Source organism: Drosophila suzukii, chromosome 2R (genome assembly GCF_043229965.1).
Source record: "Drosophila suzukii chromosome 2R, CBGP_Dsuzu_IsoJpt1.0, whole genome shotgun sequence".
Lineage (NCBI taxonomy): Eukaryota > Metazoa > Arthropoda > Insecta > Diptera > Drosophilidae > Drosophila > Drosophila suzukii.
Genome location: NC_092081.1, coordinates 2,743,258 through 3,017,481, shown reverse-complemented (window position 1 = coordinate 3,017,481; position 274,224 = coordinate 2,743,258). Strand labels below are relative to the sequence as shown.

General features: G+C 43.4%; 37 protein-coding genes, 4 long non-coding RNA genes and 6 other non-coding genes across 81 annotated transcripts; 23 read left to right on the top strand and 24 right to left on the bottom strand.

Moving 5' to 3' along the window:
* Positions 1–20,905: 20,905 nt before the first annotated feature.
* Positions 20,906–23,094, bottom strand: LOC108019646 (gamma-butyrobetaine dioxygenase). The gene is made up of 2 exons (XM_017087530.4): positions 22,151–23,094; positions 20,906–21,433 (listed from the first exon to the last, which is right to left on the bottom strand). Exons 1-2 carry the CDS (start codon positions 23,041–23,043, stop codon positions 21,109–21,111), a joined length of 1,218 nt encoding a protein of 405 aa, XP_016943019.3. The 5' UTR covers positions 23,044–23,094; the 3' UTR covers positions 20,906–21,108.
* Positions 23,095–37,044: 13,950 nt separating this feature from the next.
* LOC108019933 (uncharacterized) lies at positions 37,045–41,927 on the bottom strand. The gene is made up of 2 exons (XM_017088045.4): positions 38,759–41,927; positions 37,045–37,911 (listed from the first exon to the last, which is right to left on the bottom strand). The coding sequence occupies exons 1-2, from the start codon at positions 41,783–41,785 to the stop codon at positions 37,327–37,329; spliced, it is 3,612 nt and encodes a 1,203-aa protein (XP_016943534.3). The 5' UTR covers positions 41,786–41,927; the 3' UTR covers positions 37,045–37,326.
* A 333-nt stretch (positions 41,928–42,260) lies between these two features.
* Positions 42,261–43,210, top strand: AttC (Attacin-C). Its single transcript, XM_017087554.4, has 2 exons — positions 42,261–42,652; positions 42,715–43,210. Exons 1-2 carry the CDS (start codon positions 42,327–42,329, stop codon positions 43,112–43,114), a joined length of 726 nt encoding a protein of 241 aa, XP_016943043.3. The 5' UTR covers positions 42,261–42,326; the 3' UTR covers positions 43,115–43,210.
* Positions 42,714–48,009, bottom strand: LOC108019930 (interaptin). Its single transcript, XM_017088039.4, has 2 exons — positions 44,295–48,009; positions 42,714–44,225 (listed from the first exon to the last, which is right to left on the bottom strand). Exons 1-2 carry the CDS (start codon positions 47,948–47,950, stop codon positions 43,448–43,450), a joined length of 4,434 nt encoding a protein of 1,477 aa, XP_016943528.3. The 5' UTR covers positions 47,951–48,009; the 3' UTR covers positions 42,714–43,447.
* A 9,622-nt stretch (positions 48,010–57,631) lies between these two features.
* BaraA2 (Baramicin A2) lies at positions 57,632–58,813 on the top strand. Its single transcript, XM_017088027.4, has 4 exons — positions 57,632–57,790; positions 57,853–58,065; positions 58,132–58,640; positions 58,696–58,813. Exons 1-4 carry the CDS (start codon positions 57,739–57,741, stop codon positions 58,702–58,704), a joined length of 783 nt encoding a protein of 260 aa, XP_016943516.3. The 5' UTR covers positions 57,632–57,738; the 3' UTR covers positions 58,705–58,813.
* LOC108019919 (N-acetylglucosamine-6-sulfatase) lies at positions 58,734–60,715 on the bottom strand. The gene is made up of 4 exons (XM_017088026.4): positions 60,563–60,715; positions 59,806–60,508; positions 59,113–59,750; positions 58,734–59,055 (listed from the first exon to the last, which is right to left on the bottom strand). Exons 1-4 carry the CDS (start codon positions 60,563–60,565, stop codon positions 58,912–58,914), a joined length of 1,488 nt encoding a protein of 495 aa, XP_016943515.2. The 5' UTR covers positions 60,566–60,715; the 3' UTR covers positions 58,734–58,911.
* Positions 60,716–61,162: 447 nt separating this feature from the next.
* Positions 61,163–85,838, bottom strand: ATP8A (ATPase phospholipid transporting 8A1). 12 transcript variants are annotated; one of them, XM_070994917.1, is made up of 12 exons: positions 76,550–76,789; positions 72,483–73,025; positions 68,943–69,066; positions 68,662–68,845; positions 68,439–68,599; positions 68,187–68,384; positions 66,349–67,720; positions 65,432–66,238; positions 65,114–65,367; positions 64,958–65,056; positions 61,991–62,073; positions 61,163–61,778 (listed from the first exon to the last, which is right to left on the bottom strand). In XM_070994917.1, the coding sequence occupies exons 2-12, from the start codon at positions 72,949–72,951 to the stop codon at positions 61,681–61,683; spliced, it is 3,849 nt and encodes a 1,282-aa protein (XP_070851018.1). In that variant the 5' UTR covers positions 72,952–73,025; positions 76,550–76,789; the 3' UTR covers positions 61,163–61,680. The 12 variants fall into 12 exon arrangements, with proteins under 12 accessions (XP_070851018.1, XP_016943197.3, XP_016943196.3 ...); XM_017087708.4 differs by lacking the exons at positions 61,991–62,073; positions 72,483–73,025; positions 76,550–76,789 and adding exons at positions 62,625–62,656; positions 82,974–84,242; XM_017087707.3 differs by lacking the exons at positions 72,483–73,025; positions 76,550–76,789 and adding an exon at positions 82,974–84,240.
* LOC108019757 (putative odorant-binding protein A5) lies at positions 69,507–70,260 on the bottom strand. Its single transcript, XM_017087719.4, has one exon. The coding sequence runs from the start codon at positions 70,103–70,105 to the stop codon at positions 69,524–69,526; it is 582 nt and encodes a 193-aa protein (XP_016943208.1). The 5' UTR covers positions 70,106–70,260; the 3' UTR covers positions 69,507–69,523.
* On the bottom strand, positions 77,185–77,258 carry TRNAI-AAU (transfer RNA isoleucine (anticodon AAU)). The gene has a single exon. It is a non-coding gene; the product is annotated as a tRNA-Ile (tRNA).
* Positions 77,922–78,042, bottom strand: TRNAL-CAA (transfer RNA leucine (anticodon CAA)). The gene is made up of 2 exons: positions 78,005–78,042; positions 77,922–77,966 (listed from the first exon to the last, which is right to left on the bottom strand). It is a non-coding gene; the product is annotated as a tRNA-Leu (tRNA).
* On the top strand, positions 78,227–78,300 carry TRNAI-AAU (transfer RNA isoleucine (anticodon AAU)). The gene has a single exon. It is a non-coding gene; the product is annotated as a tRNA-Ile (tRNA).
* Positions 78,790–78,910, top strand: TRNAL-CAA (transfer RNA leucine (anticodon CAA)). The gene is made up of 2 exons: positions 78,790–78,827; positions 78,866–78,910. It is a non-coding gene; the product is annotated as a tRNA-Leu (tRNA).
* On the top strand, positions 79,440–80,163 carry LOC108019758 (uncharacterized). Of its 2 annotated transcripts, none has more exons than XM_065863642.2 (2): positions 79,440–79,752; positions 79,882–80,163. In XM_065863642.2, exons 1-2 carry the CDS (start codon positions 79,546–79,548, stop codon positions 79,981–79,983), a joined length of 309 nt encoding a protein of 102 aa, XP_065719714.2. In that variant the 5' UTR covers positions 79,440–79,545; the 3' UTR covers positions 79,984–80,163. The 2 variants fall into 2 exon arrangements, with proteins under 2 accessions (XP_065719714.2, XP_016943209.3); XM_017087720.4 differs by having other exon boundaries at positions 79,452–79,752; positions 79,815–80,161.
* Positions 80,598–81,457, top strand: Ser8. Its single transcript, XM_017087718.4, has one exon. The coding sequence runs from the start codon at positions 80,636–80,638 to the stop codon at positions 81,416–81,418; it is 783 nt and encodes a 260-aa protein (XP_016943207.3). The 5' UTR covers positions 80,598–80,635; the 3' UTR covers positions 81,419–81,457.
* TRNAI-AAU (transfer RNA isoleucine (anticodon AAU)) lies at positions 84,624–84,697 on the top strand. Its single transcript has one exon. It is a non-coding gene; the product is annotated as a tRNA-Ile (tRNA).
* A 1,067-nt stretch (positions 85,839–86,905) lies between the features above and the next one.
* cnn (phosphodiesterase 4D interacting protein centrosomin) lies at positions 86,906–99,002 on the bottom strand. Of its 6 annotated transcripts, none has more exons than XM_017087651.4 (8): positions 98,686–98,986; positions 93,474–93,517; positions 92,454–92,827; positions 92,088–92,357; positions 90,554–90,748; positions 87,950–90,080; positions 87,817–87,884; positions 86,906–87,110 (listed from the first exon to the last, which is right to left on the bottom strand). In XM_017087651.4, the coding sequence occupies exons 1-8, from the start codon at positions 98,868–98,870 to the stop codon at positions 87,075–87,077; spliced, it is 3,303 nt and encodes a 1,100-aa protein (XP_016943140.3). In that variant the 5' UTR covers positions 98,871–98,986; the 3' UTR covers positions 86,906–87,074. The 6 variants fall into 6 exon arrangements, with proteins under 6 accessions (XP_016943140.3, XP_016943139.3, XP_016943138.3 ...); XM_017087650.4 differs by lacking the exon at positions 98,686–98,986 and adding exons at positions 95,068–95,250; positions 97,146–97,460 and having other exon boundaries at positions 86,906–87,884; XM_017087655.4 differs by lacking the exons at positions 86,906–87,110; positions 87,817–87,884; positions 87,950–90,080; positions 90,554–90,748 and adding exons at positions 90,809–91,374; positions 91,432–91,495; positions 91,567–91,785; positions 91,845–92,012 and having other exon boundaries at positions 98,686–99,002.
* LOC108019733 (lysozyme 1) lies at positions 93,684–94,433 on the bottom strand. The gene has a single exon (XM_017087663.4). It carries the CDS (start codon positions 94,233–94,235, stop codon positions 93,684–93,686), a length of 552 nt encoding a protein of 183 aa, XP_016943152.3. The 5' UTR covers positions 94,236–94,433.
* LOC139352526 (uncharacterized) lies at positions 95,249–97,241 on the top strand. The gene is made up of 2 exons (XR_011603746.1): positions 95,249–95,791; positions 95,865–97,241. It is a non-coding gene; the product is annotated as an uncharacterized lncRNA (long non-coding RNA).
* Positions 99,003–99,097: 95 nt separating the features above from the next.
* Positions 99,098–101,899, top strand: Golgin97 (Golgin 97). 2 transcript variants are annotated; one of them, XM_017087657.4, is made up of 6 exons: positions 99,099–99,504; positions 99,570–100,355; positions 100,410–100,508; positions 100,822–101,235; positions 101,296–101,535; positions 101,593–101,899. In XM_017087657.4, exons 1-6 carry the CDS (start codon positions 99,331–99,333, stop codon positions 101,713–101,715), a joined length of 1,836 nt encoding a protein of 611 aa, XP_016943146.2. In that variant the 5' UTR covers positions 99,099–99,330; the 3' UTR covers positions 101,716–101,899. The 2 variants fall into 2 exon arrangements, with proteins under 2 accessions (XP_036669954.1, XP_016943146.2); XM_036814059.3 differs by lacking the exons at positions 100,822–101,235; positions 101,296–101,535; positions 101,593–101,899 and adding an exon at positions 100,790–100,813 and having other exon boundaries at positions 99,098–99,504.
* A 203-nt stretch (positions 101,900–102,102) lies between these two features.
* Positions 102,103–133,248, bottom strand: arr (low-density lipoprotein receptor-related protein 6). The gene is made up of 7 exons (XM_017087648.4): positions 133,150–133,248; positions 131,559–131,866; positions 105,005–107,994; positions 104,786–104,943; positions 104,458–104,727; positions 103,761–104,385; positions 102,103–103,702 (listed from the first exon to the last, which is right to left on the bottom strand). Exons 2-7 carry the CDS (start codon positions 131,749–131,751, stop codon positions 102,902–102,904), a joined length of 5,037 nt encoding a protein of 1,678 aa, XP_016943137.3. The 5' UTR covers positions 131,752–131,866; positions 133,150–133,248; the 3' UTR covers positions 102,103–102,901.
* Positions 127,051–128,471, top strand: LOC108019732 (uncharacterized). Of its 2 annotated transcripts, none has more exons than XM_070994852.1 (4): positions 127,051–127,341; positions 127,395–127,540; positions 127,587–127,719; positions 127,777–128,471. In XM_070994852.1, the coding sequence occupies exons 1-4, from the start codon at positions 127,206–127,208 to the stop codon at positions 127,869–127,871; spliced, it is 510 nt and encodes a 169-aa protein (XP_070850953.1). In that variant the 5' UTR covers positions 127,051–127,205; the 3' UTR covers positions 127,872–128,471. The 2 variants fall into 2 exon arrangements, with proteins under 2 accessions (XP_070850953.1, XP_016943149.2); XM_017087660.4 differs by having other exon boundaries at positions 127,055–127,341; positions 127,771–128,470.
* Positions 133,249–133,806: 558 nt separating the features above from the next.
* On the bottom strand, positions 133,807–135,728 carry cbc (crowded by cid). Its single transcript, XM_017087518.4, has 4 exons — positions 135,511–135,728; positions 134,896–135,448; positions 134,169–134,676; positions 133,807–134,105 (listed from the first exon to the last, which is right to left on the bottom strand). Exons 1-4 carry the CDS (start codon positions 135,601–135,603, stop codon positions 133,988–133,990), a joined length of 1,272 nt encoding a protein of 423 aa, XP_016943007.1. The 5' UTR covers positions 135,604–135,728; the 3' UTR covers positions 133,807–133,987.
* A 546-nt stretch (positions 135,729–136,274) lies between these two features.
* On the top strand, positions 136,275–137,195 carry cid (centromere identifier). The gene has a single exon (XM_017087883.4). The coding sequence runs from the start codon at positions 136,376–136,378 to the stop codon at positions 137,084–137,086; it is 711 nt and encodes a 236-aa protein (XP_016943372.3). The 5' UTR covers positions 136,275–136,375; the 3' UTR covers positions 137,087–137,195.
* A 471-nt stretch (positions 137,196–137,666) lies between these two features.
* On the bottom strand, positions 137,667–146,167 carry bbc (choline/ethanolaminephosphotransferase 1 bbc). 3 transcript variants are annotated; one of them, XM_017087881.4, is made up of 6 exons: positions 145,586–146,167; positions 142,692–142,932; positions 142,475–142,633; positions 140,886–141,017; positions 139,195–139,353; positions 137,667–138,428 (listed from the first exon to the last, which is right to left on the bottom strand). In XM_017087881.4, exons 1-6 carry the CDS (start codon positions 145,810–145,812, stop codon positions 138,087–138,089), a joined length of 1,260 nt encoding a protein of 419 aa, XP_016943370.1. In that variant the 5' UTR covers positions 145,813–146,167; the 3' UTR covers positions 137,667–138,086. The 3 variants fall into 3 exon arrangements, with proteins under 3 accessions (XP_016943370.1, XP_016943371.1, XP_016943369.1); XM_017087882.4 differs by lacking the exon at positions 140,886–141,017 and adding an exon at positions 140,069–140,200; XM_017087880.4 differs by lacking the exon at positions 140,886–141,017 and adding an exon at positions 141,806–141,937 and having other exon boundaries at positions 145,586–146,166.
* Positions 146,168–148,105: 1,938 nt separating this feature from the next.
* On the bottom strand, positions 148,106–154,713 carry drk (growth factor receptor-bound protein 2 drk). Of its 2 annotated transcripts, XM_017087845.4 has the most exons (6): positions 154,564–154,713; positions 153,688–153,978; positions 149,520–149,617; positions 149,342–149,461; positions 149,115–149,280; positions 148,106–148,921 (listed from the first exon to the last, which is right to left on the bottom strand). In XM_017087845.4, the coding sequence occupies exons 2-6, from the start codon at positions 153,763–153,765 to the stop codon at positions 148,748–148,750; spliced, it is 636 nt and encodes a 211-aa protein (XP_016943334.1). In that variant the 5' UTR covers positions 153,766–153,978; positions 154,564–154,713; the 3' UTR covers positions 148,106–148,747. The 2 variants fall into 2 exon arrangements, with proteins under 2 accessions (XP_016943334.1, XP_065719374.1); XM_065863302.2 differs by lacking the exons at positions 153,688–153,978; positions 154,564–154,713 and adding an exon at positions 153,476–153,625.
* Positions 154,714–154,922: 209 nt separating this feature from the next.
* On the top strand, positions 154,923–158,177 carry mars (guanylate kinase-associated family member mars). Its single transcript, XM_017087844.4, has 2 exons — positions 154,923–156,647; positions 156,699–158,177. Exons 1-2 carry the CDS (start codon positions 155,066–155,068, stop codon positions 157,949–157,951), a joined length of 2,835 nt encoding a protein of 944 aa, XP_016943333.3. The 5' UTR covers positions 154,923–155,065; the 3' UTR covers positions 157,952–158,177.
* A 76-nt stretch (positions 158,178–158,253) lies between these two features.
* LOC136116568 (uncharacterized) lies at positions 158,254–159,363 on the bottom strand. Its single transcript, XR_010653536.2, has 2 exons — positions 158,938–159,363; positions 158,254–158,881 (listed from the first exon to the last, which is right to left on the bottom strand). It is a non-coding gene; the product is annotated as an uncharacterized lncRNA (long non-coding RNA).
* mip120 (Myb-interacting protein 120) lies at positions 158,504–165,387 on the top strand. 2 transcript variants are annotated; one of them, XM_017087672.3, is made up of 5 exons: positions 158,504–158,874; positions 161,996–163,449; positions 163,511–164,430; positions 164,552–164,691; positions 164,754–165,387. In XM_017087672.3, the coding sequence occupies exons 1-5, from the start codon at positions 158,850–158,852 to the stop codon at positions 165,077–165,079; spliced, it is 2,865 nt and encodes a 954-aa protein (XP_016943161.3). In that variant the 5' UTR covers positions 158,504–158,849; the 3' UTR covers positions 165,080–165,387. The 2 variants fall into 2 exon arrangements, with proteins under 2 accessions (XP_016943161.3, XP_016943160.3); XM_017087671.4 differs by lacking the exon at positions 158,504–158,874 and adding an exon at positions 161,797–161,934.
* On the top strand, positions 159,594–161,418 carry mEFTu1 (mitochondrial translation elongation factor Tu 1). The gene is made up of 2 exons (XM_017087673.4): positions 159,594–159,741; positions 159,798–161,418. The coding sequence occupies exon 2, from the start codon at positions 159,825–159,827 to the stop codon at positions 161,292–161,294; it is 1,470 nt and encodes a 489-aa protein (XP_016943162.1). The 5' UTR covers positions 159,594–159,741; positions 159,798–159,824; the 3' UTR covers positions 161,295–161,418.
* Positions 165,388–165,396: 9 nt separating the features above from the next.
* On the bottom strand, positions 165,397–187,075 carry Vmat (Vesicular monoamine transporter). 3 transcript variants are annotated; one of them, XM_036814080.3, is made up of 8 exons: positions 183,538–183,896; positions 181,934–182,423; positions 172,887–173,057; positions 172,688–172,823; positions 171,997–172,055; positions 171,342–171,937; positions 170,817–171,134; positions 165,397–170,416 (listed from the first exon to the last, which is right to left on the bottom strand). In XM_036814080.3, the coding sequence occupies exons 2-8, from the start codon at positions 182,400–182,402 to the stop codon at positions 170,345–170,347; spliced, it is 1,821 nt and encodes a 606-aa protein (XP_036669975.2). In that variant the 5' UTR covers positions 182,403–182,423; positions 183,538–183,896; the 3' UTR covers positions 165,397–170,344. The 3 variants fall into 3 exon arrangements, with proteins under 3 accessions (XP_036669975.2, XP_016943153.3, XP_016943154.3); XM_017087664.4 differs by lacking the exons at positions 165,397–170,416; positions 183,538–183,896 and adding exons at positions 185,731–185,922; positions 186,818–187,075 and having other exon boundaries at positions 170,504–171,134; XM_017087665.4 differs by lacking the exon at positions 165,397–170,416 and having other exon boundaries at positions 170,504–171,134; positions 183,538–183,895.
* LOC108019736 (putative uncharacterized protein DDB_G0271982) lies at positions 167,439–169,472 on the top strand. Its single transcript, XM_036813959.3, has 2 exons — positions 167,439–167,577; positions 167,641–169,472. Exons 1-2 carry the CDS (start codon positions 167,562–167,564, stop codon positions 169,470–169,472), a joined length of 1,848 nt encoding a protein of 615 aa, XP_036669854.3. The 5' UTR covers positions 167,439–167,561.
* Positions 175,091–177,058, top strand: LOC108019738 (uncharacterized). The gene is made up of 2 exons (XM_036814081.3): positions 175,091–175,396; positions 175,909–177,058. Exons 1-2 carry the CDS (start codon positions 175,255–175,257, stop codon positions 176,889–176,891), a joined length of 1,125 nt encoding a protein of 374 aa, XP_036669976.3. The 5' UTR covers positions 175,091–175,254; the 3' UTR covers positions 176,892–177,058.
* LOC108019737 (uncharacterized) lies at positions 179,347–180,496 on the top strand. The gene has a single exon (XM_017087669.4). It carries the CDS (start codon positions 179,465–179,467, stop codon positions 179,879–179,881), a length of 417 nt encoding a protein of 138 aa, XP_016943158.3. The 5' UTR covers positions 179,347–179,464; the 3' UTR covers positions 179,882–180,496.
* A 3,621-nt stretch (positions 187,076–190,696) lies between the features above and the next one.
* On the bottom strand, positions 190,697–190,769 carry TRNAK-CUU (transfer RNA lysine (anticodon CUU)). Its single transcript has one exon. It is a non-coding gene; the product is annotated as a tRNA-Lys (tRNA).
* Positions 190,770–191,888: 1,119 nt separating this feature from the next.
* Nadk1a (NAD kinase 1a) lies at positions 191,889–204,141 on the bottom strand. Of its 6 annotated transcripts, XM_017087763.4 has the most exons (5): positions 199,938–200,123; positions 196,929–197,323; positions 193,696–194,073; positions 192,707–193,364; positions 191,889–192,563 (listed from the first exon to the last, which is right to left on the bottom strand). In XM_017087763.4, exons 2-5 carry the CDS (start codon positions 197,249–197,251, stop codon positions 192,276–192,278), a joined length of 1,647 nt encoding a protein of 548 aa, XP_016943252.3. In that variant the 5' UTR covers positions 197,252–197,323; positions 199,938–200,123; the 3' UTR covers positions 191,889–192,275. The 6 variants fall into 6 exon arrangements, with proteins under 6 accessions (XP_016943252.3, XP_065720023.1, XP_016943253.3 ...); XM_065863951.2 differs by lacking the exons at positions 196,929–197,323; positions 199,938–200,123 and adding an exon at positions 203,999–204,141; XM_017087764.4 differs by lacking the exons at positions 196,929–197,323; positions 199,938–200,123 and adding an exon at positions 203,063–203,530.
* LOC139352523 (uncharacterized) lies at positions 201,538–202,028 on the bottom strand. Its single transcript, XR_011603743.1, has 3 exons — positions 201,910–202,028; positions 201,764–201,843; positions 201,538–201,709 (listed from the first exon to the last, which is right to left on the bottom strand). It is a non-coding gene; the product is annotated as an uncharacterized lncRNA (long non-coding RNA).
* Positions 204,142–204,860: 719 nt separating the features above from the next.
* On the bottom strand, positions 204,861–210,354 carry Nadk1b (NAD kinase 1b). 4 transcript variants are annotated; one of them, XM_017087772.4, is made up of 4 exons: positions 210,176–210,354; positions 206,148–206,465; positions 205,508–206,090; positions 204,861–205,448 (listed from the first exon to the last, which is right to left on the bottom strand). In XM_017087772.4, exons 1-4 carry the CDS (start codon positions 210,337–210,339, stop codon positions 205,161–205,163), a joined length of 1,353 nt encoding a protein of 450 aa, XP_016943261.1. In that variant the 5' UTR covers positions 210,340–210,354; the 3' UTR covers positions 204,861–205,160. The 4 variants fall into 4 exon arrangements, with proteins under 4 accessions (XP_016943261.1, XP_016943260.1, XP_016943258.3 ...); XM_017087771.4 differs by lacking the exon at positions 210,176–210,354 and adding an exon at positions 209,278–209,591; XM_017087769.4 differs by lacking the exon at positions 210,176–210,354 and adding an exon at positions 207,857–208,576.
* Positions 208,493–208,909, top strand: LOC139352524 (uncharacterized). The gene is made up of 2 exons (XR_011603744.1): positions 208,493–208,626; positions 208,686–208,909. It is a non-coding gene; the product is annotated as an uncharacterized lncRNA (long non-coding RNA).
* A 1,250-nt stretch (positions 210,355–211,604) lies between the features above and the next one.
* On the top strand, positions 211,605–213,297 carry Roe1 (grpE protein homolog, mitochondrial Roe1). The gene is made up of 3 exons (XM_017087508.4): positions 211,605–211,777; positions 211,874–212,195; positions 212,721–213,297. The coding sequence occupies exons 1-3, from the start codon at positions 211,692–211,694 to the stop codon at positions 212,979–212,981; spliced, it is 669 nt and encodes a 222-aa protein (XP_016942997.3). The 5' UTR covers positions 211,605–211,691; the 3' UTR covers positions 212,982–213,297.
* Positions 213,298–213,443: 146 nt separating this feature from the next.
* Positions 213,444–214,857, top strand: link. The gene has a single exon (XM_017087396.4). It carries the CDS (start codon positions 213,662–213,664, stop codon positions 214,793–214,795), a length of 1,134 nt encoding a protein of 377 aa, XP_016942885.3. The 5' UTR covers positions 213,444–213,661; the 3' UTR covers positions 214,796–214,857.
* Positions 214,858–221,376: 6,519 nt separating this feature from the next.
* LOC108019558 (Odorant receptor 67a) lies at positions 221,377–228,110 on the bottom strand. Its single transcript, XM_070994598.1, is given in 7 exon segments — positions 221,377–221,430; positions 221,488–221,643; positions 221,698–221,899; positions 221,972–222,096; positions 222,098–222,567; positions 222,570–222,665; positions 228,035–228,110. Coding segments are annotated over 7 exon segments (1,179 nt in total).
* Positions 228,111–228,557: 447 nt separating this feature from the next.
* Positions 228,558–230,022, top strand: LOC108019670 (L-lactate dehydrogenase B chain). The gene has a single exon (XM_017087560.4). It carries the CDS (start codon positions 228,644–228,646, stop codon positions 229,724–229,726), a length of 1,083 nt encoding a protein of 360 aa, XP_016943049.3. The 5' UTR covers positions 228,558–228,643; the 3' UTR covers positions 229,727–230,022.
* Positions 230,023–245,653: 15,631 nt separating this feature from the next.
* Positions 245,654–246,929, bottom strand: LOC108019618 (uncharacterized). Its single transcript, XM_017087499.4, has 2 exons — positions 246,411–246,929; positions 245,654–246,348 (listed from the first exon to the last, which is right to left on the bottom strand). Exons 1-2 carry the CDS (start codon positions 246,909–246,911, stop codon positions 246,001–246,003), a joined length of 849 nt encoding a protein of 282 aa, XP_016942988.3. The 5' UTR covers positions 246,912–246,929; the 3' UTR covers positions 245,654–246,000.
* A 702-nt stretch (positions 246,930–247,631) lies between these two features.
* LOC108019619 (uncharacterized) lies at positions 247,632–248,205 on the bottom strand. Its single transcript, XM_017087500.4, has one exon. It carries the CDS (start codon positions 248,191–248,193, stop codon positions 247,786–247,788), a length of 408 nt encoding a protein of 135 aa, XP_016942989.3. The 5' UTR covers positions 248,194–248,205; the 3' UTR covers positions 247,632–247,785.
* Positions 248,206–254,499: 6,294 nt separating this feature from the next.
* LOC108019868 (CDK5 and ABL1 enzyme substrate 1) lies at positions 254,500–268,126 on the bottom strand. Of its 2 annotated transcripts, XM_017087924.4 has the most exons (9): positions 267,691–268,126; positions 265,297–266,519; positions 257,143–257,526; positions 256,878–257,004; positions 256,663–256,811; positions 256,015–256,047; positions 255,623–255,740; positions 255,367–255,560; positions 254,500–255,195 (listed from the first exon to the last, which is right to left on the bottom strand). In XM_017087924.4, the coding sequence occupies exons 2-9, from the start codon at positions 266,121–266,123 to the stop codon at positions 254,850–254,852; spliced, it is 2,178 nt and encodes a 725-aa protein (XP_016943413.2). In that variant the 5' UTR covers positions 266,124–266,519; positions 267,691–268,126; the 3' UTR covers positions 254,500–254,849. The 2 variants fall into 2 exon arrangements, with proteins under 2 accessions (XP_016943413.2, XP_016943414.2); XM_017087925.4 differs by lacking the exon at positions 256,015–256,047.
* Positions 268,127–268,514: 388 nt separating this feature from the next.
* fand (Pre-mRNA-splicing factor SYF1 fand) lies at positions 268,515–271,550 on the top strand. The gene is made up of 3 exons (XM_017087441.4): positions 268,515–268,673; positions 268,732–270,762; positions 270,820–271,550. The coding sequence occupies exons 1-3, from the start codon at positions 268,629–268,631 to the stop codon at positions 271,384–271,386; spliced, it is 2,643 nt and encodes an 880-aa protein (XP_016942930.3). The 5' UTR covers positions 268,515–268,628; the 3' UTR covers positions 271,387–271,550.
* Positions 271,551–271,576: 26 nt separating this feature from the next.
* Positions 271,577–273,620, top strand: S-Lap5 (Sperm-Leucylaminopeptidase 5). The gene has a single exon (XM_017087533.4). The coding sequence runs from the start codon at positions 271,729–271,731 to the stop codon at positions 273,385–273,387; it is 1,659 nt and encodes a 552-aa protein (XP_016943022.3). The 5' UTR covers positions 271,577–271,728; the 3' UTR covers positions 273,388–273,620.
* Positions 273,621–274,224: the final 604 nt, after the last annotated feature.

Below are 274,224 nucleotides of genomic sequence, written 5' to 3'. Positions count from 1 at the left end.
CAGTCGGTCGGAAAAGCCGGGAAAGACGCCCAAAGACAAACGGCATCAATCTGGAAAAGTTGGCGATGGGCGGCTCTGAACTTTATCTTTGGATTCGTTTTGTTATTATTTGCCCAAAGAATTAAAAGGAAATCAAGGAAAATTTCGATGGAAGGAATGTAAAAGATTTCAAAGAAGAAAACTTTAAAATAAATACTGCATGAGGAATGCCTGGAAAACAGTCTACTACTTTGTCATCCCATGAACGCAAGTTTCGCTCGATACTAAGGACTTAACGAATAAATGTATCTTCGTTTTGTAAGATGCAAACAATTCTGTTAAGATATATGGAAATAATATATATTTTTAAGCAAATGTATCTCTTGTAACACAAATGGCAGTCTAACTATTTGAATAAATTTAGAATTTGCATTCAACTTAATGGAAGTAAATAACCCTAAATAACACAAAAAAATAGGAAAATACTTAAATGTATCTAAAAAGTAGTAATGAAATAAAATCATAAATAAGCGCTTACAGTTCCAACAGTCATTGCCTTAAATCGCCAAGTTAATTAGTGCTCCAAGGAAATCTCGCCAGTCTCCGGACTGATTTAATATTTGCAAAACTGTTCGCTCTACCTCCTGTTTTTGGGTAGTTCCTCGGGGAGAAGTGCCCCAGGGCATCCGCTGGATGACGATGACGATGCATTCGCTGTTAGCTGCCTCTGCTACTTTCGCTAATGAGCTTTGTTACCGGACGCGGCGACAACAAAACACAGCAGAGCAGCGCTCATTTATGCTAAGCTTTTTGTGCATTTAGACCGCAAAACAAGGACACCAGCGGCGAACAACTGTATCTGTGGCGCGGTCTTAATGGGTTAACGTGACACCGAATGAATCATGGAGTCGAGCTGGGACCCCGGCATTAGTGGGTTAATATTTCAGCACCGGAAACGGATGTTGCCTGCCCAGATTTCCGCCTCGAGGCGATTTCCCTGGCAATATTCTCTAATTTAATGAGGCCCTGCTTATTTTGCAATTAGCCGAAGTTGTGCGCAGCACTCTACCTGCTTTCCCTCGCCTTGCCAGAAACAGAAATGTAGCTGCGACTAATTAGCAGAAAAGTCTGCTAAATTGGAGTGAATTATGAAAATTGCATTTGCAGGTGTTGCGAATGGAACGGCGTCTCAGGCCGACGGAGATGGAGATGGAGCTGGAGATCTTACGCTGGCATTGAGTGGCCTTATTTTGGCATATAATGGCTGCCGAGCAGCAGCAGCAGAGGCCTCAGACAATGGGCACAAAAGGCCATTTACTCGCCTTTGGGCGTGTACCGAGGCCTTCACCCACTTCACATAATACCATGCGCCACCATGCACCACCGTGCCCCACCCTCGCCCCACCCTTGCCCCACCCTTAACCCATTGCAGCTCACTTCACCCGGCCACCGCACATGCAGGTGAATGCAGTGCATCCGCCCACCTTTTGCCCACTTGTCTTTTTGTGCGCCCCTCAAGAAAGAGCCGTAATTCAGCTAAAATGCACTCAGCCAGGCTTTGTTAACCCGGCTCACAGTTGCTGTTGTTGCGGCCGGGAAGGTCCTTGGTCCGTGCTTCTGGGCTGGGAGCTGCAGCAGGATAATTGGAAAGTAGGTTGCACATTTAGTTGCATTGTCTGAGCCCCACATGCCCATACCTGGTCCCATACCCCAGCCCAAGCCGATGGAAGGCGACCCAGTTACCATAAATCAACTGGCCAATGGCGAGCAATTTGTCGGTCGATTTGCAACATTAACAGCCCAGGCCGTCTCATAAATTAAGTTAATATTTTTGCATCTCGGCCGAAGAGAGGGTAGCCAAGTGGAAAGCCTGTGATATCAACGAGTCGTTCGACAATTCAATTGAAAAACTGGCAAATACATTGCCGATGGCCCAAACTAAAAGATTGTTGACAGCTCGTTACAGCAACTACAACAACAGGCGCAGAAGGGCAGAGGAGGACTTTTGGGCAATGAAAACTATGCAAATGACATGCAATGGCTGGGAAAACTTTGAAAAGCCAGCACAGGCCGGGGAAAGTGGGGGGTTCGGGGGAAAGGCCTTAGGATAACAGAAGACAGAGAGCTGAATTTATATATATATGTTTATCTAGTTTTTGGGCGAATTGCATTATGCAAAGTTGAGCGATTTGGGATTGCTTTAATAGATAAGCAATATGCCGGGCTGGATGGCTTGTTTTTAGTGAGCATATAAATTGGGATTTATGTGTATCCATATACATATATTCGAGCGATAAACGGCACAAATTAGAGTGCCGGAGGGACAAACGGAGACGGCGAATCATCGGTGGCAGTGTGCTCTGAAGAAACCCGGAAAATTGCCTAAAACGGCTTCAAGAAAAACATAGAATGTGAAACTTAATAAAGGATATTCTTAAGTGCTAAATCTTGTGTGTGAAATCTAAAATCTCAAGCGAAATAAAATGGGGGAAGTAACTAAAACTAGATGGAGAAATGAAGCTTAATAGATGAATAATTTGGAGACGCGAAAATTCACAGGCAAGACACGATTTCGTAAAAATTCATCTCGTTCTTTATATTATTCATATTTAAGGTCTTCTGCCGTCCTTTTGATGGCCCTCCCACGCCCACTACAAACTTTAATCATAAAACAAGAAGAAACCACGAAACAGTTCCCAACACTTTCAGCAACTTGAGGACGGGGACAGGACTCTCTGGACATTCCCTGCGATCTCGGGCTCCTCCGCCACTACCACTCGACTGTGCATTAATTCCTACCTTTTATAATGCAAAAATGAAAGAAATAAGGTGCACTTACACCGCCCAAAAACCCAGCCCCTTCCTTGAAAAGCCGGGGAAGGAAGCATAAAGCAAAGCAAATTCCAAGCATGCCATGGAGATGGCGACTACGTCGAGGACTTGCACTCAACAAGGACGACCATGACGACGACGACGAGGACGTCAAGAGCAGTCCAAAATATTAAACAAAAAGGACCCCACACTGCTGAATTTTTTGTTGTGAAAATTCTTCTTAGCCAGCGTTTTTTGTTGGCAAAAACAAAGGCCCATCGCCGGTCTGGGCTAGTTGAAAATCCGTTGTTTAAAGTTGCTTTCCCTAATTGTGAAAATGAGCGAGCGTGGATTACTCTACTTCGCCCACAGTTGCTTACGAAATTGAGTGCCTGGCTGCGTACTTATCCCGCCAGTGTATACGCTCCCAGTAAAACCAACAACTAACAACAATTGCCATTGCACTTGAGCACCGAGCACTAAGTTCACTTTATTATTGCAAGCTCGGCAGAGTCACTTCCCTTGGCTTTTTCACTTTGCCGCACATTTTTATTTTCAGTTTCATTTCTTTCCTGCTGCCCCAGCACTTTTCCCACTTCTCCCACTTTTCCCAGGCACTGCTAAACAAATTTTTCGAGGGCGATAGCGCAGGTGTGGTAAATGGAAAATGGCTTAAGACGCATACCAAATTATCTGCTAATGAGATCGGAATTCAGCTCTCTGAATGCCAAAGCCATTTTCTGCATAAATACGGCACTCGGCAAGCTTCTAAGCTGGAGTACTTGGCCAAGGATAAGACGAGATGCTGTCAAAAATTCAATACGTCTGTCGAGTATGTTTGCAATCATAACATACGCAGTCGAGAAATGCAATTTCCCCAGGACCCTCGAAGCCAAAGGACCTGCATGCACACACACGCTGCGAAAATTAGTTCAATCTCAAGTGAAGAGATTGATATTTATGCCTTTACACAGAGATACCATTATGCTTTTCCTTGGGAGAACTGGAGATGTATGTGGCCCAGAAGAAGCAGGGATACACACCAATTTGGGAAATAAATACTGTGTTGGTTGTGATAGTCATGCCCATCCTTAGGTATGTCAATTGCCCGAGGCTTTTAATTGGGGAAATTAGAGTCGGTCCTATTAGAATCATTGACATTTAAGAGATAAATAGTGCAACACATTGCCAATATTGGTTGAATCCCAAGTGAATAGTTTCTGTTTCCAGAGACCACAAAGACATTCGATTAGAATACCCAGGGACTCCAGACTAATTAGGATAAAATCTTATAGAAAGCTTCCAAATTTAATGGGAGAAATAAATTGCTGCATCAGCTGCAGCAACTATGGAATCTTGTTTGCTGCGAAAGCGTGAGGCCACCTTGCATGCGCACATTACGTATACGCCAGCGCGGCCACAGGAGCTCCCGCTGTGTGTGCGGTTTTGTTTGACTGCCGCCAGGTGGCGCCGGCCACCCTTTTTCCCCGCCCTGCTCAGTTAATATTTTCTGCACTTGGCTGCATAATTCTCGGCAGCCGTGTGTAATTGCTGGCCAGGAGTGCGTGCTCCGGACTCCTCGTGGAGGCCACACATGAGTGCCCACCCTTGGAAATCCCGCAAATCCTCTGCAAATATCCCCCGTTTACCTTGGTCAGCAAGTGTCGCTGGCGTTAACATATGCGAGTCCTGGCCAAATAGAACAAAACGAGGTGGCAAGTGTACATTGCGTCTAATTACAGAAGACGCCCGATTTTTTATCATTAAAAGCGGGGGGAAACGGGACACAGAATAGAAAAAAGTGGCGTGGAGACCTAGCTGAAATTGTGGCAATTACGTGGGGAAAGCAAAAAGTTTTCCCCACTGCGCGCTGGAAAAACATTTGAAAGCAGAGGGCGAAGCGCACGAACGAACGAATAATTAACAAAATTTGCACTTTATCGCAGGATGCAGGACGCAGGGCGCAAACTTTAACGAGCAAACGCGAGGGTCCTTGGTCCTTGGTCCTGCCGCCACCGCCACCGCCGCCACTGACGGTAGTGTAGTATTTTTTCCATGCCTTTTCTTCTGGCTTTTCTCTCGCCGCCCCGCCCCCTGACTCCGTGTGTTTATTTTCCCCGCTTGGCATATGACGGAAGCTGATTTGAGGCAAACACAGTAACACATTTAGCTGGCAAACATGTTGGTAGCCGGCACTGCGACGGAAGCCGGGCTGGGAAATCGGAAAATAACTGAAAATGTGAAAATGTCAACGGAGTCGGAATGGGAAATGCTGAGGCGCAAAATCAACAGTGCGCGTTCGGGCTTGTGCTGCCATAAGTGTGCGGGTGTGTGGGTGTAGGGTGTGCGGGTGTAGGGTGTGCGGGTGTGTGCTTAAGTGTGTGGAAGTTGTTGCTGTTGCCGTTGTTGTGGGGGCGTTGCAGCAGAAGCGGCAGCAGCGGCAGCTCGGCAACTAAAATGCAATTAAGCCAAGCTGAAACAAGGCTTTTTGCTGCCTTAAACCTCAGGCTTAGCCGCCTTCCCCATCCCTATCCTTATCCTCATCCGTATCCTCATCCCGCTTTCCCCGCCCAATTTTCCACCACCCCGCCCAGGCACACACACATGCACCGCATTACTAAGCACTTTTTGCAATTATTCACATTTTCCTTTTAATTGGAATTTAAAGTGCAGACTTTTTCCCCGGAACTAAAAGTCTGGATTTGCCAAAGTCTTGTGCTGATACTAATGGACAGATACTTAAAGTGAAAATCTCTTTTAAGATTTTCCCATTGAAAAAACCCAGTTTTATTTATCACCTTGCGCTGACAAAATAAAAACACAGCTATAAATAATTCACACGTTTCAGCAAACAAAGTTAATTTAAATTGCATGCTCATTTGATTAACTTTTTATTTGCACTTACTGCTCCGTAATTGCGCATTATTTTGTTGGTATTTCATAAAATTACATTGCAATTATTTATCGACAAGCTCCAATGGGCATTTAATTGATTGTGACCGTTGCAGTTAATGCAAAATATTTCCGCTCGCGAAGGGATTAAAGGAATGAAGTTAGCTTCAAACATCTGTCAGATGTATCAATTGTAAATTCATTTACAGTCTTCTCTCGATAGGATGCCTTTTTTTGGTGGCTGATTAATTATTTTTCAAAGTGATTTTTACGAATTATAATTTATTTATTTTACCACAAACTTAAATGAGGAAATTCATATTAATATATTTAAAATAAGCTATAACTGTCACTAGTTTCCTCATTTATAAAATGGTGATTGGTTGTTATTAAAATAGGAGATTTTTAATGTTTTCAAAGAAAACGGAAAGTTAAAATTCGAAAATAAATATAACATATTAGCCATACTACTATTCCTACCATACATTTTGTCTCTCTTATTATATAGTCGGTTTTAAATCTCTGCCGGCGAGGTAACTTTGTATTTTTATTGAATAGAAGCCGAGCTTTAATAAAAAGTGAACAGAAGCATTTAAAATAAATTGATTCCAGGGAAAAAAAACAATTTGCTGGCCATTTCGCTGGAAGCAGGTGGCAGGTTTTAATAATGTAAAGTGTTGGCTGTGCATATAAATATTTGCACAAAACTACACTTTTTCTGGCTGGCCTAAAAGTAATAAAAGCCGCTGAAAGTAATCAATGCAACAAAAGTATATAAATTACGCAGGCCGTTGTAGGCAGGTTTTAACGGATGAGCTGCCTGCATTTTAATTAATGCGCCAGTTAGGCGTTGTAATTTCGCCATTAAAATGCTCAATTAATGCCATACAGGCCGAGTCGGAGGCATTAATGAATTTAAACACAAATTTATGTACTTACCGCGAGTGGGAGGCGTGGGCGTGGGCGTCAGCAGGAATTTGCATTTAATGATTGAATGGTTTTCAATTGAATTCATTGTGTTTTGGCTCGGGTGTTAGGGCATTTTCTATGCCTTTTGTAATTAACCAAGCCTGTTCGACGGCAGTCAAATGTCACTTTAATTATTTCAGCAGTGCATTTGCTAATGTTTGTGCTGGCGCTTGTAACATAATATAATATGCCACTGTATCCATGTCCTTGTTCGTTAATTGCGTGCGGTCCAGCAAGGTCAGTCGGCGTTCGTATTTTTTCGTAATTGCCAGTGTAATTGCTTGTGTTGAAGGTGTCGAGCGGACGGTCGAATAAATAATGCATTAAACAATCGCAGGGACAAAGGCAAATGCGGGAAAACCAGAAAAACCCGTCGACACGGTCCACAAATTATGCAAATTACTTTGACAGAGCAACTCATTAAACAGCGGCCAGGACAGCGAAAATAATAACTGCTGAACTTTGAGCAAAACTATGGAACTTAGTTGCGGCCAGCGGTCGCCAGGTGGCGCTGGCGATAGTGTCGCTGGGGAGGTTTTTCAGTGCTCAGTGCACTAACACAGTCACGTCTTCTCTCGCATTTCGCATGAGTTTTCACACTTTTCTGGCACTTTGTTTACGGAAAATCCTCGCTGGCTGACTTTTCCTGCTGAAGCCGCTCTTGCTGCTGCTGGTTGAATCCTTTGGCGATTTTTCATCCAGCCGCCACTGCAACGGACTGCTGGTGCCGCTGGAAAACAGGACAGGACACACACAGGACGCAACGAATTCAACTTGTGAGCAACGAAATGCGTTGCGGGCGTTTTTATACCGCCAGGCGGCCCGATGAATTTTCCGGGTGGGGATATGCAAAAAAAAAGGAGCGCAAGACGCACGGCCGAAGGACGAAAGACGAAGGCGCCGAGAGGCAGCGCTGCCCCCATCCCGCTCGCACTCGGGCGCAGCATCCGCGGTCGGCGTCGCCGCCTGCGCACGCACTGCCCGAGAGGTCCTGTCCCAAAAAGCTCGGCCAAAGCTCTCCGGCGCACTCGTTTCGCGCTCGTGCGGCGCCTCGTGTCCGCCGCAGCCTTCGTGTGCCGCGCTCGGCTCGGCCGAGGTCCTTGGGGCCTTCGGGTGGTGTTCATTTTCCGGACCACTTGGCGTTCATTTCCAGCACTTCCCCTGCGAGTTTTTTGCCTCTCGGTTCAGCCCGTTTTCGCTGCTTTGGTGCAGTTATTATTATGCGCTGGCTTTGTCTCCTGGCTCTAATTTACAGTTTCATTTAGTCGGGGTCAGACTATAAATAGTCGCGCTCATTTGCCGCCAGACATGGGCTGCCGTTGCGGGGCTTTCCATTTCGCAGACACGCAGGGCGCCCACTCCATCGCACTCCGCCCATCGAACTCCAAGCCAAACGCCATCAAATCAAACACGAAAATCAAATTTGTAAACAGCGCTCAAGTGGCACAGAACATACGAGCGGAAATGGGTGGGAAAACACTTCCCCACCTGGCATAAATTTTTGCCCCGCTGCCGCCATTAAAATATACCGCTAAACGGGCAATATTTCGGCACGCTCCGGGCCAAGTCAAGTGCTCCCGGCTCCTTTGCATATGAAAGCCCGAAAGGGAACCGCTGAGGAATCACTTTTCGGGGGTGGGGCGGCTTTTCCGACTTTTCCGCCTTCCCAGCAGCCACTCGATAAGCGATAAGCGACCGGAAACGGCTGTTTGCTGGCAAATTGGTTGCACGGCTGGCTCGCAACAAAGCGCGATACAATTTTTGCACTTAGCCGCATTTCGTGTTTTGTTAACTTGCCACATTCAATTAGCCGCAAGTGCACAGCCCGCTGCCGCAGCAGCCACGAGCAGCTATAAAGCGGCGATTTCTAATTTCGATCTGTCAAACGCAAAGACCCAAGATCGATGGCAGCCGATAAAAAAGTATTTCCCCCCGTTACGCTCGCTGGCAAGCCGGAAAATCTCGACTGTCGGTTGTGTGCGAGAGTGGTCGAAATCGAAATCGAAAATCATTTCCAATTCATGTGGAAAATGTTCGTCTAGTGCATTGTGCAGCAATTTATGCTTAAATAAAGGGGCAGACAGGCCTGAACAGTTACGGCGATTCCAGAGGCAGAACTTAATTCGCCGGTTGTACTAACTTGCATTACGTGCAGATCTGAAAGAAAGCGTGGTGGCAGCCCAGGTGGCAAGGTTTCCTGGCCTTCATTCTGCCGATGATGAGTTGGAAAATTCCAGCCAATGAGCCGAGTACCCTGTGTCGTGGAGTCCACACACATGGCGAAGTCAGGGGCAAATTGGAGCCACATCGCTCTGACCATTAGACTTAAGCTGCCATAACCATCTCACGAGATGGAGGCCAGGCCAACGGAATGGCTAACAAAGCAAGCGGGTCGGGAGGGCCAGCAGCCAGATAATAATAACTGGCGTGGCGAGTAAGATATAGAAGACGATGGTTATTATGTCCACACCATCAAGATCCCCAGAAGGGGTTGACGATGATACGATGGAAAAGAGTATATGTGAAACAGAACGCGAAACATGGTATGAAAATGCTAGCAATCCATCCATTTTATATCAAAATTGTATCTTCAAAATGAATTATAAGCAAAAATATATCAACAAGAATTATTTGTTCGTAACTATTGGTAGTCCTACTAATAAAACCAACGCTCTGATGTAAAAATGTATTGTTATTAGGCCACCTATTCAGTAACAGATCTTTAAAGTATCTTAACGTACATATTTACTATACTCAAATATACTTATCTTCTTATGAATTTGACAATCAGATGCCTAAGTCATTGCACTAATTATTCGTCCCCTCGTACTTCACTGGGTTAAGCCCTTGGGCTATCGTTCGGATTCATCATAAAATCGCAAATTCAATTTGTTTGACACAATCTAAACCAATATTTTAGGAGAGCCGCGAGCTGCGAGCTCGGTGCCCCCACGGAATGGCCATGGTTGCGGAGGAATGCAGGGAACGGTGCCGGCATCGGCAAATTATGACCACGAAAATAAACGAGTTACGCGAAAAGGCAGAAACCGTGCGCAGTTTGCAGTGTGCAATGTGCACTGTGGGATGCTGGAGTTTCGAGTTTGGAGTTTGGATGTTGGATGCTGGATGTTGGCCATTGCAGATGCCCATGGAGCTATGCCATTCCCTGACAGCAGAAAACCAAAAATTTTGATTTATGGCCAGGGCATAAACTGCATTTGACGCGTCTGTCTCTCTCTCTCTCGCTCTGTCTATCTCTCTCGCTCTGTCTATCTAAAAGGAGGGGCGGTGCATGATATGGCTACACATATAATCAAATAGTAGCAACAAATGCGAGGATACTCCCGGATCGTCCAGCCATATGAACGGTGACATGGCAGGCACGAAATTGCAGTGAGAATGCCATTTTTCCTATGGATTTTCATAGTCCCTGTAAGTGCTTGAGTGTGTGTGTGTGTGTACCGGAAGTGCGAACGCAATATCGTGAATCTGTTACACTCACACACTCTCCCAGTCGCCCTGTCTCGCTCACATATGGAGTGTTCCCGTCGTAATGATGATTAAGCATTGTAATGAAATTGCAAATTGGCTCCACGAAAGCATCAAGTCAGGGGAGGAGAAAGGGGGTACGTGTATCTACCTCAGAACTATGTAAATTCCTAAGGCTGTACTGGAAAAACAAACAAAATAAATAAACTAAAACTTCTCTCTAAAAAAAGGTCGCTATAGAGCGAATCCTTAAACTTTAAATTTTGATAGTGTCCTATTACAAACCATTATTCTAAATCCACTTATATTTGTTGAAATATATAAACATACAGACTGCAATAATATGTCAAAGTTAACTCAACTTTAAATTCGGCATATGTAACATTATATAGTCAATGTATTTAATTTCCCCTTGAAATAACATCCTGACTACGGTCCTGCCGACGCTGGTATCATCAAAGGGAAAACGGGACGGCAAGGGGCGTTGATTTCAACGATTTCATTGCCGAAAGGCGGTGGTAATTGTATTGGAGTTGAGTGCCGAGAGCCAAATAAAACCACTAATAAGCCAAATGACGTGCATTTGTCAAGAAGTCCGCCCAGATCTTGGCTCACTCTTTCTGCAAAGTCACTATTTGAGTGCGGTCGTGGCTAAAGTTAATCAGAAATTAATAAACCGAATTCCTTAAGTCCCTTCTCTAAGCCTAACTTAACATTAACTGATTTAAGGACTATAAACGGTGTTACTTTTGACTTATTTATTGAAATTATAATATCGTTAGCATTTGCACTAACTATTTATTTCTTTATTTATGCGAAATATTAACTTACATAAAACTTCCCGAATTAAAAACATATATTCCTAAGTTACTCACAAAATGAGATATAGCAACATTTTAAAGACCCCAACAGTTTCTACTGGTCAAACGGAACAGAAAGACATTTGAAAATGAATTCTATGCTAACAATGAAGTTCACTTAATTTGCCGAGGAATATTACAGGCAACATTAGTGCGTTTGGTTGACATTCCCCATTTAATATTTTAGAAATTTTCAAAAAATAATGCCAGGAAAAGAGACCGGCACAATGGCAGACCCCCGGCAGCATAATAATAATTCGGTGTGGCTGCGGAGAGGGAAAAAAGTCGGGTCAGGCAGAGGATGTGCAAACAAAACTGTCAAAAAAGACAGCAGCAATTTTACATAATCAAAATAATGACTCTGATGCCTGATGAAGGTGGGATGGCCGGGGTCTACGAATGGATTCCGCCTCTGAGCCAAGAAATAGACGAGGGCAACAACAACAGAAATAAATAAAAGCAATGACAAAAGTAAATTTCGAAATGCAAACAAAGGTAACACGAGGTGGTCGGAGGGTTTCGGGCTAATCTCTCAAGTGGCAAATGCATTCAAATGAATGTCAGGGATATTGGGGGGCGCTCTGGGGGCGTACGGCGGCGGAAGGAAGGTCCTGCGGGCAGGACGAAGTGCTGATGCAGCAAGGACAGGGTTCCAATGGCAACGCGGCCTCTGCGAGGAGCTTAACACATGCACTTGAAATTTAATATCACTGCCGGCGTCCCATCGACTTAGCTGCATTTTATTATAGCATACTTTCCAGCTGCCCCGCCCCGACTCCTGGCGACTCCTCATCTCCGGCAGCCGGCACAATAATCCCTCATATTTATTTTTGCAAAATTATTTGCTTTGTCTGATTGCGGATTTGCAGCTGCAGCGTTTGCACAGTTACTTTGCAGCAGCAGCAGCAGCAGAATCGGAATCAGAATCAGAATGAGCAGCAGAGGCATCCTCCATAGGGGCTCCGCAGTTGCCAGATTCGGTTCCGGGCAATGAATGAAAGTTCTTTATGGGCATTCGGGCCCGGGCCGGGCACTCATTTAATATGAAAGCAAATTGCATAAAATCACACCTGCAAGCCAACTTAGCACCCGTCCTGCCGCGGCCCTCGGGTTACCTGGCAGCCAATCCCTGGCGCTTAGCGAAAGGGACGAAGGTCCAGGACCAGGATTTGGCTCCTAGCAGAGTTGCCGGCAGCAGCAGAGGAAGACACTACACGGGAAAGAAAACTGGGACTTTCAATTTAAGCTACTTCATTTGTTGACAATATTAATTGATGTCATGGTATTCCAGGCTAAAATACTAAAGTACACTTCTTCACAACTAATTATACACATGCGATAACTAAGATTTAAATCTAATAAATATTATTCATACCTTGTTGAACATGATATCTTGAATAATATACAAATTTAGGCATACCGGGACTAGAGCACTTATCTTATTCAAGGATCCTTTAAGAAATCACGAGAAAATGTCAAATACAAATAGATATTGGAATAAAACAGGAATATGTTCAGTTCTGGTCTAAAAAAATCTTGAAAATCCAGTAGGAGCTACAAAAACAAAAAGTTATTTCAGGTCGTTTAGGAATACAAGCCTTAACAATTTTATTACAAGACAGTTTTGCAACACCCATATTAAAATTAGGAGTTATCCTCATTGCTATTGGTTTTTACAGATAGGATTGTATAAAGGGTACAATTGATATATATTTTCTCCGTGCACGACAGCCGTAACCGTGCAAATATCGACTGCAAGGCCCGGGCGCAAACAACATGCTGCCCATCCAGCGAAGTGATGTCCTTGTCCCTGTCCCTGTCCACCCCCTCATTCCCACCCTGATCCCCCTGATCCTGCGCCGCCTCCTTCGGCAGTTGTAAAAACACGTTTATGGCCTCTCCCTTTTCAGAGTGTCTCTGTCTGTGTCCACATCCCACATCTTGACTGCATGCCAAAAATACTGCCACCGGAACGGAACTGAACTCAACTCAACCGAACTGAACCGAAGTGCACTGCACTTCACTGTCACCTAGCGATTACACGGCAAGGATAAAGGATGCGGGGCTGGGCGGATGGGCGGATAGGCGGCTCAAGGGCGAGTGGGTGGCAGGAGCAACTTTACGATGTCTTGCCACGGGGGGAGAGGGGCAGCCCACACAAATAAAGTCGCGTAATGGGCCTGTTACTAATTTTGTGGACATGTAAAAGTTGCAGTCGTCCCAAGCAAATGCAGTAAAATGCCCGACCAGCTCAAATTGGAATACACAAAATGCCGGAATGTGTTTGTTAATAGAAAACTCCGTTGTTAAGGGCCATCATGAGAACAGCGGTATTAAAAGATACATGAGTTCTAAAAGAAACAATTCCCTATTTCGGCTGACGTTCCGGAGAAGGCCTAGGAAAACATTCTAAAAATTGTGTTTAAGTTTAGGTTCTTCCATCCTCTGCGGCAATTAAACTTCCTAATTTTATAATTATTACATAAAAATAAACCCTTGAAGATTTTACGATTTATAATATGACTAAGTGTAAATACAAATATAAGACCCATCTTGTTATTAAAAATGGGCGTTGTTCCTCCGTTCAAGGGGCCCGAAGCTTTAATCTCAAGTGGTTTAGTGCTGACTGACCATTAAAAACTGGGTGCTCCATCTCTGTCCCTCCGTTATCCCCCTCTCCCTCTGTGCGACCACCCGTCTCTTTCACGAGTGAAATTGCATACGTTTAGGCGTTGGCTTTTTGGTAGCCCTGTGTTTATGTAGCTGTCACGGCCACGCCTTGTCGCAGTTGGCACTTTGCAAAACGCCCACGTTGCAGTTGCAGTCGCAGGGGCCGTTGTTGTTGTCAACGCTTCGATTTTGCAGCTGTGGACAATAAATTTGTGCCCGCTCATTGTCAACTAAAATCAAAAACATAATTCAGAGCTGCCAGCACACGAGCGCCAGAGGCCGCAATGTTATGCAATAAGTGTCTGTGTGCGAGTGCTGGGCATGAAATTAACACAAATGCCAAAACAGCAGCAGCAAGTGGGCGTGGCCCGGGGCTAAGGACTCCGGAGTTCGGAGCTCGGAGCTCGGAGCTCGGACTGCAGAGACCTCGGACATTGGACGCCGGGCCGGACTTTGGAGCCATTTAATGCATTCGCAGCTGCAGGAGCAGCCACAGCAGCCGAGGACCGCAAATCGGCAAATCCATCTCAGCAGGCGGACACATTTTGCCACAAACGCACACCTGCACTGAGAGAAAATTTTGAGATTAAATTATAATCATTGGGAAGGCAATATGATACTTGAAGCACTAACCAAACGGTGTAATTTCATGTATGCTTCTTTTAATCCGATGTGACACGAGATACAGTTTATAAAATAAGTTTAAGCTGTATTTGCTTGGTGAAATTTCTAGTAATGCAGATTCTTGAGGTTATTGCGCAACGCAAGTTTATTTCAGCAAAACGACACGCCCACTATAACGCCCACAAAAGCTCATAACGCTATAACCTGTCTAGTGCCCACATTCTTAAAGATTTTGTTAAAGTAGGTGGGATTTTCTTTTGTTTGGCAATATCCACCGTCATGCCAATATTTTTTCAAATCGGGCCATCCATTAAAAAGTTATAAGGAAAAAGGAATAGACGATAGGTGGCGCTTTGGGGTGTTTTGCAATATCGAGAACAATCGCGTTATTGCTTGCATATCTTCATCTCTCTCGCACTCCCCTTAGCTGAGTAACGGGTATAGTATAGTCGATACACTCAATAGCTTTCTTTCCCGTTTTTCTATTAGTTCGTAAAAAACGTGTTATTTCAAAAATTTTGTTACCCTCAGAATTATTTGCATATTATGCATATCGCAAAATGTGGGCTTAAGACAGAAGATTAACCCTTACGCAGGATTATTTATGATAACTCACTTATGAATATCTTTAAGGCCAAAGAAACTAATATGGTTTAGTTTTCTTCTCTGTGGACAAACAATACCGGGCTCATGCGAGTGACTTCCGGTAGTCGTCAGTGTTGTTTGTTTAAAGCAAATAGCCAATGCCGATCGTGGAGCAGCCTTCAAATATTCAGGCCTCCCACTTCCCGCATTATAAGCCGCCCACCACCCACCACCCAGCACACTAACGACCCACATGACAACCACTAATCTGCACTTGTAGTGACATTATATGGACATTTGTAATTTCCGGTCGATGCCATTTTTATAACCCCGTTTAGAACGCATAAAAGAAAATTTGCAACAATGGGACTTACAACAATAAGCTGCTGACCAAAAAAGGAAGGCGAAGAAACTGGGTCTCGGGTTGGAGAAGGGTTGGGTTTTCGGGTGGGTTTTCGGGTGCCAAGTTTTGGGTCACAAAAGGCGACAACTTCAGCTCGTTTACTATTAAAAAAGGCACCCACACACCGGGCTGGGAATTCGATTCTGTTTACGAGCCCTCATAAAAACTTGAATTTTATTTCAAGCGGCCAGGAGTCAATGGCAGGCGTCTAATGAGGCTAACCTGCCATGGAAAAAGGGGTGGATAAACACACACTCGCAAGTCCTAACCAAATATGCTGCAAAATGGAAGCATGCCACATTTGCTTAGCCTGTGAAAACGTTGGCTTATTGCCTTATTAAGTTCATAAAACTTTCGAGTATTTAAAGGCAACTGCAAGTGCTTATGAAATTATTGCCAGTACACAGATTCTCACAGGATATGGCACACCTGTGCTAGGCCGTAAAGCAATTAGCCAAATAGCAGCTCGAATTGCAGCTAGCCCCCTTCCCTCTTTTCCGCCCAAGGCATTTTCCATGGCAATCTGCTGGATTTCCATTAAAAAGGAAATTGAAGTTTACAAGTTTCGCACAGGCAAAACAATGAAGTTTCCTTTAAAGTTATCCCCTGAAGGATAAGCATAGGTGGATGAACCTGTTAAGGAAAATTAAGAAATGCTTAAACTTAAACGTGAATTTTAAGAACGAGAAAAATGTATCCAAACATTATCAGATATGTCTTGATAAACAAGATAACATCAGGCTATAAATAATTTTAAAACCCCCTTAATAAAAGGTTTGGATACAAATTAGTTTTACATACGTTTTCCATGTTAACTGCACTAAAATTGCATTTTGCATGGCCGAAAATCAAAACAAAAATCAATTTGTTATGGAAAACAACATTTGATGGGCACACAACCCGTATGCCAGAGTTCAGCCGGAGGACAAAGGATTTTTTCGGAGCTGCCCGGAGGTCGAAGGTGTGACGGCAAATAGGGTTTAAACGCTTGCTTCATTTGGCCCAGGTGGAAAAGTCAATATTGCGGCTTTAGTTGGGAAATATTAACTGTCTCCGGTTGCAAGCTCCTTGCCTGCCGGGAGCTTCGTCCTGCGTCCTGTATCCTGCGTCCTGTGTGCTGTGTGCTGGGCTAAAGGTAAACCTCAACTATTTGCATACAATTTGTAGAAAATAGAAAATAATCAAAGCAATGTGCAGCTAGCCGTGAAGGGGCGGCCAAGGGGGAAATGGGAAGTGGGAAAGTGTGGGCAACGGGGCGGGAGCTACTTAGCAAACATCAACACCTGTTAAGGGTTACACTCGAGAACAAAGCTGCAAATTGGCTGGTGGTAAGTGCAGCCATGGCTAGGGGCAACACAACCCACAACCCACACCCCGAAATCCGAACCACCCACGGCCCACCAGCAACAACATCTAATCAATTTAACACAGAGCGGGAGAGAGACGGGTATAGGCAGGGCGAAAGGGACGGGGCGAAGGAAATTCTGCTGACCGCAGGCAATGGAAATGTTCCGGGTCCTGGCGATGCCATAGAAATGGCCGTGGCCAGGACGAAAGCATGGCCCTTAACTTCATTATGAGATTTGTGTAATTGTTAACCAATTTACCGTTACGTTTTGCATGCCACAAGCCACAAGCAAAATCGCCCAATCGGCACTGCCGCCCTCTACCGGGCATCTCGATAGCACCCGTGATATATTGTCCAAATTATAATGCCGGAAATGTTATTAATTCAAAGCGTAGCTCAATTCCTGGCACTAATTACGATGTTGTTGCGCTGATGATAATGACGATGCCTGCAGCCATCGGCATTTACAGATTTCAAACTGCTCAACCAGCTAAGCTGTTTCTGCTGATATACTTGTACCTATTTATAAATGAGGGTGCTTATATATATGGTATTTACATGTTTTTGCCATTTTCCATTTGGCCTGTCAGCGGCTGCAATTGTGCCAATTGCTCATGCAACCGGAGAAAGCGAGCCGCTGCACACCTAATGTTCGACATTTAAACAGAACAATCCGAGAATGTGGTGAGTACTCTATCTGTTGTTGATACCCCTCAAAGGTATTTGCTTTCACACAAGCCACTCATTTGTATTTTTCGAAACCAATCGTAATGCAATTTTTTAGCCCAGTGGTAATAGGTACTCATGGATGGCAGTGGAGGGATATAAATCCCCAACCGATGGCCATAAATGTTCACCACTCCATTAATGGCAGTTTTATTGTCTGCTGCCCCACCATCGTGTAACAGAACCGGTGTTAGCCTAATTAAAAAGGCCAAATGATGTTGCAGCAGTCGCTGGCTGAACGCAAATTATTTGTGTGGCACGGCTGGCGATGACAGCCAGCAAATGTTGCAGTGTTGCACGGGTTTGGCCCAGTTTGGATTACCAAATGCCCCGACATTTTTTCCGGCCGGGTTGACCTTTAATTGTTTGATGGCACACACACGTACTGGGGCGGCTCAAAAACCACTTTCGCTTATTGGAAAGGACGCAGGGAGCTGGTTTATTGATCGGCAGAATGCTTTTAAGACGCGCGCATAAAAATAATAATGATGCCGCGGCGTGGTGTCAAAGGGGCAGGCGGCGGCACATAGAGATAAATATTTATATGGACGGCATCTATAAATTGAATGGCGAAAGGGTTGCCCTGCCGCCACCCCGCGAAACTCAGGTGAGACAGGCGGGACTTATGGGCTTTGGCCGGGCCACACTCGCACTCACCCACCCACACAGCAGCAGCATTTGGACCTGGACATTTTTACGATGTGATTTCACATAACCACAACAGACGTGCAGACAAACAGGAGCAAGGGCAGGGGCAGGACGGAGGGGCCAGGACGAGGGAGCGGAAAAGGACGACATAAGTTGCAGACGCGCGCTGGTGATAAACTTTGAAATTGCCAGGACGAGGGGGCGCCCGGGAATTTATTACCCTCCAGCGGCATCAAGGAGCTTACATCCAGGCACAAACATCCACCGAGGAGCACAAGCGGATTCTAATAAGCAAAATGCGCTGTCCTGCAGCGGAATCGGAATTATGGGGCATTACCCAAGGAGCCCTAACCCCTGGTTACCCCTTCCCGCCGTCTGACAACCACTCGTTGTAACCCATAGTTGTGGCTTGATTTCGATGCCACGCCAGGCATAACCGAGGCATTAATTTTCGAGAATCACAGGCTAGAAAATACAGATGTCCTTCGCTGATTTTGCAAGTGTCAGCGCGAAGAGGGGCTCCCACTCGAGTTGATTTAATTCAATTCATGGGCAGACAATGATTGCGTCAATTGCCGCATGTTTATCATTGTGACAGCCAAACTTGGCATTGTCCCGGCCAAAATCTTGGCACACAAACCGACCGCAATCCCAATTGGAAGGAGAAGGCCAAGAAGCAAAGCCGCAGCCACAGCGGAAATGGCGGAAATTGTATGTAAGCGTATTAGTTGCCAATTGTACGAGTGCCACGCAAGAAACCCTTTCTCTGGCTTTGGGAAATCTGGAATATAGCTGCTTTTGCCGAAAAAATAAATATAAGGGTTATTATAATCATTTCGATTGACATATTCTAGGTTTCATTCACGACAGTGCCGGAGCAAAAAAACAAGAGGGGGTAAGGGATGACACGATAAACTTCCTAAGTATAAATATAAATATAACAATATGTATGTATTATGATTCTAAATTTTTCGGCTATATAAATGTGGGAATAGGTCTGGCATCCTTGTCAACCGAACCCACCACAGATGAACAGCACTACTAATATTTGGCGTGGTGAAAAAGGAAGTCTTGTACAACGACTTAGAACGAGAGAGACGAAGACGAAAGACGTGAAATCTAGACGAAGCAAAAGAACGACGCGAGTAACAATCCTAAAACGCTGTTAAAATCCCTATTAATTGCCAAAAACTATAATCAGAATTACTTATCACTATTCCTTTAAATAAAACTATAAACCTATTATAATAAAACTACAATTAGTGGGACTTTTCATTTAAACCAGAAAAACCAATCCCACATAAATACGATCGTTAAAAAACCCAAAGTAGGAAAAAGTTACCGATCCCCATCAACTTAAGTTTGATTCTGAACAATTTCTAATACTGGATGACACAATTTACCGGACTTACAATATAAGCCAATCCTTTCTTATTTTGGGTTTTACCAACTTTTTTTATTTTTTCTTACGAAGATCTTTAATAATTTGGAAAGTTCTAGACAAGTAATGGTTTTTGCAGTAGAAAATACAATATTCATTTCATCTTTTGAAAGCACTTGCTCATATTATAGTTCCTCGGCTACATAATAGCAATACTCCCGGGTCTGTCGCACACTTTAAGACTTGGTGACCGTGTTGCCAATTAGGGGTTTTCTTTCTGTCGGTAAGGGCCATATAGAACCTCACCCAGGGGTACGATTCAGGACAGGTTTTCAATTACACATTATGACTGCGCCACGGTCTGCCCGAAACTGCAGTAAAATTTCACCTACCCCCAAGCTCACACACATTCCGAAGAAATTGGATTTGCGACTGGTGGCTTTAGCCAGCCTTTTCTTTTTGGCCATTTTCCGTTTGCATTTGGCTCGCTTTTTATGAGCCCCGCCCCGCGCAGTCGAACGTCCCGGCCCGTTGACTTTTATGAACTTATAAACAAGAGCCGGGGCAACCCTTTCGGCCTGTTGCTGCCACAGCTACTTCCAGTGCTTATTATGTGGATTATTAGAGGGATTTACTCGCTGCCATGTACAAATTCATGTGCTTGTGCTCCAGCTCGGATTCCGGCTGCTGGCTGTCGGATGCTGGCTGCTTCTCTGCTCTCACTTGGTCCTGGTGGCATCAATGACATAAATAAAAAGATTTCCAAAGGATTTGCCTGCGGGACACCGCACCCAAACACCCGAAAAAACACCCTGGCAGCCAAGCCAAGACAAACCGAAACTTTCTTCCTGTCCCGTAAAAATCCGGGGGCTTGCCACCGGAGGTGTGTGGGTGTGATTTACTCGCATGCCAAGAGCTAAGAGCTCTGCCAAGTCGCCGTTGATCTCGGCATCGCCATAAATTGATAACCGAAATACATATTTACACGTACAGACGACACTGTTGACTCAACTGGCCACTGATAAGCCACTTTGCTGCCCGGCGTAAACAATGACGTGTGCTGGACTTTCACTTCCAGTGGCCTGTTGGCTGGCGATTGGGTATTGAAGCATGGGTCAGTTTGTATACCCTGCCATTGGACGCATTTAAAACATCAATAATTATATCTTAGTCTCAATATTTAACTTGGATTTAGGTTTATTTTGAAGTATCTCTATATTTCAGTTTTGTAAATCATCCACAGTATCTTAGTACTATCCATCTATTTTATTGATTCACCTAAAGGGTTGAAAATATATTTATATAAATAATGATTTAATATATCTACCTAACATAAACAAACACCTGTGTGTATGAGAAAGCAGACTAACATTCCTATCAAATCTGAAACAGGTCATCGAATCTAATTGAATAACTAATCAGCCAGATGTTCTCGTTTGGCAGATAAGCCCAATCGACTTTCTCTGCCTTGAGAGGCCTGCAAACACGTGTATAACCCAATTAAATAACGTCAATTAGCATGAAGTGTGTCAAAGGCGTAAAACCATTAAAATAGTATTTATTCAAAATGTCAATAAAAGGATAAATTCCAATTAGGAATAAAATGCGACAGAGTAGGTTAATAATTCGAATAGCTCCACGGCTACTTTGCGGTGTCAATCAAAGTGTCTGGCATTGATAGATGGCTAATTAACGTGGCCATGGAAGCACATGTGGCTGCAGTCTAAGGGGCATCCGGTGAGGAGGCTCTCCGCAGGACACGCAGCAGCGAGTACACGATGTCCCAGTCGACGAAGGCGCCCAGGATGTGGCGCACATTGCGGTCCGTGTCGTCGTACCCGGTTCGTCCGTGGACCAGGCGCAGGTTGTCGAACGTGAGCACGTCGCCGGGCGTGGTCTTGAATCCGCTCGAGTGCTCGTGGGCCAGGCCCACGAAGGTCGCCATCGCCTCGTACCACGGACGCACCTGCTCTAGGGGCACGCTGAAGTGGCTGTCGCGCTGCGGAATGCTGTGGTTGATGCGCACACACCGTCCCTCGGCGTCCAAGCTGCCACGGATTGAACGGGAACAAAATGTGGTTAGCCAGCAACTATGTCTCTTTTAGAAAAATATTTTCTCGGCACATAGGAAATATTCAACAGATTTAGCAAAACAATCCGAACATATATGTTTATTAGGGCGGGTCGATTTGGAAGCCTTAAAATCGTATGGCGAGAACGCTATCTTCAAAGGATTGTAAGGATTGTAATATTATATCATATCATTCATATTACAGTTGTTTGGGGGGCTCAAACACCATTTTAGGACATAAGTTTGTTCGGTATCATTGCTTAAAATCCTCAAAAAATAACGTCCCCCAAAAGATTTTAGGCTTCCAAGCCGACCCGCCCTAATATATGTATATAGTGTTGGGAAAATTAAAGAAAATCTTAGACGGAAAAAACTCTTTACAAAAATTAAAGGAGTTAATCTATAGATTGGATATATCCAATAATAAAGTTATTTAAGTGTTTTATAAACTAAGTCCATTGCTTAGGACGAGTTTTAAAAAATGTTAGGACTTGAAAAATAAGCTAACTTGAAAGAAAACTTTGAAAGATAATGATTAAACAATAAAAGGTGCGCTTTTTGTGATATAGTTATGCTTTAATATTTCCCTCAAAAATTAGCAAAATGTTGATTGTAATTTAAATTTAAAATGAAACCGACAACCAATGACAATCGTTTCGCGAGTAGGTTATCACTTACTAGCGAAATTACTCACTTGATCACAGGTGCCCTCCAGATATTGTGGAACTGCAGATCGCCCTCGCTTCCGATGTCCGCCCAATCCACAGGAGTCTGGCAGAGGACCCGGAACTGCTCCGGATATCGCTCCCGCATCACCTCCGCCACGTAGAAGGCATCGGTCAGGAGATTGACCCCGCCCGGAGAGGCCGACTGTTCCAAGGTGTGCAGCATGGTCACTCCGGGCAGGTACTCGAAGTAGGGCATGTCTGTGTGGAGGGGAAGAGGGGCTGCCAGATAGGCGTAGTTGCTGGCTCCAGGCTGAGCCCGCACGCTGAACTCCTCCCCGTAGGTGGTGCGCCTCATGAAGCCCACTCGGTTGGATAGCCTCCGCAGGACGTCCATTTCCAGGGGGGCGTTCTTCACCAGTGCCACTCCGAAGGTCGCCAAGTGGAGAAGCCATTGCTGCAGCGCCGAGTCACAGCTGATCAGCTCTTGGTAGCAGAAAACTTTACGGATTTCCTCAAAGTCCCGACCACTCCACAACTTTTGCTCCGGGCGGTAAAACTCCCTCAGGTAACGCCGGCGATTTGCAGATGAGAAGTCCCGCTCCCTCAGCCAACTGAACGGATACTGTGAGGCATGCCCATCGGACCACTCTATGTACAGGATCTCCTGCGCAGCATCCACACTCTGGCGGTGGACCCGCACACTGGTGTCCAGGCTGTTCCACAACTGGGGCAACCTACTCAGAGTCTGGGGCAAAAAGCACTCCTTGCAGCGACAATTGTCACGCAGCCAGATGTCCGGGAACTGCATGTCCTGGCGATCAGGATCCTGAACCCAGACCAGGCGGGGCTGATCCTGCTCCTGCAAAAGAGCCGACTCAAGTGGCAGGCTGACCAAATCTCGGCGATCCGCTTGTGTCATCTTGTGCAAACCAACGACTTGGTCTTCCGATTGCGGAATGATTTGCGAATTGGGAAGCGAGCGAACAGCCCACCCTCAGGGGTACGTGTCCAAAAAGATAGAACCGATTGCCGATCGCGTGAGCTACACTTTAAAACTCGTATAGGCCTTAGTTGCATTAGCTTTAGAGGGAACAAGTTAGGTCGTAGCGCTTTACTCACATTACTAAAAGAATAATAACAAGAATAGAAGGAATTGGGCTCGGAATATATATTATATTATTAAGAATTGAAGCTTTTGATTGTTGTAAAATGCCTATATAATTTAGCCCGGTAACAATTAAATTACATAAAAAACACTTTTTATTAATAAATGTTAATGTTACTTATTAAAGCTACTTTTTTATTTTAAAGGCCACTATTAAAAATCATCTGAATTAAAATTGGTATTGCAATGTTTAAAAAAATATGAATTTGTAAACAAGGCTAGAATATATTTTTTAATGTTGTTCGCTAAATAAAACCTTTAAATTTCTTAGCATGATAAAGTGTTAATAAAATAAGGCACACACATCTGAACTAACTTTTTTTAAGTGTATGACCATCTAAGTCTAGCCCTTATCAATCCTTTGTGAGCAGTGCAGATTGCTGTCGCAGCGTTTCGCGCCATGCGATGGATTCTCCCCTCGCTTTAAGCCCCCGCCTCAGGCGGTGTAAAATTAAAAATGCAAAATTAATTTCTGCATAAAACTGCAAACGCCAGCGATTTTGCATAATTGTTTGTCAGCGGCAGCCGTGCGGGGGAGCTCCATCTTCGACAGCCTTTTCATGCCCCCACTCCACGACGCCCCTGGAAGTGCCGTCAATCATTGTTAGGCGCATTGATCACTTCATTCGCGTCCCCACGGCACTCCGCCCACTTTCCCCAGACCAGTGCTGATTGCAACGCGAATATCCTGCTCGGCACCGGCTGAAAATCATAAACAATAACCATTTCAGGCCGGGAAGAACAGTATCTGGTAACCAGTATATATGGCGCGATTTTTAATTATCACTTTCGCATTCGCATTTTGTGTACGAGTATTGTCTGCCGCGAAAGCGACTCGTATCTATCCATCTACGGCGGCTCTATCACCGCCGTTTCCATTTTCATTTCCATGGGAGGCCTTTTACGCCTCGAACAAAGAAAGCGAACCGAACAATCCATCGAATGCTCAGCTTTTAGCTCAGCGCGGGATTCTTCTCAGTGGGTTAGAGTATTTTGTGGGGTATCTGGAATACTTATATTCCTCCGGCTATTCTTCTGTTCGAACTAGTTTAAACAATTAGAGGGTATAAATAAAAAAAACTGAATAATAATAATGAATAATGAATAAGTATGTTATAAAATAATATCTTTTACCGCCAACCCCCGATGGGAATTCAAACGATTAAAAGGGCGTCACAAGTTCGTATTAAAGCTCGAGAGCCACATTTAATGCATTGTTTGGGAGGAGTCCCAGTTCCCCCAGCAGAACTTTATTGTTTTCAATTAAAAACACTCACAGCCCATTCAGCTAACGAATCCATTCGCTCGGCAGTTTTCTGGCCCGGCATTCATAGGCTCGAAGGCAGCGAAAGCCGGCGACGTGACACAATTGCAGATGCAAGTGAAATGTAATGAGGTGTAATGAAAATGCATTCAAGTGACAGTTTCTCCACTCTCGGAGCTCCGTGTGCCAACCCACCTGCACTTAACAATAATCGAGGACAACAATAGTGACAAATATCGATGAGCAGAGCGACGGGGCTGAGTAATGAATTCCCGGGAACAGGAGTTTGTCAAAGCACTTATTCCAAATGCCAGCTCATAAACAATCACTGGGCGAGTCTTTTAATTTCGCTTAAATCATTTCAAAACAAACATATCCGTGTTATCGGTCTTTTTTCGGTGCCGATCAAAACAGACCGCAAATTATGCAAAAACATCGAGTTCAACACTTACGAAAATTAAACGAAACCCGCAGGAACCACAACATATCCAGCGAAACAATGGCCAAACCGAAATTGGTTTATTTATTTCGCCGGCCATCAAATGGCAAATAAATCAGTTCCAAGTTACGGCTTACAGCAGCCGTTTTAAATGCCTGAAATATTCATAAAGCCGAAAAGCGGAAGCGAGCAGGTGAGTGAACCCGGCATGAGAGGCGGCAACAATGCCCGTCTAACGGTGGCACAATGGCCAACGCTTTGGGCCTAATTAGACCTTGGATTCCTGGATTTTCGGCTATCCATGACAATGCCTGAACGCATAATTAGGCAGAAAGTCCGACTCTCGAGAACGGGCCCAAATTGGTCTTGGGCGTATTGTATTTCCGTCCGGCCAGAAATCCTCCAGCTCAAGCCGCTAAATGGCTAAAAAAAATCACCATCACAATACTGGAGGCAAAGTGCAGTAAGTAGCTGCGGCCACTGTGGGACACATAAATAAATGTGCCCACGAAATCCGTAAATATGATTAAGTGCCAAATTTATTTACAGCTCCCTGGTTGCCTTTAAAAAAGGCAAGCGAAAAAAGCGCGCAGCCCCGTGGGTTGGCAGAAGGTACACGGGGCCGTAAGCCGGAGTCACCACCTTCCACCGGAAGTGGGAGGTGGAAGTGGGCGGGGATGGCCGGTGGCGGCTCCAGGTGACTCCTGGCCAACTCGATTACAATTACGTGCGCTAATTGCACTTTAAACGCGTCCGAGCTTGCCAAGCCGGCGTTTCAGCCATCCATCCGTCCGTCGGTTTGCCGCTGCCCGCACAATTGTGTTTCCCATTTTTATGGCATTTCCTTTGGCACAACTTACAACTACATAAATTTGCAAACATGATGTCCTTGCCAGGACTCTGGTGGCCTTCCCGAGCTCCCAGCCCGCGACTATTCCGGCTCTCGCATTGTAATAGCCCGGCTGCCAAGGCTACCAAGTCATCGTCACCGCTGCTGCCGTAACTCAAAGTGACGCTAAATTTAGTTTAATACACACACAGCACAGTGGGTTGGAAGCGGGCTCTTGCAATCCATTTTCACTTTTCAATCAAGGTTTCCAAATGTTCCACCTTAAAACTAATGGTCACTAATGAAAGAGAATTGGCATGCAATCATAAATTTGAATCATCACTGAGTCTTCATGAAGAATTCGAGAATTCTCTATTTAGCCTAAAAAACTAATTTTGATGTTTATTCCTTAATTAATTAATCTAAAATTCACTGTTTCAAGAAATTATTTTTAAAATTTTATTTAAACCAATGAAAACCCCTCACGACTATGTAAAAAAGGTGCGCTTCAAGATACAAAAGTTTTAATATCAGTTCTTGTGACGAAAAATGATTAAAAATTCGACTTCTAAGTACACCTTTTCAAACTGTCTCGTTCTCAAGACGCAGTACTTGTAGGCCGAATGCTAAAAAAATGGAAGATCCTTGCTAAAGCCTGCATCTTGCAGCGGGCCGAATTATCACTCGTTAAGATCGGAGTATCACAGCAGATTTTCAACCCTGCGGCGTTATTTATAATTATTTATAAACAACATTTTATAATTATACCCCGTGTTCGTAGGAGAGGTATATTGTGTTCAGGAAAGAGTTTGTAACACGTAGAAGGAAGCTTTTCCGACCCTATAAGTATATATATTTTGTTCAGCATCACTAGTCGACATTTGTCTGACATTTTGTGCGCTGTGATCTGATATCGAGATTTCATATTTAGATTACTTTGCTTTTTTGGCGCCCACAGTTTTGATGCTAGAGAAAAATTTGAACTGTAAGTTATTGGTCGGTCTTCAAAGCATTTAAATTCTAGAGGTTCTTGCGCAGCGCAAGTTTGGTTCAGCAAAATGCAACGCCCCAATCTAGAATAAATGTTTGAACTGCAATGTATTGGTTACCTACCGATTGACCTGAAATAAAGTTTGCCACGTCCAATTTAACGCCCACAAACCGCCCTAACTGTGACGCCCAGAGTTTTGATGCTAGAATAAAAATTTTAACTGAAATGTATTGGTTTCGTCAATACCAAAAAGTTTGCCACACCCACTAAAACGCCCAGAAAGCACTGAATGTATGTATATCTCCGTCTCCCTCGTTCTCCCTTTAGTTGAGAAACTGGAATCTGATAATCGAGATATTGGACTGGGTTCTCCCTTGTTTATAAATTGTATTATAATCTAAAGAGAACAATTTATTTTATTAACGTATTTAAAATTATTATTTCTCAATTATATTATGTAAATCAAATAAAAACACCTCTTAGCGATGTAATGGGTTCTGATATCAAATTTTGTGAAGAAAAATAAGTACTTTTTAAAATGTTTTCATTCTGCCCGCTTTACAAATATTTTAAAGCTTTTAAGAATACAACGGCATATTATATTGTGGCGTGCCCAATAGGAAAATTTTAGAAAGTGTATTTATTTAGTCGAAAACAAAAACCAAAAATGGACTCGTACAAACTTACAAACAAAGGGAAAAACATCTTTCTTTTGAAAAATCTCCCAAAATCTTGTTTTTGGAAAACCTTTTGAACGGAGCATTTAAACAAATGAGGTGTCATTTGACGCGTATTTTCAGTAAGAACAAAACTTGGCTAATAAACTGGGGCATTTAACCCCACCGGCTCCAAAAGCTCCAGTTTTCTAAAATTTCACTTTTACATTTTCACCCAAAACTGTGGCACAACCCAAATGAAATTTTTAAAGTCCTGGTATGCAATCCTTTTAGTTGTGGCGATACCTTTCGATTGGTGTATCACTTTGTTATCACTGCATATTTTTTTTTATATGTATAGTAGCACACTCTCCTGGTGCGCGTTCGTTACTACGTGGACTGCTGTCCACAGTGATTTAATTGATCTCCAGCTTACTAGAAAATATTTTAAAAATTAATTTAAAAAATAATGTTAATACATTACTTTGATATCAATAAAAAAAACAAAATTTTAGTTGTACCGACTTAATTACTAAATAAACATTTAACTCCCTTACTATAGATTTCAATTAGTATCTGCAACCACAACCACTGTGCCGTAGAAATAAATACAAAGCTGTCTTCTTAGTCGGCAGCAAGTGGCCCTTATAATGGGCCAAGGCGTAAGTCCATGTCTGGCTGGCTGCTCACCTGGCTGACTTTCAGCCCACATCCTCGTCCACATCCACACTCCTCCGCCCACTTCCTCACCTGCTGCATGGCAGTTGGTTCTTTTGCTCATTTACACCTTTTATTACGTATGCGTGCGTCGGTGCAAAAGCAAAGTTTGCAGTTTAGTTTGCCATTAACGTGGCCATAAGCGCTGGCCACCCCGATATGTTTGCCATTCCACCTGCTTGCTATTCATATGCAAATAGCGCCAGCGAGGTGTGCTCCCAGAGTTCTAACCAGACGGAGTGTCCTGCGACTACGAAGTCCTCTTTCCATCCTGGCTAAATCAAAGTCTCTAGCACGCTCATGCCTCAATGCATTGTAATTGTTAGGTAGTGTGTGGGAGTGTGTTGTCAAAACTGAAGTTCAGAACGTCGGCATTTCTTGAGAGCATACATTTATACACTGGGAAAAATATATTTCCTTTTATTTGTTTACAATAGCGGTAGAAGAACTCATTCATTATCAGTCCAAATGGAAATGGTGAGCTATAAATAGCTTCTTATATGATTTGAAAGAATTATGTCGATATATAAGAGTAAAAGATGTTTAAACTCATGAGAACTGGGATATTTTCTTTTATACTTTTAAATATAAATATGAAAAGGTGCCCCAATTTTTCTCGGTGCTTCTACAAAGTATGGCATGTGAGCGCGTGGGCTGGCTTGCGGGCAAAAGTTTTTAATGTGAAAAGTGCAAAGGAGAGTGCAACCCTCATGCGAGAGGCATGTCATCCCCAGCCGCCCCCTCGGCCCCCGCCCCTGAACCCCCTTTTTGGGCCATGGCCCGCCACTGTCACTGCATTTTAATTTACTGCATACCTTGAGGCGCCATTCGCCTGCGCTCGCATGCCAAGTGGCAAAGTCCAATGTACGCTCCGCCAGAAGAAGCTGACTTGTTGCCTTCCTTGGCACACACACACAGATACACAGCCGCACACCCTCGCACAGATACTCCCCTCCCACAGATACACACCATGCCCTCGCAGATGTTCAACCCCCTCGTGACAAAGTGGCGCTGCGTTTTGCATTTTACTGCAAATTAAAGGATTTCTTTTGCCTCTCGAGTTGACAACTTAAGATACTTAGGCATAAAAAGCCTGTCATACATGTCTGCCCTCATGCGAGTGTGTGTGCCGTGTGTGTGTGTGCGTAAAGAGAATTAAGTGCACTGCGCTTTGTTGAGAATCACTCGAAACAAAGCCACAGGATGCTGCGGGCCCCTCCCCTTCCAACCCCACTTTGCTGACATGCGGGGTCGTCCTGTCAATCCTCCAGCCCATTTTCCGATTTCCTGCACCTTTCTCGCCTGCGTCCATTTTATTATTTTGCCTTGATTATTATTTTCCATTTGCGCAAAATTAAAATACCCCAACAACAATGACAACACAATTTTTTGGGTGAAAAAATAAGAGGAGATAGAAAAAATTGCAGGCTCCATTCAACCGCAAAAAAGAGAAAAGCGGGGGTGGCTGCATGAATAATGTGAAACTGAAAACTTTTCATCAAAAATCAGCCAAGGGCTAAAACTGGACGTGAAACAGGCACAACAGAGCCCCCAGATTCCCAGCGATGGGGACTATCTTCCCTCCCCCTCGCTCTCCCCCTCTGTCTCTGTCTCCCTCCCCCCTCCTTAGAGTGTCCTGGCAGATGGGGAAAAAGAACTCTGACAGGACGCCATGAAAAGCTCGCTTTGGTGTGACAAATCAAAGACTAACACTGAGCGCTTTGGTTAGAGCACAAAACGCACGCTCGGATGACTGGCAGCAGGGCAGGGGGATGGAGAGGGAGGGGGCGAGACGGCCAGAAAGAGAGGGCAGATCGGACGGGACTGGGCGGTCACATCTGAAAGCCGCTGACAGCTGCAGTTGGTTAATGGCGAGCTGGGCCAGATGGTAGCTGAGCAGAAAAGTTCAAGTTAAAGGAGCCAGATCATGTAAACATAGATAATGCAATATGGGTCTCTTTTAACAGGCAGTTAAGTTAGAAGTGAGAAGAAGATACATTAACTGAGATCGATGAAGTCCTAGAATTTGTATAGACTTCAACAACTTGTTGTTTGTTAGCTTTATTAGTTAAGAAAGCAATCAATCGTTAAAATTTTAATAAAAAGTAATACTATAAAATAAACTTTTCATATTTGAAACCGATTCCGCATTTATATACCCGTTACTCGTATAGTAAAAGGGTATATTAGATTCGTCTGAATGTATGTAACAGGTAAAAGAAAACGTTCCGGATTCCATAAAGTATATATATTCTTGAGCCGGATCACTAGCTAAGTCGATCCAGCCATGTCCGTTGAACGCTGAGATCTCGGAAACTAACTAAAAGCTAAAAAGTTGGGACTATGCAAGCGGATTCTAGAGATTCTTGCGCAGCACAAGTTTATTTAAGTCGGACCATTCATTAAAAGGTTATACGTAAATCAAGGAATCCACTCTAGGTGAATTTTGACAATCTTAAGATCAGTCGCTTTGCTGCATGCATATCTTCATCTCCCTCGCACTTCTCTTGGCTGAGTAACGGGTATCTGATAGTCGAGGCCATCGACTATAGCGTTCTCACTAATTTATTTTGCAGACTATTTACCAGAACTCGTATTTCATGTTTTTTTCCAAATTTAAATTCACTCTTCTTAAACGAGTATAATCGACTCCATCCGCTGCTTCATTCTTGTTTTAATTGATTGATTCTCGCACATCTGCACCTCTGCAGATACTATTTCGTTTGGCAAATAAAAGCCCCACTCGATGGGTCGATTTACCCCCACCACCACCACCAACTGAACCGAAAGAGTTATTTCAATTTGCAGTGTTTAAAGATACTCGCTTCTTTTGATACCGCATTTGCGAATAGAATACAACAAAACATGGGGAACTGCAGCACGCCGCCTGTTATTTTTTGGTCTCTAATCAGAGCGCGCGCCTGCAAACAATGGCCGGAGTATCTGCATCCTCGCACTCACCACTCCACTCCATTCCAGCCCAGCTCTGCCCAACCAGAAACCGAACCCATTCGCATCCCGGCATCCCGGCAGCCCGGCATCCTGGTAACGCGGTGGTATCCCGGTGCCAGGACTGTTGTAATGAAAAAGGGGCAGCAGCTCGCTGTTGCTTTTGGCATTGTTCCTGCTCCGGCATGGCTTTACTTTTATGCACATGCAATTCTTTATATTTTTGCCATATATTTTGCCGAGCACAAATTTATTTGCGGCTGCAATTCCAATTCCCCGCTGCCAGGACGCAGGACGATGGTACTCCGGTTATTGTTGCGGCTGCAACTTTGGTTAATGCTCCGGTTACGGTGGGAGGTGGGAGGTGGGGTGGGGCGGCTTAAAGTGAAATACAGGATTTCAATTTGTCATTCGGCTTAAAGAGCCTGACAGGAAGCAAAAGCCTCTTAGCCAGAGATGGTGGCTTCGGATGGCGGCAACGGACTCCCCCGGCCCACAGTTGACTGTGTTAATTGTTTCTGTAAAGTTTTTAATAACTCCGGGCAGCAGGCAGCAGGCAGCGGCTTCCATCAGTCTCATTATTTATTTGTAATTTAATAAACAACAAGTTGATGGCTGAACCCCACTCCACCCACTCCCCCACTCACTTTACTCCTCAGCACTTAACCCCTTGGCACCATACCCCCTATCAATTGCCGTGGGCCAAAATGGCAGGCAGCCATCGTCATCGACGTTAACGGGTTTCCTGACTATTATTTGGCAGCAATTTATTTTATGTGAAAACTTTGTCAAGCTGCCTCCGAAGATTTTTATGGAGTCCCGAGATCGCAGATCGCTTCCACTCTGCCCGCGGCGTCAGCTTGAATTTTATTGCCACCTCGCATATTTTAATGAGGCATTAAAGCCTCGATTCACCCCGTCCCCGCCCCTGCAACACACACTCGTAATTTATGAGCAACTAAATATTTACAGGGTGTGGGTGGCTGGCTGTGTTTGACTTTGCCGGCCCAATGTTTGGCTGCGTTTGCCGTTTTTAACACTCGATTACTTTAAATGCCATCGCCCCCCTCGCCGCCCCTGCATTTGACTTTGCCTGTCAATATTTGCTTTTGGCTTAACTAGCACATACATACGCTCTGCACCCCAAAGAACTCCCCACATCAGCATATTCCTGCGGAGCTTTCAGCCCTGTGTTTGCCCAGCTCCTTCTTCCTGCTGCCCAACTTATGTAATGAGTATTTGGTTACACAAATCTTTGAGCTGACCCTTCCTCGATTTTCGCCAGTCCGCTCTTATTGAATGAACGCTTAAATTACTAAGCAAATGACTCATTTATCAACTGCAGCGAACGTACTCGGGATTAGCAGGACCTGTCAGCAGTCCTCCGAGGCAGATTTCATTAAAAATGATTTAAAGGACGAGCTGGACGTCCACTGGGAAACGCATAAATTAAAACGCTCGGCATCCGGCAATGATTGCCGACGTGATGCACTGCAGCCAAATGGACATGGACTGACATTTGAATGGCGGGGCGGGCAATTTCACACATTCCGTTCGATTAACTCATCGACAATCGGGTAATTTTGTTAAAATGGTCAATGTCGCTGTCGAGGACGAAGTCTGAACCATAGAACAGATGAAGTTGAGAAGTCCTTTTTGATATTTTTTAAATATTTCGAGGGGTATGAACAAACTTCAAGGATGCACTGGCTTAAAAGTAAACATAATGTTCCACAGGTACCTTAGAGTCCTGTACAGTCGTTCCTGAATAAGTAAACATCTTGCAAACAATCAAATCAGAGAAGCATAGATATAAGGCCTTAGTTATTATGCCATCGCGACACCGATGCTGTCTTGCATTTTGTACCCCAAGACGCAGCTGAAAGTCAAACAAATATATTTTATGTTCAGCGCTTTTAATAACTTTTAAGGTGTTCCAGATTAACTATAATAGATGTGGCACTAGCCCAAAACAAATGAAGTGGATCCAGCGCGACTGGATTCCAGTGAAATTTATGATTGTTTGCATTACGCGCTTAATGTGCCTTGATTTACATTAGTTTGTGCAGCGGAAAAAATGAATTTGCAGCGATTTTCCTGAAAATTACGCAAAATAGGGAAGAAAAAACCGAAAACGTGCCCAAGGAGCAGACGCAATATGCAAATAGTCTGCAAATTTATAGGCCTTCCGTGGACTCCTTGTGCTGGATACAGCTGCGACCCGGCATTAAGGTCCTGAGTGGCATGCGGATAAGCCAGGTTATTATCTTTTATGAACTGAACTTCCGTTTGATCGGCGTAATGCCGTGCGGGGGCGGAATGATTGATGCATGTGCAGAGATGTCACAGCGAACAGCCCGAAAACTTGACATTCCTGGCACAGGGAAGGCAAAAAATGTTTACAAAATCAAAGAGAAGGGAAATCCAACTCCGCCGGGGAAGGTTTGCATGCATGTTCCTTGGGAAAATCCATTAAAACACTTGAGCCTGGCAGACGCGACGCAATGCTCTCCAAACAAGGAAAACCAGAATGCATTTCCGTTAATAGTGAGGGCGGCTTTGAAGGCTGGCAGCCACACTTAGACGCAGCACTTGGTGTTACCCTTAAACCTCCAGGACTCCCAGCCGCGCCCGGCCCCTCGAAGGACATAAAATGTTATTGATATTGCAATTTTTAGCATTTTGTAATTGAGGCAAAGTTGGTGCCTATCGCAGGCACATCAATTGTCTGCCAGATAGCAGCCCGAGCGGATAACTGTCTAAATGCCACTTGAGCATGTGTTTAAACATGCCAAGCACTTGGCTCACTCAAACTATGCAACAAGCAGCAGCAGCAGCAGCAGCAGCCACAGTAGCAGCAACACAAGGAGCCCCGCAGCAACACCAGCAGCACAGCAGCAACATCTCCACCGCACGGGTTGACACTCGCCGGCATCAAAGTTCATGGGTGTCCTGGCGGCAGGGGCGTCCTCCTGTCGATGCGCTGATAAGTCCTTGTCCCCCAGTCCCCCAGTCCCGAATCCCTCCCCCGTGCGGCACCCGATCCCTAGAACGCATCTTGTCTCGTCTCGAGAACGAAGGCGAGTGCCAATGTTGCCAATGTTGTTGGGTAAACTCATAATTGGAATTAATTATGCATTCGCACTTTGCGGCCAACTTTTCAAGTGGCTGGAGTGGTTAGCTGGAGTCAGTTAGCTGGGCTCTGGGTGAGTGTGTGGGCTGCTCCTTTAATTGTCCAAGTGAACGAGCCGGGTGAAGTCACCGAATCGGGGCAGGGCCAGATCCGAGGAACTTGCGGCTGACGGCAAGGGTTAAGTGCAAATTGCAGTTATCGTAAGTATTGCTCATACATAGTTCAGACCTAGCATTGTCCTTGGGTGGGTGGATGTTCCAAGTTGCAAATTTGTGATAAGAGTTGTATTTGAAGGGTAAGAACTACATTTAAATATTATATACTCAACATAATAACTTATCACTTTCCGACTAGAGCCATTACCCATAATTTGTTGATCATAGTTATTTTTGTCCTTAAATAATAATGATATCTACGAATCTTTTTTAATAAGAGCACTATATTATATCTTTATATTTTTATGCAGCTTGCTTGCCTTTTTTACTCTCCGCCTAAGCCCACTTACCCGTTCATCCCATAATATATGCTCCAAATTAAGTTCGCAATGACACTCCAACAATAGAGCTCACCTGGACCTGGTTTGCATTTGAAAGGCAGGCGACTCGAGGAACATCCCCATTTAGCAATTCTCGGCTGGCAGCCATTCTAATTTAAGTTAGCCCATTTATCTTATGGCTTTCCTCTTTGTGCGCACTTTTTCTGTTTGCCACCCCAGCCCACCATTGGAATCGCCCGCCTTAAGCAGTCCAATTTGTTGCTCCTTTATGGCTACTTATATTCCATGTCCTGCCCACACCTGAGTCCAATAATTACTGTGTGCCCACTTTGGCATTGTCCCGGCGTTTGCAGTGCGGATTTGGTCCTTCCTTGCGCCCATTTGTGGCGAAATGAATGCATAAAGGCACGGCCAAGATGTTGCGAATTAATTAAAATTTGACAGCTAATAAAACGCAATCACAGCCATGAGGGAGCGATTCCACAATGGCCATTTAAGTTGCGAATTGCGGACAATTGCACGCTTCATTTCGCCTGTTCGCCTGTTTTGACAAGCCATCGGAATCGAGTCACAAAAGACAGCCAGAGACCCGCAGAAAAATGACAAAAGCTGTCGCAAATCGCAAGTCCTGCATCGTAAGTCGCGGAGAGTTGCACTTCAAAAAATCGGAACGTCTTTCATTATTAGGAAAATATTCATTTAGTAGTGTACTTACAGAACGATGCTTTAGTGGGAAAAATAAAAAAAATTTAAGGGGAGGTCGAGTTTGAAAAAGGTGGAATACTCAAAAAACTATAATTTTTGTGTTCATTTGAGAGGTTTTAAAAATAAGTCGATTTTAAACGGAAATTTTACAAGTTGTGTGCCCTTTAAAAGTTTTTTTATGGAACATTGGTTTTCAATTTCTAATTATTAAATGCGAAAAGGTTTTCTTCGAGTGCCCGAAGTTGAACAATGGCGGGCAGCAAACGGCCGGAAACGTTCCGACATGAAGGGACTTTGTGGGCCTGGTCGCGTGTCATGAGCAAACAAGATAATGTTACAGCAGTCATCGCAAATCGGGCGCGGAAAGAGGTCCAGAAGGGCCATGAGCACTGTGCGGACACTCGGATGGAATTCGGTTTTGGCAGTTTGTTTTTGCCCCAACCCCCCGGCGATTTGTACGAAAAATGCAAATGAAAACGTCTCAGCTTACGTTAAGTCCCTGTTCCAGCAATCTGTGGATGAGGATGTGGACTGGAATCCGAAACTGAGACGGAGACGGAGGGCAGGAGATGGAGATGGGATGGAGCTTAATGAAAATGCTGCCACGGGCCACAGGCTGCCAAGTGGCTGGTGTCCTGGGCTGGTCTCCGTAGGCTGGGAAATGATTGATCGCCGGGCATCAATTTCCCAGAAATGTTATTGCCAGGCATTCGACAGTTGGTCGATTGCTGGTCAGCAAGTGCTTTAATTATGCCTTAAAGTTATGCCTGCTTATGTTATTATACATAGGGAATCGAACTAGGCACAAGAAAAACTATATTTTATCTAAATAATTAGGTTAGTTTTAGATAGATCTAATTACTGTGTTTGGAAAGAAGGGAAAGTATAGAACGCAAACAAATATAATAACAGAATTACTGAGTTTTCTTTTATAAAATATTTTCTGGTAATGCCAAAGAGTTCTTACAACATTCAATACTAATTAATCAGTTGTGCTTGTCACCGAGGACAAAAAGGTTTTTAAGGTCTTACTATTAACCAATATATTAAAGTAATCTCAAATACATTCAGAATTCTTCACTAATGGAGTCACATTTTTACCTATTGCGAAATTTTTATCACATCTTTTAATCAAAATGTAAGACTACGTTTCTAAACTGTTCTTCCTTTTTCGTAATTTTGAACAGAACTTGTTAAATGGTATTTTGATTTAGGTCCAACTTCCAAAAATCAAAAATATATTCTTCTTTTAATTTTTGGTAGTGTTTTTAAAACTACAGATTATCATGGCAATAAAAAGAGTTCCTATTCTAATTATATACTGGAAGCGTAGCTGATCTTCGGCCAATCGGCGTTCGGCAGCTTTAGCGTTTTCATTTATGAAAATGTCTGAAACATGTTTCGCTTGCGCAAACAGAATGCGAGTGCGAGTATGCAATAAAATTCCATTACAGCAATGGCTCGACTTAAAAACTTGGCCGAAAAAGAAGGCGAGATGAAATTTCGTTGCATACGCCAGGAGCAGTGGGGCAGGACCAAAAACAGGAGCAGGGGCACCCAGCAAGTGTATTAAAAGCCCGCAGACATTCTCCCTTTACGTGAGTGCATCGCATAAGCTTGGCCGTGTTTGGGGGTGTGTGTGTGCAAAAGTCCTTGCATATTTTATGAAACTTGGCAAAGCATTTAACAACACAGACACACCCACAGACAGAGGCAAACTCATTACTGGAATTTATTTAGCACTTAAACCAAATGTTTCATTCGCCTCAGCCGGCTGATTTGGTGCTCATATCCGTGCATTTCCGGAGTTTGGTTGCCACTTGATGGCTGCAACAGCTTCTTGTGTTCCGTCCAAGGATCAACTTCTCGGTTTCTTGAGGATCCCGCGGGGTGAGCAGAAGGCCGGACACTCCGGGTCAGTTCGTATGGTATCCTTAATCCTCTTTAGTAGTTTGCTTTTCCGCGTGTTAAAGGGTAACTGGGAGCAAGGATGCCCCTTCTCATGGACATAGCCACAGCGTGAGCAAAGATCTGCAAGGCTGTTGATTAGCAGCTCGTTTTTGGCACAGGCCTCTATTGATCCGCTGGACAAGATCTCGCTGCTGGATGAGGAAGGCTGGGGAAAAGAAGGAATGGGTGCCGGAACAGGCACTCTGACTCCACATCTGGGACACTTCTCAAGGACCATCTCATCCCCGATTCCGCTCTCCCGGGACTCGCATCCCAAACACTCCGATGAATCAGAGATCTTCTGCAGGCGACAAGTCTTCCGGGGTGAGTAGTAAAGCTGCTCGATGGGCCTGAGGTTTCGACGCCTCTTGTGCGTCGCAGAAGCCTCTTTACTCGTAGGTCTCCTGAATTGCGCGGAAGAAAGCATTTTCCCAAGTTTCCCCTCCATCTCCTTGTGGACAACCTTTGCCGTCGCTCTTTTACGTTCCATAGCCTGAAAACAAGATCAATATCGAAATATTTAATAATCTACAAATTTGTATTTGTATAAATGTGTATACCCTTGCAGAGGGTATAATGATTATAGTCAGAACTGTGAAGGAGACGTTTCCGACCCCATAAAGTATATATATTCTTGATAAGCATATATTTGCCCGTCTATCCATTTCTAGATAACTGGTCTCTCAGTATTAAAGCTATCGGAATGAAACCTTCCCAAAAGTCTTATTTCTATTGCAGGAACTTGACTGGAAAACTATATCTTATAGTTACCATAATTACCATTGAAAAAAATTCGGTGTTTCTCGATATTTCAGAATTTCAAAATTAAATTTTAAAAAATCAGAGTACTATATCATATATCAAATTAATGTCAAAAATACAAAAATAGTTTTATTTCGTTTTGGGCAAGTCGTATACGCTAGTAAATTGAAATGTAACATTATCTTGATATTTCTGTACTTATCTTTAATTTTCGAGAAGTTGAAAAGCTATGTATTTACATTGCTCCCAAGGGAACGACCTGCCAGGGTATATAAACTTCGGCTTGCATATTAAATTAAAAAAATCGGACGTTTGCCATAGGTACGATCGGAAAATTATAGGAAAATAATTATAGCTTCGTTATGTCTGATCATATTCGGAATGTAAAAGGAAACGGTGTGACTATCATTGCCTATTCCTTATAACTGAAAGGGTATATTAACTTCGGCTTGCCGAAAATAACTTTCTTTCTTGTTCTTTTAGAGCTCTGGTAATATGAAATATTTTTTAAGGTCCCTGTAAATCAATATTTTATGAAATTTCAATAAACAAATAAATAATGAATGATTTTTACCCACCTTGAACATCTGATTGTGGTCGTCCACAATGCTGTTAATGTTGACTAAGGAGTACCGCATCTCGATATCGCGCACTTCCTGCTCCTCGTTGGGCGCCAGTTCCAAGCTGGTGTTAATGCTCATGGACGATCCGTAGGACCCGTAGGTTAGCCGCTTGCGCTCCTCCCGTTCCAGTCTCTCCGCATTCATCTCCTGCTCGATGAGTTTTCTGTACAGGACGCTGTTCATCCTGGCATCCTGCGACTGGCGCCGGCTGTGGGGCGTAGCGCTTCTGTTCCCTGGAAGTCCTCGCATCCCGAAAGGAATGAGTCGTGTGCTGAGCCGCTGCCTGTTCCACAGGTTCCTCTCCAACAACCTGTCCACCTGGCTAACCTGCTTAGACTTGGCAGGATCGCTTTCTACAACATTGAGCATTGAATCTCGTGGAGGCTGTATCCGAGCAAAGTGCATATCGCTCACGATGCCCTTGAGAAACTCCAAATACTTCGTGGTAAGCATTTGCTTAACCTCATCTAGACTGACGCCCGATTCCATGAATTCACTGTGAAGGTTTTGGAGGTTGGCCCACATCGGGTGGCGCCCCACTGTCTCCATAAGTCCCTTGACATCCGCCACAAACTCTATAATATGGTTATTTTCTATGACGTCCTTGAGTAACCTCTGCAAGGGCTTGTATTTATTGTCTGATATCAGGTCTTTCATAGCGAACCTTCCGTGGCTGGGGTTAAGAAGGTCCGCCAGGTAATTCTCGTCCGGGGTCTTATCGTGTCGGTCATAGCCATATGTATGGTCTCGTAAAGGATCAAAGAACTTCTCAAGATCATCTGGCAGAGCCTCGTAGTTGAATTCGTAGGGCTGGCGCATTTTATCCTTGGAGGGGGATCTGGTGTTTCGGGGATCGCCACTTGGGATTACAGTTTCCCGAGTTTCCCCAATTTGAATATGGGGCTGATCGCCATCGGTGGTTGGAGTCTTCTTTTGCTTGGTATCGGTATCGGAAATGCTCCTTGGAAGGAACCTCTTCGATTGCCTTCGACTGTTCACTACTGGATCGCTGACTGACCAACGATTTTGGATTTTGGATTTTCTCTGTTGCTCTGTTTCCTGATCACTAGTTCTGATGTACATAATGTCCTTCTTGAGAGACTGATAGTGGCTCTCGTCCTGTCCCCTTGGAGGAGCAACACGCAGCTTTTTGGGTAGCATTAGTGGTGTGCGGATAGACCTACGGACACTCTTCCGTGGTCGGTTGGACGCTAAAATTTTGTTCAGCGAATCGCTCAGAGATACAACACTATCGCTGGCGAATTCTTTTTGGGAACCGCTTTTTTCGGCTCGTCGATGTTTAAGCTTACCCAACAGATATCCATCCTCTGAAAAACGAGAGGCTGGATCCATTACGTTCCGGTGTTTTGAATGATTTTTTTCTTCACTTGCTTGGTCGAACGTTAGATCAACTATAACATCTATTTGGGAAGCGCTGCTATCGGCACGTATCTTATGTCCCTTCCTGTGTTTACCCACCATGGCGCCTTTTCCGGAATCAGAGCTAAGATCAACCTCTCTGGAGTAGGTTGAGCTACTCGAACTGCTGTAGTAGCCTTTGGGATGGTGCCCCAATTTCTTTTTTCTTACTTGGTGCCTCATAAAGAGGGGAAGGTCGCCGAACAATCTAGAGACTACATTTTTTGGTTTCATAAAGGGGGCCTTTTTGTGTTGTAATGCTCCTGAGACAGCTGCGTTCTGTCTGCCACGATGGGAAATCGTTTTCTTTTTCTTTTCTTGTAAAAGTGCTTTTAGCTCATCTCTTATAACAATATCCACAAACTTTGTTTTATGTTTCTTCAACTTTTTTTTATACTTTCGAGATTTTTTCGACCCTAATACCTCAGATTTTAGGATTTTCGGTTCTGGTACAGTGACCCCATCCAGCAACTTCTTCACATTTAACTGAGCTACTTTTCTGGGCTTTTGTCGAATGGTTTTTTTGGGCAACTGTGGTTCGGAAAGTATTGATATATCTGATAAACCCAGTTTTTCCCTCATACTTATATGGCGTTCTTTTCTGATGGCAATCCTAGTGATTTTCGGCTTCCTAGAAACACGTTTTTTGTCTTTCCTTTTCCTATCGAATCTTATAAGTTCTCTTACCAATATCTTAAGTTCATCGAGAGATGGTTTCGTCGGATCCGGTTCTCTTCGCTTCCGGACAGCTTTCTTCTTTTTCCTCAGTTTTTTAACTTTTTTTGGAACAACGAGTTCATCTATACTGAGATAAATGGCATTGGACTTGGATTTCTTCTTCTTCCTAAGGGGCTTTATGGTTTTTCCGGGCGCGGCCTCTTCCAACTCCAAGTCACGTTTTGGTTCCTTGGTGACTAAATGATTCTTGATCTTTGCTCTTTTTCGTTGTACTTCAGTAATCCAAAAATGTGCAAAGTCTTCCATGTCGTCATCCTGGTTAGCCCTAACCCTACGTATCTTTCGGGGCCGCCTGCCCCGGATATCTGATAAGTACTTTCGAACCTCCTTGGCCTCTGCGTCCCAGATATCATCTTGACCCTCAATGAACTTGTGGTACTGCGAACTGTTTTGCCACTTTTTTACCGCTTTTTCCAGTTTATTGAAGCACTTGTCCACCACTTGTTGTGGATGACGGCGCTTCTTCAGCTGCTTCCTCAATTGATGAAGCTTGCGATGCAGTCTTTTTTTCAGCTGCTCCTGGTGCCGAATTAAGCGACCCTGAAGCCGCAAAGCTCTTGACCAGTTGCGCAACCAGCTTTTATACATGGCCAGCATCCCGCCCACCGCCCTTCGCGCCTGTTCCCTCCTCTCCAGCTCCGCATCCCGTTGCCGCACATCTATCAAGTTCCGCATCCTGTGGAGCAGGTGGTCCCGGATCCGGTGCATCACCTCCAGGCGTCGACGAGCCCTACGCCTGCGCAGCCGCAGCTCCTTCGCCTTCCGCCGAATCTGCTTCTTCAGCAACACCATCTGGGTATTTCGGTGCAGCAGAGGCACTTGCATTTTGTACTGATTGATTTTTTACTCCACTTAATGATATTTATCCACTACCGGGATATTTCTGATTTGTGTAAAAAATAGTTTTCCAGTGACTGGGTTGGGACATCTAAAACTGTCATCAATGTATAAAAAGCTAACAGACTACTACATACTTTCTAGTAAGCTGGTGGCAACAGAAAATACGTTTTTGCAGTGAGCTCAACCATTACCGATAAAGGTAATCAAAGTATGTATATTTTCATAATGCGGATACATTTATTTTAAGTATTATAGAAATCACCGGTGAGTAAATGATAGGGGATCTTTTACCACCTCTTATCGGACAATGTAAGTCCCCTGGTCGCTAGGGGAATCCGGAGCGAAGCGTCGCTCTGCCTACTGATAAGGAAATCACAAAGCATCCGAGGTGGTTCACAGGCGGTTTCAGTGGGAAGCACCCGGTCAAAAATGATTGCTATATAAAGAACGGTGATCTGATCTCAGCATCGACAGTCATCAGTCAGCAGCTAAATCATTACGATCAGCAGCAGATCAATAAAGCAAGATGAGCAAAATTGTTTCTTTGATCGTGGTAGCCATTTGCGTGCTTGGAGCTTTCGCGGCGGCAATGCCTCAGCGTCCTTTGACCCAACCGCTGATCTACTATCCGCCACCACCAACTCCACCAAGGATCTACAGAGCACGGCGCCAGGTTTTGGGTGGTTCTCTAGCCTCCAATCCGAATGGCGGAGCTGATGCCCGGTTGGATCTGACCAAGGCCGTGGGAACTCCTGAGCACCATGTGGTTGGACAGGTGTTCGCAGCGGGCAACACCCAAAGCAAACCGGTAGCCACTCCCGTAACCAGCGGCGCCACCCTGGCCTACAACAAGTAAGTCTCTATAAGATTACATATATATCCCAGCGCCAACTAATAATCCTTTTCTTGACCAGTCACGGCCACGGCATCGATCTGACCAAAACTCATACGCCCGGAGTGCGGGACAGCTTCCAGCAGACGGCCACCGCCAACTTGTTCAACGATGGAGTCCACAATCTGGATGCCAAGGCCTTTGCCTCGCAGAACCAACTGGCCAATGGCTTCAAGTTCGATAGGAATGGGGCTGCCCTGGACTACTCCCACATCAATGGCCATGGAGCCACCTTGACGCACGCCAACATTCCCGGGTTCGGTAAGCAGTTGGAACTGGCAGGGCGAGCCAATCTCTGGCAGTCGCAGGATCGCAATACGAGGATCGATCTTGGCAGCACGGCCTCCAAGTGGATAAGTGGACCGTTGAGTGGACAGAGGGATCTGGGCGCCAACCTAGGAATCTCCCACTACTTTGGTTAAGAGAGGTCTACCATAAATTATTCTACACAATTCTTATTTAAAATGTTTCTTAATTTTTAATAATTATTCAAATAAAATGTTTCTTCTTAAATCATATATTTATTTTTAATACATATCGAAAACACATCAAACATTAAAAAAGGAATGTTCTATGCATATGTCGGAAAATATTGGGATAAACTTCTGGAAGGCACTTCAATTTTTAAAATACGAATTTTTAAAAGCACGAATTATATGAGTTAAATTTAACAAATTAAATTTTTGAAATTAACATAACTACAGAAATAAAAAAAAAACAGCAATCAAAATAAACGCCGGGTAAGAATTGGTAACTTAAAGACCCACAAATGCCCTGGCCTGCTGTTCACCTGCCTCCTTGAAAAGCTCCGCTGTCTTCAGAAGTTTTATGAAGCGCGGCGAGTACTCGGAGGACATTCGCTTCTCCAGGACCTCGTCCAAACTCGTCTGCTTGAGGACCTCCTGCAGACGGGCATTCCGCTGATGACGCTCCGCCGAATCGGCCATCTTCCTCAGGTAAACGAGGTCCAGGAGCAGTTCGTCGCGCACTCCAACTGCCGCCTGCTGGTCCTCCATCGGCAGATCCTCGTACTGGCGCAGAAGCTTCTTGACGATCCGTGACTTTTGGTTGATTTTACTCGGGTCGAGCAGGCGCACATCCTGGCTAAAGTCCTCGGCCAGGACTCGCAGGGAGCTCTGTCTCTTCTCGCGACACTTCTGCTCCTCGTTCGATGTCTTCAGGATCAGGTCATAGAACTCCTGGAGATCTGGACGTAGGGGAATGCAGGCCCGTCTGCGCACCTGCTGATCGATGATATTGCTAATGGCCTCCATAGTTTCGCGCACCATGCTCTCCGTCTGATGAAGATAATTCTCTGTCTTGTCGTTACGGATCTGGTAGAAGTTCTTGGGCTGCTTCTGGGCACACTTGCGATTCCTCTCCAGAACTGCCAGTAGGCGATCCATGCCCGGATCATTCCCAACCGCCTCGAAGACGGCAGACACAATGTCCTCGGACATCTTGCCCGTAATCAGCTTGTCGTAACTATCCGATCGAGACTCAGGAGTATCTATATGCGGTCTGTGGCCAGGGCTGCGAAGAATATCGTTATTCACCAGATCAATGAAGCAGAAAAACATTTAAATAGTTCAAAAAACGTACCATTTGGCTGCTGTTTTGTGTTCCTCGTCTGACGCTCCCTTTGGTACTTCTTTGGACGCTACATTGGAAGTTACTTTGGGCTTCACTTTTGGAGCTTGTTGAGAAGTCTCCTTCTTTTTGCTCCACTTAATGCTAGGCCTTTTTATATGACCCTCCTGCTTCCTTGGCTTCTCCTCGTTTTTGGGCTTAGCCTCATCGTCCCGATTGTTTTTGGATTCGTCTCCGGCTTCGCGAATACGCCTTTCGTCCCGTACCTTAAGATCATCTAGATTATGCTCCACTTGAGCAGCATTTCCTTGAAGGTGGACATCCTGATCGGAATTCGATGCTGGGCGCAACCTATTGTAAGCGGGCAGCAGACTAATAGATCCATTGCCGTAAAACTGTTTAGTCTTCGGGTCTCCGCACACATTGGCGTTGATGGAAACGTTGAGTTTCATGGCATCCGGGGCATTGCAAACGTTCTCCGTGTGACTTGGGGCTGCTGGGGATGGCGTGGTTGTACCAGGATTAGAGGAACTCGATGGAGTCGTGCAGTTCGCAGGCAAAGTCGCCCCCGTAGTTGCATTCAGAGCTGGGGGAGGACTGACACTCGGAGTAATGGACACACATCTGGGATCAATGGTGGTCGAGGTCCCCAGCGCCGCCAAGTAAGGATCGTTTTTCAGTTGCTTGTTGAAGAAGGGTCCAAAGTATCGATGGACTCCAAAGGACTTTATCGGTGGTGACACTGGCTTGATAGGCAATTGCTGGTTATTTCGTTGCATGGGCAGTTGCTGCTGAGGCAGTAGCAATGGTTGATGTTGCGGCACATATTGCTGGTGTACCGGCAATGATTCTTGCTGTTGCAGTTGCTGCTGCGGTGTCTTTATATTCTGCAGCTTTTGCAACTCATTAAAAAAGTGAGTTAAATTAAAACTGGCCTGGAAATTGGAAGATTGGTGACGCTGGCGGTTTAGGTCTTGTTGCTGTTGATTTTGCTCTTGTTGTTGCGGGTTCTGTTGCAACGGTTGCTGCTGTTGTTGTTGCAACGGTTGCTGCTGTTGCTGTTGCACCGGTTGCTGTTGCTGCTGTGGAAATTGAAATGGCTGCTGCTGCGCCTGAAAAGGTACATTGGGTCGCTGATTCATCATGGGCACCACATTCTTGGTGGGATCGTAGATATTTGCAAGGGAATCGCGGTCCTGAGTCGCTTCCAGATCCTCATAGTGCGCCAGTGTTTCATGACCCGGATACGATTTGCCTCCCGAATCATCGGCATCCGGTGTGAGCATGCCGTTGCCCAAGGTCCCGAAAGCCACACGATTGCCATTGTGGTCTTCAAAGTCGTCTAGCAGATGAACCAATCGTTTGGCCACTGAATGTGGCCCACCCTGTGACTGGTGATCTTCTTGCTGCTGCTGCACATCCTGTTCACTGTCCTCCACCGATCTTTTGGATCTGCGGTTCTGCCTGCGGAACCTGCGTGGCCTTGTTTGCCGCTTGCCGCGATCCTTCTCCAGGGACAGCTCGTTGGCCAGCAGCTTGACCACCGCATCGGGATTCACTTTTGGGACCGATGCCGCCGCCTCCTTGGGCTCCAGTTTATCGGTGTCCTCGCATTCCGATTTTTCCTCTGCCGGCTCCTGGAGCTTCAGCTTGATGTTCACTTTGACAATGCCGTCATCTTTTTCGGCATCCGCTTCCGCCTTTTCCACCTCCTCCGATTTGCACTCCGTATCGCAATCGGGATTACTGTCATGTTTGTCGGGGCTATCGGGTGTTTCCGGACACTCACGTTTCTCTAAGGTATCTTGCCTTTCGGAATTTGGAGCCAATACAGCGTCCAGTTTTGAATGCAGTTCACTGCTGGCGTCCAAGTTAAGTGACACTTCCCTTTTTGAAGGCAACTCCGCTTTTGATCTAACCTCCGTAGCAGATTGAGAGTCATCGTTGAGTGTGGCTCCTATCAACTTTTCCTTATTCTTGGTTTCACGCTTTACTGGCCCTAAAACCTTAGTCTCCACTTCGACCTCTGACTTATCCTCCAACTTTCCTTCGATGGAGCATACCTCAGCATCGAGTTTACTTTCTGACTTACTCAAGGCATCCTCATCTAGTTTGACCTCGTCGTGTAAGTCCTCCAACTTTACCTCTTCATCAGAAGCCTTCTCCCCAGATTCCTGCTCCTTAACTGAATGTATGGCTTTGCCTTCCTTTATGTCCAATATCCCAAGTTTTATAGCCATCTCATGGTCAGAAACGTTCTGATCCTCAGCTTTAAGAGGTAACTCCTGCTCATCTAGGGACAACGTTTCCAAAACCGAGTCATCCTGCGGTTCCCTCTTAAATCTATCCAAGTCCAGGGGCATGCGATTACTCCTCTCGTAATCCCGCACATTGGTCATTTGACGCTGGCTCAGAGGGTGAAAGCGATCGTACTGGGGCACCCGATAGTCGTAGCTCTGGGGCAGTTCCATCATTGGACTCGCCTCCATGACGGGGTTGATGGGCTGGAGGTAATCCAAGTTCTCGTTCTGCGTCATTATGCCATTTATTCCCATCGGCTGGTCCTCTTCATCGCTATTCTGGCTGGCCTCGAACTTCTGCTGCTGTTCCTCCTCCAGCTCCCTCCTCCGCAGCATGCTGTCCACCATTTGGTTGCGATGGATGTCCATCAGGGCGTTACTAGGCAGCGAGGGTCCCAGACCCTTGAGCATCAACCTACTGCTGGTCTTGAGCTTGATCTCATTCATGGGATTGAAGCCACTGCACGAGCTGCGTTTGAGCTGCTTGAGAGGAGCTTCACTGATGCTGCCGGGCTTGGAGTACTTGGTGGCCTTCTCGGAAGCCTCCTGCTCGATCTTGGAGAGCTTGTAGTTGGCCTCGTGGGCCAGCTTGTTGGCCGTGGCGTGGGGGAAGGCCAGGCGGTTGAGGGTGCTCTCGTAGATCCCATCTGGAATGGGGTTGTCACCGAACTCTGGCAACTTGTCCACCCATCCGGATTCCTCCACCTTCTTCCGCACATCCTTCGACTTCTCCCGCTTCTTGGCCTCCAGGCTCTCATGATCGCTAAGCATCTGCTGGACCTGCTTCAGCTTTATGTCCAGGTGGGTGAGCCCGGGTTCCTGCGGAGGCGTGGGAGCTTTAGTCACCTGGTACTTGCGAACAATGGTGTCGTCGGGCATCTCCTTGTACTTGAGCTTTACCTTGCCCATCTCGGTGCGCTCCATGGCCTTGGTGTGCTGGTCGATGACATTCTTGCCCACGGATCGCTCCTGCTTGCTCCCGGAACGCTTCTGGTTGGCACTGCCCTTGGACATGCTTGCCTGGATGTCGCGGAACCAAGCATCCGCCGCCTCCTGCAGCACACGCTCCTCATCCGCAGAGGCCGACTTGGATTCGCCGACTGGGACCTGGGCAAAACTGGCCAGCATGTCGTCGATGGAGTTCCGCCGATCCCGCGACTGCTGCCTCTGGTTATCCTGTTCCTGCAGACCGCCATAGGAAGCCTTGAGCTCCTGCAATTCGGGACGCGCCTGCTCCACCGCCCGGCTGAAGCTGAGCAACTTGTCACTGCCCTCAACTGGGTGCTTTTCATCCGTGGTCGAGATTTCCTGGGAGGACCCAGAGCCACTGAACACCATCAGCGCCCACCAGAGTTGTAAGAAAATCATCCTGTACGCAGCACAAATTTTTACAAAGTATAAATGAAATGGAGAGCACACTTCAAAAAACAAATACTTCGGTCTGATATGAATGACAAAATCTTTCATTAGGCTGCTGAGAGTAAAACTAATCGTCGAGTTAAATTTTGTAATATTAGTTGTTGGAAAGTAATAAGTACACGGAAGCGTTTTCGAGGCACTATGAAATAAAGCCCTAATGAAATAGGCCCGGATTTGTACTGTATGTTCTATCTTATATTGAAAATAAATCCCTTTTTCGGTTTTTTATGTAATCGCCTCCGTTGCTTAGCATGAAGCAAATACTAAAATTTATAAGAATTTAATTTTTTTTTTTAGTTATTTTATTAATGAATCCAAAAAAACAAGGAAGAACGCTATAGTGGAGTACCTTGACTATCAGATACCCGTTACTCATCTAAAGGGACATAAGGGAAATGGAGATATGCAAGCAGCAAAGCGAGACTGAAATGCGCCACCTATCCCTAATCTCAATATATGGTTATGTGAGCGGTAGACAGATTTAAGCGTTATGGGCGTTAGAGTGGGCTTGGCAAACTTTTTTTTGGGTCAATCGATAAGTATTGACGAGACTAATACTTTTCAGTTCAAATTTTTTTATAGCATGAAAATTGTGGGCGTCACATGTTTTTTGCGCTTTGTGGGCGTTAGAGTGGGCGTGGCACTCTGCTGCAACAAACTAGCGCTGCGTAAGAAGCTCAGGAATCTGCATGCCAAATCTCAATAGCATAGCCCCTATAGTTTCCCAGATCTCAGCGTTCATCCGGACGGGCGGACAGACGGACAGACGGACATGGCTAGATCGACTCGGCTAGTGATCCTGATCAAGAATATATATACTTTATGGGGTCGGAAACGCTTCCTTCTGCCTGTTACATACTTTCCGACGAATCTAGTATACCCTTTTACTCTACGAGTAACGGGTATAAAAAGAAATTGCTATTAAGAACTGTTTCAATATATTAACGAAAATGTATTCGATATGGATTCTTCAATAATAGTGACTGATTATAAGGAGGCATGGTACGTAAAGTCTTTATTTAAGTAAAATAAAAAAGAAACCAGATTTTGTGTTTGAATTTATTTTTAAAATTGGGAACTAATGTTAATATGAAATTTTGGGTATTAGGAAGTCATCAATGAATTAGCACCCCAAAAGGTAAAGTGGAACGAAACAAGTTTAGTACTTGTCATTTTAATATACAGCCTAAATCATTTTAAAAATATCAATTTTTTGTAAGCCTAGTGTAAGTTCACCCAAGTTGTAATAAGTTTTATTTTGACTTGCTTTATACAATAGTATTTATTCCAAATCATGTGTGTCAAAGGTTCGACACTATCTCATTTGCGGTTCCGGGCAGTGGAATTTAGAAATTAAATGCAATCACTTGATGGATATGCAATAGAAAAGTACGAAGCAATATTTAACTATTTCTTTTGTGTTCGTGTACAAAACGTTTAAAGTTTGCCTGTTGACTCTGCGCTTTATTAGGCAAAACTCAGTTTATTATTTTAATTTATTGTTGAATGTTTTGGGCCAATGGCTGAAGGCAGAAGTTTACATTTCTCACCACAACCGTCTCGATCTCAACTGGTTTTCAGGACCGGGAGTCGGATCCTCCGCGCGGTGGCTGGCAACAGGTGTCTGCCGTGCAACTTTGACAACGTGGCGCGATAAGAGTCGCAATGTCACCAGTCCGCCCAGCCTCCCCCCCCTTGCAACACGCCCCTTCCGCCCGGAGGGAACTGCTGCATTGTGTCAAGTTTTTGCACACGTACGACGACTGCGCCGGCGGCTTCCGACAGCTGTTCAACATGAGATGTCCTTTGTTGCCCACCCACACACGGGTAAATGATTCTACACCCGACTCCCATCGGGAGTATTGTTTCCTCGCCATGTAAATCAGATTTTTGTTTTATACCAAAACTTTTGCCCGTGGAAGGGGAAATGGAAATGGAATGGGATGCGCAGCGACAATAACATTTCCTATTTCCTTCTGTCGCTGCGAGTGTGTGTGGTATCCTGCACGTTGTCAATGCCAAAGTTGGCACAATGCGCCGCTCGAAATAATTGAAAATAATCAAACACTCAGTGGGAGCAACTGCAGCACCCAGACTATACCATCCAGAGCATCCATAGCATCCATGGCACCCAGGAGCAGGCAGAACTAATGTAATTAGCGGGCACAGAGCGCAGTCGCTTTTGATTAAAAGTTTTTCCATCCACCACTTGATAATCCTCCGAACAATGCATTGAAGCAGGCAGTTTGAATAAACGCATTGTGTGTTGCTTAGTTTGTAAAATTAATGTACGGGGAAATGGGCGGAGTGTATTCTCTTTTCTTTTGATCCAAAGATGCTGAAAACAGACTAAACCGCGTTTTTTGATTGCGTTATATGGGGAGTTATAGTTTCGCTTTTGACTGACAGAGTTTGTTGTTAGGACAATGCTCTACTAAGTTCATTTACATTTGAGTTTAGGGGATAAGATCGAAGTTAATTAGTTTCCATGATGTCCAAATTAAAATTGAATTTTTGTATTATTTAATCTACAACTTGCCATGTGAGCAAAATGAAATTCTTCCAATTTTCGCTACATTATGCATGCAAACGACCCCTCAAAACCTCAATACTAATATTACTCATGCCCCCTCTGACAGCAACTGCAAACAAGTGAAATAACAGGCCTCCAAAATGCTCAATATTGACAAATTGCGGCAAATTCCCTCTGCAGATTAGCCGATAGTTCACCGCCAAAGAATGTCGGATTAATCTCACGCAAAATGCGTCAAGCGCCGCTGGCCAATAAACAATATAGCGATAATTTTGCGGCATGTAATTAAATTACTTAGCCAGTTGCAGTGACAGGACGCGGGATGGAGGACGCAGGACGCAGGATGCAGGACGCAGTGGCGCGATATGCACCGGACAAATCCTTTCAACGGGCCGCGAAGTACCGATGTGGCTGAGCCCGGGGACATATTTCCATAAAGCCACCGCAGCCACCGCTGTCAATATGCGGATTAACGCATCAATTACACGGACAAGGACGAAGGACGAAGGACGAGCGATACGTATTCCGGGGAGTATGCCCGCGGGGGAGGCTAGCTGTTGCTCGCAGCGACAAAAATTTCATTTCGCCGGGTAATTTAATTAATTGCAGAATTTCACAATTTCGCAATCATGCCGGCCCGCCTGGTAAAAACAATTTGAATTCCGCCCCGGCTCTCCGGCCGTAATCGTCATAATCCCCGATTCTAGTCGTTGCCGTTCGCAGTTATGATGTGCATGAAGTGCGAATTCGACCATTGCCCGTTTCCCGGACACTGGGCAACTAAATTAATTCGATAATTGACTTCCATTGCCTCGCCCGGAACCATTGTCATCCCTTCCGGACCCCCATCTCCAGCTCCATCTCCATCTCCGTCTCCAGCTCCGGGGACCGTGACCATGAACTGCCGCTGCTCGTTCACTTTTTATGGGCGGCGCACACAGAAAACATAAAAACGTCTGTTGCGTGTTGCATATGGAAAACTGCCAAAAGTCGGACCGAAAAAAGCGGCGAGCCCAAGGAAAGAAGTCGCCGAACGAAAGGAAATGTTGCCAAGCAGTAAAGGCCAGGCTAATGGCACTGGCATGACAGCCGGAAGAGACGGACAAGAAAACATGTTCGGGCGGGCAGGCCGGCATCAAGGAGCAAGGAGTCCGGACAGGAAGTTTTTATAGTTGTGCAAGTGCATGTGATTGCTTTATGAGCTCCAGATGAAGTTGCCGGCACGTCCGCGGCCCGGCTGTCATTTAGTTAATTATAAGCAATTAGCAGCGGATGCTGCCAACGGGAATTAAATATTAAGCGCCTAATGCACCTATTGCATATTATCGGTCACGAGCGGAACATTCTCCAAACGGCTCACCAGCTGCCTTTGAAAAGTTTTCTATAGCGGTCTTAGGCAGGATTTCCAGACAAAAATGTAGGAGTAAATCAATGGAGAAACGTGAATTAAATTATTTACAAACAATTGTATTCCGACTGTCATTAGTAAGATCTACAACTTACAGCTGTGTAAAACTACTATGGGTTTATCCTGAATAAATGGCTTCCTTAACAGAAATGTTTAACAAATCATAGTATTTTTATAAACATTAGTTATGTGGCATAACTATACCATTCCTGTAGGTTTTATTATATCTTTTTTTTTTTTCGAAATAGTACTGAAAACCGTTAGTTAGAAAATAAATCACACACAAGATAGAATTTCTAAAATGCTATACAAAAATCATTTAACTTTACTCCTGAGTTTATATGAACTTGACTTATATCATGGCTATCTGAACCAGTAATTAAAGACCAACAACCTGCGAATTGCGTAAAGTTAAAGTAAGGAAAACAATCTCTCAGACGGCTGATCTTTGGCAGAGGCGGCTCCTGGTAATAAAATAAAGCATTTTACTATTGTTGACTCATTTGAGAATTGTCTGTCTGCCTGCGTATGGGAATCGGGCGGAGGAGTGCAACCTGCAAAGGTAAACCAGAGGAACGGACAGACGTTCTGCTGGGAAGAAAGCAAGAGTCAGTGTCGGTGGCATTAATTTGTGCTATTTCCTAGAGCGAACGGATGGTTTTCGGTGGTCCTCGGGGCAACGCGTAAGCAGATGAAGACGGTGTTGATGATGATGCCAGGATGCTCCGGCAACCAGAAACCCACCATCCAGCTACCAGGAGCAGCAGCATTTGTGGCCGTGATAAAAGTTGCATGAGCTTGCACTGGGTATTTTATGCTCCTTTCCAACGCCTGTTGCCTTTCTGCTTTTACAGACAAAAAAAATATGTAAAATATACGAAGTAATTGTTAAAAATGCACCGGCCTATCAAATATACCACGATAATCGTAATGAAAAATCAATAGACTTGAAATAAACCTCCAACAAATGGAACCAAAAAAAAAGCAGGTCTCGAACTCATTCCAGAAAGTATGGGGCAGAAACAGTTTTATTACAATTTTAGTTGTGATGACATTAAAAAAAGGAAAATACTATAATATAGAATATACTATTCGTCGAAAAGTTTCCTACCCTATAAAGTATGTATATTCTTGATCAGGATCACTAGCCGAGACGAACAAGCCATGTCCGTCAGTCCGTCTGTATAAACTATAAAAGCTATCGAGTACAGAAATTTACTGATCATTTTATTTTAACCATTTTTAATATGAAATTATACAAGAGTTGTTGTAAATTATTAAACCGAATACGTCGCGATACTGTTTTGCTGTCTGTACGGATTTTTCGAAGGAGGAAAAAGGTGGAAAAGCTCCGGTCTTCGGCCAGTCAGACGCGTTCCCAAGTTGCAGTCAAATTTTCATTTTTCCACTCACGTATTTCGATTAAATTCTCATTTTGGTCATAATTTTCCAGTTTTTACGTTGGCCTCGGCATTAAATTGCAGCTCGGCTCCCTGGGACGGATGTGCGCCCCCATTTCTCCGTCCTGGAGCCCCATCTCAGCTCTACGCCAGTTGGTTTGCTTCTTTATGTGCGTTGCGTATCGAAGGCATCAAGTTCTCTGTCGGCGAATACATTTAGAAAATTAAAAGTTTTCCCGGCCCTAGCAGCTACAAAAGTATCTGCAATTGTTTGTGCGCTCTCCCCTCCATAAATCAATTTGCAGCGCACAAGTTTTATTATGGCTGCATAAATCCGTTAACAAAGCCCCGGCCACCTGATGCCAGATTTCTGTATGTGCTCGGCTAATTTTGCGGCACGCACACTTGGCTTATTCCCAATGAGCATTGAACGGTGTCGGATAGAAACAACAGCACCGATATATGCAGCGACAGTTGGCTTAGTCGGACAAAAACTTTTTGCACGTAATAAATTGATAAATAGTCCAACGCATACATGTGTCCCCAAAGGGGTGTGGTTTGCAGGGGGAAGTGCATCTCTGTGCAGCTGCCAAGTGTGCAACAGTTTTCGATTGCCCCTCGCTGGCGAGCTGGCTGAAAAATGGTGCATACTTCTGGGCGGGGGAAGTTGAAATATGGATGTATTCGGATTATAATCGATGTATTGTATCTTTGGTGCTTCAAGGAATCTAAATATCTTCAAGATTGTACAAGCTATTTTTGAATCGTATTTGGCATTGATTCGAGTTATAATCGATTTCATTGTTCGTTTGCTGCTTCAAGAAAGATTCCTTGACATAAATATCTATAAGATCGTACAAACTCTTTAGATTCGTATTTTCTGTGGCGGGGAAGTTAAAATATTGCTTTGGATTCGGATTATATTCGATTATAATAATTGTATCTTTGCTGCTTCAAGGAATCTAAATATTTTCAAGACCGTATTTTGTGTAACGGGAAGTTCAAATATGGCTTTGGATTCGAGTTATAATCGATTTAATTGTAAGATTGCTGCTTCAAGGACTTTAAGTATCTACAAGATCGCACAAACAATTTTTGAATCGTATTTGAAAGGTAGTGCGTGTCTTATCCGGACCTAAACCAAATCCGTTAAATTTAAAATATATTTATTTAGGTTCCCTAACGTATAAACTTATATCTTGAAGCCTGATCTGCATTTTATGGATTAGGTCATGTTGGCTACTTTTAAGATACTTGTGCCCTATAGTGAATGTTATCTTAGCAATATCATTGGGAGGCATCTAACATATGTATTTGTAAAAATCTTTTTTCTCAAGCAAGAAAAGCTGGCCCCCAAGCATTGTCCACACCGATGCACTGCCGAACCTATGTCCCCCGTAATGGATCTTTGTAATCCCAGCCAAAGACGACTCCATCAAACAGCGCAGTCAATCAAAAGTAAACATTTCAAGCCCAACTTCTGGAGGACTCCACCATTTCAGCATAATTCACGCGAATTCATCCGTCTGTTGTCTTTCGATTATGTCGCATTGTCTTGGCTTAAAGTTTTTCGGGCCCAACGGCCACCGGCAGGACAGCAGCCAGCAAACCGAACCGAGATGGCCGGCAACTCGGATGTTGCCTGGAAATATTACAGCGATTCCTACTTATGCCTCAATTCGTTTGCCTTGTCACGGCGAGTGCACAAAGAGGAGTTGAGTTCGAGGATGGTTGGCTGGGTGGCTGGATGGCTGGGAGGACCACCCGGGCGACATGACAAAGGGGCGCAAAAGGACACCCGGCGCATCCTCGGACCCGTGCATCACAAAACATGACATGGCACGAGCCATTCCGTTTGTTTTTTCTATTCCCATTTTACAGCTGTCCATCCGTCCGTTGGCCAAACAAATTTTTCTCTGTTTTTCGCTGCGATCCCTGAGTAAAATATTATGTTACCCAGCGACAAAGAAGGCGGAAACTTTGCTCTCGGCTAAAACGAAATGAAAGGGCGGCTAAAAACGTATTTAAGTGCAATTTCCATAAGCAAATTTCCCGGTTATGCATATGCAACAAGCCGCACACAACACAAGCAATTCATTAAGCGCACGCGGCGGTGGCAAATAGAAAATTACTGACAAAACACTGGCCGACAGTTTACGAGCCGCAGACACTGAACGTCGAATGGCAGGAGCATATTTACAACTTTCAAATGCTTCATTTTATTGGTCTCGAAATGAACAAATGGCGCACGGGACGGACGCTGCTGCTCCGGTGGCTGGGAAAAAATTTTGCATAATTTATGTGGGTGCCGCGCACACGAAGGACCCGAAGGATTCTAAGGATCCGAAAGAAAAACAACGCACGAGCACACGGCCAACTGATTTAAATGCAATTGCACTGAAGTATGTTGTCGGAGGCGGAGGCGATCCGGGGACTATAGAGACATCTGCACGTGCAACCGGAACATCCGGAGACCAGGCCTTCGCCGGGCAATTTCTTTTCATTTGCCAAGGTGCTGAGTTGCACCGACACCAGCGTGGCCAGAAGCCAGCAGAAGCTAACCCCGCCTTGCGGCAATGGCTCGGTCACAAGTGTCGTCTATTTGTCGCCGGGCGGGGACTCCTGCTCCTGCCTTCCTGGCCATCCTGCGCGTCCTGGCGACCTGGGCGTCCTCGGCTGGCCAAGACAAACAACCAACGAATTTAGTGTATTTTGTGCATTTTAAAATTGTCCAAATTTATGTGACACGCTGCGCCAATTGATCAGATTAAATAAACATGAGGGCAAACGAATCGAATTTGACTGTGGCCGAAGACAATGCATGTGGCAGTCTGTATTTAAATGGGTGCACGAGGAAATGGGTGGTACAGTGGCGCTTGACTAAGGCAGACAGCAGGGGAAGTCGGTGATGCATATCGGTATATATGTTTATAAATTTACAAATTCATATCTGAATATAATCTTAAATAATTTCTTATGAAGAGAGTTTATAAATACCTTTAGATTTCAGGCATAAAAGCTCAAAACTTTTAAGCATTTCATAAATTAACTATGATTATAAAAGTACACTTAGAAAAAAAAACCACTGATATCCTTAAACCAGCATTCATAATTTAAGAAAAATGTTGGGCGAAATTAAGTATGAAATGTTCTTGAACTGATTTTATCATGCTAAAATTAAGCCATTTTTATTCTTACGAAACATTTTTGTGACCTCTTCTTGGATTCGATCCCGCGACATCACAACACTACAGGCGGATGTCCTACAGACGTATTTTCAATTTCATAATTAGTTTAGGTACAAAAAGTACTTGTCTTGAGAATTTAATTCTTAATAGTTAATAGTTATAAATTCGTTGTGATATTAACTATCTGTTTATTATTCTTTACTCTAGAATGTTTGTGAACGAAATGGAAATATATTTTTAGATTTTTGTTTACTTAAGTTAAGTGCAATTTCTTCTACTAATAAGATTAATTTATTCCTTATTAATTTATATAAAAACCCGTTTTTTCTGAAATTAAATACTTTCAGTAATTAATTTAAGAATGTTTGTGCATACAAAGAAAAACCTTTTTTCTGAATATATTATACATGGGTATAAGACAAATCGTACTAGTTTTGTACTGTTTTTGAATATTGCTGTTGATAGTTTGGGTTTTAGGAATAATTTATTCTTGATTTAAGAACCCGCAGCATGTTCATTTTTAAAATATTTAAATTTAGAATGCGATATATATATGATCTAAAAAGTGCGAAAATTACCGCAATTTTATTCGCTACAGCGGCAACGTTAGGCTTATCTCTATGTTAACCATATTCTTTGCCAGAAAGACTTTAAATTTCATGGTTGCAAAATCTACATGTGAGTTTCACTTATTCAATATATACTGCATTTGAAAGCCACACAAATAGTAACACGAGACTGCCAAAAATAGGATGTACTTAAGGTGCATCTACTTTGTCGCTAAGGAAGTTCGACAGTTTCAACTTGATGAAACTAAACACATGTGGAAGAACACATACAGTTGTTATTCTTGTCATATTCTAGTGCCCATTTCACATATAATAACAGCAATGCATAGTACACGAGAGTTAAACGAGTTATTAAAGCTCTTCCAAATAAACGATCATATATTCCATGGGAAAGGTAGATTGACAGATTATGTAGATGCTTAATGGACGCCTATTGCTGTGGGTCAGTGCAACAACTGATTCAGAAATTCCCGATCGCACTCCCATGGCAGGTCGGATTGTGACGTTTGGGAAATTCTGTGCGATCGCTGTAAACAAGCTCACCCAGATGCTAATTTGATAGCTGTGTACTTGCTAGCTATAAATACTGCCATCTGCTGGACTGCAGTCAGTTGAAGCTGCGCTTTGGAACTGGTCAAAATGAATTCGTTCGGATTAATTGCACTTGCTGTTTGTGGAGTGGTCTGCGTTGGTGAGACACTTGAAATATAACATTTTAAATAAAAGTAACACGAAACAATATAATGCTTTCAGCTGCGGAACCGCAACAAACCTATGACGGTCGCGACGGTCCCCATGTCTTTGGCACCCCGGGTAATCAGGTCTATATAAGGGGTCAAAACGAAGGCACCTACAGCGTGCCTGGAGTGGGAGGCCAGTTTGAAAACGCTCCCCGACGGGGCGAGCATGTGTACACCGATGAGCTGGGGAACACATTCGTAAACCGCAAGAACGCTGGTGGTCCAGGTATAGTCCAGAACTTATACAGGTTCCCAAGGCTAATTCTAATAACTGAAAAATGTACAATCTTAGCTTCCCACACAGTCAGTGGTCCTAGTTTCTCAGCCCAGAACTTGGGTCCCGCCAGTCAAAATGGACTCAACGGTGCAGTCCCACCACGTCCTCGTCGCAGTCCTCAGTTTCATGTAGAGCGCCCAGATCGCACTGTTGACTTTGGAGACGGAGGTTTCAGCATTCAGCGCAGCCGCCGTAGTCCCCAGCTTCACGTGGCGCGACCAGATCGCACCGTAACTGTTGGTAACGGTGGAGTCTACATTCAACGCGGCCGCCGCAGCCCGCAGTTCCACGTAGAACGCCCGGATCGCACTGTAGATTTCGGCAATGGCGGCTTCTCCGTTCAACGCTTTCGCCGTGGAATCAACGATGCCCGCGTCCAGGGTGAAAACTTTGTGGCCCGTGATAACCAGGCTGGTATCTGGGACAACAATGTCTCCGTTTGGAAGCGACCCGACGGTCGCACAGTTACAGTCGATAGGAACGGAAACGCCATTGTGTCCGGACGGGGACGTCCTGCCCAGCGTGTAAGTAATCTTGATTACCAAGCCGTGATCTCAACTAACGTATTAATTTTTGCAGTACTCCTAAAATGGTTCCAAGTAAGCAACACTTTAGACTATATGATATAAATATTCTGAGACTATGTAAATAGGTACTTAAATCACATGATATGAATACAAAAACTATCCAAAAACTATATCGCTATGCGAACACGAATTTGGTTTGGGTTGCACTTGTGACTGCAAGTTTGGTTAAAAAGGAGTAGCATTCACACAGAGTGAACATAATGAATATCTAAAGAAAACACGAGTGTCCGGAGCACTGGGTGAGATTCCTTAGTCGCAACGAATACAAAGCTCGTTCTATGGGCAGCAGATCATAGGCTATGTTCGTCATTTGAAAAGGATCCAATTGCAGGTCATAAGCCTCCAAATAGTTCTAAAATGTAGCATAAGATTTATAAATTGCAAGTGGTTTAATAAACTGCCACTTTACCTCATTATCCCGGAACTCGCAATAAATGCGATCCTCCCGGTGACGAATATTTCTCAGGCAAGCGTAGGTGTTGTTCCACGAGTCCTGGCAATGGCAATCCGCCACTGGCGTGCACTGCGCCAATCGATCTTGCTCCGACCAAGGGCATTCGGGATTGTAGGTGGCAACAGTTCCCTCGCCCCAGTATTCGACTAGCAGGGAGCGTTCAAAAAATGGGATTTTCCGCTCTTTGTTAATCAGAATCTCGTGGAACGATTGCCCGTCCATGTAGGCAGGTGTGTTGACGTTGGCCCAGGCCAATATCGTAGGCGCCAGGTCCACCAAGCTGACGGCCGTGTCAATATGGCTCTCAGGTGCGATTCCCGGTCCCCGGATTAGAAGCGGTATGCCAATATCCGTTTCGTAGGGCTGTCGCTTGTCGAAGGGCTGTGCGAACTGTCCCACATGGTAGCCATTGTCCGACGTGTAAATGATGTAGGTGTTGTCTAGGGATTGCGTCTCGTTTAGCACGCCCACCAAGGTGGCCACTAGCTCGTCCACAGCCAGCAGCGACTCCCAGCGCTTCTGAAAGTACTTGTCAATGGTGTCGATCGTTTCGTTGGGCAGGCTTCGCGATGCTCTAACCAACCAGTGCTTATCTGCAAGGGTTCTTGGTTTATTTCTATAAAGTTTTGGTACTGACAGGGAACTTACCTGTCTTAACTTGGTTAAAACTGGGTGTGCGCAAGGCTTTTACATGGGAGAACACGCCCTCGTGTCGCGGGGCTGGAGTAAAGGGCTCGTGGGCTGCCGGTGGAGCCACCATGGCGAAGAAGGGTTGTACATTTCCAGTAGGTATGGTGGCGTTTCTCAGGAAATCAGCAGCACGATCTCTTAGCAGATCGGTCAGGTAGGAGGACTCGTAGTGCACGTTCCCGGAATTCTCACGCAGCGTGTAATTGTAGTACCGGGAGTTTCCGTGAAGGCCATAGAAGTGGTTCCATCCATCCGGTACATCGCCGGCGCCCCAGTACTGATTCAGGTACTTTCCTCCGAAGAAGGTGTTGTAGCCGTGCTGCTGCAGGATGTGCGGCAGAGCTCGAGGCTCCAGGACCCTCCGCCAGTGCGGACCGTAGCAGCCACCACTCACGGAATTGTTGCGGGTGCCGTGATTGTGCGCATACATTCCAGTGAGCAGACTCGTCCGCGCAGGGCAGCAAATGGGCGTGGGCGTGAAGGCGTTGTGGGACAGGGCACCCCCGAAGCCCAGCAGCTGGATCGTCTGCTCCATGGGAAACATCCCGCGTAGCTCCACATCCTGATCGTCGGACAGGATCAACAGGATGTTGGGTAACTTCTCGGCGGCGACATTTCCCAGGCACGCGAGGATTAGAGCGAACAGGGGGGTTAGGCCGATCTGTAAGGACCGGCGACTTAGAAGCTTGTTTGGATATATCTTATCGTTACTCACCATGGAGCAGATCCCAGTTTCTTTTGTTTACATAAAATGTATGCGATAACAATCAAGCCCGGCTCTAGGTTTTAGGGCTGCAAAAAACACTGGTGATCTTCTAGTGTTGCAAAATGTGTGGTGGTTTCAAAAAGGAGGCCACTACGCACGTCTGAATAAAATAACACATTTTGGGTAATCTCAAACTGTTAAATTTAATCACTAAAGGGAGCTTTGATTAATTGGTTTGATTTTTATTCTATTTTTCCTTGCTACCTCTAGTTTTGAGAAAAGTAAGCTGTGCAAGTACGGAAGCACATTCAAAATCATAATCATGTTAATTAGCTTCGAAATGAACGCCTACTTATTTAAAAAGCGAGAAAATGTTTGGTGCTGCCACAAGTTTCAAATTATTTTGCGTCCCGTGCTGCCATATGTCTGAAACTATTTTGCTGCCAAGTTGCCAGACCACCCAAAAACAGTTAAATGGCACACCCAAACTTTAGTGTGTACACACAGTAACAGTCGACAAATTTCAGTTGGCGCCAAGTATAAATATTCAAAAACCGTCAGTTAGTTTTCACAGCAACATTTTATTCCCAGCCGTATTAAAAGCCAAGATTCACGTACGAGAAATATGATTTATTTCCTTTTAATATCAGCGGTTTAGTGACCGAAAAATACAGAATCTTTGCCGACATCAATATGTTTTTGAAATTCACAATAATGTAATGCATATTGTAGGTACAAATGTTTACAGTTTACTTAGAGATAGACTTTTAAAAAAGAATGCAAGTCTGTATCCGTATCACAAAGCAGCGCCAAGGACAAGGACAGATACGAAAGACCGAACTTTAGCCTCTTAAATATGTTTTCGCGATCTTACAAAATAAATAACAGCAAAGACAGATAACTTATATGCGCAATAATCAATGTTGTGTGGCTACTACGAAATGTTTTCCGGTTACTGCAAGTGTAAGACACATAGAGAATAAATGTGACGAGTGTTTTTGGCCTACCAGAAGAGTGCTCTGATCTGATAAATGTAGATACCAGGTGAAATCTAAGTGTTGACGTTGCTCCTTTCGGATTCCTATATACATGTGCACCGTGAGATCCGTAGTCCCAGCATTTCCGGTTTAGTTTCCCTCGGGCTTTGGCAGATTCGTATCATAAGCACGTATAATGATAGACTGCGGCACAGCTCCGCCCTCCTCCTGGGAAAATGCATAGCCATCTGGGAAGGAAGACACAGTCAGTACAATCTCATAGACTCGTTATCACAATGTTATGTGTGGTATCTGTAATGTGTGATTGTGGACCCAGTGTCTCAAAGTTCTCCCGCTAAAAGAGCCCCTAGGAGGGGATACACCCGATCCCCGGAGGCGAACCTACTGCTCTAGGAGTCTGCCTCTAATGGCTTGGTTCCTGGAACTGAGTGGTACTCACGCGATAGCTCGAGATCCGTTTCGACTCTCGTGTTGGCACGACGGGTAAAGACATTACGTAGCAGCCGGGCCGTTTCCGTGAATCTGTTGGGTTAATTTTTGAGCGGGTCGGTTATAGTTTAGTAAGGGTTTCAATTTCGTGGGGCGCTTATTAAGTTAACGGGTGGGTTTCCATTTTGAATTGTTAGCACTTTACGCAGTTCTTGCAGTTACAAGGTCGATCCGAATTCTACGGAATGGAGACTTTCTGGGGCTTGGGCAGAGGAGCATACATATGTATAATCAAATCAGGATGAGAAACGAGGTGTGTACAGGTGTGTACCAAGTTGAAGGGGCATGCAGAATACGTAATAAATGGGGTAGGCCTACATACTTTAAATATGGCAAATAAAAGGAATACGATGCGGTTCTGGAGATAAATTACAACGAATCTTTGACGCTACAGAAATCATAAGTTCGTACCATAAAGTGTTAAAGGTATACAAGTTTGAGGTCCTATTTGCCCCTACATCTCCGTCCTGCGAGGGAGAACACATTATAAACAAACCCTGTGACTGGGTGATGTGACATAGTGGGTGTGTGGATGTATCGTGTTGTGTAGTTATGAATTTTCAGCTTTTCTACGATTTACTTACACCGAATTATCGATCCCAAGGCATACATGGTACTGCGCACACAGACATTTACGCAGAAAACGTTCAGAGAAATTTCAAATAAACATTTTTCAGAATTTTGCTGTTGACTCTTTGACTTTTATTAAATTATATATTGATTAGTTATTGTTGGGTGTGTTTGGGTTCTGCGAGTAGGTGTTGGGTGTGATTGGTTAAGTCGCTTTGTTGGGTGTCGAGTAATACAAAATAAAACAGGTACATTCAACATAAGTGCAGGGCGTATCGGATCGGATCGTATTCAGATCGGATTAAAACAATCAGCAGCCATAGAGTTAGTATATATCATTGGCCGAATTAAGTTGCATGCGAGCTGGGTGGACGGTGCGGGATACATATATTCAAAACTGATACATACATATCATCTGGGTACCATCACATTCCAATAACGTTGGGATGATTATGTATATCGGTTGGTTATAGATTGTTAAGTAGGATCGAACGGGGCATTCGTGACTGGGTTCGTTAACGAATTTACAACCTGACAAGTCTCTTAAAGTAAAAGTTACACATCCAGCTAATACATAAATAGGAGTATAAGTACGTAAAGTAACTCAGGAATGATGATAACAGGGCTCACAAAAACATTTCCTGATTATTGGCCTATCCTACGTGCCTAACCACCTGGCTACTCCTTAGACACTATCACAGTTGGCAATAGTTTGTTAGCACATACAGTATGCGATGTAAAAGGATGCGCTCACAAGGCCTAGCATATACACATGGAAATACGATATGAGTTCGACAGTTCTTAGGAGGTACTCGATGCGAAAGTGGGAAATAGTCCCCTTCGGAATGCATTTTACAATACTATACAATGCACACTTATCAGATACGTATTAACACTAGTAAAATAACTCGATTTGCTTTGCCTTCAACGCGGGTTGGGTCCCTCACATGTGCAGGGTGGCCGTGGTGGGTGAAGTGGCGCTGGTCCTGGCACTCCGAGTGGCAGCGAAGGTCATCTGGCCTCCCCGCCACTTCTGCCGCTGCCGGCTGCGCTGCTGCTGCTCCGTGTCCACCTCCAGCTCCAGGTTCTCCACCCGCAGGTTCGACTCCACACTGGACCTCGACTCCAGGTTGGTGCGATGGTCATGAGAGATTAGCGCGTGGCTGGATCGTATCAGCTTGCCGAGGGCGTATCCGAAACCGGAGTCACTAATGCGTCGCATGGGTGCAGGGATTTGAATGGGGTATGGATCGATTGAATGCATGGATTGGGATTGAAGGGGATACCATCGCCGTCGGGGGTTGATGGAGGATAGAGGAAGACAGAGAGATTACATTTTAGGGGTTTCAATTCATTAGATATGTACTTGCTCATGGTGATGCAGTCGAACACTGAGAAAGTCTGATTTGGTTTGATGCTGGCTGTTTTGTCTTAGCTCAATTAAATTGTGTTTGTTTCACAAGAGGCGCCGATTTTATTCAATGACAAAGCTAGGTGAGATAGCCTCAACACAGCCGATTGTAAGTTCAGTTTAAATTTTAGTTGCATTCAAAATTGCTACAAAATGCGTATCAAACTAGGGTAAATACATAACATTTAGATCTAAGGTTCAGTTTTAACTCGTATTTAACAGTATCTAGTTGTGCGATGTTCATGATAGGCATTTAAGAGGTTACATATGAATTTACACTGAGTGGATAACACATGACGAGAAGAGAAAGTGTTTAACAACTTAACTTACTCTAGTCTCTAATACTATTTACACATTTATCCGCTAATACTATGTAAGTTTTCCTTGTCTGAGTTATATTTCCTTATCGATACGGATCCTGGTAGGGAACACTTGGGGTTCCTTCTAGTTTTTCTTTGTGCGTTCACTTTTAGGTATATTTGGAGCAATTTTCGGTGGCCAATATTCAAGAAGTACTTTGGTTCTACGTAATAAGCACTAACATACATCGTAAGTTCAACAAACACAATTCGAGGAGGTGGTAGTGCGATAACGGAATGATTGGATTAAGTAAATGGAGTATGACCCAAACAAACGCTAAATAACAACTAAGATAGGTTTCGATATTGGTGCAACGACTACAAGAAGCGGGATACTGAGTGCAGGCACATATGTTCAATCAGCCTTGTTTCTGGTTGGAAGGATGGGGTTGTAGAAATATCAACGTCTTAGGGGTCTAGTTAATATTCAGCAAATGCGCAACAATTCAAATTGAAAGTATAGTTTGGATTTGTTTTGGACAAACAAAACTAAATACATATGAAGGTATGTAGGGACCCTCCGGCCCGGAGGAAAAGCGTACTACGGGGTCTGGGAGGCGATTGCTTCGATACTTACGAAGATCGCGGCTCGTTCATCACTTCGGAGATGTCGCTGCGTCGGATCTCCGTCTCGCGAACAGCCTCTGTGAGTGTCTTGAACACGGTGTTGTGCACCCTGGAATAGAACCGCAGGAATAAGTGGTGTGCAGTGGTGGAAGCCTCCTTCACTCACAGTTTGCATATTACGTCGATCAGCAGCGTGGTTATGGGCACCAGCATTAGGCAGAAGTAGAAAACTGGCGTCGAGAGCAACTGGATGTCCATGCCGCGGAAGTTGCTGGCAAACTTGAACGTCGGCCACACGTGGCTGTAGATCAGCAGGAAACTGAACCACAGGACTATTGAGCCCCAGATGGCCAGGTGGGTCAGCCAGGTCCACGAGTTCGTTATGAGTCCGGCCTTCAGACAAACTGTGACAATCACGTACTGAAAAAGCAGGAAGTAAGCTTTACTGAGATCCAAAGCGAGTAAGCACATGCAAATGACTCACCGTGTAGACTAGGTTGCCCATCATCAGGTAATCACTGGTCTTGCCATCGCCCCAGATGGCCTCCCCCGTGTAGGCCGCCAACGGCAGCCAGAAGAGGAACACCGAGTGGAGCAGGGCATTGAATATCCATATCCAGAAGACCTTCACATTGAAGAGCTTCGCGTTCTGCGATGTTTTGTAGAGCATCGGGTACCGGAGCATCGTCTCCGCCGTGCAGAACTTCTCGAATAGTCCCATCGCAAACGGCGGCATGGCCGTGAAAACCACGTTGTAGAGGCCTATGGTCCAGCGCTCGAACAGGATCTGACCCGACCAGCCGGAGTAGAGAGCGAACCACAACTCGATCACGTACAGACACACGTTCTTGTAGAAGCTGTACAGGATCAGCTTGGAAATCCTAGCGTAGTTCCAAGCCCCATGGACCAGCAGCAGGCGCTGCAGATACCGAAACTGGGCGATCGAGTAGTCCGAGGCGCAGGCCGCCTGTAGACCTTCCACTCCTGATATACCGATGCCCACGTTCGCCTTCTGGATCATGGCCACGTCGTTGGCTCCATCGCCAATGGCCAGGGTCACTGCGTTCGTACTCTGGGTGACCATCTCGACTACCTCCGCCTTCTGAATCGGTGAAACCCTACAGCAGATGACTACGCGGCACAGGAGGCACAGATCTTGGAAATCGTTGCGCAGGTCGCAGCTAAGGGCGTACTTCAGAGTGGTGCCATCGATGACCAGTGCAACGTTCGCGTCCTTCGCCGAAGAACTCTTGAACTCTCCATAATGCCGATGGATGACATCGCGGGTGGCCTGAAAAAAGGTAAATATTTAAATGTGTTTCGAAAGAGTGGGATTGGAGAGCAACGAAAATCCCCTGAAGATCAATCGTAGACCAACAAAATAAAGATTAACCCACTCACATCGAGGCTCTCCTCGTTGAGGATAATGATGTCCATGGAGTGGCTGATCAGGCGGCAGGAGTAGCCGATGTTGATGGCCGTCTCCTGCTTGTCGCCGGTGAGCACCCAAATGTAGATGCCTGCGTCCAGGAGAGCAGCAATGGTTTCGGGCACACCATCCTGCAGACGATCCTCAATCGCCGTGGCGCCCAGCAGGCGCAGATTGTTCTCAATCAGGTTAGCCGCATCCTCCAGCTTGCTCTCTCGGTTCTGCAGAGCCACCGAGGCCTTGTCGAAGGTCTGGCTCCACTCTTGGTACACATCCGGCCGGATGTCGGCCACCGCCAGGCAGAGGGTCCTCAAACCATCCGAGGCGAACTCCTCCAGATGACGCAGCGTCTCTTCCCGGAAGGCCTGCCCCTGCGGAGCCAACCGCTCGTAGATCACTGAGTCCGCTCCCTTGCAGAAGAGCTTGATCTTGTTGTCCGGTGTGCGGACAATCAACGACATGCGCTTGCGCGTCGAGGTGAACTCCAGGACATTCAGCACCTCGTACCGCTTCCGCACGCCCAGCGCATTTATCTCCACGTACTTCGGGGTGCGCGTGTCGAAGATGTAGCCAAATCTCTGGGCCCCCTCCACCAGAGCCCGCTCATCCGGACTGGCGGCGTGGTAGATCATGGTGCCGTCCTCCTTGCGCTCGGGGATCACCGTATGGCACACGGACAGCAGCACCAGGAACTCCTCGATCACGGCGGCCGTCTGGTGGCGACTGAGGATGTTCTGCACCAGCTGGGACTCCTCCGCCGTGCGCTCGGGGGTGTAGACGTACCCGGCGATGGAGCACTTCTTGAACTCCATCACGTTCTGCGTGAGGGTGCCCGTCTTGTCCGAGAAAATGTACTTGACCATGCCCAGCTCCTCGTTCAGGTTCGAGGTGCGGGCCATGGCCGGCGTGTTGGATTGCTCATGGTACATCTCGATGTCATAGTTGATGAAGATGGCCTGCAGGAAGCGCACCAGCTCAAGGGTCACCTGCAGCGAGATGGGGATCAGGTTGTTGTACAGGATGAAGAAGGTCAGTAGGTTGTAGCCGAGGCTCCGGGTCTTGAAGTCGGTGAGCCCCAGGTACCAGTCGGTCTCCGAGTGCTCCCGCGTCCAGAAGAGGTTGCACAGGCCGCTGATGATGCACAGGGAGATGAGGATCATGAACAGCATCAGGATCTGGGTGTTGGTCAGCTTGTCTACGGTGGAGCGTTTCAGTGGCGCCGAGGTGGAGTTCTTCATCAGCTTCGTCTCCTGGCCGGAGTACACCACGATCCCGAACACCCACGCCGTGTTCCGCAGAATGGCCCCGCGCTGCAGCACCTGATCATTGCCCAAAGCAGCGGGTCTAAAACAGGAGGGAAAGCATTAATAGTTTTACAATGACATAACTTTTAAAAGTAACAATTTTATAACTAACCAATTATATTCATACTGATAAGGTAAACATTACGTTGGAACCGTCTGTATGATTTATTTTTAAGTTAGATGATTAAACTTTCACGTTTAGTTTTATAAGCGAGTGCAGGGTAATTTTGTTTAAATCGAAACGAATTCTGTTTGCACTTAAATTCACAAAAAATTACATTAGTTTCCTAAAAAGTCTGCAAGATCAAATTTATTTTTGAACGATATTGAAAAATATTCGGGGCCTTTTGTCATACCATAAAGATTGAATCTTGAATGGTGTGTCGTTCCGAAAATAAGTCCCGAAATTAGTGCCCTATAATGTTTACTCTTCGTATAGATTGTTTGTTTATTTTTGTGTTTATATAACTATTTCATTACCCGCTATTTATACACTAATTACTCACTGCTTGCCGGTCTCCTTGAGCACCCCGTTGAACTCGTACAAATGCCGGTTGGGCAGCTCGCACTCGATCCTGCCCTCGAGTCGCTGCAGATCCTTGGTCTCCAGCAGCTCAGCGGTGGCCGGCAGTGCCTGCCGGATCTTCAGGTTCGTCTCGCCGTCCAGGTTGGCCGTCTCTATGAAGCACATGGCCTGCGGCTCACTGTGGGCGATTCACGGTCAACGTGTGCTAATTGGGGTTAACTTGGGGACGCACCTGGACGAGAGCAGAATCAGATCGGCGGGGAAGAAGGTGTTGATCCCCACTTTTATGATGTCGCCCACCGTCAGCTCCGACCAACGGACTGTGTGCCAGGAGCCACTGTCCAGGCGTTCGATCAATCGGTGATTGATCTCATTGTCAGCCCGATGTCGTTTCTGGAAACCGGGATTACGACTGTATTTATCTGGTGGGAGCTAGCTGAACTCATAACACTTACGATATCCTCGATTATCTCCTTGATGGCGCTCACCGAGAGGATGAACATCAGTGGCACTAGCGTGGTGTACCGCCCCGTGGGCGACACATCCGGGATTTGTTGCAGTATGGCAATCAGCAGGAAAAAGCAGTTGGAGTACCGCCGAAACTGCTCGAACAGGAACGCGGGCAAAAAGCTGATGAAACTGCATGCAAACCAGATAAATGGTCGGTTAGTCGGGTGTAAGCCTCCAATATGGGTCATGATAATTGATAGTTGATAAATGGCGGACGCCCACTCACCTATACTTTGCCGTCGTTATGCGATTATTACAGTACTTAGAGGGCTGTGGCCCATTTAGGTTTATGACACGCCTCTCCCCATCATCTGCATCGTACCCAGCGGATGAGGTGAAGTCCTCATCATCTGAAAGTATCCATTAAAAGGGTGGTTAATAGGTGATATCAAGGGAACAATCGAAAAACTACATGGCATTTAATGCTGGGACCACGGTGTTTCTATTAACAGCATATTATTCTGATTACTTATCGCTTTTTAGCTGACGTATATTGACGAAAGTGAAATATATATCAGTTCTAGCGAAATAGCAATAAAATGATTTCCTGGAATTGAATATCTTTATTCTTTTCAATAACTGAGTTTTAGGCGTAACGATAATATTTTGTTAATCATCCATTGCCATCATTCCAGCCAGTAAGCGTTATAAATATGAAAACCCTTTTTTTCATGCATTTTCTAGGCTTAAGTCCTACTTTTAACTTTTTTTTTTTAACATTTGGATAAGAAAACAATTCTTAATTTTATAAAAAATAAAAAAATACAAAACAGTATGATACAATTGCCAGTTAGCCATGTCTCCACTTTATTCTATTTCCAAACTCAGAAACGTCGGTGTCCATCGAAAAACCCATTCCACAAGATAGAAGTTGGCAGCGATGGGGTTGCCAAGGGCGTACTTTCGTGCGAACTTGTGGCAACTGAAGTTGGAGCGACGACCATCCTCGTCCACGCGAATAAGGACCTCGTCGAAGTCCAGCTCCAGGTACTGCTGGAAGGCCAGGAAGACGATTCGATGGACGTTTTCGCCCTCCAAGGCCCGCCGGTTGTCGTAAACGGCAATCGTCTGACCCAGGGCCACGTCGCACCCCGGAATGTTGCCCACCATCCAGATGAGCCACTCCGAGTAATTGTCCGGCGGCACATCCAGGTCGACCATCATCAGCGTGTAGAACTTTTCCGGGTCGGCCTTGTACCGGATGATCGGCCGGTGGAGAACCTCGTTGATCACTATCGTAACGCCCGGCTTGATGTCGATGTCGCAGGGATAGAGCACGGTGATCACTTCCGTGGGCTTGCAGGCCAGCAGTCGCGGGATAACGTGGTGCTTCTTGAGCTCCGTGACCAGTCTCTTCACTGGACTGATCTTCTGGCAACTCACCAGCATGGTGACGGAATTTCAAAATTTTGATGAGAAAAGAGGAGAAGTTTTGAGCTAGCCTGCTATACTGTATTGGACTTAGCACGTCGTTCTATTAGAAGGGTATGATGGATTGTGATGGTTGATAATGTCGTTTTCAATTGCTTAAATATAGATAAATTGGAAGTGTCATTGATCACCGTTCACAGTTCTGCAGAAGTCACAAAGCTTACTGCCGTACCTTTCATTTTACACTTTAAGTTCTAACTGAATTTCTTGTATGTTACACTTCTAAAGTTTTTCCATTTTCATTCAAAATCGTATCTTTTTGTTGTGTACTATAACTCCTAGAAGTTTCAAACAGATTTTTGTACAGTATTTGGAAATAATAGTGGTAATAGTAATCAAAGTTTTAAGACAGCTTGGGATACCTATAGAGACCACGACACTTACGACTCCAACGGATGCGCAGCGCCTTGTAGACATTGCGAAAGTCCATTTTGAGCCGGCGAAAAAGCGCGGCACAGCGGAAGCGTCCTGCTCGGCCTCCAGATGGCGTCGCTACCACCGACTCCACCGCCTCCTCCTCCGCTTCCTCTTCCTCGGGCCCGGGTAGCTCGTCGGATCCAGAGTCGCAGTCGCCCACGGGCACGAAGGCAATGCTCTCGCCGGCGGTCTCCTCCTGATTCCGCTTGGGAAACCCCAGGATGGAGGGCAGGTGGTCACTGGTCACTGGCGCAGCAAGGATGGCAAGCCACAAGTGGGCGTGACGGTCGCGAGCGGTATAAGAGTAGCTCTGCGGGTTGGCGCCTGCGCTCCCTTTTTTCAATCACTGCGTATAAGAAAACACATTTTCCATCCCGTACGGGGGATTCTGTGGCCTGCATTTGCATATACACACACCCAGGAAAGGTATTTCGATGGAACCCTGTTTGACCATCTAATCGGAGTGGTTTCCTAGCTTTTCCTGGCCAGCATCTTGGGCGTATAACTTTTTCACATCCATCACCTGGCAACGTGCCTGCACTAATCTTTCCGTTCAGCTATCGATTTGTCGCAATTAAGTTGACTGCGTCGAGCACGTGATTTAGCACCTAAATAGTTTGGATGAATTCGGTTCGAAAACACTGAGTTCCTTGCTAATTGCTTAGTAGACACTGATTGACAAACGATTATTCACAGTTACTTCAAGGTAGATAATATTATACACATGCCCTAAGAAGCACCCTTCTACGCGAACCTTTTACTACGTGCGCTCTCCTGAGCTCCGATACTACGACTGAAATAAAATTCCAACGTGCTCGAAGGACCCAGAACGGACTTTAGGGATGGGTTTCGGGGGAGGTAACCCGTTTCGCGCTCTGGTGGGGAACCCCTTGAGTTCAGCCTTCCAATCCCCAAAGCTGCGTAGTGCATTCTAAAAGGAGCTTATAAAGCTTGCGATTATCGTAAACCCAAAACATTGCGTACCACTCGGGGAGATAGTGAACGGGGGTTCGAAAGTGCAAGAGCGAAATCGAAAGCGAAAGGTGTTAGCACAACAAAAGGTGAGAAACCACGGAGAGAAGAACCAGAAAAGGGAATACGAAGAGAGCGCGCCTGCGCCTTGAAATAAATGCTCATAAACATCTAGAAAGGAGTCGACTAAAAAACTACTCTAGTGCGATATTCAAATGTAATGTCAGTTTAATTATGTGTAAACAAACTTGCCAAATTTTTTTTTTGTTTATGCTTAAGGTGAAGGTAAAATATATTATGAGGGCAAACAAATAAAGAAAAACAAACATTGATAAAATACTCATAAATATATCTGACAAGCTATGGCATTTCCTGCCAAAAACTTTTTATTGTTCTTCGTTTGTTTCCGTTTCTGTTTAATGTTACGATAACAACATGTATAATTCCTTGAATTCAGGAAAGTTATAAAAAAAGATTGTATGACACAATTCCGAAAAATTGCCAAGGATTGTCAAAGTTAATATTAAGCATATGGACCTGACGTATGTATGTTTCATGCCGCTTATCATTTCCTATTCCGAATTTAAAACTTGTCAGAATTATCGGCCAGACTTGACCTTAAGTATTGACATAAAGCAGGCTGATTTTACATTTTTTTGTTGTAATATTTTGTTCTAAACGTTAATCAACCAACTCAATGGTTACAAAACGAATAGGTATAATAAAGACACAGTTTTAAGTAGGTACATACATTTGTATGCATAAATAATGTAAGTATTAGCAAAACCTTCTAGTTACCCGAAATAATTCAATTCAACTAAACAAAAGCTACTTATCGAGATGTAAATTTAAACAACGCTGTTCGAATTTCAGTCATAGCAAGTTAGAAAATCGAATCACTTTCCTTAAATATAAAGTATTATTGTGGTATAGAAAATGTAAGCACCTTTTCGTTTTTTCCTTCCAAGACCGGTTTTTTTTAGAAAATTTTTCAGGGATTGCTTACTGCCCCCGGTCGATGGAGCATTCAGCCTTCGATGGGGATTACTGCCGTCAGTCTCGGTGATCCCAGCTCCGCTCCTGGACGGCGCAGCGGGATCGATGTTTTCCGGCCGAGAGCCAGATGGAGGTGCGCCGTCTCCGCCGGACGGAGCCACCTCTGGACCGGTGGTGGCTGTCCGCCGGAGCACCTGACTCCTCATCCGCCGGACGCCGCTGCCGAGCCAGGACTGTATGCTCGGCCACAAGCTCCTGGCGTCGAAGGTGGCTTGGCTGGCGGTGGGCGGGTCCTGCGACTGCTGCTGCTGCTGCTGCTGTCGTCCTTGGCCGTGTCCGTTGCGCCCATTTTGGGCGTGGCTGCGGTCGCTGCCCGCTCCGTTGTGTGCGTCCCTCTCGTTTTTGCCGGGGTCCGCCATTCTAACATGGCTCTGCGACTGGCATGGGTCGCACTGCAATTAGTTCCACACTCCACTCACTTTCCGGATCTTATCTGTTGCGACACGACACGATTCAATTAGTGGGTTTACTCGAAGGACCGCCGAGACTTTTCGCAATCGCGAATTCTATTGCACTTTGGATTTTGCGTTTAACTGTCATTTTAGTTCAACGTTGCCGGTTTTTGTCATCATTGCTTGATTTTCAAAAGCTTGCTGAGGTACTGCACACGGGAACAACTTGGGAACTTAAGCATTTTATAATTCGCTGTTTTATTAATTTATTTTAACTTGCACGCACATGTTTATGGCTATGTCATTTTAATGAGGCGCAACCAAATTCACAAAAGCATTAAATCATCGAATAAGCTCAATCTTTTGTAATAAAACAGATGCAAAATTAACAAAGAACAATAAAAAAATGTACAGTGTGGATTTGTGTGAACCTAAATTCTTTTTAGGCCGGCTGATATTGTTTTCCTTATTAACACAATATAAGTATTAGCACAGCTTTCAACAGAAAATCAACACAATACAAAAAATAATAGTCCGCCAATAATATATGTATATGAATCAAAAAACACTATATAAATAAAACAAGTGTATAATCTCAAGCCTTCTTATTTCAGAAATATTTTGTATACATACATATGTACTTGTTGAGTGACAAGAAGAACGAGATTGAAGCGGGTTGTAACTCGTATATTTAAAATACAAATTCCAGATAAACCATAAGGGTTTTTAATCCATTAGTTCTGGCCCGCATTTAGGTGCTACTTTTTACTTCAAGCTCTGCGTTGGCAAAAACGTCAAAAAGCTCAGTTTTTCTGCAATTGTTTTTTCCAATGACCTGGTATTGATTAACTGCCCACTTGAGGAGGTAATTTGGCTGTCATTAGGTGAAGAAGGGAGCCAACCAGCCAATCAACAACGAAGTGAATTCAGAATACGGCATTGGGATACAAGGTATCCTTTGAATCTGTTTATATAGCCGCTTTGATTCAGGGTCTGTGCAATTTACTTTGGATTAACTAACCCCAACAAGCGGCCAGTTCCCCCAGGAGGCCCATCTCGTGCCGTCAGGTAAACACGACAGGTGGACAGGTAAAGAAATTAAAACACGTATGTTTAGGGGAGTGGGAGTGGGCGTGAATGGGTAGGAACTCCCGCGAGCATCGACCTCGCAAGCCGGAAGCTAACGAAGCGCCTTTTGTCTGCGCTGACCAAGTGATGAACAAAGTTTTCTATTTGCGTGCCATGTACGTGCTTTCAGGCCATAACTATATGGTCACCCGGAGCAACAACAACACAGCGAATTATGGCACCCGCAGAGCCATTAAAACGCCCATCAGGGGTTCGATTGTCAAAGGATTTTCCGGTGGCGGTGCACGTGTGGGGATTTGGAAATTGGATTCCTGAAAGGCGACTGCAGCCAAGGGTCGTTGGGGTTTATCGATTGATCCAGTTTCTTGGGAAATGCCTTGCATTCTGCGAGCCATGTAAGTACCTGTAATCAACTCCCGACGGCCTTGATGCAAACAACAAACAAACGCAATTACACCTGCCCTGGAAAATCGACAAATGATATACTCAATTGGACTTGGAGGGAAATTAGTCTTTAATATTTATAGGCAAAGGTCCCCGCCATGAGGTGCAGTTGGATCTAGGGAAAACGAAGGCAAGCTGGTGCTAATTTCGATTTTTCTCTTATGGAGTCTGACGTAAATCGTTTCAAGTAGATCTATCTCGAAAACATATGTGGCTACAAATATACACATATCTGCGACGCTATTAAAATTTATTCTGCCAGCCGCGACGGCGTCTAAAAATACCACCATAGACATAGGAATAAGTAGGTATTTTGGATTCATTCCAAGCGAATTTACTTATTTGTGGATTTCATATTAATCCGACCGCAGGAATGCCAGAAGGGAGTGCATACTGTAAGAGGACAATCTCTACTGGGCCCAAACAGAACTAATTATACAGCTGTCGAAATCCGCACCGGCCTGGGATCCTAAATTAAACATTTGGGCTGCACTTGAACGGTTCAGTACTGCCAACGAGTTGGGGAATAATTTCCCTAAAGAGAGGTGATAATTATGACCGAGCAGGCCCGCGTTTCAGGCACCGAGCGATACAGTGAAGAGTGTCTGTACTTATCTGCTTATCTGTGAAAAGTAAACAGATACAAAACACACAGAGCACACTCCATGGTGTCACCTCATTTCTGAGGGCTGGACTGGGATCCTCTTGACGACAAAAGTGTCCAAAGGCAATCAATACAGAATAATTGGCAGTCGACCAATATTACTGTGTCATCGTTTGTTTAGTTGGCCCCCAGAAATCGCCCGCATTTCTTGGAACACCTCCACCCTTGACTTCAGGGAATAGTAATGCTAGGCTACATTACCATAGTATATAATTATATAAAAGCGGGGTGACTCAAAACAGAGGTGCATTCCCCCCCAATTTCCCAGCTGCATGGAAAGTTCAGGGCAGCGTGACGAAACTGTCAAGTCACTTATTTTAATTTTCGTGTATTTTTAGCACAACATGTTTTGTTTTCCCTTCGCCGATCGTCTAATTAATTTGAGTTTGGCAAATGAAAGCAAAAGTGACGAAAATTAATAAGAGAAAGACTTTCTACACAGCGCGAATTGGCAAACGACGGGCACTGATCAGCTGGGCATTAACTATACTACACACAGTGTGTCACAACGGTGACGACTGACTCACTAGTGTTTACCTTCGAGTCTGTGGATCTGCTGGCTCCCAGCGCACCAATATAGTAGTGACATATCGCCCGACACTAAACGGATGTGACCAACCGATCGCATCTGCAAACCCCGTCGATTTCCGCGGGACTAATGCAATTTACCAGTAAATTGGTTCGCACATGCAACTGCAAATGCGGCTAATGCCCGATAAAAGGGAAAAGAGCCGCGAAAGAGAGCGTATAACCGATGACGCCAACAAATGGCAAAGAAAACTGGTCTGAACAGCATTTACAATTAACAATTGCAATTGCAAAACAAAAGAAAGAGCGGTACTTAACATAGAGAGGATCGGGAGAAAACGGAGAGTACCAGAGAGGAGCGGTACGAAAGCGAGTCGTCTTTCCGTGGCATTGCCAATGAGTGGATGATAATAAAACACGCTTTCAAATTGTGTTTTCCATGCTGTGTTTGCCATTACATGGAGAGAAAAACCTCCCAAGGAGGGTGGTTACTCTGTGCTGGTAACAACTGATATGGTTATTTTAAACCAACTTTGGAATTTTTAGTTTAAGTATTTAATTGGTTGAAATATATTGTTCCGAACTATACATTTTTATATATCGTTTTACGATAGAAAAATATCAATCTTTTCTCCCGAGATATTTTTTTCACTGTTCTTAAACATTCTGTAGATTTGATTGTACAGCTGCTACTCTTCATTGGTCGTAGCATAGCATAGCATATGAAAATCAAACGATGAATTGGCGCGGTAGCCCGTATTTTCGTGCATACGAAACAAGCTATACGGAGGTGGTTGTTGTCCATGCAACAAATGTCCCACCTAGCACCCCAATAATTACATTTGACCTTTCGCGGCGCGGGTCTTTTGGGTTTATTTAAATGCCGTCACTAGTATCCGAAAGCGATTTGTGTTTCGGATGACTGTGCATCACTGAGATCACCGTAAGAGTGTGTCGCACATTGTGACTAAGTATCCGATATCCAGTATTTACTTTTGTCAGTAACAATTCGCGTAGGTTCAACACGTCGACCTCGTTAACCGGTCCAAAAGCGCCTGTCCGCTGGCACGACTTTTTGCTCGGCGGTTCGAAAAGCGACTGAAATGCTGAAAAGCTGAAAAAGTGAGCAGAGAGCCGAGTGGCGAAGCAACAGAGCAACCAACATCAAGTGTTTGCCTTGGTGGGGTGGGGCGTGTTTTGATTTGTGTACTAGCGGGCGGCTGTGGGTTGCCAGACCGCGGGAAGTAACCGCTCAAGAAATCAATTTCGGCCGGCGGTGGCCCTTTGTAACTCCCCTTTGACGGGTTATCAAGATTTACACACACGCAGCGCGGTATGTAATTAGTTATCACCCATCTGGACGTCAAAACTGGAAGGCCAAGTGTCAGGCTGACAAATGATATGAAAGGTCTAAGGACCAAGCCTAAAGATAATCAGCCTTTGCCGTTAGAAAACGCTAAAAAAAAAAGTCATACTGGCCCATGAGGGGATCGAACCCGCGACCTTCGCGTTATTAGCACGACGCTCTAACCAGCTGAGCTAATGGGCCATGCGTGCTATCTTGGCAAAAAGCGTATATGAGGAAAGTGCTTAATCAAAAGACTTGAAAAGTGCAAAATCAAAAACAAATCTCAACTAGAAAAGCTTTTTATTCGAAAAATGTAATAATAAATAGTGGTTCTATTTTGCAATAAGTAACCATAACCTCCTAAAATAGAACATGAAAACATAAATTAAGTAAACTTATAAGTTTCTGTAGTTAAAAATTAAATTAAACAATTAATGTATAAACGTTGACATTTGTTGTATGCATTGCACTAACAAAGAGGATTGCTGATTTAATTAAAAGCAATGCAATCCTCTCATCGGGTTACTCATAACTGTCTCAAAAACAGTTTTTTCCAATTTGGAGTCAGACTTGACTTGACTGGACATTGTGATTAATAATTCATAATTTATGCAAAAAACATTACCGAAAATTAACAACATAGAAAGTTTAGAAAAAAGAAATCCTGTTGGCAAAAAAAATCGTCCTTGTGGTACTTCGGCTCTGAAGTAAATGAGTTTGGCCAACAATAAAAAATATAATTCGTTTTTATGGAAACCATGTTAATTTGGGAGGGGAATTAATAAAAGCAGTGAGCAAAACAAAAATGTCAACTTAATTTCACACTTTCAAAAAAACAAAAACTCTAAAGAAACAAAAAAAATTTGTCAGAAGTGGGATTCGAACCCACGCCCTCAGAGAGGACCAGAACGCTCACACACTTTCGTTCAGAAAGCAAGATTTCATATCTTGAGTCTGGCGCCTTAGACCGCTCGGCCATCCTGACATATGACAATTGTTCGTCCGAATCGCTAGTTGTGCCCGTACATACAGAGAGTATAACAGTGAGAGAACGATTCTGCTTGTGGTATGACAGTTGCTCACAACAGAACTGACAATGTTAAATACCGTAACAGTTCTGTTATGTCAGTTCTTTACTGAAATTCGACATTTGACAGCAAACTTCGCATGGCCCATTAGCTCAGCTGGTTAGAGCGTCGTGCTAATAACGCGAAGGTCGCGGGTTCGATCCCCTCATGGGCCAAAGATTACTTTTTTAATATTTTTTAATTCACTTTGAAAATTAAAAGTAGACGATGAAAATGTATCCCGCAAGCTTTTCGTACAAAACCCAGATAAGCTTGCCCTATTATGGACGGCTTCTAGCTTTATCTCATGCCGTGCACGTTAGGGCACAAAGTATCCTGCGGTGATGTCACATAAAGCCGACAAGGATGATCTAACGTGGTCTATTTCTTGCAGGACAGCTAAGTGAAATGTCAATTCAATTTGCCATCAAGGATGATTGAATTACCCGCCCCTTCAGCTGCCAAACTGCTGCGCGTGTAGGGTATCTTAATTTGCTTTGGCAATCAAGCTAAACGGTTTATTGAGCGATCTTATCTCAGCAACGAGTTGAAAATGCTTTTAGAAAATAAAACGGTAAACAGAGAAAATCCTAATTTATTGCTCCCCATCACCACTTACCATTGGGTAACTTAAGACAAGAAATTGGGCGGCGCCTAAATCAAGTGTCAGGATGGCCGAGCGGTCTAAGGCGCCAGACTCAAGGTTTCGAATCTTGCTTTCTGAACGAAAGTGTATGAGCGTTCTGGTCCTCTCTGAGGGCGTGGGTTCGAATCCCACTTCTGACAAATATTTTTCTTTTTTCCAGTTACTGAAAACAATTATTATTAGCAAATTTTGATAAGTGATTTTGATATACAAAAAACATTTTTAAAAAGTTTCCGACTTGTGATATTAAAAAATGTGAAAACGCTATAGTCGACTATTAGATACCCGTTACTCCACTAAAGGGAGTCCGAGAGGGATGGACATATTCTTGCAGCAAATCTGTTTTGTTTACTAGCTATGGGCTAGCTGTGTCAATATTGTTATATTCCTCAATTCAATGAACAATGGGCATGGAGATATGCTTGCAGAAAATTTGTTTTTTTTACTAACATAAATGTTGGCCCCTAGCTAGGCGTGTCATGTTCCTTAATTCAAGGAATAATGGGCAAAACATTGCCTTAACGACCTCAACCCGGATTAGTAAAATTTGTTTTGTGGCAGGCCATCTATCAAAAAATTACCGAATATGGATTACAGCTTTTCAGTGTGTGTTTAAAGACTCTTTACTAATTCAATTCCGAAAAATTTAGGTTTAAAATCCTCATTTAGTAGGCTTTGTTTTTATTGACACAACAATTTAACCTGTTCTCACTAATCATACGGATTAAAAACAAATATACATCAGAATTTGCATATTTGTCCACCAATTTCAACCATGTCAGGGGAACAGCCGGCGAACTCGATGCTCAAGTCCATCTTAATTTTAAAAGACGAGGAATTAGATGGGGCCGGGGGTGACGGTGTCGGAGAGGAAGGGTCGAGGCCCAAGAAGAACGTGACCTTCAACAGGGTGGTGGAGCACTTCTGCTACTCGGATAACTTGACCAGCTGGAAGAGACACCTGATGTCCGACAACGATTTGGTAAGTATGGCGATGGCGATGGCGGCGCCCATTCCATATTGATTTGTATGTGGTTTTTCCAGCGCCGAAGCATGCCGCCAGAGTCGAAAACTTACTTCGCAAAGCACTAAGTCCAGTTTATGACTCCAGCCCACCATGACGACCATATTGCAAAAGGAACAGCGAGCAAACACAAGCTACAAGCGGAAGTTGTTAACTGAACGTGACACTTTTAACCTAATTGCGGAATAAATGGCTGCCCATGTCCTGCCGGGCAGAGGGATGTGGACCTGTCAGTTGTTTTTAATGCATTTCCCGTGTCCTCCGGCTGGCTAGGAAGCGGACCAAATGGCCAATGAGTTATTCATGATTTGTACTTATTTATATTTTGTGTGTTCGCATTAAAAGCATCAGCCACTCGGCAGTTGGCTACGACTGTTTTGGCCTTCGATTCCATTCAAAGCACGTAAGAGGGCATGCAATTTACAACGTTTTCTTTGTGCTAGGCGGAAGGAGTAATCTGCATTTGAAATATTTACAATTGGTAAGGCCCAGCCAGTCGCAGGAGAGAGCAGAGGACGGATTATGGCCCCGTTGAGACGTCAAAGGAAGCATTCTAACGATAAGTTAAAGCTCTGCCACTGACCTATCTCACCGCGTCGGTTAACAAATCGATAGCCACACGGCAGGCAATTTAGAGCACCTGTAATCCTGCCAGCACTCAAAGACAATTGCAGAAAGATGGTCCCGCGCAATCAGCCTTTGATATGGATGATATATGGCCGTGTCATTTGACTCCCTTATCCACACGGGCAATGCCCAATGGTAATCGCCATTCGTGGCTATAAAAGGCCCTAGAGGGCAGCTAGTTAGCCAGCCTAAGTCGAAGAGCGCTACCACAAACATGTTCCTGCAGATTGTCACTTTGCTAGCCCTGTTGGCCATCACGAATGGCGCAGTCATCCCCCTGGGTCTGGAACCCCAATCTCCGCAGGATGGCAGGATTGTAGGCGGCACAGCCACTTCGATTGAGGATCATCCCTGGCAGGTTTCCCTTCAGCGTTCCGGAGCGCATTTCTGCGGAGGTTCAATCATCAGCAGCAACATCATTGTGACCGCCGCCCACTGCCTGGACTCTCCAACCACGCTGTCCAATCTCCGGGTCAGAGCGGGATCCAACAAGCGAACCTACGGAGGCGTTCTCCTCCAGGTCGCTGCCATGAAGGCACACGAGGGATACAACTACCAGACCAAGGTCAACGATATCGGTGTGCTGCGCCTGCAGTCGTCGCTGACCTTTGGCTCCACCATCAAGGCCATTGCGATGGCTTCTGCGACGCCTGCCCACGGATCAGCGGCCAGCATCTCGGGCTGGGGCAAGACCTCCTACTCCGGCGGCTCCTCCTCGGCGACGCTGCTCTATGCGAACACCAAAATAGTGGGGCGTTCGCAGTGCGCCAGCTCCACGTACGGATACGGTTCCTCCGTCATGGCGACCATGATCTGTGCAGCGGCGGCGAACAAGGATGCGTGCCAGGGCGACTCTGGCGGGCCTCTGGTATCCGGAGGTCAACTGGTGGGCGTCATCTCCTGGGGACAGGAGTGCGCCCTCGCCAATTATCCCGGCGTGTTCGCCAACGTGGCCGAACTGCGGGATTGGGTCCTCCAGGCCCAGAAGACTGTCTAGCTTAAGTTAAGAGCAATAAAAACCAACTCATAGATGTAACTGCAGCCGGCAAGGCTTCGTTTCTACTGCTGCTTCCGCTCATTTGAGTGCTCGACAGCAGTGACTTGTGAATCCAGTCCCCTCCGTCCAATGCCACACATGCGGCAGCAGGACGTGCCCTTCCTGTGGGCCACGCCGCCCGAACATGCAATCTGGGTCAGTCCGCAGGGGTTGGCTGCCGGGTGGGGCCTTAAGTTCGGCCGGGGAGCAGGGCGGCACAGTGGCAAGCCAGTTACGGCGTTTGCATACTCAACGCCCAGTACAATCGGGTGACGTATCTGTGACATGGCTGGGAATGACATATAAAATCCCTGTCTGTTTCATTTGCACATTTTTGGATTACTCCTTGCAACTGAATTTAAGTGAGCGTAATTTTGGAAGTACCAAACGAGGGTTTCTGGCTGTAAATTTATTATTGCAACCTCTTCAAGTCATCGTTTTCCAAGCTCTCCTTTTAAATTAATTTCACAGAGCTTCATTTGCTTAAAAATATTTGAGTAATATGTGTTTGAGTTTTCTGAAACATTTTCTAAGTTATCAATCAAAATATTCATTCAAGAACAATGACAAACAAAAATCTTAGACTGTATGTGCACTTAAGTTTTGTTATCTCTCTGTTTTCGGGCTGTAAATTTAAACTGCCTTTTTTTCTCACTTCAAACATTTTACAGCCGTCAATAAAGAATACGTTTTGAATTCCTAATCAAGAATGCCTGGCAGTGACATGCAAGCCCTCTAGTTTAAAGAGTATATTTATAATTACTCTTTTGAATTTAATTGTATCCCAACGGAAAGTAAGTTAGCAAATATGTACTATCTATTCTTTACAAATCCCGCTGTAAATTGTTTATTACGTTTGTTTAGGGAAACGAATCTATTATATTTTATAACGTTGCAAAGTTTTCCCTTAGCAACTTGATAAAGTCAATATAAACACCCAACTATTAAAAAGAAGAAAATTTAAAAGCAAATGCCATATTTAAAATTGAAATTTGAAAACCTAAAAAATAGGAGAAATAACATAAACGGTTTACTGATACTTTTTAGTCAAAATTTATTATCAGTCGCATTAAAAAAAACCATAACAACAATAAAATATCACAAATATATAAAAAGAATCCAACAAAGCTGCATTTATTTTCCCCTTTTCATTGTGGAAGGCATAATTCTCATATCTGGCCTAATCCGCAAACTCTCGCAAATTTCGTAAACCAATACGATTTATACAAAACCAATATTTGTTTATATTGAGTCGGCCAATTGAAAAGTATGGTCTCTAAACAAATAAAAAAGTTGGCAAACAAATCTCCGGGAGGCATTGGCAGTGAAAAACCGCACCCTCGCTCCACCGAGCTCCAGACTACGGGGCGCCAAGGGTATTGATCCAAGCGAGGAAAGGGAGGCAACAAAGTGAGGAAATGCCAGCAGAACCCATGCCCCGACCCACGAGCAGCATCTACAGATGGTGACTAGCCTATGGAATGCCAGGCATTCTTGGGAATCCAACCGCACTCACCTTCGTACTCCGTTCGCTTCCTTCGCAGAAATGAGGCGGTCATTCGGAGGCCCCGTTGTGCCAGGACGGAGACCCGGCTCCTGCCGCTCTGGCGTGATAAAATGGAGCCCTTGGAATCCTTGCGGTTGGACGACCGTCGACGGGAGGACAGGGTCCCAGCCACGGAGGTGGAAACCGAGGCAGGAGGCTGCAGACCAGAGACCGGGGTCACGGGTGTGTTGGGCGTGTCCGAGTCGATGAAGCCGAGGTTGCTATTGGCACTGTTCAGGTGGATGCTGGAGTGATCCGTGGGTCCGCACAGCGTAACGCTGCCGCCGCTGTGGACACTATGCGACACGGAGGCGGCCAGCTGCTCATCCAGGCCATCCGACGGCCGCGGGGTCAGGTGCTCCAGGGACTCGAAGTCCCGGTTAATGGCCGGTGGCATCGAGTGCCGGAACCACGAGTCCTGCCTCTGCTGGGCCACGCGTTGCTGCCGCCGTCGCTGGCTGGCCGAGGACCCCGAAAGGTTCCGCAGACGCCCATCGGGATCGTCCACGGATCCGTGGTCTGGACTCCGGAGCTCCAGGCTCTGGCGCTGATAGTTGCCCGACATTTGACGGCTTCTCTAATCGGGACTGGCTCCCAAGGCACTTCTTGGTCAGGATTCAAGGTCTGCAGGCACTCTCAAGGCACTTGTGGCTACTAAATCGTTCCCAATCTCGTTATGTAAGGCGCTCAACCTCTAATTTGGTGGGTGGTTCCATGGCCGTCTCCAAACCGACTTCCTTTACCCAATTCCCGTGCCCAATTCGAGGGCCTTGACTCTGACAGGTGTTGAGAACCGGAACAACTGGCGAAGGAGACGCTGCCATTAGTCGAGCGACTTTAAAGGCCTGGATTCGGGCTAGTACATCAGAAATTCATTGCAGTTCTGACATTTAAGGGTAATGGTGTTTTGTTGTCACGCATATCAGAACGGGGCACGCTTTCGCTGGCGGAGATTCGAGTATCTACATTCCTTCAAGTGCCTTCATTGCCAGGAATCTATCTCCCCCGCTTAAATCTGTGGCAGTCTAAATAATTAAAACGTCGCTCACGGCGGAAACCTTCAGATTATCGAGCTGCACTCGCGACTTCAGGTGCCTCGACTGCAGTGCTAAATTGAGTGTTTACACCTCTCGAATTACGCTACGCCGTAATTGCAAACAGGACGAAAAGGAGCGGGATTGCGGGATGGCGGGCCGCCTTCAACGATTTCCCACGGCAATGTCAAAACAACTGCTGCTGGCGGAAGCGCCGCAGCCAAAAAAGCACGTCCAAACCGAACCGAAGTCAAAAGCCAACTGCGGATCCTCCACGGGAACAAGGAGAACGGAAAAGGGACATCGACGACTACGACGGCCCACAGCCGCCTTCGGTCCACGAATGCCCGAGCCCTTCAGCCGAAGAGCCGATGTGTGTGAAAAGTTTTCAAAAATATATGTGTCGCTCAGGAATACCCGCTCGAATGTGGGCCAGGCCGGGCACTAAATAAACTACGAGATAAATTGGGCAACTATGAAAATGCGACTGTTTATACTTTACATTTTCCATACGAAACTATTTCTGGCATACGCGTGGTTTTCCTTTTTGCAGCCCAAGTTTCTTTTGGCCGCAGCGAGTCACCGCGGCCCATTAGCTCAGCTGGTTAGAGCGTCGTGCTAATAACGCGAAGGTCGCGGGTTCGATCCCCTCATGGGCCAACTCTATTTTTTTATTTTTTTGTTTGTTATTTGTAAAATTGGTGAGGTAGACTTGGTATCCAGGTGCAGTTACAGTAATCTTATCGTTTTAGTGTGAGCAACCGAGACTCACAAGGCGTTCTATTAATATTTGCTGGTTAATTATATTTTTGGGGGGCGTTTTTCAGAGTAGTTTTGGAAAGTACAGACTTACTTTGCTATAATGAATTTTACTTTGTATGTTTCTCGGAAGGATTTAATACTAATAGTGTAAGTCCAAGTCTTACTGTTTATCGCAGTTTGCGTAAACAGGCAATCATTCATCGTAGAAGTACACAGAATACAATCATATTATTTTTGAGGGCGTATCTTTAATAAAGCCCCTTGAACATACATAAGTTCAGTGACTCAATATACTTTTCTTAGAATAACTCGATAATAGTTGCATTAATTGTAATGTGTTTCTATCAGAACTTATTGACTTATTGAAAAAGTATTGGTTAGTTTAACTACAATTAAAGAGCAAAAAATAAATATTTTAAATAAATATGCATAGCTCAGATTACTACTTCTCAGAAAGCCACACAGATTGACTGGGACCCACGGCTTATAGACTACAGTAGTTCGAACTTGCACGGCTTGAGGTGTGGAATTACTCACAGGTATTTAGGAGGCCGGGTTCGGGGGTTTCGCTGCGGCGATACGACCGCCGAAGACGTGAAATGGAGGGCATTCCTTGAGAGCAACTGGTGACCGAGCATAAACATCCGAGACAATCGCAGAAGGAAAACCAAGAAAAGCGCGGCCCTTGTTTGGCTTCCGTTTGTTTTTGCACACAATCCGTTCAGTTCAATTCCTCGAAGAAGGGAAAATTATTTATGCGACAAACATAAAGGCACTACACTACACCCGCACTAATATTTACGCACTGATGGATTGGGCGGAATTCTATTTAAGCGCAGGAAATAAGTAAATACATATGTACATTGTACATATATGTTTTGATAAGGCGGTAAACAAAGCCGCAACTGAACCGATAAGGTGCTTTTACACCGGTGTACCCTTTTTCCTCTATCTGGACTTGGAACTCGATTGGTCTTAACGCTTTACGGCCCTGTAATTATTGTAAACACGTCGCGACACTTGTTTTTCCTTTTTATCATTTTGCGCTTTTTATTAGCAGCTGGCACGGTTGCATTCGCTTTTCAGCAGATCTGGCATCGCTGTTTCAAACACCTGTTTGCTGTTTATCGAATATCGTTAGCGGACAGTTCAAAAAGTTCGTTAGACAATTTTAAAATGTAACAAGGAAGAACGCTATAGTCGAGTACCTCGACTATCAGATACCCGTTACTCAGCTAAATAGAGATATGCAAGTAGCAAAGCGAGATTAAAATGCGCCACCTACCGGCGGTAGACAGATTTAAGCTTTATGGGGGTTAAAGTAGGCGTGGCAAATTATTTTTTGGATCAATTTTTTATCTAACATGAAAATTGTGGGCGTCACAGGTTTTCGCGGTTTGTGGGCGTTAAAGTGGGCGTGTCAAACTTTTTTTTGAGTCAATCGATAGGTATTGATGAGAACAATACATTTCAGTTAAAATTTTTATTCTAGCATCAAAACTGTAGGAGCCACAATTTTGGGCGGTTTGTGGGCGTTAGAGTGGGCGCGGCACTCTACTGAAACAAACTTGCGGTGCGCAGGAATCTCAGGAATCTACGTGGCTAATCCCAGTATTGTAACTCTCATAGTTTCCGAGATCTCAGCGTTCATACGGACAGACGGACATGGCTAGATCGACTCGGCTAGTGATCCTGATCAAGAATATATATACTTTATGGGGTCGGAAACGCTTCCTTCTGCCTGTTACATACTTTCCGACGAATCTAGTATACCCTTTTACTGTACGAGTAACGGGTATAAATATCTTAGTAAAAGCACAAACTTTTTGTGACTAGCTTCTTACGTTATTTAACATAAATTCCGCCCCGAGTTCAATGCTAAGCGATTTATGAGTGATTTTTGTAATATTCAGTGCCCAAAATAATAGAGATTCCATAGTAGACAACAAAAAATTATATTCTTTGTGGTGGCTTCAAACATATTTTCTCAGTTCTTTTAAATCAAAGTACTAGTACAATTTTTAAATACTCCAATACATTTATATCCCTTTTTGTTCAATTTATTTTTATGTCACATCCACGACCAAATAAAGCACAAGGAACAAATGTAATTCTAACGCATTGGTTTATTTCATAAAAGGACAGGGTACAAATCACTTAAATACTAGGTCTTGTTCTCCAGGACACCGCCCCTACTTTTTACACATTGTACAAAGGGATGCTTCGAAACAGAGTTATTGGATGGCAACGTGGTTAAACCGTTTTGGCGTATAACTCAAACAATTATTTCAATATCCGTTTCGATGATTAACTGAAATCAGGGATTAAGAGCAGTTATGCAGTAGGAGATACATTAATAAAGCAGTAACTACACGCAAGTGAAAAAAAGTGGGGTTATTCTACACAAGAATCAAGAGGATTACACTAGAGAATATTCGTAAATGTTTAGGTACTAGGAGGATATTTACATTCTAATATACATGAGTCATTCAATATGAATGAGTGCGCCGGGTTAGATACATTTTATCAGCACTTCGATTTTCTGTTAACTTTGTGTTGTGCTAAAAACAGGTGTGTGATATTTCATTCAATGGGTTCGATTCCCTCAACAGTCTTTAGAAAATGCATGGGTATTTCGTATTAATAACTTCGATGTTTTTGTTCTCTTTAAACATAAGAATAATAAATAAATCAAGATCAAGTTAGCAACAAGACAACAAAATACAATGCAGACACAAATTAAAATGGCAAGATTTGAAAATGGCAAATGAACGTTGGGTATATGGCCTCTCGGGTTAATGCTGATACTCTGGACGTCGGCGCGATCGTTATAACTCATTTTCCATGTTTGAGCGAACGTTTCGCAGAACGTTGTGCGTTTTTAGTATTTGATTTTTGATGTCTTTCTCGACTTGTGCTTTTGCTTTGTTAGCCATACGCAACTTTTCATAGGTGTCTTCGAATGCGCGCTTGGTGCGAATTAGTTTGCGCCGTAATTCGGCGTTTTCAAGATCTACCTTGGCACAGTCGTGAACTGTCGCTGCAGCAGTGGCCATGTTGGTTTTGCTGTCGGGTGATGTGGTTCCTATGGAAGAAAAAACAAAAGACTTAGTTATGTGATCTCTTGGTTGCAAAATTCTCCAAACTCACCCTCTGACTTTGTCGTTTGGATGGTGGCACCCTCGTGTTTCATCTCTACAGTCTTAAGCATAGCTCGTTGGGCATTGGATAGCTCCACGCTGGAAATCGTTCCGGCATCGCTTTCTATACCCAAATCGGGGGACGAAGTGTTGACCCTCTGGGCCACCACTGCAGCAGCAGCCAGTTTGGAAGATGTAGCCTGACCCGTGGGTGGCCCCATGGGCACTGCCACCTCCTCGGAAGTGTAACCGGACTGAGAGACATCGCTGCTGTTGGAGCGCTTCTGGAGCAGCTTCTTCTGCTCTTCCTTGAGTGCCTCCAATTGCAGCTTTAGTTCCTCGGAGCGCTTCTCCAGTTGCAACTTGTCGTTGTACGCCTTTGTGCGCTCCATCACAGCCTTTGAGGCCTGCAAGGTGCTCTCGTCCAGTTGCTTCTTCAATGCCCGTGTGGCCAGCTCGTTCTCGACCAGAGTCTGCTTCAGCTCCTTCTCGTTATCCTGGTGATAGTCCAAGGATCGCTGGAGCTCCAACAGCTGTTGAGCCTGCTCCTGGTAAGTCGTTAGTGGCACCCAATCGCGCTCGAGAGCCTCCTCGTGCAGACGCTCAAGCTCTTTCAACTGCTGCATGGCCTCCAGTTTGTGTTGATCCAATTGGGATTGCAGGTTGCTTACTGAATCGGCATGTTGCTGCTCCATTTCCTGCATCTGCTGCTGCAAAGCCTGCAACTCCATCTCGGTGATCTGGGAATCCGCAGTCAAAGTGCTCTGGGCCAGCTTTAGTTGATCAATCTGCTGGGTTTTGAGCTCCAGCTGGCGTTGTAGCTCCACCAATCGCTGATCCTCGTGTGAGCCTATAGCCTGCAGGTCTGCAGTCAGAGCCTCGTTGATGACTCGCAGCTGCTCCAGTTGTTGGCTGATATCCAGACAGCGCAGTTGCTCCTGCTTGTATCTGTTGTCCAGCTCCACCAACTGGCACTGCACGTTTAGGACACGTTCGTCCTTCTGGGCAATCTGCTCCTCCAGCTGGGCGATACGATCGCTGTTGCGATTGCGATCCTGACGTGTGGCGCAGGCTCTTCCCTCGCTCTCCGACTCGCTGACCGGCTGCTCCGGAGCCGCCAAACTGTTGGATGTTTCATCGAGACCAATGCGTGCCAGGGAAACCTTGCGGTCTGGCTCTGACCAGGCCTCCGATTCGCTTTGGTTATCCAACTGCTGGGAGGGTAATGGCAGGGAGCGACGCTCCTTTCTCTGTTGCTGTCCTTCAGAGCTGCGTCGCTTCTCCAACTCCCGTTTAAGAGCCTTGTTTTCCGCCTTCAAGTTCTCTACCGAGGGTGTCATAGAACTGGCGGCGTGGATCTCCTCGTGGGAATTGAAAGTCTTGTGGCTAACATCGCCTTCTGTGTACAAGATCTCGGAGAGATTGCACAGCTGCGCGAGGCTCTGGTCGGCCAAGGATGCACCAGTTATGTTCAGAGTCATGTTGAGACTCTTGGAGAGATCCAAGCTACGATCCACAGCCTTTCGCATGGCATGTCGTCGATCGGCAGCCAACACGCCAAGAACATCCTTGTGCTTCAGCAGAGAGTTCAGGAAACCGGCCAACTCCTCCAATCGATTGGTCAGTACACTGCAAACGTCGACGCACTCCTGGCGCCACTTGTCTGATGTCTCCACTTCCGTGCGAGCTTGCTGAAGTTCCAAACGGAGCTGCCCAATCACAGCAGAATTTTGCTGATCATCTGCAAGGCGCTGGAAGAGCACGTCCACCTTTCGCTGCAGCAGCTTATTCCGCTCCAGTGCCCTTATGTACTCAGCCTCCGTGAAGGATTGCTGAAGATCTGCTTCGCCGGCGGACTCCTCGCCAATTTGCGGCAGCGTCTTCGGTTGATTTGCCACCAGCTTGGTGAGGCGCTCCACCTCCCTATTCTTCTCCCACAGCTCCTTGTTCACCAGGTTCTGCAGATTGGCCGTCTTCTTCTTGACTTCCACCTGCAGCTGCTTGATCTTCTCCTCCTGTTCGGTGATCTTAAGTTCGTAACGCACCCTGAGATTGGTGGACATTTCCATAGAGCTGGCCTCGTTGTCACTCATCGAGCGGCCCGTGGAGGATGGCGAAATAGTCGCCTTGACGCTGTCGTTCTAAAAGGAATGTACATTTTGATTATTAGGTGTTATTAAGCAACCACTTGCAGATTCTCTAACGAAACTCTCACTATTTAACAGTGGCTTGTAAAAAAATTCCATAAAAGTTGTGATTACTTTTGCTATTTTCTATTTTGGACCAATTTACCAAAAATTTGGGTGGAGGTTTTTCATTTTAGTTTTTAATCTCTTAACGAAACTTTTCTGTGTCATGAATATTTAGCTGTTTGTTGCGCGACATATGTGTGTCACACATTTGTACCCAGAATAAAAGCGAAACATCTTTACGTATTTTTAAAATTTTAGCGACCCAATTGGCACTCTGAGCAGCGCCCTCGAGTAATCATTTCTCTACTACGAAATGTTATTGTATTCAGTCTCTCAGTTTATCTTTGCGAACTGTATTAGTCTTAGATAACATAATTAACTAAGATGTAGAAATTAAATAATACTAGTCTTTTAGTCCTCACCTCCTTGTTGACTGACTGCTCCTTCTCCTGATTCAGCCTCTTAATTTCCTTCTCCTGGCTGCTCAGCTTCTGCATCAGCTTCTGGATGGTGCGACAGGCTTGTTCGTGGATCCGCTCGCGTTCCTTGAGCTTTTCTTGGGCGTCCTGCAGCTCACACATCTTGTCCGCCAGTTGGGCACCCAGTTCTCGCTTGGTCTGCAAGAGATTAGAGGAAACCGGAAAAGGCTACAGCTTTGGAAGTAATCAACACAGATCTTCGCTTAGGATAAGCTTGTACATTTAATTGAGATCAGTAACATACATTCAATTGGGTCGGGACATACAATGGAATCAAATTTAATACACTTTAACGAATAATTTGTCGACGTCTTTGAGATGCGACATCGTTCATATTGAATATGGGCAACTTCGGAATCGATTCGATGTTTAGCAACGATCAACAAAACCGGAACGAATAAGAGGAGGCGATAGTCAAAAGCAGAAAGTGAATGCGTCCAAGTTACACGAGCGGCAAATCCGGTTGAAAAGATACGGCAGCAAGGACTGCAAAATTCCACCGATGAAATCGTGTCCCCCACAGGACCCTAGGAGCGGCATCCGGTTACTGCGCAGGCAGGTGTGCAGCCGCACTACCAGGAGGATGACGCTGAGAGCTACGTGCCAAAGCGCCAAAGGAGCTGCCGGAATCCAGTAAAGCTCGGCAGCGAATAGTTGTAGAAAGCCGTACTTGGCGCCGACACGGCCAGCAAAGTGGCATGCCCGCTGTGATGATGACCTCGCTGGTGGAGATACTGTGGATGCGCATATGGTTGATGCTGCTGCTGTGGACGACGTTTTAGGAACTGAGCACACTGGTCGCTGGATGGGAAGGGTTTCACCTGACCGGCTTTCCAATGGCAAAGGCTCTGGTGCGAAGAAGTCCCCCGACTGCCATACAAAACACTGATCGATGAGAAGTTGGAGTGCAATGAGGAAGTGCTGCCGCTACGTTCAAGAGAAGATGTGTTACCAACCCCGGCATTCTTCGCCGTGAGTATCGGCTGCACGACGGCCACGCCGCGATCCAGTTGCCGGAGCTCCTTCTGCTGCAGGTTCTCAGAGAGGTCGCGGAAGTAAACATTCTGTTGCCGCATGATTTCCAGCTCGGCGTTCTGCTTCGCTATCAATGCCTCATACTCCAACAGGCTGTTCAGTATACTTCCGTACGACTTCTCCTTACGCTTGATGGTGCCCTTGAGGAGGGGGCAAGTTAGGGAGAGGATGGCTGGGGGAGTGGGAATTGGGAACTCACTTCCAAGAGGAGGATGGACTGTCGCTGCACGTCCATCGTGTTGGCAGCCTCCTTCATCGAACTTGCTTGGCGCCCCAGTTCGAGTTCCACGGCACTAATGGAGGTTACCAGATTCTGGTTCTCCTCCCGACAGTGCCCGATCTCGACCTTTAGACCCTCTATGATCTTCTAAACAGGGAGGTTCTCTTTAACCGATCCCCTATCTAGTCTACAGGAGAGTTTCTATTGAATGGCTTTACTTACGTTTGACGTCTCAGCGGATTCGGTGTCCTTTTCAAGGCGCTCCACCAGCTCGGCATTCTTAATGGCCAGTTCTTGAATCTTGGCCTCACAGGCCGTTATCGTCTCCAGACGCTCGGCCAACGCGAATTCCAGCTCGTTCTTGGCCGCCGTGTTGCGCACGTCGACCTCCTGGAGCTCGTGCTCCAATTTTTGTACCTCCGACTCCAGGCGCTGTAGCTTATTGGAGTCAAATACTGCCGTGTTTGCGCCAGGTTGGCCAGACTCCGCCATCTAAGAGAAGAAATAATACATTAACACTTCTGTAAAATTGCATGCTTTCAGAGGGAAATCGCAGCTTTTAATGTTATAAAGAAACCTTTAACTGACCTGGTACGCGCGAATCTGATCCTGCAACTCATCGATTATGGTCTGGCTGTCAAAGTCCGCTTTGCGCTGCATATCCTCGTGGTGAGAGATGGCTCTGGCAGCATCCTTTAGCAGCTCCATCTTCTCATCGACGGTTTTCCTCAGCATCTCGATTTCGATCTTCGCATCGATGAGCTGTTTGCTTAAAGAGTCAGGGGAATTATTTGCACGCGCCCCCGGCTGACCCTCCTCCATGAAGTAGATTCGGAGTTTCAGATTGAAGTTCTCCTTACGCAGCGTGGACATCTGCTCCTCCAGCTCGCGCACAGAGCGCCCTTGCATCACCATGGGCGAGTGGTTGCCGCCCTGCGGTCGCGCCGCATCGAAACTGGCATCTGCAAAATGAAAAGGATTGATTTAGAGCACCTTAGATAGTAAAATTCTTTACTGAAATTAGCTCTTCTCGGGTTATGTGGGGACGAGTGGCGATTTCTGTTCATGACTTGGTACTTTGAGCCTGGCGGTTAAGGGCAACCACATAGAAAATATATAAAGGCAAACTGTGGCCGAATTAATGTACGACTGCTCGTGTGTGATGCCAAAACGGAATCCTAATATTCAATGAATTTCATGATTTATAATAAAAGCATTACGTTTAGTTTCACAGCCAACTTTGATTTCCTGGAGAGGATTGGCGCATTAAAGATATTTCTTGAGGCTTTTGACCTGTTCTACTATTTAAGGCGTTTAACTTTATACAAATAAAAATTCGTAAGGCTACAGCCATATAAGAAATTGTAAAGGGTTCTTTGTTTATTTCATGAATATTGCCATTTTAAAACAATAAAAAAAACATTTTTGGTTGATACCTACATTATCTTTTTTTTATAAAATTGCTAGTTTATATTCCAATTTAAATAGGAATTTAAATCGTAATAAAATACATTCTCGCATTTAAATTTAAATTACAAACTTTGGTAATTATCGTTAAGTGCCTGGTGCGATGGTAGCACGTAAGTCAACCATAAATTTCAAACTTACACGAGTTCTCCATGGTGACATCTTGCAGAGCTCCCGGACTTGTGCTGTAAAGAAAGAGGAAATCTGTTAATTGAGCACAATAAAGTTAGCTCGCCGCGACCTCGCAGAAAATTCAATAAAACAAGTCGAGTATAAACGGTAATTAAGCTTTTAATTTTGCATACACAAATTCACATATTTCGGCAGTGATGACATAATGGCAGACTATCTCTAACAATCTTTGACCTCTTCGCTGGTCAAGCAATCTGTGGCGTTGCTCGGCTGGAAACACTCGTCGATGGCTTCCAAAGTCCCATTGCAGAACTCCGGGTAGACGGACCAGGCCGTCCAACCCTGTTGTTTCTGGATGAGCCGGGCGCACTGAACGGCCATGGTAATATCGTCGCTCAGCAAGCGAGTGCAGTTCACATTGCAATCGTTGAATGCGTAGTATTCCGTTCGGTTCGGAGGTGCACACCAGTACCGATCGCTGATCTGGTAGAGTCCATAATCCCTTGAGCCATCCGTGTTGGCCTGACCCACGACGTGCGTGTTGAATCGACTCTCAAACTCCGCGATGCAGAGCCACAGGGGCAGCTCCGATTTCGGGACATCTAATATGTACAGCTGGCCGGCCAGTTCGCAGGGCTTCAGGCGAATGGCTAGCAGGGGAATCCCCTGGAGCAGGAACCACAGTACCGGGAGTACTCTCACTTTCGACCAACTTGATCGGACCATTCCAAGCGAGCTCCGGTCACGAAGTGGCTCTCCAACTCCGGCCATCAAGGTATCTACTAGTATCAAGCGATCTTGACTAGCGCGCTTAATCCGATTCTGAAACCGGTTTACATTATTTGGCCTGGGTTTATGACTTAAATTGGCAATAAATACTGGAAAATCGACGGACAATGCAACAAGGTTTGATGCTTGCGTTGCACTTTGTTCTGACTACTAAATATCTACTATTAATTAATGACATTTCTCCCTTGTACGAAATAGTAAACTGGAATTGATCTGAATTTCTATTTTGAGCATTCTGTATGCTCGTTAAGAAACTAATTAGCTTTTCCTAAGTTATTTGCTGGGGCGTGAAATTTATAGATTTGCTTTGATCCAAATGAACACTCACAGTGCGGAACTACATATACATGGTCGGAACCATTTCGTCTGGTTTCCTTTTCAAAAGTTTCAATATATAAAGGATACCACATTAGTAGTATGATATTACAAGAAAATTAAATTTTATTATCTCATCATCTATAGAAAATATTAGAATTCGTTTTAAAATGAACCCAGTCAGACAATATCACGGAATTTCCCATGAAAAGCTTCTTGAATTTACGATCCGCACTGTACATTTGCTCAATCAATTACAGACACACCCATTTGCCCAAATCGGCAATCAACCTCTTTTTGTTTTTGGCCAATTGCTCTGTGAACTGAATTTCAGATAGAGTCACACTTGAATGATCGCACTTCCAAAAACCGCAAGTCAAATGGGATGAGATTACACTTCCGCGCCTTAAATCCGCCGTGAAACAGGGAAGAGGGAAGTGCTATTCACACAGTATAGATTACGTACACTAGGCCCAACAAGTAGAGACCCAGAACTTACCAGAATGCTGAGTTGCTGGAACTCAGAGGATATCTCTTGAACGGAGAGCCAGGTACATCGGTCGAGTGGTTCAGTGAGGTAGATCGAAAGATACCCGCCATGTTCTAAGTTTCATTTAGCATTTGCGCTCTTACTCGGGTTTATTTTCTTCAGTTTCTATATATTTAGATATTCGCAGCGACTCTAAATTTGAGATTTAATTAGTTGTTTTTACACAGGGTGGACACGTCACCCCTAGTTGTTGTTGTTGTGCTTGGCTTTATTCCCTAAATACTTTTGCGGCGCACGCCAGACTTCGTTACGTATCCGCCATGTCGTCTTCCAAGGGGCAGGCTGCCATGAGTCATGGGCTGGTGGCCGACGTGCGCAGCAATCAGGAGCATTCAGCCGTAGAGCGGAAGAAGCTTCAAAGAGTCTGGCGCTCCCACGGATGGGCTGCATCCCAGCGATGGGGATGGACGACGGCACATGTGGGCCACCACATCTTTCAAGATTCTGCCAGACACACCGCACACACCTCTGGTCGTGATTTATTTTGGGAATTGAGCAAATTGCAAAAGGCGACCGCAATAGAGACTGCAAAACGTGCACCGGACGGGAAAACTCTGCCAAACATTTCCACTCAATGTTTTGTTTTGGCTTTCGGCTATCGGTTACTATGGTGGTAATGAAAATCAATGGTTTAAGTTAAGGGACCTCAGCTGGATGGACTGGTAAACAACAGGTGGGCATTGGCAACGTGGTAGAACATGTGTCTCCTTGGTTAACACCTGTACTTTATCTGGGATGCGTTTTAGGGCCATCACATCGGCAGGTAAACTGCACTTAACACCCCATTCTCACCTCACCTGAACCTGTGCTCGTTTACCTGACTGCCTGGCGCGTCTCGAGTGGGTGTCAAACTATGGCCAATGACACACAAAGGCGCCTGCATTATTCAACAAAGAAGTACAATAACAATAAACAGAAGTGGACTGAGCATATATTGAGTGATATGTGAAGGAAGTATCTCAGATGATAACCATATGGTTGAGAACGTACCGTGTCTCTGATACTTTTGGACAGGTAATGCAAGCAGCAATGTAACTACCTGAAACTATTTTCGGAATGACAAGTAGATGTTCCAGTTTTAAATTATAAAGAAATAACAAACAATCCATGTGAAAATGTTAGTTATTATAGATTTCGTTAGGAAACATTGTACAAATTTTTCTTAAAAAATTATAATAGCTACAAAAAAGTTGTAAATAAGGATAATTGAATTAACATTGACAAATAATGTGGGAGCAAAGATCATAGGCTGAATAAAAAGCCAAAATGGTTATTACCAATTCGAAGTATAGTTTTCTGGGATATCATTCATACTCTTGCTGAAAGTATATTCATAATTCTATCTAAATGAAGTGCCTAAAATCGGGAATATAGCGGTTCATATGACCAGTTTCTGTGAGCACCAATAAATTGAAGTTTTGATAATAAGTGCGTCTCTTCTGCGATGAATATTTTTCTCTATAGTCATGTTAATATGAAAACCCACAACATGATGACCAATTTGAGTGATAAACACTTTTTCTTTGTGGATTTTAACAATCTCTAAATGAGCCCTCAAATGATATATAAGCATCCGATACTGTACTTTACAGGGCAGGATGTTTTCGGGGTAGGGAACCACATTGCAGTTTTAAAGGGCAACAAAAGAAGTGCTCTGTTCCGTTTTTACCCCATAGGGGTTAGTTCCCGGAGTCCATGACCCCTAATAAATGCACGTGAGTGTTCGCATGTAGGTATGTATTAAGCCACACACAGAGAACTTACATGAGCATATGTATGAAACTCCAGACTGATAAGGAGGCCTATGAGGAAATTAAGAATTCCAGGAATTGCTAAACTACACCTAATGATATGATACATCTGTCGATTCAAGTGTGGAATGCTATATTCCACAGACAAATTAATTTCAATACTTTTGTTCCCGACTAAAATTAGCCGCAGCATCGCGGCGACAAACCAAACGAACAACAACAACAACGGGGGGCACACCACCACAGACATCTTTAGTATTTCTAAGTATGTATTACATTGAACAATCGAGCACACTCTGTACTATATACGTATTTCGATTTGTTTTTCACTCGAGAACCACCAGCATCCTCTGAAGCGCTTATCCACAGTGATGTATGCAATAAATACAAATCAATCTTTCACTTTTGTATCTCTTAGTGCAGTATAAACAAATATATGTACAATCAAACACTTATACACCCGCACAACGCTTGACCCGCTGATTGTTCCTATTTACATATATATATATGAGTAGTGTGTATATATGGCACGATTGATAGCCGAGAGGCAAGCAAAATAAACCGAAAAATGCTCTTGATACGTCCAAATAAACCGAAAGCTAGAACATAACTGACTGAAAGTGCGATGCGACTGATTAAGAGAGGCCGCGATTTTCGGAGAGAGCGAACGGGAGGAAAACTCGGTCTCATCTGCGAGGAAAGGAAAATGCGCTCAGCAGATGTTACGCATTTCCCACTGCGGAATAGCCGTAGCCGTACACCGAGAGAACAGTTTTTCAAATTGAGCTCATTAGGTTCCATTACTTATTTTTTGTGATGCGGAATTATTTTGTCGAACTCGTATTCCTGCAAAACGCCAGGGCAAATATTTAAACAGTTTAACCCAAAAGTGAATCTACATCACAGTAGGTTCTGTCCCTAATCGTTTCTATTAATTTGTGGCCTACTTTAGGGATCGGCGTTGAATATATTTTTTTTCATTCATTGATAAAAATTCTAAGCTGTCCTTTTTTTATAATTAGAAGTTGTAATAAAAAACAACAGGCTAAAAAGTTTTTGTTTGTTTGTTGTACTTATTATTAACCAGTTCACAAGAATCCCTGATAAATTTAATTTAATTTTCTCTTTTTCCGGATTATGAAACCACATCTGAGAATCGGATAAAAAAAAATTGGTAACGAAACTATCTAAAATTCTTGTGACTTTTTAAAAATCGAATATACAATTTTTCTGAAATAATAAATCTTTATGGCTTGATATTAACTATTTAATACAATAATCATCTTGCTTGTAATCAAATTTTATTTATTCCCACCGAATCTCAAATAAAAATAATTATATCTTTCCCTAAACATATAAAAATTTAATAAGCTTGTAAGCTTGAAGATTTGTTATATAGCTTTTAAGCTTAAGGCCCCATAGCTGTAGCTAAGTTTAAGATTGCCTGTAAATTTTACAATATAGCCAAACATTTTATAGTAATAATAATATAATACAAATTAAAATATTTTTTAAAAATGATCGCCAGTCATTTCTTTTCAGTGTGGCTGTGTTATTGTTGCTCTCTTCCAATTTTCGGGGTGGGTATACACCCACGGTATCGATGTGTTTCTGAGTGCACCACCCCCTATGGGGCCGAGCGTTCGGATCTGGGAGAGCTCCAGCTGAGAGCGTTAGCTCCCGATCACAGTGGGCACGATCGCAATGTCACATGGCGTTCATCTGCTGCGCACTCGCAGTAAACAAGGCATATGATCGGTGTGGCATCAACTCTTGTTGGTAATATATGGTGTTTACACTGCCATTCTTAACTTACTCGTCTATACTTTTGGACAGGGCCTCCGCCAGTTTGCGCAGCACCCTTCTGTCAATTTCCGAGGCGCCATTCTCCTCCAGAAAACTGGTCACCGTTTCAATCAAGGAGATCTCCCTCAAGGACGAGGCGCAGGTGCCATTGCCATCGCCGCAATAGTCCCGCAAAACCTGCTTAGACTGGTCCATTGGAAGTCCTCTAGAGTTTCAGTTTCAGTATAGTATTTGTAACACTTAACAATTTCACAAAGGACGCTAACAATAAGGTTTTTTTCAGTTGTTTGGAAAATGGAGCGCGCTGAAACAGCTGTTTTTGGCGTCAGTTATCGGAATGCAACCGAGCGTCGGTTTGTCCTTGCCACATGAAAGGAAAAAGGTGCCGTTGCGGGGTGGCAACGCCTTGTGTCGATTTCCATTTCTGGAAAGTCGATTCTTATCGATGGTAAACAACATCGACGGTTTACGAAAATTAGCATTTGCCTGATAAGCAACTAGAACACGGCGGCCACAGATATAACGCCATGCTATAAACGCTCCGCGGGCACGTTTTCGTCAGCCCCAACCAAAACCAGGCCAACTTCAGTCGGGGGCAACACACAGCGAGTTAAAACAATAGTCAACGAAAAGCTCCCCCTCGAAAACAGCAAAAATGTTTGCCACTCTGAAAAACAAAATCAAAGAGGAAACTGGCGAGGATGTGGTCCACCCGGCCAACCAGCGCTATCCCAGCAACAACAACAACAACTACCGGCTACGTAGTCGCCGCGTTAGCATTAATTCCAACTCGGCTGATGATGTGGGCGGTGGCGGATTCTACAATGAGGTAAAGAAAAAACAGTCTATTTGTGTATACACAGGTAAACGGATAAACACCTGTACTCTTTGCAGTCGGAGCAACTGTGCCAGCTGCGGAGCCAGTGCAACGAGCTCACCACGAAGCTGTCCGCCGTCACGCAGGGATTGCAGCAGCTGCAGGAGGAGAAGACCCGCGTGGACAAGACCAACGAGATCCTGCTGGAGAGCGTGCGAGTGGCCCAGACGCAGAAGGACATCTACTGCGAGGAGCAGGAGAAGATCCAGAATTTGCAGCAGATCGAGATTGACAAGCTGAAGAATCTGCTCAGCTTTCGGGAGCAGGAGTCGGTGGATCGGATGGGCCACATGCGGCAGCAGAGCCAGCAAATCGAGTCGCTAAGCGAGGAGCTGGAACGTCTGCGTCCCATGGAATCGGTGGCCGAGGATCTACGTGACGAGCTGGAGCAGCTGCGGCATTCCTCACAGCAGGAGAAAAACCTTCTGACCACCACACTGGCTGCGGTGCAGGAAGAGAATCGACACCTGAAAAAGCGCATGAAAATCGTGGAGGAGTCGCGACTGGAATCGCTTGGCAAGCTGAATTCCGAGCAGCAGGTGCAGGCTCTCATCCGGGAACATAAGCTGTTGGAGCAGCACCTGGAAGAGGCTCATCTGCAGCTGTCGGACATCAAAGGGTCCTGGAGTGGCCAGAATCTGGCGCTGGAAACCCAAGTCAGTCGTTTATCAAAGCAAGTGGCTGAAGAAACTACAGAAAAGCGAAAGGCCCTCAAATCCCGCGATGATGCAATCGAAAGCCGCAAGCAGGTTTCATTCGAGCTAGAAAAGGCCAAAGATGAAGTCAAGCAGCGGGACGCAAAGGTAAGGGTTAGCCAATGACGTACTAATAATTTCATTAATCCTCTTGAATACCAGGTCAAGCTGCTGGAGGAGGAAATCGATGAGCTGAGTGTGGCACTAAAAGAGTGCCGAGAGGAGAACGAGCAGCAAATCCTCTTTGAGCGCAACAAATCTGTGAGTATGCCACCCGGTGCTGACGATTTCCATTGGGACTTGTAACACTAACAAACCCTACAACGCAGTACTAACTTTAACCTTTAAGTTCCTCTGTTACTTAACACCACTTTTTGGGGATTGGAATTTCCCACCACACCTATTATGTAGTTTTCGATTGTAAATGTTTTCCTTTCTGTATTAAACTGATTTTTAAACGTTGGCAACTGATTGGTAAACTTTTTCCTTGAATCATGCACGTATAAATGTTTACCTTCAATGTCCTATTTCGCATGATGGAGATTTTATAAACCAATAAACTGAATGTTCTCAGCAAAATCTGGAAACAGAAGTAAAAGATCTCAAGACTCGTCTCACGGCGGCGGATGACAGGTTCACCGAGTACGCCTCGAATGCCGAGCAGGTGGCCCAAAAGCTACGGACCCAAGCGACTGAAAAGCAGGAGCAGCTGGACGAAACTATAATGCAGCTGGAAATCGAACGAGAGGAGAAAATGACTGCAATTCTTCGCAATGCGGAAATCGCCCAGAGCGAAGACATTTTACGGCAGCAGTTGCGCTTGGAGCGTAGCGAAGCCACCGATCTCCAGGATAGGAATAACCAACTGGAGAGAGATATATGTGAAGTCCGTCAAACTCTGCAACAGGTTAGCAGCACAGCCCAGGATAATGCTCAAAAGTTGACAGAATTCGAGGGCGTTCAGCTGGAAATAATCGAGAAAAATAAGGTAAGTTTGAAAGCTAACATACTGTTAGTGCTAACTATAATGAACCTCTTTTTGGTCTAGACAATAAAAACATTAAATCAGCGATTGGTCGACCTCAAGAAAACCGTGCAAAAGGATTTTCGCAGTGCGCAAATTTCTATGGATACCGAATCTCATCCGACAACGATCCCTGGCCACAGGATCTCTAGCTCATCACTTGAGGCATTTTCATCGGGCGAGAAAGGCAATTGCGTCATAATGGACGAAGTTAATTTTCAATATTTGAAACATGTTATTGTGAAGTTCTTGACCAGCCGAGAGGTTTGTTCTTTACCCATTTTCCGCTCAATTATCCACAATTCATGCGAACTCTCCTAGGTGGAAGCAAGACATCTTGTCCGAGCCGTATCAACTTTACTTCAACTGACATCCGAGGAGGAAAAGCTGCTGCATGACACTTTGAATTGGAAAATGAGTTGGTTCGGCATGAAACCAACTTAAGTACCCAGTGCAATAAATCATATTTGTATTCTAGTCTGTAGTCAATTCATAACGTTCGTGTACATGTACATACCAATTACATACGCAGCACTGTGTTATTTTGTTTACCAGCAACATTCCATTTTGTTGAATAGTATTTATTTCTACCGTTGTGATTTTTATAATAAACTACCATTTATGTAAATGAGTTTCTTTTAATTTAGCAGAAAGGTTTTGTAGTTAACCCGAATTAAACTAATACGTAGATACTTCCTATAACGTTGAATATTGCCTGTATAATACATGTAATTTACTTTACCTAAAATAATCTTCCCATCTACATACCATTTCTGTGGCGCCATCTAGGAATGTCAGCTGGAATAAGAGCTTCAAAAATAAAAGTCGATATTTAATTTTGTTAAAAATACTGCATTTTACATTTAAAAATATTGTTTGTTACATATTAAGTTTTCTAAAATTAACTATAAATATGAATTTACTTCAATTGTTTATTGCAAAAACCTACTTTGTATGAATAACTAACTATTCATTTGTATTATCTATAAATAAAAATAAATGATATAGGAGAATTTAAGATTAAACAAAAAACACACGTATTACTGAGGCACTTTTTGGTGTTTATAACAATTAAGAAGACAGTTGAATTAGTCGCACATTCGTCAATATTGCTTTCATAATAGAATTATCTATTTACACTTTAGAACTAAATATTAAACTAAGTCTAGGTGTTAAATGCATTTAAATCAAAATTGCGTAGCTAGGTGTAAATCAATTGTGAATTTTCTGTCAGGTTTCGGAAAATTTGGCACACGGAATTTCAAAAGACTCACTTATTCAATATTACATCATTTAGAGCTAAGGTAATTGCTATTAATTGCATTTCGCTTACAAAAATTTGCAGTCTATTGTGGCGCATGGTTGCAATGCATTGTACTGCAATATATTTCGGGCTATCTGGCAAAATGAAACTTAACGAGATCGAATAAGTCCTCCAGGCATGGACGCTCTCTCTAAGCTATGATTAAAATTAGTTAAAGCCTTAAATGACCAATTAAACACATACATATTTACAAATCAGTGGAAGAATTTAGAACTGTGAAAATAATAAAGGTGATAAAACGAAAAGCTCTGCACAGAAGTGATATGTTGCTCTCCCTCTCTCGCTTTACATGAAAATCTCAAAATGTTACGTAAAACCCCGACTGGGTGACTGTACTGGTGATGGCGGGGGCGGGAGCGGCGAAAAGTACGTGGAGCTCCTTGATGACGGCGATGGCGGGCAGGAGGACTCCGGCACAATGCGCACATCGCTGTGGTAATGCGAGCGCGGTGTTGGCGGCGGCGGATACGGCTCACTGTCGTACCCGTATTGTAGGCAAGCGGCCGCGGAACTGGAAGAATGCTTCGTGGCCCCTCCGTTACTGTTATTGCTGTTCGATTTGCTAGTATAATTTGAGTCGGACTCGTCACAAATGTCTGTGGAGCAGGGCGTGGGCGGCGGTGGCTGGTTGATGATCTTGTAGTGCCTGTATGGGCGTCGTGACCTGGTCGCCGGCGAGGGTGGAGGATTTATGGGATACGCCACCATACTACTTCCATTCGTCGTTGAACTCGAGGCACCAGTGATGTGATTGCGGTCGTAGGAGTTCATGCTGTTGCGCGAGTTAAGCGTAGACATCCGAACGGCATCCGCGACGGAGGCGATCTTAGACACCCTTTGAGATTTACTTAGCGTCGAGGGTGACAATGGATCCGTGGCCTGATCGTCCTTTGGCTCCGTTCGACTCTTGCCAATCCGCGTGCGGCAGAACTGCAGCAAGTAGACAATTGAGAAGATGGTGATCATGGTGGCTCCTATTAGAATCATAAAGGCACGTTTGTCAGTAGCGGGCGCCATGCGACGCTGCAGGCAAATGTCTGAAGACTCATCGGCTCCGTCGGCGCAATTCTCCCAGCCATCGCAGAGCAGGGCGGCCGATATGCAGAGCTAGAATAATTATTACAGAGTTATACAAGTTCGCCCCTTTGTGATTAAGCTAACTCACCTTATTGATGGGACACTGAAACTCCCCTGGTCGCTTACAACAATCCGCTTCGTCATGACCATTAGCGCAGTTGGTAGTGCCATCGCACACCAGCGACTTGTCGATGCACTCGCCCGACTGACAGCTAAACTGATCCGCACGGCATGTGGGACAACCCACCTCGTCCGACTTGTCCGGACAGTCCTTCTGGCCGTCACAACGCCAGGAGGCGGGTATGCAGTCCTTGTTCACGTCACTAATTCCCGATACGGGAGCCGCGCACGTGAAATGATCTGGGCCACAGGCGGGAAAGGCGCCGCAGTTCTCCTTGTCCTCCAGCAGCATTAGATGCTTGGGGCAGGAGCAGACGTCGCGGGTTCGAGCCATTCCCTCGCCGCTGGCGATGCAGATGTGGGAGCACTTGGTGCGACTGTGCAGGCAGGTGTGGTTGCGCAGCACCTTCGGATCAGGTGTCCAAACGGCACGGATGTCGGTGATCTGCGGCAAGCGCTGCAGTTCAGCAGATCGTCTCTCGCCAGTGACAGTTATGCGCTCCACTCCAGTTTTGTCATCCAACCAGTAGACAAATCCACCCAAGGCGGCGATATTGATCACTTGCGAGATGTGCATAGAAACCAGGGTTTTTCTGGAGTAAAATAGAATTAGATAACCGATATAAGTTAAGGACGAAAAAGAAGCAATGGTCCTCCAAACTCACTTGTTCTTTCCATTGATATCGATGGCATCAATCCGCTTGCCGTGAGCATAGTAAATCATATCGGACTGCTGATCCAAGGCCAAGGCAGTGACTCCCTCCAGTTTGTAGGCCAGCTCCACGCGTTCATTGCCGTCGACTCGAGCACGTATGATGGCCTGATGACTGCCCACATCTGTCCAGAAGAGTAGACGCTTCATGGCATGCACGGCAATATTCCGGGGTTTTTCCGAATCCCCGGTATCGATGACGCCGACTGATTCACCGAGGAAGCTGAAGAATGAAAACATTAGGGAAAATGAATTTAAAAGAAATTTAGTCATATATTTACCTTGTGACATTAATACTGTTGGATTGGGAGCACGTCCAGAAGAGCAGACGTCCAATGATATCGATCGCCAGGTCAAAAGGTTGTCCGGAATTGGCCAGCAAACTAACCTTCGTTCCGTTTGCCAGAGATCGCTTAATGCTGTGACTTCTGCCCTCAATCTGAAATTTTGTAAAGGAATAGTAAATGTTCCATCTGCCTCAAAGTTACCTTTAAGCTTACCCAATAAATATGATGAGTGATGGGATCATAGTCCACAGCGCGAATATTCTTGCCAGACACGGGCAGCGGAATATTCGGGCAATCTGTGGTGTTCGGCAGCAACCTTCCAAAGCTGTTCCTCTGGCTGAAGATAATGTAGTTCTTGGGTGGAATACAGGAGACGGCGTCCTTGGCCAACTGGTAGTGGGTGGGGCAGGCACAGGTCATTCCCCGTCTTCCCGGTTGGGCCAAACAGAGATGTGAACAACCTCCATTGTTCACCTTGCAGGGATTAACACCGGTCTGTCGCTTGTCGTTGAACACCAGTAGTGAGGTGATGTACGTCATGCCCGAGTGCACCAGACTGCGATTCTGACCCGTTGTCTTGTGCACTCGCTCAATGTCGCCGGTGTTCCAGTCGCTCCAGTACACGTAATCCTGGTACAGGGACACCGCATATGGCTCATCCATGTCGCTACCAACCAGAATCTGACGTTTCTTGCCATCCCAGTCGGCGCTTTCGATTTTAGCTGGTCGTGATTGGGTGGCCCAGTACAGACGCCTCGTCTCCTGATCAAAGGTTAGTCCAGCGGCATGATTCGCGCCTGCTACGATTGTCTGCAAGTCGGATCCATCCATTGCCGCTCGTCGGATCGAGTCCGTCGGCGATTCCGTCCAGTACATGTAACCTCGTCTTGGCTCAAGCACCAGCGATCGTGGCTCCTCCACTCCCTTCCAGAGGAGCACCCTCCGGCTGCTGCCATCCAAGCGAGCCACCTCGATGCGACGCGCCTCGGCATCCGACCAGTAGATGTTATTGGCTAACCAATCGACGGCAATGCCATCGGGTCCTATTAGACCAGAGTCCACAATGCGCTGCACATACGAGCCATTCAAAAACGCCCGAAAGATGCACTTGCTCTTCTGATCCGTCCAGTAGATCCTCCGCTCGGCAACAGAAACGTCCAGGGCATGGGCATCCCGCACATCCTTGAAGGGTATTCTCTCGTCGTTGTGGTTACCCTCGTTGTACTCGATGGAAATCCGGCCAATGTGCTCTTGGCGGGAAAACAGAAGAAAAGCAGCTGGCACAACGCAGGTGCGTTTATCATTGGCCAACTCGTAGTCGATGGCACATCGACAGACATAATCCCTGGGACGATTCAGGCAGAGATGCGAGCAGCCTCCGTTCCGCACCGCACAAGCGTTCTGTCCCCTCACCTCCCTCAAACGAGTGACCTTAAGACCCATTAGGTCCGGGTACTGATCGACCACCACTATCCGATTGTTGCCCGTGATCTTGTGGGCCCGGTCAATCGAGCGGCGCTGCCAGTCTGTCCAATACAAGTAGTCGTCCAGGATGCTCAGGCCAAACAGATGCTTCAGATTATCACTGATGACCACTCGGCGGCCAGAGCCATCCATGTTGGCCACCTCGATTTTGTCCGTCTTGCCATCGCACCAGTAGATCGCCTTGGCCTCGATGTCCAAAGCAATGCCGTTGGGCCAGCCCAGATTCTCAGAGACCAGGACCACACGCTCGGATCCATCCAGAGATGCCCGCTCCACCTTGGGCTTGCGCTCGTTCCAGTCGCTCCAGAACATCCAGCCCAGCGAGGGGGCCACTGCAATGGCTCGCGGCTCCTCCAGATGCTCATAGATCAGCACTTTCCTTGCCGTGCCATCCAGACGACAGACCTCAATCCGATCTGTGACCGTGTCCGTCCAATACAGGTTGCGGGCCAGCCAATCGAGCGCCAAGCCGTCGGGATGACGCACTTCGGAGGTCACAAAGTCGGTGACCCCAGTGCCATCGGCATGAGCTCTTTTGATCGTATACGTCTCCACGTCGGACCAATAGATGTGCTCCTCCACCGGGTCGTAATCTATGGCTATTGCGTATTTCACCTTCCCCAAAGGCAGCGGGAATATGGTGTAGTCCGGCGAGTCGAGGGATATCTTACTAATCTGCGTTCTCTGCACAATGAACATCATTTCCTGAGATCCATTGGCACAGGTATTTGGTGATATCAATTTCACCCCAGTGGGACAGGCGCAACTGTAACCCTGTGAGTTTGTAGCCAGCAGGCAAAGATGTGAGCAGTTCCCATTGCTGTGAGCACAAGGGTTGTCCTCATATGGCTGCAGGGAGGGGTCCCATGCTCTTACTGAGTTCGGTGCCTTGGGCGTGTCAATCAGCTCCTTCAGCTCACGGGTTTGCAGGTCAAGGGCATTCAGCGATCCCCTCTGCCAGTCCGTCCAGTACAAACGATCGTCGTAGAAGGTCAAACTAAAGGGGTACTTCAGGTTGTTAACTATCGTCCGCCGACTGCTCCCGTCCAATCTCATCACATCGATGAAATGGTGCTTGCCATCCGTCCAGTAGATGAGCTCGTTCTTCAAGTCTACGGCCAGTCCGTTGGGCCAGAACACATGCTCCTTGACCAATGTCATGCGAGACAGTGGGTCGCCATCCATGCTGGCGCGCTCGATCTTGGGATACTCTCCCCAATCCGTCCAGATGAGCAGTTTGCGTGCGGGAACCACGGCCACCGCTCGCGGCTGGTCCAGATCCGTCCAGAAGAGCACCTTCTGGTAGCGACCATCCAGCGTGGCCACCTCGATCCGGTTCTTCTCGCCGTCCGTCCAGTAGATCTTGTCCGTGTACCAGTCGATGGCCAGACCCTCGGGCTTGTCCAGTCCCGTGGATATCACAGTTTGCTTCGGCGCCCGCAAGAGCGGCTGCAGTGCGGAGGAGTTGGTGTGGGCGCACTCGATAATCTCCCGGCCGGAATCCGTCCAGCAGACCAGTTTCTTCGCGTAGTAGAAGTCAATGGCCATCGCCTCGGCCAGATCCCTCACGATCACATCGATCTGAGGTCCGCCCGTGGGCCTCGTGATGTTCGCCACCTGGATGTCGTGGCGGGTGGTGAAGAGCAGGGTGGCCGGCGTGTTGACAAACGCACTGGCGGGCGGGCTGGCTATCAGAGATGAGGAGCTGGGCATGTGAACTGCAAGTAAATGGAATTTAAAAGGGATTAGTCAGGGAATCTTACGTATGTGTATCTAAATCAATAAATTTGTAGCTTAAAGTAGTGCTATGGGAACAAGTAAGAGGGGTGGGCCACTTCTAATTAACAAATGCAATATTCGAAAAGCCGCTGGGTGCAGAAGCCATCAAGTATTAAATAAGCAACAGGGTTCGCCGGCTCGAGTGGTTAACAATATGGCAGAGCCGGAATTGTTGCCGTGGAAAATGGTAAATGCAATCGCAACTACGCCCAGGCAGGTCTTTGTTTACCATTTATATATGTGCATGCCTGGGCATGGGCACATATGTGGGTGGGTGGTTGGCCCCCGAGTTGGGGCTGCTCTACTCCAAGCTGCGAGCTCCAAGCTGCGAGCTCCAAGCTGCAAGCTGCTGTTCGCTGCTGCGCTGATCTAATTGCGTATGAATAAGCGCATGGAGGCGCACCAGGTGGAACAAATTTCAGCTGGTTGTCTACTGCACAGCCACTGAAAATACCCTGAAAGCTATAATAACTGCTAAGAGGCTGCAGAACTCGATCAAACATATTCATTTTAATTCGATAAATGGACCTGGGTGCGCTAAACAAGTATTTAAAACCCTTTCACAGCATTTTGTAACTAATTTCTTTAAAATAAGGGAACGAAACTTAATAAAATTTCTTAACAAATCCCTTTTACATGTTATCCATGACTTACCTAGAAGCTGCTGACAACTTAAGGTCACTTTTTCAAGTTCCCAGTTAAATTACAAATTAGTCCACCTAAAACAGCTACATTTTCAAACTTGCGTAAGCAATTTGTAAGCATATTTGCTGAAATATACCCTGCTCCGTCTTTTATTATTTACGGAATTCAAGCATTTCTACTAGACTATTTTGAAGAGAGATCCACTTTCAGTTGCAAAATGTTGACCCACAAGGCAACAGGAGCTGCGCGGGCTGCAATCCTCATCCCCCGGTCCCCCAGCCACCGAATCCCCATCACCCGACTTGTCAGCGCGTCAGGCATTTGCAATATTTATGCAACCAGGCGGAGGAGCAGCAGGCTCTCGAGTAATCCATCAAGCACCGTGGGCTTTCGGGGGAAACGGGGACCCAAAACAAAAATGGTGACATTTTGCAAAGTGGGTTGGTTGCTTGCTTGGTTGCCTGCTCATACGCCATCAAGCGTGCACACGCCCACTTTTCCGCATCCCGCCCCTTTTTTACTTTTTTGTACAGCCCCATCACTTGGTAGTTGGCCCCAGGTGCAGCAACAGGATTTATGTGCCAAGTGTGCAAATTCAACAATATTTTCATACATGGGGATGGGAGTAGGGACCCCTCTATAAGCATATGCGCGCGGGCAAATGTTTGCCTAGCTGTTCTGGATCGTTCGATAATAGTGCTAATGCTGGAATCCTATATCACATTATGTTCGGAAGTATTGTGCACCGTAATCTCTGGATGCTGACAATGGGAATACGGCTAGATGACGTTGCTGTTTGGGGGACCAGCACTTAACTGCAAATCCTTGTATATTATTCACATTTTTTATGCTCCTCCGCAGACGGCAGTGAAGCGTTAAGAAATCAACATCATTACCAACAAAAACAAAAACATCATCAGCAGCAACAAAAACAACATCAGCAGACATGCTCATCAAGTCGAGTACCGGAGCCACGAGGAGCAGTCCCCCAAACAACCATCTCGTTTTCCTCTACACCAAAAGAAATATAAAAAATCAAACTGGAAAAAGGTTTCCCACAGGAAATAGTCCTAATCCTGGTTTTGTAATCTTTCCTTAAGATTCCTATGCGAGCAAGAAAGCTTCCTTAAGCTTATCTTTTTATCAGGAAATTCCACAATCTGCAGAGCTTTGGGGATGATTGTGCAGACATTTTCTCAGATTCCTATGGATTTATTTCTGTGATGCCACTTCGATTCCTGGTTCAAATTCGAAAGAACTTTTTCGCCCCGTGCAGTCACACACACTCGACCGAAATTGAAATGCAGACGAAGCCAGAGATGGAACCGTGGCGTAACCCGTTGATTCCTCCTGCCTGCACTTCATTCAAACTTGGGAAAATATTTTAATTATTAATGTATACAACTGGGGTCGGGTCGGGACAAGAGGCTCCAGTGGGAGCAGGAGTGGCAGACGGAGACGGAAAGCCAGGAGCAGCTGCTGAGGGTATAGAAATGGGCAACGGATGCGCATGTGAATGATGCGGCTTCAAGATTGGCACTGGGTTGGTTGGGTGGCCAGCTGGTTCTGGTTGTGGTTGTGGTTCGTGGCCTGTGGCAAAATGGCATAATTCGGATGACCGAGTAGACGATTTGAACGCCACGGCACATGAAGACCCCGTGGTCCAGGTGAGGGCGCTCCACCACCGGGAGCAGGAGTAGGCAGAAGGCAGCAACAACTGCACTTAAATGCTAAATGAGTGCAAGTGCTGTTATTGTTAGCCAACTGGAGCGGGCGGGATCTCGGGGAACTCCACGGATCCGGTGGATAGTGGGCAGTTTCAAGGGGGCGGTGCAGCAAACTTTAAGTGAGCACTGGCAGGGGCAGGAGCACGGGCCGGAGCAGGATGCTGCCACTCCATCCGCATCCCGGCACTGGCAACACTCGAGTCCTGCCGCAGAACGGGGTGGCAACTGATGACTCGCCCCTCGACGCACTAGTTGCAACGGAAGTTGCAGCTATTTAAATGTGTTGAAGAGCCTGGCCCGGCTAAATAGGCGTCCTGCAGAATAGCAGAACAGTTCACCAGTTGGCTGCCAGGAAGGCAGGCTGGAATCTAGTCAACCATCCGTACGATATGCTGCTCACACCACCGCTCCATCGTTGTAGTTTTTGCTGCTCGCATTTTGCATGGGCTCGTTGTTGTACTTGTTGGTTAGGGACAGAGTGCACCGAGAACCGTGAGGATACACTGGGGGAATTACTAATGATTTGCCTATAGCATTTCTTCCCAACAACTCTGTACTTTTCAACGAAAGATTTAAGGATCTCAGTACTACGTGGAGATCCTTTTTTCAGTTCTCTTTCATACTTAACATTAAAATCGTTGTAGCATCTACAAGTGACGGTTCCTAACTTCTACAGAGATAGAAAGTAGCTTCTAATATACTGTTAATATACCAAAAAAGTTTTTATAAAGCGATATAAAATCAAGACACACAACTGTCTTTAAAACTGTACATTGAATACTATGGGTCTGTTTTTGAAGTTTATGACAGGACTAAGTAAAACCCATCAATTTTCTTACGCACGTAGCATCCCCAATTTCTTGCACTGCGCTGTAGGGTCTCACTGCCACGCTCCATAATTAATTTCGCTCATGAATAATTTTTAATTAAATGTGCAAAAGCAGAAGGCAGAAAAAACTGCACTAAAATAGCATTGAAAGGAGCAATGTGCCCTGCTTTTGTCATGACCCCTTTTATCCCCAGCCCGACTGGGAAATTCAGAACTCCTGCATGGCATTCATAATCAAATTGAACATAAATAAATAAATAAGTATACCACGGAGTTGGGGGATACAGCTCCCGAGATGAGCTGCCTCCGTTGAAGAAACCACAAGTGCAGTGGCATCGTCAGCATCCGGAATCCGGGCTCCTGAAGAGCAGCTACTTGAGGTAGCGAAGCCAGAGTTTCAAGAGCCCCAGATGAGGAACTGTACGTGCATAAACGAGGCTGTTATCAACTGTCGTCCATTAGGCGTCCGCCACATCTCAACATGCATCATGCTGGAGTGCCGGCTGAATGCTCAATAAATTATATATGTAACATGCTTTTTATCAATTACTCGCACCTTCAAGCCGCAGACGACAGACGACAAGCTGCAGCGATGTCCATGGCAAATTGCGGGACAAAACGTAAAGTCGGAGAGGAGACGAGGGCAAAGAGTTGAGGCCGGGCCAAGAAGACCAGGCGAGAGCAGACCGGACCAGACCAGACGACCATGCCAACGAGCTGGGACTTCGAAACTTCGTTGGCAGCAAATGCAATTCCAGCCAGTAAATGGAGACGGCAGCTATCCGAGTCCAAAGGCGTTAACAAGTGTGGCAGCGAAAAGGGAGCTGGGCCGGCTCTGGGCTCCTGAAACTTTTCCATTAGGTTCGCCCTGCCTCTGTTTTGAGACCACAGTCAAGCCTCTATAGGTGGAATCTTTTCTTGCAGAGTATGCTAAATGTAACTTTAGGTTAGGATGATACATTACTTTTAAGAAAAGTAAGCAATTGATTGGTCGAGGTCACGTTTGGTTGATTTTAGCATTTTAACACACATCACTCAATGTAGGTGGTATAAAGAACATGGTATCTGAATAAAGGACATGGCATCAAAAATCAATATGGTAAATATATTATACGATGCCACATTATTTATGTTTACTTTTTGTTTTATAATATAGTATCCATTATAAATTGTAAGAATTATTGATTTCAAAAGTTTATATGCTAAGAAATTTCTTGTTTTAAAAAGTCCCGCGATTTTAGATTTTTTCAATCTGTTCCTGGGAAGTTGGCCTTTATTTCAGTTTATAATTACAAGGCTCTAGCCCATCATTTGCATCACAGTCTGCTGGCTTTTTCCACATCCTCAATCTCAGAGCCAGCTGCATAATATTCACAACTTATTCATTGTTTCGTCAATCAGGCGTTGACATGCCAGTTCCGCCCTAATGGCCAACAAACTGAGCAACAGGAGGAACTCGAATGGGAAAAGAAAAGGAGGAGGAGGAGGAGGAGCACCTGCCACGAAAGCCAGCCAAAGTTATTCAAGCAAAACTCCTCGAACACACAAAAAAGCCAACCAAAACCGAACAAAGCCAACGAAAGAAAGCAATTTTGTGAAAATTTAAGATGTGTTGCGGGCAAACTTTGGCCTCCTTCTCCTTCGCCTCCTCGAACTTCTGCTCCGCCGTGTTCTGTGCATTTTACATACAACACGAAGGAAACATGGGAACAACAAGCACACGAAAAAGGTAGAGATAAAAATGCGCAGATACCGGAGGAGACCGGGTCCCAGCTGAACGTCGGGATCCAGATCCAAGCCAGCCAGCAGGCCAGCCAGCAAGACCCAGGAGTTCACTCATTTAAATTATCAACACGAAGAGGGAAGCGAATGGATGCAAGATGTTCTAGAGGAGCGGAGAATCCTCCAGCGAATCCACTTAACTTCAAGTTAACACATATGCTTGGTTGCCTGCGTACGATAATAATAACCATGGTCCCGATGATCACCTTGATGATGAAGCTCCCTGTGCAGACGATGATGAAGTTCTGGTTCTTCCTCCATTCATTCTCCTTTTTGTTCTCCAGTTATCCAGTTTGCCAAATTGTTAATGGTTATCAAGGACGAGGAGGGACTCCTCTTCAATTTCTGCAACCTGAGACCTTGTCCGAAATTGCTCTACCTTTTTGGGCTGCTGCTGGTTTTCAATCGGGTTTTTACTTTCCTGCTTGGACACAACATGCAGATGGAACTGATTTTACTTTAAGTTTATGTGGGGCTACATAAATTTAAGCCCGAACGAAAATAGGAGCAATCTTAGTTCACAGAGCCCTTTATAAATGCAGAGACCTAAGGGATTAATATTAAATTTAGTTCTTACTGCTCTAGTAGCCTCTGAGTATTATATTTATTCGCGACATTTCTTATTTTGATTTCGTTTTCAATTAAAAGGGCTTTTTGGAATAGCCCTGGGCACAACCACAATAGATTTCCCTGACAACTCTGAATAAAACTATCATGAGCCCTCCGAAAAGTGGTTAAAAGGTTGTCTAAAAAGCGTGCAACTCTGGTTAATCTTGTTCCAGCATCCCTGACAGCTTTAAATTAAAACCAAAAGCACTGACACGAAAATGTTCACACACCTACTTAAAATGTAATCGCCGCGTGCTGCGGAAAAAGGGGGAGGGCGATTCGGACTCTGAGAAGGGGTCTGAGGTCTGGGGAGGATGATGAGGTTGAGGGATGAGGTATGAGGTATGAGGATGAGGCATGGGGCATGGGACCGCGTGGTGCCCGTCCGCTCACCCGATATGACAACTGGCCATTAACCTTAAAATAAATACGCTGTGATGGCCCGGCAACGCCAATTGCCAACTAAAAGACTGGAACTTGGACGATGGCAGCGCGACCGTAATGATTATGTTGCCGAACGAGGGGAAGTTGGGTGGAAAGCGATGGAGCGTTGAATGAGAAAAATCAACAAACCACAAATCGTATGAGCCGGCGACGGATGCGGGAAAAATGCTAAATAATCTGTGGTGGCGCAAAAAACACACCAAAATGGAAATCAGCTTGTCCTGGCCCGATAATGTGCATGGAAAATTGTGAGTAGCCAGCAGCATGGCGAATTTTGATGGCAAGTCCACTGAAGCGAACCGGACAGCTGGACAACTGGACGACCCAACCGGCGGCATCAACTTAAAATGCATTGAAACTCGGCTCGCAGCATTAACATTTAAAAAGTTAAACATAAACATGACTGGCTGCATCCGGATCCACATCCTCATCAGAGTTCGTCGAGGCAGTTAACAAGCTGCCAGCCACCACTTGGTCAAAACATCTTTAAAGCGACGGAAATCTGGGAATAAGAAGCTTTATCTCAAGAACTTTGAGCCTCATTTTTATGTTGTCATGTAGTTGTAAAGTGAGTTTTGCACATTGCTCTCAATATATCTAAAATTCTTGAAGTAAATATATAAATAAGAAGTAAATTAAACCTGGAGAAGAATTTTAAGGTCTCTTCAAATTTAATAAAACGTATTTTAAACCTTTTCTAAAATAATGTAAGCTTTAATTTAAAACATTTGCTTGCATAAAGTGATTTACATATTGCTAAGTCAATTTAAATTTCTGAATTTTTAACCATTTGCTTTACTTTTATCTTCATTTTATTTAAATAAATGACTTTTTAAGCAAATTAACTAATGCAGTAGAATTATCAAATTTGTGTGCTCTATAACATTGTACTTTAGTTCCTTATAATTCTGAATCAAACTGCTGTTTATTCCGAATCATGGATAAACCCTTTTTTAACCCAGCAGGATAGAAACCCAGAATTTTCCAGATATGTTATAATGGTCGAGGGGCCCTAAACTTTAGCTTTTCTCGTGCTTTCCTACCCCGAAACAATGCCAAAAATTACATGAAATCATAAGAGTGTTGTAAAATTATAAACGAACCCAGCGGCCTAAGTTTGGCCCGCCTGCCTGCCAGCCTCATGATTGCATTAAAATTTATGCCGAAAACAAAATCCGCAGACCCGGAAAGACAGCCCATCATAAGCACAGGCCGAAGGATGAATCTGCGGCTCAGATCATCGGCCCATCCCAGCTCGTTGAAAATTGCCCACAGCGCGATGCTCCTCCAGTCCTGGGCCCACTTATCGGGCAAACATCATCAACTCCACTCGACGAGGCCAAAACAAAACGCAGTGTATAGTAGAACACTCCGCGGATGCAGCTGTGGACCGGAGTTATATAGCCATAGCTTCAGCAACTGCTGTGGCCACAGCCGCCAGTCGAAGCCAAAAGTGGAAATTGCAATTGTGCCCAAAAAGGGGCCGAGAGCATTTCGCTCGGCCATTGTTTTGCCGCTGCTGCCAGGCCTCATGTTTTATTTAAAATCCTCAACATTATATTACAATGGGGCGGTGGACGGATGCGACGATCTTTCCATTTGCTTGATGGAAGATGGAATGGAGCATTTAAATATTATGCAGATGGATATGGCTGTTCAACCCCAAGCCCGATTTTCTTCTGCGGGACGAGTGAGTGTGTGTGCGATGCTAACCATCACGAACGGAGCCCAAAGACGTGCCCGTCCAAATAAAATACTGAGCAAAAAATGAAGTCATGAACTTTATTTTCTCTCAACTCGTTAGCATCAACACCCATTTCCCCGCCCCCAACCAAATCCCCTGCGAAACGCCATTAACTCGCACAGCATGCAATTTGCACGTTCGGAGGGAAAGACTTGCCAAAACTCAACTCGTTCGCGCTTCGGGGGAGCAGCCAAAAGAAGAAGCTGGTCAGGCAGAGCTACACGGCGAATAAACTGGTATTTTTACGAGATAAGGCTATAAAAAAACTTCCTCTAATCGTACATTCATCTGAAAATGGTGCAAAACAATTGATCAATAGATTTTGGTAATATGATATTAAATTGACACAGTTTTAGAGATCTCATGTACCACCGATTACAAATACTACCTAATACCATTTTAAAAATATTGAAATCAGCTACCAAACGTATAGGGATTTAAAACCAAGCTATTATACCTTTTTATTTCCAGTTCAATAGTCCTATTAGTTATATTTATAAACATGTTAAGGCTGGTTTTAGGTTTTAAAATCAACATTTCCTTACAATGTCTAGGTTAAAAACGTTTTTATATTATTATGCAAACTCTAAAAGCCCTTAAAACAAATAGTTATCATTATAACAGCCCGATTCTCTCTGTGTACAGCTACAGAGCTACAGCAACAAAAAGCATTCCTCAAATTGGTGCCATGCTGAAAGAGATAGCTAGCTGACAAAGGAAAGAGAGGCGAGGCAAAGCAGAAGCGTTGTGGTAGGAATCGTGCCAAAACTGTTGAAAATGTTGCACAAACGATTGGGTTTGTTATCTTTTCCAAACGGAAAACGTGCTGTGCCCCCAACAGAAAACGGAGAACGGAAAAAACACACCAGCAGAAGACGACACAACATGGAAAAGGCGCAGACATGCAGCAAACCCTGGGCCACAGAGATGCTGGGATGCAGTTGCAGGGGGTCCGAGGAGTGGGAGTGGGAGTCAGAACAAGGTACATCTATCAGCCAAATCGGAGGCGGAGGAGTCTTTGCTTTTTTTAAGGAATATTTCCTCAGCTCATTGGTTAGTCGCCCGAGGGCAAAGGGGCCAAAGACTCGAGAGGGCCAAGAGCTCTTTGAGGAGATTCGGTTCTGGAAATGACAGTGGCCCAAAAGCAAATCGTCGTCGTTAACTTCGGTCTGGGGCTGCAGTTTATTTGAGGTGTGGAGAGGTCAGTTGCTGCTGCCTTGCGCTGGGTTCCTAACCACCCGTCAGCCTTTGGGCCATTCAAATTTGCATCAATTTCAAGTCAAGGAAGACAAACTTCAATTTCGACAAGGGGCACTGAGTGCTTCTTGGCATATCTAAGAATTGTTATGGCTTGTTAGGGCTGGGGATCGATCAACTGCGCCAATTACCTTTCGTGAGTTGGATAAAAATATCTTCTAAAAATATGGGAAACCATTTAGCCAATGTTAACTAGTACTTGCAACTGCTTTAACAAAATACATTAAAGTTTGCACAGTATTACGAATTCTGAAAATATTTTATATAACTAAAACATTAGCTTGACCTTATTTAAACATAAAGTTTTTCCCACACGAAAGGAGTTTTAAATTAAATTTATTGGCCAACAAGCTTTCATAAAAGTCTGGTCAAAAGTTTTAAGTATCTCATCATTTCCCAGAACGGCTTGCCTCTGCACAGTTTAATTAAAACTTTCAGATTTTCCCCAGCCTGCACTCTTTCCCTCTAATATTCGTGTACCAATTTATATTTTTTACGGATTTAAACGTTGAAAAAATCATTGTACGAGTGCTTACTTAAAGCGCTTACTCGTAAGCACTTCCTAATTAAATACTTGTGCCAAATACGTGACAACGATGGCTAGGCGAAATGCAGCGCAGCTCCTGCATTCGGAGGATACAAGCCTAGTCAGCGAATAAAGTGCTGCATCATTATCAGCAATGGCAGGATGTACAGGGTTGCTGGTTGGTTGGCTGGTTGGCTGCCTGCCGGGGGTTGGGCCGTCGAGGAAACACTGTACCCACATGCCAGCGGGCGGAAAGCTGGAGGGGAATGGGCCTGACAAGCACATGACCATGCTCAATGTTTCTGTTCTGTTCGGTTCGGTTCTGTTCTCATGGCTGGCGCACTCACTCATAATCAAGCCGAGGTGGAAGGTAGAAAATGGAGGCGGCCCGCCCCCTCCGCCTCGCCCTCCCCCCCAGCTCAGCGCCCCTGCCCCTGCCCCGCCCACACGGCCAGCGATGGCACGACCGGGGCCACCACCATTCATATTATGATAACGATGTGGGTTGGTCAGAGGAACAGCAGCAGCAGCGGCAGCAAAATCAGCAGAAGCACCAGCCCCAACAGCAGCATCAGCACACTGACAAAAATTAGTGTGTGACCCACTTTGGGCCGCAACTCTAATTAAGGCTTTAATCTGAGGCTGAGAAGGGTTACTCCTTATGTGTCTAGATACGAAATGGGACACCTAACATTACTAACATCGCAATATAAGGATAATGGACGTTCCGATCTACTTCAACCACATAATTAAGGCTTCATGCTTATGTTAAATAAAGACTGCATTTTCAAGAATTCAGTATACTAAGAGCGCTTAGTTATTTTCTAAACGTGTTCCATTCTTTGATATTAAAGACGTTTAAAGTTCCATATCCAATCTGTTCCGTTACAATATGGGAACAAGTTTGATTAAACTTATCTGCTGACAGTAAGACCATATAAAAACACAACAAATCAATTGGTAAAATTGACCAATTTAATAGTAAAACGGTCCCCAACCATCGAATTGTCAATTTTACCCAACAAATAGTTATGTAAGCGTAAGGGATACTAAAAAAAATAGTTGTGTAACTATAATGACGGAATGGATTCAATCCATGGGTTGAAGCTAAGTAACTATTTTTATAGTTATTCATCCCATAAATAAAAGTAGCTGCGTTTTTTTATAGTATATATATACATATATATTTGATAAATTCATAAATACTTGAATGTATCATGGTAATTCATAAGCAAAATGAAAAATGTATTTTCAAATTGCACTTTTAAGAAGAGACTTTCAGCTAGTGAGGAAGTATGTTGAAGACTTTAGAGAATATATGTTTTATGTACAGTCTTAACTTTTCAGAGTTTGGGTTGGGAGTCTAGGTGTACGAGACGCTAAGCCCATTGGGAATTATTAACAACACATTGGAGAATATTTGTAAAGTTATTGTTTCATACTTCTGTGTGGAAGATTGTAAGTTAGTATAACTATATTGTGATGTTTAATCAACTATTTACTATTGTAATAACAACATAAACACATTTCGTGATCGTAAATATTTTAATAGTAAATAGTAATAGTAATAGTAAATAGTAAACAGTAAGCAAACTTCTAAGTTAAAATATATTGAAAAAAAAACAAAAAGAAAAGCAATTTTTGTAAAATTTAGAAGTTAACTTGGAGTGGTGATCTTTTTTATCAGTGCATCAGCAGCCTCCAACGCTGGAAAATATCGTGTTAATATTTTCTGCAGCTCGGCTGCCCCTCAACCCTGCCCCGCCCCGGCCCCTGGACCACTGCCTCATCCACCCAGCATCCGTTAATTTTATGGCAATATGCCTCGTTCGTCCGCCGTACACGAGCATAGTTGTGTAGTAGTTGTAGTTGCTGCACTCAAGTGTTGCCCATCAAGATTGCGGGGCTGTGTGCCTCGCTGGCTATGAATTGCACTGCCGGCGAACCGGGGTTGGGCCCCCGTGGGGGGAACAGGGGCGGGGTTCGGGCAGGGGTAGGTGGTCCATGTACTCGCAGAGCAGGGAAAAATAAAAAACTTGTAAATTTAATATTCTTGCGCACCGGCTTGATGATTTAAATTAATTTGCAGCCAGCTGAGCGCGGCTCATTATATTCATTATGCCACGGCATAAGTATAGGCAAAAGGACCATCGATAACGCTAACAAGCCAGCACAACGCTATCAGACCACTCAATTACTGGATTCTAGTTTAACACAATCATATATCATATAAACCCAGTAGTTTATCTATTAAATATCTAATAATTAAAACATTAAAAGAGAGTCAAGATCTATACTTATATAGTAATATATAAAGAGCGAGTTCCATGTATTTGAAGAGTTTTAATAAACCCCCCTCCACAAAACCGATATCAATCACAATCTTTGCATATAATTTTTAAAACCTTGTCTATATTTTTAAGTGTGTTTGTAAAAAACAAATGTACATAGCGGTCTTTTTGATTGTCTTATCTACACAATGATCCAATGAAATCTAAAACAAATCTAAAGGGGAATTCCCTTGGGTAATCGAATTCCCGCTGAATTAAACTGGTAACATTTTCATGGTTTTTTGCACGGCCAAATTAATTTCCATGTTATAGATTGTCACCCCCGTTTTCAACAACAAATTAATCCCAACTGCCCCGCCCAGTCGTGCTCTATTTTAATTAAATTCTTAATTCCGCCGCAGGGTCTAGAACAGACACAGATAGCAGGCACATGGCACACGGACAAAGACAATCCAGCCGGCTGCCCAAATATTTGCCTATTTAAAAAGCCAGCGGGTGGGGCAAGTTGGCCACCGCGATAAGTAAGTTGGGCAAATACACGAGGGAAATATATGTCCGCAGCGGCTGCACGGCCTATAATGCAAGTTCAATATTGGGCTTGCAAGAGGCAATATGTTAATGCAGATGAAGTCTCGAGCGGACCGTCGCCGACTGACAGGCATGCGAAATGAGTGGCATCCAGTTGCGAGTTGGGAGCGAGGCAACAAACAAATTGACATTCAATTAGTTGCCAGCAAGTCGGGCGTCCTCGAGAACACACTTCCAGAGTCTCCACTTCCCGCCCCGCGAAAGCTGTCAGAAGCAAACATTTGTGCAAAATAAAAATTTGTACACATGTACAAATAAAGCAACTACAAGTTCGAGAGCCCTGGGATTGGAAAATAAAATAAATAAATGGAAATACGAAATAAAGGAGAAATACCTACGGCAGCGAGACTGCCAATTGAGACGACTGCGATGCGACTACTCCACTTGTGGCCATTAGCACCGCTCGGCAGACGGAATTGGTCTATATTGAATTATCGAACTGCCTGCCGCGGCCCGAGTATTTGCACACTGATTGAAGTGAATTGGAATTGAAATTTCTACGGCGCGGCTGACATCGAGATTTACTTTTGGTTAATTGCCACATGCGGTCCAAAGTCTGGCCCGTGTATGGAAATGGCTGGTCTCCGGAGCTGGCTGTAAACTGCAGCATAAATTATCCCGCCCCGGTCCTGGGTGTTGTAAAAGTAAATTGCCAGGCAGGAGCAGCGCAGCCAGCTCGCTGCAAACAAATCACCTCTGCAATTGCCTCGCCTTGGCCTCAGCGTCTGCATCTCCATCTCCATCTGCATCTGCATCTGCATCTCTTGGCCAAAAGGAGCGGCGTTCTGCCTCCGACCGATGGCCAAGTTTGCAAATTGATATTTTATTGCCATTTACTTTTTGCCCGGTCCGGTGTTGTGGCTGCTGCGATTGCCGGACGGCAATTTATAAATCAATTTTAGATTTATGTCGGCCCAAGGAAAGTGCTGGCTAACTAATTGCCCTGTCGCCGACGAAGGCAAGTATTAAACATGTCCAACATTACGTATTTATTAGCTAATTCCAAAGTCATCTTTCAAACTCGGGGGAAACTTCAACTACTATGAGACAAATTGTAACAGGTCAATGGCTCTACCTTATAATGTATGAATACCCATTAATCTGAAAATAAGTTCAAGAAGATCTTCTATAACGTATGTTGTCACTTTAATGGGTGTGACTTCATATCGACTATCTTAATAGGCGTTATATGGCACTTCGAAAAGCCATATTGCCAGCCACTTTGGGTGAAATTTATGATTGCCACATTTAGCATAACAAAAGTTTGACAATCCTGAGGGCAGGTTCAAGTATCCAAACTAGTTGCTTTGCATTTTATTCATACGCTTTGGCTCCTTTGTAGGCGAGATTAGCTTTTCACATGCAAATAAATCGGCAACAATGTTCGCATTCAGTTGACAAATTTAGCATTTTTAATGGAGTTCGGGTGTTTCTTGGGGGCTCCCCATCCTCTTCAGAGCTTATTTCGCTGCCCGTCTGATTCCATTTTAATTATTATACTCGCTTGTTACCCCCTACACGCTTTTATTTATACAAATTCTCTATGCTCGCCGTTGTCTTGTTTGGGTTTTTGTTTAGGGACAAAGCCAGATACACAAACGAGCTTTGGCTTTGGATTTGGCCGTAAAACAGCTTGTTGTGTGGCGAGTGCGACTGCCTCGAGGCGTTTTGTGGGCACAGCCCAGAAAAACCCGAGAGCCGAAAACCCAAACACAAGCCCCAGCCCAAACCGAAGATTTTGTTGGGAAGGGAGATACAACCTCAGTAGCGTAGTCCAAGTTCGTGAACAGCTGGGGAACTCAGGTAGCGCAGGTAACTCTGGAAAACGGAGAGAGCAAACAAGCCGAGTCCCAAAACAAGCTAACCCAACCGATGGCATAAAGAAGAGATATCCCTACAGATAGCAAAATTACTAATATGTATAATCAATTATATAACAAAATGTTCCTTCTTTAAATATTTTGTTAAACCAGCAGTAAGTTAACCTATAATGTTAAATAGTTTTAGAATTGCTAAAAAAAAATAACATTCTTTAATGAAAAATTTCAAACATTATCGGTAGTATTACCTAAAAAATCCCAACCAATTCTGATTATTTTTTCCCGGTGCATGCCATGAAGGCATCTTTTGGGCTCGTTAAGCACCGGAGTCTGTGGCTCTCGATAAATTTGGCCGTAATCTCGATAATGATTATGTTTGCATTGTTGTTCGTTCCCTCTTGTTCCCCTTTTGTTTTAAAAGATTTTGTTTTTGGGCTCTCTGGCACGCATGTAATCGGAGCTTATGCGATAATGAAGTTGTTGTCTACTGGTGTAAAATTACTCTGGCGATATCCCGAAGTTCTGCTTTTGGGCCCGAATTTTGCTTTATGCTCCCTGCCACAGCTCGTATATCAGCATAATGAAGTTCGACGTTAATGGCGCAAACGCAACAGGTTATTTACTGTTAGCTGATTTGTTTAAGCGTCGAATCTGCTCTTTTGTATTTAAATGCGCGTCTTGGCAAAACGTGTTTTGTGGAGTTGAGTTGACTCGACTTGACACCTTCCTATGCATATTTACCGCCTGTCCGTTGTCAAGAGAGGTGTCATAAGCGAAATTTATAACGCTCCCATTTTGGGGGGTATACCTATGGGTGAAGTCGTGATGTGTTCACAATTTATCTTGCCTAATCTATATCCTCCTTTGAAAATGAGCCAAGGAGGCAAATAGCCGCCTGTCAACAGCCAATCGAATGGCCAAGTGGAAGCGGAAACTTGTGGGAGCAGCCACACATCAACGCACCCGGCTAAACAGGCTGTTTGCACCCAGTGCAGGCATGAATGCAAAATTAGTCAAGCGCGCCAACTGCATTTACCGTGAAGGTGAGCGAGTGAGTGATACATGCAAACGAAACACCAGCGCAAAAACGCAGATCCGTAGCTGCAGCTATGGCCCGGCAATTCAATTTCAATATGTGGCAAATTATAACAATTGCCGAGATCCAGCCGAGGAACTCACTCACACGCACCTCGGCAGCTGCGGCTGATTGCTGGACTGAATCGGAGGAGGTGTCCAGGTTGCGGAGCCCAGATACACTGGCCAACAAGATGGGGTTTCGGATAGTGTGCCAGCTTCATAGTTACATAAAGGGATTTATAAATTGGTTTAAGCCCAAGAAATATATTATTATAAAGGGTGTTTTCAAGTTCAATCGTTAAATGCAAAAGATATTCTATTGGTGGTGGTTTTGTAATCCTTTTAGGGGCTTATCATTTTTTTACATCTTAAGTTTTTAAGTTCCTTACCCAAAACCTTTTCAACCAGTGTAATTCGTGTGCAGCACCAAAGTTATTACGCATACTTCTTGCCTTCGTTGCCGTTGCTGCACACAAATGGCAGCAAATTGTTGAAAATTGCCCAGACTCGGTCGGAAGATGAGGACAAACCGCAATCCGGTGGGCCATAATATATATTCATATGCCTGGGTCCAGGTATTCCGCAGTGACATGCCGAGATGAGATGGATCGCTCAGTTATGGTTATGTGCCGCCTGTTGCATGTGGCCGGGGCAATTTAGTATCTTAACACGTTACAAATAAATGTCATTATTAAGATGGCATGGCATACCACAGCTCCGACTCTTGAAGGCAGACATCGAGTGCGAATGACTGTGCGACGGAGAAAGAGGCAGCTTTGACTATATGTATCTATGTATCTATGTATCTATGCTGTGGAGCTGCAGAGGAAGTCGAGAAAGAGAAAGGAGCGGATGCTGCTGGTATCTCCCTCGTTTGCTGTTAATTAGCATGCTTGGGCCATAAGGGAGAAATTAAACACAAACGGCGAACAATTTGTGTATCAACACATTAGAGAATGATTTGTTGCTGCCATTCCCATTCCGAATCCGAGGGATATGCCATTGGCCCCAGCCGGAGTCGGCTGCCCATTGTAACAATTACAAATGTGCCTATTGATGGATTTAAACGCACGCACTCGCAGTGGCTGCCACGATTTGTTTGTGCTGCTCCCAGAAACTCTTTTTCCAACAAACGACACACACAAATGAGTTCGAGTACACGGCAAATAGAAAATGTTGCAAATGTTGTTTCGAATAATAGTAATAATGAATAATTATTGAAAATAAAAAGTATATAAATGTGGATTGTGCAAGTTTATTAACGATTTTCTCAAGTGCCCGTATTTAACAAGAATAGGTAAAATAAAGGCATATCTAACAAAAAGCTCAATTGAAATTTAAGGTGAAATCCACTTGACTCAAAATGAAATTCTTCGTTTCTCCAGGGTTTTCATCCGAGTGTCTGTTTACAAAGCGTTTTGTGTTTACTTAAACTGCCTGCTCATTTGCGTTGCGTTGGCGTGCAGTTTAATTTCGCATTGCAGTTTTATATGAATTTATGGCAACGGCTTGATAAACAATTCACATTGCTTTATTTCCTTTGTCTCAACCAAGTCTCGTTCGAATTTTCCCCACCAAAAACGTGGAATTCAATTCTTTCGCCAGTCGTATTGGTCGTGTTTTGGTTTGCGTTATCGAACTCTTCCCTTTTGTCCATCAAAAACCATTAAAACAAAGCAAGAACCATCTGTGTGATAAATTAGTTTTTGTGGTTTTCTGGTTTCAGTCGGGTTTTCGACCTATAACTAATGATGTTGATGAATCTCGGGGATTGCTGGAATTCGGTATCGCGGTTTAATTTATGCGTTAGCCAGAGAACTTTTGGCCTGCCAGTCTGCCACGTTTTGATTGGCAACGTTAAAGGATCTTATAAAAAAGCAGACCAGACAATAAATATTTAAACAGCCCTAATTTATGGTTCGACAAAAGTTAATTAAAAAATCAGCCGAGGCGTTTTCGCTCTGGCCACAAATCATCCAAAGTGTCACTTAAGTTATGGGGAAGAGACGCTCTCCAGGGACAGTAAGACGGAAAATCAAATACCAAAAAAGCCAGCTCCTGACAAATTAGTATGCACAACAGGTTAAAAATTGACAAACGCCAGTCGAAGGCAGCTGCAAAGAGCAGAAAAAAGCAACAGGAAAAATGCCAAATATAGAGGGTATAAAATAATAAAAGCCATAAATAAACTTTAAATTGGTTTTTTCTAGATAGGAAGCGAGGTACGAGGCACAAGAGCGAAATAAATTAGCAGTCCGTCGAGCGGAGACTGTTGGACTATGAAAAGAAGGATCTGCCAACGAGCCGCGAATTAATGCTTCCTCCCAGCAATATTAGATAACGAAACCCGAGACTCGAGATTCGAACATATGGAGGGGCGATCTTTCGCCCGAAAAAAGAAACTCGGGAGCCAATGAGACGTAAACAAGAACGGCAGTCAGAACAATTACACGAAAACAAAGAGCAGTCAAAAGGCCAAAACAAGCCAAAAAAGAACAAGAAAATAAAAAGAGGGAAAACATTTCTGGCCAGGTTTGTTGATTGTACGGATATGTGGTGGAAGGCATGCTGGGCCTGGCCTCTAAATGACCGGCTTGGAAACGAGTCACAAGTGGCGACGGGGCAGGGGAGCGGGCCCCAAAAGGGTCTGGGCCATGATTTGGGCCTGGGTCTGAGCCCGGTCTCGTCTCTTAACGATGTGCATGTTTATGCGCTGCTCTGCTGCGTTGCAGGCAACGCACGAACGCCCAGACATTTAAAGCAGTCGAGGCAACAACACGGCCGGCAGACCGAGCCACCAACAACTCCGGCAGGAAGGCAGACGACGGCAGCGGGAGCGGGAGCGGACGAAGGGCCGGTTAGGAGCTTGTTAGCAGGGGAGACACGGCCAAGATGCTGCCTGGCGATGGGCAACTTCAGCGAGTCGCAAACTATCGATTATCAAGAAGTTTTCCAAAACTATTAGATATTTAATCTGCCTAAGAAGTTCTGAAAACTTGTAATATTTCTCCAAGACAAATTTGTGTTCAATTTTAGAAGACTGAGAAAATATTTGTGGTGTTTTGAGGGTTTACAATAGAATAGTTAAATTTAAGAAGAAAATTAAAATCAATATTTTTTACAATTCTTCCAAAATGTATAATTGTAAGGTGTAAATAAATGAATATGATAATATTTAATTTTGCAGTTTTTCTTAGTTTAGGACCATCTGAAACTTAGGATAGTACTTTTTCTCTGAAACTTTGTTTTTAAAAACAAATTTTAAATAAATATCTCTATAAATCTTTCAATCGACAAACCCTTATGCTTCAGGAAATGACTGCGATAACATGGAATGGCTTTTAGAACAAGTGATTTATCAGTTTAAACACATTCTATGACTAACCAAGATAATTTTTTTGGAATCTGTGACTTCAGTTGTGACTGGGATCTTAAAGATTCACATGTCGCCCATCTCTAAATGTTCCCGGAGTCGAGTCCCCCTGTTTTTATTTCGGTCTCTCGTTCAGTTCGTTAGTTGGCCAAAGCCAACGGCTATGTTAAGTGGCCCATACACACAGATACACACGTACACAGGCGCGCAGGAAAACAGGGTTGCCTGCGCGCCTGTAGATATGCAAATTGGTATAGAAATTTAATTACTTGCTGACATGTTTTGGGCCTTTAAATTGGCAACTTGTTGGGTAAATTATAGTCGTATAATTTTATCAGCACTTACTGCGCAAGCAGCTGTTGAGAAGCTTGGTTTTTCTAAATGGCTTTTCTAAAACTGACACTCTAGAAAAATAACAAGTCAGTAAATGTTTCTATCATGGCTTTAATAAACAAATTCTTTTGTCGTTTCTCAATTACCACCGGAGTACTTGTGATAGGAACTTCCTACGTTATAATTGATTTTCTTCGCCTAATTTATCACCTGATAATCTTCTTTATTCCAGGACCGCTCTGTAATAGCGCAACATTATTATCTAGTAATATATTTTGAAAATGTTCCCCTCAGTTATGCATTGGTATTACGCTGATTCCCAAAGTGGGGACGCTATTCACGAGTTAATCACCGATACCATGATGAAAAATCGTGTTCAGGCGACGTTGATTCTCGTAGTAGACCTTTTGACAGACATAGCACTGCTTTTGAGTGTAAAGGTGAGTAGGTGAAGAAACGGAATGATATTCTAATCCTAAATTGCAGTCCGGCCTAATTACAGTAGCGATGTGGTTGGGCAAGTCGATTTTTATGGCGATTGTTTACTTGATCGTTATCCTGGCCCTAATCTTTGCCTATGACCACACGGTTTTGTCGTTGATTTTCATGCCGATATTAGGTACAAAACTAGACATGAGCTGTTGGATTCCAAATAATATTTTTTCCCAAGCAATAGAAGTCTATTTCCTACTGATTGTGGCCATGCATTTCGTGCAACTCCGTCGATCCAGCGACTTAAATGATGAAAACCCTAATGAATCGGCCGTCTAAATTCTAGATAGTTTTATGAGCTATTAAAGAATCTCTCAAAAATAAACACTCGTAAAATTAATGATTTGCCATGTGAACAACTCGTTTAAACTTTCAACCAGAAGAGCAGGGAATCCAGATGGAGAACCAGCTGGGAATGCCCTTAGCCTATCGATGTTTCCCTTTCGCAATTAACATTTGTGGAACACACGTAATTACAAGATTACGATAAGTGATAAGCGGGCCGGCCGAACCGAAGGATGAAGAAGATGGCCAAAAGCAGTTGGACAGGTCGCGTTGCCCTTGTTGTTGCTTTTGCGGCAGTTGCATATTTGCATATGCAGAGCGCGCTGGATATGGCAGCCAATTTGCTGGTAATGCCAAAACCGATTACGCATTTGCACAGAGAGCGAAATGTTATATGAAACGGCCAGTTTTTGTAGGGAAATATCCCTTTGATTTATTTTATAAAAATCGATTATAGATTGGTGATTTTCTCTTTTTTAAGTAACCATTTTGATGAATATACCATTTTCAAACGGTCAACACAAGTTAAATTTTAAGGCAACCTATGATATCATCAGTGTCCAATTTGAGACCTATTAATGATCTTTTCCTAATGTTTTTCCCAGTGCAAACACACAATCAAGGCGCATACATTTCCACCCATCACAGAGGTCAGTGCCAGGCCAAACCGCCCACACAAATCTGCGGCCAGAGGAGGACGGCGCGTTGATGAGGATGATGGGATGATGATGATAATGATGTTGATGCCGCTGCTGCTGCCGCACTGCAAGTTGCAACCAATCTGCCGGCCAACACAGATACGTTACACAAACGCACACACTCACTCCGGACAGACCACACCACAACATTATTGTTTAAATTGCAAAGTGATACATTTGTGCCGGCGGACCGAGAGTTTGCCTTTGGTTTTAGCAGTTTGCATACGGAATGCAGATGGGTCCCAGGATGATTGGGTTAGTTAAAGCCCAATTGTGTTTGCCATGCGTTCGGGCGTTTTATGGTTCTGGGTTCTGGTTTCCAGCAGCAGCCCAAATTTAAAATGGTTTTGGTCGCCATTTATACTTTATATAGGTACTTTGTATAATGTTGGTATGAACCTACAGTAATTGGGATAAGGTATAGTTCCACCGGCTTAGGAATGTATAATTTAAGATGATTCGGTAATAATTCCCAGTGGTAATAAAGACATGCGAATCTTACATTTAAGAACGCCATTCCTAACAAATACTAACAGGGCGTAATTCTGACATGTATTTTCATAGACAGTCAACGGATTTCAAATTTAAGATTTACCTTTTAAATAATTTAATCAATAGTTGAAGTAATTTATACCCAACTGACAGACAGTTTCAAGGCTCTTCAATTACTTTTGCTAGCTGACAACTGACATACATATGTATTTTATGCATTTTTAATTGGATAATTTGCAAATAGTAGCGGGTAATAGTCCCTGGACAAATCCCGAGAAGAAAGACAAAGTGTCGCGAGTGCTGACAGGCGTTCTAAGCCAATGTCAGTGCTGGTGGAAAGTGGAAAGTGGGACTGGTGCACACATAAATGAAATCAAAATCAATGTCAACAACAGTGAAATGTCGAGTGTCCCGCGGGGACGCAAAAGCTGCCAGGATGGCAGGCTGGCAGGCTGGCAGGATGTCGTCAGTGGGCGGTGGATGTGGCGTCAAAGGCGCCGTCGCCTTTGAAGTACTCCCATTACTACTAAACTGGCGTACTACGGCGTAGTAAATAGAAGCTAAAGCAAATAGCGTCGAGCTCTGACGCAAAAGGACGAAAAAGGGGATCCCCCACACGGAGTGACAGCGGCAAAAACGTCAGTAGCTGCAAAAAAGAACAAGGTTTAAAGAAGTGGGTGGGCGGGTGTTATGGCAGTGGGGGCTTTTCCAGGAGACGGGGAAAGCGGAGCAAATCAACGCAGGCAAAAAACACTTTGTGCGCGCGTCAAAGTGTTAAAGAAAGTAAGCGCCCATCCAACCACCGAACCACCCACACAACCCACACACAGCGAAAGAGAGGAAGAGTCAGGAAAGATGGAGATGGTTTTTCCCGGAGCTTTGTGTACATATTTGATGCGCTTTTTTTCCACCCGGCTCGACAAATTTAAGTTTCGGGCTTCCTTTTCGGGGCGGCGCCACTTGCTTTGTGGGCGCCCCAATGCATGCTGGAGTACTCGCAGTTCCGGTCTCCGAAACTCCGGATTGCAACTGAAGAAGAGGGCCAAAGAGCGGGGGCTTATCTTTCAGCCAAACACTCGACCGTCCACTTTTTGGGGCTTAACGATGTTTGGACGGCCTTTGTCCATTTGCTATTTCCATATTGACTTGACCCGCAGGGGTCCCCCATCCGTTCCCGCCCTTTGTGCCTTATTATAAGCCACACTGGAGAAAAACGTAAAGCTTAGAAATGGCTTTTTATAAAACAATAATTGGATTATAACATTGACTCGACCATTTAAAAAGATCGTTGCAGAGACCATTTCCCACGAGCCACAGCTACCTCCCAACAGCTTCTTTGCTAAAAAGGAAAATTATTGTATGAAAACCTCTGGTTGTAAAGTTGTATATCTCAACAAATTCAATCATTTATCAAGTTAGAAAAATTAATGGGTACCTTTACAACGCTTTATGGCTTATATTTATGCTTACACGTTTCCGTTTAGACCCACTGATTTTTCTGAGTGCATGATTTTTTGTCCCAGGTCAATGCTTTGTGCATTTGAAATATGCCGGCAATTACCGGGCAACTTTGCCATATTACAACTGCTGAATTATTAGTGAGCTGCTTTTTTCAGCTCATTAGCGTCGCATCTAGTCGGAAAAGTGTTTGGAGGAGCCGCAGAAAGGAAGGGGTACTAAATTATGCGCAGTGCAATCAAGTTGAGTGCGTACTACAGTCTAAATAAGTAGTAGTTGTTTATTCATAAAAGCATTGCGCCGAGAAATTGTCAGCCTTTGGGCTTTGACAACACGAAAAAGAGCTTAAAGGAAAACGCAAAGCGGTAAAAGAAGGGCTCAAAAGCGGAGCGGGGGAGGGGAGGGAAGCTCAAAAGTGCAGTTGAAACCACATAAACAAACGAACACAGTGGACACTCGAAAGGGTTGACTCCCAGTTAAATGCACTTATGAACTTGTTGCCGAACTGAACAGCTGTTTCTTAAATACGTGGATCATACATTTTGCCACACTTGAGTTGGTAAAGTTGTTTTTATCAACACCATTGCATGATTAAAATAAATGGACCAAGACAAAGTGTGTCCCAAGCTACATATATTAATTTTATGATCTATCTCCGATTCTTTCTTGAAGTCTTTTTCACTTTTTGTCGAAATGGAACACATAAAGGATCTGTTCATTTACTGAAAACCTCTTGTAAGTTAGTAAAGATTTAAAAAGAACTATCTTTTTCATTCACCCGCTTTAAAGAAAAAAATGTTTGATTTCATTGGTTGACCGTATCGAGCGATTTCTGTAAAACGAAAGGCTTTGAGCGGAATAAAGGAGAAAGACATCGCAGCCCTATTCCTTTTACAAACTCTCTATCCCTGTGGTTTAAACTCAAACCCCAACCCCTCGGAACTCGTCGAATTAATCGAGCTGCCATCAAATGCTCGTCAATTCCTTTAGCAAAAGCGACGCCTTTTGTTCGAAATGAAAGTACAGAACTTACCATTTTTGTACTGCCAACTGTTTGAGATGCCAAAGCAAATCAGTAGAAAGCCGATCAGCAGATGTCGCCATCCCACTCCCCTGCTAAATGTCGCGCACTTCGTCGCTTTCGTTGTCACATCTTCATTATTTGCTATAACTTGGCACAATTGAGGTTCGATTTCAGCAGACTTTATGTATGGCTCGAGGGCCATCTTATTTTGGAAGCACAATCTCCGGAATTTTAAGACATTTGGCGCAAACAATAACAGATGACGCGACCCGATCGTTTGTCTTTTCTTAGGCGCACATAATAATCACACGGAAAAACTGCAAGTGGAAAAGAGGGGCAAGTTTGAAAGCAGGTCGTTAGAAAATCATTCGTTTGTTTGGGTATTAGAGGCTCGGTTATTGGAGGGCTTTCAAAATTACATTTTCAACTTCTCTCTTCTGTTAATGTTTTTGTTACATATTGTAACATATTACAAAAAAAATAATTTTAGTTTTGTTTTAGTTTTGATGATTATAAACCCTTTTAAAATGATACTTTTCTTCAAAGGAAATTTGATTCTTTTGTATAGTTTGTGTAAATATATTATTTAATTTATTTTGTATTTCTATATACATAAGTTACATAAATTGGAGTGCAAGAGTATTTTAATAATTTTTGTAAACAAGTGAGTTATTGTTTTTAGGTCTCGAATTTCCTTTTTATTGAGCCATATTTTCACTTTTCCGTTCCGATTTTTGGCTTTAATCTCAAATGTTTTTAGTTTTTGCAAGCACTTTTTTAAGGGGAACGAATTTAACGAATTTACAAGTTTACTAGAAGTCATCATTTGAATTTTTTAACATTTTTAGTGCGTTTTTTGATTTGTTGCGCAGTGTTGGCTTTGTGTTGTTGCTCTCCTATTTTAATTTAATTTCCCGTTTCTTTTGTTGATCAGTGTGATCGCCCTGTTTGCGTGTGTGCTGCCTGTGTGCGTGCTACAAATTGTTGTTGTCGCTAAGTAGCGAGTGATAAGCAATTGTGCAACTGTGTGGGGGTGACCCCGACCGCGGCCCCCTCCCCGCCCACCTGGTTGCTAAATGGAAGTAGTGTAAGTGATAAGGCGACTCGGTAATTAGGGGGGACCTTTTGTCGCTTCCACGGCGCAACAAGCCGGCGATTGACGGTGTGTGTGCAACCCCCAAAAGGCGCTGCTGCACTTTCCAGTGGAAAATTTCACGACGACAACCAAAACAAACGCCGTTTGCCGCTGGAAAATGCAGCAACAAGGCAACAGAGTGAGGGAGACGAAAACACACGCACACACACACGCGGAGAAAACAGAACGTCTTTCAAGCAAGCCGTAAATTTAGATGCCCGAAAACTCTTGTTTTGTTTTTAGAACCATTTGATACACATTTACACAACAACAACAACAGCAGCAGCAGCTCGCACGCTGCACAACAAACCCGAAAAACACGCCAAATTCCGAAGTATTAGAGCTTAGAGCCCGCCAAAAGTGTGTTAACCAAGTCCATTTGGCCACTATTTGTTGTTTAGCTCACGCATTTCGACCGAGCGTAGCCATTTTGTGGTTACTTTGTTTTGTAAATATTTGATTTACTTTTCACTGGGTTTTCCGCTCGCCGTGTTGCCGTGTTTTTCGTCTCGCTCTTCCGAACAGTGTGACCGCACTGGGCCGACGCACTTTAGCCAAGGTGTGGCTGCCACAAATGTACTAAATCAAACCCTAGGTAGTGTTCCAAATATACCAAAAATATACTCATCGAAAAGTAATACTGCCGGTTGGGAACCTTGCTGAACACTTAAATTTGAATTTACTATTACTGCTGTTACTTCCCGAACAACCCCAGTAGCTTTAGGCAGCACTAAAACTGCATACCAACAAAAAACCACTTGGTTGTTTCAATATAAGACACAGGTACACATCCTACTATTAAAGAATAGTCGTGACATAACCCTTCTTTTTGGAGCGGGAAAAGAAGTAAAAAATCTTGGTCTTCAATCCTTACATTAAAAGTTATTTATTCATGTTATTTCTTTCTCTCTAATAAAATATGGAATGCAAGAAGTTGTATTTACTTTAATTCAAAATCTGTGTTTATAATATTTCTATATTTGACTTGAAAATCTGTTTTGTTTTGATATTTAAAATTTCAGAAACGCAACTTGAACATTTAAATGCTAATGCAATTAATCTTAAATTCTAGACTTTGTATTTCAAAAGTTTATATATGAGCAAGTGTTTACAAAATAGTGATTTAGCGTCAGTATGAATAATTTTTTTATTGCCCATTTTTTACAAGTGAAATTTAAAAGTTGAAGCTATAGACATGCAAAAGGTATAAATGTTGTATATATCTAAAACAGTATATTTGAATAAAGACCAATAATAATTTTATAATTCCTAAAGTACATCTAGACGAGAGCATTTATAAATGCTAGGTGTGATTGTCCATGAATTGAAGCTCCGACCACAGCAGCAGGGCATTTGGTGGCAGAGGTCTGGGCTGCGGGGAAAGCAACATCACGGCCTGCCTCTCCATATCCACTTCAGTGCTGGAGATAAGAACACCAATTAATATTAGTCTAACCAATCAGTTTTGAGAAACCAGCACTTACACGCAGCAGAAGCCGGCGACGTTGGTGCCAATCACATCATCCTCCACGGACTCGGCGAAGCTGAGTGCCAGCACGTGATGGATGAGCGCGGGTGTGGGAGTAACGGCCACCACCTTGGTCTTGTTGTCCTCCGCCTTCATTCCTATTGGCATGCAGGAGTCTGGCAGCGGCGGAGCGCCGATCTTGTACAGGCGCAGATCCTGGAACTTCACCTCGAAGCTGAACGGGTAGAAGGGGGCCCTTGAGTTTCCGTAAAAGTACTCTTTGATGCGTTGATCCCTCGCCTCGTGCCGCAACTCTTTGCTGCGCTCCACGACACCGCCGCTCTTGGGCAGCAGCACCACATTGACACCCTTGGGCACATCGCGCAGTAGCTCGTTGTACAAACGCTCCTGGTCCAAGACAAAGATGGCACACGCCCCATACGCCTGGGCAGCGTGCAACAGATGCGCATAACCGGAGCCCTTGACCCAGCCACAGGTGTTTACTATGATGCCGGAGCTTTTTGCTGGAAAGGATAGGTAATGTTGATTTTCAGATGGAACTAGCTTATCTTATAGGCGAACACACAGGATGTTGAATACAATTAGAAAAAGATAGAGGCGGTAAACAAGTAAAAGATCATTAAGAACAAGCGGATTTTCTAGGCAGGTTATCCTTCACCCCGACTTTAAATAACACCGAACAACTATGGCTTTAACAGAACTTATGTATATGAGCCACTCACTCCGCTTGTTGCTGCTCAGGGACTGCAGCGAGACCTCGGCCATCTTGGAGACGACGGCATTGTACAGGACACTGTTTCCGCTGGGCGACTTGTGGCCGAAGTGGTAGACCAGCGGCGCCGTCTTGGCAAACCCCTCCTCGACGCTCGCCGGCCGCTCGATTAGGATGGTGGCCACGCTGCCGGAAATGGCAATGGAGCCCTGGCCGACGTCCAAGTCGGCGTACAGGGGCCGTCGACCCACGCGCACCGCGTAGTTAAGCAGGATGCGGCAGAGCGTGCTCTTGCCCACGTCCATGGGACCGACGACCATGGCCACGGGACCCCGACGGTCCTTCTCCTCGGCCTCCGTGCGGAATTGCTCAAGGGCCGCATGGCAGTTGACGTACTGCACCATCGGCGTCTCCTTGGAGATGTAGCACACGTCCATTTTGCCGGAGACGTGCAGCACACAGCCCTGGTATGTGAAAATGGCCACCTTGGCGCCCATGCCGAACTCGTACTGCTTTTTCTTGACCAGCTCTGTGCCGAACATCTCCGCGAAGCCATTGACCAGCTGGGATGGAAGATTAAAGGAATAAGTAACTTATTAAAGGCCGCAGTGGTGGATCAACTTACAGACACCAGGACTTTGGCGTCCTTCTGCTCGATTTCGAAGCGCAGCTCGGAGTCGCCTTCCAGGGTGTAGTCCTTCCCGTGATCCTCCGACATGGCAGTGACCTTCGACCTCTGAGATTTCTTTACAATGGCCAAATTAGGCAAATATCCTAAGTGGTAAATGGTAAACAACACAATTTCGGATCAGCTGGGTAGAGATTAGAGGTGGGTGCTTATCGATACCAAATGGTAAATCGATTTCAATGGAATTTTCAAAATCTGTTTACAAACATTTCTAAAAATTATGGTATCCCTAATCTGTTGACTTGCTGATTTGTTGAATTTTGGCCACACAAACTAAACTTTAAGAAATTCCAGAGATTCAACAACCTCGAGGCTGTTGAACTGCTGAAAACCAGAGCTGTCAATATAGTATCATCAGTAACCATTTTTACTTTGAAATCAATTTAGAATCCTATTTCAATAAAAAGCAATGGCAACTCAGTAACATTATAGTAAAAGTAGAAAGTGGTAGTAGAAAGAAAGTATATTCTCAGTCCTTCTTAATAATTTTAGGCATTCATTTGTGATAAAAAAAAATACAGGGTTGTACTTCCGAAAAAGTTGGTCACAGCTATTTGAAAATTCAACAGGAACCATTTAGATTCGTTTCCTCAATTGCTGAAATTTTCTGTTGAATTTTTATCGATTTAACAGTTAAGAATATATTCGATATAATTCGGAAATTATAAATTCAATATATCAACTCCAGCTCTTTTACTTGGTATTTTCGGCATTGTGTAATACGGCCACACTGTAAGAAAGAAGCGGGATCGCGCTTTAAAATTTACGAATTGCTGTGTTTTCAAATTGGTGGGTCCGAATCATGCCCAGAAAAAAAGGAGCGGGAAGACCCAAGGCGCAAGTGTCCAAGCCAACGCTGGGCGACACGAACGCAGGAAGCGACGACGACACGGCTTTCCGATCGCCTGAGCCGGAAGATGGCACCGACTACGGCTTGGAGTTCACCACAAGCCGGCTCACCCTGAATTCCAATCGCCAATGCTCGACGCTGCGCAAGGAGACTGCAGGCGGCCAGAGGTCGCGAGCAGCGGACAGAACCTCCAGCGATGAGGAGGATCAGGAGAATCACCCTCCAGCAGCCAGATCGGCGCAGACGAGCCGGGCGACCGCTCAGCAGGAGAGGCGTCAGGCCCCCAGCCAGCCGGCCAGGACGCAAGCACCATCCACCGGATCGGCCGGTGCCCAAAATCAGACCAGGCGACGCAAGATGGCCAACCCCTTGAGCCGAGCCAGGAGGATGGATCGCGAGATCCGGCATCTGCAGAACCATCCCGGCATTCTGCTACCCAAGCTGCCCTTCTCGCGTCTGGTGCGCGAATTCATAGTGAAGTACAGCGACGGAGCACCGATGAGGATCACCGAAGGCGCCCTGAACGCCCTGCAGGTGTCCTCCGAGTTGTTCGTGACCCATCGTCTGGCCGACTCCTACATGCTCACCAAGCACCGCAATCGCGTCACTCTGGAGGTGCGCGACATGGCATTGATGGGCTTCATCATCGACCGGGCCCACTAATAGTCCATATCATCTTAAAATGTTAACTTAACTTTAAGTATTTTTCCAGCAATTTCTTTTAAGTTTGAGTATAAACACCACCAAATGAATACATGTTTTTTTAGTTTTAGCAATTCGTTTTATTTCTAGTTCTTGCTGTTTCTTTTGTCTCCATTTTCTTGTACAACATAAAACATAATCCATAATAGTTTAACTATAAAGTTGCCGGCCAGCGCCGTGCGAGCTACAAATAATATGGGGTTTAGCTAGGATTAGGATGCATAAGATGTAGTCACGCGAAACGCACTAAAATTATGGGCCTAGTCAGGATAGGTAGTGCGCTTTTTGAAATGAGTCACCATTTAGAATGTCGCGGCCCTTCGAACGACCCCGATGAGTAGAAAACTAAGCACTAAAACGAGTAACATGAATAGATATACTGGCCTCAACTGAAAATCGCAACTGCGCTCGCACCTAATTTGTTGTCTTTTGTGGGATGGATAGATCGCCAATGGGTGGTCACAAGACTTAAACGTAAATTGAGCTTTCATCGAGCTATTTTTAGGCTTATTCTGCTTTCTTTTTGGCATTTGCACAAGTATGATTTAGCACAGTAAAAATACTGCAATCTAGATTTATTACAACTTACACAATCATACAAAATATATTTATGTTTATATATTTAGCCATATAATTGATATCGAAAACTGCAACAGTTCTTTCTCCCAGCAGCCCTAGCCACCTCGCCTTCTCGGCTACAACACGTGTTGTAAACTATTTCCTAAAATGTAGGAGCAACGTTTTGCTTCGCCCTTTTGCTAACGTTTCTATCTGTTTTGTTTTGTTTCGTTTCGTTTGGTTGTGTTTCTCCTGGTCTAGCTTAAACATTGACGGTGAATTTTGTTGGGTTGTGTTTACGGGTTTGTATTACTTGCGCTCCGCCTGCTCCTACGAGTATCCCTCGGCTCTAACGACGTAAATTTGTAAAAGAAAACTAATTAATGTAGCGCGAAGCCGAAACCTAGTGCGGTTTGCTCTTCGACTTCCGATGCGCAGTGCCGCCGTTCTTGTCCGCACTGCTGCCAATGTTGCTCTGACTGCTCACCGAGGCGGTGGCCGGATGCGGGGTTAGGCCCTTGGGCGCGTACGGTATCCGGAAGAGATCGATGCGCAGGTGCTGGCAGATCTCCAGGCACACCTGGGAGCAGTACCGCAGCAGATCCTGGGTGCCCCATATGAGCGTGAACCACAGCAGCCAGATCTCGGGCACGATGCAGTTGAAGTACTGGTTCAGGAACAGCAGCGAGGGACCGAGCAGCGACCAGTCCAGGTACTCCATCTCCGACTTGGTCATGTGGGCAATCTGTGGGCAAACAATACGATCAATTGAGTTTAGACTTTATAATATTATCTTTACGATTAGTTTGTAGGGAATTGCAAAACTGATTGATAATTTGATCAACTTGGATCACCTTTTACACTCTTCCTAAAATTAGTTCGGGAAAAGAATGTAATGTATTCCAATTTCAGTTCATGTCTGCTTCCTTGACAAATATTATATTTTACTTTAAAATAAATTCTTCTTCTTTACCAAGTCAATATATCTGAAGATATCCTTAACATTTCAAATCTAAAATAATTAACCGAGTTGATTTGATTTGATCTTTGATTTGTATGATACGTTAATCATTGCGGTCATGGTGTAAGAAAAGCATTAGATTTGTTTAGGAATCCTTTAATGGTGGATGATATGAACTATATTGCAAAATTAAATCGCACCGCAAGAATATTATTCAAATGGGTGGCAGTCACGTAGTACCGAAGAGCACCACAAAAGTGTGCAAAGTCGCTTACGAATGAGAATGTATCATTATTTTTCTTCAGAAAGGTTGGTCGCCACGAGATAATATAACGTTAATATGTTTTTTTGTTTGATTAAGTCACACTTGACATAAATTGATTTTAGAAAGAATTTTTTTAAATTATAAAATGTACGAATAACCATCAAAACAACGCTGGACTTGAGCTGACGCATTCAGCATCAATCATTCGTATTATTATCATTTACGGAACACCAGTGGCATGGTGACCCAAACCAACTGGACCAAGGGGAATCTTCCCGGACTTACCACCAACTTGTTGGTGACCTTGGCGGCCACCATGCCGAAGGCCAGGATGTACACCGAGGCGTGCTCGGTGAAGATGTTCTGGGGCGACTTCTGGGCAATCATCAGGGCGGGCAGCACCACCAGCGTGAGCGGGATGCTGGGCGACAGGACACTGGTGCCCTGCGGGAGTACGGAGAAGACTACGTTAGAGGGATTACTTGAGGTTTGCTGCACGCTTGCAAAGTGTCACCGTGGGCGGCGTTGTGCTGATTGGACTTTAAACGATTTGTTAGTCAATTGTGAATTACGGCACATTTTGCAAGGTCGCAACAATTCGAGAGTGCACAAACAAAAGTGAACAAAAAGTCTTTTGGCTTTTGGTGTTTGGGGTTCAGCAATTTCCCCCCCAGAAATTTAAAGAGAACACTGGAGGGGGAATTGCGCTTACAGATTTGTTTATTACATGTATTATTTACATGGTCTAGCGCTATTGGGCGGGTGTGTGGGTGGTGGATTGGTTGGTTTTTGTGGGTTTTAAAATGCACATATGTCAGTATACGAAGCCAATTTATCAAACGAAAGCACAATGCCAAACGAAAACAAACTACAAACTACATGCCATGCCAAACTGTCACCAAAACAAGAACTACGAGCTAAACAAATAAATATACTAGAAGTCAACGAACATTAGACGTGCACTGGGATCGATAAAGATAGCATTACTCAAAAGAAGGTAACCGAAGCCGATTTACAGTGCGTTTAAACCACATAAGACACGGGATACCGGATACCACATGGGCTATGTATGTTTTGGCAAACGCACTGCACACCAGGACAAGGACGAGACTATCTCGCTGGGAGTTCTTCGAGATCAACTTAAGGGAAAAGTTCTTACAGCAACCGACGATCCGTTCTTGCCGCAGCCTTCGGTCAAAATGCACTTCGAGTAGCGGAGTGCTAGAATCAAATCTACGCCGCAGGCCACATAAATTGGCAGAAATCGGGTTTCGCAGTTGAAGTACGGTAGCTGCCAATTTCAAGGTTTATGGGGAATGGGTTTCGGGTTCGTTTTGGTTTTGTCAAACGATATTGATCGATTGGTTGATTGTTTGATTGCGTGCGGGAGAAAAGAACGACGCGCATTAAAATTTCATGTGTAATTACGGAACAGTTGTGGTTTTTCCAGAAGTCTTTCGTTAACAGAAGTGAGGCTTAAAAACTTAAAGGTTAATACGTTACAAGCTCCAAACTCACCAAGGTCAAGATAATATTTATGTTGATTAAATTTACACTTAAGCTAAAAATTAAAATAACAAATACCAATTTCACTCGATTACTAAATCAATATACAGTAATACCGCTTAGGAAACTAGTAAAACCCAAGCAGCAGCATGCTAAGTATGGAAATCAGTGATATGTCGTATTAGTCGGTATGGGGATTAGGAAATTATCGAGTGCTAGAGCCCAAACCAAATTCCTGAGCCCTCCACCGAACGAGCCGAAACTGCAAGCCATTTCCAAATCCAAGTCAACGGAAAATGCAAAACGGATATTAGTAGAGAACCCAAAAGCAGAACCAAGGATTAGATAAAAATGTTATGGCTGGGGCTGCGGATTAGTTGATGACCCGCGTTCAAGTTAGTCTGTTATGTTTCACTGGTTTTATAATAGTTTTTCGCCTCGTTATTGCGAGAGGAGGGTGCAATGCTTACAGCAACTGAGGAGCCGTTTTTGCCACTGCCGCCTTCAGTAAACATTTTTAGGAAATTGATTATATTCAAGGTATAACCGAATGTGATAAATATTAATATTGTATAATTCCATGAAAGGCCCACGATTGGTATCTAGTAAAGATGAAAGATTGCAAGAAAACATAAAATTTAGAATCTTCGACTACATTCAGAGGGTGGGAAAATTTGTTGGTATAATGTTTGGATTGGTTAAAGAGGTCGTGGGGTGCTAACAGTGGCTTACAAGCTGTGAGCACCCCACAGCCCTCGCTTACAATCTAAACTTAAAGGGAATACGTAAGAAATAGCGAATACTTTAATGTTACTTTTTGGTTAAATAGGTAAATCCAAAACCGGAAGACATTGAAGACATAAAGAGTAAATAGAAATACCAAAAATGTCAAATGGACAATTGGACAGGGCAATACATAGATTATTTTAGGGGTAACTAAGAATTAACTTAAAGTTTGCATTCAGCAGCCTCAAATAGTTATTGTGTATGTTTGTTTATTTTAGGCATGCTCTCGAATTGCTTCCAATTATGTCATGATTGAGTGGTTTCAATAGCAACAAAGCAGATTATTATTTTGCAGCAGCTGCGCCGTTAAAACCAAAGACACTGAACAAGAATCAACAACGGCACAGGTTAAATAGGCAAGCAATTGGGGTTAGAGAGTGGGATAGAGGGGTTAAGGGGTTATCCTCACGCCACGCACCTTCCTCGAAACTCAGCTGAGCTAGTCAGCAAATAGAAAGCTAGGTGGAAACTGAAAACTCTTTTAATTCAGATCAATCTCTTTTGAGGAGCCAAAATATTTTTTGTTTTGTGTGTGTTTGTTGTAGTGGTTTTAGTGTTTCGTGTTCGTGTTCGTGTGTGTGTTCTGTGTGTGTTAAGGACTTACAGCAACTGTGGAGCCATTCTTGCCAACACCACCGGCTTTAATGACGGAAAATACATAAGTTAGGGAAAGCAGACCGCACACAATGGTCGTCAATGCCGGCCCATACCAAAGCTCTATACTGCCGATGCCGATCTGGGTGTTATATGTGGGTGTGGTGTTGGTGTGTTAAGTGTTTTATCGCGATAGGCATTGGATTTCGGCAGGTTTGATTAGGGAGCACACGCAGTACGCATTAGGTACATAGAAGTAGAAGGTTTAATACATTACAAATACTCGTCGTGTTTAAATGTTAACTGGAAACTATACGAGACCTATACATAAGTATATCAGAGAGTTCTGTCCTGGCTTCAAAACCCTAACTGCTTTCGTGGTTTTTCATTCATGTTGACAAAAGGGAATTTAATGGTGGGGAGTTGAACTCAAAACTAAACTAGCACGCTAAATCAAACTGAACGGAACTTAAGGCATCCTAGCCGAGCTTAATTCGAAGCAGCCTATATGAAACTCGAACGCTAAATTCTAGGTAAACGTAACGAAATAAAACTCTTAGAAGTACGCTAAGATATATAAATAAAAAATAAAAAGGAATGCAAAGAACTTCCGGAAATAAGGCTTTAAACAAAAGGTTACTCGAGGGTCCTCGCTGGGTGCCTTCAGAACCTCTCCTACCTTGCTCAGCCAGATCTCAGGGCCCAGCACAGCCGACACCAGGTGAATGGCTATGATTGAAAACTGCGCCTCCGTCACATCAATTCGTCCGAAGCGCATCGTTCCGGACACATAGGTCTGCCAGTGGGCGCAGTAAAAGAGAGCTATAGCACAGAAGCACTGAAAGAGAAGTTCAGAATTCATCTCGCTCTGAATAAGCTGTGCGTAATCCACTCACCTGGAAGAACAGCCAGTTGGGGTAGTGTCCCAGTTGGCAGGAAATGCACGCCGACAGGGCCACGAACACCGTGGATATGGAGTCACAGCCATGGTCGAAGAGCTCGCCCAGCGGCGAGGAGGTGTTCGTGCGTCGCGCCTGCTTCCCGTCGATGGAGTCCAGACTTTGGTAGATGAAGAGGCCCAGGGCGCAGAGCACACAGGTCCAACGTGGCGGAGCCTCAACGCCATTTGGGCTATAACTGAATGTGGATATGGGAAATCAGTGAGTTAATAGCTTGCCAGTCACAACAGACGTTTTACATGAAGAGGGGTAACTGCTTGGTTAAAAGGAATTTTCGCATTTGAGACCTTATTAGCTGGTTTTTCTTTAATAACGTTCAAATTTTGTAATATTGTTATGAACTTGCTTTGAATTTGATACAATTTGATAACTCGAGAAGGCGACCCTGAATTTATTGATTATAAGTTGAGTAAGCTTATTCATTGCAGTACTTGACCTATCATTCAAGGAAAATCTTAATAAAACAAAACTAGAAATTAAAGCAGTTGACAAAAATAAATATCGTAGGTATAACAATCCGCCGATTACAATTAAAACCCAACGATACCATCTTATTATAATTTCCCTTAAATTGTATAAACGCTTGTAAGTGAAAAATAAAATGAATTAAGGCTGTACTAGAATGCCAAGTGTATAATTTCAAACCGTTTCGTGCGTTTCCAGGTCAATTAGCCGAACCATTCCCCTTCGCAATGAAAACAGACTGACGTCAGTGAGCATAAGATCGCCTGATGAGCAAAGTTCCCAAGCTGGGTTTCTTAATTAGCACTCAGGTTAAGAATAAAATCACTATTTTGCTACTGCCACTTGAAAATGTCTGATAAGCGGACTGCTATCTCCTCCGCCATGTCGCCAAATCAGCTGACTGTGCGGTTCCGGCTCGCAATTTCGGCACACTACAACCAGCGGAAAGAATAGAACACCTGATTCCAGCTGAATCATCATGCAAAGATTGACACTACTTTATCGAGTTCCACTGACCTAGACAAGTTCAGCAAAATCCACAAGCGGACTGGCAACAGTTCGTTTTTTAGCAAAACAAGAATTATTAAACAAATACAAAAGTGCAAACAAAAGTAGAATAATAATGGATACAGTGCAAATAAAACCGGTCCGGTCTTTTGGCTAGGTTTGTGAATGAATATATAGATCCTATAGCATGTATTTTGCGCTAAAAATAACAGAAACCGACACGTGAGCAGCATTGAAGGTGATTCATCTGGGGGACAGAAGTAAATGTCTTTTCAGCCACTTTGGTTGACATGCCAGCCCTCTGAAGCAATCAGCCATAATTGAGAAAAAGTAGTCAGACTAAATGCTTTCTATATAAATATTTTATTTCCAAAAAAAGTCATGCATAGCTATACTTTTAATAATTCATTTCACATGACTTTTGCCCCTCTTACTAGACTTTACCTCGGAAATAGGTGTTAAAAACAGCAGCCTTTCAGTGTTTTACTATTTTTCACCTCTTTATCGCCTACATACTCAGTGAAATATACCAAGAAACACAGAAATACGCTGGTTTCTGGGCCATATCTCTTGAATTCAAGGTTTTTTCCACAGCCAGGGAGAAAGTCAGTCTCTCTAAAAATAGTTCTTGTAATTGCTACAACTTTTTTGTTTGTTAAGAGTAGCGGAACATGTTTAAATGCCGGACTTTGGTGGGAAGACCCATAAAAATCAATTAGAAATGCAAATTGTCATTCTAATTCAATCAAAGGTATCCCAATTGAAAGGCAAACAATTGGAAAATGCAAAATGTGCCCCCTGGGTTAACTCATGTGAACTTTGCTTTGGCAAGCTGCGGCTTCTTGAAAAGTTCTTAAACGCCAGGCTTCTGGTACCTGTTGGATTTCGAAGCAGTGTTTCATCAGGCTTTACATGCAGCCACGATTAGCCCGCCTTTGTTTATTTACTTATCGTTTGAAATTGCCATTTTTTGCAACGCCCTCAGGCTAAAGAAACGCGTCACAAACCGACGACAAACGACGATGATTGCGATTACTTATATTTCGCGCAGTTCGCATGTAATGGGTAAAGTGGCGAGACGCCCTCGCTATCTTATCGCTGGCATAGTTTGTGTCCAAGTACTGGAGAGGGGGTCCGCGTATCCACCAGTTCCACGCCTCTCCGCCATCTGGCTTAGTTAGCTTAGTTATGGAATGATACGCTATCGCTACGCATTATGAAACGAAAACGGCAGGTCGCCTGATTTTCCTGTGTCTTGCAGAACTACTTAAATACAAAGTTACTATTAACAATGGTGCGTTTACAAACAAATGATAGTATTTTGTTTTCCTAAGAAGACAAGATATTTATTAATAAAACCAGCACTGGAACCATTTAACAAGCTAACTGACCAACTAATTTGTTCTAAACTAAATATTATAAATAATAACAACTGAAAAGTCTTTAAAATTCCCTATTTTTTATATTTTATTTTATGTCCGCTTAAATAATAAATAATCTGAAAATGTATCTGGAATTTCCTGGTACACACCCAGAATCTCTACGAATCTGTGACAAAATTACATAAAGTGCTGGCAAAATAAATCAAGCAATCAAATATGTTAATCTCGGGATAGTAGATTCTACGAACCCAATGTTTCTAAATTTTCTTTAAAAAGCTGACAAACCCAAGCAAACAAATCCGGCAAACTGAAAGTGACAAGTGACAGTTGAAAGAGCGAAGCAAACAGCTGATGCAGATTCCTAATCCCCGCCAATTGATGTGATTTGTTTCTCGCCAGGCAGCATTTAAAGGCTGGGAATGCGATTTTGCGGGGGTCAAGGGGTCACCGGAAAATTTTCCAAGGCGACGGGCTTACCAGATTAGTATCAGCGTGGTGACCACATTGAGGATCAACCCCACGATGGTGATGAGGTTGGGGGCCAGCCACAGGGGCGTCTGGGCCACCAGCCAGTTCCACCACGGCTGCAGCAGCGGATCGAGGAGGCTGGCGCTGAAGCAGGAGTACTTGTGCTCGCTCAGCTTCCTCAGCTGCTGGGCACTCAGGATGTGCTTCTCGCGGTAGGCGAGCAGCGGCAGCGCCATTTTCCCTCGAGTTACGTCGTGCGAATTCCGATTGCGAATCCCTGACGCGCTTTTCGCTTTTCACTTTTCACTTTCCTCTGACCTAGCGCTTTTCCCTCGCGCGCATTTGTGTACGTGTTCCTCGCAGCGCGCCTATGTGTGTGCGCTCGCTTTTCCTGGCTGTTTCCACACGTGGACCGCAGTGGTGGCGAAACTACGGATCGCGCTTTGTCCAGCGGTTGAGAACTGTGGCGAGGGCGGCTGAACGGTTACGTGGGTGCGCGCGGCGACTCCGCACTTGTATGTTTACTTAACAAATTTAACTTAATTGGACGACCGAGCCGTGCAGTTTTTTTTTTATTTCTATATGAGCAGTGTGACCGTGGCAGGGAGTTAAAAATAATCCATTAGGGATTTCCAATGAAATACCATATTTATACCGCAAAGCAAACGGCCCTGTGGGTGGAGAACTTCGACATTTCTGGCCCAGACTTAACATTAGCCGCGTTCAGCGGAACAACATGATACCTGATTGAGGTGCAGAAACATCGATTTTTTCCGTGTGACATCGATAATTGCCTCTTAAAACATCGGAAAAGCGATGTTTTCTGCACCTTTAATACTTGATCACTGATGGAATTCTTACGAAAGTTCTGTTGCAAAAAGTTACTGATCATAAGTAAAAAAATTTAAAAATAGTACGGTACATTTTCGTAATACATGATATCATGAAATATCGATTTAACATAATTATTATTAAAAACCCATGAAGTAAGTTAAATTCTTTACAACTTTTAGGCCTTTTTGATTTTTACGTTTCCACGATTTCTGTGCGCAATGCTACAGTTGCGGTGGCAACCGAATTCGCAACTTTTATTAAAAAACATTTGTTTATAAAAGGATTGTCAAGGCCGTAAGGCTTTGCATTGTATAACGGAGTTTTTCAGGTAAAACGTTTTACGTTTTTAACGTCGTTGTGTATCTTGAGCGTTCAGCAAAACAAACTTGATCACTGATTACTGATCTATCAACGTTAAACCTTTGTAAGACTTTGTTAGACTTTTAGTTAAGACTAAAACCCGAGGCTTCGTTAGTTTAACAGCGACGTTTCGTTCAATAACAGTTTTCTGTTAAAATTATCGTAAAAAACTATCGATAGCAACAGTCTTTAAAAACCCCCTCCAACCGAAACCAAATTCAAATTTATATATCATAGTTTATTAGATAAATCAGTTTGTTGCTTATACTACGTCCTCAACTTAACATACCGTATGCAATGTTTCATTTGTGTATTTGCTTGTTAGTTATTATCTAAACCTTGTCATTTGCCTGCTTTATTGTTACGATTAGAATTTAAGTTTAAATATGCGGCTACTACTGGTTCTGGGCCGAGAAATGTTCGCCAACGCCTGCAAATATGCTCAAAAAGTACAAAACTGTCGTGCGTCCAGCTGCTGGCCAATATAAATTGCGGCTTATGTAAACTATGGCCTATCAAAAGTTATTTTTGATGTGTTGTTTCCATGAGGCATCGTCGTCGTGATTCTTAGTTTGGTGGATATTAGGAAAATGTATAAATGTATTTGCTTCGATATATATATATATATAGAGATAAAAAAATAGGCTTAAAATGTTTCGTTTTAGCGTTTTGTTGTTGTTTAAATTACTTTATATTGGCAACTCTCATTACATTTGTTTATGCATATAGTTATGTAGTTGAAAACGATGGAACGTGCAACTATTTCGCCTTGCTGATGACAAAAAAGGTTTTACACAGCACACTCAACCAATTATAAATAGTAGTAGAAATAATTTATAGCACAATATGATATAGCAGCAGTTTGAAACTTTTTACACATGTCACAAATGTTTCCATCCGTTTTTATGATTTCTTTTTCGCCTATAATCGAGTTGGTGGTCAGAAGACGGTATGCAAACAATAAAAAAAAAACAGACAGCTACATACATAGCTAAATTATTGACAGTTTCAAATTTTAAAGTGGGGGACAAAATTTCATCTTACTAAATTGCAGTCGCCGCAAAAAGTGCATGTGCAGCCGAGGCCTAATATCGTTAGTTTTGCGTTATGGAGATACATATTTAATTATAGATGCGTGCATGTATGCATATAGTAACCAGCGATGCAAAATTAATTTAATTTACGTGGTAGGCATTTACGATAATATAATATAATTTTGTTTTAATTGTCTTCTGCTTTGAGACATTTAGGCAAATGTTTTGTTTTCATAGTGAATTGGTTTTGTTTTCTATAAAACGTGTTAAGCATTAGGTTGGTTGGTAATTCGTTATCATATAATCATAATAATAAGTGTTTATTCGCTTTTAAACGCACTCCGTCAAACATCAAATAAACTAAAGAGCACATTTAGGGCAATTCTCACACTCGTTTCGGAGCACAGTACAAATATTTTCTTTATCGAACTTAAATTATATATTTATATCAAAATCCGCTCGTTTACAATAATAATAATAGTGCCATCTGGTATGTAGACGTACTTGCATACCTATAGTTGCGGTCAAAGTGCTAGCTGTGAGTTTTGCTTTCTGTGTAGCAAGATGCCAAAGAAAAGGTCGGATCAAGTGCTTTTATTCGGCCGCAGCTATAAATACACAAATAAATGTACATATCTAGTTTAAAGTGTCACTCAGTTGCTATGAAACGATTTCGTAATGGTATCGTAATGTATTGTTTTATCAAAAAACGTCAAAACGTAAAAATGCATTCGGCTTATAGGCTTAAACTTGTTTTGTATACGTTGTCTACAGAATTTATGTCCTCGCTTCTTGTATATAAATATTTAAAATTTGTGTTTAGTTCCTTCTTGCTGTTATTTGCAATTGCTGATGATGCTGCCCAATTGTTGAGGGGTGTGTTGTGTTTTCTGCGGTGAAGGGAAAGGGGTGTGTGTGGCGTCGCTCCTTAGAAGTTATCTTATTATGAATGATATGGCGTCACATAAGTTGCTGGGAAGATTCCTTTCCTATTGCCGATCTCGCCGTTCCACCAGTTCTCATCGGAGCGGTCTGTGACGGTGATGACATCGCCGCGTCTGAAGTCCAATTCCCCGGATTCCTGTGGCACAAAATCGTACAGCGCCTGCACGAGCATCTGCAATAAGAAATCGGTGGGAGATCATGAGTCGAATCTAATATTCTTGGCATCGCTGTTTGTTTATAGTTCAAATGGGTGGGCGGCGACGTGCAAAAGCATGACCTCAATGTGTTACGCAAAACTTGTATTTTTAAAACGAGTCCGTATGTCTGTTCGGCAGAACCGTCAGCGAAATGGACGGCACACCCACCTCTTCAGGTATCATATCACGCAATTTGACATCCTGCGACCGGGACACACTCGCTGTCCGATGATATTCGACCAGTTCGTTGAGGGAGTTGAACTTGACCACCCAGAGGAAGAATTTGCTTTGGGCATCGCGCAGAACCTTGAAATGCTGAACACCATCGGGGCACCTGTGCGGCAAAAACGTTATTAATTTCAGTTCTGTGGAAGGCATCTCGTGAAGAATCTTACTTGACTGATAAGGAGAAATCGCCGGGACTGGATTCGCTGATGCGTATCAAAAAGGCGCCTTCGTGCTTATTTGAAAGTAACTTCTCGGCATCAGCGCGTGTGATACGCCCGTAATACCAACTACAAAGTAAATTATGATCAATTGAGTTTTGATTTAGGAGTTTCGGCTTGAACTTACTCGTGATTCTTCATTTCTATGTAATTACTGGGTATGAGGCCTTCCTTTCCATCCAGCTCGGCGCGATACCAATTTGAATCATCTTCCATATTTAATATCTGTAAAATAGGGTTTTATACATATTCGTCAATAAATAAACTAATTTAACGTCGCACTTTTTCAATGATACTGGTTTTAATGAAAATTGGAAGTATAAAAAAAGTTAAGTCTTATTATCTTTTTCAAGTAAAGGAGTCATTGAAACACACATATTTTAATTGGTTTCTAAAATTAATATTGCTTTTTTATAGTTGACAATGGGACAAAAAGTAACTGAACGTCATTCAGACTCTAAAATTCCATTATGGACTTTCCTTACTTAATCCTTAAAAACCACGAATCTTAAAATTCTTGTTCTTCGCTTTCTTTTCCAACATCGTTTCAAAATACAAGAATTTGACTTTATTTGGGTAAATTTAAAATTACTTTTGGTAAGTGTTAATAAATTTATTAAAACCGCCCTTTAAAGTCTGATTTAATTGCCTGCGTCTGTCAGTTACACACCAAATACAAAATGAGAAACGCGACCCCCAAAAGGCTTACAAAGAACCTGCTTCTGATGCTTCCATTTTAAAGGCCACACCCCTTTAATCGCCCCAGACAATGGGGATCAATCGAAGCATTCTTCCGCTTTGTTTATTGGAGACTGGCCCGATTCCCCAGAGATTTCGATAAACAATTTTCAATTGTTTGTTGATTGGACTCCCAAAACTGTGTCAGGGCGCAATCAACAGCAGGCAATGAAGAGAGGCTTACGCCTTGGGAAACATGTCTACTATCTCCCCTATTCTCATATCTGTTTCTTGCGAACCACTAAAAATAAACAAGCATTATGGCTGACATGTGATAAGAATGTTAAGTGAAACGGGGCTCGTCGAGTGGGCGAATTTCACTTTTGGGTGTCTAATGGACTTTTTCCTAGCTGCTCTTTTGTCTGCCGCCCATTTCGCATGCCAATGACACAACAGTAGTCCACGTAATCGCAGTCTTTTATGATTTCTTTCAATTGACAGACAAAATCGAAGTTTGCTATCTGCAAAGGTCTCGTAGTTTGCTTAGCCACTGGGAATTCCCATATTTGAGAGTGCTGAATGAGGGTGTTGACATCGACCTCCACGCACCTGTGTTGAAATCCGCCAGCCAGCAGCCTTCGCCGTATTTGATTTTGGTTTAGGGAACTGTCCCCAAAAAGACGTAGTAAAGGTATTTATTGCGCAAAGGTCAGGATTCCGGACCAGCAACACCTTATAAGCCTTAAGTAAATGCGGTGCTATCTCTATGTATTTCTTTTATTTTTCGCCAACGGATTTTTCCTTGAGTAGTTGAGTTATTTGGCAGGTTTGTTGTTGTTTCCCAATAACGTTCGTTCGTCAAGTTGGAATAAATGAATGACACTCAAATGAGTCACTAAGCCCCTGTTGATACTGTGTAGTTCAGGGGTTGTTGGGTTCCCGAAGTTGCAAGAAGTTCTGCGTCACCGGTAATTTCCCTATTAATTCTTCATCGACTTAGTCATAAGTAAAGCTGGGTGGGAAATTCAAGGGGTTGTTTGCTATATCATAGTCTATGAATTCTTTCGATTGATAGACCAAATTGAAGTTTGCTTATCTGCAAAGGTTTCGCTGTTTGATTGAAGGTGTGCTAATAATGAAAACCGCCCTATTAGCATATTAAATAAAAAACAGCATTTGGTTTTAGACCGATCGTTTAGTTTTAAACAGTATCTAAATACTAATATATGTAATGAGCAGTTAATATTATTTGAAAGTTCCCAGGTAAAAGATACTACAAAGTCGAGTCAATCTTGTGCTTTTTGGTTGAATTTTCGCACGTCGGATTGTGAGAGGGATTCGGGTGGTGTGGGGTGTCAAAGTCGATTCCAGCTTATGTAAAACTCAATTATTGTTTTCACTGTTGGCAGTGGGATTTGCCCGCTCAGCTGGATCGGTCCCGACTAATTGGCATAGCTCCATAGTTGTAACCACCCCCATAGCCGATCCCACCCGCATCTGTCACCCAGACATTGTTCATCGTATATTTATTTATTTTTAGCCTGTTTCATTCATTGAAAACAGTCTGCCGAGAAAATTTCCACGGATTCCTCGTCTATTACAGAAAGTTTTCTCGCGGCCCTACACGCAGAGAAATAGAAGGGGTGATCTGTGAGCTCATGATGATTTTTGGTAATGCATGCGGAAGAGAAAAAGGCACTAAGATATTTCGTTTTTAAGGCCGTGTTATTGTGACAAGTAGTAGCAGTACTAGTACTACCCCTTGTTAAAACTTTTTCAGGGGTAACTATTAGTTTTCAGTGCAGGGAATGTGCCTGGCTGTTGGATAATGCATAAATATTTTGCGGCGCTCTCGGAAAGCTGGCACGTAGTGGCCATGACTGTTATTATCAATTGTTTATTCTCGTATGTTTATGTAATTACTAGAGAAAAATTCTATTGTAGGTTCAGATTCGGGTTCTACGCTGAAAAGTGTCAAAGCGGCACGAACACTCACTTTTCGTTGTTTTTGCGACCAGCGAAAGTTGAACTTGGAATCCCATTTCGGGTATTCGTTATGATAAAACTGGGATTATATTGGTGTCAGACAAAGCCGTTAGAATTCGAGGTATAGTTCCCAGAAAATTGAAATCCAAATATCCAAGAAATATGCTGCTCTGAAAACCAGTTTCTGGAGAGAAGCCGAGTGAATTGTTTGATGATTCACGAGTTGGGTCTCCATGGCTGTGTCTGTGCGATCGGTGGATCGGGAATCTTTTCAGATAAGGCCATCGAGAGTGACTAAGCAAAGGCAAACAAATGCGTTCGAAGTTCGAACTGGTGCCCATATCTCCGATGCGATTATCTTATAGCTCTGGGTGCCTCAATCCCGGGCCGGTAATAGCCGGCAAGACAGTTGGGTCAAACGAACGGCCCCTATCAGTGGGGATTGTTTACCGAGTGATAAGCCGGACTAGGGAGGAAGTTCCCCGACAGCTCCCCGTAGTCGTAGGCCCTCTAATGGGCGAGAGCAACGCACACACTTGACCTTCGGGGAGCGATAAAGAAGCTTCTTCGGCGAGTCATTGACACCATCAATCAGCCGCAGCGGCAAGAGCAGCAGCACAGCATATGGAAAAATGCAAAAAGGGAAAAAACCTGCCGCAGCCTGGGTTCCTGCTGTGACTAACCTACGACAAGGTAGACACACAGCAACGAAAATCAGCTTACAGCGCGCCCTGGCAACAGAAACCGGAAAATTCGCCAGCCAAAACAAAGGGTTTGGCCTAGGACAGCCAGCACAAACACCTGGAAGGAAGGCAACTGCGAAAAGATCGAATCGCAGCCTGGCAGCAGCCTTTTCGTTTGCCAGAAAAGAAAACCAACCGAGCTCAGATCGGATGTGCTCACAAAAGCTAAGTTGGCCCTCACTTGAAGATAAAACAAAATATTTTAAAGATGTCATTTGATTTTATACAGAAATACGTTGTTTAACAACCGAGTGGAATGAAATAATTTTGAAGGAGAAATAAATATATTAATATTATGAAAATTGGATTGATCTAATTTTTGAGAATCTGCGTACTTCTGTTGATCGGATACCTTGATATTTTTTACATATGATAACCAGAATGGAAGTTATCATCGGCAATGTAAAGTTCATATGCCCTCCCAGTTGCATCGAAAACTGATTAGTAAATGTAGAACATAAAGCCGAACCATCTACGTTATCACAACTTGACCTACAATCCCATATTCTTTACATTTTTTGTTTTTGGGGTCGGAAATTCGTCTTATCTGCACTGTTTTTAAACAGACATCAGAAGAAAACCGAACTTCTCATAAGGTTTTCTGGGTTCTGTGAGAGTATTTGAGCTACGGTGAGTCATTAGCGCAATCCTTTCGTGTTGTCTTTTGCGAATGCACCTTTTGAACCGCTTTTGCCAGCTTTACGAGTATGTGCCTCCACTCCTGTTTGTCGGGATTTATGTGGTAACAAAATCCGTCTGGGCCCGGGATGTGGGTTAAGCCAACGACCTGGAGCAACTGCATCGCGGCGGATTATGCATGCAGGTCCTGCCCCGCCCCCAGGAAGTCTATGAATAAATCCAGATACCATGACTGGGGGGACTACTCACCTTTAGGATCTGAGTTTTGCGAAAACTCAGCTCGTCGTCGGCCGTCGCGGAGAAATCGTGTTTGGCAATCGCTTCCATTTTGTGTTGATTATAGCTGCTGCTGTTTTGTGCGTAATACAGAACGCTTTTGGAGTTGCTTTAAATTTAGTTGTTATAGTTTCGGATTTAGTTTTATCAGCCTTGATGCACCACACACACGGACACACAGACACAGGCACTCGCAGTGCACAGCATACACGGGCAGGTTGGAATTCTCTCCTTGCTCTCCGCGCTCTCTCTCACTCACTAATGCTGTGGAAATGGAAACGAAACGAATCCGTGATTAGTTGGCGCACATATATAAACAATAAATCATGGATATTCGGCAGCGCGCTGTTCTGGTTAATAATATATTTCTCGGCCGGAGGCGAGTGAGGAAAAGCGATTAAAAATACACCGACGACTGCGACATTCCCAGGCGGAGCAGCAACAGAGAATGAGCCGCTCTCTCGCTCGCTCTCGCCTCGCTGTGCGGGTGTGCGTGCGTGTGCGAGCGTGGCAGCGTTGCCAGCAGCTTGCAATTTTTAAATTCGGGGAAAAGCAGGTACCGCAAAAGCAATTAAACGATGGCTAGCGATAGCCTGTTGTTTCACGGTCTTCTATTTTTCAAATGATCTTCAATGCCCGCCCTAGGCCATACGTTTAATTCGACAATCTAGGGCGTGGGTGCTTGCTGTTGGCAATGCCGTCGCGGTGACGTTGTTGTTTGTTTTATTTTTTGTAACCCCAATAAACACACACACTCGCACACGCGGCGCTTGTATTCATATACATATGTACAAGTTTCGGCGAATTATTTGGGGCTTTTTGCGTTCGCAAACAGGCCGCTGGGCTCACTATTTTAAGGACTGGGGGCGCTGTAAGCTTAAGCGACACTAATTAGGCGCGGGAGCGGGCGGTTTAACATATTACTACTGCTAAATTTGTAATTCACTTTTATTTTCATAGCAGCGTGGCCGTGGTTGGGTCGCTTAAATAAACCGTGGAAATACTGCTCCTAATACCAGAACAAAAAAATACCGTTCAAGGCCGCATGGTGTTTGCCGAATACTCTCGCCTGGTCACACAGGCGGTCGATTCGCTGTTTTTTTAACACTGCTTTTTGCCGTTATATTTGTTATGGTCGATAGTTATTTTCTCTTCCTCTTCGATTCAGGAGTAGCAAGCCAACATCAATGTTACCGATGTTTTGGAAACATCGATGACGATTTTAACATCGATGTTTCTCGACCACTACATCGCCATTTTTAAATACAAAATAGGACGCTTCACCGGAAAACTCAGCACTACGATTTGATTCCAACAGGACACCTCACTTCGCCTCGCCATAATCGTCGCAATGCAGCGCCACAAGGAACTGTACAAGGAGCAATCGCTGGTGCTGAGCCCGCGTAACCACTGCCAGGAGAACCGGGATCGGCTTCAAGCGGCGCGCGCCAAAAAGCGGGAGGACTGCTTTTACCAGAACCGCATCATCAGTGTGAGTCCCACCCCCGTCAAAGCGAAGCCATCTGTGGCGGCGCAAGGGGCTCTGCCCCAGGAGAATGTGGTCCCTAACCTGCAGGGTCAGCAGCAGCCGGAGCTGGAAAAGAAGGAGCCCTTGGAGCAGCCACCGCAACCCACCGCAAAACCCACCCGCCAGTCAGTATTCCTTAAGCGCTACACGGAATGGAAGAACGCCAGGAACAAGGAGCACAAACACCGGGATCAGACGCGTCGTGGGGCAGCTATTAAAGCGCCGCCTGTCAATCAACTAAAGACGTTTCCCAAGTCTGAAACATTTCGGGTTCCCGAGAACCTGGCTACTACCAAGCAGAAGGAGGCAGTGTCTGTGCTCCAGCCGACCAAGCGTTGTTCGCTCTACGTTATTGCCAATCCCATTAGCAAAATCAAAGGTAAGGCATCCGAAGCCACCAATCCATCAAAGGCGGCTTCTTCGGTAATCAAGCCAACGCCTGCAGCTCTTCTTGATGCCAAGACAGCGCCTGCTGCACCCCCTTTAAAGAAACCAGCTGCGCCATCATCCAAACATGAGACTGCTGCTCCTGCAATAAAACCAGTGACTGTCGCTTTGGCGAGGCAAAAAGCAGCTTCCGCTACAAAACCAACCCGTCAGACCACCAATCCGGTGGCTTTGGCCAGGCAGAAAGCAGCTGCGCGACCCGCTCCCACTGCCACTAGCAATACCAGAGAAAGGATTCCAGCCACTGAAGGCAAAAAGGTTTCTGCCATGCCCATATCCTCGGCCGTAACACTCAACAAAGGGAAAACGGACACCGTGCGGCAACAACCGTCAGGAATTAGCTTGAAACCAAGAGTGCCTGCGTCTACGGTGCCAAGAGTAGCTAGACTGGCAAATGTGATGTCTCAGCCGTTCGAGAAACCTTCGGGAGGCAAAGCCCCAGTTAAAGGACGGGCGAACGTGGTGAAGCCGCAATCCATTCGTGGCGGAGGTGGGGCCGTTGGAAAATTTAAGGACTCAGCTGGAGTTACCAGCAAAACTGTTGGTAATTCCATGCGAATGAAGCCCACCAAACAAAAGAACCAATACACGAAGCTGCAGGACAACGTGAGAAAGCTTCCTCAGCTCAAGGCCGAGTTGCTGCAGGCAGCCTTACTAGACATACCGCCTCTCACGCCGCTGGAGGAGATCCCCTTCCTCGACCAGGCCACATCCACGCAGTGTAGGTCCAACAAAAGCAGCGGCAGTCTTCTCGAGGCTTTTGGCGACAACATCTTGCTAAGCCCAGTGGCACCGGCCAAGAGTGAGGAGGATAGTACAGTCAAAAGGCAATTGCTGGCGGCGGATAAGGCAGAGCTGCCAGTTCCGGTGGCAAAGAAAAAATTCGACTTTTCGCGTTACTCTGTGGCTAACTCGCCGGCGGAGGACTCTCTGATCTTGGATCCACAGCAGTCGACCCGTGAGTACATATGCATTCCTTCGCCAAACGAAGTCTAACATTTTCTTCCAGTTAAAGAAGCTGGTGGAAACTCTACTTTGGTTCCTGAAGTGGAAAAGACACCGCCACGCCGTGAGTCCAACGGAATGCCAAACTATCTTAGCCCGTTTGTGAGCGTCTCCCGCGGGAAGGTGAACTCGCGCTGCGAAAAGGAGAAGCGGAACAGTTTCTACCTGCCCGACGAGGAGTCGCCGTTGGAAGTTCGCCGTGCCATCGAGTCCGTTCTGTACTTTAGGCTACAGCTGGAGAATGAGATCGCGCGGCTCCAAGCCCTTTGCGAGGAATGGGATGCGTACAGTAAGGAGAACGAGGCACGCTTGCAGGAAACGGGCGGCATTGACATGATCAACGTGACCATTGGCCAGACGCGCCTGTTGACCACCAAAAAGATGATGCAGTTTAGCGGCCTGATTGATCGCTGCGAGGCCGGCGCCACGGGCAAGAACCGCCAGCCAACCGATGGTAGCGAGGACACAAAGCCGGTGCAGGCGGAGGATCTGGAGGGCTGGTGGGACATGTTGCGCCTGCAGAGCGAGAACGTGGACAAGCGTTTTGAGAACCTGAAGCGATGGAAAGCCAACGACTGGCTGGATCCGGATGCAGTGGCTGAGGAACCCATCCAGCCAAAGCCGAAGCCCAAGATTAATCGCAACATGAAGGTCAAGACAAAGGCCAAGCCCTCTAGCAATCTGAAACAGTTTCTACGCAAAGCCCATGCCAACTTGAAGAAGACAAAGGTGGAGGAGCCGCCGATGGAAGATGGTGCTCCCTCGACGTCCTCGCGGGTCAGCTCGCCACGGGTAATTGTGGTTCGTAATCGCAGGTCCTTTTCGCCTGCTCGCACTGTTCTCCGTATGTCCAGTGGTGATGGACGTCAATCCATCGCGCCCAATGCGCTTCTGAAATCAGCGATTCTTGCGGCCGCCGAGCAGAATGCTACCAAGACACCGCCACCGAAACCGCGAACGTCCATTCTCAAAACGCCGGGCACCATCAAACGCCAGAGCCGAGCCGTACTCTTCAGCGCCAAGAAGAGCGTACGTCGTTTCCAGTTCACCTACGAGGAGGGCAACCTCAGCAACGACGAGACGGTGGGAGCCGACAAGCTGGAAGACTGCGAGGAGGATATGTCGCTGGAGGCGTCCTCGGAGCGTCGATCCATGGAGCAGGATCCAGGAGCTGATCAAGCCAATGGGCAAACCCCTCGGACTTATACTCTGCGCAACCGGCGAGTGAATCTGCGTCCTTCGTCGGAGTTCATGTAATGATTGGTTTATGTATAGAATTGTTTATAGTTGTATTCCTTAGTTTAATGTTATTACGGAGAGCCATTAAGTGTTAATTGTTTAAGATGTTAAAATGTATCTTTGGCATTTTGAATATTCGATGTTTATGTTTTGTGAAAATTGAATTATCTCAGTTCTGAAAAATTATCTAAAATATCTTGATATATGTAGTTTACACAATAAAAAGAATAAATAACGAAACAAATATTTTTGTTTTAGAGAACACCAATCTGATTTACCAACTGAAGATTATTTTTATAAATAAAAATTAGGCAAGGGTGTTGTTTTTGAAAATCGCTGAATTTGTATTCATTACATTTCTGAGAGAAGGAATTCTGTTTGGAAGTAATTGTTCAAAAATTTCTCAAATTCCTTTTTCACATATTTTAAAAACTCAAGAAATGGCGGGTCAAGTCCTTACTTAAGCGTTATTTAAGTCATTCACCATAAGAGTATGTAGTATTTTTAAGGTATTTTTCAGTATTAATTTAAAGTATCTTGGTATATTTGTGCCTGTACCGCGGTATACTTTAACGGTTACGCTACGGTCCCACCCTGATTCATAAATGTAAAGGAAGTAAACTCGACGGCAATTTAAATTTAATTTTGAATTTGACGTCGCGATTTGATTGTAAATACGCAGATAAGGCCGCCCAATGAAAGTGCAAATAGCAGTGGTATCGCGACGTCCATCGCAGTGACTATTATCTCGACCGTTTCGTTCGCCCGCGACGCCCTTTGAGTTCAACGCATTCATATTTCCAAGTGCAGATTTTCTTTTTGTTTTGCCCGCAGTGACCGCGCGCTGCAATCAAAGCAGGGGCAAGTATACATATCCCGATCCGCTCCACCACAGGATACGGAACAAGGACCAGATATGGACACCAGTGGCGGCAATTTAGGTAAGACCTGGACAATTCGTATTTCAAATTGAATTTTCAACCTCTGGTACAGCGTGTACTTGCCATGGCAGTTGGCCGTTCGCTGGCGCGCAAATGGTTTCCGCTCGTTTGTGGTTGCCTTATGCTTATTTACCTGTCTGCCCAGCAACCGTCAAGCGGATTTACGTATTCTTGTTGCCTTTCTATTTGCGTATCTTTGAAAATCGCCCGGAATGTTGACTTTTTGTAAGTTGTTTGCACTCTGCTGACGAAACGAAAAGTGCTTTTAACGATCTGGGAACATCCCATTGAGCAGCGTTGCCAGATGGTTTGTTACACATATAGACATGTGCTTGGTTGTGTTGGTGTTTTTGTGGGGTACAGTCTTGGGGGGCAATTGTTGTTTGGCAATGAAATGTGCAAAAAATACAATTGAAGCATTGTCAGCCCCCTAACTTAGTCAGGGAGTTGTAAACATATCTTTTGAAGATTATTAACTTTGGTGGACTGGTGAGGTGGGTGTTAATTGGGTGGCAGAAAACGCGCACAAAATAATAACGTCAACGCGGGCTGCCACCCCTTTCAAAGTGCTTATGCAAAATGGGCTGACTACAAAAATTAGATATTATTTTTCAATAACTAATAAGAATGGTTCGCTAGATGTTTTTAAAGCAGTTTAAGGAAATATTTAAATGTAAAAAATACTTTTGGTTCAAAATAAGATAATTGTTATCGATATCGATGTGCTGCCCATCGAAAAACTACCACGAAGTGGCAGCTCTGCCGTACAGCACATTTCAGGGTTTACGCAATTTCTCGAGCCCCAAGATTTTCCTCGACCTCTGAAAAGGCCTTTTACCCCCTGCCAGGACAGCAAAATCTACACCTGTAAGTGCCCCTGGGCTTAGATTTACTATAGAGTCCATCCTAACCCAAGTCTCCAGTTAAAAGCAAAGAGGAAGCCCAGAATCATGTCACACGCATTTGCCGCCGTCGTCTGCCGGTCCACCGCATCCATGTCTTTGGCCCTGCGCTGCAGTCGGCGAGCCATGAGCTCCACGAGAATGCTGCGCCTGGCGGGTGCCACTGCCTCCTCCACTGCCTGCAAGGATTGGCAGCGAAACGGACTACTATCTGCCGCCAGGACCGGCAACGTGCAGCAGTACCTCCGCCAGTATGCCAACGAGAAGAAGGTTTTCGAGCGAACCAAGCCCCACTGCAATGTGGGCACCATCGGCCATGTGGATCACGGCAAGACCACACTGACGGCGGCCATCACTAAGGTGCTGGCCGACAAGCAGCTGGCCGAGAGCAAGAAGTACAACGAGATCGACAATGCTCCCGAGGAGAAGGCTCGCGGCATCACCATCAATGTGGCCCACGTGGAGTACCAGACGGAGACCCGGCACTACGGCCACACGGATTGTCCCGGACACGCGGATTACATCAAAAACATGATCACCGGCACCGCCCAGATGGATGGCGCCATTCTCGTGGTGGCCGCCACCGACGGCGCCATGCCCCAGACTCGCGAGCACATGCTGCTTGCTAAGCAGATCGGCATCGATCACATTGTGGTGTTTATCAACAAGGTGGACGCCGCTGATCAAGAGATGGTCGATCTGGTGGAGATGGAGATCCGGGAGCTGCTCACCGAGATGGGCTACGATGGCGACAAGATTCCCGTGGTGAAGGGCTCGGCGCTGTGCGCTTTGGAGGACAAGAGCCCCGAGATTGGCAAGGAGGCGATCCTCAAGCTGCTGCAGGAGGTGGATAGCTTTATCCCCACGCCAGTGCGTGAGCTGGACAAACCGTTCCTGCTGCCCGTGGAGAATGTTTATTCAATTCCCGGACGCGGCACCGTCGTCACTGGGCGCCTGGAGCGTGGAGTGGTTAAGAAGGGCATGGAGTGCGAGTTCGTGGGCTACAACAAGGTGCTCAAGTCGACGGTGACGGGCGTTGAGATGTTCCACCAGATTCTGGAGGAGGCCCAGGCCGGCGATCAGCTGGGAGCGCTTGTACGAGGCGTTAAGCGGGATGACATTAAGCGTGGCATGGTCATGTGCAAGCCAGGCAGTGTGAAGGCTCTCGACCAGCTGGAAGCCCAGGTGTACATCTTGTCCAAGGAAGAGGGCGGCCGGACTAAGCCTTTTATGTCCTTCATCCAACTGCAGATGTTCTCGCGCACCTGGGATTGCGCCGTCCAGGTGCAGATCCCTGACAAGGAGATGGTCATGCCCGGCGAGGACACCAAGCTTATCCTGCGCCTCATCCGCCCCATGGTCCTGGAGCAGGGACAGCGCTTTACGTTGCGCGACGGAAATTTGACGCTGGGCACCGGCGTCGTCACCAACACCATGCCCGCTTTGACTGAATCGCAGCGAAACGAGCTGACGGAGGGCAAGAAGGCGCGCGAGAAGAAGGTGGCGGCCAAGAAGTAGAGCTCCGGAACGCCGTCAGTCATTAACTAAAATCATATTCTTAAGCGATTTTTATGCATATTGTATAAGTTGTTGGCGCTCCAATCAGAATCGAGTAAAATAAAAACAAACCCTTAAAATGAGATTGTAATCAAGATTATCAGGGAGAATCCTTTTAGATTTTGTAGGATTTAGTCTTGGGCCAAGAAAAGTCAGGTTTTTTTTTAAGTTTTAACAATTTATTTTTCTAAAATTTTTTGTGAATCATAGTTACTAATATATTATTTATTTTACTAAAATTTTGTTTAGAGAAAAATTCAATGGATTTTTAAATACTCCTTAGACATATTCCATTATTGTTAAAATCCCTTTCAATTGAAAAGTTTGATCAGAGGTATTAGGTAAGCATTTAAAAACTCATCTGCATTTTAAATTCAGGCGCCCGACTTCAATGGTATCGGTAAAAGAAATCTATGACATCGAAATATATACTGTTCCGAAAGACCGATAGATAGCCGATAAACCAAAACCGATTAAAGACGACCAAGTCATTATACAACACTGCTGCAACCGCCTTGAGCGCAGCTGATGATAAAGAACATTTTGAAATTGAATTGAAAATTGACAAAAATGAACACTTACCGCGTAGACTACTTGTCGGGTATATTTAAGCACCACGAACTCTAAATCGCAATGTGAATAATACTAGTTTCTGTCCGCAGACTCCCTGGACGACACGGAACCGTTGCCGGAGCTGAGTTTTGAAGACTTTTTGGAGCCAACGTCGGACAAGAGCTCCCAACACATGGAAATCGATGCCCTGGACACGGATGACGACGACGTCGACGCTGATGAGTTGGCCGATCCTGCCAACGATTCCCTGAACACGCCACAGTTCAAGAGGAACGTGGTGCACATAGTGGAGGACAAACGGTTGCCCCCGGCCGGAGTAACCGTCTTGAAGTCGCACGCCATCAAAGTGGTGACTGCCGGAGGCCCCTCGCCGGTCAAGTCGCAAATCCCGGACGTCAAAATCTTAAACAAACTAAAACCGATACCCAGCAATACCGTTAAGATCGGCAGCACCACCATCGCCACTACGTCCACGCCACGCACCATCACCAAGACCCTGAGCAATATGACCCAGATCAAGACGAAAGATGGTCAGGTAATCTTCGTCCAGAAGTCTGTACCTGGAACACAAAGCAGTGTCACGGTGGCCGGGTCACCGAGCGGTGGAATACGACGCGTCGTTGCGCCGTCCAGTATCCAAAAGGCGGTCCTCTCCAAGGGAGTGACCTTGGCAAGCACGGGTCTGGTCAAGGCGGCTGTGCCGGGAAAAGCAGGCCCCTCCACAACAGCCATCACCATAAAAGGCATTACACCGCTGGCCGGAGGCAGTGCCAAGGTAGGGTCTTCCGGCACCTCTTCCAACACATCTACGCCCTTAGCACAGCCCACCAAAATCCATGTGATGCGCACTACCGACGGCAAGATCATTAAGATTAATCAGACTGGTTCCTCGTTGCTGCTGAATACTAAACAGCCAGGAACTACGGGCTCCTCGGGAAGTTCAGCCGTCAGTACTGTCAAACTATCGCCCTCCTCGGGAAATGTGGTGCTAAGCAAACCCGTGGGCCAAGTAGTGGTCAAGACAGCAGCTCCTGCAAAGCAAGTTTCGACCACGACGGGCTCCATTTCCAGTACGACCACAAACGCAACACCCGGCAAGATGTTGGTTCAAAGTGGTGGCAAACAGATCCTTGTGCCCAGCAAGAACATAATCAAGCTTTCACCGAATGCGGGGGCCACCAGTTCTTTGACCAACACGGCTGCAGAACAAACAGCTTCTCCCACGAGCGGATTGCATGCTATCCAGCTCCCTGGCAAGGGAGGTGTACAATATGTTCGCGTGCTGACCAACAACAAGAGTGCCTCCGGAACGAGTGCAACAGTGGCTATGCCTAAGACCATGCAAGCCCATAAGATTACTGCGGTGCGGTCTCCGGCTGCTACTAGCACACCTGCCACATCTACTTCGACATCGGCAGCAGCTGCTCCTGCAACAGCAGCGCCAAAGGCAAACACTTCAATGGGAAGCACAAACAAGATTGTAATGCGGACAACAGGCGGGAGCATTGTGCCCTTGCCCTCTATGCAGACTTTGGTCTCCAAGGTGGGTATTGTAGTACTTATGCCGTTCTCGGACTCTCTTAACTCTATTGTCCTCTTTGCAGCGAGCAATGGGTACCAACACGGGCGCCAACACCAACGCCTCCAAGTCAGCCAGTACGGTCAACAGTACCAGTAGCGGTAGTCCTAGTGGCAGCCAGGAGTCGCCTCGCAAACACCGGCTTACTGATCTCAACGTGCAGATCAAGCATTTGACCTCCGCCAGCAGTGATGGCAGCGACAGTAGCGACACGGGACCAGAGGCGAAGAAGCCGCGCTACGTGATCACCATGCAGCAAGGATCACAACAGACTTCGCAGCCAGCTCAAAAGCTTATCAGTCGGCCAACGAACGTGCAACGTGTGGTGGCTAGCAACACCAGTCCCAACGCCCCAAAGAAAATCTACAACTTTGTCAAATCGACGGGAACCAACGGGGTCAAGTACATGATCTGTAACTCGGGTGTACCCCAATCATCGACCAGTGCTATGCGACGGGGCTACACCGGCTATGTGGACAACAAGCTGCGGAGAACGCTCTCCGTTTCCTCGCAGCAACATCGCTTCAAGCAGATGAGTCCCCAGCAGCAGACAAAGCACCTGCAACTTCAGGCGCAGGCCAAGCAAAGGATAAGACAGCAACAGCTGCAGACTCAACACCAATCGGTGTCAATCAGGGTGGAACCGAAGCTTCCAACACAGACTTCAATTCAGAAGCAAACTGTTCCCGCCAAACCGCTTTTTGACATCCTGAAGCCTCCGGCAACAGGAGCTGCAGGCGCCACCGATGCGGTGGGTATGACTTCGCGACGGAAGCACTGCAACTGCAGCAAGTCGCAGTGTTTGAAGCTCTATTGCGACTGCTTTGCCAACGGCGAGTTTTGCCAGGATTGCACCTGCAAGGATTGCTTTAACAATCTGGACTACGAAGTTGAGCGGGAGCGAGCCATCCGGAGTTGCCTTGATAGAAATCCAAGCGCCTTTAAGTAAGTTTATTTTGGGGGAACCTTAGTTCCCAACCACAGTCCTTGAGTGACATCTTTGGCGTTTGGAAAATATTTTGTCTTGTATTATTTTGTCTTAACCCATTCTTTACTTTCTGAACAGACCCAAAATTACGGCCCCCAATTCAGGTGACATGCGTCTGCATAACAAAGGTTGTAATTGCAAAAGATCGGGCTGTCTCAAAAACTATTGCGAATGCTATGAGGCAAAGATTCCCTGCACCAGTATATGTAAATGCGTGGGTACGTATAACATAAAAACGGACATAAACTTGATCGAACTGACTTAAATCCAAATTATGCAGGTTGTCGAAACATGGAGGACCGTCCGGATGTGGATATGGACTCGTTGGACGGCTTAATAGGAACCAAGGGTTCAAAAAAGGACAAAGCGAATGACAAGCACTCGCACGAAAACCGCGCAAACATGTACTTTACAGACGACGTCATCGAGGCGACCATCATGTGCATGATATCGCGAATTGTGATGCACGAGAAACAGAATATGCCGGTCGAGGACACGGAGCGCGAAGTGATGGAGGAACTGGGCGAAAGCCTTAACCAAATCATCACCTTTGCAAAGGAAAAGCATGATACTTCTCAGCTAGATGAGTCCAAGGCAACTTCTTAGGGCTGCAAATTTAGTCACACATGAATTAGTTTTTAAGTTCAAAGCGTTCTTGACCTTTTTCTTCACTCAATTATATTTTTGGCTTTCTAAAAGTTGACCTTAAAGTAAAGTGTACCATTTTTAAATGATCTAAACACAAAATGTATATACCATACATAGCAAATTACTGATTTAAGACGGTTTTATTTTGAACCGACAATGGCTCGCGCTTTTTAACTTTAACTGATTGTGTTATAAACTTCCTTGAATTGAATGTATATAATATAGAGACTCAATAAAGTTAAATGTCCCTTAAACACCATTTAAAAGACGGGTAATGTTTTGTAGCTTGTTTATTCACCAACAACTTCAGTTACATATTTGTATTTCGCATTTGCCTTGTTTCAAATTTATATGATGGACGAGTATATTAAACTCAACGCAATTTCGTTTGGTTTTCCGATATCGGTATCAGCTTAGTTAGCAATATCTCTATGAAATAAACATATGTCAAATGACTAGTGTATAGGTTATACATATTTTAGTTGAGTGTATAGATAGTTGGTATTTTAGGTTCGTATATAATTTTATTTAGTATAGTTATATATTCTACTTGGTCATCGTTATTTATAAATAGTATATATGCATTTTTTGTTCCGATTTCTCCCGGTTCTCACCCTATAAACATGGCATGGCATGACATGAGTACACATAGCTTCAAGGTTTGAGTAAAAATGTGATAATCGTTACAGAACTATAGTACATATATTTAGTAGCTAATATATGCCCTGGTATCCATATTAAATACTCTGTTTTATTTTGACTAATATGCTCGCGCTAAACTATAGGTTTTGTTTGCGGTCATTCGAATACGAACTTTTGAGAGAGAGTATGTGTGTGCGATTATCTAAGTTAGCAAATACATACAGTAAACGTTAAGTATATCGAGTTAGGCATAGTTTTGAATATTTTAATACTGTGCACAAAACGCTTTGGTTAGTTGTTTTAGCATTGTTGTTTGTTTGACCCCATACCAGCTTTTTTTGGACTGTTAATATCATAACACTTATGCAACATTTGAACATAGCTAGGCAACAATAACGACTTGATTACGAATAATATTGTTGAGTATTGAGTATGCTGCACTATTCAGTTAGAAGCTATATTGTCTAATTCACACGTTTATATTGAATGCTGTGCCCCCGGAAGGGGGGTTGAAGCATAAACTTACACAACAACTTTATGAAAACCGAAAAAAACCTTTGTTAAATATCATATGTACTTTGGAGTTGCATACCCTGTACAATGTCTTGTACTACATATGTATGCTGCTATAATATGCAATTTTTGAAGAGTCCCTTAGTTATAAAACGCGTGTTGCATGATTGAATTCGGCAATTCTTCAAAGCGTGAAAAGTTATAACGAACACAACGTAGAATCTCTCGTGTGCTATGAATGTATCTAGATATTTATTTGAGTAGTTCAATTTTCACAACAATAGAACAACGATGATAATCAGCAAGTATTTCAGCTATTCTTATATACAGTTTGTCAATATAACCTCATTGTATACCTGCGATTAACTACATTTTGTTGGCCTTCATGTGCCTTTTTCGACCATTACAGAGTTATCTTCCTTTACAGTACTTTTGATTAGGATTGTGTAGGGTAAACGCGTCCAAAATAATGACTCATAGACCCAACAAAGGGAACTTGTGCTTTAAAGAGGATTTTACATGATATATCCGATCACAACGCTTAAAGACACTTGCAGCCATTCAAGTGCCTTGCGGCAATATCCTTACGATAAAAGTTGATCTGATTAAGTAGGGGAACAAAGTCGGTAATACTTATGAGGAAAAGCCCTAAAATTTGGGTGGGAAGAGCTAAAAATGAGAAGTCATTTTAGTTGTATTTAAAAATTGTAAAATACTCAATTTAGCGATTTAATTCCCCACTAGAAAATTGAAAACATAAAATGCCACAAAATAATTATTTCCAAAATTGTGAACGCGTATAATCCCACTATAAATATTTAGGTTATATGGAATGGTATTCATATTCCGCGTACAACTCGGTACCAAAATTTTATCAATTATTCCCTTATTTTGTCAGATAACTTGTGTGTGTGCTACGTGGGCAACAATTTTACAAGATTTTTGGTAATATAGTTACTTTAATTTAACATTAACAACTTGAAATATGAAATTGATTTACTTAAGGAAGGTGGGTCTCCGTTGTGGAGTAATGCCCTTTAATACCGACCAATTGCTACGCCGTATTGCCAAAAAGTTTTAATGGGATTCAGGAGCGAACGATAAATAGACAGAACCGAGAACCAAAGTTGCCTGGGTTTTCGGTTCTAGCCCATGAAAAATTCCCATTTTGACTCGTTTGAATATTTTGTAAAAAAAAATCAATTTCTATGATTGGCACGCTATTTCCAAACTCACAATCTCTTTGGCCCCACGTTCTTGGAAAGCCCAAAATTATCTGCCCTAAATGAAACGTATTTTGTGTGAGTTGCTGTTCGAGAACTAAACACTGTCAAAACTAATTCCCAGGCCTTCTTTTGTGACAGATCCATCGCGTCGCCAGGCGGGCGATGTCTTCCATGGGGACCCATTCAAAATTCAGTCGTACAACTTTCGCTATGCCGACAAACCGTTTTATCCGGCCCAGAATTATCAAAGGCCGACTGCGCCGCCCCTGGTGAAGAAGCCCTCCTTCCAGACCTTCTATTATAATCCCAGGTTCAGCCACGATCCCGAGTACATTCCCGCCACAAGGCGGCCACCCACCAGTTCCTTCAGTGAGCACCGGAGACGTCAACCACTGCGGGACTCCAAGACTATGCCCTCGGCACCTTTGGTGACTCCGCCGGAGAGGCAGAGTGTGCCGGTGGCCCCGCAGACGAGACGATCACCCACTGTCACGGATTCCCCGCTCCTGAGGAGCTGCTGTCAAAGAGGGGAGTACCAGGCAATGAGACGGGGTGGGAGCACCATGACCCTGAATACCAGTAGCATAAATGTCCAGCGATCCACTGGGGGAGGGGTCCAACGTGCCTCAACCACCACCTTCTCCAGTGGTTCCAATTCCCAGCTGCAGACGAAGAGAAGCGCCTGCGAGATTAGCATAAACATCTGCAGTGTGGATCCGCAATCCGAGGTGGACAACAATGTGAGCATAAAGATCGAGGCGGATGCCTACCTGCTGAACAATACGGACAAGGTGAAGTCCAAGTCGCAGCAGGAGCGGAGTTCTCCCAGATCTTCTGGTACCTTTGGCATCGACAAACGACTGTCCAAGTTCAATGTGAGCGAGACTAGGCCAAGGACCAGCCCGGAAGGGAATCTCCGGCAACGGGAGAAGGCCAGGGAAGCGGAGCGACAGAGAGAGCGGGAGCGAGACCGTCAGCTTCTGGAGGACCTAAGGTTGGAGCGGGAAAGAGAGCTCAAGGAGGATCGGGAACGTGCCCGTCAGCGGGAGCGAGATCGCGAGCAGCTCCGCCAGTTGGAGCGCATGCGGGATGAGGAGCGTCTTCTGGAGCTGGAGGTGGAACGCGAGAATCATCGTTTGCGGGAGCTGGAGCGCGAAACGCAGCGGCACAGGGAATACAATCGGTTTTGTGCCCTCCAGGAGGAATCGCGTCGCCAACGGATGGAGCAACTGCGTCTGGAGGCTGATAATTCCCGACCGCCGGTTCCAATGACCTCGCATTTGTACACTGTTACCTCCGACGACCGGTTACCCGGAATGGCCTTCTGCGACTTATCCTCCCGAAGACCTCAGCGTATGCAGACCTCCATGAGGGATCTGCCTAGGCCAAAGGAAAGACGCACAGCTCGGGCTAATCAGGACGCAAGAACCGTACGATCCGCAACTCGGTCGCTAACTCCCCCTCCTATCTTTAATCGGAATTCCAGCTCCCGTTCCCCTACACCTCCCCGAGCTCCCACCTCCCGTTCCTCTACTCCAAACAGGAGTGATAATCTCTCCTCTAGCCGAAGTCCTACACCAATTCGTAGCCACCAGGGGAGCACCGCTCCCACCATCCCAAGACGTCTGGATCGCAGTAGTTCGGGCACTTCTAATGGCAATGTCCATGTCACGGTGACCACCAGTGGAGGGCGGAGCAGCTGTAGCATGAGGCGCTCATCCAATGCCCGGGTGAATGAGCCCAAGGAGCTCAATAGAAGCCATCCCTTTGTCACCACTCTGAACAACATGCCCATAAGGATTACTACTTCAAGAACTGCGGATAGGGATCTAGCCTTCAGCCTGAACCATGTGAGGATGAGGGGATCTTCACCAACGCCTAGAGAAAGGAGAAGCAGTTCAGAGGGACAGGATGCCTGTCAGGTCAACATCAACGTGTATTCGGAGAAGCTGCGTTTGATGCGTATATGAGAAAGGAAAATGGGGGATTGTATAAGTGACTTCTGGGATAGATCATCTTAAGAAAACAGATGATATCTGTCCCAGAAGTCACCCATGCACTCCCTTAATTTCTTTTCAATAGAAAGTATGTGAGATTAGTTGGTTTCATCGCAGGTATTTGACTTTTAAATGTTCCTAACCCAACAAAATCCGAAAAGTGTATTCCAAATTAAACAGTAAGGTGTGACATTTTCAACACATATCGCGCTCCTTTGGATTCCCCATTAAATCAATGCAATTGCGGGCGCCTGCTTATTGGATCGGCAATTAAACCTTCCTTGCTGGGAGTAGAGTCTTTCAAGGAAAGACTCTTACAAGCTCATTAAGCTCTTCGTACACCTACATCTGCTGTTTTCGATGCGCAAATTGTACTACCAAAAAAAGATAGTTTCCAAACCTTTGGCCACTAAATTGCCTCCAATATGTAGTAGGGTTCTTAGGATACTTATTTTCTTTTTCCTACTCAAAACAATCTCTTACCCGTCACATCGAACATCCAGCTCATCGAAGAGCCTATTTTCACTCAACCTTCTCTTTCGTCTATACTACTATTTGTGATATTTGAATGTTTGACTTTAACGTGTGCCAAACTTTTGGGGGAGGTAACTTATGGATGTGATCATTGGTATATATATAAATACTATAGTGCAACTTGTGTAAAACATTGAACAAGAATAACGATTTCATTTGAAAATTCATATGATATTTCTGATATTGTTGGTTGTGGTTATGGTTACTTTGTGTCCCTTTGATCTTTTTTTTTTAGATTTTATTACCGTTCTTTTTTTTTGGGATTTTTGGTTGCACTTTTGGCAACGTTGCGTTGGAGTTAAATCGTTTGCTTATTCGTCTTCTTCGTAGTTCTGATAGGTGACGTAACGTACCTGGGCCCGATCGCGACCATAGATCAAAGACTGGAATCACAGGGAAATTGAAAAAAATATGGGTTAGTCAAGGGTTATTCTTAGATGTATGCAAAACATGCAAAATGAAACTCAGGCTTTAAATAAAAACTAAACATTTTTATTACAAACAAATTAAGCAGAACTTAAGGCTAGAAACTATGGGAAATTACTAATAATACGAAAAATTAACAACTTAATGCCGACTAAAGCTAAGCCATTGTATAGACACTCAAAGCCTCTCGCTCTCGTAGGCCTCATTCGTCCTGCCCGCCTCGGGATTCGGGTCGGGAATGGAGGTACCATGCATGATGGCAGGGCAGGATGCTGTCAGTTGGGGGATTCCAGAGGATTCCCCTGAAGCGGCAGCCGCGGCGGCGGCAGCTTCAGCCGCCTCCCTGGCCATACGTACCTTCTTCTCGTCGCTCGTCGGCGGATTCTTCAGCAGCGTCAGCAGGGGGGCGTACATGAAGCACAGGATGGCGATTCCGAACAGCATCCACTTGAATCCGATGCTCTTCACCAGCGATCCGGACAGCGCGGGACCCACGGCGAAGCCCACGCAGAAGGCCACATCGCCCAGGGCGTAAACACTGCCGTACACGGCGGAGTGCCGGATGTCCACCAGATAGCCCAGCTCCGGCATCATCGAGGAGTCCACCATTCCGATGGCGAAGCCCAGGCCGGCGTTTGGTATAATCAGGTGGGTGATCGAGGTGGCCATAGGTATCTGAAAATGGGTATGACAAAAATTACAACTTATTTGTGATGTTATCCAAAAAATATTACATATAACGCGAATTCTTGATGTTTTTCAAGTAAATCAACACTTTTAATAATCTCTTATACGAAAGATATTTGTAAGCCTAAGCTTAAAATAAAAAAATGTGAACACAGTTTTTTTATAAATATTAATGAAATTGGTTTGCCCACTTACGAAAATCAAGCATCCTCCTATGATGATCAGGCCCAAGCAGGCGGCGAACCAACGTCCAATTTTGTGTCCCAGCGGTCCGAAGAGATTGGTGCCAATTAGGTAGCTAATGGAGGCCGGCAGGAATGCCACGCCCTGCTCCCAGCGGGTGGCGCCCATGTTGTCCACCATCCAAAGCGGCAGCGAGGGCTCCAGCATGGCGATTCCCATGTTGGCGAACGTGATAGCACCAGCGGCAATCAGGATGTAGGGATCGCTGATGAGGCTCTTCAGCGAGGGTGGTTCCGTTTCGGCCTTCTGGATCGAGGGTTGCAGCATGAACAACTGCAGCAGGCCATCGCCCAGGGCCAGAGCAGCCAGGATCAGGAACGGAGCCGACTTGCCCACGAACTCGTACATCACCCCGCCGAAGGGAGGACCTATAAGCACCCCCAAGGCCAGTCCGCCCAGCGCTATTCCCATGGCATTTCCACGCTCCTTGTCGTCCGTGAACCGATCAGCCAGCATACCCATTCCAGAAACCGAGGAGCAAGATGATCCAATGCCCTGCAGAGCCCTCGCCACAAACAGAACCAGGTAAGAGCGGCCAAAGGCGAAAACTAAACAAATATAATGCATCAACGCCAATTGCTAGGGGAGAGTACTCATAGGAACTTACTGATGGTTGATAGAAACATTATCACGAACCCAGCGAACATGGGAATGCTGTAACCAATGCTGAACAAGGAGAAATTTATTAAAGGAAATAAAATATTATTTTTTAGAATTTAACTTTTTTTAATTAAATGGAACTGTTAAACGTTAACATTTTTTATAAAAAACAGAGCCCTGAATGAATTATAACTGTGATCTAACTAAAAGAAATATGAACACGAATCCCTTCTGTCAAATGTTTCATGTTTCGAAACAATCCGAGATAATTCGAATCATTTCGGATTCTATTATTTACAAAATGTATATAAACTGCATATAGAATTTTAAAATTTTATGAGGTTTATTTATATAAGTTATAGAGATAAAAAATTTAATGTAGCAACCTTTACAATCTTAAATGTACAAATTGCATCCGGTGGAATTTTTGTATCCTGAAGAATTCGCGATTGCTTTTTTGAATATTCTATGTTTAAGTTGCCCCAACATATATGCAAAAAACTATGACAAGAAACCATACCAAAAATCGAGTATAGCATTAATATACAGTTGATGTAAAATGAATTTCTTTGAAAGCCATATTTTACTGTAGGTACATCCGCTTTGAAATGCATCGTTAGGGAACAAAATATGTGTAAATGAACTATATTCCTGTTTGTGGGGCAGGCCTATTTTGCATTCTCGACCTTTGAACTTACCGGTGAGTTAGGGGTCCTACAATTGGGTTAACCAGCAGCTGAACAAACGCCTTGGAGGCGAACAGGAGTCCCACCTCGACGGTCTCGCCCACCAGCTCGTTGTGGCGCTCCAGCTCCCGGTAGTAGGTCTCGTTCTCTGTGGGTTGTCAAGGACTTGGGCTGCAGACTGGTGGCCAATTAGCGGGCGGGACTCACTTACCCTCCGGACTAATCGTGGTGATCTCGAGCGGGGCCGCCTCGCTGCCATCCTTGTTGCAGGGACACGGCGTCGGGAGCGGTGGCACAATGGAGGACAGCGGGGTGCGTGGAAAGCTGTCGAGCGGCGCATCAGGATGTCGTATGTCGTACAGGAACTCGGGTATGATGGGCACTAAACGAAGGAAGGGGGTTATAATTTGATTGAAACAAAAAGAGTTTGCTCACAATTAACCTAAACGCTCTTGGGCCTTGGGGCAATTTTCACCAGGCCGCCGCTTGGTAATTGCGTTCTCCAGGCCCCAGAAAGTTTTGTAATTGCCTTGCCGCTGGCAGAGATTGCCACCTCCCCCTCCGGCAATTCTAATTGAGTTGCAACCCAAGGAGAGGAGGTTGGGAGGAAAATTACGCATACGCCGCGTTTGCAACGATGCTTTTAATGGACTCTCCGATGTCTAGCGGAAAGCCACATGCAACTTGGCCCGAAACCTCCTCCGCCGGGCAAATTCAATTTGTTTATTGCATGCTTCGACTCTGTTTATATTTATTATCAACACCCGGAGAACTCGAGAACTCCGGGCCACTGTAATTGCATTTCCTGCCAAAGTGCTAGGCCGGGTCAGAGGTCGGGCCTTCAGGTGGCGGGTTAGACTTTCAATTGAGTGAGTGCCGAGCGTAGTTTGAAGTATTGTTGGGGTAATTTGTTTGCTTGTGCAGCCAGTAACTCGTGGTTATCGTACTGACAGCCCAAAACCATATATGTAGGGCCTGCCTGGTTGGGGCTTTAATGAGGGCCATTCATGCTCGATGGGGTTAGGGCTAGTTGATAGATAGTCTAACTTCAAGCTCTCGTGCTCGCCCGTGCCGCCTCGTGCCAAAGTTCAGCGAAAGTGGAAGTCTCCCCTGACCTGAAATCCCGTTCAGCTGTCACACATGTCGGCCATGTGGACCAACATGCCGTTTCTCGACCTGCCCCCGCTCCCAAATGACATGCAACCGGAAATGTATGCAAATTCGGCAACATCTACCTAATTGGGGTTAACCACTTGGCGATTAAAGAGCAGACTTAATGCCTAGTCATACCCAGCCTGACAGCCCCAACAACTCATTAAACTGTCTCCCGAGCCTTTGACATAAAAATGATAATTCCGGAAAAGCACGTGCAGCTGGGGTCGGAAGGTGGGTGGCGTAGGATGTTACGAGTTAGGAGGAAGATATAGGATGTTTGGGGTTGTGATAGAGGGTAGGGGGAAGTCACTCAGTCGCTTCGGTTGCATTTCGCGTGTCGAAGACACTTAAACCGCAATGCCAAAAGGAAGTGACTCGGGCAGCTAGACAAACAAACATTGGCTATCGCTGATTCAGGGCTGCGGGAATGTTGATGGAAGGATTTGGTTGTTTTAGAGGGGTTCGGATATTTGTAACGTCAAATACTTCCTTAAAAACAAAGCATTTTGGCAACAGAAACCAGAATATGGACTAATTCTGATACGATCAGAAAAAACACGAAAAAAATCCATTTCATTTTCTCATGGTAAATTTATAAAATATACTTTATCCTTTGAATATTGTCGAATTCGAGAAAGAGCAAGACAAAAAGCAAGAAGCTAGATTGATACCATACTTCCTCAAAATGATTATCATATTTTATCAATTGTTTCTCTGTGCGATATCAGACTTTTACAATAGTCCTTTAAGTTTTCTTTATAGGAAATTACATTTTTGGGGCGTAACTCACTGCTTATAAATTAACAACCAATCTATTTTATGCTTTCAAAAAAGCTAAAGACGTTTCTGACTCAAATAGGAATTGTTTGTGAATTTTATTTGAATAGTGCCACTGCGATTTAATATTTTAAGCGTCAAAAATACATATTTTTACTTTTGTCCATGAAGTATATAAAACTATCAACAATTTTGGAAATCAAATAACACTATAGTTATGCTTAACTAAAAGGTGTATCGAAATCAGCACAATTGGTTAAAAAATAATTCGAATTCCCAGTAGCGCTTATTTACGGTCCCTCCTTAAAACCTATGAAAAAATTTCGCTCTATGATATATTTTGTTTTGTAGGGGCTTTCAAATGATTTCTAGCGTTGAGTCTAGTGGCAGTTTCTTTCCCGCAGCCCTGTGGCGTCCGCAGGTCACCCAGATACATCGATTCGACATGCCGGGCGACACTGGCGTCGTCGTCAAGCCAAACAGAAGCGGCAGTGAGGCGTCAACTGGCAAAGCAACCAGTCATCCGCCGGCGACGAGGAAGAGGACAACTGAGCACCCGAACCAGAAACGCTGGAATACGCTTTTGTTTACCCGATTAGTATGCACAGGATTTAATTAGCCATAGAATCCGGGAGGAGCGGGAGGAAATGAGATCCATTTGGGAGTCGGCCAGCAGGCCGCTGTTTGTGCGCTCCGTGTGGCAGGAGACGATCGGCAGACGCCACTTCATCCTCGACTACGAGCCGCGACAGAGGCAGCGCTGGAAGCGCCAGAAGACAAGGTCGAGGGGTAAGCACTCCACTCCACTCCAAAGGCACTCCTTCATAATCGGGTTCTTTAGAAAATGAACTCTTAAGTCAGGTTCTTGAGAAAATTATACCCATAATTGAATATGGATATTGAATTATTTTTCCTAAAATGTTAAGATGTCAAGCTGTACTGCGATGAGTTATCATTCTAGTAACAAAACAACAATTGTAATTCCCATCACAATAGGATAGTATATTTTTCTGGAAATACACACTTACATTACATTGCGTGTAGGTCCCTGCTAATAATGACTTAAATTTAAATGTAAAGTGCATATGAACATGATTTTAAAACAATAAGCTACCAAAATTGTTTTTAAAAACCCCCACTAAACATTTATTGATCCACCATTGTCAGCGGATAAAATAAATAAGTATTCTGAGTATATAACTTATATATCGGGACATTTTGTTCAAGACCAAAATACCAATAGGTTTCCATTAAACTTGTGTTAATAATAAAAATAGTAATCCCAATAACTTTGATTAAAGGCAACTACACGCAGACGCAATCCTGGGATTTCTTTGAGCAGTCCCCGGAGGAGAGTGTGGAGTACCTGGACGAATACCCCCTGCTGGACGCCACCAAGCTGACGCTGCAGCAGCAGCAATCGATGCCCACTGTGGGTGGGCGGCCTGGCCCCGCCCCCTCGACGGGTGGAGGTCATCGGGCAGAGCAGCGGCACAACAGCCGCCAGTCGAAACGCCGGGCATGGCTGCTGAGTCGCGGGCGAACCTATAACCTGGACCACCATGTGGACCATCAGTCGCGGCGCAGTTCTCTACAGGATACAACCAGCACGCTGGCCACCACGTCCAATAATCCCGAGGAGCGGCTGGCCGAAAGGGTGCTCCATTGGCTGGACCTGGCAGGACGCACGGATATAGTAAAGGACAAAGTGCCTTCTCCACCGGCGACCAGTAGTGCCCAGTTGGCCAGGTCCGCCCAGAGGATGCAGCGAAACCACCATCGCAGCATGAGTCTCAAGCGGGTGGCCGCGGCGGCAGCGAATCACCAGAGATCGGTGGCCAGAAAGCCGAGTGCCAAGCCGCCGCCCGCCGCCCAGCAGGTCACCAACTCCTCCCCGTCCGCCTCCAATGCCAAGCCCATAACCATTATCTTCAACAAGGAGGGCGTGCCCGTGCGTCTCAATAGGCCCGCCCGCAACATAGACCTCTGCACCCTGAGCAGCAGTGCCAGCACCACGAGAAGATTGGCGGGTCAGCTGGCCTCGGCCCGCCTGTACAGTGGAGCCACTGCATCGCCGCTGCCGGAGGACAGCCGCACGCCGCCGCTCAGTGGGCGGGGAATCGGGACATCCGCCGCCTCGGACAGCCGGAAACAGCTGCACATCTTCATGCCCAGTCTGCCCAAGAAGGGTCTGCTGGCAGCGGGTTCCACGACGGGCAGTGGCATCGGAGGTTCTGGCGAGGATGCCCTGAGCACTACATTCAGTGAGCTGTGCCAGCTGTAGTCGCTTACATTACAGTCAATCAGGCTCAAATGCTCAACAACAAAATACATAGGAATAGAAACACACAGAAAAACACATCCAATCTTTCGAGCTTTGTAATGCAGTTTATCTATTACTTCAAGATTTTTAATGGAGTTTACTATAAATGAGTTTTGCTATTTAAATTACTTAACGTTTCTTTGTATTAAGCCCTTAGAAGCCTTTTTTGCACAACTTTAAATTATAATTATCTTAAATTTCAGGATCGGCAAGATAAATAAAAAGGTTTTTAGGTTTTTTTTGGTTTTAAAAATAAGCTTTACTACATGAAGCCTATACAAACGTGTTTTCCCATTCCTTCTATCTTACAACAAAGGTTCAGTGACATTCACGTGGTTAATGCGGTTAATTTGGATAACTATCGCTCATTCTATTCCTTATCCAAAAGAAAAACTTTTCGTTTTTCTTGTAAGGCAACCTGCGTTTTATTTATAAGTTCCAAAGAAAACTAAGCCACTGTAGTGGTTCTATAGTATGTTGTATAGAACACAGAAAAAAGAAGGGGAAATTAGTTCTATTAATGTGTATACCAAAAACAAAAAATAGCTAAACTAAATAAACGAAGAATTACCTTTTCGAATTTGGGACTCTCTTAAAAATAGTAGGATTACTATCGAAATAATTTTGGAGTACTAACAAAAAAATGTACGAAAATCTACAAAGCCAAGAGGAGGTGTGACAGATATAGTTGAACTAATAAATAATTTCCATAAAGCAGTTGACCTTTTAAAATTCTTTGTGGTCAAAGAATGTAAGGGTATTTCATATTCTTCGAGGGACTGCTGATTAATATCGTACAATCTTTTCTTGGTTTTATTGATTTTCGTTTTTGTTCCGTTGCCATTGAAAGTTTCTTTTGTTTGTTTCTTTTTATCGAATTTGGAAGGTTTATTTTTGGATTTCCCCCAAAAAGTCGGCGGCATGTGCCACGCCCATTTTCTTTTGTTTTGATTTCAGTTCTGACTTCTCCATTGTTGATTTTTGCATTTTTTGTTGGTGGGGGTGGTGAATCCGGTGGTTCCGAAGTGAAAGGAGCGTAATCAATGTAATTGTGGAAATATTGCATGTTTAACAATGGAATAAAGTTAAAGTTAAAGTTGTGCCCTAATGAATGTGGTAATTTTGCGCAGAATGTGGAGAATCCACGTTGGGAACGGAAAAGAAGCATTATTTAATAAAACGGAGTAGGTAAAATAAACGATTCTTGAAAACACAATGACGTTAAAAATACGATAGGAACTTTTTAATTGTACACTGCTATAAAAGATGTAAATGAAAAATAAAAATATGAAAGAGTTCAATATACAAGATTGAAATCTGTATTAAACCTGATTTATATTAACTATTTTCGGATATTTGCCGTGCTAACTAGTTTATGGGGCGTACGACAGACAAAACGTACGCGATCGTAAAATAATTATGGACATTACATATCCATCAGTCTAATGGGGTAACAACTGTCAACCGTTGCGAAGGAGATTCCTTGGATATCCATCAAGCGTCATGCAAGCAACACCCAAATCTAAACTATCCGCCTGCCACACGTGGCAAGTTGTCGTTGTCGTCGTCATCGTATTATTTTATGACTGACGCGTCGGAATTTAGATTCGTATTCAATATCACTAACGATACACGGGTACAGGTCGGTGGGCAATCGCCAATATGGGAGACAAAATATGGAATAAGGAGCTCCAACCGAAAGGAAAATGATAAATTTGGAAGTATCATTTACAAAGGTAACGATGTATAGAGCAGGACATGATCCAATATAATTTATAGAATAATTTTTAAAAAAGCCAACATTCGATATTGTGATCCCAAAGAATTCGCGTTCTTATTTACAAATACCTTTTAATACTGATCACAACTTCACATATTGTTAGATTAGTAAATAGTGACTAATGGTTTTTACTAAGTTAAGTAATTCTTTTTTGATTCAAGAAATCCAAAAATATGGTTTTTGATCCCCATTTAAAAGATATAATATCAGAGTTTTGAAATTTGTTTCTTGTGCATTTGGAAGATACACCGCAATAGATATAGATGGTGGGGGATAAGCGCAAGGCACAATGAGTCATTGCGTCTGGCATGACAGCGAAACGACACCGAAAAAGCCGCACGATTGTGACCTTTGTCTAAATGGGTCTGGTTGGGTGGCGACCACGGCCCCCGTCTCCATAACCAAGTCCACAGCCAACGGAAAACGGGGAAAACTTTCTGACTTCAAGGCAAGCCAAAAGACAAAAGGGGGAGCAATTACTTTTGGAGGCAAAAACTTTGGGCCGCCTGACGTTTGACTTTTCCCGTTCGCCCAGCGAAAGAAAATGCGCAACAATACTGGGTGTACTTGGATTGCACACATAACAGCCTAAACGGACTTATAGACAAGCCGTTCCGCCTGCCGTGACTTATTCGCGTTTCTGAAGCGGACGCGGCAGGTTCTCCCGGCGGTTGGCGTTCTTCTTTTCCGACTGCTAGCCATCTAACGAGCAAAGTTTTCCACGACGCACGTTGGTTTTCCGGCCATTAGTGGCATGTCCACCGACGAGGACTCCCTGGGCAGTCCCCTCAAGCCGGCCACGCCCACTCCCGTCGAGCGGGAGCGACCCAGGGGCGGCCGATCCGGGGCGGCGGATCTGCTGCGCCACCAGCAGAGCTTCGAGGCCCGCTACAGCGGCATCATCCAGAAGCAAATCTGGGAGACGAGCATCAACAAGGACGTGCTGGAGCGCCAGCTGAACGCCTACTTCCCCTTCTCGCGCAGCGCCTCGCTCTCCAAGGATGGATCCGGCGGATTCGATCAGCTCCTGCCGCCGGCAACGGGCGGAAGCGGAAGTGGGCTGAAGACCCGTTCCCTGGCCACCACGCCCACCAGGCGGCCAGGCGTCTGTCTGGAGAAGCTGGAGACGGTGGACGTGGCCTCCCTCGAGCAGCAGACCCAGGGAAAGTAGCTTCGGAGTCCCAAGGGTTAAGCTTACTCATTCATTGTGATGTCCGTAAGGTTGAAAGGCAATTTTGACATTTTTAGACTAAGATAGGATTAAAGGAAGACCCCGGGTTCCAAAATATACAATCAAAACGTGTCATCAGGCGACATAAGTTCAAAGATTTTGCATTGAAATTTCTGTTTTACCTATGCTACATTGCTACATTGCTCCATTTTTATAAAAACCTCATGAATTTTAAAGGGGAAAAACACAAAATCTTTAGATTTTAAGTTGTTTTATTTTATGTTTCTGTTTCTTTGAAGTAAAAACAATAAAATTGTAATCATTTAGTGAAGAACCAAAAAACTAAATTCGGGGCTTTTTAAAAACCATTTCCAGTATAGCTTTAATGAGTATTACTATCGTCTAAGTCAAGCAATCTCTAAATCTACTATTTATTGAGCACCCCCGATTCGTCTAGCTCTAAAACAATATATTTGCACAATTCAACCGACGTCAATGTAAATCTCCCTTTTTATCGGCTAAGGGTATGAACGTATTCCCGGATCAAAGTGAACCCTATTTAAGCTACTATTATTCAATCTTCTTCAATAAAACAAAGGCTTATTACATATTCAATTTGGTGTCGAGTCAAACGGATAAGGCCATGGCCCATATAAATCTCCACAGGCTCCCGGGTAAATCTAATTTATGGGGATATTATGCGAGAAAAATAAAACTGGGGAGGTGTGAAAAATAGGGGGTGCGAGGCCAGAGATCAAATGTAATAATCAAATGTATTTGCGGCAATTTTCGCTCCAGCACCTTGAGCGCGAAACGAGAAAGCACTTAAGTGGAAATGCCGCCAGTCAAACGCTAAAAGCCCAGCCCCTTCCTCTATCCTGTCAGCAGGGAAACTCCTCTGCGGAGCTAATAGTTTTTCCACTTTTCCTTTGACTTTCACTTCCGTGCTCTCTCAACAAGTTGCTCGAGTGGCTCGGCTATTTCCTTTGGTTTTTCCCAACTTGTTGATTTAAATTCATGAACGTTTAGCACAAAGAAAAATCTCGCTCCTCCTTTTTCGGCTTTTTCCTTCGCCCGGCTGTGTTTGTCAGGCTGGAGGACCGGAGGACTCCCACTCGATGTCCATGTGTTTGGCCAGACACTTGACATAAGCACTTGGCCTGGACACATCCACCCCCAGAGAGTTTTCGCTTTTCCTTCCCTGGTGGGGTTTTAGTGTCAACTGCAGGAGGGTTTCCAGTGCGTGTCTATTTAATTGACTGTCGACGGCTCGGCACTTGGAGCTGCCCAACTCAGTCTGGTCCACTGGTCATCGGAGCTTGTTAATGACTAAGCAGGGCCCTTGGGCATTGATTAGTTGTTGGCTGGTATTTGATTTAAGGGCCGGGTGTGCCGCATAAATTAAGCCCTGAACGATCGGAGGTATCATGTGGAATGCTGCCCATCGAAATCTCTGCCCTAAGTTGATCCAGATTAATTAGTAGCTGTTGCTATTCCATTTGGTAGTGCCTTGGTAAAGCAACTTAAACCAGGACTACGTTACAAGGGACTAACAAAAATGAACGCAAATAAAAAGTAAAAATTTGTTATGTGGCCATTTTTAACGATGTATTAAGTTTGATTTTACTTGTTATAAGAGAAATAAAATATTTATTTCTGCAGTTACAGAAAAAACTTCCATCCCTTTACCACTTTATCTATATAAATGAATGCCAACATTAACAATATACGTTTTCCTTCGTATCAGTGCCAGTTCTCTGTTAAGTATCTAACAACCCATGTTAATCCCAAAGAACCTCAGCTGTCAGTACCTTGAGAATTGATGAACTGACAAAGACCATTCGCATTGACAGGAAGGCGTTCATTAGCTTAAGTGCCGCTCTGTGGTAATTTTATGGCACCACTTCCTCCGTTCTCTGAGGAAATGGACAATTTCCAGGCGATTGACTGGCAAGGATAACCAGCCCGGGAGATAAATGCTCATGAAATGCTAATGGCCAACGGCCACCGGGGACAGAGATTTATGCGAGGGATTCAATGGCAAACACTCACCCACTGTGGTCAGCAGCATGTTGTCCAGGAGCAGGGCTATGGCCACGATGACGAGGACCAGGCGGTTGGAGCCCCGCCAGCTGACCATCCAGGACTTGGCGGCGGACCAGGTCCCGGCAGCGCGTGGATCCTCCTCGCGGTACTGATCCGCTGGCGGCGCAGCCGGTCGTCCTCCGTAGGCCTGCGATTGGTAGGTGGGCGGGGGCGGAGCCGGCGGCTGCTTGCCGACGCCCAGGATCCCGCAGTCCTGGTCCATGTTGCCATTCTGCTGATTGCTGTCCAACTGCTGCTTGAAGGGATTTTTGCTGGGGGTGCTGCTGGCGGGTCCACCGGGACTCGGCTGCTGCTGGCTGTTCGTGGCGCTTATGGTGAAGGAGGTGGTCTCGCTAATCTCCGGCTGCTTCTGGGGGGCTGTGCTCTGCGTGTGTTTTCTTGGTCCACCATTGCCCGCATCGGTCGATGATTGCATTGCGTCGCTAGCCGCTGGTTGCTACGGAAGGCAGTAAGCCGATTGTCTTTTTAAAATGTAATCAAATCAGGAGTAAGCAGCTTTCCCATCCCCGATCCCATACCGTTCTCATTCCCACAGCCGTTCCCATTCCATTCCCATTCCAAATCGAGATCCCACGCTCGCTTTATGCCCCAATGATTTTCGCTAATTAAAAGTGAATTACAAGTCTTGGGCTCGGAATTGAAAAGTATCTTCACACGGCTACACGGCTCTAATTGAATCATACGCAATTTAAATATTTATTTAATTGCCTGCCACCCCAGCACCAAAAACACGGGGCGTATGCGCAACATTTGTCATTGGAGCATTTTCTGTTGCCTAGCGCAGGGCGCAAATTGAATTTGCCTGCATAATTCGTTTTGAAAGACCCACGAAACGGAGCCAAAACGCAGACCTCCTTAAGTTTTCGGTTGCACAATCGAATTAACCCACTGCTATTAGCAAAAAGGTCTCCTAATTGAAGGCTAAGATGAATCAAGTCTTCCGCCAAAAGCCTTTGCATAATGCCTCCAATTTATTTCGCAATTGAGACGGCAATTGATGCCTGTCCCGGCGGGCAATTGATTGTTTATGACGTCTTCGCAGAGACAAAGTGTTGTCGTTGAATGACAAATGGAAGTATCTGATAAATAGACGAGGAAGCTGCTGAAAATGCAAACTACTGCATCACGTTTGGGGGCGTGACAAACAGCAGCAAATTTTGTCATTCAAATTGATTAAATCAACTAGAATTAACGCTGGACTACAAATCTGTTGCATTAGTTACAGTGCTACCCCAAAATGGCATCGTTTTAATTAGCATCTACATTTGTCCGGCCGTTTCACAATTAATTATATTATACTTTAGAGTACTTATAGTACTTTGTATACTAATATCCATGGGAAGATCTCTGGATTATGGGCTATCATATATTTTTTAAACAATTTTACAATACCCGAAATGAAGTACATATAACTTTGAGTCTTAGAATAAGGTCTTTTCTTGTCATTTCCATTAAGGAATATTTAAAGATTGCATTTCCTTGGGGTGTATTTTATTTGTACATGGTTTTTAAAATGTTATTTCAGGTGTCGGTATTCCGATTAAATTTACCTGGCTGCTGTTCCCCTAATAAAATGATCTAGAGATTGCTGGCCACACAAATAGCACGATAACCTTTCCTCCAGAATATCACTTGCACTAATGAACCTGAATTGCCACCAGGCCGTGGGTATTTATAGAACTCTGCTATAAAGACCGATTTTGAGTGGCTTACGATCGCTAAAAGCCGTCGGGTTCGCGCACAGAAATCCCAATTAGCCGCGGACTCTGTCCCAGTGAATCAGAAGCCAAGGCGATTCGATTTGCGTTCAGGAAGTGCTGATCCTTTCATTCGGGTTGCACTTTCTTTGCCACAATGAGTTCACTTTCAAAACTTTTTCGGGGTGGATCGTTCATTCCGCGGATTCTACCGACAAGTCGGCGCTCTGAGCTCGAACTAAAAACCCTAGCGTGTCGCCTGAGGCTTATTAAACGAATTAATTTTTGCGCAAGTGAGAAAGATTTGCTTAGTTAGTATACAAAGTGATCGCCGCGAAGAGAACTCAGACATCTTTGCATTTCAAATGAATGCACAATGAAAAGTGTGTAAAATACATTTTAATAAATATTAATTATCAATTGGCATGCAATTTCGGTTTATGGGCGTGAGAAATCGAATCAAACAAAAGCGCCAGTTTTTGATTTCAAATTATGCTAATGCGTTGAGTTTTCAAGTTTAACTATTCAGAGCCTAAAGTCAGCCCCTCTTATTTCGACTTGATTAAGTCCGCTTTATTTCAATTGCATTTCAAAAACAACTCTGAAATGCATTATTGTCGCGTGTTGTTTTCTATGTTTTTATTAGTACTGGAATAAAAAACATGTTGACGAGAGGGAATTTTAAATACTCTATCAAGAAAGCTTTTCAGGTTCAAGTTTGTAACTAACCTAAATTCAATTTAAACTACAATGTGTTATTGGAATAAAAAGGGTACGCGTGAGGTCTTTTAAAAATGATCTGTTAAATAATGATAACTATACTATATAAGATTGGTATTTTCGTTGTTAATAATGTCTTTAAAATGAGTTTATTTTAAATATGTAGAACTAAGTTTATAAATTCTAACTGCAGCCTTAAGTTAGAGTATAGAGAATGCCTGGCTTAAATTATTTTGAGCTGCATGTGCGATGCGATGTGACGAATGCGATTGTTAAATTCATTATTTATGTTCCCTCAGATATTTATTTTGATTGCTGTTTGTCGTTGCTTTTAGTTTAATTGTTGTTGTTGCTGGAGCTTGTGTTAATTGCACAAGATTTTCAACTGGCGACGGTCAAAAATGTAGCGGCTTGTTGCCTTTTCCAGCCACTTCTGAGCATCGACACGCAACTTTATTTAAATTGTGCTCATTTTTCAGATTTTTATTAATTAAAAAGAAGCTCTTGCCGGGGCTTTAGCATTGGACTTGAGCTTGACATTGAAGCCAACGGCTCCCGCCAGACGAAGAGACCCCAGTTTACACGAGGCCATAAACTGGTTTTCCTATATAATCAACCAGGAATTGAAAGCCCTTCAAGCCTGCTTTTTACATTTTATTGTTGTACAAATTTGCACAGACGCCCGAAGCTGCAGCCGATGATATTTTTACTACTTATAATTGCATTTTTAATTGCAAAGCGATGGCGTTGCCGTTCCATCAGATATATAGCTGGGGCGTGTAAATGAGGCCCCTTTAAACTAATTAGCTTAAATCGATGCCAGCAAGCAATCATCCATACAAAAACTAGAAGCACTTGAACAATGGGGCTGTGCAATGGAGGAGTGGAACGTGCCTAAGTGGATTAGAGAACACAGATCCGAGCGATCGTCAAGAGCTGAACTTGCTTAAAATGCTTAAAATAAGCTTAAGAAAACATACAATTTTATTAAAAAGTAATGGTTTTCGAAACCAAGTTTAGTATTTTCTTTGCCAGTTCCTAAGTAAGATACGTCTCTTGAAAACTTTGATTGAAGATCCCGGGTTTAAAAACATACTGCCTAACGTTCAATATTTATTTTATTTTTAGAACCCTTATTCAGAATTAAGATAAAGGTTTTCTTTTTGTTCAACATTTTTCTGGCTTATAAAAAAAGAACATTATTTTGTTCAACAACAGTAAAAGATCATATCAAATCATACAAATATAAACATTAAAAAAAATCCTAAGCATATCAACATAAATTTGTGTTATAACATCCGTTTTTCTACACTTTAGTCCACCTACCTGAGTAAATTTGTATATGAGACTTGTTAGCTTCTTCCAGGGAATTTATGCGGAGTTACGGTTTCGGTGGGCGGATGGGGTGGATTTTGGTCTGTTGTGCTCAGAAGTCTATTGCGATTTTACAGTTTATGTTGTCAGGTAGTTGCTGTGGCCGGATTTTGGCGGGTGAGGTTGTACGTTGTTGGAGTATTCCTGTGGGAGAATGGAAAAGAATGAAGTCATTTGAATAAAGAAGCTTAAAGGGAAGCGGAAAAGTCTCCGGTGGCACAACGATTTCTGCTGACAGTGGCCACTTGTGGATTTTGTGTTTTCTGATGGCACTCAAGTGGTTTTCCTTTGAGGAATTGTTTGCTCTTCAGAGGACTTGCGGCAAGGTCGTTGGCCAAGAAAAGACAAGGAAATGTAGGAATTGTAAAAGATCTTGGCGTGTTACATAAGAAATAAGAGTTCTTAAATAATAAAGTGGGCAATACCTAGTTTTATTTTTCTAAAATTATCAAGCTTGTAAATACAAGCAAAACTTGTTGGAATAAGCACCGACAATCAACAGAAAATGTGAGTAAATATGTGTGGGGATTTATTATTCAATATCCAAATATCCCACACTCAATGGGATTGGGCAAATAAAGATAAGTAAAGGGTATTTACATCAATATTTGTTAATATTTTTATTTGACTTCTTTTTTTCCAGCATGTTGGCGGTTGTCAAACCGAGCAAAAAAATTTTGTGTGCCTGCCAGGCCCGATTCAAATCGATTTACAAATAAATACATGGTGGTATAAATAAACATTCGGTTGTTGCCGCTTTAAAATGCAAATTTCGATTGAGTTTTGATTGATTTGCCTTACTCGCAACGAGGGGAGACTTGGGCGAAGTTAAACAAATGAATTTCGGTTTTGGGAACTTATAAACAAATATTTAATAACTGATCAAAATTAGACAAACTGCTGTAACCACTGAAATCAGCATTTATAATAACTTTGTTTAATTATAAACTAAAATAAATAACAAATTGTAACGAAAATGAGTTATATTTCTCAACTTAAAATTTAAAAACACCTTGGTTTGCATATTTTCTGAACTTACACCCTTAAATGTTTGAAACTTTCACATATTTTTGGAAAATGTTGTCCGTTGCTCGTGCTGGAACGTTGTGGGAGCTAAACACGGTTTCAGACGCACATTTGTTGGAATTTTCGAAAGTGATTTTGTTGCTTAAACCAAACTAAACTAGAGCTAGAACGGCGACTGATTGCGAGTGGGTGCCACAAGTGTTTTTCTGGTGCTGAGGCTGCACTGCGAGCGTGGGAAACGGGCACGTCCATCAGCCACGAGATCTCATCTCGCACTGAACGGAGATGCGCTGGCCAGCGGCGCACGACGTCGACGGCGGACGACTGCGCCCAGGATAAGGATGTCCTGGTGGCAAGTGCCCGAGGAGCGGAGGAGGCCAGGAGGACGGGGAGCAGCGGCGCTGGCAGCGCTGCCACTTGTTGTCTGCTGCCTGTTGCAGCACACTCCCACCCCGGTTATCCGTTCTGGCTCAAACACCACCCCCCACTTTCCAGCAGTCCTTCTGCCAGAATTTCCCCCACTTTCTGCCCCTGCATATTGATGGAAACTGCCAACGGCAATGATTCTGCTCAATTGCCTTCATTGTGTTTGGGCTCTGTGAGTAGATGTGCGTTGGGGTTTCCACAGTTTGATTTTATTTTCGCTACGCCTGTGAGTATGCAACGCGTTTTGGGGTTGCCTGCCCTATAGATAGAGACCGAGAGGGCGGCACACGCATATTATGCCTAATTGATTTTCGCCTCCTAAGTGGCAACTCAATTTTTGGGGACAGGAAGGGACATCTTTAATGGGATTCGCGTTTGTCAAAAGTCAAATTTTCAAACTCTTAAAGGGAAGCGAAATGATAAGTAAAGTACATATACATCTCTCTAAGAACATTTAAAACTCCGTCAAACTCATGCTGTACTTTTAAAGGAATGCTTTTGTAAAATTATACTTTTTGTGAAAAACCAGAAATCTTAAGCCTATTTATATTAACTAAACAATATACAACATATAGGGGTCATTAATAATTTATAAGATAAGTTTAAACTTATGAAAGGCCGATACACTATTACATGTTTAGCCGCCATAGAGCGTGTGAAACAAGATATATTGTATTAACATCTTTACGTCACATTTTGCCATTTTTTTCTATATGTTTGGTATAACGAGGTCACAATTCAGGGTTTCTTGTTAGTCTAAGGTGTAACAGGTGTGTTGCGTATCTCCCAGGACATTGGCCTGAGGGTAAACGTGAACGTGTTGTTGCACTGATTTAACCAATTTCCGGTGGAATTCCGTAGCCGGCAGACGGTTTGTGTGTACGTACACTGAAACCACCTGATGGATTTTCGAGGTGAACCTGAAATGTTCCACTTACTCATGGGCCTTTTCAATTAATCCATTTAAACGGTTGTAAATTTATGCAGCCAGCCGGATAAGACACGCGACAAAGACAAAAGTCAGATAAAGATACGGATGCGGAGATACAAAGACCGCTGCGATTGGAAAACGACACGCGACTGAATCGAAGATTGGGATAGAGGCAGATACCGAAGTCGGAGGACGGGCCCAAAAATATTTATAGGCATTAACGATGTTGCTGGAGCTTTGTGATCACGTCTAGGGTCTCGAATTTGCATACAGAAGTCGAGATGTTAAACCTGGCATTCTCAACAAAACAAAATAAAATGTGAAGAGTGGATGGCGATAAACATAATGGAACAGAAACACATTGACCGATCAAAAATGGGCAGGGGATAACCTTGATATAGCAAGAAGCCAATCTTAAAGATTCCTAAGAATCTGGAGAAAACTCGACCAGTTTGTAAAATCTACGTTAATTTTAATTTATGTACATGAATGTGATATATTAATTATTGGTTAAGGAATTTATAAATTTATCCTCTTCTATTCATTTTTAAAAGCTTATTATTACTACTGTTATGTATATGCTTTAGAATATCTTTGAGTCTATCCCTAAGAGGCTCAAGCTCTAATTGCTTTTAAAAAACGAATAAATTTCCCTGGACATAAAAAGAAAACCAAAACCAACAATAAAGCATGCCACAAATCGATTTCAAACACACGCTTTGTGTAAAACTCTTCGATTGAAAATCGGTGAAAAAAGCGTTGGCGGCAACAACTACAATGGAGCCATAAAAAGGTGGAGAGTTCCATTGAAGTGTTAAAGTGGCGACGCCAAAATAACTCCAAAGTTAATGGACTAGAAATCGACCAGGACTGATGGCATTAAATAATACAATAAATGCAGGAATGCTTTTGCGAGAGGACTGAAATGGGACTTAAAAGGCCCATTTTGATTTTCGGGCCTGACAAATTGAATTTGCCACATATGACAGCTTAACTTCATATGCTGGGGGTTAAATCGATGACAAAGTGGCTCGCAAACTGATGCGGGTCACTCCGATGGAAATCTCTGGCGCTGTGGTCAAGTTTTTATCACAATCGAAAAAAGCAGAGGGAAAAATAGAAACCGGAAAACCCATTCGGCCGCAAATGTTTAATTTCCTTTTGTTTGAAATGCTACACACAATCCTCGAGCTTGAGCTGTCATTAGCATTTGTGAGATCTATTTAAAAGGACGAGTGCCAGTATCCCCCAGTCAAAGTTCAAATGTCACCCGACTCGTGTGAGTGTGCCTGGGGTGGAGATATTTTCCATTTCCCCAAGCGCTGGGAACGATTCGCCGAGTCCTGTGGGGGTGTCGCATATTTGGTGGCATTCAATTGGAATATCAACACGTGCCACATCATCTTCAGCAGCTTCTGGAACTGCTTTGGCTCCTGCTTCGGCATAGTTGTGTTCGCCTTTTCCGCCTGGCATTTGTCTTATCGGAGAATGAGCCCGACTTCATTAGGAAATTCCGCAAATATTTTGAATTTATTATTGCGCTTTTATATTGCGGCTAAATGAAATGACGCTGACTATGCTGAAGGGGTTTTTCACTCCAAGCCAGTGAAAGTGAATGGCTGGCCGACGATTTGAAGGAACTTTGACTCAAGGGGATATGTTTCGCATTATTAAATTACTAAAGCTGTGTTATAACTTACAAGTTAAAACAAAAGAGAACGCTATAGTCGATGCTATCGGTTATCAGATACCCGTTAATCAGCTAAAGCTAGGGAGATACAGATACATATACAAGTAGCAAAGCGTCTGCTCCCAATATTTTACACTTTATTTGCGTATAACTTTTTAATAATTGGTCCGAATTGATCAACTTTTGGTACGTACATATATGGACATTGATAATCAAAAGAAAAATACATTTTTCAAAAAAATTAAAAAGTGTGGGTGAGCGTTAGAGCGGGCGTAGTATGCTGCTGAAACGAACTTGGGCTGCGCAAGAAACTCAAGAATCTGCATGCCAAATTATTTCTAGCTTTTATAGTTTCCGAGATCTCAGCGTTCATACGGACAGGCAGGCGGACATGCATAGATCAACTCGGTTAGTGATCCTGATCAATAATATATTTACTTTATAGAGTCGGAAACGCTTCCTGTTACATACGAATCTAGTATACCCTTTTACTCTATGCGTAACAGGTATAAATACATAAACGCATGTTTCCGTGCTATGCATAAACTATACATTCGTTGATCTTACGTCATAGAGAAATATATTTTCATCTTGAAAATATTTTTTTTTAAATTTCTCCAAAAGTGTGGATGAAATACCCTTTGAAAATAATGTAGTAATACGCAACGTTGTAGGTGCAAAAACGGGCTCAAAACATTTTAAAAGGAAGGGAACTTGGTTTCCGAACAATTTTCGTCGGCATAAACAGAACGGTTTACATAGTTTAGTTTCTTCTAATAAAAGATACAAAAAAATATCCAATAATCTTAAAAAAAGCAATATTTAAAGTAAATAAAAAAAAACGTCGCCCAACGTGGGGCTCGAACCCACGACCCTGAGATTAAGAGTCTCATGCTCTACCGACTGAGCTAGCCGGGCACTTGCACACCCTCGCGACAGAAAACGTCTGAAGATCACGCTGCAAATTATATGTTATACAAAAAAGAGAATTACGAAAATGACTCTATAAATAGCAGATCTAATATAGGATTTCGAAACTATAAATTGTTTATTATATTATACTACTTTGTAAGAATACCTAAAAAAGTAGCCTATGCTAACTTGATTACTATATGTTTTTAGGACCTTCATCTAAAATGACTGACATTTGGTTTTTTGACCCGTTTAAGCGGTCTTAAACCGGAATATAGAGCAACCCATATGGAACGGATTACTAATAAAAGAAAAAATTAATTTAATGTTCTTTAAGCCATTTATTTCACTTAGAGAAACTTGCATATAAATGAGTCAGATGACGAGTCCTGCGCAGTGTCCGTGGAGGAGGCGTGGCCAAGGAGGACCAATCGAGTGGCTCGGATAATACGCACTGCTTTTATCCGCCAGTCAGAGGAAAAACCCGAAGCGGATGGAAGCTGTGGAAATCATTCGGCTCTTTACTTGTTGCTCGCTAAGTGAGAAGGGAAAACCCCAAGAGCAGTGTGAAAATTGATAATAAACGCACTTCGCACGTACACACATTCGCACGAGCATTTAAGGGGTGTGGTGGCATAGAACACTTCTAGTCACATTTATTGCCAGCTTTTATTTTATGCTTTTGATTTATGGGGCAGCTCTCACACTTAGGAAATTGTCAGAAGGAAAGGTCTCCGACTAACTGAAAATCATAATCATTCACAATAGCAGAACCATGAAACCATGGCATACTTTTAGGGCTAGCACACAAATATTCCCAAAGCAAGACCACTTTAAGATTAACTTATAATCTGAAAACCATTCCAAATCCGCTGAAAGCCTGAAAGAAAAGTAGTTTTATGATTAATTCGCACTCCTTTTCTGTAGCATCCATCTTTCCGGTCAGCTCGTTAGACATTGACCAATTGCCTGCCCATTCATTTTCCTTCTTTGGAAGCTTTTGCTGTTAAGTGTCCCTGTGGATTGCAACTGATTTCCATTTCACTCTCTCTGCTTATCTACTTAATTGCATTTTTATTAGCCTGTTGCTCGGACGCAGAACCACAGAAATACAAGCGGGTTGGATTTTGTGGCGCTTTAAGTAAATAATACAGTTTTTATTACCTCCATCGAATCGTACAGATAACGCGAGTCAGCTTAAGTACTTAACACTCGACGTAATTAATCGTATATAACGTAATAATAAAAACTTAAGAGCTAAGCCTAAGCGTTTTTTTTTTGTTCACAAGCAACAACGGAATTTCCCTAGCTTAAACAAACATTGCGATATTAGTCAATTTATATTTAACACTTCAACCAAGCGACTTATTATGTGTATAAACAACAGAGTATTTTTGCTACATATCTAAGCCTATACAATTGCACACAAGCAAACCCTAAGAACTAGGACTAAACTAGGCTAATTGGCCACGCTTACAAACTGCTAATAGGTGTCGATTGGGTTGGGTACCACTACGCATCGTAGATCTTCAGATTGTCAAACTCATCGAGCGTGTCCTCTGAACTAGAAGTGGTCAGGTCCGACAGCTCATCGAGGCACTTCTGGCGCTTACGCACATTCCAGTGCAGACCCTCGGCCAGGGAGTCGAACCAATCGGATATTTGGTCCTGGGAGCAAATGCTGGGCACAGGGTAGATGGAGGTTGTCACACGCAGGCTGTCCCCATGGTTTAGCTCCTGATCGTTGCGTCCGTCGAAGGAGACGCGTGAGGTGTTGCGACTATCAGGTGAAATTGATATCTGCAATGCCAAGAAGATGCTTTTAGTTATCAAGTTCTTGATTCGATTGATCATAAATCAGTGGTTTTGCAACTTTTGCTGTTGTTGCTCATGACAGCCAAACTTTCAATCATTGTCAGCCGGACAATATATTCCCAACTCACCTTTAGCTCCACTCCGGCGGGAACCACAATGGGCCTAAAGCTCAGCGAGTGCGGGCAGATGGGTGTTACCAAAATGGCCGGCACGGAAGGATGGATCATAGAGGCACCAGCCGCTGCCGCATACGCTGTGCTCCCCGTGGGCGTCGAAACGATCAGTCCGTCACCCTGCACCGACGTGATGTACTTGCCGTCCAAGAAGATATCAATGTTGCTCAGATATGGCGAGGGTCCCCTGTTGATCACCACTTCATTGAGCACCAGGATGCTGTTGTTAGGGCAGTTGTTGTTGTTGCATCCGACACTCCCTGTTTTTCCGTTGTTGAACTCCACGTAATTGAGCTGCCTGTGCAGGCTAGGCTTCAGGAGATTGGCACCCACAGGGGGTAGCAGGGACTCCTTGCGACGTTCGCCCTTGCGGTGGATGGAGCAACGCAGACGACTGCGAAGCGTCAAAGCAGCATGACCCTCCAGGACACTCGTCACCTGCTCTTGGAAATTGTCGCACTGGAAGGGCGTGAGGAAACCGAGGGAGCCCAGATAGAAGGCCATCACCGGTGGCACCGACTGTTGAAACAGCTGGGAGGCATACAGCAGTGTCCCATCGCCTCCCAGGCAGACGATGAAGTCAATCCGATCGGTCAAGTCATCGCGGCCATCTCTGCGAAGGGTGAAACAAATATCTGAAAGTTAGTACTTATTTCGGATTATCTGCTTATGAGTTAATAAATTTGAAATCAAACGTTTTCGTTAAAAACTTAGAAGTATAATTTTGAAAGGTACAAATTGGAGCTTTTTTCAACATTAAATGTTTTATTTAAAAAAACATTTTAATGGTGTCTTATTTTACAAAGCTGTATACGAAAATTAAATTATTAAACATGTTGAGCTTCTATTTACGTAATAAAGACTCTTTCATCAATAAAAATTGCCAGTGCTTAGAATACCTGAGACTATCAAGCCAACCGTATACAAAAATCTGATCCACTCACCTGAAGGTCACCAGGTTTTTCCGAAGTGCAAGGAAACGCGCCCTAACTCCGGCGTAGTCCTCATGCACCTGGCGGAACTTGGAGCTCTCCTGCTCCAGCTTGACGTCATCCCGAAGGAGCTTGTCCTCAAGGACGGCGGACTCCACCCAGACCACCATGCACTTCTCATTCACTAGCCACTCCACCAGCTGGACGAAGGGCAGCAGGACCTGGGAGTCCTTCTTCTTGATCACCAGGACGGTGAGTGGCGGCTTGTACCAGGTCAATCGCTGGCTGGCAGGATCCTGAATCTGCATCACCATGGCGGAGTTCTTCATAATGCGTCCACATGGCCCAAATTGCTGGAAAGGCGACGGAGCATTCAGACTTCTAGTGCGCCTGGAAAAATGAAAACGAGAATAGCGTTATAGAAGAGGGGGACACAGGACGTTTACCACTAAAAATACACCTCAAAATACGTGGATCGGGCGCCACTGGGGTCACCTGCTGTTCCTCAACCTCGGAAATCTGGCGCTGCAAGCCTGCCGCTAATTTTAACTTTTGGTGATGCATAACGCCAGGTCCCTAACTATTATGGATGGTCACGCCCTTTTTAGAGCCTCCTTAGTAGTGCTGAACACAAAACTTGTTGGAATTTTCGACGCGAGCGCGACTGCTGCTCGTTCGAAGGTTACAAAATCACTGACTGGCCAATTCGGTGTTCGAAAACACAAAATAAAGGTATGTATATAACGAATTTATATTTTTGTTTTCATTACAACAACACGTAGCAGCGCAAATAAACTTGTTGAATCTGCGGTCCAAACAAACAGGAATTGCACATGCTAACAGAGAGATATGTGCAAAGAGAGGCCAAGAGAGCGGAACTGCGGGAGAGCACTGCTTTTGAACCATTCTCCTGCGAGTGTGTGAGTGCGGGGGTGCTGTTAACGGGTTTGATTGATGTGCTAATAGGCGATGACTCAGCACAAAGAGACACAAAGAGAGCAGAGATGAGCCAAGTGAGCCGTAGATTGCCTAGAACTGGACCACGGAACCATGGGCCCCGTGGATACAGATAGATAGAACAGTGGGATACATGGGAGCTTTCAACTTGAAACAAAAAAAAGCTATCTTCGGCGAGCTGAAGTTTATATACCCTTGCAATCGTTTCTATGACAGCTATTTGTATTTCCGTCCGCTTACTAAAAAAATTAAAATATTTCCACAAATATACAAAACTACATTTACATTTTTAGTTTAATTCAGAACTCTGAAACATAAAAAAAATATAATATTGGACAAAAATTTTATATATATGTATATAATATGTATTATAATTATACCCGTGCATCAACGTGTAGCGTGTATTTTCTCTAGTTTTTTCATATTATTTTCACAAGAATACTCCTTTCACTCCCATAGAAGTTTGTTGTTTATTTTCTGAATATTCCTATGGGAGCTATTGGATAAAGTTTTTCTTCAATAGAACCTAACTTGCGTCGAAGCGGACAGACGCACATGGCTAGATCAACTCGTCTCTTAATGCTGATCATAATATATACACATACTTTATAGAATTGGAAATGTCTGCTTCACAAACTCCTTTGGCAAACTTCTGACTGAAATTATAAACCCTGTGCAAGGGTATAAAAAGCCAAAGCAAACGACAGCTATAATTACCTGAAAAAGTGTATTTTTACAATAGGTAAATTATTTTCTTGGTGATTGAAATCTATTGATAAATAGATTTTTTGAGGAACGGAGTAAAAATCTAAGTTTTAGAATCTTCATTCAACTGCTCAAAAGAGTAACAGTGTAAATTCGAATCAAAAAGGAAACATTTTTTCAAAACAAAGGGTACACTTTTTAAACACCCTATCTTCCCATAATTTCATACTTTTATTGTGTTCAATGTGTTTCATCACAAAGATAGTTCCATCGTACGCAAATAAAGGATTTGACTCACTCAAAGACAAGGAGCAATGACAAAAACGAGGGGATTACGTTAAGATGACGCATGTGTACAGAAGGTGATCTTGTTTCCCCATCGCCTTAATCATCGTAATGCCTTCGAAGAAAATTCACATCCATTCATTGACTTACGCGACATGTTTCACAGTGAATGCCCCCTAAACGCACTTACTCGACAGCTACTAGAAACCGACTAAACTGGAAGTTCTGTGCGTGAAAGCGACTTAAGTAAGCATTCAGTTCCACAGACAGAGACGTCAGCATGACACTGCTTAAAAATGTTTAATATCATTGACTTTCTGTAAATCCAAAGTCCGAATCATTTTCAATTTCCCGCGGGCGTTTTTGAGGGGCCTACTATATAATCGACTTGCCGTCCAGACAAGCCATGCAAATGCGGTTAAAGCCACCTGACCTGCACACCTTTGGATTTCGGCACGACGACTTCGTTCCGATTCGAATTAATTTCAATTCATTTACCTGTTGCCTTTGCTTTATGGCCGGCGCCAAGCACAAACTGGCACCGATTTCAAACCTAACTGGCGTCTCAAGTTCTTCCAAACAAACTGTAAAAAAATAGTAGCTTGTGAAGAAAAAACCTACACATAAATTAGCAGACGGCGCCATGGTAGTACCAAAACGCGAAGCGTTAAGAAACTCGTTATTTGAGTGGTCAAAATATGAAAAAGAAAACACAAAACAAACGCTCAACTATGTAGAAAGGTCAAGGACTTTTTTCTTCTATTAATGAACTGAGAATTCTTTTTTTTTTGGAAGCCAAGTACAGGTCACAACAACTGATAAAAAGGTTTGCTTAATCAGGATGATAGGCGAATATCAGTTGTGAAATTGATACTAAGTTGGGGGTACATATATAACGAACTGATTGATCTGTGTAAACAATAAGCGCCTAAATGCTCACCACACTAGTCACACCTGATAAGCGGCCACAACATGGTAAACACTTGATTACAAAACGACGTTTCTTATCGGAGCATGCCGCGTACAAATGTTCGTCGACCTGATAACTTTCAGTCAACCCCACTGAGGGAAAAATACATAGGTCCTAAATAAAAATTTTTTATGGTTTGCCTCTTGCTATTCTTTTTTTAATTGCTTTGGTTTCAAAAACTGTGGTTTGAAGATATTTTTTAGAACTTCGTTTAATACTAATTTTCTTCGTTTGGTTAAACTCTTTTTTTCAGTGTGCTTCATTTGTTTTCTTTCTTGGCTTGTTTCGGGTCCCTGTGAATCGGGTTGGTTTAGTTGGGATTACTTACGGCCAAGTGCCACTACGCCTGCGTCGAGTCGTGGAATCAAAGTAGCCGTCATCGGGATCTTCCTCGGATTTGACCAAGGTGCTTTCCTGGCCGGTGGCCGGGCTTTCACTGGTCACGGTTTGATCCTTTGTCTTAGTGCTCGCCACATTGGCCTTGTGCTGGATTATTCTCTGGCGCTTCAGGGAGGCATTGTGTCGCACGAGGAGATCATTGTACTGGGTCTGCTGGTGGCCAGTGCCACTCCAGGCCAGCTTATAGCTAAAGCGCTCCTCCAGACGATGCTGGTGCAGGGTGGCCAAGTCAATGTCCGACAGGCACGTCATATTCAAGTCTTATGATTACCAAATATCACTCAAAAGTTCACAGGAGATTCGTACTGTTAGAACATTTTTCCACTGAAATTGGGTTGGGAAATTTAGCTACACATTTCGCTTGGCATTTCTTGGCCGTTGGGTGGGACCCTTCACCCTTGAAACGACCCTGATTCGATCAAAAAATAAATAACATTAACCTTGCTCCCTTTTGCCAGAGGTGTTAACTGAGTTAACAATTTTGGTAACAAAAGAATGCAATACATTTTTGTGGGATATAAAAAGGTAACTGCTTTGGCGCGTGGAAAAAGTTGATAAACAAAAACGATCAGTTTTGGTTTTCGTATATGAACAGGTTTTGGTTTCTCTTGAAATTTGTGCAAAATAAATTTGTTATTAGCAATCAAATAGTTTGTTATGGTCGTTTTTTTTCTGGCCAACCTAACGGGCCAGAAACGTAGTTCCGGCTTTGACGCAAGACTATCGAAAATGGAGGGGATTGCGACGGCTAGAAAGGAGCGGGACAAGGCCTAATATGCGTCATTAGCCAGCTTCCCTCGGCGGGGGTTGCGGCGTCGGACTTGGCCAACTTTTATCGCCTGCTTAGCCACATAACGATGTCAAGTATAAATCAATTGGCAAGAAATCCGACGGCAACGCTGCACGAAAAAACAACTTGAACGTACTAAACAACCACAGTTAGCTTTATAACGAGAAATATAAAATGATTTTTTTTTCGTGATTGCCCGACACAAAGGTCAACAACCTTTTAATCAGCCAAAAACAAAAAATCCGAAAGCATCCACTCAAACCACAATTAAACAGTCTTCCCTGCAGCTCTTTCAGAAAGCAACCCACTTGGGCATAACAGTATCGCCATCCATTAATCTAGAAATCGTGACCAGTGTGCGTAATGAGCTTGAAGATCTCAGTCATTTCGGTTTCTTTCGTAAAGTGCCCAATCTACAGTTCATTACCAGAGGTCGCTCCAAGATTCTGTTGAGTGATGATAGGAGGCGCAACTTAACAGAAAGGGGAAGTATCTGTAGAGGTCTTTATAAGTTTGTGGAACTACAATCTTGTTTGAATTACAATGGAAGTGTTTCAATTACGGGAAAATACAAACTAAGTGGAAAACATATTGAAAAGTATGGTTGTAATAAAAAAGGTTTTTCGAAAAGTCAGCACCAAACGCATTTCGAATACATACAAAAATATTATTTGAAGGGCGTATTTTCTTGCTTTACAACAATCTAATAATCTCTGAATCACTTCTCGCGGAAAATATTTGGATTTAGCACTCGTTACATTTGAGTGATTCCATTTGGAATTCTAATTAATACATTGCATAACCAAAAACATTGCATCGCGTGATCCAAAGCCTTCCCTATCTGCTATTTTACCGAGATCAGGAAGCAACAAGTACAAGTCATTGAAAACGTGTCTGTAAAATAAACAAAGGAAGGCAAAAGCCACCACCCCCTCGTATTCGCCGGTTACATCCGTAATAATCGGACTATGACAATAGACGAGAACATAAAGCGAATTATAAACGACTTATGGGCACAAAGAAAATTTAAGTAAATAAGCGACAGGCACAAATTAATTAATCAATAAACGGACGAGCTTAGCAGCGAAATGCGCAGTGGCATCAACTAAGTTTAGTGATTATCATTGAATGGATCAGAAAGTGGACGGGGAACTGCACCTACGGATCAGTGGACCCATCTGGCCACAACGTGCCTACATGTTAGCGTTGGCAATGATATATAATTCAAATGGCGCCCTACGTATACAATTCGCAAATAGGTATTACACTTGCAACTGTAGGTATTGCCCTTGAACTTTTCTTGTAAGTGTGCAACCTTTGTTTGTTATTAAAGTCTACTTAGATGATAGGTTATTATTTTTAGTAGATGCAATTAAATAAAAGCATCTTATCCTTTGAACTTTAATTCAAAAAACAGTTTTTAGTTGGGTGTATTTTTAAGTTACTGCATGATTAACAATAAAGTGATGATTATAATTTCTTTAAGGAATGAAATGTATCTCACTTTATATTCTAATATAAACATTTTGAATTATGAATTGCGCAGCGCATTAAGTATATACATTTTCATTTATAGACTTGTGTGTACAAACTTTGAACTGCAAAGCACACACGCAAATTAGTTTACATAAGCAATTAACCCCTCGGTGACTTATCTTTTATAGGTTAACACAAACCTTAAATATTGGTTTTTTAAGTGAGTCAAAGAATAAGTCAGAGAAATAAGTTCAAAACTAGTGGGTACTCTTTATAATGTATGCAGTTCGAGTTATAGATAAGAGTTTAGTTAAGTCAACTTGATGAATAAATGTTAAAAGGGAAATATTGACGTGAGCTAAGACTAAACTTTTAAATGACCTTAAATTCCCAAGTGCGAGCTTATTTTTGTAGGGAAACCTTTAGAAAAGTCCTACTAAAAATCGACAATAGACTGACGGATCGATAGCCAGCTGACTGACCATAGAAGGAAATCGAAAGTGGGCTGGAGCCCAGACCCCAGACCCCAGAAATGCCAAGTCATGTCTGCGCTAGAAAATGTTAGCTGGCAACAAAGTACTCTAATTACACGTTATATAATTTGTTTTATTTTCTTTTTAGCACAAGCGCGAGCCAAGGCGAGGCTTGATCTCTCCGGGGCTTTAAACTGACCAGCGATCGGCGGTAAGCGGCAGGTAAACGACCGAAGTGATCGACGGCGGCTCAGGTGAGGCAAAGGTGCGGCAGAGAGCGAACACGACCGAGCTGTCCGGTGAGCATGCGATAACTGAGCTGGGACGCCAAAAAGGTGATTAAATTGGACGATTTGTGCGCGATTCCGATTCGAAAATAAAGTACGCGGGCCGAGCGGTTGTAAACAATGAACGGCGATCGTTTGGCGGGTTTTCGCCGGACATCGCTGGCACAAAACAGCTGAGCGCAGCCACGCGCCGTGGTCGAAGAGCTATGAGAAGGCAACAGGTGCTCTCTCTGTTATGTAAACGCAGTGAGCGGATAGTGGCTGTTTTATAGCTGATATTGAATTCCACAAAAACATGATTGATAAACTGAATTCGCCTAATAGCCAAGCATAAGTCCATAAATCAATTCATGGCGCCATTAACACAGTATTAGAAGTCAGCGCACTATGGGAAATTTGTAGCACTTTTTCTGGCAGAAAACCCATTTTTAATAGTCGTTAAAACCAGTTTGTTTTCTGGGATACTTTAACAAAGGACCAATCTGCAATGTATCGTTCAAGAAAATTTGATAGAGGGCGCTCTTGCATGGATAACAGCTGTTAATCAGCTGTTATAAGTTTCATTCTCGGCCTTTAGAAATTCGACGTAAGGCAGAAACTTTTTAAATTGCAAAAAGGTAGAGTTTCGAATGTTTAGAATGTTTATTAGGGTAAAGCGGTTGTAAAAGGAAAGTGTCGCTTTACTTGAACATAAAACGATAGAATTGTGAAGTAAATTCTAAAATGTTTTTTCTGACACAACTATAAGCAATATTCTCTTGATTTATTCTAAATCCATTTTTACCCCAACTGGGCCTTCTAACACTCTGTAAACTCAAACTTTCAAGGTTGAAAAAATGTAAACTATAAACGAGAAGCTCTAATAATGAATGAAAGTACACGTGAGAAAAGAAGTGCAATTTAGTGAAGGGAATCGATTTTTGTTGCCTACATCTGGCACATGTCACACATTAGTCACACGTGCTAACAGTAGTACAATTTCGCCACAAAAGTACTAAGAAACACAACATGTGTGGGCCACTTGTGAGCCAAGTATTTTGCGACCAGTTCTAATTGATTGCCAGCAATATTATAACCCTTCAGTTCCAAAAAAAAAGTTTCACTTGTGAATCACCTTGTGAATCCCGTGGGACATGTCCTCTTGCACAAGTGAAGAACAAGTGACGCTCCATATAGAAAATTGTATGGGATGTCCGCATTTTCACAAGTGAAAATTCAAATGAAAATTTTTCGAAGTCCTACGGGATTTCACTTGTTCCTTATACTCATTTTTCGTATGGCCTGTCACGTGCCGGTGACTCGTCCCAAGTGAATCACTTGGGAAAATCAGAATTTTTCCTTGAGTTTTCACTTGTGAAATCACTTGCAAGGGACACGTCCCAAGTGAAACACTTGGGAAAATCAGAATTTTTCCTTGAGTTTTCACTTGTGAAATCACTTGCAAGGGACACGTCCCAAGTGAATCACTTGTGAAAATCAGAATTTTTCCTTGAGTTTTCAATTAAAAAAATATAGAATTTAATTCATTTTATTTTAATTCATTTTAATTATATGGTACTATTTAGATTTTCAAAAATTGTACAATTATTGTTTCTGTTTTTTTGCTTCGTAAGCTTATTTTTAACGTTAGACATCGCCGTTCTTAAACCTTTGTCCGGGTCCTCTGAATCCTTGGCCAACGCTCCTGAAAAAACATATGTTTAAAAAATGCGTTTTATTTGTTTAATTGTATAATTACCTTTTATAGCTTGTTGCAGAATTTTTATTGGCACAAAACATTTCGTCATCCACTTTCGGCTAACGGAACCCATTGAATACCTTCAAAATTTACGTACTTTAAACTAAGATCAATGCACAACATCTTAAACTTAATGTAGCACTTACCTGTGTTTATTATATTAACTAAACGATTAAAGTAACTCTGCTGCGCACCATTAAAATGGATGCTTCCCTTTCAATCACTCAAACAGAATGCACCAAGTCTTCTCACCCCTTTACTAGATTTATTTTGGTTTCTCTTCGCTGTTGGCGCGTGCCACTGCACCTATACCCTTTCTAAAGTGAAATATATCCGACTATATAGTTTTTACTTCTTGAGTAAAAAATACAATACGATTTTTTCTTAAATGTTAATACTTAAATGTTTTAAATACTTAAATCAATTTTAACGGACTAAATTTCTATAACTTAACTATAAAATTATATTGTAATAAGAATGTATAATAAGTAAATATAACATTATAAGTAAATTCAATTTACTAAATTTTACTATAATCAAATAGTTTTCTTTTATAAAACAATATTAGTTGTTTTTTTCGATACACAATAATGCTCCTAAAATATTAGGGCATTCACATGTCGCTTCTCCACGAAAATTTTTCCGCCGAAATATTAGTCGCTAGCCGAACATAACGGAGAGACGCAAAAAAAAATAACGGACCAGCCGAAATTTGTCTCTGCGAGCGCGGAGTGCAGCAGATTATAAGACAAGAAAGAGAGGGAAATATCCGAATATCTGCCTCTCTTTGTTGCACGATCGTTTTCGTGGGCAGTCTTCTACGCTGCGCCGACTGCTCTGCTGACGTCAACAGCGGCACAGCGTTTTAGGCACAAAAAAAACACAAAAAAGCTTTTTGCCTTGAGCCATGTCACCGCGTCCCTACTGCAGAACTGAAGGGAAGTGCTACATTTCCTTTGTTTTGCGCAACAGTGCAACTTGAAAAATAATGAAGACTGCTTTAATCAGTCAATAGTTTGTAAGCAACTTATAGCTCCTAAAAAGGCAATTAACATTCGGCAACTGTAATAAAAAATTTCCCTGCTTTGACAAAGGTTAATTAAGTGTTTGTTGCCAGTATTTAAAAATAAATAATCACACTTCCTCAAAAAATAACTATTTTGTGGCGTTTCCCTTTTAGAATATATCAATTGTACATGTGTATGAATTTAACCAGTTTATTTTGGAAACAGGTTGCCAAGAAGCCAAATCTAGCGGGAAACCAAAACAAGTGCTGGCACCACTGTGCCGCCCACTTACCACCACCATCGCATCTGGAGGTCATCGCTGGCAGTGCCGTTACTTAAGCCAGGACCCGGTGCCGAGGATGCTGCAGCGCTCCCCTGGCGCCCACTGTTCACATGGAGCAGCTGATTGTCGTGGTCGTCGTAGTATGATCCCTTGGAACTGGAGGACCCCGTGGAGGAGCCGGTGGCCTTCGGAACCGTTTGAGCGGGCGAGGGGGTGGTGTTGCTGTAGGAGGACGTCATTGTGTTGACCACTCGTGTGTGTGCTTGCGTGTGCCTGCGCACCTGTGTGTGCGCGAGTGTGAGTGTTGTGTTGGCCTCAGTTTGACCCACTAACGCGATGCACCTGTCGACGACTCCCACTTCTAATTGACAACTGCCCGGTTCAGAGCCAGCGCTATTTAGCTGCTGTTTTGCGATTTCGAGCACGCCAGTTCCAATGGGTTCATGTTATTTGTTTTTTTCCTGCACTATTTCCCGTCAGTATGACCGTTGCGCGCGGATGAGAAAATACTCTAACCCCTAGTTGAAACAGAAGGTTACCAAGTCTGGTTACGGTCACACTAGGCGCGAAATTTATTTTTTTAAAAACAGGACCTGTACAGGTACCATTAAATAAGCAAAAAATCTCAAAACCCCTAAAACATAGGAAAAAGTATGTAAAACCCAACGGTTGTAAGGTGGAAAAGCCAAACTATTTATTTTTCCAAGCACTAAAATTTATTACAGTAGATTTCACTTCATTGTGGCCTACAAATTCAAAAATGTAGGAAGCCACGTTCTTCGCTTAAAATCTAAGGTTATAAATAATACTTCCCCAGATCTTGCTGCTTTTTTTCACATAGATTCTAGAAAAATTAAAGCTTTTTGCCATAGCACCTAGCCCCAAAGCGGGGTTAGTACTTAAATTTTAAGATGAAAGATCCAACGATAGTTCCTCTAAACTTACCGAAACTGAGTGCGTTTTTCCAGTAAAGTAATGGGCAGCGCCTTTCTCAACGGTGCTGGCGAACTTCCAGGCGTTGAGGCCTCTTCATCGACGATTTCCCGCGCCCGCTGCATATCTTCGGGATTCATTTCGAATAAGTTCACCTCCCAACACAATTAAGCACAATTAAATCACAACCGTTCGCTGGCAACGCTCGGCATCAACTACGTCCAGATTTTATGCAATTCTCACGACCAGATAGGCACGCACCGCACACCTGCCGCACGCACACGCAAAAAACAGCGCACACCTTGAATTCGGCGGGCAAAAAAGGCAAAAACACGATCGAGCGAACGAACAATGGCACAAGATTTTAGCCGTGTAATGAACATAGCTTGTACGCCTGAGGGCGCAAACATCTGGCAAACATGAAGCCTTAGCTTCGGATATAGCAACACTTTCGATTCGCACCCAAATCGATGCAAACTAATTTTTTTGACAGGCCCAAGTGCGTGGCAACCACGTGAACCCAATCCAATCCAAAGACAGCTGCGAGGTGAACAACATGCAACAAGTGGCCTGGGAGAGGCGCTCTAAAACCAGTCTAAATAATCTATATTGCAAGGTGTGTTTGGACTAGACTAATGTGAAATATACAAGGCAATGTTGGAGAACACATTTCAATCAGTTTGCAATCAGCATTAATCTACAGACAATGTTTCTAAACTATTATCAAGCTAAAATTGGCAGTGGATAAAACATTTGATCCGTTTGCATTTACAAGCTGAAATTAAGTACAATTAATATTCTACAATTGTTTATTTTTATTTAATTAAATATTTTTCTACTGAAACAATTTTAGTTAATAACTGGGGTTTTCAGATTCTAGGTTTGCATAAGCCATTTATTGGTTTTAACTAACAGCATTTTTATTTATCTAGGAGACATGTAAAATATTTTAGTATTGCTTAATAATCTATACCCTTCTTAAATGGATTTTGATTACAAAGAGTATAAACTATAAAAGTTTTCTTAAACATTTGGCGAAATGTGCTTAATTAATTTTTTCGAAACAGATACTTCCAAAATACTCAAAACTTAAGCACTAAATAAAAAGCAAAGAGCTAAGACTACTACTGAAAGCCCTAACCTACGGTTACGACTAGCAAATAGGACTTACGCACTACACATCATACAATTTCATATTCTCGATCTCGTCCAGCGTGTCCTCGGATCCGGAAGCGGTGAGATCCGACAGCTCGTCGAGGCACTTCTGCCGCTTACGCACATTCCAGTGTAGTCCGTCGGCGAGAGAGGCGAACCAGTCGGATATCTGATCCTGAGCACAGATGCAGGGCACGGGATATATGGAGGTGGTCACGCGGAGGCTGTCACCATGGAAGAGCTCCTGCCTATTGCGTCCATCGAAGCTAACCCACGATGTGTTGCGACTTTCGGGGGATACTGATATCTACAAAATAAATGCTGGTTAGTAGAGGATCTGTTATGTACGATTTATAGGTAACCCACCTTCAGCTCCACCCCTGCTGGCACCACAATGGGTCGGAAGCTCAGCGAATGCGGGCAAATGGGAGTCACCATGATGGCCGGCACGGAGGGATGAATCATGGAGGCACCGGCGGCTGCCGCATAAGCCGTGCTTCCCGTGGGCGTCGACACAATCAGGCCATCGCCCTGCACCGACGTGATGTACTTGCCGTCCAGGAACAAGTCAATATTGCTAAGATACGGCGAGGGACCCCGATCAATCACCACTTCGTTAAGCACCAGGATGCTGTTGGCCGCAGGTCGGGCATCTCCATCGGGGTCCACCTCCTGAGTCTTTTCCTCATGCTTTCTATCGCTCCTGCGATGCATCACACAGCGAAGACGACTGCGAAGGGTTAATGCAGCGTGTCCCTCTAGGACACTTGTAAGCTGCTCCTCGAAGTTGTCGAAGCGGAAGGGCGTCAGGAATCCCAGGGACCCCAAATGGAAGGCCATGACGGGAGGCACAGATTGCTGGAAAAGCAGGGAGGCATACAGTAGTGTACCATCGCCTCCAAGACAGACTATGAAGTCTATACGGTCGGTCAGGTCATCGCGGCCATCTCTGAGGAAGTATGAGGGTTATGAATGTATTTAAGCCTTTTTTGGAGAACACACTCACTTGAAAGTGATAAGCTTATCGCGAATGGCCTTGAACCGAACATTTTCGTTGAGCTGTGCATCTTCCAACACAGCTGACTCCACCCAGACCACCATATGCTTCTCCTGCAGCAGCCAGTCCACCAGTTGGACAAACGGCGCCAGCACCGAGGCATCGCTGACCTTCTTGATCACCAGAACAGTGAGAGGCGGCTTGTACCAGGTAAGACGCTGGCTGGCCGGATCCTGGATTTGCATCACCATTGCTGAGTTTTTCATTATGCGTCCACATGGTCCGAATTGCTGGACAGGCGAAGGGGCATTTAAACTGCGAGTACGCCTGGAAAAGAAAGGCAAAACGAACAATATTAACAAGGATATAAACATGTATTTATGTCTTTCAAGACCTTAGTAGATGACGTTTGTTTTGCGCCCTTGGAGGTGTCTCCTCTTGAATGCAGTTGTTATTGCAATCATTTAAATCCTCCCACTTGACATTATTGAACTCTTCGATACTCAGGGAGCTTTGAAGTGGAAACAAGGCAACCGCCTGCGGTTGATAAGGACGCATGGGAAACATTTTTCAAACTTTGTATTACAATTTCAGAGGTCTCAGAAAACGGATCGGGTTTTGCGCTGCTTTTTCAAGTTACAAGCTAATTTTAACTGTAAAGCAACCTTATGCAAATGGCGACAGTAAAAGCAGACAGAAACAACAGACAAATAAGTGAGATGGTATGGGATTCAAAAGAATCGCATTGGAGATTCTCCTTCCTGCTTGCATTCGTAAACACACTGAGACAAGTTTTTCCTGTTGACCAAAAATCATACACTATAGTCGAATTATTTTTATAAACACCACTGAAATCAAAGAACCCTTTTTCAGAATATTTATCATATTAAAAAATATTTGAAAAAACCAAGTTAACCTACCCATAATTTGAACTTATTTTATGTGCATGTCGGCATCAATGGAGGGTAATTTATTTTATGTTTAAACAATGCACATACAAAAAGTTTCCATCACTATATATCACTATTTATTTCTATCACTATAGCAAAAAATCTTTTTTTCATATCTTTTATGATTTTTTGTATTACTCAAACCATACATATCCATTGGTGCCAAAATGTAAATAAAGTATGTGATTTTAAACTATAAGTAGAAAAAACTATACATTTCAGCGCTAGGTCGAGTGCCTCGACTACTATAAACCCTTTACTCAGCTGACCAATTTAACTTATTAGTTATCCTATGAAATATTGGGTCAAATGCATTTAATTGAAAGAGTAATCTTTGTTGCTTACAGGCTCTCACGTCATGGCTAATCTGATTGCTAAATCCAAACTTTCTAGCTTAAGTTTCCGAGAAGTCAGTGTTCATACGGACAGACTAACACGGCTAGATTCACTCTCTGAGTGACTCTACAAGTGACTGGTATAGTCAAAATAGTTATGCCCAACCTGGTATTCTTAGTAACAAGTCTTTATCTGGGGTGTCACTGAAATCTCTCCCATTTGTGTTGATGGGACTAAGGACTCGAACCAAGTTTGGTTGATAGAGAATGGTGTGCAACAATCGTTTGGAGTTGAATTGAAAGCCGGGCTGCAGACCATATTTTTTCCTGTGCACTTCTTGCGCCATCGTGCAACTGATTTGGATTACAAATTCCAGCTCTTCGCATGCAATCTTATCGCTACTAGAACATTTTCAGCTGTTTGTCCACTTACGGCCAGGTGCCGGATCGTTTGCGTTTCCCACCTGACGCCGATCCGTTGCCATTGGCATTATCTCGGGACCGGCCCCGCTCCAGACAGTTCCCGTTCACGTCCCGCTGCACCTTCCTCTGCATATTTCGCTCCAGACAGAGTCGGGTCATGGGACTCAATCCGTCGGGATGGTGATGGTATCCATGCTGGATGTTGGGCAATCCGTAGTGCCAGCGCTGCTCCAAGCGGTTCTCGTGCAATGTGGCTAAATCAATGTCGGACAAGCAGGCCATACTGCCTGCAGCGCCGCTTTTCGGGCTCCAAATCGCTGGCAAACTAGTCAAAATTTATCTTTGGGCCACAGTTTCGAACACTTTGATTTTTGGAATGCAGTCAGACAGCATTGTTTTGGCCAGCGAAAAAGGGACCAAGGTTAGTTTTGTTTTCACAACAAATTTTCGTTTTAAAAATAACACGCCCACGCACTTGTGATCGACGATCCAACAAAATATAGGTCCAAAAATGTGCCAGCAGTAAAAGAGAAAGTGTTTTATGAGCGAAGGAGGACAAAAACTGGTAGTTAGAAATGCATTAAGCCGAAGGTGTGCCTAGGGAAATGTCTCTCTTGTGTTGACTTTTTGTAAAGGCAGGGACAGTTTTCCAACGAGTTTCCACTTAATTACTACGCACAGCTGGCCGGAAAATTGGAGGCAATAAACGACGGAGGGCCCTGAAAGTGTCAACCGGGCGATTGCGTGTGCGAGCAACAACTGAGCAGCCGAGTTGACAAGGTTGGTCCGAACCGATCTGGGTTTTTTACTCTTCGCCATTAACAGTTCCCCGTTTCCAGATTCATATAGCTATTGCAGAGCGCAGGCGTAGAGGCCTTGGCGCTCAATTAACAGTTCAATTGATGACATAGAAGATATCAAAACCAATCAATTGTTAAACTGAAGCACTTCGTGGATCCATGTCTAGACCAAAAGCGCGTTTTGATTTCATTCTTTTGAGTTGATTAAACAAAACCATTTTGCTGAGAGTTCGGGTTCAAGATGGTTCATTAAACTTCGATAACATATGTATATGGTTAGTTTGTCCTGAGGTGTGCTGTTATAGTAAAATGTACTTAAAAATCATAGTGATGCAAAGAGTAGTTATGGTATCCAGTTGTATCACAAGGTATAATTCAAATTATTATTTAGGATATAACCTGTATAGCGTTTTAAAAATGAAATTAAAATTTGTTAATGATATAAATAAACTGGAGTAACGCAAACAATGCAACAATTTTCATGTTAACTCCCCATTAATACGAATAAATTTGTTTTAAATCAACAAGGACCTATTCTTGTGTCCACCACTGTAGTTGCATGAGAGATGGGAGTCCGATAAGAGATGCCAAACTGCATGATTACCAGTTCGGACAGGTGATTAGGACCTACCACCACCAGCTGCTGAGGCCGTCTCCCAGTCCCGGAGCCGAGGTGGATGCAGTGGCTCCATCAGCCGCTCCAGGGGCATGCAACAGATGCCCTCCATCAGAAGCGGCGTCCCTTTCCTTGCAGAAAAAAGCCTGGTTTTCCGAGGTGTTGCTGTCCACCGGCGCGGGCATTTTTCTATTTCGGCTCTAGATTCTCGGAGAGATCAGGGTCACGGCTGTGCCCTTTCAGAGGTATTCCAGGCCTCCAGTTGTTATTTTTTGCAGCACACCGCACGGATATGTATTTATCGAATTTTTATAATGCAAAACCTGCGCAAAGTGTTGTCGCTATAAATGTCAACGAATCCAATAAATCATCGATAGTATCGATGTTTCGGCCTATCGTGGAAGAAAGGCGCGAACTTTTAAAACCCAACCAAGGCTTCGTCACTCACAGTAGCATTCGTCATTCATAATTAATATGACAAAGGAACACATTTGGCATTGCAAATTAGTCAGGCACGTGAAAACATTGTTTATTTTTTTTCAGCCTAATTTGTACGTGATTTTGAATTCCTTTACATCACTAACAAAAAATGACTTGTTTATTTTAAGAACCACTTATAAACAATATACATATATATATTTGACGGAAAGCAACTGATGAAATAATACAATTCGTCTTAAATGTCGCTTCTGATATAAAAGAATTGACTGAACATATCACTAAATATAGTGGCATTGGGTTTTTTTAGAGTACTATCCTAAAAGTATCCATCACATTTAAAAGCTATTCCTCGACTTTTCTTTGTAGTAGTGGGCTCTCTGAACCTTTTTCACTGAGCAAATACTCTTTTTGATATGTTAAACACAAACTCTTTCTACACTATTTCTATACTTTTATAGCCCTTCGAACTCACCTAAATTGTTTACGCCTCTCGCTCAAATCCAGGACTCTTCTCAAGGGTTTGGGTGAGTTTCCCGGCGATGTGGCTGCGGCTCCGTCGTTTTCCTCCTCCAAGGAACTGGACACCGAATTATTTGCCACCATTTGGCGGGCGAGTTGCAAATCCTCCTCACGCATATTTTTAAGTTAGGGCCGAGATTCGATGTCAACCTCGTTGTTCCGGTGGCAAGATACAACTAAATGACTTTTCGAGCTTCGTTTTCCAAAATATATACAATGCATGCGCATATGTAATACCTGGCAGAGCTGTTCTCGCCCCACTCGTACTTTGAATTCATTAAGAGCCTCCCGATATTTACATTTCCAGAGCAACTTTTTCGAGCGGTCCATATTTAGACGGCCCCGGGGCGTGGCAGATCGGGGCTGAGATCGATTTATAAGCTATGCGTGGATTAATAGCCGGCGGCGCGTTCTTAATAATATATGTCTGAAGGTAGTGCCAAGAAAATAGGCCCATTTTTGCATTAACACCGATGCTTGGATTTTTAAGTGGACCTGCAAATTTGTATGATACACTTTTTTCATTTAAATATTCCTTTTGTCCATTTTATATAAGAAATATTTTGTTATTTTGAAATTCTATTTATGACCAAGGCGAGTTCTTATGGGTGCTGACTTACGGCATCGGTAGGGACTCCACACATTACTTTCAAAAAAATCCATCAAAGTCGTTTTTTTTCATTGGGTTACTTCCGGGTTAATCATTTTCAAATTTTTTTATGTGCGAGTGTCGACCAGGTATGGTTTTAAATTTTGTAAGAAGATAAAAATAGAAATGCAACGCTTTTTGAAGTTATTTTTTTCTTATTTACATATTTATTTGCTCCCAATGGTTCTTGTTTCACAGATGCCAGTGGGTTGCCCCCAATTCAATTTTGAACTTGAATTGTTGCATTCCTTTTAACCAAAGGAGTTTGTTTTTTGTTTACCTCCTTCTTAATATAAGTCTTAAAATGTTATATTTTTAACAGCTAAGAAGTAATTTAATTCATCTAAATTTAAGCAGTGTTTAGATCGGTAATTTTTAATATTTCTCACTAACAAAAAAGAGACTTGTTCTTTTAAACCAATATTAGGTTTTACATTTTCTTATGACATCATATGAATTTACATATATTTTACACTTGACACACCCATTGTATGATTTCCATTGTTGCCAACTATTTTACAGTAATTTAAAGCACTGATAATACTCGGTTATTTGTATAATTACCTAGTTTCTTCTCATTTCAGTTATTTATTTTCTGCCTTAATAAATCAATATAAACATCGAGAGAAATTATCATAAACATTTTTGAATTCGGATTTACGCGCAACTTCGTTAAGTACAAATAATCGACGACTGCCGTCTCTAATTTCTGTCAGCATCGATAGTATCGAAAAACATCGATTGTGGTTCCAGCTCTACAGCCGACGATTTTACGTCAAAAGCGAATAAGTTTAATAAACGTAAAAAAAAGCGAACCACAATGGCAGCGAAGGCAGCATTACCCCTGCAGATGTTTGGCCGGCGTCTCGTCCAGCTGAGGTCATCGGTCACGGCCCAGAACGTGAGGTAAGTCCGGTGCCATTGCTTCCTCTTTTCTGTGACGTAATGAGGGCGCACGCTTGTCGGCAACTGCACGTAATTCTAACATGCCCCCTTCCACAGCGCCCTTCGTCTGTCCCACCAGCGCCTGTACAGCACAGAAAAGCAGCCCGAGGAGGCGGCGGCAGGAGCGGCGGAGCAGAAGACGCCCGCAACCCCGCCAGAAGTGGAGAAGCTCACCAAGGAGCTGGCCGCCGCCAAAGAACAAAACGCCGAGCTCCTCGACAAGTACAAGCGATCCCTCGCCGACAGCGAAAACATGCGCAACCGACTGAACAAGCAGATCAGCGACGCCAAGATCTTCGGCATCCAGAGCTTTTGCAAGGACCTGCTCGAGGTGGCGGACACCCTGGGACATGCCACGCAGGCGGTGCCCAAGGATAAGGTACAATTCGTTCATCTATGGGGCTACTTTCGCAATGATTTCATTGTCTTAAGAAGGAGTACATGTGCGTGGTTGAGATCTACTCAAAGATTCCAATACGAATTTTTATTCTGTATTCTTTTTTTTCTGGGACTTGTGCAGGTTAAACTCCCTTTTGTCTTTATCACATCTTACAGATATTTAAAATTAATAATGCGTTCTTCTATGTGAAGTCCCATCTTTCAGTCAATTATTTCCTATATTAGACTTTAATTAAAGGTACCATACAAATGGAGACCTCTAAGTTAAAACTATAATCTTTAGATTTTAAAATAATGATTTTACACAATTTTCTAATAACGATTACAATTTAGTTTCTCTAAACAATTTAAAATATTCGACGTCGATTGCGGTAATAGGGTTATAATATAATATTCTAATCAAATGCAGTATTTACACATAATGTAACTGAATTTCGTAAATGTTAGGTATTGATCGATTTTATAACGTGTTCAAAAATAATCTTAATAAAAAATATTTTTACAGCTCAGCGGAAACGCTGATTTGAAGAACCTGTACGAGGGCCTAACCATGACACGCGCCTCGCTGCTGCAAGTGTTCAAGCGACATGGTCTGGAACCGCTGGACCCCATCAATCAGAAGTTCGACCCCAACCAGCACGAGGCTCTGTTCCAGAAGGAGGACAAGACCGTCGAGGCCAACACCGTGGTGGAGGTCACCAAGCTGGGCTACAAACTTCATGAGCGCTGCATACGACCCGCCTTGGTGGGCGTGTCCAAGTGTTGATAGACAAGTGGCTGCCCAGAGGAGTGCGAAATTCCCGTTCCCCCTATTCCCCAAAAGCCACCTCCCATTTACATGGTGTCGCCCTCAGTTGTTTGCAATTTGTTTTCTGCTGCAAAATTCATGTATGTAAACCCCGTGTAAATACAACCTATCCTCAAATGCATCCTACGGGCAGCGCTTGCGAATTTAAAATTCCTCCTAGTTTCTAAGAAATGTGACTGGATTTGGTGGCTACAATTTGTACTACACGCGTTGCCATCAAGTGTTCCAATTTAAGGTTTAATTACGATAATAAAAACGTGTTAGTTTGTTGAAATACATTGCAGTTTCCTTTGGATTTTGGAACCTCTGTTAATCTTGTTTGTCTAGGTCTCCTTCTGCTCTCTTTGATTTACCGTTCTCGTTCGCCTGAGAAATATGAAACCCTCTTGTAAAACCATTTCTTTTGTCAACAAAATCCAGGTAGCCAAGGGTATTCACATTCCTGCTCTTCGTGTGGGTGGGAAATTCAATGGAAAAGCGAGTTTTCAATGCCCCAGCAGGTAGGCTTGCCAGCACGTTCCCAAGAATTCACAGAAAACCCAGATGGTGGTTGAGATTTTTTCCCGAGATCAAAGTCTTTTTCGAAAGGTTTTTGAGCTGCCGTGGTTAGTTGTCCTTAAACATTTGAAGTGAACGGAATGATTGGTGTGTTTATGCGTTTTCTCTGGTCCTTGGCCATGATGCAGTGTATCCAGGCTAGAGTTGCGATGCGACCTCTTTTCTACGGGCAGGACAGTGCTATCATAGTGGACATCAATAGAAAATTTCCGCCCAGGTTGGACTCAAAGCTGCAAAACGCCCTGTACTACAACATGCCGGTTTACAAGCTGATTAAACCCAACTTACCCACGACCACGACAACCACAACCACAGCTGCTCCAAGTTCGGACTATCCCGCTGATCTTGTGGACATAGCACACAAAAAGTTGGGCCTGAAAAGCCTGCCGAGCATTGAGGAGCTGGGCGAAATGATTGGCACTGATAATGTCAGGGAAACCATCGACTATGTACGCACCCTGGCCGGTTCTGATGAGGGACTAGCGCTGATGAAACAATATCTGGACACATTGAACATCGAGCAGGTGGAGGAGAATGTGGCGGAGGCGACGGAGAAGGCTGACGACGACGACGACGATGAAAACACCATGGACAATGCCAGTTATTACGATATGCCCCAGGAAAAGCCTACAACCATAGCGCCCAGCCCTGAGCTAAGCCTCATGCAGCGCCTCGGTGACTTTATGGATCAGTACATTCCGTGGTCAGGTCAGGTCACCACTTCTGCGACTCCTCAGGTCCCGGCTCAGCCATCTGGGTCGTTCCAGCCCGTTTTTGTGGCTCCTCCTGCGAGCATGAAACCATTGCGTCCCATCCTTGTCAGGCAACCGCTGCCGTATCACTACCCCATTCCCCTGCGCCCTGTTGCGTTGCCCACCATTAAGCCGATTCAAATGCCCAGCAGCAGCACACCAGCACCCAAACCGCACCTCAACACTCCCAGGCTGCCGGAGGATGCGGAGTTCAAATACTCTGCCTTGCCTCCACACATCCAGCAGCTCGCCAAGGTGGCCAACATTCCGCCCCAGGTCGTTGAACGCTTCCTGGAGCGGCAGCCGAAACTGGCGGAACTGGCCAAGCGGCTGAGTAACCTGGCACTCAGTCCAGAACAAACCCAGGCCATGAACTCCCAGGTGCTGAAGGCCGTCCAGAACGCCCTGACCAAGAACGACGATCTTCAGCGGCTCATTGAGGCGTCCAAGGCACTTAAGTAGTCCAAATATGTAACTAGTCCTAACACCATTTCAAAGAAAATAAATTTTCATCAAACAAACTATTTACAATTTCTTATTTTGGCCATTTTTTTTAAAGAATGATTAACTTAAAAAGTAAGGGTAAATTATACTTAAAAGTAATCAACTTTAGGATCAAGAGAATGTCACACTTTGTATGAAATATTTTGGTGGTTTTAAACTTCAAGCCAATAACGGAATCTCTATACAGATATATTCCTATAAATTTTTATTTCATTTATTACAAATGCCATGTGTACCCCCAAAGGCTCTGAATTCTAAAGCTGTGGCAAGTACCTCATAACGCTGAGATTTTATCCGGAGATGGGAGATAACACGTTATTAAATACTACCAAATTTTTATGGCGTTTCTTGCATAACAGTAGCTATGTGTATTGTATTTCCCTGCCACTGTTTAAATGTGGTTTCAAGGCCCAGAGCTCAAAATAGTTCATACATATTTGTTCAACAATATAAATTAATGCAAAGCCAAAAATCAGCAAAGCATTTGGTATGATTGTCGATGGGATTTTTGTATGTCCTTAAAAATAGCACTCAATTACCCTGAAAAATGGGCAAGTGAGCGTGCATAGGACAACACCGTTTTTTTTTGAAATGGAGAAAAAGATCTTCACGTAATTGTTTGACAATTTAAGTGAAATGCAAAACCAAGGTGATAGTTGGGCATTTGGTAAGATTGTCGATGGGATTTCTATGTGTCCTTTAAAATAGCACTCAATTACCCTGAAACGTGGGCAAGTGAGCGTGCATAGGACAACACCAGTTTGATTGAAATGGAGAAAAATATCCTAACGTGATTGTTTGACAATTTAAATGAAATGCAAAACCAAGAAGATAGTTGAACATTTGGTAAGATTGCCAACGGGGTTTTTATATGTCCTCAAAAATAGCACTCAATTACCCTGGAAAATGGGCAAGTGAGCGTGCATAGGACAACACGTGGTTCTAGAAAACAAGAGCTAAAACTCCACGGAAATAAAATTGAATTCGATCGCAGCAAAGTGAAAAATCAATGTGACGTCAGCAGTGTGACCTTAAACGGAGACCATGATTTTGCCTTTACCCCAGAGTTGCCCAATCTACGGGTCTCAAAAAAAGTTAGCTAGCTCAAAAAAAAGCTAGAAGTAGCCAAAAAATATTGCCAGAGATGCTAGCCAAAAACGCTTTATTTACTTAGATTTCCATTTTCGGAATTTGGCAAAAAAAAAAACTAAAAGAAGGTTTAAAGGAACCAAATTCGTTATATAAGAAGTATAATTTTTGGAGGGCACCGACTGGCGAATTTAAAATGAAAAGAAACAAATGAACAGTGCCCAGTTGGTAAATACTTGGCGTATGCACAGCTGCTGGTCTGCTGAACAGGGCTCTGTTAAGTGTTAACTAAACCTAACACGCCATCTACAACTATAAAAAAAGATATGAAAAATAAATGTGTGTGCGACATAAACGAATAAAAATAATCATAAAAGCCGAGTATATAGGGCTATATTAATAAATGACTTTGTCAGGAAAATGTATTGAAGGCCGACTTTAAAACCGTTAGCCGCGACACCCAAAATACCACATTGACTTTTGAAATACTATTTAGACTTCTAAAATATAAAAACGTCCATTTTTGGGTGTGTGTCAATATGCACCGTAGCGCAAAATGCAGCAACTGTATCTGAAACTATAAAATGTTTCAGGTACTTTTTTCCGAAATTTTTTCCTGTTACTTTAGCTTTTTAAATTTAGCTTTTTAAAGCGTCTTCTTACAGAGATCAATCCACCATTTACCATCCGTTGAACGGATGGTCCATAGGGTTTTTCCGTTTCGAAAATTTCCCAGTTACAGCGTCTTCCCACAGAGATCCATCCACCATCTACCAATCGTTGAACGGATGGTCCATAGGGTTCTGCCGTTCCGAAAATTTTCCAGTTAGTTTCCCATCCAAATTTGACGGACTCTTTTATGCGATAGTAATAGCGTCTTCTCACAGAGATCTACCCACCATCTACCATCCGTTGAACGGATGCTCAATAAGGTTTTGCCGTTCCGAAAATTTTCCCTTTCCAAATTTGACGGACTATTTTATGCGACAGTTAGGCGATGATTTTTCTGTGCAACTCTGAACTCTTCTTCTTGAAAGTGGAAAGTGAAACATTTACTACAAAAACATAAACAATGACGACGGGAAACTTTTGAAAATGGAAGGCGCCGAAGCAATAAGTATGAACGTAAATGCTATTTATATTTGTATTAATTCATTGTTTTTAATTTAAGAGTCGATAATACGCGATCCGCCGGTGGCAAGCTGAGGTGGACTGTGCAGATGGAGCTACTGCTGATCGATATTTAGCAGGAGAACATCGAGCAGTTGCGGGGAGCCCGAAAAAATATCCATGTATGTATACATGAAGATGGCCCAGACCTTAATGGAAGCTGGGTTTCATGTGTCCTACAAGGACGTCCGGACAAAAATAGAGAACCTGACCAAAAAGTGCAGGTAACTTATATGCGCGCAACAACAAATTGGAAATCCACTCAACGATATTATTTCTTGCAGGCAGAAAAAAATTTAACTGGGGCCAAGCGGTGGCGCTCCTTCCGCGTGACAGCATTATGAGTTGCTCCACTCGTTTCTAGGCGCATACCGCATCGAGCAGAACACCGTGGAGAATAAGAGTATGTCCCCACACTTATATTTTTGGTTTAAAATGATCTAAAAAAATTTGTTTATTGCAGATACTAGGAAATACTTTGTGGAGTTCTTGGATGTAGACCCAGATGACAGGGAGGCCTCTACCTGCAGCGGCAGTCAACGCTCAGGCAGCACTGCGCCCCCTGCTTAACGTGCAAAGGTGGACCACAAGTCGGAGCTTGTGGAGATAGCTCGAGAAAGACTGGGAGAGCAGAGAGCGCAAACAGAAATATTGTCGAGAATGGCAGACAGCCATGCAAAATTCCAACCGGATTTGTTGGAGCTGTTAAGAAAATATAAATCGCATTCTTTAATAGTATTTAATAGAATTTAAGAGCAGAAAAAAAACTTTCATACAGATCCAATTCGTCGTCATTTCACTCCTCTGAATTGGCTTCCAATAAAGCTGATTCAACTTCAGATTTTGCTGTTGTACAACAGCCGAAATAGTTGGTAAATTGTTCATTTTGGTCCGACAAAATCCACTTCAACAGTTTTTTCTTGTGTTTTTATTAGCCACAGCTGATATGACAGCTGTTCTCGGATGGTAGATGGTGGATTTGCCCTGTGGGAATCGAAGTTTCGCATTTGTCAAAAATCCCAACCGTTTCGAACGGACAGCAGGGGGTATTAGTCACTTCTGGGCGATAGAAAGACGATAGTACACATTTTACAAAAAAAAAAATTTGTGGAAAAAAACACGTTGCTCGATTTGTCTGTGGACAGTGCGGTTTTGTATCAAATTTGTGCGTTTTAGAAATATTGCTTTGTTTTTTTCTAAATGTTTTTAATTGCTTAACATACTTAAATGTTCCCCTCAACAAAAGGTGCGAAATTACGTGCTTATCGTGAGCTGTACGATTATTTAAAACTATTTACGGACTGGCTGTGGACATTACTTGGCGTTTAACTGCGAAGAAACCCAGCATCCAACGATTCTCAACATATTTCATTGCTTTTACTCTGACTGAACAAAAAACATTTTTTGTTTCTGCTTCTTTTAGAAATGGTTATTAATAAATTTCTTATGTCGACGGAGCTGGACCTTAATAACAAAATAAATGCAAAATTTTAAAAGTATAAAAAAATATGTTTTTATTAAGGTTTTTCCAATTGGGAAAGACTCTTCTAGATATCTTCTACAAGCAAATGTAAAGTCACTTCGGAGTGACTTCCAGAAGTGACTACGGCGACACTTTTAGAAGTTACTTCGGCGATATCGCATTCGGATCGCGGAAGTGACTCCCGTCGGGAAGAAATGTGCCACTTCTCGGCGACACTTCCAGAAGTGACTTTGGCGACACTTCCAGAAGTAACGCAGAAGTGACTTCGAGAAGTGTCGCCGAAGTGTCACATTAATTCCCGACGGGAGTCACTTACGCGATCCGAATGCGATATCGCCGAAGTAACTTCTAAAAGTATCGCCGTAGTCACTTCTGGACGATCGTTTACATCTTCAAGAAATCACTAAATAGTGCCTTCCGCGATAGAAAATGCTTGCAGGGTAAGTGTGTATGACTATGTGTGTCTTGATTTATCGAAAATTTAGTTAGTTTCACTTGCACATATTCGTATGTATAAACATTTACAGTGTTTTTGCGCATACAAATGTAAATATTGGCCACTTTCCAAAGGCTCGACTTGCTGCATATATTCCCAAAAAGAGAGCAGTGCGGGATTCGGGCCGAGAAAGAAGATATTGTAAGTATTAGGAATGCACTATTTAATTATGTAAATTAATTTTCTTTTTTTTAGGATGATGAAAAACCTGCAGCATCGACTCCTGTTCCGGCCTGTTCCAATACGGTATTGTCAGCATAGTGTTTAAAATTGCCATAAGGTTATAAATTTATGGGACCTTAACCTTTTTTAATATGTTCATGTTAATTTGCTCTTATTTTTTATTTTTGTTTTGCTTTAAGTAGTACGTCCTGTCTATACTTCAGTCGTCCGACATTGGAGCTAAAATATTGAAAGAATTTTACAAATCGAAAAACCTTACCAATCATAGCAGAAGCAAGATATTAACGATTATTGCCGAAAGCTTTTATGAAGGATCTCTAAAAAAATACAAGGCACCAAATGTTCACGAAATTGAGAGACTGGCGGACCACGTCGGTGTAATATTTCCGACTGAAGAAAAAGCATTATATTTTCTAAGCAGAAAAGCATGCGGTCGCCAAAACGCGGGGCATTTACTATACAATAAAATTCACAACTTGAATCGAAAAAGATTTTCTTTATTTCATTCATTCCGAGTCAGAAAATTAAAGTGAAATCGAATTAGTCGCAAAACTAAAATTTTTGAATGGATCGGAGCCTGAATGTGTCGAACTTTGGGAAGAAACTTATGACTTTCGCGCAAAATTCGGAAACAAAAACTCAAATAATCTAAATGATATAATTTCTACTTTTTCAATTTTTAAGCAAGCGAGCGCCTGTAACTTTGTAAGCATATTTTTTTAATGTTAGCCTTTTGTTTTGTCCGTTTTCTGTGTACTTTAAGCCTTTATAGATATCATGCTTATTTTATTTTATTTTTATACATTTTTAGATAGGTATTGACTTCGATAAACGATTCCCAAGGAAGTGAAATAAAACCATTGAAAAACTAACTGCATTTTTCGATGAAAATCTTAAAAATCCATATTATATCAGCTTATTTCCCGATGTAAGGGATGGTGCGTATGTCGGTAAGCTTTTTCAATTAAATTTAAATTAATTTTAAAACATAAAATGTTAAATACCATACTAATTTTAATTTTCTCCTCAGATGTCAAAAATTGCTCTTACTTTAAGTTGCTGCACTTCGTATTAAAACCGACTGCGAGGAGCTGCAAACATTCAAACTTACATGTTCATGTGCCTTCGATTCAAGATTCGACTAATAGTAGCGTTATTGAAATAAGCTGTGTTAACAATCTGCAGGAAAAGCAGGAACTGAAAAAGCGCAAGTCTGAGATAGACAACATTCCAGTACAACCCCTGAACCATTCGGTTGGCACATTTCATCAGCGTTTCGATTTGTTTGTGCCGTATATATTGCTTAAAGTTTAAAGTGATGGATAGTGAAAGTGATGAGCAGTTGTTAAAGTTCCTGAAGGATATTGAAATGGAGTCAGCAAGAAAATTCCATGAAGGTTAGTATAAATTCCTTAGTACTTAGGGCTTTAAAATAAAATACGCTTTTACATCTCTTTTTTCTTTTCTTTGCAGTAAAATCTATGCATAGAATTTTCTTAATAACTACTTGTCACTTTCCATCACATTAAACTTTTTCCAATATATACGGCACAAACAAATCGAAGCGCAGATGAAATGTGCCAGCCGAATGGTTCAGAAGAAGAAGAGCAAAGAAGAAGGGTCTAACGCGTGCTGAGTGTTAACCGAAAGATACTAACGCGTTATAAAAAATCCGCAACACACCATTTCAAGTCGAAATGAAACTCACTTTTCGTTCTATTTTTAGTCCTTTCCGTTCTTCCTTTAAGAACATTTTGGGATTATTAGGTTTCTGAGAAGAAATTGAATTTGATTTAAGAACCCCGTGATATATGTATAACATTTCGTTCTTGTTTTGAGAACAATTTTAAATACAAGCTCAACTTGATTCAATCACAAAGAGAACATTTTGAGCTCAAAAAATGTCGTTCTCATTTTAAGAACATTTCCAACTCAGATCAAAACGTCAGAATTCTCTCTGTGTAGGCACTTAAAAGCCAAAACCAGGCCTAATTTCGTTTTTTTTAAGTGAACAGTGTGTCCTCACACCATTGTCCACTTTTTACAAAAAAAAAAATACATAAGAAAGTTTATTTTTCAGCTTTTAAAAATCTATCCTCCTTTTTCCGCGCCTGACATTTACTGATACATAGTTCGAAGAGCGCAGAAGAATTTATATGACATGCCCAGAAACTGAAAAACGAAACTAACACAATCAATGAAGAACCCTTGTCAACCTGTAATACTTACGATGCTCATGGTCTCAATGGATAAGTCCAAGACTACGGTAGCTTTAAGGCATACTGGCTTCTGGGCCCGCAAAGACAGGAAAATTAACATTTTTCGGCATCGCATGTAGGCCTCGATCCAATTCATCTCGTAAGCCGCCCAGCTGATGTTCTTGCTCTGAAATTACCTGGTTAAATAGGTAGACTTTCCACTGGTTTATACTTAACAGACCGCATCGATCAGCATCTGGCTGAAGGAGCAGAGGAGATATACCTCCACCAATGCCGAAGCCAGGAGTAGAACTTGTTTGCCAAAATACTCCGGGCTGTAATCGATGGTTATTTGAAACCCCACTAGGCAGACAAGCAGTGAAGAGGCCATAAAGTTCAATAACAAAGGAACTCCGAAGACGTCATTCACCACGTCGGTGAGTCTAAAGAAAATTCAAAACGGTAATCGTTTAGTTCTTAAGTTGAAAAGTTAGGCATTTAATTTTTTTACCAACCGAAGTATATTGATGTGGTTGACAATCAAAGACCGCAATGCTTTTAAATCCTCCTCAGCTCCTTCAGTTTCGTTTTGGTTCCTTACCTTGAACTCCCTGAGAACCCTAGCCAGTCTGTCGTAGGACCTGAAACAGGACCTGAAACACTACGGCAAAGATCATGATGTCATTGGATATGGCTCCGCAAGTAACCGTGTAGGCAGCGATCGATTGAAGAAAGTAGGTAGGATAAAACATATAGCCGCTATAATCCCAAGGAGCCAAGTCGAAAAACGGAAGTGGATGCTTAACATCTGGCAATTTGAGCACCCATCTCTGAAAGTAGTATATGACTAGGGGAATCAGGACGTGCGCAAAATACATGGTGGTGAGCAGACCATCAAAGCCCATTGTGAAAATTTTGCTACGTTTAAGGTAGCTTTTCACAGCATACTGCTCCTGATCACTTTCGCTTGGCCGAACTAAACTGGTAAGCTTTTTCTTTTTAGACATTACAGAAATGAACTTCAGAAAGCCGACAATCACGAAAGACAAGTAGTCCAATGTAATGCAGCTCTCGAGGAATTTTTCATCATCCCGCATTATGGTCAAAAAAAAATTATCTCCAAACTGAGAATAAATACAGTGTTGATCCAATTCACCGCAAAGTAAATTCGAAACCAAAATCCGCGCTTTTGGTCCGATTCATAAGGCTCTTATCAGTACGTCAAAATCTCTCACTGTAAGAACATCAAAACTTATACTTAAACAGGTATTATCCCGACAAACAAACCCTGGAAAACACTGTTTAAAAAAAAACTGTAAATGTTAAAAATCAACAATGTTGGTTACGAGCAAAATCGTAAGTTTTCGCAAAAAAAAAGTTTTTTTATGAGTTTAATTCTTTTATTTTTTGTTTTATATAAATATAGATGAATGGCGAAAAGAATAGGGATGGCTGCAAACGTTGGAGAGACAAATTAATAGAGGATAAAGTCAAATTTAAAACATTTAAACTTAAGAAATATGAATGAAATCGGAATGCTAGGCAAGAGATAAAAAATGGCTGAAGGAGATGATAAAATAATCGAAGAAAGAAAGAGATATGAGCGAACAAGAAAAAGAAAACTTAGAAAAAAAGTAAAAGAATTAAAATGTGCAAAAAAAAAATGAAATCTTGCCTTACTCATGCAAACAAACTTTTGGAAAAGCAATAAAAAACAAGGAAGAACGCTATAGTCGAGTACCTCGACTATCAGATACCCGTTACTCAGCTATATGGAGATATGCAAGCAGCAAAGCGAGATTAAAATGCGCCACCTACCGGCGGTATACAGATTTAAGCGTTATGGGCGTTAGAGTGGGCGTGGCAAATTTTTTTTTGGATCAATCGATTTTATCTAGCATGAAAATTGTGGGCGTCACAGGTTTTCGCGGTTTGTGGGCGTTAAAGTGGGCGTGGCAAACTTTGGGTCAATCAATAGGTATTGATGAGAACAATACATTTCAGTTAAAATTTTTATTCTAGCATCAAAACTGTAGGAGCCACAGTTTTGGGCGGTTCTCAATAGCCTAGCTCCCATAGTTTCCGAGATCTCAGCGTTCATCCGGACGGACAGACAGACGGACAGACGGACAGACGGACATGGCTAGATCGACTCGGCTAGTGATCCTGATCAAGAATATATATACTTTGTGGGGTCGGAAACGCTTCCTTCTGCCTGTTACATACTTTCCGACGAATCTAGTATACCCTTTTACTCTACGAGTAACGGGTATAATTAGAGAATGCTTTGTCTGCAGATTTGGAACGAAAACATATGTTGATAAAAGCATTACGTAAGAAATATGTCGGGCACATGGAAAGAGAAGAAAATAATGAAAAATGAATTAATGAAAAGGTAGCTCAGGCCGTCAAAGAGTTTTATACGATGGATGACATCAGTGTGAGGTCCTCGGAAAAGAAGGATACAATGTTTTCTGAAGGGCAACTAGTAGCTAAACGCTTTCTGTTAATGACAGTGTCTGAAGCGTACGAGCTTTTCAAAAATGAGAATACCAACATGGAATTAATAGGGAAATCCACATTTTTTGGATTGCGACCTCGTCATGTACAACTGATAGACAAATTGCTTTAATATTTTTAATGAAAATTGCATGACAAACATTTGCAAGAAGTGCATTACAGATATAAAATATCAGTTCATTCCTCTAGCATATTGGAAAAATATGGAAGACGAAGTAACTTGGCAGCATTGGTTAAAAAATGATAAGTCAATTTGTGCACTATTAATGCAACCTTTTCCCGGCCTAATATCTGCTTTGGAAACTAAATTACCTTTTTTTAAAATTCATTTTTTTGTCAAAAGAGTTCAACAGGAGTACTTACGAAAAATTAAAGCAAACCTAAAACAGACTGAATTGGCCATTCAGATTGATTTTGCGGAAAACTATAGACTTACAAATCAAAATGAGGTCCAAAGTGCCTATTTTACCTACCGCCAAGCAAATATTTTTACGTGTGTGGCTGGGTTGGCAGGATCAACAAAGTCTTTTGCTGTTATAAGCGACAAGCTTACACATAATAAACAAGGAAGAACGCTATAGTCGAGTACCTCGACTATCAGATACCCGTTACTCAGCTAAAGGGACCAAAGGGAAATGGAGGTATGCAAGCAGCAAATCGAGATTTAAATACGCCACCTACCGGCGGTAGACAGATTTAAGCGTTATGGGCGCTAGAGTGGGCGTGGCAAAATTTTTGGATCAATCGATAGGTATTGACGAGATTAATACATTTCAGTTAAAATTTTTTATCTAGCATGAAAACTGTGGCCGTCACAGGTTTGGGCGGTTTGTGGGCGTTAGAGTGGGCGTGTTAATTTTTTTTTCGGGTCACTCGATAGGTATTGATGAGAAGAATACACTTATGTTAAAATTTTTATTCTAGCATCAAAACTGTAGGAGCCACAGTTTTGGGCGGTTTGTGGGCGTATGAGTGGGCGTGGCACATTGCTGAAACAAACTTGCGCTGCGTAAGAAGCTCAGGAATCTGCAAGCCAAATCTCAATGGCCTAGCTCCCATAGTTTCCGAGATCTCAGCGTTCATCCGGACGGACAGACAGACGGACAGACGGACATGGCTAGATCGACTCGGCTAGTGATCCTGATCAAGAATATATATACTTTATGGGGTCGGAAACGCTTCCTTCTGCCTGTTACATACTTTCCGACGAATCTAGTATACCCTTTCACTCTACGATAAACGGGTATAAAAAGACGTTTTTATTTTTTTGATGAATATCCTAACTAAGATTGAGAAATTGCACGGATGTTTTTCTAAAGTTTATATTTTTTCTGACGGTTGCTGTTCTTAGTTTATAATTAAGTGGATGATGTCAAGCCTGTTTGATTTTGTAAATCATTTGAAATGCGCCTCAATTGAATGGAATTTTTTTGCAAGTTCCTATGGAAAGGGAGCCGTTGATGGAGTTAGAGCAGTAACAAAAAAGAAGGTGGCAAATAACGAGGTCCAGAAAAGTCGTTATACCAGACGCATTTTCATTTTATGAATATGCTAAGAATAACATTGATAATGTCAATATTTATTTTTTATCTTCCGACAACATTGAAGAGCAGACCATAGAGTATAACTTACAAGAAAAATGGAACAAAATGAAGAATATTCATGGGATATCTAAACTACACTATTTTTATTGTATTGCCCACGAATTAAAGGCTGCTAGGACAGCTAATTCGGATGAAAAAAAATTGATCAAATTACTTGAATTTAATTATATTATTACAATGACTTCCATACACATGTATATATTTTTCTAAATAAAAATGTTGTTGAAATGAATAGTTTGTTTATAAAAATACCTCTGTTTATAAAATGAAAATACTTAGTACGCTTTTTTATGATATTTGTCAAATGGAACACCAGAAACAACATAAAGATTGTAATCGGAAAAAATGTCCCGAGCGACATGTCCCGAGCGAATATGTTACAAACTTAAAAAAACGGCTGAACATTTTTGAGCAAAACCAAAACTATTTTACAGCTTCATTATTGAACCACAATTTAAAAAAATCGCATGAAAATATTCCATTAGTCTTCGCTAAAATCCGGAGTTGAATGAACTCCCGCAAAACCCACTTCTATTTTTGTCCCCAGGGAATACGACAGTTTTTTAAAGATATCTTGAAAACTAAAAGTCGGAAAAAATAAAGGTTATGTGCACAAAATAGAGCTTGGGAAGAGTGAAAAGTGAAGCCAATTATCAAAATTAAAATCGCTTTTTTTCCCATTTTTTTTTCAATTTTAAAAATATGCAAACGTCCGGAGCGACGATCCTATCGATTGATCCAAATCCAAAAATTTGACACGTCCACTCTAACGCCCATAACACTAACAATGGTATTCAAATTAAACATTAAAATGTAAAGCTATTAGACCAATTTTAGCTGAATGATGCGTAAGCAGTAAATCAGAAAATAGCCATATATATTAAATCAAACAAAAACATCTCTCAACGAGGTAAAAAGTAGTGGCGGAAGCGCCTTTAAAAAAATTTCTGATATCAACAATTGTGACGAAAAATGATATTACATTCGATAAAATAAATAAACTATATTAAATTTATGATTATAGCACAATTTATAGCACAAGTTTGGAATCTCAGACTCCAAGAGAAACCTGGTAGAACAAATAGATCAAATTTCCTATTTCGATTAGCTTCATGCAAGTAAAGGACCCTAAAACCATAACAGATTTTCCGTTTGAAAAAATCGAATAAGAATATTTTTCATCAAATTGGTTTTTTTCTTGTTTGGAAACGAGTTGCACTTATTATCGCTTAATATCTTCCAAACGGTAATTTTTAGGCTAAAAAGTATTATATATCAAAAGTTGAGGAATCTCAAGGGCTAAAAAATTTAAAAAGAAATCGTTAGACTCAATTTTGAGAAAATAGTCAAAAAGTGGTTTTAAAAAATAACTTTTTGTCATAACTCTAAATCTATTATATTCAGACAACTTTACTGTATGAAATATTTAGCAAATTAAATTATCTTTTCAGAGATATATAGAACGTTTCTATAGCATTAGTTGTTTAGATACTATAAGCATTTTAAATCTGGCTTTTTTTTTTGATTTTCCGCTAAACTAGCGAGTTTTTCCAAAAGTCGTAGAAGAACAGTTTTCTAATTCAAGCTACTTTATACACGCATAGGGTTTCCAAAACCCTAAAACTAAGATGGGGTGCATACAAACCCACAAACAAAGGGACAAACATTTTCATTTTGGGAAGAAGAAGAAAATCTTGTTTTTTTAATTACTTTTGAACGGGACATCGGATTTCAACAACTGAGGTGTCATTTGACGCGTATTCTCAGTAAGAATAAAACTAGCTAAATAGCTTTATCCCCACAGTATCCAGCAGCTCCAATTTTCTAAATTTTTACTTTTACACTTTCACCGCTTTTTCTTTTAAACAAATCTATATTTCGAAAGTCTTGGTATGCAATCTTCTTCGGACCATTATTGCAAATTTTTAATTCTGCGGCTATATATAGTAGTTGTCTTCGCACGCTCTCTTGCGCGCTTCGCCACTACGTGTACTGCCGTCCACAGTGATATGATATGATTTTATACACTCTTACAGAGGGTATAATGATTTTAGTCAGAAGTTTGAAACGGGGTTGGCTCAATCCAGTCAATCCAGCAAAAAAACAAGGCAGAACGCATAGTTGAGTACCTCGACTATGAGATACCCGTTACCCGAAATATCCGCGTTCATATTTACAATTTTTTGAAGTTTTTAGCCGTTTTGTGGGCATTAAAGTAGGCGTGGCAAACTTTTTTTTAGGTCAATCGATAGGTTATGATGAACATTTCAGTAAAAATTTTGTATCTAGCATGAAAATTGTGGACGAAACAGATTTAGGCGGTTTGTGGGCGTTAGAGTGGGCGTGGCATATTCGCGTAACAAACTTGCGCTGCGTACAAGGCGCCCACAAACCTCATACAAACTTAAAAAAATCGAAACTACTCTAACGGCCATAACGCTTAAATCTGTCTACCGCCCACATAACCATATAATGAGATATCGGGTAGGTGGCGCACTTCAATCTCGCCTTGCTGCTTGCATATCTCCATTTCCCTTTGGTCCCTTTAGCTGAGTAACGGGTATCTGATAGTCGAGATACTCGACCATAGCGTTCTTCCTTCTTAAAAATTTATCCATTCAAAACGTTTTTTACTTCTTTATCGTGACTCCTCCGTATCCTCCTTCATCGGGATGTTTTAAAATATTATTTCGTTAACTACTGATATCAAACATTTATTTTAAAAACATCATTTTTTAAAAAGTTTATTGTTTTTGAAGACGTCAAATAATTTAATATATGTACATAGTTTTGCAATGTTGTTTTTTTTAAGTACTACTACTTTAACTATATCCCGTATTCCGGACCCCAAAATACGTTGACATGGCGGAAAGCCTAATCGAAATCGGAGCTTAAAGATAAAGCCAATTGCAACTTTTTTTGGTCAATTTGATTAACCGAATTTTAGTATGACAATGTTCCGTCTTGTAGGCTTAGTTTTAGTATTCCCTTTGCTTATTTTTATTCGGTTAGTACCTACAGTTTCGGCCTCAAAATTTTAAATTTTAAAAAAGTTTGACCAAGATGTTGAGATTGCTGAATCGAATAAGTATGCCAATTCCCACGGCCAACAGGTGGCACCAGAAGCACCTCACCACGAAGCCCGCCAAATCCTCATTCTCCAAGTTGATGAAGCCTATGAAGGAGTTTAAGCGAAATCGGATTCCCAAGATCAGTGTTGTTGGGGCAGGACAGGTGGGCACGGCGGTCTGTGCCATGCTTCTGCTCCGCAATCTCACCAAATATCTGGTCGTCCTGGACATCAACTACGAGCTGGCCAAAGCGGAGGCCCTGGACTTTCAGCACGGATCCGCCTTCCTGGGCGACGCTCGAGTGGTGCCTTGCGGCGATGGTTCCCACTCCAAGGACTCGGATCTGGTGATCATAACGGCCGGAGCCCGGCCATCCGGCAAGGATCGCTCCCGACTGGCCGCGATGCACAAGACCGTCGAGATCCTTAAAGAGGCGGTGCCCAAATTGGTGCAACTGAGCCCCAAAGCGACCTTCATAGTCATCTCGAATCCCGCTGATGTAATGACCTACGCGGTCCAACGGATCGGCAAGCTACCCAAGCATCGCTGCTTCACAACCGGCTGTCATCTGGACTCGGTGCGGTTCCGCAACCTCATTGCCGGACGCCTCCAGGTGCCTCCATCTCAGGTTCAGGGTTACGTGATCGGGGAGCACGGCACCAGTGCGGTGCCAGTGTGGTCCTGCGTCTCCGTTGGCGGCATCCGGCTCACCGACGTTGTCAAGGATCTGGCCTGCGGCGATGACCCGGAGAATTGGTGGGAGGTCATCGAGCAGGTCACCACGTCCGGAATTGCCGTGGGCAAGGCCAAAGGCTACACCAACTGGGCCATTGCCCTCACCTGTGCGGATGTCGTGGAGGCGATGTGCGGGGGCAGGGGCAAAATCGCCTCCGTCGGTACGGACATGAAGGGTATACAAGGCATCAAGGACAACGTTGTACTATCCTTGCCCTGTTTGGTCCAATCGGGTGGCATTAGCCATGTGTTTGAGCTCCCCCTCACGGCTGTGGAGCAAAGCAAGCTTGAAGCCTCTGCCGAGGTCCTTCTGGAGGCCCAGTGCTCTCTGAAGATTTGAATCAGTACATACAACATTTATAGACTTATCATCGTGCTGACCAACCGCCCGCGGACGTCATAAAAACATAGAGAAACACACGGTAAAAACCACACCCAAATCTCTGGTGGAAAGCAACAGATGGAGAAGAAGGGAAGAGAGAGTGAATAGGCAAGCCCTTTGCCCTTTCCACCTTCTGCTAGAGCAAGCGGGACGTAAATACTCTTGTGTTGCAGACAAGCTATGTGTAAAAACGATTTAAAATTACTTTTGTGCATTTCTGTGAGCCTGTGAATAGACATGAAATTTTCTAATTTTCCAAAAAATTATGATTTATTTCTGTTCAAGTAGTGACAATTCTTATATTGGGTCCCCAAGATCTTGAGGGAGGTCTCGAGGAAGGTCTCTTAAAGAAAATCGAAAGTCAAATGTCTCGGAATCGAATAGGTGAACAGCAAAAATGAGAAAGCAAATGATGAGCTCCAGCGAAGAAGTCTCGGGTCCCAAGACGTTTGGGGTTTTCATCGTGGTGAGCCTTGCGCAATTTTTGGAGCCAAGGTCTACGACTGTAGCAGGCGCCCACGAGGCTCAGCAGGTGTTAATGATCGCGTTCCGCTCTCCACATTTTTGTTTGTACTTCCATTATAATTATTTTGGGAGCAGATGCGCCGAAGCGAATCCACTGGTTGACCTAGGGTTGCGACACGCCAAGATTGTGCAGCATCCCATCTAATAACCACAAGTGTAGCCAAGTGTAACAGTTCACCAGGCGAACAGAAGTTGAGCAGGTGGCCCACTCAAAAGTCGGAGATTTTCAACGCCTCGTTGCATTGCCTGGGAAAATGTTCCGCCACTATTTTGGGCTATTGTTGTAGTAGTGCAAAGACACGATCGCAATGGGCCACGCCCACGCCACTCGGGCCCTTTCCTACAATTTGTTTAAATAAATGGAAAATGTTTAGCTGTTTTTTTAGCTAATTGAAATTCACTAGGCGCACAGTGCGTGGTGAAAGTGAGCACACACAACCAGATTTACAGCTACCTGCCAGGGGATTTTCGGGGTTTTGGTAGATTTCTATTCGTTCGCCAAGTATGATTCCCTGTTGAAATGCTACAGTTTTTCCCCCAATATTGCAGTGACATATTTATGGAGAGAACCGAGACCCCCGTGGAGCCCTTTGAATGTATGTTTGTTAGTTTTGTTTGTTTTGGTTGTAAAAATCAGAATAGGCTACCAGGCATTTTAGGTAGGGTCTTGAAGCCTATCAAATCTCTAAATATGTTGACCCTAAAATGGTGACTCCCTTCGTTTGCTGTTAGCCTATTGAAATGCTACAGTTTCGCATGTGTTTTCGGGGATGCGTGGGATGATCGTAGAACATGTGATGCTGCACTGACCGCATGTTGTTTCCCTAAATGTAGGATTCCCCCTAACTATGTTCGCCTGTTGAATTGCTACACATTTGCATCTTCTGGTTTTTTCTTCAAATTACATGATTATCTGCGCACCATCGGGTTTTCCCACGCTAATCCCCACACATGCCATCTTCTATTTTCGCTGTGCATCCGAGTGTGACCTTTGAACAGGCGAACAGCCAGAGCAGCCTGCATCCGATGCAACCGAGTGCAACGTGAAGATTTTCTCCCCCCTCCGAGGGCTTTGGGTTATATTTAACAAATGCATGCGAGTTTTGGGTTCGCTGCATTTTCGTTTCGGATGCTGGATGCAGTTTTCCACAGCACGATCTCCACCTACTATTAATTTTGTCCGCCTGTTTGGGCTGATCACGCTTCAGTGATCTTCTAAATGGGATTAGGGGAGATTATCTCTCTTTGCCCAACCATTCAACGTATTTGGTTGGCTGTTTGAATTCCTCCTAACCTGTTCTATTGATCTATTTGGTCACGCTTCACTGATTCTTTCTGAAAGTGCCCTTTTGACCCTTCAAATGCCAATCGAAATATTTTTCTGCTTATGTTTCTTACCTGCTTTTGATGCTGGCCTGATCTCTTAATCCGTTTGGTCACAGCTGAATGCATTTCAAGAAAAACTCCTACAGATTAGTAGTTAGGACTCGGACACCCACTCTTTATACTGGTTGCCTTCTTTAAAATATGGAAGCCCGTTCGAATGCTACAGTTTCGTGACTTTTAGCCCTTTCTATGTTTCGGGTTTTATACCCTAGAGGATCAAGAAATGCAATAATTGATAGACTCTTCTTAAAATAGTTGTTGGCCTGATATTTTGAACCAGTTCGTTAAGCTTCACTGATTCTTGAGAGACGGTATGAGAGGTGGATCCCAAATTTGGTGGTGGGGGATATAATGAAAATTGTTGAGTATTAAAAATTTGGAATACAATACATATTACATATACTTTTTAACCCGAGTGGGGGATCTATCCACCATATCCCCTGTGCACTCGCGCATGGGCAGTATACATTTTTCTTAAGGACCAGTTTTCTCTCTTTTCACCTATTGATCTGAAGCCTGTATATGCTCCTTATTTTGAAAGCCTGGTATTTCGTAACACATGGTTGCACTTCAGTGATTTTCACCGAATACATGAGCAGCAGCAGGTAGCAGCTGCCCATATATCCCTGAAATATATAAAACATGAAAAGGCATTTCTGTTTTTAAATGCTGTGAGCCTGTTGAAATGCTATAGTTTTAGGATGCTTCCTTTTACTTTCAAATGTTAAATCTTTGAGATAATGATGCTTCATAAGAAAAGGCGCTAGAACTGCAGCAATGTTATAGGCAAGGAGGTTTTAAACAATTCAGAGTAAAGATCAGGGTTTGAAAGGTACAACAATAGAATAATCTGCGCGTCGTTTTTGTGTTAGCGCAGAATCCTTCGATAAGTAGTTTTTGGGGTAATTAGTGCTTGTATGTTTATGCTATCCTGTTATATTTGTTCATCAAGGTCACGGTCCATTGGGTTTGATAAAAGAAAAAGTACTAAAAAATGTATTTTGTGAAATCTTTAAAAAATGCAATTCAAGATGAAAATGTATTAAGCGTTTACTTAAACGCGTACATCTTAAATTTGTTTCCCCAAAAGGTAAAATTTGTTCCACTGTATTATTTTTGCTGTTCACCACTTAATCTATTCTTTAAGTGTTTAGAAAATGTGGTAAAGGTCACAAAAGTGTAACATTTAAACAAGATCTCAGAAATATATGTAAAAACCATCTTGCAATAATGTGGGACATTAGGAAAAACTAATGGTGTTTGTAGAGAAAATGACGTGTGCCCAAAATCTAAACAGAGCAGGCAATCAGAATTTGAAGCAAGGATCATGACGAGGAAAATGTGTCTTGGAAAATGCCCAAACACACGTTTTAGAAAAATCAGTGAAGCGAAACCATTTTCAGAATAAGTCTGGTTAACATGATTTTCAAATAGTGCCCGGAAAAATATTTACCTGCGAGAAATATTTCAGCCCATCAGCGGTCTGTATAGCTTCTTCGGTGAATGGGTTTTTATACCCGGTACTTGCAGAGTAAACGGGTATATTAGACAAGTCGGAAAGTATATAAAAGGAAGAAGAAAGTGTTTTCAAAACTTATGGTGGATCTGTTCTTTCAGCATCATTTTTAATGATTTTCGTTTCGATTTAATGTTTATACCCGTTACTACTACTATTCAGATATATTCATTCTGTAAATGGACTGTCTACGGGACGCCACCTAGGTTTCGCGCTATTTGGCGTATTACTGAAATCTCGTAAAATTTACAAAAGACATAATTTAAAACCTTTTCTTTTATTGTTCAAACCCAATGAAACGTGACCTTGATCAACAAATATAAGCCGTTCAAAGCCTGATCTTGAAACTTAATAGTTTAATACATAAATTCCGATTTTGGTATTCCAAACAGAATTACTTTGATTTTAAAAATTTGGCAGTTCTAGCACCTTTTCTCATGGAGCATCATTATCTCAAAGATTTATTTTCCGAAAGTAAAAGGAAGCATCCTAAAACTAAAGCATTTCAACAGGCTGACAGCATTCAAAAACAGAAATACCTTTTTAGATTTTAAATATTTTAGGTGTATGTGGGCACAGGTAGCATCCCGATTTTGGGGTAAAAATGCCTGAAGTGCAACCATGTGTTCCTAAATACCAGGCTTCCAAAAGTAATAGTAAAGTAAATACCAGGCTTCCACAGATCAATAGCTGAAAGTAGCCGAAAACTGGTTCCTGAGAAAACAAGAAAGGAAGTTTATATACTCTTGCAGGTCGTTTCTATGGGGGCAATGTATATAGAGAGTTCTTAGATTTTTAGAAAACTAAAAAGTAATAACAGAAATATTAAGATAGTGTTCCATTTCAATTTACTAGAGTATAAGTTTTACCGAACACGAAATTTTGACGTTGAAATTTGACGTTAGTTTTCCAATCCATCCTATGGCAGCTATATAATATAGTATACATAACATAGTATACACATACAAATATATTATTATATATATATTATTTATTTACTTTTATTTTTTATTTATATTTACTTTTTACTTTAAGATGTGAACAAAAGTTTAAAAGTATTAAAAATGTATAAAGGAGTTCGATATTTCAATACCCTTGCAGGGGGTATAATGATTCCAGTCAAAAGTTTGGAACGCAGTGAGGGAAAAAGAGGGAAACAGGGAAAACCGGGAAAAACACCGTGCTAAAATCAAGTACAAACAGCCTTGACTTAAGAACGATTTCATGCTTACCATTTAAGAACGTTCGTGCTCAAAAAGTTCTCATTAAGCACATTTTGGATTTAAATGTCCATCAACTCAGAAAACTCCCAACTGTTTATTCTGGAAGTGCTCGGTATTAAAGGCGCATAAACTACACAGGTAATTTAAATCCCGTTTGAATGATGTAATACTTATCTTAACCCATTCAGTACTTATTAAAAAGGACGAATTTGTGTGAAAATCTACTTTTAAAACTTTTTTCCTCGTCTTGAAAACTTAAATTTTTTGATGCAAAAAGTTTCTCCAAACAAAAATAAAAGTAAGTGCAAAAATAATTTTTCAAAAATCATTTTGCTTATATTTTTTATGATTAATTATGTCAACATGAATAAGATTTGGTTTGACCCAGAAATTAATTACAGTTCTTTTCAATGGAAGCTTGAAACTATTCCACTTTTGTCATTTTTTCTCCCGTTTTGGTAAGTGGTTTTCTTTGCCTGTAAACACGAATTTATTGTTCTTTTCCTTTTAATTAAATAGTTTATCATGTTGATGCGTTCCTATAGGATAAATAGAAATAGAGAACAAAAAAATAACATTGATGATATTAATAGGTTTTGACATTAAAAAGGTTTTGACAATTAAAAAAACATTTTTGTGAACAAGAAATTGAACCACTTAATTTCTTCAATTTAAACCCAGAACTGATGTGGAAATTGTTTTTAAGTGTACAGATATATTTGTGTTCCTTTATTGTACATGTTCAACTTGTCTTGCTTCTAAACTTTTGAAAAATATTTATTTTAGAAAGTGACATTCAAAAAAGGAATCGTTCGTCACTATACCCTTCTCTCCCCTACAAATTACTTTGCTAAATATGGGTGGGATCCATCTACTTAGAAACTTATATCAAGGTAAAATCATATAGCAATATGTTTTAGACAATCTTAAGCTTTTGGTTTGGATGAATCTTATGATTTTTTTTATACAAATTTTTTCCCACATTGTCACCTTCAAAAAATCATAAAAAATATAAGCAAACTGATTTTTGAAAAATTATTTTTGAAGTTAGTAATATTTCTGTTTGAAGAAACTTTTTGCATCAAAAAATTTAAGTTTTCAAGTTTCAAGTTTCACACACATTCTAAATTTTCAATAAGTACTGAATGGATTAAGAAAAGTATTGCATCATTCAAACGGCATAGAAACTACCTTTCCATTGATGCCAAAGGTTACAAGAAGTAAGTTTAAATTATGAGTATTTTTAACTATTGTTTCGTCAAAATACTTATGCCGACCAGTATATATTGATTACGGAATTTTTCGTCCTTAAATCATGCCTGCAACTAGGATCACTAGCCGAGTCGATCTAGCCATGTCCGTCTGTCCGCCCGTCCGTATGAATGCTTAGATCTCGGAAACTACAAAAGCTAGAAAGTTGGGATTTGGCATCATCAATACCTATCGATTGACCCAAAAAAAGTTTGCCACGCCCACTCTAACTGCCATAACGCTTAAATCTTTCATTTCACCTTTCATTTTGCTTTGGTGTTCTTTTGTTCCATGCTTGGCGAAGTTTTGAACCCGAAAATATTTGATTCAAGCCCGAAATAATTGAGTGTACATAGCACTGTCCACTTTTTTTTAAAAAGAACACAGAAGTAGGCTTTTAAAAACCCTACCCCTCTCCCCTCTTAAAGTCTAGCTTTTAAATTTCCAAATTATAATTTTATTTCTTGAACAGAAATGCAAAACTGTAACAAGCTGTTAGTTAGTTCAAAGTCACTCATGAACTGGAAAGGATAGATGTAAAGGGAAGATGCTGCAATAAATATTATTCACATAAACCTGCTTTGTATTTATGCCCGCCTGCTTGTCTTTTATATATTGGTTTCGCTTCTATGATCTCCGTCCAGAAGAGACAGTTTTCCTGGGAAAACTCCACCAAAATTAGGTCGCACTTATTAAACTCCTCTTTTGTTTGGTGGGTGCAAATCTCCTGCTGCGATCGTTGGTCTGACAATCTTGCCAACCTGTTCCCTGGATACACACGAGTGCGCTTCAGTGATTTTTCCCATCATTGAGCGATGCTCCCGCCCTCGGACTCTTTTCTTCTCCTGGCTGCCCTCCTTAGGTTGCTGTGGACCTGTTCGAAAATTATGCATCGATGCGCATCAGTGGCAATCACGGCAACATAATAATGGGATGCTGCTGATGAGGTTGTTAATAAAGTGCCCCAGACACTCTCTGAGGTTTTAGCAAGATCACCTGGCGGCCAACTCTGTTCACCTGTTCGTTTGCTACACTTTATGCATGCTTCGGCAGTTTTCTAATTATGATTTATGATCTCTGGGATTAGACAAACAATGGACGAGTTCCCAAGGTGCTTTAGTTAGGTTGACCTTTGCTGACTGCCTCACGATCTGATTGCGGTTGAGCCCAGGGCCCATGATCACCGCAAATCCCCTGCAGGCAAAACAGCCAAAGGCTTAAATCTGTATCATTTGATTGGGAGAACAGAACGGCAAAGCTGGGGTCTTCTATCTGTCTGCTCATCCAGGTAGACCAGGTACCCGAGTAGTCCCTTCCTTCTGGCCTCAATCCCAGCAGCTGGGGATGCTGTTGCCCTGATCGTGAGGTTCGGCTTGATTGCACTTTAAACCGCAGGCGGTGGCCCGAGGCAAATGTTTGAGTTCGTGGAAGTCAACACAACAAAAGACCTTGTTTGATGGATGGGTTTTTGTTTGTTTTGCTAATTGATTTTGAACAGGATAGCAGAATGGGTGGCAAGCAGTTGAAGATCCCGGAAAGCTGGTTTCCTCTTTCTCTCCTTTGGGAACACATTGCTCTCCCATTCCTTAGCTCAAATTCATATAATTGGAAACGATAGCTTCCTGTTTATTTTAATACGGCGTGAAATTGGAACAGGCTTGCAGGGAATAAAGGCAAGTTCCCCGCTCTTCTCACTTGAGTGGTTCTTGGCCCAATAATGGCTATTGTAATTCGATGCGTGTCGAAGACTATTATGAGGGTCTTTGCCAGCCAGCAGTTCTTAGACCCTCTCGATTCATGCTTTCTGGTTTCGCTGTGAGCCTATTCAAAAACATGAAATTATCGTGACAAACATCAGGGTTCATTAAGTCGGTTAAACATATGTACCACACACCATGGATCGCTGCCGCGATCACGTTTCATGTCGATCCATTTAGAGAGTGTCCGGGGGCGTGGTTGCCGTCGGCCACTTGAAACCCTATAATTTTCTAGTTGATAATCTTGGCTGATGATCACTAATTGGCTGTCAAAGTGACAGGAACGCAGCGCAGCCTAGCAAGCAACTGGTGGAGAGAAGGATCGTTTCTTGACATTTCTTCGGGGTTGCAATACTGTGGCGCGTGCCACACTTTCTTGAGGTCTTGTACTCCTTTTGTGTGAAACTTGATGCTTGTAAATGTCTTGTGCCTGAACAGGCAAACAGAGGTTGAAGAACGGCGAGAAGGTGTTTTCGGAACGGATGGTTCTTTGGCGTTTTGTCAGTTCCCTTGTTGTTGGTGGTTGAAGTTGAATTTGGAAGGGGAGCTTGGAAGGGGAAAACTGATTGGAGGTTTGTGCGCAACTGAATTACTTAATGACGCGGTGGGTTTTTTCGGGGATTTTTCCCAACACTTTAGGGAGCGTTTATATATATTATTATACAATTTTTAAAAATGACTTTGCTTCTTAATAAATAATATCAAAGTAGTGTTAAGATTATTAGAACTGTCAACAGAATACACAAATTAAAATACAACATCTGTTATGGAACACCGCATGGTTTTCATGGGGCATTTTCGCCAGAAAGTCAACCAAACCAAAAGCTTAAGATTGTTTAAAACATATGGCTATATGATGGATCCCACCCATACTTAGCAAAGTAATTTGTAGGGGAGGAAAGGGTATGGTGACGAACGATTCATTCCTTGAATGTCACTTTCAAAAATAAATATTTTTCAAGAGTTTAGAAGCAAGACAAGTTGAGCATGTACAATAAAGAAACAAATATACCTGCACACATAAAAAAATGTCCACCTCAGATCTGGGTTAAAATTGAACAAATTAAGATGTTCAATTCACAAAAATGTTTTTCATGTTTGTCAAAACCTTTTTAATGTCAACACCTATCAATATCATCAATATTAGTTTTTCCGATCTCTGTTCCTATTCATCCTATAGGAACGCTAACATGTGACAAATTTGTATTCTGACAACCGCATCAACGTGATAAACTATTTAATTAAAAGGAAAAGAACAATAAATTCGTGTCTATAGGCACTACCCAAAACGGGAGAAAAAATGACAAAAGCGGAAAAGTTTCAAGTTTCAAGTTTCCATTGAAAAAGCTGTAATTAATTTCTGGGTCAAACCAAATCTTGTTCATGTTGACATAATTAAACATTATAAACAAAGCTAATTTAAAAATTCCGTTAGATTCGCTTAAAGCGACTGTTGATTGGAAATCCGCAAAAACTACTTCTTTTGTATCCCCACGAAAATGTCAAAACGAAAAGTGGGACATATTTAACTTTATTATTGTTAAAATTAAAGTCATTCTCATTTCCATTTTTTACTTCTTTAAATGTGTACAAACGTCCCGAGGGACTCCGGGAAATCGCCATAAGAAATTCTAAGATAACAATATTAGATAATAACTCTTAAAGGTGTTAGGTTTTTTGCAAATAATAATCTTTTTTAACCTTTGCCATAAAAGATGTTAAATAAATAAAAATTCGCTTTATCGGGAAAAAGGAAAGTTGTGTATTAACTCGCCCTACTTGTATCTTTACACAGTCTAAACTCAACCTTTACTCGCATTCTGTTTTCCTGGTCGACATCTTTGCTTGAGCATAAAAAGTTCTCACGATCATTCGGTGTTCACAGAGAACATTCATTCTTGTAACGGATAATGGGCAAGAATTTCCCACACGATGTTGACACAGCGAACCGCGACCAGCCGACAGACGTTAAAGCCCTCAGCAAACACACACCGAAAAAAGAAATTCCACAGAGTCCACATCCGTTTAACGTAACGATCGAGGATCTCGTTAAGACCAACAACCACTGACAAGCAGGGGAGAGAGGAGTATCCATATCTGGGAAGTTTGTGCAACCATTCAAGTTTTCTGCGCTCCTGGTCCCTTTTCCAGTGTTTCGGTTCGGAGTTCTCACGCGAGCACATGCCAAACCGAAAAAGGGCGAGGGAGGGGGCAGGGAAAACAATTAACAACTAATTTAAGCCTCTGCATATAATTTTAGTGAGCGAGAGGTCCCGAGGGAGATGCCTATCTGCAGGAGCTGTGGGAAAAAATACGTTACATTCCTTTTCTGCCGGCGGTTAGGCATTTATTCCCACGCGATCCTCAACTCTCGTTTTTGTTGGTTTTTGGGTTTTCGCTTTCATGTCGTACTCTGTATTTCCGAAGGGTACGGCTATGTTAGTTTTGTGTAAGATTCAGATCATTTCCGATCCCATAACTCGTTTTCTATGTATAATTAATTAATCTGGAAGATAACGTAACTAAAAAATAAAGCAAACTGTTATTAAAATAGTAACGTTTATTTAGTTTTTGCTGTAAATTAATAGTTTAACAGTAAGATCACTGCTATATGAGAGTAGCTCTTTCATTGGTTAAATTTAAAATTAAATGCGGGGACCGTACCGGTTATCTTTTTTACAACTAATTTGATTTTTAACGGGTATTTCTTGCTTTTTATAATAAAAGTTTCAAATAACATTTTTTTTAATTTTTATTTTGTAATTAGTTATGTTATTTTTTTTTTAAAGCATTTCATAATAACTTTTAGTGACTTTTCAAAGTAAAAGTGTGTTAAGAAGTTTTATAAGAACAATTTTATTTGTTCAAACTTGAAATAAAAATCCCTCAACAACTTTTATAGATCTTTGAAAAAAAGAAAAGTCTTTTCAAAACTAAATAAAAGTCCTTTCAAAATTCTTGGTACTTTTTTATCATTCTTTTTTTTAGCAAGATAAATAAGTATCTTTTTTATCCGGTACATTATCTAAAGTCATTTTACTAAAGAGTATAAGGTACTTTTGATTATGTCATGATCACCGGCAAAGCTAAATGTAAAAATTAGTATAATGCTACGTTATATACTTTTAGGATAACACGTTATTTTATAATAATAAAATGAGCTTAGTGAATTTTTAATGAGTTTTATTTAAGGCTTAAATTCTTTTTCCATAAAAAAAACTTATAAAATACATTTTCTTACAGGATATAGAGTACCAGGTATCCCATAGGCGGTCACTCTAAATAAACGTTCTTTCTTGTTTTTTGTGGATCTTCGTTCACACGCTCTGTGCGTGAAAAAACTGAGGTTCGAGAGATGGGAAAGGCAGGGATGCTGGCTCTCTTTGCTGATCGCCTGTTGCAAGATCAACAAAATTTGATTGAAATTCTCACGCTCTGGGCATGGAATTTTACCTGCAGCGAAAGGATTACGCCCACATTAGCTGAAAGATCTTCCAAATATACTTGAAACGAAATCTTTGGAAGTTTTTTTTAAATTGTTGTCTTAATGTTGCTGAAAGCCGATTAAAGAAGGTGACACTTTTAACCCTCATGGGTTTCAAAACCCCCTTAGGATGTATTTTCAGAGTCCTATGAATCTGCTGTTCTCCTAATGGAACGCAAGATGTTACAAGACGTTTTCTTTTCTTATGGCTAGAAATCAACCCTCCTTTATACATGGTATACTTGGGTAATCTTCACTCGTTCTGGGGTTGCTGTTTGCCTGGTGAGGCCAAGACATTGTTTTGAGATAGCCGAAATCACGAGGGTTGCAAACGTCTCAGAAATGGAAGGAGAAAGAGAAGGAATACTTTCTTGGAACTCAATAGTTTGGTGGTAGGTTGGCACCTTCTTACTATATTCTTCACAGGTAATATGGCAGAAAACCCAGGAAAGGTGAGATCCGCTTGCTGGCCAAACTGTTTGCCTGTTAGCAGTTTTAATTGAAACGAAGTTCGTTTTCATCGAATTTGCATATAAAATAAGTTGGATAAACAGCGAGTCCTGGAAGTATCCCACCCACCTGTTGCTCGCTGTTTCCCTGATACCAAAAACTAATTAATATTCCATATATAGCATGCATTCTCACGCCTTCAGGGACTTGAAAAGATTAAGGCCAATGAACTTAAATGAATCCTTAAAAAGATCAAAGATATCCTAAGGTTTCGCGTATCGTGTGACTCCTGGGAACGTTGAAATCTTATCATTGCCTTAAGGATGCTGCGTTCCTAGTAGAAATTGCCTAATTAAACCGAGTTCGTTCTCACGCCTAGCCCAAAAAATTTCAGTATATGTCAGGTAGAGTTAAAAAAAACAAATAAATAAAAAACCAATCCAAAAAAATGTTCAGGGACCGGAAACGGAAATGTTAAGATTATAAATGGATTTCCCGTTTGAGGAAAATCAATTTCGAGTGGTAACAAAAGCCGTTTCCGGTTGTTAATAGCCCATTCCGATGGCAATTATCTTGCTTCCGTAATCCTGTAGGTGATCTCTCGCAGACACATGCAATTCGGTGAATTTCTAGAAATTATTAAGGATAAGGACTTTAAAGCGTGTCAGACCACCATCCATTTTTCTGTTATCCTGTTAGATTACTCTTATTTTGAACCACTACTTGTGGCTGTTTCCCACGACAACTTATCTTTTTAATTTTCCCATGAAAATATAGTCAGTGTGGAACGTGCTTTTCAAATATTTCCGGTTCCTTATATATATATCCTTCATTGTTGATCTTTTCAGTTACAATACTCTACTAGGAAAACTATTATTTCAAGCCAACCAACCAATTAACATTTCCGGTTGGTAATAATTATGATCTCAGGAATAAACATCATTCAGTTATCCTGCAGGTGTTTTATTAACGGCACATGTTTTGTGGCTTGGTTATTGGCAATAATTGGGAATAATGACTGGGAAGTGTGTAGGGAAACGTGCCCGATTTTCTCGTTATCCTGGCAGAATATTCAGAGTTTTATCTACCATTTGAGACTGTTTGCCACAACAACTGCCTTAATTTTCTCTCTGCACCACAAAAATGATTCACAGTTCATTTTTTGTTGGGTCTCCATACTTAGGTAAAATTTCAGTACCGACTCTTAGGATGAAAAGTATTATTTCCGGCTTATAATAAATGTTTTCTTTGGAAATGCCTACTAAATCCGAAAATGTTTTGGCAATCATGAAGGGAAACGGTTCTCATTTTATAAGACAAGGATTGGGTAGCACCTCGGGACACTTGTTGATTTTTCTGTTAACCTAATAGAAAAATGTCACGTTCCACCACCACTTGCGGTTACTTTCCACGACGACCAATCTTTGTCACTTTGAGATGCCTTTGGTTCATACATTTTGCTTTGTAGGTAAAATCTCAATGATTTTCCTAGGTAATAAGACCAACGGTTTATGAAATCCTGGTAGGTTTTGCACGATGAATTAAATAAATTTCACACTTTGTGAAATTCAACAGGTTTGCTTACATCGACAAAATATATTCTTTTCTGCGTTGATCAACTCTCAAAAGTAAATAAAAACGACTCTTTGAGTTTCCCTATTTTCCCATGAAATAAGTAGAGGAAAAACTTTAAAGACGATCCTGTCAGTTATTTCATGCTTGGACTATAAAGATCACACGATATTCTGATGCGTGAGAAAATTAGAAAAACGTATCTTGTTAAATTCCCACGTGAAAAAAAAACCATTTATTTGTCCCATGCAATAGTTTGTAGGAAGAGGATATCCGTGTGCACTGAGCCTTTTAAATGTTCCCAAGACTTCAGTGTAAGTACGACTCCTTTAAATAAAACTATTTAGACGATCGTGTCAGTTTGTTGTAATTGCCTGGTACAAGAGTACCATTTGCGTGTCAAAAGTTCAAGAAATACATTTTGTTAAATACCCATGTAACATGTTAGAGGAAGAGATTTCCAGGATTCTAGTTAGAAAACATTCCTTGTGAAAACTCTTTAGAGTGTTCTGCTTCTTCATACATATGTTCGCCTGATACATAATTATTTTCCTTGATTAGTCGTCATTTTCACCCGATCGGCAGATATTTTTTCACATGACCCTATATTTTCTGCCACGAGACAACTTCATTTTCCCAGGACCCAAACACAGGTAGGACTCCCTTTTTGTTAAACGCGTTATTCTGCTTTTATGTTGGCCTAGTACATGAATAATAATTGGTGACGCATAAGTTCTTATTTTCACACGCTCTCCGCACAAAAACGTTTTTTAATACATTTGCTTTATTTTCCCAAGCAACAAGTTGTAGAAAATGCATTATCGTGTGCTTCATTCCAGCTGAATTTTCCCAGGACTCAAGAGAAGTTAACATCCCTTCGGGAAAACTATTGACAACGTGCTGCTGCTTCTGATGTTTGCCTGGTACGTGACTATTGATTCTTCTTAGTTAAGATGTATTTTTCACACGATTGGCAGATGAATTTTCCCACATCTGCTCCATCTGCATTGAAAATGTATTAGAAAATCATTTATTTCTTTCCCATGGAACAGGTGGCAGGAAAAGTCGTATCACCGTGTGATTCGGTCCAGCTGCTTGTTCTCAGGACCCATTAGCAGGTATAAACTTGAGATTGATCTCTCATAGGAAAAACTCAGTGACCCGAGCTACGGTTTATGCTGTTTGCCTGGTAGAAATGCTTGCATTGTGAACATCTGGCTTTGAAAATTCACACGATCGGAAAATGACTAAGGGACCAAAAGCAGATGAAAACGATCACACAGCTGCTGCGGCACCATCTCAATAGATCTTGATTTTTAAAAGGGCCGTTTTTTAAACAACTAAAGGGAGGTTCCCCTTTGCAATCAACAGGTTTCCTGGAAAGCGGGTGTCGCTTTTGTACCGTGCTGCATTTTCCGATGCATTCTTCAAACCGAATCAACAGGTAGTGCTGTTTTGAGAAAATTCAATGGATGTGTTCGTTTTTTCTGTGAGCCTGGTGTTAGAGTTTTCCGATGTAAAATATTTTTGGAAAATTCTCACGATCAGAACGGATTTGAAGATTACATTTTCTCACAGCTGCGCCAGATGTCAAAACCAATTCTTTGTGCACGGGTTTTCAAGATTCTCTTTTTTATGTGGGAGGTCTTTTCTTTGAAAAAATGGTAGCTGCACTTTTTTAAGACGCAAACAGGTAGAATTTGTAGATCCTCTTGTTTTTTAGCTACAGTAATTTCTGAGAGCCTATTCCATGATTCTTCTAGGCTTCTACAATTTTTAAAAGTTCCCACGAACTTCAGAAGATTAAGGATCAGAGTCATATCCTTTCTTCTCATGTAGCAGGTCCTACCTACGTTTCTTTGAAGATTTTCCGTTTTTCTTGCACATCCAGCTTTCGTTTATGATCTCCTAGTCAAAACTTCAACGAATTGGAAAACTATTTTTACATTTTCACACGATCACCCAATAAAGGACACCCAAAATTCTCACGCTGTTTTCCAGAGACATGCAACGACTACCTGCTCGTGAGCATTTTCCAAACATTTTCCGAAATCACCGACTTTCTTTTCTGCTGGCCTATTAAAAATTTTCGAAGGTTTCCCAAGCATCTGGAATATTTCACACGGTCAGCCCGTGTCAAGAGATCGATGGTTCAGGAGCCCCGGGTTTTCTTTAGCCTGTGCCGATCTTTGTTCTCACGCATCTGCCATCAAGATAATGAAATGCGAGAACAGAAAACGTTTTAAAGAAAACCCACACACAAAGCGATCTCGGGTTTTATGTGATTTTAAATTCGGGGAAATAGTTCTACGAATTTGGAGATTAGGGCGGTCTTTTTGAATGGCTTAAATTCTAAAGATGGTTCGTGCGGGTACCTGAAAAAGGTAGAAACCCTGTTTGTCATCTCCCTTTGCGTGGGCTTAGTGTAGCTATTCTGAATGTTTCTGAGCTCCTGTTAGATTAGTTGTCTTCGGGCTTAAAAGAGAAAGGAATCAAAACATCGGAGATCTTGGCATATTTATTGGTGCTCTCCAGCTAATTGACAACCATTCAACTCAGCAGGTGGTCGACCGAAATGTGTTATATAATCCTCATAAATAATTGCGCTGTTTATTCAGCTGTCGTTTTTTTGTTTCGAACATCAACACGCTTCTTAAGTTTATAAAAAACAAAGAAAATTATTTTTGTTCTTTAAAAGCATTCAATCTAACAATAAAAAAATTTTATTTTTAAGAAATATTTTTTTTATTTGTCATTTAAATTGATTAAGCTACTAGATTTATATTTTTATTTAAAAATATAACTTGATCTTTTAGAAATTAGCAAATGTGTATATCCTGGTATTAAAAAGTATGCTACACAAGATGTTGTAAGAACACACTTATAGATTAAGTCTGCATTGGAACGGAATGATAGGAATAAACAATTTTTTGTTGCATTCTGCAAGAAATCGAAAGCTCTTTTTAAAATTAGTCACGATTCTTAAACGGAACTAGACTCTATATAATAAGTATAAGGAATTAAATTTGTTTGTAGTTTAACCATTATTAATACAACCGTATTAATATTTATCTGTTCAACCTGAACTCAACACAGTTCATACTGTTTGTGACAAAGGTGAAAGGGTTCCGAATAGTATCGTTTTGGGGATTGATCTCAGCCAGAGTTACGTTTGCGACATTCGGGCACGAGGGCTTGTCAACGGAGCAGGTGATAGAGCCGCACACCAGTCTGTTGGCAATGCAGGTGTCGATGAGTTGCAAGGCAACTTCCACTCTGGAGGTAATGGAGTACACCTGTCCAAAGGAGCACTGCCAGGAACTACGCACTCGGTTCTCGGCTGTACACTCGGAACTTTTAAGGTAGTTATTGAAGTTATTCTGGCTGGTCACCGTGTACTTGTTGGCATCGCCAATCTATAAGTGAAATAATCAGGTCAAAACTCTGGGATTTCCCAATTTGTATACGGTGTACTCACCACCTTGGTCACACAGAGCGTGTAGTTTAGCTGAGCAGTGGGATGAAGCTTTACACATTGCGCCAGTCCGTTTTTCAAATTATTCTTATAGTAACTGTTTAGTGTGTTGTAGGTACTCTCAGGAGAGTTTAAGACCCCATTGATGTTTTCCGCACAGTTGGTAATCGAGGTTCTGGCGGCGCTCACTGTTGGGATGGTGCCGCTATAGTTTTGAACGCACTGTTTGCTCCAGGAATCGATCAGGGTGATGGGATCCAGGTGCGCGGAGGCTTGCTCCAGTTTTAACTGCATCGAATCCGCCTGAACTGTTAGTGCCTCGATTCGCTTGTTGAAAAGAATCCTAAAGTTGGCCAATTGATCTTCCAGTTGTTTGATCTTCGCATCGTACTGTCGCTGGTTCTGCAGTATATAGAGGTCCATGGATTGGGAGACATTCGTCGCCTGACCCACCACCAAGCTCAAAAGAGCCAAACTGATTGCTACACCTAAAAAGCTCGACATCTTGACTGTGAACCGAACAATTGGGGACGCTCTGTTTATATAGACTCTCCACTCGTTTTCTTATCACTCTGTACTTCCCCTACAAAGGCCATATCAGCTGCATTGTATTTTGCGGGCATTGAAATCCCCCCCTATATTTTATTGTCTTCCGTTAGTTTTTAAATTAAAAGTTGCTTACATAAGGATTGACGAGCTAGCAATTCGCAAGAATTTTTTTAGGTATCCTCTTATCATGGCTTTAGTATTTGCGCAAGGTTGAAAATAATTAATTTGCACTCTTGAAGCTCCAAAACAAGGTTATTTAGTGGAAACCCAACCTTTAGTAAACAAGCGAGTATTAAAAAGGGGAGTCCCTCACAAAGTTAAAGAACATTCTTTCAATCTAATAAATCAAAGCTATCGCACACTATTCTAAAAATTGTTGCTTGAATTCTGAGTACCTTTTCTGTCAACGGAAATTTCTTTAGGGAATCCCATAGCTCAATATTAACATATTGATTGTAAATATTATCAGTTGCTGATGCGATTTGTAATAATAGCCCTGTTTTCCCGTTCACCTCATAAAAGGCAATCTCATTTCTGTTGTTGATCTCAACAAATATTATAATTATGACTTTAATTTGCAAACCCGAACGAATTATTGTCCATAAAAGGCCACTGAGTATCGGCACCGCCCACGCCAAACCAACCAAGGCGATTGCACAACGGAACTTTCTAGTATTTCAGTGATTTTTTGCTATTGTTTATTAAGTATACGAATAAATATCATAAACGGTAAAATACAACGAACGCTTAGGTTAGGGTACAATGAGAAACCAAAACAAACGCAAATTTGCAGGATTAGTCTGATTGAAACGGGAGGATCGGATCTCACTCAGTGCTGGACCAACTTGAAGCGGGCTGCCTCCGCATAGTCCCTGGCATCGGAGAAGTTCCGCTCCGGCTTGATGCGCACATCGGTGGGATCGGTGACGAACTCGCCGCTCCAGGTGGGCGGGAGTACAGTGGCTTGCGTGTTGTAGTCAAAGTAGTCCTGGTCATCGGATCGATTGCGCTCCTGTTTGATACGGGTCTCGCCACTCTTCACAAAGGTCCCGTCCCACTCGGTGGGCAGGACAATGGGCTCCGAGCTGAAGCCGTAGAAGTTGTTGGTGTTGGTCACGTTCTGGTTCTGGCGACGGATCTTCGACACATTGTTGACGGCTCCGTCCGGATACTCGAACTTTCCGTTCCAGCCCTCACACTTGATGGGGATATAGTCCTCTTTCTTGCGCAGCGGCATCTCTGAGTTTTGTTTACTTTTTCAAGCTCTGATCTTTTCACGCCGAGATCACAAACACGATTGAGTCGCTGTCGAGCAGGTCGTATTCTAAAATATGATTTCACCTTGTTTGCGCGCAAAACTCGTCATGTAAATGATGTTATTGCTGCGGAGAGTCGACCCCCGCGATTTGTTTGCGCGTATTTCAAATCGCTGACGTCAGGGGCGCAAGACTTAACGCTGTTTCTTCCGACAGCTTCAAACGGGTTCAGACACTGAAGAAAAAGTAAAGTATAAATTAGGTTAAGCGGTTTTGCCAAAGCAATATCCTATCAAGAGGTAAAATAACTTATGTGAGCTTTATTCTACATATGTATAAGGTACTCTAAAATCAATACCACAGCATCTAAAATGCCACACTTCCTCTTAATGATCTTTTTAAAACTGTATTTCAAAGTTCAGGAGAATGAATTTGCAATCGATCTTAATTAGTATGTAATAGTAATCCCCATTATTTATATTTTGTATATTAAGTAATTATTTTTCAGATTATTTCCTTCAAAGCTAAAAAGAAACTTTTGTGATGATAGCTAAATACATGAACATGTTGTCATTATGACATTGTTATAGAGTAATGTATTTCTTGCAGTGTACCAACAGGTCGCCTCCTCCGCAGGTTCGCACTTTCGATCGGTGGCAGACAATGGCACGTCGCTTGGCGCTTGGCCATATAAAGTCATAGCGTCTGGCAGCTCAATGGCGTAGAGCAGCTCCAAGCCCCGGTGGAGAGTTATTGTGGCCTAGCTGTCATATGGGGGTCTTATGGAAGTAAACATTCAGGGGTATATCTTGATCGCCAGCAGATTATAGTGATTCATTCTACCCGGCAGCAAATAATTCTTCCTCTGGAGGCGGCTCACAATTAGAATGTATATCGGTACCGCATTTAGATTTCTTATTTATTTTTGGAGTCTTGCCGATCTATTTCTGTAGATAAGTTGTGCCAATAGTACAAAATAATTTAGACATTGTTGCCCGTTTGTAAGAAAATTAGTTTGTGGCCTTTAATGGCATTTTATTCATTAGCATTCTATTTATTCGCATTTTATTATTGTGAGCCTTTAATGGCGACTTACTAGTTTCCCAAGTATAGGAAATAAAAAGATTATTCTGGAAAAAGATTATCTAAAAATATTTAAATAAATCTTATATGGTGCAGGTTCTATTTGTTCCAAATAGGATATAAACAGTCACATTATTTAATATTTTTTAGGAATATTTTCCATTTTTATCTTTTAAATATTTTGTATTCTTTGCTTCTGTTTAATTGGCGCATATTCATTCCCATGTTTTTGTCTACTCCTGTCCTGACCTACCTATCTGAGCTATACGTTTGAGCCATTATTCATTTTTGCAATGGTCTCGTGTCCATGCTAATTGCTAGTCTCATCAGTGTTTCCCAATTAAGCTCTGCACAGCCAAACAACGAAAGGTTGTTCCGACACAGAAAAATATACTGTCAGAAAAAGTTTTTGAAAAGTTTCCTCATTGGTTTATTATACTGAATTTAAAATGTTTTAAAATAATCAATGGTAATTCTCAAAAAGTGGCAATTCATATGAAAATAAATTTTAAGGTTCTGTAAAAAACAAAATCGTTTTAAATTTTTTTGTTTTTTATTAAAAAAAAAAATTAATTTGGCCTGCTAATTTTTAATGAAACTACAGGGTAAACTAGTTCTTTATTTATAATATTTGTGGGCAATTAAATTTTTTTAAATAAGCTAGTTAAATTTAAATTACAAAAACATAAAAGAATAGATCAACAGAGGATCAACCCGTACTTATTTAAGAGGCCATATGAAAATTCTTGGGTCCCATTTCAGGAAAATGGAGATGAGATCACTACCATCGATCATTAATTTCAGAAAAAGTTTCCACCCTACGAACTCTTTGATATAATATTAACATTAATATTTAACAGCTGATCTTTTTTTTCGAAGTGTACCTGCTGCACCTCCGACGCTCCTCTGCCGCCTGCTCTCTCTCGCTGGATGCGTGGCTGGCTTACATGCGGAATGGACTCCCTCGCCGGGGTCTGCACGTCCTCGGCCACCTCCTCCTCCGCGTCCACCGTGTTCCTCCGCTATCTTCCACAACCCACCTCCTGCGGCCAACTCCTGCGCCGCTGCCTCGTTAGAAGAAGCAGCAGCAGCGGCGGCAGCGCCGGCAACAGTTTGAAACTTTCTCATTTCGGCTGGCATGGAAGAGCAGAATGGCCTCCTCTGTTTCTGGCCTCGACGTCTGCGCGTTTGCTGAGCGCCTAGTCGAAAATCCAACTAATTGCTTATTTTAACCCCTTGAAAACTGGGCGCACACCCAGATAAACACATACAGACACACACACGCTCCATGGTCCCCGGGCTTCGTGTTTATTAATTAACAACACAAAAACCCCGAACCAACAAAAGGCCCGAACACACACACTCACTCGCTCTTTCTGCCGGCCGGGCTTAATCCAAGTGCTGTCTCTGGCATATTCATTAGTGTTCATTAGTGGAACAAAATGCTCATTTACTTAACTACTCCGGGACTGTCGACTGCGGACTGCGGACTGCGGAGACCCATAACGAGCTCTGCCGGCCCACTCCCCCCCTTCAACTTCCCCACTCCCACCCCCACCCACCTGCCTTTCCACTCCCTTGGCACTTATCGGCACTCGGCAAGTCACTCGGCTCCTGCCTCGTTGGCCACCTCGCTCTCGTGTTGCCAATTAAAATTCCACTTATGCCAAGTTAACTCACTTGGCTCGTTAATTGTTGTGGCTTTTTAATTGGACCCTTTTTCTCCTCCTGCCGCTGCTTCCCGGCTCCAATTCAATTGAACAACAACGAAAGCAACTACAACAACGGCGTTTATAATGAATAGCGCAAAACTTGTGGGCGCTATGCATCCATTAAAGCCCCGAAAAACCCCCGGCCACCGGCCTCTAGCCCCCAAAGCCCCACTTCTTGCCAAGCGGCCCACCTCCTCGCTCACTGACCAGGTTTTTTCGCTTTTTCAATGTCCCATTTGGATTGCTTATCGTCTCGGGTCGTCAGGGTTGTCGAGACCTCGTTGTTGGGGAGATAAAATGTGCAGATAAGTAAAGAGATCATTTTGTTATATTGAAGTAACAGTAGGTAATAATAATAAAGTTACAAAATATTTATTTTTAGAATATTTTTAATCATATATAGAGTTTTTATACTATATATATTCTTTGAAAAGTATGTAACTGGTATAAGAAACAATATAAAGTATATATTTTTAATTTTTTTTTTTATAAAAGCATTTATTGATTTTCTATTAATTTACAAATGTAATTCCTTTTGTATAGTTAAAACAATAAATTTAATAAGTATGATTGGGCATAAAATTGCGTGCTCGACAACCCTATCGAGTTGCTCTGGCTCCATTCAACTAATGAATGAAACCGCAAGCAGCCGAGCAGCGGCAACAACAACTCGAAACAAAAACCCAACAAAAACCCCTAATTAAAATGCATTTTCATTCGGGACGTCAGAGTGCTGCCAACCCAGAGAACCCCCGAAACCACCCCCGAAACCACCCAATCCTGCTGTTTCCCCTTCCTGAAACTGGACAGGGGCGTGTCCGAAGAGGGGTGCCACATTGTTTCTGTTCATTAGCCCCTTTGGAGGCGCCACTGGGCGTCTCATGAACCGTTATACCATTGTGCACACACACTCACGCACGGCTATGGGCCATCCCCCCACCCCCCGCCTGTTCGGTTTGAATGGCTGCGGGCATATTTAATTACAAAAGCTGCTAATTAGGAAACGTACACACCCACGTTGGTTAATTTGTTTGCAAACCAATTAACTCGGCGGATAGTAGCAGGCGCTCAGAAAGCCACAGACAGTCGACAGGCAGCAGCAGCAGCACACCAGCAGCAACAGCAGCAGCAGCGGCAGCAGCAGCAGCGGCAGCGGCGAAAGAAACGCAGCAGCAGCAGCAGCAGCAAATGGAATATTGGTCGCTTAGCCAGTCCCTCAGTTCAATTCTGGGGGTCGTCGGAAGCCTTACGTGGACGGGATGGTTCGGTTGCTGCCGGAAAAGCAGGAAGAACTTTCCAATCGCTGCATGCGGACGGCAAACTTAACGTGACTAACTAACAACTGTTAACGAACCCTGGCCACAAAAGATAAGAGCCCAGATGTTCGAGGGTGGCCCAGTGGCTAGAAGGGGGCGCCGGGGGTGGGGTTCCGGCCCGTTTCTAATAAACGAAAGCGAAACTTTAATGAAAAAGTTACGTTTCATTAAGCGAGTGTGCGTGTGAGTGTGTCAGCACTGCGAGAAAATTCGGCAATGAGTAGAGGGATCGCAGAAAAAGGTTTAGGACATAATCCCTAAGAGTTCATTTAATATAATTAGTTTTTATTAAAGCGTAATGCCTCAGATTGCTTTAATTATTTTATAGAATTGGAAATTTTCCCCCTTTAATGAGGAAATGCAATATATAGCAGTTCTTTAAAATATTTTTAACAACAAACTGTCAATAAAAAAGACTGGAAGCCGAAAATGTATTCACAAAAACGACAGGCGATTAATTTTTCAGACAACAGGAATCAAAATTTGTTTTTGAAATTTTTTTTTATTTAAGTATAAAACTATAGATTAATCTATTAATCTATTTTTACAACAATTTTTATTAGCAAAGCTTCGGTTCTCAGTGCATGTTTGTTCTTAATAAATGAGCCAAAGTTGGTGCAAAAGTTTCTGCTGCTCTTGCTCGGCCTGTTTGCTGTTGTTGCTGGCTTCCGCAGTCGGACGGATGTGCGTGCTAATGAGTAATAAACAGGCTTTGTTGTTGGTGGAAGGGGGAGGGGGTTGAGTCACCCACCGCCTCAACCCGCCCCACCCCATTTCTTAGTGGCCTAGACAAACGGCAGACTCGAATGTCAGGCGAACAGACCCATCGAGCAGCATTCGCTGGCCCAAAAGAGAGAATGTGGAAATGGTGGGTGGAGTCACTGGGGGAGGTATCTAATGCCCTCTGTTCCGCCTTGGCTTTCGCGTTAATTAGTTTTGAGCGCTTTCATTATGCAGCTACATGTGGCAAGCGAACAAGGCAGTACATTTGGGGCGGGGGATACAGATACACCGCGTCCATGTGCGTGTGAGATTCCATCTTTCGCAGTGAACTCGCAGTTCCTCTAATGAGCTTTTTAGCTGACTGTGTACCAATTTGCTTTAATTACTTTTTCAGCATTCCCTGATTACTTTTTAATGGAATTTTTAATGATACTGATTGCTGCTACCAAATCCAAAAATCCGAACAAAAGCTACACAGAAAAAAATTGTCTTAGAAAAGCATCTATTGTTACTTAAAGTCTCAGCGGAAGAGCTTTTAATATTTTTAAATAATTAATTTAAACTAACTTAGAAAACATGTAATCAAAACGAACCAAATTATGTAAGTTTAGAAAATGGATAAAAAAAATATATTTAACAACGATCTGTTACTTCATGTATTACTAAAACAATTAGTAAATATTAATTAAGAATTTATTACTTAATTAACACAATGAAATAAAGCATAGAAAATTAAAGACTGCTGTTTTACTAGTCATTTATAAATAAAAATATTTTTTCCGTGCCCAGAATATAACAGAATACAGGTATTAAAACCATACTGAGAGTATTTCCTAGTCTTAATTGCCAACTCCCGCATTAAAAATAATATTGCTGATAAGGAAAACAGCTAAGTACGATTGCATCGCGTTACAGCAACCTCTGCCCGTTTTCTGGACGCCCGAAAGCATTCAGCCACAAAAACAACATGGCTTATCACAAAAGAGTTAACAGACACTACAGCAACAAACAAATTGAACAAAAGGCCATGTGCAGGGTCGCCCCCCGCAGATCCGATCCACACTGCCGGCACGTGTGAGCCCGTATTTTTCGGTTATCGCCCAGTCGTATTTGTTTATAGAGAACTCTTTTTTTGGACTACCTGTTGCCGAGCGCTGTGCGCCTGATGCGATGGCAAATAATCGATCGTCAGTTATTTATTGATTTCTGATTGATGGGCCACCAAGCTCTGATTCCAATCGCCTTGTACTATGGGGTGGGATAAGCGGCTAGTACGTGGGATCCCCGAGCATGTCGGGGCGGATTAGTTAGCTTTGGTCATGCGGCCAACAGCAAACGGCAATAGGCACAGATCGTCGCCGCTGGAAATTTGAATAAAATTAACATTACAACAACAGTAGCCGACGACACAAAATGTTGATAAGCGCTTAACTTATCAAATGCATAGGTAAGGTTCGTTTGGTTAACTTTAGTTTATTCATTTTTGAAATGTCTATAACAGAAACCCAAGAAAATATATGTAAACATAAACACTTATGAGTCTAAAAACCAGGGAAAGGGATGTTGGGAGATACTCGTATATGTGAAATATTTTTGTGTTTTCCATTCTTTTGTGACCGTTTTAGCAAATCTTACGTAGCTACTCCTTAAGTCTAGGCAATATTGTTATGATCGTTGAAAACCCAACACCCGAAAGTATGCTATAAGTACGAACGCCTACTTGCGACTGCCCTTGCGACACAACTGCTGTACCGCCTGCGCTGCCGCCAAGAAACTCTTCTCGGCGCAGCGCTTGGGCCACTCCTAGGACTCGTAGAGCAGCCGCTGGTAGTGCGGCAGGACCTCGTGCCGACTCACATGCAGGCTGAACTCCAGCGCCACCAGCACGGCGAACTCGGACGAGATCAGCTCCTTGCGGTTCAGCCGGAACACGCTCTCCGTCTTCTCGATCAAACTCTTGAGGGCGTCGCCCTTCACGTCGTTCATCTTGGCGCTGAGCAGCAGACAGGCGCCGGCGCACAGCTTGCGGTTGCTCTTGTTGATCAGATTGGCCAGGATGAGCTTCTCAAAGTACACGTACGCCTGCGAAATGGTCACCAGATCGATGCGCGAGTCCAGTTTGTTGATCCTGCGCATCTCCCGCTTTATGCTGTAGGGGAAGAGAAAACTGATTAGTAGAGTTCTTTACATTGTATTTAGTTTTCTAATTTCTAAAGATATGAAAGATGGAAATGAAGCCAAAAGAAAAGTCATTTTTGGAATTTAAACGGTGCAAATTGTTCAAGAACTTAAATCACGTTCTAAAATAAAATTATCTCACCTCCTCAGCTTGCTCAGCGTGAGCTGGATGGTGGGGAACTTCTCGCGGAACTTGTCGTTTAACTCCTTCTTCAGATCCGACGGACGCACGTAGTCGATGACCGATGTCATGTACGAAGTGAAGGTCAGCAGAGTGCGATGCTTTCCGGCAATCAACTCCGGATCGTCCAAGATGCTGGCCGAGTACTGCTGGTTCTATAAGACATATACCAAAGTAATAATGCAATTTCGTCAGGCTAAAAGAAAAGAATACTTACAAGTTGTCCACGCGCAGAATCTCCGCCCAGGATAACGCTTTCTATGTCCATATCCAACTTCATATCTGGCGTCGGACTTGTTGCACTGTTTCGGTTGTTGTTCTCGTACGTGAAACACCTGCGAATCCAATGATATTACATTAATATACCCAAAGTAGCATAGATTTCTAAAGGTAAAGCGTGAGAGAAGGCGGGATTGTGTTAGTTGAAGCATTCTTGTTCGTTGGATGTGTGTGAGAGTGGGTGGCTGGAGGTGTGTATGTGGGGAAGGTGAAGTTGGTTAGTGGACTAAAAGCTTTTGGCAGTCAACCAGGCTTTGGAATACGCTAAGTTAATCCCATAGCTAGGTTGTCTGTAAATTTTTTGTCATATTAGCTGTTTTCAAAATTTACCATTTGCCTTGACGTTTGGTTATGGTTTTTGTGCTGAAACGAAGTAGTGCAAAGCGTTAAATGAATTAGCAAAAGTTAATGCCACAAAATGTTTTCAAGTTTTTTTTTGGGTCAACTATTACCGAACCAAAACAAAGAACATAGCTGATTATTCTAGCCTATCAAGTAATAAAAAGTATCTTTAGATTTTAAGTTATATAAATTCGGAAAATGTGCTGAGTCCTAGGTAATTTTTAATTGTTGTTTGGGTAATATAAATCACTCTCTTCATGAGTCAGTTTTATAGGTATTGCTAGGTCAGCTTCAGAGCTGTTTACGATCAAAAGACTCATATTACCAATATGAGAAGGTAACAAAGAAGTGTTTACATAACACTTTGGACTTTATTGAAGTCGGACGAAGAATTTTAATTTATGGTGAAATCTTTTTAGTAAAGATAATATTCGTACAAAGGTTATTGCATTTCTCTCAGACAAAGGGGCCTCAAAGGTTACAGTTGTCGTTCGGTATGGCTAGCAATGCATAATGGCTCTTAATGGATGTTAAGAATGGATCATGGGCATGAAAAAATGGATCTGATTGAAAGTGTTCAACAAAAATGATACGAAAGGAGATCCAAATATGGTAGCACTGGAAGCCGGCACCAACCTCGCAATGCCGTGATTCTTGAGCGCCGCCGTGCCAGTGATCTCCATTTGGTTCTCGAAGATGGAAGGATTTGCCGAGGCGTTGCCATGCTTTTTGCGCTCCTTTTCGTATTGACGTGAAGGTATCAGCAAGTGACCGTATGATATGTCCTGTGAAGAATTAAGTGTTAGTTACTATTCAGCTTGGGCTTACTTAAGTAAGTTTTTGCGACTTACCTGACCACTTTCGGCCTTCTGTATTCCCAGCAAATCAAAGGGATCGAAGGGTGCATCATTAATGGAACTCAAGGGACGTGAAGTGGATGGATTCCTACGACGACGATCCTCCTTGCGAAACTCAGCTCTGAAAAGGCACAGAATTAATAAAATATTCTTTATTTTTTGATTCTATGTTGATTCTAAACGGTGCTGATCTTTATGGGAAATCAGTTAAAGAACTCATTTTTCCGTTTTGATAAGATCATAGTGCTTCTTTACCCACCTTCCATTCTTGCCCTTGTAGTAGGGCAGTGACGAGAAAATGAAGAACGGAATCTTCCGCGACACCAGCACCATTCGCTCGTCTCGTCCCTGTCCAAGCCCCAATGGCTGGCCGGAGGTTCCTCGCCGGCCATCGCTGATCTGGACCGACTTGCTCAGGCTGTTCCGGAAACTGCCCGCGAAGGTGCCCGCCGGAGTCAGGCTCTCCGTGCTGCTGTCGTCGGTGATGTGGCTAACGCTCGATCCGCTCAAGACATAGGTGCGTTTCAGCCCGCCTCCCATGGCAATGCTCGAATTGGAGCCCGCTCGCATCCCCGGCGCAGTGTTCAACCGTGCCCTCCTCTCCGGCTGCAAGTTCTGATCGCTCGCCCCATTGCTGAAGGTGCTGCAAGTGGAAGAAGAGACGCAGAGATCGGTTAGAATTGTAGCGATCTAAGGAGCAACAGGCGCTCAACAATATAAGTAGCGTGAAAAACGCGCACAAAACGATACAAAAACGCGTTGGGCTGGACCTTGAAGGCGGTTTTGTTCGCCCCAAGTTGTTGCTGTTTAAAAATACGGTTTTTGGTATTTATAAATTCAATGACAAATGCCAGCGAAGATACTAGTGCTGGCAGTTTGGCGATTTGCCTGACCCATCTGTCCTCAGGTTTAAATTTAAAAAAATATTATTTTATTTGTGAAACTGTTATCTTGTTTTTTATATTATACTATAGCTTTACTATTAAAATATTGCGAACATCTAGCTATTTTTGGTTTCATGTATAGCTGAGTTTGGCTGTTTGCCCGACCCATCTGGCTTTAAGTTTAAATTGAAAAAATACTGTTATTTTATTTGTTAAACTATTATTAAATTTGTATTATTTACAAAACCTTTACTATAAAAGTGTTGCGTATATCTAGCTATTTTTTGTTTTATTTCTGTTTTATTTGTAGCTAGGTTTGGCGGTTTGTCCGACCATCTGGCTTTAAAATAAAAAAATATTTTTGTTTTAATTGTGAAACTATTATCTCATTTTTATTACTTACCTTTACTACAAAAATGTTGCGCATACCTGTTTTTAATTTTACTTCGATTTTATGTATTAATAATTTTGGCGGTTTGCCCGACCCATCAGGTTTTAAGATTAAATTAAAATAGAATAACTTTATTTTATTTGTGAAACTATTACCTAATTTTTATTACTCACAAAAACTTTACTATAAAAATGTTGCGTATACCTAGCTACTTTTAGGTTTATGTTGGTCCTATGTATTGCTTTTTTTGGCGGTTCGCCCGACCCATCTGGCTTTTAGTTTAAATTTAAAAAAAAATTGTATTTTATTTGTGAAACTATTATCTAATTTTTACAAAACCTTTACTGTAAAAATGTTGCGTATATCTAGCTATTTTTGGATTTATGCCTGTTTTATGTATAGCTAAGTTTGGCGGTTTGCCCGACGCAACTGACTTTCAGTTTAAATTAAAAAAAAAAGACTTTTATTTTATTTGTGAAACTATTATATAATTTTAATTATTACAATTATTACACAACCTTTACTATAAAAATGTTGCGTATATCTAGCTATTTTTGTTTTTATTTCGGTTTTATGTGTAGCTAAGATCGACTTTTTATGGGTCTCTAAAGATCTTGGCAGGGGCCATCGGCACACCCCTCATGCAATGATCGATATTTTCACAGGCCCGCAGAAACGCAGAGGGGCACGCACAAAGATTTTCCATTATGCGTTTTAAGGGCGATCGGAACGCCGCACGTTTATCGCTGGTGTATTTTTGGAAATCAAACACAGCGCACACACTCGAAAACGCACACACACACACGTGCAGTGCCGAAGGGCAGCCGCAACTGAAGTCAATTAGCCAACCGAAGTCGTCGTGCGGACGGCATCTGTGCGCCTGGTAGGTTACCTTGGGATAATTGGTCTAGGTCGAGGTTACAGTCAAAAATGTGTGGTGGGGCGGGTTAACTCCCCGAAACTCTTGGAGGCGACGATTCTGCGTTAATTAGTCGGATGAAGTGCAGGCTGCTCGGGTTTCACTCGCATTCAAGGCCCCCTCCCCCGAATTATTATGATGGAGGTGGCGCCTAGGCTGTCATAACCCGTTAATTAGTTGGAGCATTCTAACAGGCGCCCAGAAGTAGAAGCTGGAATTTTATTTTACATGCTTACAAATGTGGAAAGAACGAGGAGGGGTGGGGGGATGACTCCAAACTGTGTGTGTGTGTGTTTGGATGAAGAAAAGGGCCGGCAAACATTATTTTTGTACGTTTGCTTTTGTGTTTTCGGTTCGTCTAACTTATTGACTCGCTAATGAGTTTGTGTGTTTTTGTGTGCGTTGATAAGAGATTGGGCCAAGTGCGTGTGCGAGCGAGAGGGAAGCCTTCGACCACCACTGCAACTCAAACAAGCATGCAAGTGTGCGTGCTATGTAGTCTGGTTTTGAATAGTTTTTCATTTCGGCTCCTTCTTTTTAAACTCCGTCTATGAGACGCTGTTCGCCTGTGACCCGAACAAACAATATTTAAATTCTAATAATAGATCGATGAATTGAAAAATATACTTCAGAATACTTCGAAATGAACGGTTTTCTAAGTTGAGAGAATTTGCATATAAGAAATTTCAATGAATTTTTCCCAATTCAACATGTTATATAACATTCCATTCCGTACATTTATAGATCATCTAAAAACATTTACATTTACTGTTTATTTATTCTGCTACAAATCAAAATTTTCCGGTAATAAACCTTATCTGATATCAGTAAACTATACATCTGAGGTCCACAAACTGATGGAGAATGTTAGAAAAAATCCTAAACTTCTTAACGCTTTGCAAATTTGCATGCCATAAAGTGTTTTTCTTTCACCTGTGTGTATCTGAGATACATGTGCCTTTCGCATAGAGTCTAGAGTCTTTCTCGTTGATTTTGATTTGCAAATATTGACCGAAAACTGCTACTGAAAGCTTGGGTAAATATACTATTCACGTCTGCATACGAGAAAGCAAGCAAATAAATCATGCCCAGAGCTAAATCGAAAATAAAATATTTTAATTGCGCTATCTTCGCTCCCCTTTCCCCGTTTTCCACCTTTTCAAGAACTCTTTGTCAGTGTGGGGCAATCAAATCAACTGAGTCAATTTCACTTTTATCAGCAATCACTTTTGTTATTGTCATCATGGGTTTGTTGTTTTTCCTGTTATCAGCTGGCTGTATGCAAACAGATGTTAATAGAAGTAAGTTTGTTATATAAGTTTCCGTTTGACCAGATCACGTGCACAAGAGCTTAAATGCAGGTCTTGTGATAAGAGCTTTAGCCAAAAAAGCAAGGGAAATCCAAAATGTTAAAGATATATATCATATGAAAATTGCTTAAAACATGTTTGGATAACCAAAAAGTAAGGGAAAAGGCGATTAAAACCGCTAGAGAGTCGCCAACAAAACGCGCTTGAGTCGCTAGAAAAACGCAGACAAGGCGCTGGAAAAAACTCTGAAAAAAGGTCGTAAATCGATGTAAAAACGCAATTGGACATTTTTTAAGATATAAGAAAGCAGCTTTAATAAATTTTCATTTGAAATTCTAACGTTAAATATATTGCTTTATTTATAATCAATACATATTCTTTGCAATATATTTCAACTTGAGACTGGCGATCTTTGAGGAGCTGACGCAAATTGTTTCCCCGCAATCAATCTATTGGGCTCCTCTTGCCTCGAACAAAAGCTGATTTCGGAACGAAATGGTGTTCTAGATAAGGTGCAACACATCCAACGAAACCCAATCGAAGCAGTAGAAAGCGGTGCGGTACAACAACAATAATCGTGTTAGGCAAGGAAGGCGTAGCAAAAGAAGAACCGCGCTGTAAACAAACAGTCTGCACAAAATGGAATGCCGAAAACGCTAGCGTTTTGGCCGAGCAAAAAGATCGAGCGATTCTCTGTTTACACAAGTCCAAAGTAATTACATAAACGCAAATAGCACAAAAAATAGTTTGTATTTCCAAGACCAAGTGAAGGCTGTCGATAAAAAGCACAAACAAAGAAAATAGACGTTGTGCTGATATAAAACTAGTAGTTTTCTGCCGCAAATTTGAACAAAACAATTTGAGAATACTAAAATATTCTCACTTATTCAATTTGTTTGGCTTCAAATTCATCCCACAACTTTGCTCTTTATGGACCCCTCGTCTTAACTTCAAAGTCAGCAGTACAAAAAACAACTTTGGCAAGAGTGGAAATCAACAAATAACCGAGTAACTTGCAAGAGAGAACCCATTTTATCCGCTTTTAACCGCTTTTACTGCCAAATACAGTGGGAGTCATAAACGCGCCAAGCGAAAGCCACTGAAACGAACAGATAAAACATAATAATGTGACACGGCCTGGTTGAAGTTGGGCTGAACATGTGTCGGTTTAAATATAATAAGTCGCAGTTATTAGCAATGAGTTTAGCCGATAAAAGGGGGGCTTTATCGCGAGGGGTCTTTGTTTTGGGTACACATATCCCCAGTGCAATATAGTCAACAAAGACATCGCAGTAAATACATATATTATATTTACGAAATGGATTAGGCGTGTCTATGTCATCTTCTGGCTTATCGTTCATTTCTCGGCAGACAAGCGTGGCAATGGAGCTTTATGACCGTCTTTGCTTATTTTTCCTGAGTTTCCAGATGCACAGAGAAAAATTAGACATCACTTAAACGAATTTTACTAAAACTGTATTTTAAAAAAACCTGTTTCTAAGAAACATTTACTAACTAACCTAAAAGGTAAAACTAGTATTTTGATTTTTTGTGTGCTGGAACGAAACGAGTTCTAGGGGTGGATTGCGTAAACTTCAATGCAGTTGCAAATTGCATCCGCTGTGCATGCAGCGCCTGCACCACTGACACACATTTTCCCACCCTGCGGCAGAAAAGGGAACCCTTTAAAGGGCGACCTTGAAAACATTTCCCTAACATCAAGGATTAGAACCCCTAAACGCACAAGCAGTGCGAGCAACAAAAAGCGAAAACAAACAAGAAACCGGTTCTTATTACGTCGTCGATTGCATAAAACTCTGCCCTCAAGGTTACCCAGTTCGGCGGAGTGAAAGAAGGGGGTTCGGGGAGGGTCTTGGGTCGGACAGGTTTGCAGCCTCGACATTGACATTGACACTGGACGAGGCAGCCAGGATGAGGCCACAAAAGCTCGTGCCGCCCAAGTTCAATGCCGAGCTTTGCCTCTGCCGGCTGGAGGTTGGAGGTTGGAGGTCCTCGGGTTGCAGGGACAGAAAGGCCACTCCCTTAAATCAAGTTATATGCCATGACGCAACCTCTGAAAGGGAAGTGAAAATTGAGAATGAAAAGAATGATAGCATGGCAAAAAAATTGTTTACGTTTTCGGCAAAGTTTCAGCTTTTTTTGTATCTCTCCTCTCCATAATTCGGCCAACTCCACGAAGCAGCTCAGGTTTCAAAACAAAAACTGGACTTAAGTAGTTTGTTTTGGTTTTCGAATTGCGACGCAGTTTGTTTTTGCGCCTGCGCAGCTTTTTGTGGCATGATTCCCACACCAGAAATACAGCGTTTCGCATAACAAAATATTTTTGTTTGCTGTTGCAATGTGCCGATTCAACAAGTTCTGCAAAATCAGAATTATCGTACCATTCTGGAGCGGAAGTAGTAGTGGACGTAACTCGAGATTGGTGGGTAAAATAAGAATTTGTTTGGATCCCATTGGGATCAAAATATTTTTGTTTTTATACTGCGGAATGAGAATCTGGGGCACTTAGGAATTTTTCACTAGCGCTAAGAATCTTTTCTTCTGATGATGTGGCATTAAGTCCCCTTTGTTGTCCGTAAGCTGAGTCACGACCACTGGACTCCAAAGCTCACTCAATTACATATATCAGAAATCACTTTGCAATTGCAAAGGGAGAGGGAAAATTCTAGCAGTCATATACCTAGTAGTAAACTTTTATATCACCTGACATCAGAGAATCCTAAAATTGTCTTTAACGTCAATGGGGTTTCTTATCGAGTGCTTGATCGTTTTCCCACATGGCAGATAAGCCTGTTGAGGGTACAAGAAGGCTATATATGATATATGGTCTATACTTTATTTATCAAGATCTTTACAGGCTAATCTTATCAGTCGATATGTATATAATTAACTGCTGGTCATTTTGTTACGATAAGGTGCACAGAAAATCACTCAAAATAATGTATAATTTTGTTTCTTCAATTTAAGAAGCAGAATGCAATCCACTTTAACAAACAGTGATTTTTATTTTTGACATACGCATAAAATAATAATTATACAAATTGACTAATATTCACCCTACAGCTCAAATCATTAAAGTTATAAAAATGCAAATTTTAGGCAATATTTTGTTGATGAATAACATAAGAAATAAAAAAACCGCGATGAATGTTATCTTACAGTATCTGTTAGTATCTCTCGTCCCTTAGTTTTTGGTAATTGCCAAATTAACTCGGGAAAATGATTTGCCCCAGCAAATGGCACTGACAAGCCAATTGGCTAGGCGCCAACTGCATATGCCTAGGTACATAAGCCCCGGATAGATGACAATGGGTTCCGTCCCCCACCCCTAAAACGGGTTAGCCACCAGTTGAGTGGCGGCACCACGCGAAAGAAACCGAAAACGCTAGGCAGAAATACCGAAACGCCATCGGAGCGCGACTGCAAAGCTGCATGCGAAACAAGGTCAGTTTGTCAAAGCGCATTCGACGAGTTCAACGAAACTTGTCTCTGGCATTGGGAGTGAAAGCTCTGGGATGCAGTTTAGCTTTGCCCGGAGAAAGACAAAGAAATGGCCAGACGGCTGGGAAGGGCGGAAGTTCAAGGAGGATTACGAGCGAATCGCGAGCGATTTACGAGCGATTCATTGGCGTTCTCACTGCGGCACGCACTGCGACTTGCGTAACCATTGCATGTTTATGCCCATTGTCCACTAGATAATAGCAATGCTCCACCGGCGACAGGTCACTTAAATGCGTGACAAAACCGCGCCTCGGACTAAAGCTCCAAATTAAACGAACGCCGACGCCTCCCGACATGCAATTCAATTCAGACAATTGTTTGCCCAGCTTTTCGCTGGGCACGCTCTCCAATTTACGTTAATTGAGCCGGCACACGTCGGTGAATGAAGCCGATTCTCACCCCCACCCCAACCCTTAGCTCAACAGAAGTATATATGTTTTCGGGGGCTATTTTTGGCGCCGGGTGACCGGCAACAGGCCCCTAATTATGCACCATCAGGCGTTGAAAACGTGCAAATCCCCCCTGCGAAAATACGTCACAATTGGAAGGCGCTCTGGCAATGTTCGAATTTCACAAATTAAAACTTATAAATAATTTTCGATTTCAGACCGCCCAGCTGCCGCGGGGATCATTGTATTCGTCTGTTTTGTTTCGCGCTATTTTGATCAAGCTGAGCCTTTTGTAAGCAAATTAGAGACCAAGTGTCAATTGGCTAACGCAACTTAAGCGGAAATTTCAATTAACGACTCGAGGAGGAGGGGCCACGGAAAATCGATGCCAATTATGACGACAGCCTAATTGAACTGAACAGAAGTTCAGTGGTCAAGCGAAGTGATTCATTTTTATAGCCAGGAATTATTTATAAATCAACAAAGAGCAACCAAATACTAACAGAATTTCCCACGCTTTATAGAAAATATTGAAAAGCGAATGGGGAAGAGCTGGCGACTTGACGTCACTTGTCAATCTATTTGTGAGTCTTGAGAAGTGCATATACTATAGGAAAAATTGGAAGAGCAGGAAATATTAATATAAGAACAAAACCCTATTGACGCATCATTTTCAATCTTTTTTAATGTGCCTAATAAAAAGTTATGGTAATTTACCAATTATGTACTTGTTAAGCAAAATATTGTGTTTATAAAATTATAATGTATAATAATAATAAATTATTTGATTGCCCCATAATTTGAACATGGAGGTTATGGTAGTTATGGAATTTAGGTTTAAACATCTTTATAGAGCAGTTATTAAAAGCCTTTTTAGTAACTGCTCACTAAAGCACTGATAGGAAGACATCGTCCATGTAGTTACATGATGACTAAAACTCCTTGGTTCTGAGCCACGGACAGTGTACTAACATTGTGATAAGAAATGGGTTACTCACCGTTCCCTAAGCGGCAACAGCTTGCTGCCCGCTCCCCCGGCGACGCCACCGCCGCTGCCCAGATTGGACACCTTGAGCGGTATCTTGACGCTGTCCGAATCGCTGCCGCTCTCGGCACCCGACCCTCCGCTGCCGGCGGCGCAACTCCGTGCCTGCCGCTGTTGCTGTTGCAACTTCTGCTGCAGCTGCAGCTGCTGCTGCTGTTGAGCCTTGATGCCCATATTGCCACTGCCCGGAACCTGGTGGTTCTGACGACCCGACGAGGTCGGCCGCTTTATGTTGCGTCTCTCGGCCGGCACCATGCTGCTGCGAATGTGCTCGGCGGCCGGCGGGACGTTCATCAAGTATTGACCCATATTTTCAGTTTCACTAAAATGCCCGTCCCCATCGCTGGCACCAGAGGTGCAGTCCTCCAGCCCGATCCCGATGCCGCCGTCGATGCCCATGTGGACATCGGCGCTGCAGAGGAGCGGCGAGCCGAGGGCGCCATTCTGCTGCTGGTGCTGCTGCTGCTGATGGTTCTGCTGCTGCTGGTGCTGCTGCTGCTGCTGGGTATGTTGCTGCTGCTGCGGGTGATGCCGCTTCTGGTGGTTGTGGTGCGTCGCCGAGTGGCTGCGCTGGTGGTGGTGCTGCTGATAGTGCGGATGGAAGCCCCCCGAGCCGAGTCCCAGCGAGGATGGGTTCTTATTCTGGTTGCAGAGCAGGCTGCTGCCGAATGTTGCGCCGAATTTGGTGTCCCGATGGGTGCCATCTAACGAGATATTCGATAGGAACGAGATCGCAGCCAGTCTGCGCCTGTGTCTCGTCTTGTTGAGCGAACTTGCCATTAGGCGATTAACCCTTAGTACCAAGCGAGATTAACCGAAGTGGGTGGTGTGGACGTGGGACAAGTCCCTGGCTGCTAAAGCTATGTTTTTTTGTTTATACTGTGTGGGAATGTGTGGTTGCACTTTTCTGGAACACTCTTCGCGATTCTTCACAAACGGGTTTCGGTAGTGATTATTTGTGTTTTAACTCTTTAATGCCTGCTGGCTCTTACTCTTCTCGATCGAATCAATTAAGTTTTTTAGTCTCTAACTTAGCAGTCGAGTTGAAAAACAAACTACTTGAACGCGACATGGTGACAGATTTAAAGCACTTTTTATGGCGGAAGAAAAGAATGGATTTAGTTAACTTTTTGCACCTTTACTAACTATCGTTTATGCGTCGTTGCGTTGCTTTGGCTGCAAGTAGAAATAAGAACAGAGGAGTGGAATCAATAAATGAGGCGATAAGGAGGCGAGAAAGCTGTTTTTGGCCAAGAGAAGCTTTGGCAGGGTATTTATGGAGTATAAGTAAGAATGTTTGTTAAGCTGCGATGGGCTGCCAAGCTGATATTATGGTTGTCTTGCTTGTCTTTAAGATATATCTAGGTTTATATTGATGTTAAAAGTAATTTTAAACATTCCAATCTTAACTATTTTTATAAACATTTTTAGTTCCAAAACAGGAATGTATAACAAGTCCTTTATATATAAGTTTAATGGAATATCATAATTCATTTTTAACTTTACGTTCGAAGTAACAATAAAAAATTTTTTTTCGTAGGCTTAAATTTGGGTGCAATTAAATTGTTATGGAAAAATGAAAAGATATTGTGCCTTTTAAAAACATTTTAGTTTTATAATTCTGATTCGTGGATTTTTGAAAACGGTAGTGTGAACTAGATCTTTCTATATTAGTGAAAATGGGTTTTCCATTTGCGAGTTTTAAAGGAATAACTCTGAGAACACCGATTGTGCCTTATTTTATAGGATTTGATTTAAAGATATCCTGTACTTTTACTGTGATTTTAGCAAACTGGATGCAGTAGTCGGTGAACTTTGATGCCAAAGACAAAGAAAGCTTTCTCGCTGGCCGTAAAAAAAGCTGCATGCGGCTCAAAGCTGCAGAGAGTTGTTGTTGCTGTGGGTGGCTCAGTGTGTCAGTTCGGTGGGTGGCAACAGCCGAAAGAGCGAGCGAGAGTGGGCCAAGACCGGCAAGAAATCTAAGCGCTTTTCCGCACTTCCGCTTCTTCTGTTTACATTCAATAGGGAGGCCCTAAAATGCCGAAAAATTTCCCTCACACAACATCAGTGAGTGGAAAATTTTGAAAACCCGTACGAAACAGCTGTTTCGAAGCAGGGAAATGGATTTTCCGGGGGTGGTTTTTACTTGGGACCCGGTCTAATTGGATTTAGCTGGACCAATTGGAAGGCGGCACACACAAGTTTGAACCTGTCCGAAAAAAATCAATGCAGGAACAAGTGTGTGCGAAAATATTTATGACACCCACCCACTCACTCACAAACGTACGCACACCACTGCCAAGTGCGTGTGACGTGTTTTTTCTTGTTTTCCTGCGATTTTACTTACCACTTTGGCTCCTTTGGCCCGGTCGTTGGGTGTTATTTTAATTTTTAGTCGGTTGATAGTCGTTCTATGCTGAGAAATGTTTCAAGCGCGTCATTTTGGGCTATTTATATAGTGGATTTTCGACAGACTTTGATTTTTCGCCTTTGGCTGCCAACTCGCCTGCGCTCCTCACTCTCTGCGCTCTCTTTCGCGCCGACGTGTTGGTGTGTGTTGGTGCACTCACGCAGTTGCCTTCGTTGCGTAAATTATGCAAAGTGCAGGCCAACTGAAGGTGTTTACGAAAACTTCTCAAGCGATCCGGTTACTTGTGTTTTTTGCGATTTTACGAGCGCGTAAAGCGGACTGTGCGGAATACGCAAACGGTATGAAAATCAAATTATCGGCCGCAGCGACGAAAACATCAGCAGACGGGCTTCCACAAAATTCACGAACTGAGGCCAGTGTTGGGCAGCGCGCGAGGGGCAAAATACTTATTCAACGCGGGTCAAAAAATACCACTGAGATATTCTAGAAAGTTCACATTTGACTTGATATTCAACAAATAAAATTGAATGCAGTTATAAAATAAAAGTAAATAATTAAAACCGGTAAAAGTAGCTGGTTTTTTAATAAATAATAATTTAATTTCATTTTTTAATCGATTTTATAATTTTTTTCTGACGCTCCATAAATTAGATTAGTTCTTTATTACTTTAACGTCCCTTAATAAAATGAACTAATATTTATACACCTATTATATTTTATTTTATATGTATACATACGTTATTTAATATCCAGCTAGCTGTTGTCTTTGCCAAATATAATTATTTTCTGGTATATTTTTACTAACACTACTTTTGCGACTTTGTGGCAACTCCGCTTACATCAGCTGTTTTGTGGGACGCGCATGAAAAGAGAAAAATTGTTTGCGGCTTTTCGTGTTGTGAAAATCACGGAAAATGGCGACAAAAACAGTACAATCGCTGAATATAGAAATCAATTTCGTAAGTACCATTAACTACACATGAACATAAGGCTAACTCAGCTTACTCACACCCACAGGAAGAGGAGGATGTACCGTATGAGGAGGAAATCTTGCGGAACGCATACTCCGTAAAACATTGGCTGCGCTACATAGACCACAAGGCCAAGGCCCCGGATAATGGTGTTAATCTGGTCTATGAGCGCGCCTTGAAGGAGCTTCCCGGCAGCTACAAGATCTGGCACAATTATTTGCGGACCCGCAGGAAGCAAGTGCGCGGAAAGATACCCACGGATCCCATGTACGAGGAGGTCAACAGCGCATTCGAACGAGCCCTCGTTTTCATGCACAAAATGCCCCGAATCTGGATGGATTATGGTGCCTTCATGACCGCGCAATGCAAGATCACCCGAACCCGCCACGTTTTCGACCGGGCTCTGAGGGCTCTGCCCATCACGCAGCACGGCCGGATTTGGCCCCTGTATCTGCAGTTCGTGCGACGCTTTGAGATGCCGGAAACTGCTTTAAGGGTCTACCGCCGATACCTGAAACTCTTTCCCGAAGACACCGAGGAGTATGTTGACTACCTGCAGGAGGCAGAGCGACTGGACGAAGCTGCCCAGCAGCTGGCGCACATCGTTGACAACGAGCACTTCGTTTCCAAGCACGGCAAGTCCAACCATCAGCTGTGGAACGAGCTGTGTGACCTCATCTCGAAGAACCCGCACAAGGTGCACTCCCTGAATGTGGACGCCATTATTCGGGGTGGACTGCGCCGCTATACCGATCAGCTGGGCCACCTGTGGAACTCCCTGGCGGATTACTATGTGCGCTCCGGCTTATTTGATCGGGCAAGGGACATCTACGAGGAGGCTATTCAAACGGTGACCACCGTGAGGGACTTTACCCAAGTCTTCGACGAATATGCCCAATTTGAGGAACTCTCTCTGAACAAGCGTATGGAGCAGGTGGCTAGTAACGATGCGGCTACCGAGGAGGACGACATCGACGTAGAACTACGCCTCTCGCGCTTCGAATACCTCATGGAGCGCCGGCTGCTGCTGCTGAACAGCGTGCTTCTGCGTCAAAATCCGCACAATGTGCACGAGTGGCACAAGCGGGTGACCCTGTACGAGGACAAGCCCGCCGAGATTATAAGTACGTACACGGAGGCCGTGCAAACAGTGCAGCCGAAGCAGGCGGTTGGAAAGCTGCACACCCTATGGGTGGAGTTTGCGAAATTCTACGAGGCGAACGGGCAGGTTGAGGATGCCCGTGTAGTCTTCGAACGCGGCACTGAGGTTGAGTACGTCAAGGTAGAGGATCTGGCGGCGGTGTGGTGCGAATGGGCGGAGATGGAGCTTCGTCAGCAGCAGTTCGAGGGGGCTCTCAAGCTTATGCAAAGGGCCACGGCCATGCCGAAACGAAAGATAGCTTATCACGATGATACGGAAACAGTTCAGGCGCGCCTTCATCGTTCTTTGAAAGTATGGTCCATGTATGCTGATCTGGAGGAGTCATTCGGAACCTTTAAGACCTGCAAAGCCGTCTATGAGCGGATTATCGACCTGAAGATATGCACGCCGCAGATCATCATAAACTACGGGATGTTCCTGGAAGAGCACAACTACTTTGAGGAGGCCTATCGAGCATATGAGAAGGGCATATCTCTGTTCAAATGGCCTAATGTGTACGACATATGGAATTCCTACTTGAGCAAGTTTTTGGAGCGTTATGGCGGTACAAAATTGGAGCGGGCACGGGATCTCTTCGAACAGTGTCTGGATCAATGTCCTCCCGAGCACGCCAAGTACTTTTATTTACTGTATGCTAAATTGGAAGAGGAGCACGGTCTCGCCCGGCATGCCATGTCGGTTTATGATCGCGCCACTTCTGCTGTGAAGGAAGAGGAGATGTTCGACATGTACAACATATTTGTGAAGAAGGCGGCCGAGATCTATGGCTTACCACGTACCCGGGAAATTTATGAGAAGGCCATCGAATCGCTGCCCGAGCAGAATATGCGACACATGTGCGTCAAGTTCGCCGAACTGGAAACGAAATTGGGCGAAGTGGACCGAGCCAGGGCCATCTACGCTCATTGTTCACAGGTATGTTATTAAATATTAAAAAGGTAATATTTTCTTAGTATGCTTTGTATCCTTTAGGTTTGTGATCCTCGCATTACCGCTGACTTTTGGCAAACTTGGAAGGAGTTCGAAGTTCGTCACGGCAACGAGGACACAATGCGCGAAATGCTGCGCATCAAGCGCTCCGTGCAGGCCACTTACAATACGCAGGTGAACATGATGGCCGCCCAGTTCCTGAATACAAACAATGGAGCGGCTGCGGATGCCGGAGCAGGAGCTGGGCCGGATGCAATGCGTGCGCTGGAGGAGAAAGCCCGCCAGGCGGCAGCCGAGGCCAAACAGAAGGCCCCCGAAAAGACGGCTTCCAATATTATGTTTGTGCGCGGCGAAACTCAGGGAGGTGCCAAGGACAAGAAGGATACTGTTGTTAATCCCGATGAGATTGACATTGGAGACAGCGATGACGACGAGGACGACGAGGAGGAAAACGAGCCTGTAAATGAAAACGGAGCTACCGAGGCCGCCACAAAAACCGACGAGGAAGGCCTTGTAATGAAAAAATTGCGCTTCGAGCAAAAGGCCATACCGGCCAAGGTCTTCGGCAGCCTCAAGCCCTCCAATCAAGCCGACTCCGATGAGGAATAAATGTTTATAGGACTTCATTTTTGAGTAAAAACACGCGTGTCGAAAGTTTTACAACTGTTACGATATATATTTGTAAAAACATTGTTTTTTTCTGATCTTTAAAAATCAGATATGCACTTGGGATGCGAGCGTATTAAAAACTCGAACGGAGTGGGCGTCCCTTATATTGTCTCCTTTTTGGACTTAGTTAGTCTACCCTTTAGCTTAACGGAGGAACACACTTTCTACTGTCTTTCCACAATTATTAGGAACTTGATCAAAAATTTTACCTATTTTCCTTCTCCTCTGACCAGACGAAAAAGGGCGGACTAAACCGAAAACCAGAGGACGTGTAACCCAAATATGGCATCCACACGCATGATGAACGCTTTTACCCGCAATCGCAGCCTATACAGAAGGGTCCAGGGCACCTGGAAAACGTGTGATGTGCTCGGGGGACCGCTTCTAAACTACAGACTTCAGCCGCATAATTTCCAAGCCCTGAGGGGATTGGCAGGAATAACGGACAAGTGCGACAGCAAGACTGTGATCAAGGGCGTGGTGGTGGGCGTGTACTCCAAGGAGGGCGACGGCAAGGAGGTCAAGATGACGTCCAGCGGCGAAAAGTTCGACGATCGGACGCAGGGCAAAATCTCGGAGTTGCTGCGCGAAACCGGCATCAAGGGGGACTTGGGCAAGGGTAAGGTGTTTATGAACGTGGATGCCGAGTTCCGGGCAGTTGCCGTGGTGGGCTTGGGCCAGGAGGGCGCCGGCTTCAATGACCTGGAGAATATCGACGAGGGCATGGAGAACGCCCGCGTTGCCGCTGGCGTGGGAGCTCGGGCCCTGCAGCTCCAGGGATGTACGGAGGTGTTTGTGGACTCCATGGAGTATCCGGAACAGGCGGCAGAGGGCAGTGCCCTGGCCATCTGGCGGTACAACAGCAACAAGCGCAAGCAGGACCGGACTCAAGTGCCCAAGCTGGATCTCTACGACTCACCGGATGTGGATGCCTGGACGAGGGGTCTGTTCAAGGCTGAATCGCAGAACTTGGCCAGGAGATTAAGCGACGCCCCCGCGAACCAGATGACCCCCACCATATTCGCGCAGTCCGCGGTGGATGCGCTATGTCCCTGCGGGGTGTCCGTGGAGGTGCGCTCTATGGATTGGATAGAATCGAATAACCTCAACTCGTTCTTAATGGTGGCCAAGGGGAGCTGCGAGCCCCCGGTGGTTCTGGAGGTCAGCTACTGCGGCACTGCGCCCGAGGACAGACCCATCCTGCTCTTGGGCAAGGGCTTGACGTACAACAGTGGGGGACTGTGCCTGCGACCCAAGGATTGCCTGCACATGTACCGGGGTTGCATGGCCGGAGCAGCGGTTTGTGTGGCCGCCGTTCGCGCTGCAGCGGCTCTGTCATTGCCCGTGAACATCTCGGCCGTCCTGCCGCTCTGCGAGAACATGCCCTCCGGAATGGCCGTGAAACCGGGCGATGTGGTCACCCTGCTGAACGGCAAGACCCTGGGAATCGTGGATGTGAGCAAGGCGGGAACAGTTGTGATGGCAGATCCCTTGCTCTTTGCCCAAACCACCTATAAGCCGCGTCTGGTGGTTGACCTGGCCACCGTGGGATACGGCGTCTGTGCTGGTCTTGGGGAATCCGCCGCCGGAATGTTCACCAACTCCAACTTCATAGCCAAGCAGTTCGAGAAGGCAGGAGGCCTCACTGGAGATCGGCTGTGGCGTCTGCCCCTGTGGCGCTACTTCAAGCAGCTGGTGACCCCGAACCTCACCTTCGACATCAGCAACAGGGGGATTGGACCCGCCTCCAGCTGCATTGCCGCGGCCGTGCTCCACGAACTGGTGCCCTGCGCGGACTGGGCCCATATAGACATCCGGAACGTGGGCATGCTGACGCGCCACAATCCGCTTCCATACCTGCTCAAGGATCGGATGACCGGCAGACCCACCCGCACCATCGTGCAGTTCCTGTATCAGATGGCCTGTCCCGACAGCAAGTGATCCCACGGCTGGGATCTCCGGGTCTGGATCGTTCCGCGTTTCTCGTTTCATTTCCCTTCTGTTTTGTGCCCGTTTTGGTTTCGTTGTTTTCTGTCTCCTGTCCATGGCTTGTCCAAATTTATTGTTTAGTGTTGCGTGTGCAGCTGGGGGTTTTACGAACGACGAACCTACCAAGATTTTACTGACGTTGACTGGCCACTGTGGAGCGCCTCCCAGCTGCACAGAATTAAATTGTTTACAAATGCAAATCGTTTTGTATCTTATGGGTTTAGCAGTTTTGGATCGTCCTAAATTCGACGAATTTTTTATCAACTGAGGGAGTTCCGATTGGATATATTTGACATAAAGATCGGTAAAGAACTTAGAGAAATCCTTTATTATTTTCCACTTGGTGTTTCCTTTGTAATGTATATTCCCTTCGCCCCACAAAAAAATAAATGAGAAATATTAAAGTTCCTACAAAAAAACCCAAAAATAGAAATGAAGGTAAACACACTATATACACTATACTTTTATCTCGATATAATGTACACGTGCTGAGGATTAAAGCTGCTGGTCCTGGTTTGACCTGGGGTTTTAATCTTAAGTTAGCTTGAAATAATTTTTAAATGCACAGGAAATTCTGGCATTTTCTTACTGATGTAGGGGATTGTGTAATTAAAAAATCTATTGCGTCTCTGCCTTGTTTTCAAAGTGATTTATTTTCAGGCCTTTTAAAATATGTTTACATCTGACCCCTCACACATCAAATGTCACTTACTTCAGTTAATTGAGCGAGATTGCGAAATGGGAGCAGTGAAAGTGTTTTATTTAAACTTGACTGCCCCCGCAATTCCT

Bases quoted from the DNA above. Each gene is read 5' to 3' on its own strand.
- LOC108019646 (XM_017087530.4), bottom strand. From the start codon at position 23,043: ATGACACAAGCGGATCGCCGAGATTTGGTCAGCCTGCCACTTGAGTCG. The intron at 21,434-22,150 runs GTGAGTAATTTC...AATCCGTGGCAG, and splicing joins TGGAGGGCACCTGTGATCAA to CTTGGACGCCGAGGGACGGT.
- Golgin97 (XM_017087657.4), top strand. From the start codon at position 99,331: ATGTTTGCCACTCTGAAAAACAAAATCAAAGAGGAAACTGGCGAGGAT. The intron at 99,505-99,569 runs GTAAAGAAAAAA...TACTCTTTGCAG, and splicing joins GTGGCGGATTCTACAATGAG to TCGGAGCAACTGTGCCAGCT. The intron at 100,356-100,409 runs GTAAGGGTTAGC...CTTGAATACCAG, and splicing joins TCAAGCAGCGGGACGCAAAG to GTCAAGCTGCTGGAGGAGGA.
- Vmat (XM_017087664.4), bottom strand. From the start codon at position 182,402: ATGCAATCATCGACCGATGCGGGCAATGGTGGACCAAGAAAACACACG. The intron at 172,056-172,687 runs GTAAGTTCAAAG...CTCCTTGTTCAG, and splicing joins GTAGGACCCCTAACTCACCG to CATTGGTTACAGCATTCCCA. The intron at 171,938-171,996 runs GTAAGTTCCTAT...ATATTTGTTTAG, and splicing joins AATGTTTCTATCAACCATCA to TTTTCGCCTTTGGCCGCTCT.
- LOC108019733 (XM_017087663.4), bottom strand. From the start codon at position 94,235: ATGGCCGGAGTTGGAGAGCCACTTCGTGACCGGAGCTCGCTTGGAATG.
- LOC108019930 (XM_017088039.4), bottom strand. From the start codon at position 47,950: ATGATTTTCTTACAACTCTGGTGGGCGCTGATGGTGTTCAGTGGCTCT. The intron at 44,226-44,294 runs GTACGTTTTTTG...TATTCTTCGCAG, and splicing joins CACAAAACAGCAGCCAAATG to CCCTGGCCACAGACCGCATA.
- LOC108019738 (XM_036814081.3), top strand. From the start codon at position 175,255: ATGAGATCCATTTGGGAGTCGGCCAGCAGGCCGCTGTTTGTGCGCTCC. The intron at 175,397-175,908 runs GTAAGCACTCCA...CTTTGATTAAAG, and splicing joins CCAGAAGACAAGGTCGAGGG to GCAACTACACGCAGACGCAA.
- LOC108019758 (XM_065863642.2), top strand. From the start codon at position 79,546: ATGTCAGGGGAACAGCCGGCGAACTCGATGCTCAAGTCCATCTTAATT. The intron at 79,753-79,881 runs GTAAGTATGGCG...TTATGACTCCAG, and splicing joins TGATGTCCGACAACGATTTG to CCCACCATGACGACCATATT.
- LOC108019670 (XM_017087560.4), top strand. From the start codon at position 228,644: ATGTTGAGATTGCTGAATCGAATAAGTATGCCAATTCCCACGGCCAAC.
- cnn (XM_017087649.4), bottom strand. From the start codon at position 98,870: ATGGACCAGTCTAAGCAGGTTTTGCGGGACTATTGCGGCGATGGCAAT. The intron at 92,828-93,473 runs GTAAGTTTGAAA...TTCATTTTGCAG, and splicing joins TGTCACCATGGAGAACTCGT to ATGCCAGTTTCGATGCGGCG. The intron at 92,358-92,453 runs GTCAGTTAAAGG...TTCTTCTCTTAG, and splicing joins ATCAGATTCGCGCGTACCAG to ATGGCGGAGTCTGGCCAACC.
- fand (XM_017087441.4), top strand. From the start codon at position 268,629: ATGGCGACAAAAACAGTACAATCGCTGAATATAGAAATCAATTTC. The intron at 268,674-268,731 runs GTAAGTACCATT...TCACACCCACAG, and splicing joins TGAATATAGAAATCAATTTC to GAAGAGGAGGATGTACCGTA. The intron at 270,763-270,819 runs GTATGTTATTAA...TGTATCCTTTAG, and splicing joins TCTACGCTCATTGTTCACAG to GTTTGTGATCCTCGCATTAC.
- Ser8 (XM_017087718.4), top strand. From the start codon at position 80,636: ATGTTCCTGCAGATTGTCACTTTGCTAGCCCTGTTGGCCATCACGAAT.
- LOC108019619 (XM_017087500.4), bottom strand. From the start codon at position 248,193: ATGCCGCTGCGCAAGAAAGAGGACTATATCCCCATCAAGTGTGAGGGC.
- mars (XM_017087844.4), top strand. From the start codon at position 155,066: ATGCAGCGCCACAAGGAACTGTACAAGGAGCAATCGCTGGTGCTGAGC. The intron at 156,648-156,698 runs GTGAGTACATAT...ATTTTCTTCCAG, and splicing joins GGATCCACAGCAGTCGACCC to TTAAAGAAGCTGGTGGAAAC.
- bbc (XM_017087881.4), bottom strand. From the start codon at position 145,812: ATGGCGCTGCCGCTGCTCGCCTACCGCGAGAAGCACATCCTGAGTGCC. The intron at 142,933-145,585 runs GTAAGCCCGTCG...ATCCACATTCAG, and splicing joins ACCACGCTGATACTAATCTG to TTATAGCCCAAATGGCGTTG. The intron at 141,018-142,474 runs GTAGGAGAGGTT...CATCTTTACTAG, and splicing joins CTGAGATCTGGCTGAGCAAG to ATACCAATCGTGGGCCTTTC.
- cbc (XM_017087518.4), bottom strand. From the start codon at position 135,603: ATGTCGGAGGATCACGGGAAGGACTACACCCTGGAAGGCGACTCCGAG. The intron at 135,449-135,510 runs GTAAGTTGATCC...CTTCCATCCCAG, and splicing joins ACGCCAAAGTCCTGGTGTCT to CTGGTCAATGGCTTCGCGGA. The intron at 134,677-134,895 runs GTGAGTGGCTCA...TATCCTTTCCAG, and splicing joins CCTGAGCAGCAACAAGCGGA to CAAAAAGCTCCGGCATCATA.
- LOC108019868 (XM_017087924.4), bottom strand. From the start codon at position 266,123: ATGGCAAGTTCGCTCAACAAGACGAGACACAGGCGCAGACTGGCTGCG. The intron at 255,741-256,014 runs GTAAATTTTGAA...TTGGATTCGCAG, and splicing joins ACCAAACGTCAAGGCAAATG to GTGTTTCACGTACGAGAACA. The intron at 255,561-255,622 runs GTAAGTATTCTT...TATGTCTTATAG, and splicing joins ATTCTGCGCGTGGACAACTT to AACCAGCAGTACTCGGCCAG.
- drk (XM_065863302.2), bottom strand. From the start codon at position 153,601: ATGCAGTTGCTCCAGGTCGTTGGCTTAACCCACATCCCGGGCCCAGAC. The intron at 149,462-149,519 runs GTAAGTTCAAGC...TTTACTTTGTAG, and splicing joins ATAGAAATGAAGAATCACGA to TTGGTATTACGGGCGTATCA. The intron at 149,281-149,341 runs GTAAGATTCTTC...TTTGCCGCACAG, and splicing joins GATTTCTCCTTATCAGTCAA to GTGCCCCGATGGTGTTCAGC.
- LOC108019919 (XM_017088026.4), bottom strand. The intron at 59,751-59,805 runs GTAAGTTCCCTG...GAACCCTTGCAG, and splicing joins TTTTAACCAAGTTAAGACAG to ATAAGCACTGGTTGGTTAGA. The intron at 59,056-59,112 runs GTAAAGTGGCAG...GCTACATTTTAG, and splicing joins GCGAGTTCCGGGATAATGAG to AACTATTTGGAGGCTTATGA.
- LOC108019757 (XM_017087719.4), bottom strand. From the start codon at position 70,105: ATGCTGGTGAGTTGCCAGAAGATCAGTCCAGTGAAGAGACTGGTCACG.
- arr (XM_017087648.4), bottom strand. From the start codon at position 131,751: ATGGCCCTCGAGCCATACATAAAGTCTGCTGAAATCGAACCTCAATTG. The intron at 107,995-131,558 runs GTAAGTTCTGTA...ATTTACTTGCAG, and splicing joins CAGTTGGCAGTACAAAAATG to TTCACATGCCCAGCTCCTCA. The intron at 103,703-103,760 runs GTGAGTTAGCTT...TAATTATTCTAG, and splicing joins TTCAGTGTCCCATCAATAAG to CTCTGCATATCGGCCGCCCT.
- Nadk1b (XM_017087769.4), bottom strand. From the start codon at position 208,128: ATGGCCTGCTTGTCCGACATTGATTTAGCCACATTGCACGAGAACCGC. The intron at 206,091-206,147 runs GTGAGTGTGTTC...ATACTTCCTCAG, and splicing joins GATAAGCTTATCACTTTCAA to AGATGGCCGCGATGACCTGA. The intron at 205,449-205,507 runs GTGGGTTACCTA...TTTATTTTGTAG, and splicing joins CAGCAGGGGTGGAGCTGAAG to ATATCAGTATCCCCCGAAAG.
- link (XM_017087396.4), top strand. From the start codon at position 213,662: ATGATTGGTGTGTTTATGCGTTTTCTCTGGTCCTTGGCCATGATGCAG.
- LOC108019933 (XM_017088045.4), bottom strand. From the start codon at position 41,785: ATGCAAGTGCCTCTGCTGCACCGAAATACCCAGATGGTGTTGCTGAAG. The intron at 37,912-38,758 runs GTGGGTAAAAAT...TCTTGTTTTCAG, and splicing joins ACCACAATCAGATGTTCAAG to GCTATGGAACGTAAAAGAGC.
- S-Lap5 (XM_017087533.4), top strand. From the start codon at position 271,729: ATGGCATCCACACGCATGATGAACGCTTTTACCCGCAATCGCAGCCTA.
- ATP8A (XM_017087706.4), bottom strand. From the start codon at position 83,568: ATGTCGGGCAACTATCAGCGCCAGAGCCTGGAGCTCCGGAGTCCAGAC. The intron at 68,846-68,942 runs GTGAGTGGGCGT...GTTTGCATGCAG, and splicing joins ATAACGACGGCAAAGTATAG to TTTCATCAGCTTTTTGCCCG. The intron at 65,368-65,431 runs GTGAGTCATTTG...CTGCTTTTTCAG, and splicing joins TGGGCAACCTAGTCTACACG to TACGTGATTGTCACAGTTTG.
- mEFTu1 (XM_017087673.4), top strand. From the start codon at position 159,825: ATGTCACACGCATTTGCCGCCGTCGTCTGCCGGTCCACCGCATCCATG.
- cid (XM_017087883.4), top strand. From the start codon at position 136,376: ATGCCCAGAAAAAAAGGAGCGGGAAGACCCAAGGCGCAAGTGTCCAAG.
- LOC108019737 (XM_017087669.4), top strand. From the start codon at position 179,465: ATGTCCACCGACGAGGACTCCCTGGGCAGTCCCCTCAAGCCGGCCACG.
- BaraA2 (XM_017088027.4), top strand. From the start codon at position 57,739: ATGAATTCGTTCGGATTAATTGCACTTGCTGTTTGTGGAGTGGTCTGC. The intron at 57,791-57,852 runs GTGAGACACTTG...TAATGCTTTCAG, and splicing joins TTGTGGAGTGGTCTGCGTTG to CTGCGGAACCGCAACAAACC. The intron at 58,066-58,131 runs GTATAGTCCAGA...GTACAATCTTAG, and splicing joins CAAGAACGCTGGTGGTCCAG to CTTCCCACACAGTCAGTGGT.
- LOC108019618 (XM_017087499.4), bottom strand. From the start codon at position 246,911: ATGTCGAGCTTTTTAGGTGTAGCAATCAGTTTGGCTCTTTTGAGCTTG. The intron at 246,349-246,410 runs GTGAGTACACCG...TTTCACTTATAG, and splicing joins CGCTCTGTGTGACCAAGGTG to ATTGGCGATGCCAACAAGTA.
- Roe1 (XM_017087508.4), top strand. From the start codon at position 211,692: ATGGCAGCGAAGGCAGCATTACCCCTGCAGATGTTTGGCCGGCGTCTC. The intron at 211,778-211,873 runs GTAAGTCCGGTG...CCCCTTCCACAG, and splicing joins GTCACGGCCCAGAACGTGAG to CGCCCTTCGTCTGTCCCACC. The intron at 212,196-212,720 runs GTACAATTCGTT...ATATTTTTACAG, and splicing joins AGGCGGTGCCCAAGGATAAG to CTCAGCGGAAACGCTGATTT.
- LOC108019732 (XM_017087660.4), top strand. From the start codon at position 127,206: ATGGCTTTAATAAACAAATTCTTTTGTCGTTTCTCAATTACCACCGGA. The intron at 127,541-127,586 runs GTGAGTAGGTGA...CCTAAATTGCAG, and splicing joins CACTGCTTTTGAGTGTAAAG to TCCGGCCTAATTACAGTAGC. The intron at 127,720-127,770 runs GTACAAAACTAG...TTTTTTCCCAAG, and splicing joins GATTTTCATGCCGATATTAG to CAATAGAAGTCTATTTCCTA.
- Nadk1a (XM_017087763.4), bottom strand. From the start codon at position 197,251: ATGACGTGCCTGTCGGACATTGACTTGGCCACCCTGCACCAGCATCGT. The intron at 194,074-196,928 runs GTAAGTAATCCC...TCATTTTTCCAG, and splicing joins AGGCGTAGTGGCACTTGGCC to GCGCACTAGAAGTCTGAATG. The intron at 192,564-192,706 runs GTGAGTTGGGAA...TTGGCATTGCAG, and splicing joins CCGCCGGAGTGGAGCTAAAG to ATATCAATTTCACCTGATAG.
- AttC (XM_017087554.4), top strand. From the start codon at position 42,327: ATGAGCAAAATTGTTTCTTTGATCGTGGTAGCCATTTGCGTGCTTGGA. The intron at 42,653-42,714 runs GTAAGTCTCTAT...TTTCTTGACCAG, and splicing joins GCCACCCTGGCCTACAACAA to TCACGGCCACGGCATCGATC.
- mip120 (XM_017087671.4), top strand. From the start codon at position 161,904: ATGAACACTTACCGCGTAGACTACTTGTCGG. The intron at 161,935-161,995 runs GTATATTTAAGC...TTCTGTCCGCAG, and splicing joins CCGCGTAGACTACTTGTCGG to ACTCCCTGGACGACACGGAA. The intron at 164,692-164,753 runs GTACGTATAACA...CAAATTATGCAG, and splicing joins CAGTATATGTAAATGCGTGG to GTTGTCGAAACATGGAGGAC.